This window comes from Sinohyriopsis cumingii, chromosome 7, assembly GCF_028554795.1.
Source record: "Sinohyriopsis cumingii isolate HCF-2022 chromosome 7, ASM2855479v2, whole genome shotgun sequence".
NCBI lineage: Eukaryota > Metazoa > Mollusca > Bivalvia > Unionida > Unionidae > Sinohyriopsis > Sinohyriopsis cumingii.
Genome location: NC_142967.1, coordinates 86,051,243 through 86,317,646, shown reverse-complemented (window position 1 = coordinate 86,317,646; position 266,404 = coordinate 86,051,243). Strand labels below are relative to the sequence as shown.

At 37.7% G+C, this 266,404-nt stretch overlaps 1 protein-coding gene across 2 annotated transcripts; it reads left to right on the top strand.

Annotated features, from left to right (window-relative positions):
- Nucleotides 1-88,614: 88,614 nt before the first annotated feature.
- On the top strand, nt 88,615-242,824 carry LOC149795664 (uncharacterized). Of its 2 annotated transcripts, none has more exons than XM_089965505.1 (30): nt 88,615-88,959; nt 105,588-105,770; nt 109,254-109,325; nt 115,342-115,452; nt 120,337-120,431; nt 121,210-121,327; nt 130,847-130,949; nt 132,533-132,689; nt 140,757-140,918; nt 142,931-143,001; nt 146,661-146,753; nt 150,253-150,350; nt 157,173-157,239; nt 160,555-160,685; nt 168,122-168,203; nt 170,257-170,349; nt 170,932-171,017; nt 179,349-179,424; nt 190,310-190,482; nt 196,617-196,719; nt 199,434-199,530; nt 202,019-202,179; nt 208,051-208,200; nt 217,396-217,572; nt 218,829-219,073; nt 222,783-222,890; nt 226,566-226,851; nt 231,155-231,807; nt 238,604-238,715; nt 239,790-242,824. In XM_089965505.1, the coding sequence occupies exons 1-30, from the start codon at nt 88,718-88,720 to the stop codon at nt 239,901-239,903; spliced, it is 4,419 nt and encodes a 1,472-aa protein (XP_089821631.1). In that variant the 5' UTR covers nt 88,615-88,717; the 3' UTR covers nt 239,904-242,824. The 2 variants fall into 2 exon arrangements, with proteins under 2 accessions (XP_089821631.1, XP_089821630.1); XM_089965504.1 differs by having other exon boundaries at nt 222,780-222,890.
- Nucleotides 242,825-266,404: the final 23,580 nt, after the last annotated feature.

The following is a 266,404-nucleotide window of genomic DNA, read 5'->3' as shown; positions in this document are numbered from 1 at the left end:
AACAAGGGAAAAAAAACCAAATAAGTCTGTTCATTGTTCATTTCAACTAGCATTCAGCCTCTGCATCAAAGTATGATCACACAATTTTAGCATTTTGCAATAAATATTTCCTTAAGTGTCTGGAACGTGTATTTTGTTTGCTGGTCTTAAAAAACAATTATATTTTATGGAGATTTTTTTCGAATTTCAAGACTTAACAATGTGCTACCTTTTCATTCATAAATGGGGCCCCGAGTGGCCGAGTGGTCTAAAGCACTGTCCGTTACGGATCAGTGCCATTTCACCTCTGTCTGCGTGGGTTCGAGTCTCGGATTCGGCTAATGTCGGTATGTGAGAAAGCTTGCCAGTAGCTTCTCGTGGGTCGGTGGTTCTCTGGGGTTTTTCCGGGTTCTTCCTCCACCATTAATACTGGCCGCCATGTATAGCCTATCGTCTGCTGAAAAATGGCGTTAAACCCTACAACATCAACAACAGCAACAACAAAAATCATTTATAAATAAAAAATATCATCTCATAAAGTGGTCTTCTAGGTTTCATCGGAATCTACCATCATATTCTATTTAAAGAGACATGGAATCCTTTCTCTGGATAATCTGAAGTAAATCCAGGCAAAAAAATTATATAAGAAATGTTGATAAGCCATTCATCGTAGCGTAAGCAAGACTTAATATATTCGCAAATATCGTTATTGTCAATGCAGGAGTTTTAAGAATACATTGCAAATATACACGCATTGAATTGCAAATTTCACCCCATCCCTTCAACACTTTACTCACCCCTACCTCCCAGACAGCTACTCAATGGTCATGAGGTAAAGTTTGTCACAAGTAAGATTTGTCTTCGTGCTGTGAGAGAATACATAAGATTCGTTAGGAAAAACATGTTGCAGAGTTGTTCCAGTGAATGATAACTACAAAGGTACGTGAAATTCCACTCATTTGTTAAGGAAAGGATGTTGTATTGGACAGATGGAAGGTATCACGATATCCATTTAGCGTGTGGATAACAAACAAAGAATATGATTGACAGTGATTTTACATCAAGAAATTATGCTGAAAAGAACATGCAATAAACAAATAATAATAAAGGCATAAATACAATGATAATTAAAATTAAAAGAGGCATATACAAAATGTACAGTCATAATAATTGAATGAGAAATAGACACACACACACACACACGCACACTATATATATATATATATATATATATATATATATATATATATATATATATATATATATATATATATATATATATATTTATTAAAGCATACCTTTCGGACGTCAACCAATATCTCCACACGTGGGTAGTGTTTAATAGCATCCAGATCGATCTGGTTATGAAATGAGCTGATACCCCATTCTACAGGTATTACTTTGACACTATTTATTGACGTATCCAGTCCATAGTTGCATTATTTTTTTAATCGGTTTAGACACACCCCTCTGATAAGGGCGTATCAAAATGTTCATAAAAATTAATATCGGTTCTTAATAAAATATCACACAAACTTAAAAGTAAATTGCTTCACCTGAAGTTTCTAATGAGCAATTGACTGCCATCGTAAAATATTTCGTGATAAAAAATACAATGACATCAATATGTTAGAAATTATCAAACATGGCATCAGAATGCTTATATGAATGTATTGCATGCAGTTATTACTTGTTTATGATTATTGATATTATTATTTATGAACACAACTCTAAATATAAAATTCCAATAGGTAAAGGAAAGGTTGGTATATTTTAAAGTGAAATTTTCGATTTCGATGATCAATAGCCTTCCAATAGATGAAGGAGAAGTTGGTATATTTTAAAGTGGAATTTTCGATTTCGATGATTAATAACTTTCCAATAGACGGAGAAAAAGTTGGTATAATTTAAAGTGAAATTTTTTAGTTCTATGATCAATAACCTTCCAATAGATGAAGGAAAAGCTGGTATAATTTAAAGTGAATTTTTTTAGTTCGATGATCAATAACCTTCCAATAGATGAAGAAAAAGTTGGTATATTTTAAAGTGAAATTTTTTAGTTCGATGATCAATAACCTTCAAATAGATTAAGTAGAGGTCATAATATATCGCATAATCAAATGTCGACTCATTTGTGATAATGTAACCGAGACTGAAGCTAGGGCACTTCTGAAGGATACCTCTTTTTAAATTCAAATTTGTATATGGTATACTTAATGCTAGACTTAAGTTAATCATATTCTATTACCATGTTATTGAATCAACTGGGGCTGGGCAAAGCCCTAGCCCTACATACCACATTTAGCATGATAGTAGTTGTATGGATGTATTGAGGGATCTAGTAGAATTAACATTAGCCCATAGGCTTATATTTATGTGAGCAGACAGGGACAAACGAGAAATCGTCTGTTGCAGTTGTTTTTCTTGTATCTTTATCCAGTTGGTATTAAGTGGTTAAAAGTCCCGTTCTCTCTTTTGACGCTCGTTTTATTTCCTCTTCTCCTTCCATGTTGATCTAATGTGGACCAAGGGTCTAACTGCAAAGCTGAATTACTCCGGAGTAGCAGACTGCATGCACAAGTGGTTTATTAAATGTATTAACAGGTCGAAAATGCACACTGGTGTGTGTAACAGAACGAAAAAAAAAATCCAAACTGTTGTGGGCAATCGTTAATCTGATATACGCTTGCTCGAAAATGCACCCCCTTTCCCGAAAGGGCAGCGTACTAAGCCCTACTTTCTTTAACATCATGGTTAACAACTTATAGAAGTCAGTCGATCGGACCCACCTGAACCTGTCTCAGTTTGCTGAGGACAGTGGAATCTGGAAAGGAAGCAGCCAGTGAAACTGTATTCGGCTTACTGCAGGCAGGTCTTAATGGTACCGGGCAATGGTTCGATAGGTGGGGCTTATATCTAGACAAAGTAAAGACAGGATTGGTATTGTTCTCACCAAAAACTAAATAGCATAGGAAACCTCCAACAATACATCAACGGAGATTAAACTAGAAAAAGTGTCTCAATTCTTAGGCGTGTTATTTGAGAGCACCTTACATGGATCAAACACATAGCTGAGATAGTGAGAAGATGCAGGCATGATCTAACCCTCTTGAGAAACCGTAAGGGCGCTTATTGGTGTGGGGCCGGATCTGATTCGTTCCAAAATTGACAATGCCAGGCATAGCTTCGGCCCATACTAGCTTCAAAAAAATAATTAATGCAGTACCACACTCTGGCTGTTTGCAAAGGTGCTCTCGCTAGCATATCTGGAATTATCCCACTGTTGTTTTTGTTTCTGTTGTGATTGTTGGTTTGCTGATGACGATACTGTCGCTGTTGTTGTTTCTGCTACTGAAGCTCCATGTCGCAATTTTCAGTCGAGGGGACCATATTTCTTCTCTGAACAGAATCGTTCATTTTGTTTAATTCTATAAACAACTAATGCATATTATATATTTCTCTCAAAGTGTATGTTAAATATTAGGATTATTACCATAGTCTGAGTAAAGGACATTATGTTTGTCATGTTCCTTAGTATAATTTTAGTAACATAACTTCCAGTTATAACTTAAATTGTTCTAGAAATGAACTTTGGTTTATAATTTTTGTATCAATTTTTATTATTCATAACTTCATTCATTGGGACCTGTGTTGAGAAATTCTATACCTTTTTCGGATTTAATTCAAAATATCGTAAGTTCTTTTTATAGTTTCACATGCATTCTAATGAAATAAATTATATCTGAAATATCACAATACTTGTTGGTTTTCGCTCTGTTTTATTATTAGTTGAAGACCATGGAGTCTTTACAACATATGAAAGGACAATTGACAATCGTGCGGTAACTGATACAGACTCTGTAGTTAAAATCAATTTTTGTGGAAAAAAATACATAGTCCTGCTGCATGCAACAAATACATTTTTTTTGGTGGTAAAATTAGTCCTTTAGTTATATAGCAGAGCCAATCATGTGGAACAGAACCACCGTTAGCATTTCTCAAAACCTTTCGGTCAAGTTATTTACTGACGTTTTAAAAATATATCTTGCTAATTTAATTTGTCATATATTTCATTACTCTCAATTTAGATACTAATGACTGGGTGTAATATTCTTTGTACTCAGTTTACGAGGTGGGGGGGGGGGATCGAATATCTCTGTAATTACATTGCTACCCTCCCCGGTTAATGCTCATTGTTCATTTTTTTAGAAATGGTAACTGTAATATCTTCTCATATATGTACAACATAAATCATTCTTTTATATTCGTAGAATAAATTAACCAAGTTCTTCACTATTATTTCTCAACCTACCTGACAGAAAAATTTGTCATATTTTCAATCAAAAGAATTAAGTACAGCTATAAACTTCTAACTAACGTTTACGCTGCAGCAAGGGTTGGATAAGGTCGGTTTATAATTATTCCCCATTCTTTCAAAGAAACGGGAATACGCTAAAACAATAGCAAACAATACATTAATAATTTATATCTAATCATACTGTCGACTTTGTTTAGACTAGGCAGCTGGCAAAGTCATGTGTTTCCGTGTCACTGTATGAACGTCTATCAGGTATACATATGGCAAAGTCATGTGTTTCCGTGTCACTGTATGAACGTCTATCAGGTATACATATGGCAAAGTCATGTGTTTCCGTGTCACTGTATGAACGTCTATCAGGTATACATATGGCAAAGTCACGTGTTTCCGTGTCACTGTATGAACGTCTAACACGTATAACTATGACAAAGTCATGTGTTTCCGTATCACTGTATGAACGTCTATCAGGTATACATATGGCAAAGTCACGTGTTTCCGTGTCACTGTATGAACGTCTAACAGGCATACATATGGCAAAGTCACGTGTTTCCGTGTCACTGTATGAACGTCTAATAGGTATACATATGACAAAAAGTAGTAATTACATTATTATCATCATCATGCGACACATAGTTAAGTCACTGATTTGTAACTGTAGGAATCATATCTATCCAGACTATTCATTCATATAAACAAAATATTCTAATTCCAAAATATTTTCAACATGGAATGTGCAATCAAAAGATTTAGAGGGTCTATTTTCTTTAGTTTTGAGACAGGCTTCTTAACTTGTTTCTTCTTATATACACTTTTTGTTGTTATAGTCCTTGTAGTTATTTACACTGGGGTAATAAAAAAATCGCACAGGACAGATCGTTTATCTTGAACGCAATTTTCAGCATATGCTTATATTATCGTAGGTGCTGCTTTTCGATTGATGGGCTGCAATTCGAATGACGGGTTGCATTACGACTGATGGGCTGCATTTCGAATAATGGGTTGCATTACGAATGATGGGCTGTATTTCGAGTGATGGACCGCAATTCGAATCATGGGTTGTATTACGAATGATGGGCTGTATTTCGAATGACGGGTTGAATTGCGAATGATGGGTTGCATTACAAATGGTGGGTTGCATTCCGAATGCTGGGCTGCATTTCAAATGATGGGCTGCGATTGGAATGATGGGTTCCATTACGAACGATGGGTTGTATTACGAATGATGGGCTGCATTACGAATGATGGGTTGCATTAGGAATGATGGGTTGTATTTCAAATGATGGGCTGCAATTCGAACTATGGGTTGCATTCCGAACGATGGGCTGCATTTCGAATGATGAGTAGCATTCGGAATGATGGGCTGCATCTCGAATGATGGGCTGCTATTGGAATGATGGGTTCTGTTACGAACAATGGTTTGTATTACGAATGATGGGCTGCATTACGAATAATGGGCTGCGATTGGAATGATGGATTCCATTACGAACGATGGTTTGTATTACGAATGATGGGCTACATTACGAATGATGGGTTGCATTAGGAATGAAGGGTTGTATTTCGAATGATGGGCTGCAATTCGAATGATGGGTTGCATTCCAAATGATGGGCTGCATTTCGAATGATGAGCTGCGATTGAAATGATGTGGTTCCATTACGAACGATGGATTGTATTGAGAATGATGGGCTGCCTTAGGAATGATGGGTTGCATTAGGAATTATGGGTTGCATTAGGAATGATGGGTTGCATTTCGAATGATGTAATGCAATTCGAATAATGGGTTGCATTCCGAATTATGGGCTGCATTTCGAATGATGGGCTGCAATTCGAATAATGGGATGCATTCTGAATGATGGGTTGCATTTTGAATAATGGGATGTATTCCGAATGATGCAAGCTGTCACTTACTGCAGAAGATCTTCGTCATGAAGTACGTCTTGTACTTTAGTATTAACTAAATAACTGATGAGCATTTGCTTATCATCAAAATAATCAAAAGCCACAATATACTTCATAATCAATACCTTGGTTCTAGTCTTTCCCTTTGGTCTGGTGGACTTTTTTAATCTCCATTATAAATAGTTCTGATAAGCACAGAACACAGATAGAGCGAATCATCTCGTTTTAGTGTAGGCTAGTTTCGTTATTAATGTATGTTTAAAGCAACCTCCATACCATACATGCAACGTTTAGGGCGATAGTTAACATAATTTTTTTATTACATGTGCAACTAAGCTTCCACTTTTTATTATGCTTATCTTCGTAATAGATATTTTATTATGATTCGTTACGAACTCACAGAGACCTTTTAATTGTACCTTTTCGTGTTTCACGTAACTAATAGAGACCTTTTAATTGCATTTTTTCGTTGTATACATAACTAATACAGACATTTTAATTGTACCTTTTCGTGTTTTACGTAACTAATAGTGATCTTTTAATTGTAACTTTTCGTTGCATACGTAACTAATAGAGACCTTTAAATTGAACCCTTTCGTTTTTAACGTAACTAACGGAGACCTTTTAATTGTACATATTTGTGTTTTACGTAACTAACATTTACCTTTAATTTTAGATTTTCGTGTTTACGTAACTAATAGATACCTTTCATTGTACTTTTCGTGTTTTACGTAAAAAAAAAATCTTCTTGACCGTCAGTATGTATTCATATTTTATATTTGTAAAAATTGTTATGTGTATTTAATTTTTATTATTTAGTAGTTTTTCTCCACGAGTTCTATGTTGTGTTTGATTGTAGTTTGGACTTGTCTATGTCCAAAATCATGTTTATTGTCTACCTGACCTGTAGCTTTTATCTTGGCAAACAAATAATACATAGCTAATATTTTCTCTAGGAATGTGGGTTTAATATTAGGACCAATATCAGTAGAAGTAAATATATTTATTATGGTCTGGGTCATTGTTGTTGGAATTCACCCGTAAAATGCCTATCCTTCCTGATGTTTACCACATTCTATATTATTATTTTAGTAACAGAATCTTCTGAAAATGGAAATTTCCATTAACCAATAGGTTTCGTTTAGAAAATAGCTATCGTTACCGAAGTCAAGTTGAGGGCTTTATAATCTTGTTTATCGAGAAATTACTCATTCGTGCTGAAAGATCTTGAAGAGGATCAGTCTTATTTTTGTGTTCAATATTTCATCTGGGCTGGAATTATTTATTCTGATTAGTATTCTCTGGAATTTCAAAGTGCTCAATACTATTCTTAGACAGAGACATCTGGTATTAAACAGTGAATTCAAACAAGGACATTTTGGATTACATTAATGTGATTAATTGGAAAATTGTTGTCGCATCACCACGTCACTGGCCACTACAGGCACATCAACACCTTCAGCTCTGAATCTTATTTAGAACATCACTGGAATTTAATTGGAACTTTATTAAACAGGACTGGTGGTAGAGTTTATTGAACTATTTGGGATTTAATTCGCAGTACTGTAAGTTATTTTGACAATTTTCATTTTGAGTTCGAGAGAAATAAATTATTTGTTGAATTTTGGTTTTCGCTGTCTATTTTGTTATTTAATTTCAGACCAGAGAGTCGTAATATTCTAATGGTGGTAACTAGTTAATTTTAATCGTCATCGGAAGGAAAATACAAGGGCGATGACGAGTATGATAATTGCAGAAAAAAAGAAACACATTCAAGCAGAATACGTTGCTTCAAATCCGAATGAAAAATAATGCGAAAGAATTAAAAAGAATTGCATGCATTACACCTTTATAGAAATGGATAAGAGACTTGCAATTATATATTTCCATTTTCAAGGTGTTTTGCTTTGTCGCGAATCGTTCAGTTTTCCTTTGTTTTGTTTTATAACTTCCTGTGTAAAATATCATTATGTAGAAATACCATATATGTGTCATGGTTGAATTTTCTAGTTTACTGAAAATGCCATCTATTCCTGTGACCATCTCTCTTTCGTTCTTTGTTCCCTTTTGACTTTTGTAATTATATATGATAACTCACTTTTATTGAAATGTGCACCGATTCATGATTTTAACCACATAACGGTCTTCAATTAGAATTATTCCATTCCTTGCAATGTACTTTGCTTTTTCCTAAGCAAATACGCTGCAATCGTACATCACGAATAAAGAATCAAGTAGACCTTTAGAACAAATCTGGGGAAATCTTATACAAGCGTTTAACTGTTTATATAATCATCTGTTTGTTTGTTTTTGTTTCCTGTTGTTTCTCTTGTTACATGGCTACCATGTGGTATGATATTTCTATGCTGTATATTGTATCTAACTTGTGATGTGTTTTTAAAATGTATATTTCATATCACACGGTCAACAATCCTTTTATTAATTTCTAATGAGAAGTATTAAATGAAAAAAAAAAATGAAAAATAGAAAGAAAAATATGGTTTTATATTGGCAGTCATCAAAAAGGGTTTTCTGTCCTTAAAAAAATAACAAAATAACAAAACAGACTTATGAAGATTTTGTATATTTACCGATTTAACTGAAAGATCAATACTTCTATGATGTTTATATAACTTTCTTCAGCGTCGCTGTGTTTTGGGGAACATCTAGAATATTTTTCCTTAGTAATTTTAATATGAGAATTTATATTTTATTCTGCTTGAAATATTAGATTTTTCTACTTGGCAATAAAATGTGTAGATCTGAAATAAGGGACGATTTTTCTGCCCCCTTCCCCCCGAAAAAATTAGATCCGCCAGTGGTTTAATTTTCTTTGCGCAGTTGTATATCCGTTTTTCGCTCGTGCGTTTTTCAAGGATGTCATTTACACAAGCTGGTTATTGACATTTGCTTTCTTCTATTATTGTTAATAACTTCATTTAAAGCGATTTAACCTTAACAATTTTGATTTATATTTTATTAAACGTATATAGAATACATATCCTAAGCTGATCATGTTTTTTCAATATGGAACTGCGTAAAAATATTTTATTTAAACCATCAATCCATAAAGACCATTTTAAACGCCCTCGGCTATTCTGTAGTACAGCTACCCCTATGATACCGACACAGTTGTCATTACAAATGTAATAACTCTTCAAAGTTGTTTAGGATCGGTCTTATTATAAATTGACTCTCTTCGCTTGCTATTCGTTGTACTCATTGAAAAGAAGAATAAATCATAGTTATTTCAACGGAACATTTTGTAAAAAAAAAATTCTTTTATGAGCACAAATAGGGTTATGTCGTTGAATAGTAAAAATTTCAATTGAACTGCAGCATAAACAAACTAAGGCCATCTCCTCGTCAAAGGTCTGATTGATGGATCAAAGGTCAACAATTATGTGACATTGTATTACAAAGCGGATTCCTAGTAATACTACAGATGCATTCTGGGTCTGTAGATTTATCCTAGGCAACCTTTATTCTCAGGGCTTAAACGTTTAATGTAATTACAGTAATTATAGATCAAACGTACAATGTAACACCTACACTTCGTACTTTTTTTAATCGTCTTATGTCTATCTTCGTGTACATTTCTATAAATCTATTTGAAGTATTCGTTATTTATGAGGCTTAAAGCTTATTTTTAATAAACAATAATTACAGAACTTAATTATATCAAAACTTCTACCGTTCGAACATCTGTAATGGCGTTCTTATATGTACGCTTCTCAATCACGTTTATTTTATGATAAATACATATCATTATTCGATAGCTTCAAAACAAACTGGAAACGTTTTTGTCATAAGTTTTTGATTTATATGTGCTAAAACAGTTTTCGTTTTACCGTTAGCAGGTTTCTATTCTTTATTATATGTTTTTATTTTAGAAACAAAAATTCATTTAGTGTCATCGATCTTCATGCAAAGGAAATGTTTCCACTGCCTCTACAATGAAGCTGGGGAATATCTGAAGAATACAGAAATTAGAAATGAAATGTTAAAAAGTGACATAGACAAAAACATAGGAAAAACCCCTTACCGAATTAACCGTAAGATTCATGTATAGTGTCACGGACTTGAGCACATCGAAGTTAGAGGTATCAAATGCACCCCTTCTCTTTTTTTACTTTGGTATACACTGACAGCGCTACTTCTTGTCAAGCCGCATTGAAAGCATTGTCGACACTGACAGCGCCACTTCTTGTCAAGCCGCATTGAAAGCATTGTCAACTAGCTCATTTAAGTCTAACTGAATTATATTGTACGGATCTTAATTAAATTTGCATGTGATTCAATTGAAAAATCAGAGTAAAGCATGTGTTAAGTTCCGTGTTTACCTTTAAATTCAGTACAAACAAACGCTCCATTATTGATGAAAACAATCGGTAAAGGACAGACTCAATTTCCAGTTCAGTTAAATGACGGGACGATCTTTATTCACAAACAAAATCACACAGACATGTATCCAATTGCATTTCATTACAGTTGGATACTTTGAAAGCAGGTCTTCCTAATGTGTTATACTAGTACAGACCTGACATGTTCGATGAAAATGACTTTTTACCGACAATAAAATGATCAAATAAGACATTTGGGATTTTCTGCTAAATCGTCGAAAACTTGTTTTCAGATTTGGTAAATCATTGTTATAACTGAGACCCATATACGAGTATTGATATCGTCTTTATCTAAGGTTTGAAATGGTCATGTGGCTGCTTAGGCTCATAAAGTTTTATATAAGGAAAATGGCGGAACAAATTTATAGCCGTAAACGGCAAATTAACATGGGAACGGCACTATAGCCTCGATGGGAAATGAGCCTGAGTGACGTCACGGTACTCAACACTGGGGTCAAATATCACAAGTGTTACAAGGGGCTGACCTCAGTCGGGCAGTGAATTAGAAACAGTGTTTGAGTTGACCTCAATACTCGCTACAGTATGTAGATTATGTAGGTATATCTTTTCGACGCAATGGAGTGGCCCTAAAATTGACCGATGGGGTATGTTCACACCATTGAGTTAACATACGGAACACTGCACTAGACTTCTATTCCTCAAACTCTGTCTGACAGCAGGTCTGTATATCAGCACCAGGCACAGTCCTGCGTGTAACCAACAAAAATTTCATGATGCAAGGTTTACAGCGGAAAAGTGCTTGCCAATACCCAGAGATTTTAGTCTACTTGTGGACGACTCATGCGCACTAATAACACCAAGGCTCACGTTTGTCAGGGAAAGAAACGACGTCATATTTGTCACCAAATCATGGGCTTGGAACATTAAAAAATACAAATCTAAGCATGAGTAGGAAGATGACAAAAAGAAAGAAAATTTCATCTTTTTCGATTTCGACCGCATGCTAGAGACGGGCTATTACATTCATAATTTCTGCTTGGCTTATCAAGGGTCATTGCCCTCACTGTAGCAAGATTCCTGGATGACGGAAAAATTTTCGAGGACCTAAGACGCTTCTCGATTTCGCCCAATGGATCTTACACCCTATCGACAACACGTCGAGTCAAGAGGACATTGAACGTTACAGAGATTGGCGTTGGTTTGAAACGGTATTGTCTCACAAGTTCTCGGGATACGATGGAAAATTTATTCTGAAATATATGCAGAACAAGGCACCGAATGCTCAAAGGTTACCACGAACAGAGCCGAAATTATCTTATTTTATTTACCCATTCCTTTGAGTCGAATGCCTAAAACGCTTGGAATGACGAAAATGACTAAAGGATATTTTCCACATTGTTTCAATACCGGAGCCAATCAACACGCCACCCTTGCCACGTTTGCTTGACGGTCACTAGTATGACCCCAATATGCCCACCGAACAACGAGAAACTTTCTGTGCTTGGTACCGCTCTTGGTGCCGTACCTGTACATAAACTTGTAACCAGGGCCAGCCTTGTCATATCACTCAGGACAACACACTCCGAAAAGAACGTGGGTCAGCGTCGGATTGTTTCGTGCTCTGAAACTGGGATACCAACTGCTAGACGTGTACGAAATTTACCATTTGGAAGGGAGGGAGAACAGTACCGAAAAGACGACGACACTCAGAAAGGCATTTTCTTGGGATACGTAAATGCATTTTTTAAACTCAAACAAGAGGGCAGCTGGTAACCTTCATGGTGCCAGACTCATGAAGACCAAAAGAAATTCAAAGAGAATACCATTCCAAGGAGGGCATCACTTTAGACCACATGGAAAAAAAACAAAGGACGGCGCTCTTTTGCCCAAGTCATGTTTAATTGCTTGTGGGGACAAATGGCACAACGACGGTGTTTACCCAAGACGGAGTACCTGACTAATATGTGCTTCTACTTCGGCATGATTCACGACAAAAGAAAATATATGAAACACGTGGACGTAGTTCGCCAAGAACTGATCTTAGTAAATTACGAAGAATTAAAATTTGTACAGCCCGACTAATTTGGAAATGTCATCATTGCCGTCTATGTGACGGCCCACGCTCGCTTAAAATTGTACGAAGCCTTGCACCAGTTAGGAAATCGTGTCCTGTACTTTGACACGGACAGCTGCATCTACATCCATCGTCCTGATCATCCTCACCCTGAGATCGAAGGGGACTGTCTAGGACCCTGGACGGACAAGAACCCCGAATAATAGCATTTTGAGCTTTGCTAGCGGCGGTCCCAGACATTACTATTACGAAAACCTTGACAAACGAGGAGAATAGCTCACCGACTGCAAAGTCAAAGGATTCACTGTGAATCATCAAATTATCAACTGGTGAACTTTGGTGTGCTGAAACAATATTTGCAGTCTAGAGAGGATCAAAACTTTAGAATGACCACCTATGAACCGCATAAAATTGTACGTATACTCAGTCACCGAATCGTCAGTCGACCGTTGGAAAAAAAACAAATCGCCTACCAGAAGCGAGTGCAACTTCCCAACCACTTCACTCTACCGTACGGACACGTCGATATAAGTCAGAAACTAATGAGCATCTTCAGACTTTAAAAGATTACAAGAACTGTTTTCTTTGCATTTGGACGTGACTTCGTTTCTAGCATTTCGTTTGCCAGCAGATTCTTTGCGGACTATTGACAAACAGTACGTACAAAGACATTACAGCTGATCCTTTAAATGTGCACAAAAGACTCTATCTGTTAAAAGTGTTGCGTTTTCATATCGATACTTCTCTACCCCTACGTGAAGGAAATATTGTTAAAACTTTAGCCACTTGGGATGCTTACGATGTGTCCTACACCCTCACTGGAAGGATGTACGTGACTGGAAAAGTCTTGGTTTCGATGCTTGAATGCAAAAACTGGCTGCCTATGCCAAATTTGTGTTAATGACTTAAAACATCAAATAAAAATGTGATCTTTAAACCGGTGTTAGCTAAAGTGACAGAAGAAGACCCCGACGTAGAGAAACCGAATTCAGGAGAGCAGTACCGTCGTCAATATTAGAGACTGTCCATAGTGTAGAGACTCAAAGAACATTACAGAGTGTACCAGAAATTCTAGACAATCCACGCATTCGTCGAAAATGTTTTACAGTGACTTGTTTGTATTGCATTTTTATTCATTTTGCTTTGCATGTTAGACATGTACTTAACCATCTGGCTCTTACGTATATTTGTGTGTTGTGTCCAATAGCAACTTTTAACACTCATAAAACGTGTCCTGAAAAGTATAAAATCTCTTGTCTTGTCTATGTTATTTTCAAAATTCTGAACACCTTCGCTATGACTATATACCTTTTCCTCTGTTTTCAAAGTCATTAACGGAAAGTTAGATCCTTCCAATAGGGAGGCCCTGTATCTTCGCTACCTGTTTAACATGTTGATTTCTTGACCGAGTGGTTCAGGCAAAACAGAATTTGTCAAACGTTTGATCGAGTACAAAATCCATCTGATCAATCGTCTACCCCAGCGAATCGTGTGGTGTTTCAAAGAGTGGCAATCGGCTTACAGCTTAACTTCAAGAACGTCAAGGAGATTCCATGGTCTTTCTGGAAGGGATTCCTTGCGAAGACGACGGGATCTTGCATGACATGAGTCAAAACACATCTGGTCATCTTCGACGACATGTTAGGAGAAGACGAAGAAGAAATTTGGCTTTGGTTTACACGCAAAGGGCATCATGGTATCGCCCATCGTACCATCAGTCTTAATAATCATTATGTGATTTTGTTTCTAAGTCCCAGAGTGAAATCTCAGGGCAAGCGTTAGCCAAACAGTTAGTAACTCCTTGATTGACTTATGCGCACGACGATGCCGTTCAAACACCTGAAGCCTATTTACTCGTCGATTGAAAACCTACCACACCCGATATTTTGCAATTTCGTACTCATCTGGTGCCAAGACGGAGAGCCCGTCATTTAGACATCCCCGTCGGCTTAAAAAAAAACCACCATAAAATCCTCCGACACTTCTTGTCTGTCTCACAAATCGTCAACATTATTTCCCTTTAGTCTCATGTTCCAGCCAAACTGAGGCATTTAAATACTTGATATCAAGTTGTTTTCTTCAGTTGTGACCAGAAATGAACTTCTGAGATTTTGAGTTATTAGTTAATTTTTCTCCAAATTATTTGCACTCTAAAAGATTAATTAGTTTCTCTGGAAATATTATTGTATTCATACAGACTTTTTGAACAAGGACATTTATTGAAAATTCTGTTTAGATTTCCAAGACCGGAGGATAAATGTTTGTGTTTGTACAAGGAACTGTTGACGTCAACACAGTACAGGCTACAGCATACCTCATCGTCTTCCATCTTTGATTCTTCGTCGGGATTCAAACTTGGAATCATTAGAACCTTTCAATATTAGGACTGCAAAAACTTTATTCGTCGATTATTCTTGTATTAATTTTGGATTTTATTCTGGAAACCGTAAGTTTTCATAGTTTCATTTTTACAGTATTTTTCCAGGGAAATAAAATATTTGTTATATTTTCCAAAGCTTGTTGTTTTTACGCTTTCTTGTGTTACTGTTTATTCGAGCCTAAACACGTAACAGCTGCCAAAGATCAACTGAAAAGTGTACGCTTACCCTAAGTGCAACGATGGTTACAACAAAAAGTCACTTACACCTAACACAAACCCACTCGACAAAACATTTCAAGAAGTTACACAAAAGTAACAGTTCATTGATCACCAATGGCAAGCCGATTTAACCGATGTTTCTCCACTGACCAACTACAATCGCGGCTACAAATATTTGTTTCGTGTCATTTACGTCTTCTCCAGATTTGCCAGGATCGTGCCTTTGACTTCCAAAACGAGCTCAAAATTACTACGTGCCTAGTGTTGAAACAAAGTTGTCGTCACCCTCTCCGATGGCAAAGAGGCAGTTCCACCAAATGTCTGAAACAAGATTTCCAACAGAAAAGAAACAGACATTTTTTCACCACCGAGAATCCCTAAACCAAAGCCAGCATCGTGGAACATTTTCAGCGCACGTTAAAAGAACAAATGTGGAAATATTTTACGCATTAATATTCTCTCAAGTAGATCGACATACTACCGCGTCTGCTCAAAGGTTATATAAACCCATATAAGGCTACGTTGGTACGCATAACTACTCCTGCCTCAATTAAGGTTGGGAGTAGACCATTCGGTTTCGTCGGTAAGGATGGATTCCCAACAAACAGTTAAGCCAATCTGAAAACAAGCAGAAGAAAAAGTGAAATAATTCCTGCACAATTTGAAGTATATCTTGACAACGGCTTTGTACTAATACACTTTATCCTGACAAAGACTATGTACTAACACACTTTATCCTGTTAACTGTCATGTACTAATACACTATATCCTGACAAAGATTATGTACTAACACACTATATCCTGATAACAGATATCCTGATAACGGTGTGTACTAACACACTATATCCTGACAAAGGCTTTATACTAATACACTATTTGCTGATAACGGCTATGTACTAATACACTATATCCTGATAACGGCTATGTACTAATACACTATATCCTGATAACGGCTATGTACTAATACACTATCCTGACAACGGATATGTACTAATACACTATATCCTGATAACGGCTTTGTACTAATACACTATATCCTGATAACGGCTATGTACTGATACACTATATCATGATAACGGATATGTACTAATACACTATATCCTGACAACGTCTATGTACTAATACACTATATCCTGATAACGGCTATGTACTAACACACTATATCCTGATAATGGCTATGTACTAATACACTATATCCTGATAACGGCTATGTACTAATACACTATCCTGACAACGAATATGTACTAATACACTATCCTGACAACGAATATGTACTAATACACTATATCCTGACAACGTCTATGTACTAATACACTATATCCTGATAACGGATATGTACTAATACACTATATTCTGATAACGGCTATGTAGTAATACACAATATCCTGACAACGGCTATATACTTGTACACTATATTCTGATAACGTCTTTTAACTAACACACTATATCTTGATGACGGCTATGTACTAGCACAGTATCTCCTGATAACGGATATCCTAATAACGACTTTATACTATTACACTGTATCCTGACAACTTCTTTGTACTATGTGTGTTGGTAATGCTGAGAGCCAATTGAACTACCAGTTAGTATCATATTTATAAGTCTTTGATATGACTGCACCGGGGTTTGATCCTGCGACCTCCCGCATTCGGGGCGGACTCTATAACCACTTAGGCCACCGGAATAATCGGCTTTGTACTAATACACTATATCCTGATAGCAGCTTTGTACTAATACACTATATCTTGATAGCAGCTTTCTACTAATACTATATCCTGATAGCAGCTTTCTACTAATACACTATATCCTGATAGCAGCTTTCTACTAATACACTATATCCTGATAGCAGCTTTCTACTAATACACTATATCCTGATAGCAGCTTTCTACTAATACACTATATCCTGATAGCAGCTTTCTACTAATACACTATATCCTGATAGCAGCTTTCTACTAATACACTATATCCTGATAGCAGCTTTCTACTAATACACTATATCCTGATAGCAGCTTTCTACTAATACACTATATCCTGATAGCAGCTTTCTACTAATACACTATATCCTGACAGCAGCTTTCTACTAATACACTATATCCTGATAACAGCTTTCTACTAATACTATATTTTGGAGGGCGGTTACCACCATAACCCTATGCATGTATTTTCTACTCTTTCTTGATGCAGACTTTTCTTCAGCATTATTGTAAATGGCTGCTTGCAAGTGCTACTTTCATAATTCTAGTCATGAATTGTCTATTCTTCATAGATGCAAGCTGTAAATGGCTGCCTTGAAAGTGCTTAGATCTATTTCCTTCTGTGTTATTTTATCTTGCATTTTGCCAGCTGCTGAATTCATTATGTAGTTTGTCATATGGCAAATACTATGTCATTTAATGCAAGTTTTTAATATTCTATTTTTAAACTTGCTGAATTGCAAATTACTTCGTTCCAGCTGTTGATGTTATTCTGCATTGTACATATTATGCCTTGTAACACTGTAACTTTGTACAGATTATGCCTTGTAACACTGTAACTTTGTACAGATTATGCCTTGTAACACTGTAACTTTGTACAGATTATGCCTTGTAACACTAACTTTGTATAGATTATGCCTTGTGCATTGTAACACTATAACTTTGTACAGATTATGCTTTGTAACACTGTAACTTTGTACAGATTATGCCTTGTAACACTGTAATTTTGTACAGATCATGCCTTGTAACACTGTAACTTCAAAATGTTATCCTAGTGCATACTTTATGAGAGAGTGCATCTTCTAAATCACGAGTATAACATAGCATCAATGATCTTGCAAGATTGCATCACGGAAGTTATCATAAAATAATGCCTCATTATGACAATAGATGGCTCGGTTACACGTCAAATTCTTACAATACGACTACTCCCCTAACTCTAGCGACAGCAGGTTATACCACTTTTAGCCATGTTTGAAGTACTTTTTAAAACTATTATTGGAGTTATTTTGCTGCGGGTAATGACATATTAGTCAGCTGGTTTCCCAGAGTATTAACATTTGGAAAGGAGGTACCCTGTAAGAAGCATAAAACAAATTAACTTTATCAAAAGTTGTATAAAATCAGATATATGTACAGAAGGTTATATATCCGTTGCTCCTTCACACCCAATTTGATTTGGACATTTTGTGCTGCAATTCACCGCCATCACAGCATAGGGTAACCGCAATTTAAGCGATATTACTTCTTGTCATGAACTCCAAGTTGCTGAGACATGTTTCCCGTCGTTCTCTAGATATAATATGTTGAGAATTATGTGTCCTAAATTGTTGCAGACATGGTTGATTTGGACATTAAAGACTTGTATATCTATGGGATTTAGTTCTCCGATATTATCCGTACATTTCTTTTCATTGAAAGGAGAACAACGATGAAAATCTGTTTATAATAAGTCACATAAGGTCTTAATTCGTTTATACATTTTTATTCTCACTGTTCTTAATTTAACAAGTTTAATTCACTTTCTCAGTGATTAAACAACAATATATATATATATATATATATATATATATATATATATATATATATATATATATATATATATATACACACACACACACACACACACACATATACATACTTATGCAATAAACTGACAAAACGGTTATGTTTGCGAAACTTTTCATGGCTGTTTCTACAGGAATTCAACCAATTAACTCTCTTAGGTGGCGCTCACCAGTTATTATATACTCTTGAGAGAGTGACGAATGTAAGGTGAAGTAGTTTGCATTTAAAACATGCACAGTGGAGAGACTGTTGGCATACTTCTATGCTACATTAATTAATGTGGATGATATTTCTTTGGATATTGTACTTTTGGAAATTGTACATGATCTGAGCACACTGCTAACTAAAATGACTGCTCCCTTGTGTTAAAACATCAGCATGAATTAGTCTAAATTACACTATGCATAGCAGCTATTAAAATAGGGAAAATGAATTTTGCCAGACTAGACAATATCAGCTTCTGAAAGTGCAATGAATGAATTACCAAATATATAAAATGTAAAAAAAAAAGTTATCAGCTCTTTTTTATACACTTTACCTCTGAAGTTCACGAAGTGAAAATAACCAAGTGGAGCTAGCACTTTTTTGAAAGGCGCACATCTGGGGTAAGGCCAAGCTGTATACTCTATAACCCATATTACACCCATCAATCATACACCAAAATAAAGCGAATTAAAGGTTCTTTGAATTATACCTAAGATATACGAGGTCTTTTTTAAATAGCCAGTATAACCAGTGAGGAAAGCCGGGGAAATTCTGTTTCTTTAAACTTCTAATGCAAAAAGTGAAACTGTAGAGCGCCACCTTATGTGTCAGCTACTTTATTTCAGCTTGTTGGTGATACTGGAAAATATTTGTATTGACCTTGAAATTGATGAGCCATAACGACATCTGTTATTTTATGTAAATTTATGTAAGGTCAGATTATATCCCGGATATTTCATTGTTATAGTAGTTATAGGCTATTAAGCAAATTTAGAGAATTAATTAAAAGAAAATGTGTCGGTTGCAAAAGATAATTTTATTTGTGCATGTTTTTTTTTAAATATAGTTTTCTTGGTTAAAACTGCTTGGTTTCAATGTTCTAAAGCGGCGTATCCAGTACGATTCCTTTTCTTTCTTGGTTTGGGGACTCCGGTTGGGGTCGTGAGTAACTGCAATAAGTGTTATATCACTGAAAGTGTGGCGAGGGGAGGAGAAGTGTTCTACGACCGGGCTTCTGTACAGCTTCTTTGTCATCCAATCATATCTATGAAGGTTGATCCTTTATTGTAGCTTTTCAGTTTCTCCGACATACTGAAGGGGGGCCCCGAGTGGCCGAGTGGTCTAAAGCGCTCTTCGTTACGGATCACTGCCATCTCACCTCTGTCTGCGGCGGTTCGAGTCTAGGATTCAGCCAATGTGGGTATGTGAGAAAGCTTGCCAGTAGCTTCTCGTGGGTCGGTGGTTCTTTCCGGTGCTTTACCGGGTTCTTCCTCCACCATTAATACTGGCCGCCATGTATAGCCTATCGCGTGCTGAAAAATGGCGTTAAACCCCACAACAACAACAACAACAACAACATACTGAAGGCTACAGATCTTACATGTGATGAGATAAAATGACATTCTCTTTTTCACGTTTTGTTTGGACCATGTATGTTTAATTTTTCTCTATTCACTATGCTATAAAATGTCCTGGTCTCCATCATATGTTGATTGGTTTTGCACCTTTGATCACCACAGGGGCCAGATTGGCTACGTTGGCCTTGATTAGTGATTGGCGTTAGCGTCGCCCTGACTAGGATGTTCTTCAGGTGTTTTGGTCTCCAGTAGGCGACTACAGGTTTGTTAGGGATGAGTAACTTTAGTGCGTCCAACGATTCCACGATTGGCCAGTGTTTCCCGATGATTTTACCTACTTTGGGGTTGTCTGGATGGTAGGTCAGGATAAATGGTATCCGATCAACCTTTTCCTTCTTTCCATATTTTAGTAGGTCATCTCGGTTTGTTTGTTTAGCCCTTTGGGTTGCCTCCGTAATCAGGTCTTTGTCGTAGCCTCGATAAATCAGATGTTTGGATAGATCTTCAGACCTTGTTAGGAATGTTTCATCGTCGTAGCAAATTCTGCGTATCCTTAGTGTCTGGCTATATGGAATGTTCCTAATGCATTTTTTGGATGACACTTGCTTGGGAGGAGATAATGGTGTTTTTCGGTTGGTTTGGAGTAGATGTTTTCTACCAGTCTGGTTGTTGAGTCCACTAGCTGACACATAAGAGAGTAAAATGGTTAAATTCCTTTAGAAACAGCCTTGAAAAGTTTCGCAAACAGAACCGTTTTACTGTTTTATTTGATTGTCTTGTCTATGGATTGTATTTGCCTTTGAAAAAGATTCATTAAAGGGTCGAAAGCGCTTAGGCTAGCTATATACTAGTTTCGCACTGTTTGTTTGTCCGTTTATTGCATTTATCTTAATCAATCCCTGACACACGTGTTCCCTTGCTGGACCCAGTGCACCTGAAAGGATTGTTATTCGCCTTAAGATTTTGTATTCTTTATATATATATATATATATATATATATATATATATATATATATATATATATATATATATATATATATATGTGTGTGTGTGTGTGTGTGTGTGTGTGTGTGTGTGTGTAGCCAGTCAGTGTTGTCACTAGATTGTCTGTGACAAGTATCTCATATTTTCAGTTTTAATTCAAATTTCCTAATCCAAATGAATAGCAAGAGACAAATGGCCTGAAACAAGGACGTTACATACAATGGCCTGAAACAAGGACGTTACATACAATGGCCTGAAACAAGGACGTTACATACAATGTAACATAGCATAGTTATACACTACAAAAATAGGTGTTGAACTTATTTCATTATATAAGAAACTACATCCAAAGAGTGTGAAATAAATTTCCAATATCTAAACATAAAAACATATTTCTAAACAATTACGAGATTTTTTTCCTCAGATAACAAACTGGAAACAACATTTTTGTCATTTAAAGTTATATGCATCCTTATATCTGCCTTGAAACAATGGATATGGTAAATTCCATAATTTAAAAGACTTAATCCCTCAGGAGAGAGAGAGAGAGAGAGAGAGAGAGAGAGAGAGAGTTTGTTTTTTCAAATAATAATAAAAACCACTAGCCAATATTTAACATTGTAAGATGTCTGAGCAGAAAGTAACAGCTACTTTACAAGTATGCAATACATTTTTATGTAAGTATGTAAGTTATAGACCCAACGTGCTATTTCTTAGAGAAGACACAAGACTGGGTTTCAGACATTGAAACCACACAAGTACAAGTTTGTTACTTTGTGAAAAATTGGGTCATTATGAGAAAATGGAGACCACCTGAGGTACCTGCTGGTGATGAGTGGTTAATGAAAAATCAAATAGTTGTTCCTAAGTCGTATAGTCAGGAAATTCATTGTCTAGCCCATGACACTCCTTAAGCTGGTCATGTATGTATCAATAAGACTTTTAAAAGGGCTTGAATCATTTATATTGGCCGAAAATTAAAAGTGATGTTTATAAGTACCGTAGATCTTGTCACACTTGTCAAATGGTAGGAAATCCCAATCAGAAGATACCCAAGGCACATCTGCACCCTATTCCTGTATTTGACCATTTGACAAACCATTTAGCAGAAAAATGGTAAACTGTCAGTTTTTTACCTAATATCAAGTCAAGTAACCAATACTTGTTGACCATAATGTGCGCGTCCACAAGATTGCAATAGGCTATTCCTTTGAAAAATATTAAAGCATAAACTTTTCTAAACATTTTGGTAATGTTTTTTCACACTTGTTTACCTCCTCAAATCTGTCCAGTCTGATCAAGGATTGGATTTTATGTTTGGATATTTCCAACAACTTATGTATGATTTAGACATCCAACAGTTAACTTGTTCTGAAAATCATGGATGTGGAATGATTTCATCAAAATGTTAAAGACTGGTACTCAGTCATTTTGCTTTGATACAGGAAGGGATTGGGATGATAGTATTCATTTGCTGTTGTTTGTTGCTAGGGATTCAGTTCAGGAATCATCGGGTTTTATGTCTTTTGCACTGGTTTCTGGACATATTGTCCTTGGACCATTTATTACCAGAGAACCTTCTTTCAAATGTAGATTCCATGATTAATCATCTTGACTATATTTCAAATTTCAAATTTAAGTTATTAAACACTTGTGATTTAGCAAGAACTAAACTTCACTTTACTCAATAAAAAATGAAATTTAGATGTGACAGAACTATTCAGGGAACTTTAAAAGTAGTGAAGTGGGCCACCCTAGCGACAATGGGAATTAGCATTACAGAACCCCTTGGGCCACTCTAGCGACAAGGGAAATTTAACATGGAGAAAAACCATGGGCCACTCTAGCGACAAGGGGAATTTAACATGGAGAAAACCCCTGGGCCACTTTAGCGACAATGGGAAATTAACATGGGAATATATTTTGGGCCTGTTGAGCGACAAGGGAAATTTAACATGGGAGATAAAAAGCAATTCTAGGGACAAGGGGAATTTAACATGGGGAATAGAGTTTGGGTCTGTCTAGGGACAAGGGGAATTGAACATGGGGAATAGAGTTTGGGTCTGTCTAGGGACAAGGGGAATTTAACATGGGAATAAATCGTGGGACTGTCTAGCGTTATTTCAAATCAAGTCCCGTTTTTGCTAATGGACAATCAAAAGTACCAATAACGTGTTAGCCACCTGTGCAATTAGTTAAAATCTAACGAGTCTGTTAAATTTCCTACTTCCTAACATATCTATCTAATATTGGTACTTAGTGTACATAAAAATGGCCATACTGATCTTATTTAAATTAATATGTCTAAGCGACATATACCAATTTGGTCACTGTTAGGTTAAACAAGTTAAGTTTGTCGCGGTTTTCCAATGGGTCAAGTTTGTTTCGAGAATAGTTTAGTCAAGGAGGGATACCAAGCCAAATATGGTTCCCTATTTAATAAAGGCAATCTTTTGGAGCCCTAAAAAAGGCTGTTTTTTTCTGCTAGAAGGTACCAGGTCTCTCTTTCGCCCTCACGATCTTTCCCGCACTCCTAGTCTCATGATTCTTGATATCAGGAAATGCGTAGAGATGATGGGTGGCAATGTAAGCAGCGGCTTCTACCAGTTGTATGAGGGGGTATCCAGTGTAGGCTTGTCTGTAGAATTGGGGGAGAACTCTCACTCCAAATTTCCATTGAGAAGGTCTTGGTTTAAAGGTGTCTAGAGAATTGTAGGCAACGTATTGTATGGCTCTTATAAACTGCTCTGCTTTGTTGACGTCATACAATGCTTGATCTAGCCCCATTTCGGTGTACTTCTCAACGAGGGTCAGCGTCCCCCTCCTCCTCCTCAACCGCCTCTATTTCCTCTTCTGGTTCTGATACTAATTCTTCAGTTGAGGTAGATAGTTTCAAATCCGCTTCTATGGTGTCTGTCGCTGTTATTGTTGTTGTGGTTGTTCTTTCAGCTGGGATTGCCTGTAGTATCGGAGTGAGAGAAGAACGTAGTGCCTCCGATAATTGAGTTTGTGTTTGCCATACCGTTTGTCTAACATAATTGGCCCTTTGTTCTGCCTTCACTCTTTCTGGGGTGGGTTGTTTGTTAGGTATAGTCGACTGTTGACTAGATGTTATTTGTGGTCTCTAGGTGGGTGGAGTGCTTACTAGCTGGGTCTGCATTTCTTGCTCCCGCTGCTGTTGCGTATATTTCTTCCCTCCACACCGAGTTCTGGGCCTAATTCTTTTAATTTCGTTGTACCCGAACTTACATTATCCATATTATCACCACAAAAAAAAAACCGCACAGACCTAAAAGAAACACTCACTCACTTTTTACTGACCATCACTATTTTAAAAATTTTGATAAGCGACGGAAACGAAGGGCTTAGAGTCACACTTTCTAACCAAGATAAAGAAATCATGTGCTTATAGACTCACTTCTGTTTTTTTTTCTAACTGACTAACATATCATAGGCAATGGAATGTTATTTCTTTTCGAGAGTATGGGGCAGCCCTGAAATGTTTTTTTTTATTATTATTATTTTTTTGTGAACTTGAAGCTATGTCGATCTTTTAGGTTATAAGAGGGCGGCCTCCTCTGACGACAGGCTTTCTCGCAGGATAAGGTCTGCTTCTTCGGAAAGAGAAGACTTGATTTGAAATAAGTACGGGCTGGCGTTTTGGGGAGTACTTAACATCCATGGCTGTCTTACTGAGCACCTTTTTTCCTCCTTTACCACGCTCGGACAGACAAATGAGTGTGTGGTGAGACTATTCCCACTTATGTTTAAAGCCTTTCAGTCAGGTTGTTAAGGACTAGTTAGTCCTACACATGAGTGGCTAAATTTAAAAGTAGTCTGTGAGTACATAAAAGCCTGGCGGATGAGGCTCTCTTTCCTTCCCCCAGGAGTAATTAAAAACCACGCGGTGCGTGATTAAACCAGTGATACATGCTCCATTGGAGCGAAAATCACTTTAATTCAAGTAAACAAGCAAGCAAGTTCGGCTACCGTCTCTAGCACTCTTGATGACACCAACTGTCTGGGTTATTTTCTTTCTTGCAAGCCCCTATGTTCCACTTCTGTTTGTGATAATAACTTGTGATACTTCACATTTTCTAAAGTGGAAATCTTTACAAGCCGTACAAAATACAAAACTTATATGACTTTGGATTTCGACAATTGCACAGACTCTTCACTTTATAAGTGTCACGAGAAAATTGTATATCCAATTTTTACCCTTTTCCAAAACACGCACACACTTGCAGCTTGACCAGAAATATGTACATCTTGTTTTGTGGATAAGTCACAGACAAGTCCAAGCATATATAGGTGATTATGAACGTTAGGAATATCCCCTCATTTTTTCAGAAATATCAAAGCTTTTATGCGCATTTTCCCTTTTCCACTCTATATTAGTGCTTAGATTTGTTCCAAATAAGAAAAAAGAAACCAAACAATTTTTTTTAAAAAAAATGAATTTTCAATTCAGATTTCTCTCTGTTTATAATTTTTTCAAGTTGATGGTGCATGACAGATTACATTCGCCTACCTTTCCAAAGTGAGAGACATTTCTTCACATGTCATTGCCTTTGTTAAATTCGGTTTCATTGGTTAGTTATCGTTAATCTTTAATTTTTGATGCATTTCTTTTTGATAGAAGATTTAAGGCTTTCTGGTGTTGTAACGGTATTTATGTTGTTTAGTCTGTTGATGAAATTATCTATAGCAAAGTGCTTAAGATTTTTCAGTTTTTTTTTATTTCAAGCCTTACAAAAGGAGACCAAGTTTGTCTTCAAAGAGGATTGAAACTCTAAATTACACGGGCGTGAAGGAAAACATCGTTGTGTTCATTCTAATCATGCTTGCCGTATCTCTTTGTGTTTTAGAGGTCATCTTTCTTCTTAAGTAAATACACGCATCAATAGACAGACAGATTGGGTCATCATCCTTGAGGTTCACTGTACTTTCGGTTCTTTACTTCATACAAACCCCAAATTTATTAGTTTGAAGAAAAAAAAAGATAACATGCCCCTCAATACTGTAACACGTCTGTTCTGACTCTACCGATGTGAGTGTGAGTGTTTATCTTAAAATGTTTAAGTAAGATATAAAAAAAAAAATGGTCAGCTTGAAAACGCGAACCAATACTGTGACGCTCAGTATTTTGATGTGGTAAGAAGAAATGGTACAATACACAAAGAGGGCTTGTAAGTTCACATTCCAGTCTGTCTGCACTGTAATGGTAACAACGCAAGAGCGTAGGGATTATTAAGCCACACAGTCCTAGAACAAAACAATGCATCACCCGTTGTAAGCCATTTCATTGGCTATACTTATTTACTTACCGCGTTCACTTCGAATTGACTTGAGTAGCTATTCACACAGTGACGAGAATGGCCATGCTTTACTGGGTCTATCCTATAGGCGATTTATATAAAATAATATTTAAAAAAATTAAACTAATGCACGAACAATGGTACCAAGGGCGATCCCATGGAAATTGTGTCCGTCTTATTGAAAAATACATCAACATTTAATTTAACCGTGCAGATCGCTAGAACAAACCTCTAATAATACACATTTTGGAAAGTGTTGTGTGACACGGATCGCCATTGTCGCTTGGTGTCTGCTTTCTTCTTCGAAAAGGGATCGTTCCGTCTTGACTATAAAAAACTTAATTTGACTAAGTTTTACGCACTACTTGAACTCATACATTTCACGTTGTAGGTGTAAGCCGTCGTTCTCAGTTTTCTGGAAGTTCGTTTTTGCGTTTCTCAGATTTGATACTATTTTTTATGTACCGAACGAAATTTCTTTTGGCGTGAATCAGGACTCGTGGTTTTGTGGCATAATTTGGAGAGCATTGATTAAAGCTCAGTTATATCGTCTTCGAAATCGCTGACACGGATTTGAGCTAACACTTCAGGTCTTGTGTGAGGCGACGCGGCACGTCATTGCCTTTTATTTTCTCAATGAAATCGTTTCATCTTATTGCAAAATTACATTTGACTAGGTTTCATACGCAGCAGGTCCCTGTATATAGGGAGAGTGTCTTAGCGTCAGAGTATTCATTCCAGTCTCAAACGATCAAGAAGATGGAAGAGTCAGCACAGATCGACCTGCTGGATATTTTCCTTCACGCACGCTCTTTAGGCATGCAAGTCGGTAAACAATAGTCAGTCTATTCATCCATCATTTTGTGTCTTGATGTTTCCTAAATCAGACACTGATGCCATAAAATAACGGGTTAAATGGATTTTGTAGTGTTGGGGGTGGGGGTGGGGTGTAGGTGTTTGGCAGAGTTGGTCATTGCAGGTGAGGGCTTAGGTGCTTTCAAAAAACTTTTTCTTCTTCACTCTGTGTTGATGGAATATAATGGGTTATTTTCTTCACTCTCTGTTGATAGTATATATAAAGGGTTATTTCTTCACTCCGTGTGGATAGTGTATAATGGTTTTCTTCTTCCCTCTGTGTGGTTAGTATATTATGGCTTTTTCCTCTTCCCTCTTTGAGGATAGTGTATATTGGGTTATTTATTTCTTCTTCCCTCTGCGTGGATTGTAGATATGGGGTTTATTTTTTTACATCTCACCTCCGTGTGGATAGTAGGCATGGGATTTGTATTCTTCCTCTTCCATGTGTAGATAGTATATTTGGGGTTTGTATTATCTCCCTTCTGTGTTGATAGTATATTTGGGGTTTGTTTTTTCCTCTTCTGTCTGTATGTGTGTGTGTGTGTGTGTGTTCGCGTACGTTGTGTAGATCGTATATTTGGTTGTTTTCTTTTCTTCTTCTTCCTCCCGAGTGTGGATAGTATATTTGGGGTTTATATGCGTTAGCGACGTCGTGTGGATAGTATATTTGGGGTTTTTATGCGTTAGCCACGTTGTGTGGATAGTATATTTGGGGTCTGTACTCATTCGCGTACGTTTGTATGGATAGTACATTTGGGGTTTGTATGCGTTCGCGTACGTTTGTATGGATAGTATATTTTGGGGTTTGTATGCGTTTGCGTACGTTTGTATGGATAGTATATTTGGGGTTTGTATGCGTTCGCCTACGTTTGTATAGATAGTATATTTGGGGTTTGTATGCGTTCGCGTCCGTTTGTGTGGATAGTATATTTGGGGTTTTTACGCGTTAGCGGCGTTATGTGGATAGTATATTTGGGGTTTGTGTGCGTTCGCGTACGTTTGTGTGGATAGTATATTTTGGGGTTTGTATGCGTTTGCGTACGTTTGTGTGGATAGTATATTTGGGGTTTGTATGCGTTCGCGTCCGTTTGTGTGGATAGTATATTTGGGGTTTGTACGCGTTAGCGACGTTGTGTGGATAGGATATTTGGGGTTTGTATGCGTTCGCGTACGTTTGTATGGATAGTATATTTTTGGGGGTTTGTATGCGTTTGCGTACGTTTGTGTGGATAGTATATTTGGGGTTTGTATGCGGTCGCGTCCGTTTGTGTGGATAGTATATTTGGGGTTTGTACGCGTTAGCGACGTTGTGTGGATAGTATATTTGGGGTTTGTATGCATTTGCGTACGTTTGCATGGATATTATATTTTGGGTTTGTATGCGTTTGTGTACGTTTGTGTGGATAGTATATTTAGGGTTTGTATGCGTCCGCGTATGTTTTTATGGATAGTATATTTTGGGGTTTGTATGCGTTCGCGTACGTTTGTGTGGATAGTTTATTTGGGGTTTATATTACCTCCCTTCTTTGTTGATAGTATATTTGGGGTTTGTTTTTCCTCTTCCCTCTGTGTGTGTGTGTGTGTGTGTATGTGTGTGTGCGTATGTCTGCGCGCGTACGTTGTGTGTGTGTGTGTGTGTGTGTGTGTGTGTGTTGGTCTCTGTTTGTCCCAATAAAACTCACTTTATCCCTATCAGATACACTCTACCTACCTACCTGCAGTAGCGTGTATTCAGGTCAGCCACTTGCAACACTGTTGACATTTATCCCCTAGTGTTCAGTACAGTGACGTCACTGACGCTGGAAATTTCGAGACTATAAATATGGACTTGGGGATTTCCACAGGTTGTAGCTATACATATTTACTAGAGTTCTTAAACAGGAACGTCACTCAAGCTGAGGCTATAAAAAGATAGTGGGGTTTTCCAAAGGAATAACCCACAAGTTGTAGTAGAACTAGATAGTGGGATTTCATAGGAATTTTAGCTGATTATAGCAATAAATAGATACATGGGTGTTTATCCATGATCGTCACACAAGTTGATATTGTAAGTAGTTACTAATTTTATCCATTTTAGTCTAAACCATTGTAACTTAATTTTCGGGGATATGTTTATTTTCCTTTAAATTCTGGGAGAATTTCGTCATTTTAGCGTTACTTTTAGTCACATCCATTTTGTCGTTGAGCATTTCCTTGATTATAGCCATTTATAGCATCATTACAATTATGCACATTTTTGAACACCCCAGCAAGATTTCAGGTCTTGGTAATGCTTTATATATCAATCTCACGCTTGTACTAGTGTATGTATGTCTCTGCCTCTGTTGTGTTTGACCCTCTACCATCATTGTCCCTAGACAATCCCACCATGTTCAATTCCCCTTGACGTTATACAGACCCACCATGTTCAATTTCCATATGTTAAATTCCCCTTGACGCTAGACAGTCCCACGATTTATTCCCATGTTAAATTCCCCTTGTCCCTAGACAGACCCAAACTCTATTCCCCATGTTCAATTCCCCTTGTCCCTAGACAGACCCAAACTCTATTCCCCATGTTAAATTCCCCTTGTCCCTAGAATTGCTTTTTATCTCCCATGTTAAATTTCCCTTGTCGCTCAACAGGCCCAAAATATATTCCCATGTTAATTTCCCATTGTCGCAAAAGTGGCCCAGGGGTTTTCTCCATGTTAAATTCCCCTTGACGCTAGAGTGGCCCATGGTTTTTCTCCATGTTAAATTTCCCTTATCGCTAGAGTGGCCCAAGGGGTTCTGTAATGCTAATTCCCATTGTCGCTAGGGTGGCCCACTTCACTACTTTTAAACCTGGTGATAAAGTTCTGGCTCTCTTGCCCATACCTCAGTATCCTCTTAAGGCTAAGTGTTATGGTCCTTATACTTTTCAAATGAAAGTAAATGACTTAAATTATGTCATGATGACTTTGTGAAATAAATATTTTTAAAGAGTATTTTGATGAGACAGAACAGTTAATAATTCATTCAGTTTAATTGTATTTATCCCATACAGTGAGGATGTAAATGATGGAATGCAATCTATAGTTTAACCTAAATTTGTAATTCAGGCATATTAAACAATCTGGACCAGAAATTTTCATATGTAGAATAATAAGGAAAGGAGTGAGCTACAACAACTATTACATGAAATCGAACATGTGTTTCCTGATGTTCCAACACGAATAAATAAATTCTATCAAGATGTTGATGTTGAAGATTCTACACCTGTGAAGCAACAGGAAGAATCCTCTCAAGCAGGATTATTTGAAAAAGGAAACTCAATGATTTCATAGAACCAAGTAAACGTAATTGCAAGTCACCGTTGTTTTCATATGCCTAAACCAGATAGTACATCCCGCATGTGTACTGACTATATAAACGTAAACAGTGCCACCAAAATGGATTCATTTCCAAAGCCAAGAATGGCTGATTCCATCAACAAAATTGGAAATGTGAAATATTCACAAAGATGTACTTTTTAAAGGAATCTGGCAAATTCCACTCACTGAACGAGCAAAAGAAATTTTGGCATTTGCAACTCTAGATGAGCTTTATCAGCATAAAGTAATGCCCTTTGGAACAGAAAATTATCTGGCAACATTCCAATGTCTAATGAATGTTAATATCTTTTCTAGATAATGAGGATAGCATACATCAATGATGTCATCATTTACAACACCTGGGGAGATCACTAGGAACCATTCGGAAAATTTTTGATGGACTCAGTGAAGCAAATGGGACAAATTTATGTAAACGTGCGTTTTGCCATGTTTTTTTCTCTCACATTTTTAGGATATATTGTGGGACAAGGTTAAGTTAAACATATATAAGTTACGGTTAAGGTCATCTTAATCCAAAGTGTCTGTTAAAAGCAACTTGTGCGATATTTTTGATATGGATGGTATTGTCAGAACTTGTGCTTATGTTTTTTCATAAATGATGAGCCTATGACAAGTTTGCTTTTAAGAAGTCTAAGTTTCATTGGTATGGCGTTTTTTTTTGATAAATTAAAGTCCACGCTTGAAAGTGCGCCAGTTCTTTCAGCATCAAATTTCAAATATTTAAAATGTATGTTGATGCAAGTGATGTAAGGTTTGATGGAGTATTGATCCAAGATGATAAAAATTGTGTAGATCATCCAGTGCACTTTAAAAAAATTAATAAATAGGCACCAAATAAACTGTTCCACAATTGAAAAGAATGTTAGGCTATGATGTTGGCATTGCAACATTTGAAAGTGTATATCAGTTCATCTCTTTCTCTAGTTGTTGTATTCTGTGATCACAATCCCCTCATTTTCAACATATTAAAATAAAAAGCAGAGATTGTTGAGGTTGAACAATACTACAAGAATACCGCAATGGTATTCAACATCAGGGCAAAATATAATAAGAATTAATTATGTGTATAGAAGTATTATATCGATTGATTTTATGAAATTCATGCATGTTTATATGTAGTTTTAACTATTATAGTATCAGAAGGATATTTGAATTTTATGCAAAATAAAACGTTATTGTGTAAATTTTTCCTTTTCTTTATGAGGGTATGTGTGATATATTGTCAATTTTATTGCATTCTCCACCTTTGTCTTTGACTGAAGGTAGAGTTTACACCTACCTGACTAATGCCATGTTTTCTATTATAACATGTATGTGAAATTTAAGTTTAATACTTGGCTTAGTTCACGAATTAGTGAAATTTTACGTTAAGAATCACTATGTTTTCGGAAAATACTATTACATTATGTCAGGTGACAATATGTAGATAAAGACTTTAGTAAATAAAAGTCAAGCTTTGGGATTCGGTGACTAGAGTTTATAGTCTGATGAGTTGTGCTTTGAGAGGAATTATTTATTTAAATTATTCATTGGAATTACTTAGTGTTCATTTAATTTTTGGACTCGTTCATTGAGAACATTCTATATTTTGTGACCTTGACCTAGGATTCTATATTTTTGGACATTGTGAAGGTACATTTAAGATTGATTGGAATTTAATTGAGTCTTTTGAATTTTAACTTTGAATTCTAAGGAAATAAAATGCTTTTTGAATTTTAACACAATTGAGGGTTTCACTTACTTTCTGTTACACATTTTAAGACGTTTAGTCATGCCAGTTGTACTTCTTTTTTCAAATTTTGTATTCTTATTATCGTTTATGAAAGGATAATTCTATATCTAGTTCAAATTAAGAACTCTATCATTATTGTGTGTGCTTCTTTTTTAATCTTAGGAATATGGGTGGAATATTTTTTAACCGGTTCACAACTGTATTCATTATCCGAGATACATGTCTCACACAATTCAGAAGCTGTGGCTTGTTCATTTAAATGCTAATACGTACTTAAACATCTTAATCAGTTTACACTCATAATTCACTACAAGTATGAGTGTAAACCAAACATCATGATCATTTACACTGAAATTCAATACAAGTTTGAGTGTAAACCAAATATCATAATCATTTACACTGAAGTTTCACTATCATAATCCGTTTACACTGATGTTCACTACAAGTCTGAGTGTAAACCATACATCGTAATCATTTACACTGATGTTCACTACAAGGCTGAGTGTAAACCAAACTTTTTAGGCTATTTCTTAATGTGAGTAAATTTTCGGCGGGGTTTGCTCTTTGAAATTGCATCAGTCTTTTCGTTCAAACAGAAAGGAGCAGATTTAACGCGCAAACTAATTCAATGCGTATGAACTATAACAACAGCTCATGTTTGTCCATAGGTTTCAATAACATAAAGATAAAAAAATACTACAACAAAATCACCATGGTCAATGACAACAAAAGCAGGCACAAGAACATCTACTGGTGCAAAATTGTTCATATGAAACAATATTGTTTTAAAAACCAATGTGATGTTTTTCCATTTATATGTTTTGCTATAGTTTAGTGCTATAGTTTAGTACTCTAGCTTAGTACCATAGTTTAGTACTATAGTTTAGTACTATAGTTTAGTACCATAGTTTAGTACTATAGTTTAGTACCATAGTTTAGTATTATAGTTTAGTACCATAGTTTAGTACTATAGTTTAGTACTATAGTTTAGTACCATAGTTTAGTACTGTAGTTTAGTACCATAGTTTAGTATTATAGTTTAGTACCATAGTTTAGTACTATAGTTTAGTACTATAGTTTAGTACCATAGTTTAGTACCATAGTTTAGTACTATAGTTTATTACTATAGTTTAGTACTATAGTTTAGTACCATAGTTCAGTACTATAGTTTATTACTATAGTTTAGTACTATAGTTTAGTACCATAGTTTAGTACTCTAGTTTAGTACTATAGCTTAGTACCATAGTTTAGTACTCTAGTTTAGTACTATAGCTTAGTACCATAGTTTAGTACCATATTTTAGTACCATAGCTTAGTACCATAGTTTAGTACTCTAGTTTAGTACTATAGCTTAGTACCATAGTTTAGTACTATACTTTAGTACCATAGCTTAGTACCATAGTTTAGTACTATAGTTTAGTGCTATAGTTTAGTACCATAGTTTAGTACTATAGTTTAGTACCATAGTTTAGTACCATAGTTTAGTACCATGGTTTAGTCCTATAGTTTAGTACTATAGTTTAGTCCTATAGTTTAGTACTATAGTTTAGTACCATAGTTTAGTACTTTAGTTTAGTACCATAGTTTAGTACCATAGTTTAGTACCATGGTTTAGTCCTATAGTTTAGTACTATAGTTTATTCCTATAGTTTAGTACTATAGTTTAGTACCATAGTTTAGTACTATAGTTTAGTTCCATAGTTTAGTACCATAGTTTAGTACCATAGTTTAGTACCATGGTTTAGTCCTATAGTTTAGTACTATAGTTTAGTACTATAGTTTAGTACCATAGTTTAGTACCATAGTTTAGTCCTATAGTTTAGTACTATAGTTTAGTACCATAGTTTAGTACTATAGTTTAGTACTATAGTTTAGTACCATAGTTTAGTACCATAGTTTAGTACTATAGTTTAGTACTATAGTTTAGTACCATAGTTTAGTACTATAGTTTAGTACTATAGTTTAGTACTATAGTTTAGTACCATAGTTTAGTGCCATAGTTGAGTCCTATAGTTTAGTACCATAGTTTAGTACCATAGCTTAGTGCCATAGTTTAGTCCTATAGTTTAGTACCATAGTTTAGTACTATAGCTTAGTACCATAGTTTAGTCCTATAGTTTAGTACCATAGTTTAGTCCTATAGTTTAGTACCATAGTTTAGTACTATAGTTTAGTACTATAGTTTAGTCCTATAGTTTAGTACCATAGTTTAGTACCATAGTTTAGTACTATAGTTTAGTCCTATAGTTTAGTACCATAGTTTAGTACCATAGTTTAGTACTATAGTTTAGTCCTATAGTTTAGTCCTATAGTTTAGTACCATAGTTTAGTACCATAGTTTAGTACCATAGTTTAGTCCTATAGTTTAGTACCATAGTTTAGTACTATAGTTTAGTACTATAGTTTAGTACCATGGTTTAGTACTATAGTTTAGTACTATAGTTTAGTACTATAGTTTAGTACCATAGTTTAGTACTATAGTTTAGTACCATAGTTTAGTACTATAGTTTAGTACCATAGTTTAGTACTATAGTTTAGTACCATAGTTTAGTACTATAGTTTAGTACTATAGTTTAGTACTATAGTTTAGTACCATGGTTTAGTCCTTTAGTTTAGTACTATAGTTTAGTATTATGACCTGATAATATGAATATCCTTATTCTCCTCCGTCTTACTGGAATGAAATGTGGTTCGAATCTTATTTGTAACCGAACTTCGTTTGAATGTCAATTTGATTGGATTATAATTAATATCGACCATGGAAATCAGTTTAGAAAATCAATCCTCCGTGTAAAACATCTTGATGTATCGTCATCAACACTATTTAACAATCTCCAACACATCAACGAAAGTGATCGTAAAACTGATCACTAAAGGACTATGGGTGGGAGAGTGGCCTTGGTTGGCTCATCCAAACAGCGTACACGGTCACGTTGGGTCATGGCTGATTTTCATTTGGAAAATAAAAAATATTTCTATCAGGAGATTTCTACTAATATGCTATTAATGAATTGTAACATAACATTTTAATGCCCCTGACAGATTAGAAACATATAGAAAGTTGACTTTTATTTGTATTTGAACGTATACGGATATAAAATAATTTTGTGACCGGTTCTATGACACAGAATAGACAATGTTGACTAATGCATTTTCTGACAACATCTTAGCTGAACTTAAATCTGTTTTGTATAAATGAAGTGCCTTTAGATTTGAAAAGAAAATAGTTGACGTGAATAATATTTTATATAATAAATTATTGGTTAAGACAAATACAAAAAAGTATGGAAATATTTACCAAGTCGACGAAACAAGACGACCTGCTAACAAACTTTTAATGGAAAACACAACAGCCTGCATGCAAGTAACACAGGAAGGCTGCAATATAAATAGTTAACAAAAAAATACATAAAGTATGCAATTATTCAATACCTACTGTAACAGTCACCACATCCTTGTGGAAGAACAGTTAATAGATTGGTTTTCTTTTGTTGTTCTCCCCAATATCCAGTTTACGGTGACCCTAGTTACAAACCATCGTATCTGAAAGCTAACAATATTGAACGGCCTAAAATAAAAATGTACTTATAAATAAAGCAAACAATTAATTTTCCCTATATGTAGCAATTTTCACTTTCTGGTGTGAACGTTGTGTGTAGATTATGACAGAATGAACGGAAACGTTAGGCTAATGGTTTATTGAATCAAAATAATTCATAGTACATATTCTATTTGTACAACTCGACCACGTATCGTCCACCAGTAAATTAATTTCTAAACTCTTCAGTCATGAGAGATTGGCCACGGAACACTGTATCTGAACGAGCACTGTCAGCAATAATAAACTAGTTGAGAGAGAGAGAGAGAGAGAGAGAGACGGGGATACCAAGAGAGGCCTAAGATAACAGATAACATGTGATAGCTGACTCACATTCTTAGAGTGGCGGTCAAAAATGTTTTTGTACATAATCTTCCTCTTAAATTAAATTTGTCTGTTTTATGTTTGAAATGGACGTGATTCTTTTGCAAATAAAAGAAACCTGTATTTTTCTATGAATATTTCACAGAATGTCTTCAGTTATATAGAAATTCGAAATTTGGGGCCCATTTTCCTAATTTCGCAGGGGGCCCGAAGAGCACTAAAACTACCGCTGGGGATGCACTTGCATTTCCAATACAAGACACTAGACCCACTACAGTTTTAGTCATTTGTGCTCCAGGTTATAAGTTACTTGTGTGATATGCGCGTGGAAAGAATAAACAACTTTCATCCATACATTTTACTTAATGTATATCATGCTCTCTATGCTCATTAGAAATAAATCAAGTCCCTTACTCGCAGTTTAAACGTATGACTAAAGAAACATTTTTCCTGTTAAATGAGGCATCCTATCCTTTGGCAAGCTCTAGGTTGGCATTGTCAAATAAAACTCGATGTCATAGTTTGTAGGCCTACTCACACTGACCAAAAAACAAATCATACGCAAATTTATAAGTAAATAGTATTTGTATAATTTTATCATGAGAGAAAGATATTTATTTATTTATTTTCATTTTCCCATATTTTAAATATGCTGCCAATATTAATAGGATTTACGCTGAGGAAAATAGACCCTCCTTTCCTATTTTTATATAAATGTACTGTGAGATGAACCAACTTGCTACTTGTGAAAATGTAGAATATCGTAGTAATACATATTTGTTTGAACTAATACAGACTTCAACAAAAATATAACTTTAAATTTAGTATATACAACATTAGAAACATGCACATCTTAAATATTTTCTCCAGGTGGAACGTTAATTGAAGAGAAAGCGAGTTGATTTTGATCTTATTGAAATACACATGTACACTCACCATGGCGCGGCCTGGCGATAAATAAATGTTGGCATTTATCTTGGCTAAGCAAGAAATAAAAGCGGACATGTGCAGTGATATGTAACGGGCCGAAAGGAATGCTAAATTGAGACAGAGAACTGTTTAGTGTCACAAGAACTGGCTGCTTGCCAAATTTGTGTTAATGACTTAAAACATCAAATAAAAGTGTGATCGTTAAACCCGTGTTAGCCAAAGTGACAGAAGAAGACCCCGACATAGAGGCAAACCAAATTCAAGACAGCAGTACCGTCGTCGACATCAACGTTCTGGTAGGAAATGTTAGAGACTGTCCATAGTGTAGAGACTCAAAGAACATTACAGAGTGTACAAAGAAATTATCGGACAACCCACACATTCGTCAAAAATGTTGTACAGTGACTTGTTTGTATTGCATTTGTATCCATTTGCTTTGCATGTTAGACATGTACTTACTGGCTCTTATTTTTATTTGTATTTTGTGTCCAATAGCTTTTTTGACACTCAATAAACGTGTCCTGAATAGAATAATATATATTGTCTTGTCTATGATATTTTCAAAATTCTGAACACCTTGGCTATGACTATGAATTCCTCTTCTGCCTTTTCCTCTGTTTTCAAAGTCATTAACGGAAAGTTAGATCCTTCCAATAGGGAGGCCCTGTATCTTCGCCACCTGTTTAACATGTTGATTTCTTGACCGAGTGGTTCAGGCAAAACCGAATTTGTCAAACGTTTGATGTTACAAAGAGTGGCAATCGGCTTACAGCCCCCTTCAAGAACGTCATGGAGAATCCATTGTCTTTGTGGAAGGCATTCCTCGCGAAGACGACAGGATCGTGTCTGACATTAGTCAAAACACATCCGGCTATCTTCGACGACATGTTAGGAGAAGACGAAGAAGAAATTAAACTTTGGTTTACACACAATGGGCATCATCAAAGTCCACGATTTGGTTACAAATGTGACATCGTTTCTTTCCTGAACATACGTGTGCCTTGGCATTATTGGTACGTATGCCTTGTCCACAAGAATGGCACAATCTCAGGAGCTGACAAGCACTTTTCGTCTGTGAACCTTGCGTCTTCAGATGTTGTTGGTAACAGGCAGGGCTGACGATAGTGCGATGACAAGTAGGGCAATGCACACGTTCTTGTCCTTGGTCCAGACAGGGTTGAGAGGCCAAACATCCCTCACATTTCGATCCACAATGCTTGTCACATTTCTCACAGTAATAACCGCATTCCAGGAATCAGCTGATACTGGTGATGGCATCGAAATGTTCATCGTGATAATAAACGTGAATGTATTTTCCATCTTTGAAATCTTTGCCTCGAAACAATAGTGGTCAGCGCACTTCTTGAGGGTGTACTTTCAAGGTGTAGCGTGGAGCTAGGACATCTGGCAATTTTTGCATTTCAGGAATGCCACAGAGTGTGTCTTTGGATAGCCCCTTTTACTGTAACAGGAGTTCTGCTTCTCTTTGTTGTTTGGCTCGATTCGATTTTCGAATGTTCTCCCAGGCTCTGTTCCATTCTACCGTGTCGTTCTTGTCGGCATACGTTCGTCCCACCACGATGGCACTGGCTAAACACATATGGTCTTGAGGATTGTTAACTCGGACGAGACTCATTTTGGTGCTACGAAGTTCGTGCACCAATAACACCTTTTTGCGTCCGGTCCCTTGTGGAAGAGAAACTTGGTCGTGAACAGTGTCGCCTTTCCATCGGTGATGTGAAACTTGTCGTTTGATTGTTGCACGTGTTGAATCTTGTCGATGACTTTGGAAGGTGTCAATTCTGCTGGGCTGATAAACTCGATCCAAACGGGGACCTTGAAACTGTCGTGATGAATGGAAAGTCTCAAGCGATCGTCTTCTTTGGCTTTACATTGCCGTTTCAGTGTGGTTAACAAAGAATCCCACACATCGGTGATGAACTCTTCTGCTTTTTCAAGCGGTACCTTGGACTGGAAATCTTTAAACTTCACCGCATAAGTGTAATCTGTGGTTCTAAATTTTCTAGAGAACCGCTTTTCCGTCTCTCGAATGTGGTAATAATTTTCAGGGGTTAATTGTGGTGAACTTTGGTTGCGTGTATAATATATAAGCCTGGATTCTGGCTCACTCATGTCATCTTCAAAATCACTGGCATGAATCTGAGCCAAGACTTCAGCTACTGTGCGAGGTGATAAATCACGTTTCTGCCTCTTACTTTCTTCTCCTTTCTCCACGACATGAGGCTATCGTTCCATCTTGGCTGCAAAAGTCAAATGACTACATTTTAAACGCCATGGGTCCATATATCCGTATCAGACCTGGGCCTTCCCTATATAAGGGTCAGTGTCTTCCCTCCCATTATTCATTTCACTCTCAAACTGACCAGAACGATGGAAGAGCCAACACGGATCGAACTTCTGATCAGAGCTTTGCGAGGTGTCATAAGAGAGTTTTCTTCAGACAAGCCGTCGGACTACTCTCCCTCCTTTCGATATAAAAGTTACGATACTTGCTATATCTGTAAGAAGAAAGGCAATTGGACTACAGAGTGTCCAGACCGTCAAAAAAGCAAGACAGGTGTCAGAAGAGACAAATGTCAAGATACCTGTTATTGTCAAGAGAAAAGGCATTGGTCTTCAGAATGCCCTAAGAAACAACAGGATCAAGAGGAAGAGGGCGATTCCGAACAGGAAGAAGATGAGGTACCCTTCCCAAAAGAAGAACCCAAACACGTGCAGAAAGATAAAAAAGAGAAGAAAAGAAGACGAAGAGAAAGTGAGGAAGAAGAGGAGGAAAAAACTGTGAAAGTGAAGAAGTTCAACGAACAGAGAGAGTGAACAAAGACACAGAGGAAGTATATGAACTTTCTAAAGTGTTGTGTTGTGATATTAAATTGGATTGTAAAATTTGTACCAGAATAGACCAGGCAGAAAACGTAAGTGTCTCTTGGTTTTGGTTCTTTAGAATATGGACCTACACTCACGCACTCACTCACACACGTACATCATGGGTAAAAAAAGGGGTTGTGAGTTTTAATTGATTTTGGCAATTGAAATGCTATCTCTTTTCGAGAGATGTGGGAACATTGGGTATTTGTTTGTTTAAAAAACAAACTCAGGAACGGGACGTAACCATCTTTAACTGCCTTAAGCCTTTGCCACGGCCATGGTCTACTTCTGGACTGGCTCCTGGCTCCTGGCGACGATGATTTGGTAGAAATCACTAGGGGTGGCATTGCAGGCGTAGTAATAGGGCTGGATTGTTTGACTTGGGAAGGTCTTTTTCTCTTGAGTTGTAATAAAGAAGTCTGATACATTTGTTTAAGAGTCCTTAACTCTTCTAAAATGACTACGAGTACCGTCACCATTTGGCTTCATAATTCTCCTTCTCTCCTAGATCTTATTTATTCTCTACTTCTTCTTCCTGTCGTTTCCTTCTTACCTCTTCTTCTCGCTGTTGCTGTTGAAGGAGATTAGCTTGTTCTGCTTCTTTCTGCTGTTGTAAAAAGTTCTCCAATTCTTTTTCTGTCTCTGTTTAAAATCATAGACGTGTGGAAAAGAAGGAGAAGGTGGCGAAGGTATTGGTACTGGAACAAATTCTTGTGAAGAAGAAAGAACATCGACTAAATCCCAATTAAAATAGGCCTCTTCTGGAAGTAAACCTGCGATGGCTTTGGTAGCCGCTGCTATACCATCGCTTTTCGTCTCCACGGCCGGTGCACCCGAATTCATTATTTTCTTAGTTTCTTTATTGGTGTGGTCCCCCTCAGACTTGCATCATAGGATGGTGCTTAAAGTGAAAGAATTTTATTTGTTATTGTTGCCCCTACCATGTAAATGTTGTTTGTGTTAATTTTATTATAATTTAAGTTTTATTAATTTTGAGCTAGGGTTTATACACCACCCTACTCTAGTGTACAAATACTCCTCCGCCCTGGCTGGTCTTGGAGTTTTAATTTACAAAAGTGATCCTTGCCAGGGATCCGTGTTGTCCAATGTATTCTATGTGTTGTTGTTGTTGTTGTTATTATTGTAGGGTTTAACGCCATTTTTCAGCACACGATAGGCTATACATGGCGGCAAGTATTAATGGTGGAGGAAGAACCCGGGAAAACCCCCGAAAAGAACCACAGACCCACGAGAAGCTACTGGCAAGCTTTCTCACATACCCACATTGGCTGAATCCGAGACTCGAACCCACGCAGACTGAGGTGAGATGGCAGTGATACGTAACGGAGAGTGCTTTAGACCACTCGGCCACTCGGGGCCCCGTATGCTATATGTGTGTGCTATTTGTTTTGTATGTTAACTTATGCTTTTGTAAGGACTGGCTACATATAGCTCAAATTCTAAGAGTTGTTAATTACTTATTGGTTCAGTTGTGACTCGGGAGATTCGGGTGTGACGTGGTATAGTATAATGTGTACGCTGTGTAGGAGAAAGATAGATGAGAACAGTGGTAAGATTAACATGTTTCCTGTATGGACAGGCACTATCTAGATCATATCTTAAGCGTTTGGGGTTAACTGTCTAATTTTCAGCAGTGGCATGGTAGATTTGGTAGTCACTGGGGGGTAGTACTATCTGTACTTGGATAGCGGTGTGCTTTTCAGGCTGGGGTGTAAATAATCATTGTTAGTGTTCCTAAGGTTTCCTGGCATCATAGGTTACTACTGAGATTTTAGTTGGGTAGTTTGTATATAGGTGTGTCATTTAATGTCATTTAGGGGTTATTCGTATTTGGTTGTAATTTTTGTTTTTATGTTTGTGTGTGTGCGCGCGCGCTTGTGTGTGTGTGCATGTACACAGTTTAATTAGTTGTTGTGCATACTTATCTACTTTTTGTTTAGTTCCTGTAGATAGAAATGGTGTGTGTGTGTGTGTGTGTCTGTGTGTGTGTGTGTAGGTTAGGTTATTGTCTTGTTGTTTTCGGTGGGCTTTATTTACAGACAGGACCTGCATGGACTATATTAAGACAGTCCCTTCTCTCGACTTTATCCAGCATGTCATAGCTGTTCAGCTGGCTGGCATATTCTGTTGCTTGTTTTGTGTTCTTTTGGGGGGTGGGGCTATCAGTTACAGAAGTGTTGACTGAGATTCCTTTGGGATAAATTCGTTCAGAGAGTTAATGCTCGAGCCCGCGCATCTGTTTCTGTTATGTTTCTATAGCTGTGTTCGCTAGTCGGGATGAAATAGTTGTGTTTTTGTCGTATGGCCAGGTTTACCGTATATGTATAGGTGGAGGGATTGGGTCAGCTCAAATTAGTATAGTCACAGACGGGTGGTGGGGTCCACTGGGGTTTCTATGTTACTTAAGTTCGTAGTTGGTTGATAATTAATTGTGGTGGTGATATTTCTATATAATGGTAGACAGTCCTGATTTAGTTGGGTTGTAATCACAGGCTGGGGTTGGGATGTCCTTTTGGGATAAACTCTATAACAGAGTTAATGCCCGCCGCCCCTTCTGCTGACTGTTTTCATAGTTGTTGGTGGGGTTGAGTTAAATTTGATGATGGTATTTTTGTGTAATGGTAATTAGTCCTGTGTACATGTTGGATGGTATTTTTATGTAATGGTAATTAGTCCTGTGTACATGTTGGATGGTATTTTTGTGTAATGGTAATTAGTCCTATGTCATGTTGGATGGTATTTTTGTGTAATGGTAATTAGTCCTGTGTACATGTTGGATGGCATTTTTGTATAATGGTAATTAGTCCTGTTTACATGTTGGATGGTATTTTTGTTAATGGTAATTAATCATGTGTACATGTTGGATGGTATTTTTGTGTAATGGTAATTAGTCCTGTGTACATGCTGGATGGTATTTTTGTGTAATGGTAATTAGTCATGTGTACATGTTGGATGTTATTCTGATGGTTTGGTAGTCCATATTTGATCGTTTCTAATTTGCACGATATTATTTATGTATTGAATTATCTCATCATAGAGGTTTTTATCCTCTATGATGTCTGTGTATAATAAGTGTTTTGTCTCAAAATTCCCTATTGAATTTTTAATTTTCTGTTTGATGGCATCCCTTTGTTTTTCTGTATTTGGACAATATAAAATTAGATGTCGTTTGCTATCGTATTGTGTGTTGCATAAGATACATGGTGGTATGTCTGGGATGATTTTCCTAAAGAATGCTTTTTATCCTGTCCACCATCCATCGTGTAGGTAGATATATATTCTTGTTTGAGTGTTGGTGTTCTTTATTTTTCCCCCATTTCTCCCGGATTCGTTTCCAGTGTAGGTTTGGGTGTAGATGTTCTATTTGTGTTTTGTGTTGGTTTGTATAAAAGTCAGAGGCGGCGTTAGGAGTACGCGGGGCCTAGGGCCGATCATGACCGCGCGTGGCCAGAGTACCGGTATCTCGATTGGTATGCTACTGCAAACACTGATTATGTCTAGACTAGATCAACTTTCGCGATTTGCGTGCATTACGTGCGGCATGTATCAGCGTTTCCAATTTACCGGAGAATATAGCTTGACAAACTCATAAGGACGACCTTAGGCCTGAAGCGCGGGGCCACTTCAAGAGCGGGACCTGGGGCGGTCGCCCCACTTGCCACCCCCAAACGCCGGTCCTGATAAAGGTTATGTAAATATCCGTATGTTTTTTTTCTTCATGTAAGCTCCATATTCCTTTGTTAGTTCTGTGGTTAATAAACTCAATCCGTTTCGATCCGCTCTTTCACTATAAATAACTCCGTTCAGTTCATTCCCTTCACCTGATCTCATCACAAGATGTGGACAAACGTAGAATCATCTACTCTCTTATATTCACAATTTTACCACACTGATAGGCTTAGGTAAAGGAAACAACTATATATGATCTAACTCAGATAGAGCCATTCATACAACACAAGGGAACAACCACAACAAAACACGCATCATCACACAACACAATGGACAAAATTGACTTTGGAAGAGTCCCTCTTTTATACACAAACTACAAGGGTAAGGGGAGGAACTCTAGCATGGAACTTTACAGTTTCAAGGAGAGATAGTACTACCCTAAGTTCCAAGTGAAGGAGGATAGAAACCAGGCCCAATGCCAGCTCAGGCATAGGGGAGGGAGTATAACCACCCATACTTTAATGGGATAATTAAAACTCTGTGATATGATGAACAAAACATAGATCAACCCTGACTAAATTCTTATATTTATTTATTCCTTTTGGAGACAAACAAACTTATAACACCTTATGGGTGGACCGGGATACATAAAGCACAAACGCTATTAGAAAACCAGGGTGTCAGTTCTAAGTCTTAACCAACTAAATGTGTTGGGATGAGACTATGAGGTGTCAACATCATCTACCCTCGTATCGTCGATGCTGTTCCGTGCGGACTTAACTACGTATGTGAAATCATCGTGGACAATTATCCGGATCACCGATACGAGCGTTTGGAAAAGAAGAATCGATGTGGAGAGACAAGGCTGTTTGAAGCGAGTTCTCATATACGGTCAAGAAGTCAGAAGATATTTGAGGAAGAGAAGAAGACCTATTCATTGCCCTCTGTGTTAACAGAATGATGTTAACAAAAGCCCCAAAGGCTCTTTTCAAGGCCACTCATATACCTCGAAAAGATTTGCTTTCTTGTCTATTTTTTTTAGTTGATTGTATAGTTGTTTGTGTTTGCATGTTGTCTGTTGTATGTGTTGTCTATATCCATGTCCCGCCAAGCGTTCTATTTTTTCCCCCTACTCTTTGGTCCAATTGAGGTCAGCGCCTTGCTACATTGCTGCTAATAATCAGTGCCGTGACGTCACCTCTCCTGTTCCATTCCTATTGTCCCTAAGACCGTCCAAATACTTTTTTGTCCCTCTATAGTCCCACCCTTGTTAAAATTCGCCTTGTTAAGTTCCCATTGTCCCCAGGGTACAAACCCCCTAGTTTAACATTAAAGTCCCATTGTCCCTAGGGTACCCCACTATACTACTTATGTATGATACATGATATTATGATATTAGTATGTATGATATTATAGTATACGATATTATGTACGTTACAGAAGAAATTAATATGAATGTCTTACATTTTGATCTTGACAAGGCTTTTGACTCTGTATCTTGGAGATTTATACAAGAAGTACTTTATTTTTATAATTTTGGTGAAATGCAAACACAAGTGTGATTCAAAATGGATTTACATTGCAGTTTTTATATTGGAAGTGGTTGTCGTAAAGGGGATCCTCCCTCTCGTTTGTTTTGCTTAGTAGCAGAAATTTTCAGTAATTACGGTTCTGAATAATAATGATAGTAATGGCATAAGCATAACTATATATGAATGGCTTATGCATAAATGTATATGAATGGCATATGCATAAATGTATATGAATGGCATATGCATAAATGTATATGAATGGTATATGCATACATGTATATGAATGGCATATGCATAAATGTATATGAATGGCGTATGCATACATGTATATGAATGGCGTATGCATACATGTATATGAATGGCGTATGCATACATGTATATGAATGGCATATGCATACATGTATATGAATGGCATATGCATACATGTATATGAATGGCATATGCATACATGTATATGAATGGCATATGCATACATGTATATGAATGGCATATGCATAAATGTATATGAATGGCGTATGCATAAATGTATATGAATGGCATATGCATACATGTATATGAATGGCATATGCATAAATGTATATGAATGGCATATGCATACATGTATATGAAGATAAAATGCCGATGAGACATCGTTTTTAGTAGAACTCTCTCCATGCCTCTGTGGAGACATTGAACTCAGTAGCATTAATGTCGGGACTAAAAGTGAATATCAACAAAAGTTATTTAAAAAGATAAGGGCATTTAATAATTCACAGACACGGATGTGTAAAAATTTACGATTTGATAGCGCTTCAAATTTAACTTGACTGGGAGTTGAGTTATCTGTGAATAAAGAACAGATTATGGAAATGAATTTTGAAAACAAAATTCCAATGTACATAAACGTTTCATGGCGTGTGTTACGGATAATCTGTGTCATCTATGAAGTTATAACATACTTTTCTTTAAACCATCTCTGACATTTATATTTTTAGTTCTATAATACAGCGGCTGGCTTTTACTATACATGTACATTACGTGTAGCATTCTCATTCATAAATCAAGGTTGATTGCGTAGGTCAAGTTAACAACTGTTTCGGTCAAATACGTAACGCATTAATTGGAATGGAGGTCACGAAAAAACCTTGGGTGAAACTACGAGTGCATTTGCCCCGTAGCACTATAATGTACGCTCTAATCGCTGACTGGTTCAATAATCTGAGAAGGTGACTGTCTGAGCTATTTCAAAATCTAAGGATTTAAATTGTTCGAGAATCTTTCAGTGAATCAGATTTTGTTTACTTTGGTGAGCATATAAAGGCTAGATAATGAGAATACACTCAACACGCATTTTATTCTCGATTATGCCAGTTTTGTAAGAGTCGTTGAGATGAAATCGTGATTTATTTATAATATGTGTTCGTTGGCTTTATCAGAGTGGAAAATCATTAATTTAAACAGTCAGTACCTATTGGTTTATTTGAATTATTAACGGATTTGAATATTTAAAACGTTCTATTGGATTATTTGAATCTTTCAAGGACTTCATTGATATTGTACTTTCACACGATTACCTTGAAGTAAAAATATTTGGATTTAGAACTGATTTTTCAGTGGTTCTAGCGCGCTGGCACATAAACACATTATAACCTTCATTCGGAATAGGGGCCCCGAGTGACCGAGTGATCTAAAGCGTTCACCGTTACGGACCACTGCCATCTCACCTCTGTCTGCGTGAGTTCGAGTCTCAGGCTCGGCTAACGTGAGTACTTTTGAAAGCTTGCCAGTAGCTTCTCGTGGGTAGGTGGTTCTTCCTGGGGTTTTCCAGGGTTCTTCCTCCACCAATTATACTGGCCGCCATGTGCAGCCTATCTTGTGCTGCAAAGTAGCGTTAAACCCTACAATAGCTACAACAACAACAACAACAATCATTCGGAATAGCTTTGGGCAGTTTCCGGATTAGTTGAAATTGCCCGTACAAATTAGGATAATATTCTAGGAATTAATATACTGTTAATTATTTTTAACTCTTTACTTTGCTTGATTTCATATTTTATTTAGATACATTTATATTTTGGAAAATTGAATGCTTGTCTTTTTACTTAGGTTTAAGTCCCTAGAGGCGACAAATATAATCGAATAAATTTAACAATAAATGGAAAAACGGTTGTTCTAATATCACTGGCTTTGTCTAAACTGTCACATGTATTCTTAATGTCATAAAATCCAACAGCAAGTACTCTAAAACGAATATAAAAAAATGTTCGATACATTTATGTGGAATGACGTTCTTAATACAATACATAGAAAACACTTAATAATAAGCTAGAAGAAAGTTGATTGCGCATATGTATATATATATATATATATATATATATATATATATATATATATATATATATATATATATATATATATATATAGCATTATCAGACGCAGATTCAAGTTTAGTGGCTTTATGCTGAAGCGATGATACTGGATGCAAGAATGCAAGGTGACCTTTTATTCAGTTATGATTGTATTGTCATGTATTGACAAACAAATAAATTCTATTTTTGTTAACTCTTAGTAATGAGTGAGAGTTGGAATTTCCATAAATACTACGCGTCATGGATAAAAGTGACCTTAGATGGATCCCCAAGCTAACTGTTACGGGAAAAAACATAACAATGCAGTTCACTGTCACAATTGTAATAAAATGGGTTCACCGAAAGTGTGCAAACCTGGTCTCACAATTACTGACGGAATGGTTTACAACTGGCTTGATTCTACTTTAGTTTGTATTTGTTATGAGAAACGTATTTCAAAGGTTTGAATTTACGGAATCTTTTCTTTTGTTTAGATCAATGATAATTTCGATTTTTATTAATGTACATTAAACATTTTTACTATTTTATTGTAGATCTTTCATTGGTAGTCTAAATTCTATTTCTGAGCATGTTTTAACTTCTAGGAATTCGCTTCATACAAAAACGTGAATTATATTAGCCGTATGTAAAGTGTAATGCGATGTTAATTAATGACCCATACGCGTTGGCCAGATGGTAAGAATTTAAACAATTCAGATAAATATGCAATGCATTCCTATCTCGGTGCGAGCTATTCTCTACTATCGATATATTTAAATATTCGCGCCAATAATGCATATTGGTTTTAGAATTCTTTCGAATGCATTGTTCTTTGGGGTACATTCGGCGCTGGAAATAAGCCCCGATTAAGCATTTGCTTGGCTTATCGTAATCAAAAGTATTTTATTTCAGGAATTTATATGAGGTTGCTAGTAATCAAGTACCAACCTGTGTTAATTGTCTCTGATATTTGTACATACAGTTGGTGATAACTGACAAAATATTAAATCATGGAATGCACATTTAATGAATTTAGATAACTTATGACAGTGAACGTAGAAATGTTATATTTATCATACGCATGAGTTATATAAGATGTGTTTATGTCTTTATTTGCATTCATTAAAAGACACGTAAGTAGTGACGGGGGTCACCCTAGCGACAATGGAAATTAGCATTACAGACCCCCCCCCCCGGTCACTCTAGCGACAATGGAAATTTAACATGGGGAAAAACCATGGGTCACTCTAGCGACAAGGGAAATTAACATGGGAATAAATCGTGGGTCTGTCTAGCGACAAGGGAAATTAACATGGGGAAAATTGTTGGGTCACTCTAGCGACAAGGGGAATTTAACATGGAACTATAGTGTGGGTCTGTCTAGCGACAAGGGAAATTAACATGAGGAATAGAGTTTGGGTCTGTCTAGGGACAAGGGGAATTGAACATGGGGAATAGAGTTTGGGCTTGTCTAGGGACAAGGGGAATTTAACATGGGATTTTTTTTTTAAAAATTCTTTTTAAAAAATAGGGTAGGCAATCGAAAGTCAATCTCTTTTCGAGAAATGTGGGTGGCCCTGAAAAGGGCCTTTGGGTTTCTTCTTCTTCTTCTTTTATTTCCTCCACTTCTTCATCCATCCCCTTATCTTTTCTAATAATCCTTTCTTCTTCTTTATATCTGACTCCGGTAACCAGTCAGGATGGCCCAACTCTCTAAACTTCGTCTGTATCTTCATCCAATTGTTGTTAAGCCTCTCAAACTCTTCCTTTTTCTTTTTGTTTTCCTCATCTTTTCTTTCTTCCCTCCATCTCTCTTTAATCTTCTCTACTTCTTCCTCCATTACTTTTCTCATCAGATCTTCCCCTTTCTTCATCTTGTCCAACCCCCATTTTACATTCCTCCACTCTGTCCAGTACAATATCTTTTCTAGGAAGCACCGGACTTGGATGACATGATCCAGTGCTTCCTTCAAACTTCCCACTATGAAGTAAGGTGGGTTAATGAAGCCTCTTGACTTATTGACTTCTTCTTCTATCATCCCTGCTATGATATCTCTTGCTGTCTTTAGGCCTTGAACTTGACTGGTTACCAAGTCTTTCATATCTCCATGCCTCCATTAATCTTCTGTTCTTCCTACAACATATTCTACATCCATTATCCAAAAATAGATGTCTCTCAATAGATTAAATAAAACTGATACTTGAGTCATTTTGTCTCAGTTATTCCTTAGAATGGTTCCAACATCAAACTTTGTGGGTTCTTATAGTGAAAGCGCGGACGTGATGGAAAACATCCCCCTAAGACATAAAATTGATATTACCTAGATCATGACCAAACAACGCGCAGACGTGAAGGAAAACATCCCCTACTTTTCTCATTTCATATGATCTACTATCCACATACGTGAAACAGCAATAAACTAACCAAAATCTACCATTCACACAAACCAAGCATCAAAATCAAACCCTATTAAAACCCCTAATCTACTATCCACACACGCAAAGCATTAAAATGAAACCCTAATCTACTATTCACACTAACCTATGCTAGCCCTTATTAACACACAATCATATACATTAACTTATACACTCACACTATGAAAAATAGTCAGTGTTTATATTCACACTACTCTACTTACACACATTGGCAAATCGATTGTTATTTCTTTTCTAGAGTATTGGGTAGCCTTGAAAAGGGCTGTTTGTTTTTGAACTCCAGTGACACCTGGTTAATGATAGCAGCTTCCAGGCCTGGCACCACACACACATCTTCTTCCCCAGTCTCCTTTTACTTTTTTTCTTGAAAGCGCAGAGGGAGGATGATTGGCTTCAGCACCCCAATCCTCTGTCTCTGGTATCTTGTAAGCCATCCTCTCTCCTATTTTCTTTTCCTCCTCTTCCCTCTGTCTTCTCTCCTCCTCTTCCTTCTTTATTCTTTCCTCTTCTACTATGGCCTCCGCGGCCAGTTCATTTAACAGGCGCCTGACATATTCCAGATGTATCTGGAGTTCAAGAAGTTTGCTTATTCTGGTATTCATTGTCTTGTTAACGAATGAACAGGGTAGCTAGACTGCCCAGCGAGTTTCAATTTATATTGAAAGCGCGGACGTGATGGAAAACATCCCCCTAAAAACATAAAATTGATCTTACCTAGATCATGACCAAACAACGCGCGGACCTAAAAGAAACACTCACTTTTTTATACTGCCCATTACTAATTTAAAAATTTTCATTAATCACTTCAATATACTATCCACATACGCAAAGCAATCCAATCAAACCCCAAATCTACTCTCCCCACACCTCTAACTCAAAAACACATGATCTTAATCTACTATCCTCACCAACGTACGTGAGCACTTACAAACACACAATCATATACACAAACACATACACTCACACTATAAAAAAGAGTCAGTGTTTATATTCACACTACTCTACCTACACACATTGGCAAATCGATTGTTATTTCTTCTCTAGAGTATTGGGTAGCCCTGAAAAGGGCTGTTTTTTTTTGTTTGCTATGGCAATCGTTTTAGTTTCTAAGAATGCGACGTCCTCTGAGGATAGACTTTCTGACGATAGGTCTGCTTCTTCGGAAAGAGAAGAAGAACTCTTTGGTGTCGATACGACAATCGACAAAGCCTCTGTCAGGTTCAGGTTGCTGCTGCTGCTACTGCTGTTGTTGTTGTTGCTGTTGCTGCTGTCTCTGAAGTCTGTACTTCTCTGTCCATTCTTCTTTCTCCCTGTTCACTTCTTCTCTGAAGAGCTCTTCTGTCAGGTCTTCAGTGACTTTTAACATTCTCACATTCTCTATCTCTTCTGGCTTCGGTATCAGACTGTGTCTGACCCTATGCAAATTCACGCAGGCTTCGTTTAGCTTAGCTAGTTTGGAGCACATCTTCGTAGGAGGATGAGTCGACAATGGATGGTTAGACTGGAAACTGACCCGGTTCTTAAAGTCAACGCGCGGACGTGAAGGAAAACATCCCTCTACGGTTTTCGAGCCGGAACGTTCAATGAGTGTCATGAGAGGGATAGAGAGAAGTCAAAGAGCATGAATCAGGATTCCTATAGCCAAACAAAAGACAAAGGCATTTTTTTTCAAAACACAACATTTTTTATTCAAAAAATCACTTAACACTAACCAACAACTCTAACATTTTTAACAATAATCCAACCATATAACATCAAACATTTTTTTTTTAAATGACTAACATTTATTTTCAATTCACACTCTACTTTAAACAGGGTTGACAACGTTGTGAATGAAATTGTGATTTCCACTGTTGGAAGTCATTAGGCCATTGATGGACACTACATTTCCTAGCTTGAGACAAAAGATAAGCATACTGGTCACAAAACCATCGATCTACTTTCACATCGTTTCTAGAACAATGACGAGGATCAAAATGAGTCACTAAATGTTCTAAGGAATAGCCCAGGCTGCGATGATGCAGAAAATACACACAGTACTGTCCACACACCAAGGAATCTGTGCCTTGTAATTTCACATTATTGAATCGGGTGGTCTGAGCATTTCTTCTCATAAAGTCAATGATATCGTCTTCCAAAGGGGGGCAGTCCATAGGAATCAAAATATTCCACACATTCTTCTTGAGGAAAGTAGACGGCTACCCAGTGGGTTCCTGGGAGATGACTGTCGTCCGTGTTGATCACATAAGCTTGATGGTTCTGAGGTTTGCGATGAGGGAGTTCATCTTTAGCACAGACGACAGGATTCCAAGAAGCCGTATACGAACTGTGGTTCAAAAGGTAATAAAGTTCCCAGGTATCCATGTTTTTTCTTCTTCACAGGTAATGATAAGTCATCAATTCGATCCTGACCTTTTGCTTGAAAATGTCTGACAAGTAAAAGGCGTTTGGCTCCGACTTCTTATTCTGGTCAAAGAGAGATTCGATGCGACGGCGCTCCAGAGACGTTAATGGAGGAGAAGAATGTTTATCCAAGCCTTTATACCACTCGTTCAACACGAATTCTATCTCGATGACACCCCAAGCTTTGTCCAGATATTCGTCCAATTTTTCTTCTTGGCTCAACATCAGACATTTGTCGTGTTGAAATTGACTGCGATGATCGTTGTGACATCCATAGCACTCTTCCTTGATCAATTCTTTCATTACATCTGTCAGGAATGTAGCAAAACAGGAGACTAAATGGGCATCTTGTTCTGGCCATCTTGACTTCATCATGATCACTTCTTCGTCTTGGGAATCTTCTTCTTCTTCCATGGTCTCCTCACATTTCATGTCCAATGTTTCTTCACTAGGTAAAGAGGGATAACAGTCTTCCATAGCTTCTAATAATCTAGAATGACTTCTCTCAAACTGTTGATTTCTATGGTATTATCGAATTCGGCATACAGGATGACGTTCACCGTTATATCAGGGTCTCGGTTTGCAAACTGAATTTCCACTCGAATTTGGCCGGATTTTATAGGGTGAAAATGTCCCTCGTCGCTGCCTTGGTCTGGAGTGAAATCTAAAGCCCACAAAGCATAGCCTCCTGCATAATCCTCGTACGTAATACCGTGACTGGTGTTGGTTCCTAACTGTCCGGTGGCTTCGTACAGGGGCAAGTACGATCTCAAATAATTCCTGTCAACAAAGTTAGGCTCGAAAGGTCGGGTACACAAGGTCTTGCCATCGCGACTGACTTCGATCTTGGACACGCCAAAGTGTCGAAAGTTGAAAGGATTTTTATCGATAGCTCCGTTGAAGGCTGTATTCTCGACGATACCAAGGATCAAACGTTTGGGTAGCTGTCCTTGGAACAGATGATCTTCGATCATAGATCGCTGTCCCCTAGGAATGGTGAAGGTTTTCACTTCCACTCGTCGGATCGGATACTTGGCGGTCGTTCTGCTCAACGTCTGACTGATATCGTTACCTACTTTAGGTAACACTTCCACACGTCGCACGTAGAGTCTGGCTTCTTGGATGACAGTTTTGTAATCGTTAGCATTAGACAACAGATGGAAAGCGGCACTGCTGCGATTGAGTCTCAAGCGGACATCCACTGCGTTCAGCAAATACTTTTCTTGCAACCACATGTCCAAATGTAAACGATCCATCAGTTCTAAACTACGACTTAGTGCAATTTTCTTTCTTCGTTCTATAAATCCCGTTGTATTTTGATCATCCCCAGCAATTGTAGTGCTGTCGAACTTTGCACCTAATGCGTCAGGCTTCCATACCATGCAAGCATCCAGATGAGTGTTTTTGGCTTCTTTTCCGTACGTCAAGAGATTTTCCAGGTACGCTCGGTAAGGGTAAGTATCCATGCTGCTGCTGACCAGTTTGTTATTCAAATACAAGTCCACTCCACTGAACAAGGAATGCATGAAATTGTTGACGGGAGCTACTCTGGACGTATCAATGAGAGCGTCACCGTCCACTTTGGTTACTTTGACTTTCAAGTACAAGTAACTGCTATTCAGATCGATGTAATCTTCGGGCTGTCCTTTGATTTCAAACTCGATGGGAGCGGAATCGGTCAAAGAGGAGACGGGATGAAATTCCACCCACTGGGATTCTTGCATCGTCATCATGGTGGGGGGCATAGCAAACAGATCCAGTTCCGACTTGGAACAAGCACAAGACTCTCGGTGCATCATTTTTTTTTCTTCTGTTTTTTTCAATAATCGAAAACGTCTAAGTCTCGAACGGTTCTTCTTTTCTTTGCCTTTCTCGCTTTAGACGTGTGAAGTCTGGTGAAAGGGTGTTTTCTTCGTCGTCTCTTTCTGCCTTGTCTTTGCTGAATGAGTGACTCAGTAGCGTGCAGGGCATTTATAGGTGTTTCTCGGCGGCCCAAAAGGTCTTTGCCCGTTTGCAGCAAGACATTTTTGCCTGCCCTCATGAAGGCTTCTTTAGGGTTTTGTTTGTCGATGATGGCATTTTGGAGAAATTCTTTACCTTGCGTCAGTGCCGCATCTTTCAAGGCGTGCAATCCGCGTGTTACTATCGGTTTCAACACAGGGGCCACCGAACGAAAGGCCGATTTCAACATATCTCCTAAACCGTGTCCTCGCTGTCGAGCAACCCCTCGGTACACTGGATACATGACTTACGAGTCGTGAGAGAACCTTTTACGAAAATGGAGTTTCACCGTGACTTTTCCTTTGGTGAATGGAATATTTTGTCCCAGATCTCCTTTTATAGCAGTGTTGACCGTGTTCAAATACGACTTGCTGACAGGCAAATAGTGAGGATGTACAAATTCGCGGTGGACTTGATAAGTGTTTCCACCTTCCTCGTCAGCGTTCGCGGCAGAATCCACTTTGAAAGGAATGACACGCAGTAACGGCACAGAGGTGTGTCCCACCACGTTATACTCCACCACATCGGAATACACGAACATCAAATTCATTCCTTGGTTCAGTTCTACCGGGGCACGAAATAACTTGCTAAAAGACTCGTTGTCGTAAATGATTGGTAATTCCTTTTTCTTGATCATGGCCATTCTCATGTCCATGTCTCCGCCCAACATGTCAAACAATTCAGGACAAAATAAAATGGACAGGATTTTACTCCCGTCAAATTTCATCAAGAAGCGACGAGCTGCTTTTGTCGTATTCCATGGTGACACTATTTTTGACACTTTCCAAAGTTTTAAGAAACACGACATTAAACCTGGAGGCTATGGTGCTGACCAAATGTTGACCACTAAAATAATAGCCTGGAGGAATGAACAAGTGATAGGTGGTGTACTTTTGATTTTTTGTGCCAGGGGTTTTCTTGTCATATTTGCCATAGGTATCCAAGTACTGTTGCAATGGTTGGTCATGAACTTCCACATCAAAAAATATTTGATTGGGAAGGACATTGAGGACTTGGGTCGGGTGAATGATTTCTACTAAAGCCACTTCCCAATGGGCTTCGTGTTCTAATGGGATGGCCTGAGGTAATTTGGCCGTGTAACAGCACATCGTGTTGTGGGGAAACACCTCCATGGAACTATCACTGGGTAAGGTTAAGTAAAATTGGTTTTGGTGACTCATAATTCCAGAGTTCTGTGGCTGTCCGAGGGGTTACTGGACGTCAGAGGCGTGTCTCCGCCAAAAATGGGGTCGTTGTTGTTGTTATTGGAGTGGTGATTGGCACTGGCACTGGACACAAGGTTCCCGTGGTTCCCGTTCGAGGAGAATTTCAGGGAGGGATTGGGAAGCAGGTAACCGATGCAACTGCTCAATAAAATGGTCCACAATTGTTTGTCTCCTTGTTGCAAACTCAAATTGGAGATGGCTGCCCCGATGACACAATACACCACGAAGATTTGGCAGAAAAAGACGATTTGCGTTTTAGGCACACGTTCTCCAGACCACACCCACAAGGGTTGTTTTTGTAAATCTTGCAGAGAAGAACTGGGTGAAGGAGTGGTCGACGTAGCTGCGTCTGTGTGAAAGGGCATGATGGTCACTTCTTTTTATAGTCGATGACTTGCGAAGCGTCGATCCAAGAATCAAAACTGGGTGGATATCCTTTCCAACGTACTTTGACTTCTTTGACACGTCGTTTGCCCACTTTACGGGTTCTGCGTTCGAGAATGCTTTCGATGTCGTACACGTCGTCTTCTTTTTTGGTGACACGTTGTAACTCGGGCAAATAAAACGTTCCTTTGAGTACTTCTCCGTTCATGTCTTCCAATTTATAGACGATAGGATGACGGCCATGCACTCGTCCAGTGACACGAAACAATTCGGTCGTCCAGTTAGGTAAGTAACCTTTGTCGAAAGTGCGTTTGGTTTTGCCAATGCGCACCCAATCTCCTACGGTCAACTCTCCACTTTTATTGGGGACAGCCCTCGTCGGGGACGTACCAAACAGGCGCTCAAACACCAACACTTCGTTCTCGGGAGTCACTTCTTGCGGGGCACGTCCGATGCTTCGATGGTAAGATTGGTTGTACGCTTGCACCAGGTTAGGTAAGATGTCGATGTACTTCAGAGTGTGGTGATGCGTAAAATATTTCCACATGCGTTCTTTCAAAGTGCGTTGAAAACGTTCTACGATGCTGGCTTTGGTTTCGGGATTCTCGGTGGTACAAAAAATGAATGTCACGTTTCTTTAATTCTTTTTGGAAACCTTGGTTCAGAAATTCGGTACCTTTGTCCGTTTGCCATCGAAGAGGGTGACGACCGCTTTGTTTCAACACTCGTTGCAGGGCTCTCACTAACTCGCTGCTCGATTTGGAAGTCAAGGGCACGACCCAGGCAAATTTGGAAAAGACGTCGATGACACAAAACAAATATTTGTAGCCACGATTGTAGCTGGCCAAGTGAGAGACATCGGCTAAATCGGCTTGCCATTGATGATCGATGCCTTCCACTCGGGTGCGACTTCTGGCAAACTTGCGTCGAATGGGTTTGTGTAAAGTGTAGGTAGCTCGTTCTTGTAACCATCGTTGCACTTGAGGTAAACGAAGACTTTTCAGTCGAGTTTTGGCAGCACGATACAATTTTTGAACTCCTGCGTAACCTGCAGGATGGGAGGGATCGTAGTAAATGCTGGCTAAGACTTTTTCCATTTTTTTTGTGTTTGTATGTTAATAAGACACCCACTCTTGAAGGATGCTGCTCTTTTTCTCTTGGGGTATTTTCTTGGATTGCAATGCTTTGCGTGTGCGACCGGCAATAGGCGTCGAAGAGGAGGATGTCTGAGCGGGGGATATCGGTTCTTGTTTCACTTCTGTCTTCACTTCTGTCTTCACTTTCTTTTTCTCTTGTGATGAAGAAGGGGTGGCCATCATCTTTTTAATCCATCTAATTCTGGAGGTAGGTGGTGTTGTTAACTTGCGTACTTTTTCTGGTGGAGTTTGAAACCCTTCTTCTTCTTCTCCTTTTTCTGTCTTGGTCACTGGTAGTGGTGGTGGTGGTACTGGTGATGGTGTTGGAATTTTCATCAAGGTCTTAAAATCTTTCAGAGTGGCTAGAGCTGTTTCGTCTAAAGCTTTTCGGTGAAAGAGTTGCAATCGTTGCAAGAGTTGACCGTACTTTTGCGATTTTTCTGTTTCGGACAAATCTTGGCGATCCATCAAGGACTGCAATTCGTGTTGTAACTGGGACATCTCGCTCAAATTGGGATTGGGAGGTAAATGCGGGGTGCGTTGTTCTTGCCAACGATGGTATTCCATCCATCGTTTGTAAGGCACTAAAGCTAGTTTTCGTCCTTCCATGGGGTTGTCAGGGGTCGATTCTGAGATCTTGGGACTTCCGAGGGCCTTTTTATCTTGCTCCCACCAGTCCTCCCAACATGGTTCCCAAGACTCCTTTCAGTAAGGGACCTAACAAGAGGGGTAAAATGCCTCCACGTTGGACCAACATCTTCTTCTTTTGACGAAGGGGAATTTTCTTTTGAACCATTTGGCGAAGAACGTGACGATGTTTGCCTAAGCATTGTTTCTGGTGTTTGGACAAAGGGATCGTGCCTTTCAAACAGCATTCGCACACGGTATCGATGACCTCTTTGGAGGCTGATTGAATGAGTTTTTTTCGTAGAGGTGGAGAAGCTTTGGACAGGATAGATAACATGTCCCCATGTTTGACTAAACGTGGAGGTAGTCGTTTTCTTTTCTTTCTTTGGGGCTGTTTAGAAGAGGGATGTTTCCTGGAGGGTGACATCTTTGAGTCTTCAGCACCAAAAACACTGATACCCCGACTTGTTCACAGGCCTTTTTTATACTGGAAAGCGTCGCCACTTATTGTCTTTACGTCGTATCAATTTGAGGACAGGCATGACACGTCGTGCAGGGGTACGCAACGAACTAAATCGAGCCAGTTCTTGCTTGGACAAATCCAGTAAACTTTGTAACATGCCCGATCTTTCTTGGACTTTGATTTTGGGAGAAGGTACTTTGTGAGCAGCAGCCACTGCTACTATATTGGAGGGTCCTGCCACTGTGGAAGTTCTTTTTGGGGTCATCAACGGAGATGTTCTTGGTGTGATCAACGTCTCCATGTACTCTTCAGTTCTTGGTGTCATCAACGGAGAAGTGGATGAACGTGAGGGTGTCGGAGACGCGGTCACCACCGTTGCAGGTCGTGGTTTGCGAGTGTGAGGTTGCGTCCTGGCCGAAGTGCCTCTCTTGCGACTAGTTTTCTTCTGTGGGGTTTTCTTTTTCTGGGGACTTTTTCTCTGTTTCTTTTTCTGGGGGCTTCTTTTCTTTTTCCGGGGTGGTGTCTGGTAAGAGGAGGGTCCCGCCACTGGAGAAGTTCTCCTTAGGGACCTGGTCTTTTTCTTCTTCTTGGAGCTTCGTTTGACTTTTTTCTTGGGGAGAAGTTTGGGGGCAATATGATCCTATCTTAAGAGAGAGCGAATGATGACCCCTCCTAGAGTACCGCTCCCTCCAGGTTTCAAAATGATTTGTTTTTTGGTTTGAGTGTCGATGCGGGGATCGGCCAGTTGGGTCAAAGCGACTTTGTTTCGATCAAAAAAGCGTTTGGTTTGATGAGGAATCTGAATGATTCCTTGGAGTAATTGACGTACCGTCACCGTGAACCATCGTAAGACTTCTTTGAGACTAGCTTCTAAGACACGAGCTCGTATTTGTGGATTTTTTTCTCGACTGATGCCATACAAGGCACGAATCAATTTGACGGGAAGATGCGACTGAAGGGACGTCATGTTCACACTGTGTGAGACAGACGAAAAGGGTCTGAGGATTTTATAGATTTTTTTTTATGTGGAGTGAAATTAAGTCGAGGACGGAGACGTGTACAGGACAGGCCCTCCGTCTTGGCACCAGTGGTGAAACAAGTGGATACGAAATCGCAAATCCTCGGGGGTCGTAGGTTTAAAATCGACGAGTAAATAGGCGTGTGGAGTTTGAGTGGCATCGTCGTACGCCTGAGTCAGCTAAGGCGTTCCTAACTGTTTGACTAAGACTTGCACTTGCGATTTATCTCGAGGGCTTTTAAACAAGACCACGTAATGCGCATTGAGACTGATGGTGCGATGGGCTTTACTTTGTTGAAACAATTTTTGGGTGATGTAAACGACACTGGCATTACGTTGATGCCCTTTGCGCGTGAACCACAGTTTAATTTCTTCTTCGTCTTCTCCTAACATGTCGTCAAAAATGACCAAATGGGTTTGACGGGAGTCAGAGACGATGCCGTCGTCTTCTTTAGGAATGCCTTCCACAAACACGATGGAATCGCCTTGACTTTCTCGCAGGAGGATGTACGGCGATTGCCACTCTTTGTAACACCACACGATCCGTTGAGGTGGCCGATCGATCAAATGATGTTTATGTTCGATCAAACGTTTGACGAATTCGGTTTTGCCTGAACCGCTAGGTCCAGCAATGAGCATGTTAAAGGGATGGCGAAGATACAAAGCCTCCCAACTGGCACGATCTAAGTGTTCGTCGATGACTTTGACAGTAGAGGAAGAGGGAGCAGAGACAGCAGAGGTAGCCATAGTGTCTGGAATGTCACTTGTGACACGAAAACAAACAAGACAAGAGTTTATATGCTTTTTATCAGAACACGTTTATTGAATGTTTTAAACATGAATACGAAAGACAAAAATACATAAAAGCCAAAGGCTTAAGTACAAGGATAAAAGGCACATGATAACCATTAACGTGGAATAAAAAGAAGTGTCTGTACAACATGTTTTGGGTAAAGTTCTGACCAGTTCTATAGGGGGTAAGGTCACACAAGTGTCCTCCTGAAAGGGTCTTTCAGGCCTGTCCACGACAGTCCTGTCCTGGGTGACGGGTTCTTCTGGCACCGTCACTAACACAGGTTGAAAAGTAACTTTTTTCCTTGAACAACTCTCGTGCATACTGGGCCACTTCTTGGGTCCAAGCCTCAAAATCCCATTCTTTCCAGGCACGGACATCTGTCCAATGGGGATGTAAGTCACAAACTACACACACATCGTCATACACGTCTTGGGTAGCTAAAAGTTGACGAATCTTTTTTTTCCTGTTGAGGTCGAGAATTATCCAGATGAAAACGTATGGTTTTGAGCAAAAGGAGTCTCTCGTGACCATTTAAGGCCATTGAGGTGGTAAGTACTGTTCGTAAAGAGTCCACAAGGAATCGGCTGGTAAACGAAATCCCAGAAAACAAGTCACTAAGACACACAGTATGCGTCGTCCCAAATTGAATGGATACAGTTCTTGTAATAATCGATGGTAATGATCCACGGTTTGAATATGGTCATTGAGTTCCTTCCACGGAATCTGTTCAATGATATGTGACATAATCCGTGGTATGGCAGCCTGATTTTATAGTCTCTTTGTTTCGGAAGCAATAAATGTAATTTCTAACTAGACATCTTCGTTCTCCAGTAGGGAATTTAAATGTTACATACTGTAACCGAAACGTCAGAGTTTGTCTAGATGTTTCGTCTTCCGCTAAGCAGATTCCACGTAACATATGTTGGTAATCCTTTAACTCGTCTTCCTCAATACGTTGCAGTAGGTGAATCTCGAAGTAACCAAAATTACGAACGTTTAGTTCATTCACAAACTGAAAGTGTTCAACAAGGTCTGACCACTGAAACAAGTTCTGACGAATCAGTCCTCTTATACCATTCAGGTACCAGTGGTTAAAGATCTGGTGACGTAACGGATGCAATTGTTCTTTACGTTTGACTTGTATTTTGACCAGCTCTCGGTAAATCCTTTCTCTCAACTCCACAGGCAAAGCACGAATGTTCTCTTGTAAAGTATCCATGAATAGGTCAGTCCGTACAATTCACAATCTTCTCTTAGAGCAAAAGTAATCCACATAGTAAGTAATTTCTGACCACTGCCATTCAGGGCAACGTCCAAGAATGTCACTGAACTCTTTTGATGTAAACGGTCTAGAGTGATATAATAGGACGAATGCACACTTGACCCAAAGAAATGTAACACAGTGGTTGACTTTTTTCACTTTCCTCTTGTGAATTTCACGGCACAAAAGTTCTACAGTGACCCATTGAGATTTCACTCTGGCAAGTCCCTGCCAAACTTCCTTATAAATCTTCTCTTGCAGATCTTTAGGTAACGATTCAATATCGTTTTTGAAATGAAGTTTAAATACTGGTCTCGTTGATGTCCAACATTTGACTCCTAGCCAAACTGGTTTCTTCTTCGTCAACGACATGGTAAGTTACTTTAATGTCTCGGTCCCACTAAGGGTAAGTAATGACAATTCGGTGACCATCGAGCATGTTCTACGTAGGCCGAATCTTGCGGTTCCCAGTGGTGAAGTGACACACCGCAACTGAAGCACTTGACTTTATCCAATTCGCCCAAGTAGAAAAATCCGGCTCTGGCTAATTCTTCGGGGGTCGGTCCTCCCAGATACTTAGGCCATTTTCCTTTGAACGATTGAAGACGATTTTCAAAGTTGCAGTATTCCGACAAACGCACAGGAAACGAATATTCGTCTTTCACAGGTTCGTTTCGATGAGGGTTGGGTGACATGGACAGGAGTTTGCTCAGAGCTGGATGACATCCGTAGGGGGGCAGACGTGAAGGTGAACATTCCCCTTTAAAACGAAACCCAGTAAAGTGTCCAAGAGGACGAGCGGCATCGCTTTCGCATCCCTCAGGTTTGACACGCACAGCATCACTTTTCATGATAGGGGTAGTGAGAACAAAGTTCCCATGATGATTTACGGCATCGCTAAGGTCACAACGTACAGCATCGTACCCATCGCAAGGCTCACAATCGCATTCCACTTCCGAAACCCCACACTTGAATTGTGCCTGTCTAAACTTGTTTTGTGTTTCTCTGAAAGTATTCATCTTGTTCGCTCGGTCTTGGTAGTCCCAACGAACTATCGATCTTGCCTAGGGTTCCTTTTTATATACAGACCAATACCGACGTGTCCATACGGTAAGGTGAAATGATTGGGAAGTCGAACTCGCTTCTTGTACACGATTTGATAGACTTTTTCCAAGGCCGACTGACGATGTGGTGAGTGGGTAAACGTACAATCTTGTTCGGTTGATAGGTGGTCACTTTAAAGTTTCCATCCTCTCCCGATTGCAAGGCGTCTTTCAATACCCCAAAGTTGACCACACGACTGGTACGATAATTCAGAGTCAATCCTTTCACTTTGCACGTCGTGTGCACTTCTCCTTGTGGGTCCCGGTATTCGTAGCCGTAATTTTTGGGACCGCCACTGACGAAACTTAGAATCTTGTCGTCGGGATGTTCGTCTGTCCAGGCTCCTAAACGGTCTCCTTCGATGTCAGGGTGCTGTTGACTCGGGTGATGGATGTAAATGCAACTGTCCGTGTCAAAGTACAGGACGCGTTCCCCTAACAGTTCTAAAGCTTCGTACAATTTTAAGCGAGCATGAGCTGTCACGTAAGCCGCAATGATGACATTTCCAAAAGGGTCGTCTTGTACAAAGTCCAGATCTTCTTCGTAATTGACCAAGATCAAATCCTCACGAACGACGTCCACGTGTTTCATGTATTTGGTTTTGTCGTGAATCATCTGAAAGTAGCGGGAAGGTTCTGTCAAATATTCCGTCTTGGGTAAACACGGTCGTTGTGCCATTTTACCCCACAAGCAACTTAACATCACTTTGACAAACGATCGCCTGCCTTCGTTTTTCTCGATGTGGTCTAAAGAGATGCCTTCTTGTTCATAGTATTTCTCTTTGAATTTTATTTGGTCTTCGGGAGTGTGACACCAGGACGGATAGCCACTGGCTTCTTGCTTCAGTTTCAAAAAGGCATCCACGTAGTCGGCGAAAATGTCTTTCTGACTGGGGTCACCCTTGTGGTATTGTTGTGTCTTGGGAAAGTGGCAAATTTCGTACACTTCTAACAATTGGTATCCCATGTCCAGAGCTTTGAACAATTCCACGCTAACCCACGTCTCCGTCAAGGCCCGTTCTTCCTGGGTGTGCTGACAAGGCAGATCTTGGTTGCACGTTTCGGCACAAGTACGGCACAAAGGAAACATCAGTTTGCCTTGGCAATGGTGAGGTAACACGGGATGGTACAAGTCCGTGGGAGGCAAAACTTTACACTTGATCAGACCTTCGTATTGTCGAATGTTTTTCAGGTCGATGTCTTCCGTCAGCAATTGCGGGTGCCCTACAGGAAAGCGACAATATTTGCACACGTAGGGATACAGCGAACACACGTCCAAGTATTTCATTTCTTCTCCTTTCTCTTCGTCGGCTTGGTACAGCAAACAGGTGGCATTGGTCCTTCCTCCGTACAAACTATCCCTCGGGTTCAGCGGGTCCATCAGCTTGTAACTTTCCACGAGGCAGTTAAATTCGGGATCGGTTTTCAAACGGTGATCGTACTCGTGTTCCCACATTTCCACCACTTAGTATCCTTCCTGTTCTAACTTTAGGCGTCCCTGACAAGTGTCCTGGTACAAGTCTTCCATGGTTCGCTGTAAAAACTGATTTTTTGTGCTACGATCAGGGTAACAGACGGGACATCCGTGAAATAAGCAACCGTTAAACTCGTACACGATCTTGGGGTTTTCTAAGTCCCAGCCATCTACCGAATACGTTCCGATGGTCTTTTCGCCTCCTCCGTTGCGGGCATGCTGAATCCATTTGTCTTCCTTGTCGCACAAGTAATGTAACCAACGTAGGGCTTTGACCGAGTATTGACGTTTGACATAGTGGGTCGATTGAGGGCTGATGACAGCCACGGTGTTTTCAGGCATGAATCGTTGTCGATACACTAAGGAACACGCTTTGGCAATGGTGCAAGCTTCTTTCAAAGGATCGACCCCTCCGTGTTCCATGGACAGTTCTCGACATTTTCCACAGTAACGTCGTAAAATGTCCACGTCGGAACGACAATACTTTAACATTTCTTCCTGAAAGTCGAAAGGGTCGGAGGCGTGAGCCTGGTACCAAGCGTAGAAAGCTTCTCGTTGTTCGGTACGCATGTTGTCGGGGTCGTAATAGTGAGCCTCAGGTAAATGGGGTAGAACGGCGTGTTGATTGGCTTCCGTATTGAAAAAGTGTGGAAAGTACCCTTTAGCCATTTCTGTCATTCCAAACGTTTTAGGCATTCGGCTCAAAAGCATGGCCAAATAGCTCATCGAATCTTTAAACTGTACTTGTCCCACTTGCATGAAAATGATTTTGGCTCCGTTCAAAGTCACTTTAGGACGCTCGGTGCCTTGTTCCGTATAGTATCTCAAAAGAAACTGTCCATCGTATCCGGAGAAATTGTGAGCCATCACCGTGGCATGACGATGACAATCTCCGTAACGTTCGATGTCCTCTTGGCTCCACGTCTTGTCGATGGGGTCTAAGACCCATTGGGCGAAATCGGCTAACGTGTGCGGTCCTCGAAAGATTTTTTCACGCCCTCCGGGAATCTTACTGCAGTGAGGGCAATGACTGAAGATAGGTTCCTGAATCACTTCTCGCACGCTCGATGAGCCACGCAGAAATTAGGAATGTGAATACCAGTCTCTTGCATGCATTGGAAATCGAAAAAGATGAAATTGCCTTTCTTCTTGTGACCGTCCACTTTCTCTGGTGGGGGTTGGTATTTTTGCATGTAACATTGATGTTCCAAGTCCACGATGTGGTGACAAATGTGACATTTTTTCTTTCCTGAACATACGTGTGCCTTGGCATTATTGGTACGTAGGCCTTGTCCACATGTAGGGCACAATCTCAGCAGTTGACAAGCACATTTCTGCTGTGAACCGTGCGTCTTCAAATGTTGTTGGTAACAGGTAGGGCTGACAAACGTGCGCAGACAAGTTGAACAAGGCACTGGTCCTTCGCTCAGACAGGGTTGAGAGGCCAAACATCCTGAGCATTTCAATCCACAATGCTTGTGTTGCTCTCGATTGTTATAACCATGGTCACATTTCTCACAATAATAAACATATCCCAGGAATCCGGTGATACTGGTAATGGTATCGAAATGGTCATCGTGATAATAGACATGAATGTATTTTCCATCCTTAAAGTCTTTCCTTCGAAACAACAGAGGCCCGCGCATTTCTTGAGGGTACACTTTCAAGGTGTAGCGTGGAGCTAGGACATCTTGCAATTTTTGCATCTCAGGAATGCCACAGGGTGTGTCTTTGGACAGTCCGGCTTGTTGGAACAGGAGTTCTGCTTCATTTCGTTGTTTGGCTCGATCGGATCGTTGAATAGTTTTCCAGGCTCTTTTCCATTCTACCGTGTCGTTCTTGTTGGCATAGGTTCGTCCCACCACGATAGCCCTGGCTAAACACATCTGGTCTTGAGGGTTGTTAATTCGGACGAGACTTGTTTTGGTGTTGCGAAGCTCGAAAAGACAAAAGTCAATATACCTGTTATTATTGTCAAGAAAAAGGACATTGGTCTGCAGATTGCCCAAAAAAGAAACAAGAGGAGTCAGAAGAAAAGAGGGATTCTTCAGAGGAAGAGAGGGATTCTTCAGAGGAAGAGAGGGATTCTTCAGAGGACGAAAGCAGCCAGGTAAAGAAAAAGAAACAGAAGAAGAAAAGAAGAATGGAAGAAAGTGAGGAGGAAGAAGAGGAAAAAACTGTGAAGGTGAAGAAATTTTAAAGACAGAGAGAGTAAACAATGAGACTCAAGAAGTTTATGAACTTTTTAAAGTGCTCTGTTGTGAATTGTGAATTGAATTGTAACTATGGAGAAAAGAATACATTAATTATATAAGGTAAGTGTCTTTGGGTTTTGATTTTAAAATAAGAACGTACACTCACGCACTCATATTAACGTACTATAGGGGTAGAATGTTTTTTTTTTTTTTTTTTTTTTTTGAGTTATTGGCAATTGAAATTGTATTTCGTTCTGAGAGACGTGGGTGGCCCTGAAAAGGGCCTTTGGTTTTTTTGGTGTAGGGGTGAGTTTAAGCAATCAACTTTAACTGTCTTAAGCCTTTGCCACGGCCGAGGCCTACTTCTGGACTGCGTAATGTTGATGATGATGATGATTTGTTTGAAATCACTAAGGGTGGTACGGTAGGCTTAGTCACAGGGTTGACGTGCTTAGCTCGGGAAGGTCGTATTCTCTTTGGTCGTAATAAGGAAGTCTGATACATTTGTTTCAGACTTCTTAACTCCGCTAAAATGTCCAACAGTACCGTGACCGTTTGATTTTCACCTTCTTGTTTCTTTGCTGCTACTTCTTCTTGTTGTTGTTTTTTTCTTACCTCTTCTTCTTGCTGCTGCTGTTGCTGTAGGAGAAAAGCTTGTTCCGCTTCCTTTTGTCGTTGTATAAATTTCTCCAATTCTTCTTTCTGTCTCTGTCTAAAATTCTCCACTTGCGGTAACGAAGAAGGTGACGAAGGTTCCGGAACAAATTCTTGCGAGGTAAGAAAATCCACAAAATCCCAATTTACCTCTTCTGAAAGTAAGTCCGGGTTCCCTTGGGTGGTCTCCACTGCTGGTGCACCCCAATGAATCGTTTTCTGAGTTTCCGTCATGTTGAATCACTGTCTCGCATCGATTGACTACACACAGGCGCTAGCGAATCTATATAGACCACGTGACGTCACAGACTGTTCTCTTCGGATTGGATGCGGGCTGACTGAATTTTGTAACGCGTGTTTGGATTGGTGAATGAACTCAATCCGTTTCAATCCTACCTCTACCTATAAATAAGAGCAGTTCACTGCATTGATTCACCTGTTCTCGTCGCCTCAAGATGTGGACTACAGTCGAATCATCCACCCTTGTGTCTTCAATGATGTTTAGGACGGACATGCTAATGTATGTCCGATCCAAGTGGACCGTTGTCCACAGGACCGACACCAGTCTGTGGATACGTAGGATCTACGTAGAAAGACAAGGATGCCTCAAAAGAGTGCTGATTTACGGTCCTACAGTGAGGCGCAGCCTAAGGACAAGAAGAAGACCAATGCTGTGCCCTTTATGTTAATGGATACATTAACATAAACCCAAAGGCCCTTTTCAGGGCCACTCATAGGTCTCGAAAAGAGATTGACTTTCGATTGCCTACCCTTTTTTTAAAAAAAAATTTAAAAAAAATAAAAATCCCATGTTAAATTCCCCTTGTCCCTAGACAAGCCCAAACTCTGTTCCCCATAGTAGTGAAAGGGGGCACCCTACGTACAATTGGAATTAGCATTACAGGGACCCCTGGGTCAATCTACGTACAATGGAAATTTAACATGGCGAAAAATCGTGGGTCAATCTACGTACAAGGGGAATTTAACATGGCGAAAAATCGTGGGTCACTCTACGTAAAAGGGGAATTTAACATGGGATTTTTTTTTAAATTTAAAAAAAAAAATTTTTAAAAAAGGGGTAGGCAATGGAAAGGCTATCTCTTTTCGAGATATATGGGGGCCCTGAAAAGGGCCTTTGGGTTTTCTTCTGCTTCTAATTTCTTCTTTTCCTCCACCAACTTCTTATTTTATCTCCAACACTCTTTCTCTTCTTTTTTTCTCCTCCTCTTCTTTCTTCTCTTCCTCCTCCTCTTCTTTCTTCCTCTTCTCATTTTCCTCTTCTTTTTCAATTTTTTCGTTCCATTTTCTTATTCTTATCTTTTCCTCTTCATCCTCCTTCTCCTCCTTTATTTCCTTCATCACACCACTAATCTTGTCCTTTGCTTTTCTTAAATTGTTAATTTCCATCTTTACACGATGGGGACTATAGGAATAATGGTCTTCAACCAGTCTTATTAGCATCTGTTCCATTATTCCTAAGTTGTCTAAAACGTCTTGCAAGGTTTGTATTTTGTCCATTTGGTTTGACGCCATCTTCTTTTTATTCTTTGCAGAATGGTTTGAACGACGAACACTGTGGGTTCTTATAGTGAAAGCGCGAACGTGAAGGAAAACATCCCCCTAAAAAACATAAAATGGATCTTACCTAGATCATGACCCAACAACGCACGTACGTGAAGGAAAACATCCCCCTACTTTTTTCATATAATAAAACCCTAACTATACTCTTCACATACGCTAAGAAACCCATAATCTACTATTCACACAAACACAATCACACAAACACACAAACACATACCCTCACATTTTTTAAGAAAGAGTTAGTGTTTATATTCACACTACTCTACCTACACACATTGGCAAATTGATGGTTATTTCTTTTCTTGAGTATTGGGTAGCCCTGAAAAGGGCTGTTTTTTAACTTCAGAGGCCCCTGGTTAATGGTGGCACCTTCCGGGTCTGGCACCACAGACACAACGTCTACTCCAATCATTAGTCCAATTCACATGACTTGTTTGAAGAGCAGACGGTGGGTGAGTGGCTTCACTATCCCACTCCTCCGTTTGCGGAATAGTGAACACTTCTTCTTCCCTCTGTCTTCTTTGTCTTTGTCTTCGTTGTGATTGTGGTTCAGCTACAGGCTGGCAAGATGTCCTTGCCTCAGGTATCACCTTGCACACAGGGTTCATCATAGGGTGACACCTGATCTCTCTCTTTCTTTCATTCTCTTCTTTCATTTTTCTCTCCTCCTCCTCCTGTTCTATTCTCACTTCTTCCACAAGGGCCTCCGCAGTCAGCTCGTTCAGTAGGTATCTGGCATACTCCAGATGCATCTGAAGTTCCATCAATTTAGTCAGTCTGTTGCTCATTTTTTACTGTTGATCAATCAACAAGGGTAGCTAGACTGCCCAGCGAGTTTCAATTTATAGTGAAAGCGCGGACGTGATGGAAAACATCCCCCTAATAACATAAAATTGATCTTACCTAGATCATGACCAAAATCAACAACAACGCGCAGACCTAAAAGAAACACTCACTCACTTTTTTATGTTACCCATCACTTCAATAGACTATCCACATACGCAAGGCAATCCAATCTAACCCCAAATATACACCTCAAACACCAAAAAAAACAAACATCATTTTAATCTACTATCCATACCAACTTACTTAACCACTTACAAACACAAACACACAAACACATACCCTCTCATTTTTTAAAAAGAGTTAGTATTTATTTTCACACTACTCTACCTTCACACATTGGCAAATGGATTGTTATTTCTTTTCTAGAGTATTGGGTAGCCCTGAAAAGGGCTGTTTTTTTGTTTTTTGCTATGGCATTCTTTTTTAGTTTCTAAGAATGCGATGTCCTCTGAGGATAGACTTTCTGGCGATAGGTCTGCTTCTTCGGAAAGAGAAGAAGAACTCTTTGGTGTCGATACGACAATCGACAAAGCCTCTGTCAGGTTCAGGTTGCTGCTGCTGCTGTTGCTGTTGTTGCTGCTGTCTCTGAAGTCTGTACTTCTCTGTCCATTCTTCTTTCTCCCTGTTCATTTCTTCTCTGAAGAGCTCTTCTATCAGGTCTTCAGTGATTTTTAACATTCTCACATTCTCTATTTCTTCTGGCTTCGGTATCAGACTGTGTCTGACCCTATGCAAATTCACGTAGGCTTCGTTGAGCTTAGCTAGTTTGGAGCACATCTTCTTAGGAGGATGAGTCGACAATGGATGGTTAGACTGGGAACAACCCGGTTCTTAAAGTTAAAGCGCGGACGTGAAGGAAAACATCCCCCACACGGTTTTCGAGCCGCAACGTTCATGAGAGGGATAGTAAGAAATGAAAGAGCATCAATCCAACATTCTTATAGCTAAACAAAAGACAAAGGCATTTTTTCAAAACACAACATTTTTTATTCAAAAATCACTTAACACTAAACAACAACAACATTTCTAACATTTTTTAACAATAATCCAACACTATAACATTAAACAATTTTTTTTCAAATCACAAACATTTTTTCTCAATGGACAATCTACTTTGAACAAGGCTGACAACGTTGTGAATGAAATTGTGATTTCCACTGTTGGAAATCATTAGGCCATTGATGGACACTACGTTTCCTAGCTTGAGACAAAAGATAAGCATAATGGTCACAAAACCATCGATCTACTTTCACATCGTTTCTAGCAGAAGAACGAGGATCAAAATGAGTCACTAAATGTTCTAAGGAATAGCCCAGGCTGCGATGATGCAGAAAATACACACAGTACTCCACACACCAAGGAATCTGTGCCTTGTAATTTCACATTATTGAATCGGGTGGTTTGAGCATTTCTTCTCATAAAGTCGATGATATCGTCTTCCAAAGGGGGCAATCCGTACGAATCGAAATATTCCACACATCCTTCTTGAGGAAAGTAGACGGCTACCCAGTGGGTTCCTGGGAGATGACTGTCGTCCGTGTTGATCACGTAAGCTTGATGGTCTTTAGGTTTGCGATGAGGGAGTTCATCTTTAGCACAGACGACAGGATTCCAAGAAGCCGTATACGAACTGTGGTTCAAAAGGTAATAAAGTTCCCAGGTATCTATTTGTGTGGGTTTTTTTTCTTCTTCACAGGTAATAATAAGTCGTCAATTCGATCCTGACTTTTTGCTTGAAAATGTCTGACGAATAAACGGTTATTCGTTCTGTTTCCTCACTCTGATTCAGGAGAGCTTCGATACGATGGATCTCTTGAGTGGTTAATGGTGGACAAGAATGTTCACGCAAGTCTTTATACCACTGGTGCAACACGTCTTTGTTCGAGATGAGACTCCAAGCTTCGTCCAGATACTCGTCCAATTTTTCTTCTTGACTCAACATTAGGCATTTATCGTGTTGAATTTGACTGGGATGATCGTTTTGACATCCATAGCAATTTTTCTTGATCAATTCCGTCATTTTGTCGACCAAGTGTTTGGCAAAACAGGAGACTAAATGGGCTTCTTGTTCTGGCCATCTCGATTTCATCATGATCACTTCTTCTTCTTTTTCTACGGTCTCCTTACATTCCATCTCCAAAGTTTCTCCACTAGGTAAAGAGAGATAACAGTCTTCCATGGTTTCTAGTAATCTAGGATGACTTCTCTCAAACTGTTGATTTCTATGGTATTATCAAATTCTGCATACAGGATGACGTTCACTGTATCGTCCAGTGGCTTTGCAAACTGAAGTTCCACACGAATCTGGCCTGATTTTATAGGGTGGAAATGTCCCTCGTCGCTGCCCTGGTCTGGAGTGAAATCGAAAGCCCACAAAGCATAGCCTCCTGCATAATCGTCGTACGTAATGCCGTGACTGGTGTTGGTTCCTAACTGGCCCGTGGCTTCGTACAAGGACAAGTACGATCTCAAGTAATTGTTCTTGGCAAAGTCGGGTTCGAAAGGTCTGGTACACAAGGTCTTGCCATCGCGACTGACTTCGATTTTCTTCACGTTGAAGTGCTGAAAGTTGAAAGGATTTTTAGCGAAGTGTCCGTTGAAGGTTGAATTCTCGACCATGCCAAGGATTAAACGTTTGGGTAACTGTCCTTGAAACAGATGATCTTCGATCATGGAATGATGGTTAGCGGGAATGGTGAACGTTTTCACTTCCACACGTCGTATGGGATACTTGGCGGTTGTTCTGCTCAACGTTTGACTGATGTCGTTACCTACTTTGGGTAACACTTCCACGCGTCGTACGTAGAGTTTGGCCTCTTCGATTTTGCTTTTAGGAGCCTTAGTAGCATCAGCCAACAAATGGAAAGCGGTACTGCTGCGATTCAGTCTGAGGCGGACATTGACCCCGTTCAGCAAATACTTCTCTTGCAACCACATGTCCAAATGCAAACGATCCATCAGTTCTAAACTCCTCTTGTCTAAGATTTTGATTTCTCTTTGCTCAAAGCCGCTATTGGTTCCATCTACAAGGTCGAACTTGCCCGCTTCGTCAGGTTCCCACAGCACACAGGCATTGAGATGAGTATCCTTGGCATCTATTCCGTACGTCAAGAGATTCTCCAGGTAGGCATGGTAAGGGTAAGTATCCATGCTGCTGCTGACCAGTTTGTTATTCAAGTACAAGTCCACTGAGCTGAACAAGGAATGCATGAAATTGTTGACGGGAGCTATATTCTCAGTGTCATCTATTCCACCATCATCCTTATCTAGAACTTTGACTTTTAAGTACAAATAACTGCTATTCAGATCGATGTAATCTTCGGGCTGTCCTTTGATTTCAAACTCGATGGGAGCGGAATCGGTCAATGAGGAGACTGGGTGAAATTCCACCCACTGGGATTCTTGCATCGTCATCATGGTGGGGGGGCATGGTAAACAGATCCAGTTCCGTTTTGGAACAAGCGCAAGACTCTCGGTGCATCATTTTGTTCTGTTCTTTCTCAATAATCGAAAACGTCTAAGTCTAGAACGGTTCTTCTTTTCTTGGCCTTTCTCGCTTGAAGTCTGGTGAAAGGGTGTTTTCTTCGTCGTCTCTTTCTGCCTTGTCCTTGTTGAATGCCTGACTCGGTAGCGTGCAGGGCATTTATAGGTGTGTCTCGTCGACCTAAAATGTCTTTACCCGTTTGCAGCAAGACATTTTTGCCTGCCCTCATGAAGGCTTCTTTAGGGTTTTGTTTGTCGATGATGACATTTTGGAGAAATTCTTTGCCTTGCGTCAGTGCCGCATCTTTCAAGGCGTGCAATCCGCGTGACACCATCGGTTTCAACACTGGGGCCACCGAACGAAAGGCCGATTTTAACATATCTCCTAAACCGTGTCCTCGCTGTCGAGCAACCCCTCGGTACACTGGATACATGACTTACTTACGAGTCGTGAGAGAACCGTTTTCGAAAATGGAGTTTCACCGTTACTTTTCCTTTGGTGAATGGAATATTTTGTCCCAAATCTCCTTTTATAGTAATGTTGACCGTGTCCAAATACGACTTGCTAACCGGCAAATAGTGAGGATGGACAAATTCGCGGTGAACGTGGTAAGTGTTTCCACCTTCCTCGTCAGCGTTCGCGGCAGAATCCACTTTGAAAGGAATGACACGCAGTAACGGTACGGAGGTGTGTCCCACCACGTTGTACTCCACCACATCGGAATACACAAACATCAAATTCAGTCCTTGGTTCAGTTCTACCGGGGTACGAAATAACTTGCTAAAAGACTCGTTGTCGTAAACGATGGGTAATTCGTTGTTATTGAGTATGATCGTTCTCATGTTCATGTCTCCGCCCAACATGTCATACAATTCAGGACAAAATAAAATGGACATGATTTTACTCCGCTCAAATTTCATCAAGAAGCGACGAGCTACTTTGTGGTACTCCATGGTGACACTTTTGTTCTTGACATTGTCAAAAGCTTTCCCAAACACGCCATTAAACTTGGTAGCTATGGTGTTGACCAAATGTTGACCACTGAAATAATAGCCTGGGAGAATGGACAAGTGGTAGGTCGACTTTTGAGTTTTCTCATTATAGGTTTTAATGTCAGATATGGTAACTCTCTTATCCAACTCCTGTTGCAATTGCTCGTCAAGAACTTCCACATCAAATTTATTTTGATTGGGAAGGACATTGAGGACTTGGGTCGGGTGAATCATTTCTACTAAAGCCACTTCCCAATGGGCTTCGTGATCTAAGGGGATGGCCCGAGGTAATTTGGCCGTGTAACAGCACAACGTGTTGTTGGGAAACACCTCATGGAACTGTCACTGGGTAAGGTTAAGTAAAATTGGTTTTGGTGACTCATAATTCTAGAGTTATGTGGCTGTCCGAGGGGTTAGTGGACGTCAGAGGCGTGTCTCCGTCCAAAATGGGGTTCTGGTTGTAGTTGTTGGAGTGGTGACTGACACTGGCACTGGACACAAGGTTCCCGGGGTTCCCGTTCGAGGAGAATTTCAGGGAGGGATTGGGAAGCAGGTAACCGATGCAACTGCTCAATAAAATGGTCCACAATTGTTTGTCTCCTTGTTGCAAACTCAAATTGGCAATGGCTGCCCCGATGACACAATACACCACGAAGATTTGGCAGAAAAAGACGATTTGCGTTTTAGGCACACGTTCTCCAGACCACACCCACAAGGGTTGTTTTTGTAAATCTTGCACAGAAGAACTAGGGGAAGAAGGAGTGGTCGACGTAGCTGCGTCTGATGTGTGAAAGGGCATGATGGTCACTTCTTCTTTTTATAGTCGATGACTTGCGAAGCGTCGATCCAAGAATCGAAACTGGGTGGATATCCTTTCCAACGTACTTTGACTTCTTTGACACGTCGTTTGCCCACTTTACGGGTTCTGCGTTCGAGAATGCTTTCGATGTCGTACACGTCGTCTTCTTTTTTGGTGACACGTTGTAACTCGGGCAAATAAAACGTTCCTTTGAGTACTTCTCCGTTCATGTCTTCCAATTTATAGACGGTAGGATGACGGCCATGCACTCGTCCAGTGACGCGAAACAGTTCGGTCGTCCAGTTAGGTAAGTAACCTTTGTCGAAAGTGCGTTTGGTTTTGCCAATGCGCACCCAATCTCCTACGGTCAACTCTCCACTTTTCTTGGGGACAGCCCTCGTCGGGGACGTACCGAACAGGCGCTCAAACAGCAGCACTTCGTTGTCGGGAGTCACGTCTTGCGGGGCACGTCCGATGCTTCGATGGTAAGATTAGTTGTACGCTTGTACCAGATGCGGTAAGATGTCGATGTACTTCAGAGTGTGGTGATGCGTAAAATATTTCCACATGCGTTCTTTCAAAGTGCGTTGAAAACGTTCCACGATGCTGGCTTTGGTTTCGGGATTCTCGGTGGTACAAAAAATGAATGTCACGTTTCTTTAATTCTTTTTGGAAAGCTTGGTTCAGAAATTCGGTACCTTTGTCCGTTTGCCATCGAAGAGGGTGACGACCACTTTGTTTTAACACCCGTTGCAGGGCTCGCACTAACTCGCTGCTGGATTTGGAAGTCAAGGGCACGACCCAGGCAAATTTGGAAAAGACGTCGATGACACAAAACAAATATTTGTAGCCACGATTGTAGCTGGCCAAATGAGAGACATCGGCTAAATCGGCTTGCCATTGATGATCGATGCCTTCCACTCGGGTGCGACTTCTGGCAAACTTACGTCGAATGGGTTTGTGTAAAGTGTAGGTAGCTTGTTCTTGTAACCATCGTTGCACTTGAGGTAAACGGAGACTTTTCAGTCGCGTTTTGGCAGCACGATACAATTTTTGAACTCCTGCGTAACCCGCAGGATGCGAGGGATCGTAGTAAATGCTGGCTAAGACTTTTTCCATTTTTTGTGTTGATTGGTGTCTTAATAAGGCACCCACTCTTGGAAGAGGCTACTCTTTTTCTCTTGGGGTATTTTCTTGGATTGTAATGCTTTGCGTGTGCGGCCAGCAATAGGTGTCGAAGAGGAGGAGGATGTCTGAGCAGGGGATATCGGTTCTTGTTTCACTTCTGTCTTCACTTCTGTCTTCACTTTCTTTTTCTCTTGTGAGGAAGAAGGGGTGGCCATCATCTTTTTAATCCATCCAATTCTGGAGGTAGGTGGTGTTGTTAACTTGCGTACTTTTTCTGGTGGAGTTTGAAACCCTTCTTCTTCTTCTTCTTTTCCTTTTTCTGTCTTGGTCACGGGTACTGGTGGTACTGGTACTGGTACTGGTACTGGTGATGGTGCTGGACTTTTCATCAAGGTCTTAAAATCTTTCAGAGTGGGTAGAGCTGTTTCGTCTAAAGCTTTCTGGTGAAAGAGTTGCATTCGTTGCAAGAGTTGACCGTACTTTTGCGACTTTTCTGTTTCGGACAAATCTTGGCGATCCATCAAGGACTGCAATTCGTGTTGTAACTGGGACATCTCGCTCAAATTGGGATTGGGAGGTAAATGCGGGGTGCGTTGTTCTTGCCACCGATGGTATTCCATCCATCGTTTGTAAGGCACTAAAGCTAGTTTTCGTCCTTCCATGGGGTTGTCAGGGGTCGATTCTGAGATCTTGGGACTTCCGAAGGCCTTTTTATCTTGCTCCCACCAGTCCTCCCAACATGGTTCCCAAGACTCCTTTCAGTATGGGGCCTAACAAGAGAGGTAAAATGCCTCCACGTTGGACCAACATCTTCTTTTTTTGACGAATGGGAATTTGCTTTTGAACCATTTTCCGAAGAACGTGACGATGTTTGCCTAAGCATTGTTTCTGGTGTTTGGACAAAGGGATCGTGCCTTTCAAAACGTTCAAACAACATTCGCACACGGTATCGATGACCTCTTTGGAGGCCGTTTGAATGAGTTTTTTTCGTAGGGGTGGAGAAGCTTTGGACAGGACAGATAACAGGTCCCCATGTTTGGCTAAACGTGGTGGTAGTCCTTTCCTTTTCTTTCCTTGGGGTTTTCTGGAGGGTGACATCTTTGAGTCTTTAGGAGCACCTAAAAACACTGATACCCTACTCGGTCACAGGCCTTTTTTATACTGGAACGCGTCGCCACTGATTGTCTTTACGTTTTATCAGTTTGAGGACAGGCATGACACGTCGTGCAGGGGTACGTAACGGACTAAATCGAGCCAGTTCTTGCTTGGACAAATCCAGTAAACTTTGTAACATGCCCGATCTTTCTTGGACTTTGATTCTGGGAGAAGGTACTTTGTGAGCAGCAGCCACTGCCGCTAAATTGGAGGGTCCTGCCACTGGGGAAGTTCTTTTGGGGGTCATCAACGGAGAAGTTCTTGGTGTGATCAACGTCTCCAAGTACTCTTCAGTTCTGGGTGTCATCAACGGAGAAGTGGATGAACGTGAGGATGCCGGAGACACAGTCACTGCCGTGGCAGGTCGTGGTTTGCGAGTGTAAGGTTGCGTCCTGGCCGAAGTGCCTCTCTTGCGACTAGTTTTCTTCTGTGGACTTTTCTTTTTCTGAGGACTTTTTCTCTGTTTCTTTTTCTGGGGGCTTCTTTTCTTTTTCCGGGGTGGTGGTGTCTGGTAAGAGGAGGGTCCTGCCACTGGAGAAGTTATTCTTCTTGGGGACTTGGTCTTTTTCTTTTTCTTCTTGGGGCTTCGTTGAACTTTTGTCTTGGGGATAACTTTGGGGGCATTAGGATCCCATCTTAAGAGTGAGCGAATGATGACCCCTCCTAGAGTACCGCTCCCTCCAGGTTTCAAAATGATTTGTTTTTTGGTTTGAGTGTCGATGCGGGGATCGGCCAGTTGAACCAAAGCGACTTTGTTTCGATCGAAAAAGCGTTGGGTTTGATGAGGAATCTGAATGATTCCTTGGAGTAATTGACGTGCCGTCACCGTGAACCATCGTAAGACTTCTTTGAGACTAGCTTCTAAGACACGGGCTCGTGTTTGTGGATCTTTTTCTCGACTGATGCCATACAAGGCACGAATCAATTTGACGGGAAGATGCGACTGAAGGGACGTCATGTTGACGTTGTGTGAGACAGACGAAAAGGGTCTGAGGTTTTTATAGATTTTTTTCATGGGGAGTGAAATGAAGTCGAGGACGGAGACGTGTACAGGACAGGCCCTCCGTCTTGGCACCAGTGGTGAAACAAGTGGGTACGAAATCGCAAATCCTCGGGGGTCGTAGGTTTCAAATCGACGAGTAAATAGGCGTGTGGAGTTTGAGTGGCATCGTCGTACGCCTGAGTCAGCCAAGGCGTTCCTAACTGTTTGGCTAAGACTTGCACTTGCGATTTATCTCGAGGGCTTTTAAACAAGACCACGTAATGCGCATTGAGACTGATGGTGCGATGGGCTTTACTTTGTTGAAACAAATTTTGGGTGATGTAAACGACACTGGCATTACGGTGATGCCCTTTGCGCGTAAACCACAATTTAATTTCTTCTTCGTCTTCTCCTAACATGTCGTCAAAAATGACCAAATGGGTTAGACGGGAGTCAGAGACGATGCCATCGTCTTCTTTAGGAATGCCTTCCACAAACACGATGGAATCGCCTTGACTTTCTCGCAAGAGGCTGTACGCCGATTGCCACTCTTTGTAACACTACACGATCCGTTGAGGGGGTCGATCGATCAAATGATGTTTATGTTCGATCAAACGTTTGACGAATTCGGTTTTGCCTGAACCGCTAGGTCCAGCAATGAGCATGTTAAAGGGATGGCGAAGATACAAAGCCTCCCAACTGGCACGATCTAAGTGTTCGTCGATGACTTTGACAGTAGAGGAAGAGGGAGCAGAGACAGCAGAGGTAGCCATAGTGTGAGAAATGTCACTTGTGACACGAAAACAAACAAGACAAGAGTTTATATACTTTTTTTCAGAACACGTTTATTGAATGTTTCAAATATGAACACGAAAGACAAAAATACATACAACCCAAATAGTGATGTACAGGAATAAAAAACACATCAAAACAATCAAAGTGGAATATAAACAAGTGTCTGTACAACATGTTTTGGGTAACGAAGATGTCCTAGGGACAGTGTGTAATGTTCTTACAGTCTCTACATGAGGTATTGTCACACAAGTGTCCTCCCGGAATGACCTTTCAGGCCTGTCCATGACAGTCCTGTCCTGAAGCGAGTGGTTGTTCTCGGTGACGGGTTCTTCTGGCACCGTCACTAACACAGGTTGAAAAGTAACTTTTTTCCTTGAACAACTCTCGTGCATACTGGGCAACTTCTTGGGCCCAAGCCTCAAAACCCCCCTTTTTCCAATCACGAACATCTGTCCAATGGGGGTGTAAGTCACAAGCTACACACACATCGTCATACACGTCTTGGGTAGCTAGAAGTTGACGAATCTTTTTTTCCTGTTGAGGTCGAGAAGTATCCAGATGAAAACGCAAGGCTTTGAGCAAAAGGAGTTTTTCGTGACCATTTAAGGCCATGGAGGTGGTAAGTACTGATCGTAAAGAGTCCACAAAGAATCGGCTGGTAAACGAAATCCCAGAAAACAAGTCACTAAGACACACACCACTTGTCGTCCCAAATTGAATGGATACAGTTCTTGTAATAATTGATGGTAATGATCCACGGTTTGAATATGGTCATTGAGTTCCTTCCACGGAATCTGTTGGATGACATGTGACATAAACCGTGGCATGGCAGCCTGTTTTTATATTCTCTTTTTTTTGGATGCAATACACGTACTTTCTAGCCAGTGATCTTCGTTCTCCAGTAGGGAATCTAAATCTTGCATACTGTAACCGAAACGTCAGAGTTCGTTTAGGTGTTTCCTCTTCCGCTAAGTAGATTCCACGTAACAAATGTTGGTAATCCTTTACCTTGTCTTCCTCAATGGGTTGCTGTAGGTGAATCTCGAAGTAACCATAATCATGAACATGTCGATCATTAGCGACCTCAAAGTTTTGAACAATGTCTGACCATTGAAAGAATTTCTGACGAATCAGTTCTCTTATACCATTCAGGTACCAGTGGTTAAAGATCTGGTGACGTATCGGATGCAATTGTTCTTTACGTTTGACTTGTATTTTGACCAGCTCTCGGTAAATGCGTTCTCTCAACTCCACAGGCAAAGCACGAATGTTCTCTTGTAAAGTATCCATGAATAGGTCATACTAAATCCTCTTTGGTCTGACACAAGAAATGTACTGTTTGCACAAACATGGTTTTAATTCATTGTCGAATCTAAATCGTTTCACCACTAATCTACACATTACAATTCGTTCAGAAGTTTCCTCTTTCACCAAGTTGACATTGCGTGAAAGATGTTGGTAATTCGTTAACTCTTCCTCTGGAATTCGATGCAGTACGTTTACAATGTAGCAGATAGAATCGTCAATACCAGACCATTCCTTTTTATAACCAGGAGGTCGTTGATCAATGTCTGTCCAATGGAACACTTTCAACTCAATCAGTCCTTGTATAGCCTGAAGGTACCAGTGGTTAAAGATCTGGTGACGTATCGGATGCAATTGTTCTTTACGTTTGACTCGTATTTTGACCAGCTCTCGGTAAATGCGTTCTCTCAACTCCACAGGCAAAGCACGAATGTTCTCTTGTAAAGTATCCATGAACAGATTATTATGGTAAGAAGTTACTTCAATGTCTCGGTCCCACTAAAGGTAAGTAATGACAATTCGGTGACCATCGAGCATGTTCAACGTAGGCCGAATCTTGCGGTTCCCAGTGGTGAAGTGACACACCGCAACTGAAGCACTTGACTTTATCTCCTTCGCCCAAGTAGAAAAATCCGGCTCTGGCTAATTCTTCGGGGGTCGGTCCTCCCAGATACTTTGGCCATTTTCCTTTGAACGATTGAAGACGATTTTCAAAGTCGCAGTATTCCGACAAACGCACAGGGAACGAATATTCGTCTTTCACAGGTTCGTTTCGATGAGGGTTGGGTGACAGGAACAGGAGTTTGCTCAAGGCTGGATGACATCCGTAGGGAGGTAAACGTGAAGGTCGACATTCCCCTTTAAACCCGGTAAAATGTCTAAGAGGACGAGCGGCATCGCTTTCGCATCCCTCAGGTTTGACACGCACAGCATCACTTTCCATGACAGGGGCAGTGAGAACAAAGTTCCCATGATGCTTTACGGCATCGCTCAGGTCACAACGTACAGCATCGGTCCCATCGCAAGGCTCACAATCGCACTCGTCTGCAAACTCCGTTACGCAATTACAGTGGTAACCACATGGACAATCGCAGTCTCCTTCCGGACATTTTCCGTCCCAATGCCTGGGTCTTATCCATCCAATATTAGTCACACTAGAGGAAGATACAACTTTTTTACAATCCCCAAACTGGAACGATGTCTTTTTCAAAGTATTCATCTTGTTCGCTCGGTCTTGGTAGTCACAATGAACTATCGATCTTGCCTAGGGTTCCTTTTTTATATACAGACCAATACCGACGTGACCGTACGGTAAGGTGAAATGATTGGGAAGTCGAACTCGCTTCTGGTACACAATTTGATAGACTTTTTCCAAGGGTCGACTGACGATGTGGTGAGTGGGTAAACGTACAATCTTGTTCGGTTGATAGGTGGTTACTTTAAAGTTTCCATCCTCTCCCGATTGCAAGGCTTCTTTCAATACCCCAAAGTTGACCACTCGACTGGTACGATAATTCAGAGTCAGTCCTTTCACTTTGCACGTCGTGTGCACTTCTCCTTGTTTGTCCCGGTATTCGTAGCCGTAATTTTTGGGACCGCCACTGACGAAACTTAGAATCTTGTCGTCGGGATGTTCGTCTGTCCAGGCTCCTAAACGGTCTCCTTCGATGTTAGGGTGATGTTGAATCGGGTGATGGATGTAAATGCAACTGTCCGTGTCAAAGTACAGGACGCGTTCTTCTAACAGTTCTAAAGCTTCGTACAATTTTAAGCGAGCATGAGCTGTCACGTAAGCCGCAATGATGACATTTCCAAAAGGGTCGTCTTGCACAAAGTCCAGATCTTCTTCGTAATTGACCAAGATCAAATTCTCTCGAACGACGTCCACGTGTTCCATGTATTTGGTTTTGTCGTGAATCATCTGGAAGTAGCGGGAAGGTTCTGTCAAATATTCCGTCTTGGGTAAACACGGTCGTTGTGCCATTTTACCCCACAAGCAATTTAACATCACTTTGGCAAACGATCGCCTGCCTTCGTTTTTCTCGATGTGGTCTAAAGTGATGCCTTCTTGTTCGTAGTATTTCTCTTTGAATTGTATTTGGTCTTCGGGAGTGTGACACCAGGAAGGATAGCCGCTGCCTTCTTGCTTCAGTTTCAAAAAGGCATCCACGTAGTCTGCGAAAATGCCTTTCTGACTGGGATCACCCTTGCGGTACTGTTGTGTCTTGGGAAAGTGGCAAATTTCGTACACTTCTAACAGTTGGTATCCCATGTCCAGAGCTTTGAACAATTCTACGCTGACCCAGGTTCCCGTCAAGGCCCGTTCTTCCTGGCTGTGCTGACAAGGTTGATCTTGGTTGCACGTTTCGGCACAAGTACGGCACAAGGGAAACATCAATTTGCCTTGACAATGGTGAGGTAAGACGGGATGGTATAGGTTCGTGGGAGGCAAAACTTTGCACTTGATCAAGCCTTCGTATTGTCGAATGTTTTTCAGGTCGATGTGTTCCGTTAACAATTGCGGGTGCCCTACAGGAAAGCGACAATATTTGCACACGTAGGGATACAGCGAACACACGTCCAAGTATTTGATTTCTTCTCCTTTCTCTTCGTCGGCTTGGTACAGCAAACAGGTGGCATTGGTCCTTCCTCCGTACAAACTATCCCTCGGGTTCAGCGGGTCCATGAACTGGTAACTTTCCACGAGGCGTTTAAACTCGGGATCGGTTTTCATACGGTGATCGTACTCGTGTTCCCACATTTCCACCACTCGGTATCCATGCTGTTCTAACTTTAGGCGTCGCTGACAAGTGTCCTGGTACAAGTCTTCCATGGTTCGTTGCAAAAACTGATTTTTAGTGCCACGGTCAGGGTAACAGACGGGACATCCGTGAAATAAGCAACCGTTAAACTCGTACACGATCTTGGGGTTTTCTAAGTCCCAGCCATCGACCGAATACGTTCCGATGGTCTTTTCGCCCCCTCCGTTGCGGGCATGCTGAATCCACTTGTCTTCCTTGTCGCACAAGTAATGCAACCAACGTAGGGCTTTGACCGAGAATTGACGTTTGACAAAGTGGGTCGTTTGAGGACTGATGACAGCCACGGTCTTTTCAGGCATGAATCGTTGTCGATACACTAAGGAACACGCTTTGGCAATGGTGCAAGCTTCTTTCAAAGGATCGACCCCTCCGTGTTCCATGAACAGTTCTCGAAATTTTCCACAGCAACGCCGTAAAATGTCCACGTCGGAACGACAATACTTTAGCATTTCTTCCTGAAAGTCGAAAGGGTCCGAGGCGTGAATCTGGTACCAAGCGTAGAAAGCTTCTCGTTGTTCGGTACGCATGTTGTCGGGGTCGTAATAGTGAGCCTCTGGTAAATGGGGTAGAACGGCATGTTGATTGGCTTCCGTATTGAAAAAGTGTGGAAAGTACCCTTTAGCCATTTCTGTCATTCCAAACGTTTTAGGCATTCGACTCAAAGGCATGGCCAAATAGCTCATCGAATCTTTAAACTGTACTTGTCCCACTTGCATGAAAATGATTTTGGCTCCGTTCAAAGTCACTTTAGGACGCTCGGTGCCTTGTTCCGTATAGTATCTGAGAAGAAACTGTCCATCGTATCCGGAGAAATTGTGAGCCATCACCGTGGCATGACGATGACAATCTCCGTAACGTTCGATGTCCTCTTGGCTCCACGTCTTGTCGACGGGGTCTAAGACCCATTGGGCAAAATCGGCTAACGTGTTAGGTCCCCGAAAGATTTTTTCACGCCCTCCAGGAATCTTGCTGCAGTGAGGGCAATGACTGAAGATAGGTTCTTGAATGCACTTCTCGCACGCTCGATGAGCCACGCAAAAATTAGGAATGTGAATGCCGGTCTCTTGCATGCATTGGAAATCGAAAAAGATGAAATTGCCTTTCTTCTTGTGACCGTCCTCTTTCTCTGGTGGGGGTTGGTATTTTTGCACGTAACATTCGTGTTCCAAGTCCACGATGTGGTGACAAATGTGACATTTTTTCTTTCCTGAACATACGTGTGCCTTGGTATTATTGGTACGTATGACTTGTCCACACGCGGGGCACAATCTCAGCAGTTGACAAGCGCATTTCTTCTGTGAACCTTGCGTCTTCAAATGTTGTTGGTAACAGGTAGGGCTGACAAACGTGCGCAGACAAGTTGAACAAGGCACTGGTTCTTCGCTCAGACAGGGTGGAGAGGCCAAACATCCTGAGCATTTCCATCCACAATGTTTGTGTTGCTCTCGATTATTATAACCATAGTCACATTTCTCACAATAATAAGCATATCCCAGGAATCCAGTGATACTGGTAATGGTATCGAAATGGTCATCGTGATGATAAAGGTGAATGTATTTTCCGTCCTTAAAATCTTCGCCTCGAAACAACAGAGGCCCGCGCATTTCTTGAGGGTGCACTTTCAAGGTGTATCGTGGAGCTAGGACATCTTGCAATTTTTGCATCTCGGGAATGCCACAGGGTGTGTCTTTGGGCAGTCCGGCTTGTTGTAACAGGAGTTCTGCTTCGTTTCGTTGTTTGGCTCGGTCGGAACGTTGAATAGTGTTCCAGGTTCTTTTCCATTCTACCGTGTCGTTCTTGTTGGCATAGGTTCGTCCCACCACGATGGCACGGGCTAAACACATCTGGTCATGAGGGTTGTTAATTCGGACGAGACTCGTTTTGGTGTTGCGAAGGTCGTCCACCAATAACATCTTTTTGCGTCCTGTCCCTTGAAGAGGAGAGACGTGGGTCATGTCCAGTGTGGCTTTACCATCGGTGATGTCAAACTGATCATTAGATTGTTGTACGTGTTGAATCTTGTCCATGACTTTGGAAGCAGTCAATTCTGCAGGGGTGCTAAACTCGATCCAAACAGGGGATTTCAAACCGTCGTGTTGTATGGAAAGTCTCAAGCGATCGTCTTCTTTGGGTTGACATTGTCGCTTGAGTGCAGTGAGCAAAGAATCCCACACCTCAGTGATGAACACTTCTGCTTTCTCTAACGGCACTTCAGCCTTGAAATCTTTAAACTTCACTGTGTATTTGTAAGCCGTGGTTCTAAATTTTCTAGAGGAGCGCTTTTCCGTCTCTCGAATGGAATAGTAATTTTCAGGGTTAACTAAGGGTGGTGAACTTGGTTTAGAGGGTTCGGATTCTGGTTCACTCATGTCCTCTTCAAAATCACTGGCATGAATTTGTGCCAAGATTTCAGCCCTGGTACGAGGCGATAGATCACGTTTCTGCCTCTTACTTTCTTCTTCTTTCTTCTCGAATGAATGGGATCGTTTCATCTTGAAAGCAAAAAGTCAAATGACTCAAGTTCAAACACCATAAACTACTTTATAGTCATAGCAGACCAGCGTATATAAAAGGGTGTGTGTCTTGTCCTTTCACTATTCATTTCACTCTCAAGCCGAGCACAACGATGGAAGAGACTAACCAGATGGAACGTTTCGTCAGAGCTTTGCGAGGGGTCATTAGAAAATTCTCTTCAGACCAGCCTACGGACTACTCTCCTTCCTTTAGAGATAAAAGTCAAGATACTTGCTATATCTGTCAGAAGAAAGGGCATTGGTCTTCAGAGTGTCCAGACCGTCAAAAAAGAAAAAAAAACAGGGGATAAAAAAGACAAAAGTCAAGATACCTGTTATTATTGTAAAGAAAAAGGACATTGGTCTCCAGATTGCCCAAAAAAGAAACAAGAGGAGTCAGAAGAAAAGAGGAATTCTTCAGAAGAAGAGAGGGATTCTTCAGAGGAAGAGAAGGATTCTTCTGAGGAAGAAAGAAGACAGGTGAAGAAAAAGAAACAGGAGAAAAAAAGAAGAAGGGAAGAAAGCGAGGAGGAAGAAGAAGAGGAAAAGAGTGTGACGGTGAAGAAATTCAAAAAACAGAGAGACTAAACAAGGAGAAATCAATGAACTTTTTATTAAAGTGTTGTGTTGTGAATTGTGAATTGGATTGTTAAAAATGGAGAAAAGAATAAATGAATGATATAAGGTAAGAGTCTTTGAGTTTTGATTTTAAAATAAGAAGCTACACTCACGCACTCATACACAGACACGTACTATAAGGGTAACATGGGTGAGTTTTTTTTGAGTTATTGGCAAATTGAAATTGTATTTCTTTTCGAGAAATGTGGGTGGCCCTGAAAAGGGCCTTTTTTCTTCATGGTGTAGGGGTGAGTTTAAGCAATCAATTTTAACTGCCTTAAGCCTTTGCCACGGCCAAGGCCTACTTCTGGACTGCGTAATGTTGATGATGATTGGGTTGAAATCACTAAGGGTGGTACGGTAGGCTTAGTCACAGGGTTGACATGTTTGTCTCGGGAAGGTCGTATTCTCTTCGGTCGTGATAAAGAAGTCTGATACATTTGTTTCAGACTTCTTAACTCCGCTAAAATGTCCAACAGTACCGTGACCGTTTGATTTTCACCCTCTTGTTTCTTTGCTGCTACTTCTTCTTGCTGTTGTTTTTTTCTTACCTCTTCTTCTTGTTGCTGTTGCTGTAGGAGAAAAGCCTGTTCCGCTTCCTTTTGTCGTTGTATAAATTTCTCCAATTCTTCTTTCTGTCTCTGTCTAAAATTCTCCACTTGCGGTAATGAAGAAGGTAACGAAGGTTCCGGAACAAATTCTTGCGAGGAAAGAAAATCCACAAAATCCCAATTCACCTCTTCTGAAAGTAAGTCAGGGTTCCCTTGGGCGGTCTCCCCTGCTGGTGCACCCCACTGGATCGTTTTCTGAGTTTCCGTCATGTTGAATCACTATCGCATAGATTGACTGCACACAAGCGCTAGCGAATCTATATTGACTACGTGACGTCACAGACTGCTCTCTTCGGATTGGATGCGGGCTGACTGAATTCTGTAACGCGTGTTCGGATTGGTGAATGAACTCAATCCGTTTCAATCCTTTCTGTCCCTATAAATAAGCGCAGTTCACTGCATTGATTCACCTATTCTCGGAGCCTCAACATGTGGACCGACGTTGAATCTTCAACCCTTGTGTCAACAATGATGTTCAGGACGGACATGCTCATGTATGTCCGATCCAAGTGGACCGTTGTCCACAGGACCAGCAGGAGCCTGTGGATAAGAAGAGTCTATATAGAGAGACAAGGTTGCCTCAAGAGGACTCTGATGTATGGCCCTGCTGTAAGACGAAGTTTGAGGAAAAGAAGATGTCGCAAATGCCCTTTATGTTAAGGGCATATTAACATAAACCAAAGGCCCTTTTCAGGGCCAGCCATATTTCTCGAAAAGAGATAGCCTTTCCATTGCCTACCCCATTTTTTAAAAAAATTTTTTTAAATTTAAAAAAAAATCCCATGTTAAATTCCCCTTGTACGTAGAGTGACCCACGATTTATTGCCATGTTAAATTCCCCTTGTACGTAGATTGACCCACGATTTTTCGCCATGTTAAATTTCCATTGTACGTAGATTGACCCAGGGGTCCCTGTAATGCTAATTCCCATTGTACGTAGGGTGCCCCCTTTTACTACTCCCCATGTTCAATTCCCCTTGTCCCTAGACAGACCCAAACTCTATTCCTCATGTTAATTTCCTTTGTCGCTAGACAGACCCACACTATAGTTCCATGTTAAATTCTCCTTGTCGCTAGAGTGACTAGAGTGACCCAACAATTTTCCCCATGTTAATTTCCCTTGTCGCTAGACAGACCCACGATTTATTCCCATGTTAATTTCCCTTGTCGCTAGAGTGACCCATGGTTTTTCCCCATGTTAAATTTCCATTGTCGCTAGAGTGACCCGGGGGGGGGGGGGTCTGTAATGCTAATTCCCATTGTCGCTAGGGTGACCCCCTTCATTACTCACGTAAAGTATTTATTTTACAACTAATGTACAGCCCACTTTGTTTGTGTTTTGTCATTTCGTACCGTTCAACCTATGCTTGCTTGTATTGGCACTTTCTTAATGTTTTAAAAATTCTCACCTCAAACTTTAAAGCAATTATTGCATCTTCGATTTTGGTAAATTTTGCAAAATATTATATCAGTAGTATTTCGATTCACACTATCTGAAAAGGGACTCTTACACATTTAGAATGTACAAAGTCATCTTTTATTGAAGAAATAAACTTCAGTTGATTAGTACTAATTTATTAAACCAAATCACTTATTTCATAAATATGTAGTCCGTATATTTCTCTAAGTCACTGGCAACAATATGGTATATTTAATGAAATGTCTAGTGAGATTTTTTAACAGAAAGTCTTTAGATTGTACACGCCTATATGTAATTTACGTTAAATTTCGATTTCACCATTTACTGCAAACGTTTGAGTTGCAAACAAAATGTTTACAAAGGCATACAATTTGACTCTTAAATCTTCGTTTTATTTTCTTATTACATAATTACTCCTGTAAGTACCTATATTCCAGTGACATTTATTATGGTTAATCGAGTGACCCCAAGTTACGTCCCTTGTTACACCTCTTCCGAAAAATTGTTAGAAGATGGCGGTCAAAACGAATACAAGACACAGCTTGGACATTCTTTATGCATGATAACGTATACTTTAGAAATCTGATTATTAGTTTATGCTTTTGCAAAAAGTATGACAAATACAGATGAAGCTCCAGATCACTTCCAACACGCAACACAAAGGACAATGCGAGAAGAACGAGTACAATTTCCCAGTCGAAAAGACACCACTTTGCGGGAACTTGGTTACCAGCTTGAAATTCGTGCAGAGAGAATGAGACTCCTGACACGCGCGGAGGAGGGTTTATTTGAAGGAGATTTAAATCCATACACGACTGTTACACTCCAGACGAAAGATGCGAAAGAAGTTGCAAGGTATCTTGGTTCATGTTGCACTTGTTGTTACGCCTGGGCATGCCCCAGCTTAGGGGACACAACCCTTGTTAGTCCTTCAGTGTTAGACCTCGAGCGTCAAGGTCTTACTGCCTGAATGTAACGTGTTTTGATGTCGACTAACGTCGTAACGAATGTCAAATTTTCAGGAATGTCTCGCACTTGGCAGCCCATAATGACGCTGTATTTAGTATTTACATTGGATGGAAATGAAACAAGGGAGACAAATGTCACTGGATTCATCCCAGTCGATCAGTTCCAAGTGAAAACGGTTTCATTGTGAAGTAAGTACTTCACCAGCAGTGCCATACATATGAATGTGGATGAAAACAATAACATATGCATGACATTATCAACATTTTTATATGTATTCTTGTCTTTATTAGCTGTTGGTTGTCGTTATGGGCAATAGAGATTGTTTATTTCTTCACTGCATTTTATTTAAATTCTCCTTTTTAGAATCATCTGAAGTAAATATTGGTCGATCAGTGCCATAACTATCAAGTGAATTATAAAAAAAAGAAGTTTAACGTTTACACAACATTACAAACAACAAACAACTGAAAGTACCATATGAATCTTTTTTTGATTTCTAACTTAAAATGTATTAATTTAGATACCCTGCCAGATCATCTTTTCATTTGACAAATTTAAACCCTAATCCTCTTTTACTGAATGTCAGGCCACTGTCTTCAATGAACAGCATATGAAGTATTGATTTTGTGACCATGTTTATGCCAAGAGGGCTGAGTGTTGTCTTTAATATGTCTTTAATTCTTTAGAGTATGAAAATTCTAAATTACAAAAATTGGATCTTTGTGCATCTGTCAGAGCTTTTTCATTGTCCATATTTTTTCACAAATATATGAAAAGAATTTAACCAGCATTTTCACTTGGAACTTATTGACTGGTGATGAATCCAGTAAAATTTGTCTTCCTTGTAATATTTCCATCTGATGTAAATACTAAATGTGGCATAATTTGTTATTTATTTATACAAACTAGTACTCTTTCCAATGGTTACTTGTGGTTTTGGGTATGTTTCATTTGATTTACATCATGTTTGAGTTGGATTTGGGAAATTTCAAGTGTTTTTGGATGAATCATACAGCCCAAGTTTCACCCTCCGATGCAAGAACAATGCCTGAAAACCTTGTGAGGACTATATCACAAGGAACTGACTAATGCTAATGATGGAGCTGCAGTTAGGTTGGGCTGTCACTGCAGAATTTGAGAGAGAGACATATTGAGAGATGTCATATTGGAAATTTCGAGATAGACATAATAATAAATAAATTTGTAAAAAATCATTTATAATGAGCTGACAAAATATGCTAAATAATAATAAATAAAAAAATGATATTAGTTTTTTATTATTGTTATTGATAGTATTTTTAGCAATATTTAATATCTGTAATGTTATTATTGAATAACAGACATACACACATTCATACATAAATACATGAATACATAGGTGTTCTTTACTACTAAAAAAAAGTGAGTGTTCTGAAGCATTTAATGCCATGGGTCAAAAGAAAAGGGATTTTACTTACCATCCGCATACCAAGGTCAGTCGAAATAAATTTGTTCATTACTAGCAAGTGTCCAATAGTCAGAAATGATCGGAGGGTGAAATTTTGCTATGAAATATGGCCCAACCCAATTGGTCTCCACTATACCAGTAATGTCAGGAAAAATAAAAAAGCAGAGATCTACTTGTTGGCCTAACCCTATACCATGCATTGAAGCAAATAAAATCTTGCCAAAGACAAAGATGACATGAGTTAAAATCTGCTTCCTAAGTAGAGTTAGTCAGAACTTGGTTTTGATGCACTTGAGGGCTATTGATAATGACAATTCAGTACAGGTGGTTGGGGGATGGTACTCTGAGTGTGAAGATTATGGCAATAGCATTGTCCCATTTCTTTAATTAAGTATTCAGCAGCATTTAGCTGTTTCAGTGTTTGACAGATTAACATATAATTTTAAAAAATTCCATACCTTTATATTCACAAACTTTGATGCAGCAATCTGTTGTTTTCATGTGATATTACAAATTTGCACATCCATATCCACCATTTTGATTCTGGCACAAGCACTTATTTTCACAAAAAGTATTTGTACATAAAAATTCAGATATCATACATCATACACATGCAGAGAAATTTTAATTCTGTTACTTGACTATTCTGTCTTTTGATATGAGCCAGGGAACTTCCAGCTTTATGTTGTCTTTTGTATTATAGGGGCACTTAATTTCAAGTATAATCTATGTATCATTTCGCTGAAGTAAATATTCTTGATGACAATTAAATCAGATGCTTTTTCTTGAATATACGTGATGAATGATGTTGACAAAGGTTTGTTAGGAATCAGAATGGAAATGCAAATTATGTGTGCATTGCCTTGTGGGTATTTGCATAAATCATTGTGACATCTGTGAAAACAATCCATATGGTGTCTGTATGTAGTCAGTGCTCAAAGTCTTTTTTTTTTCTCACACAGGCCCAGAGCTAATGACTTTAAAAAAATAACAAGTCCGGACTCCAATTTCCATATGCCCGAAATGTCCTCATTTTTAATAGTATTGCTTGCTCTACGATGCAATTGCTACAGTTCAAATATAAATTCAGTAGGGGGTTTGAAGATAATGCAGTTGTTATTAGTGTTCATCACTACACTCACTAGAGACTGGATTATCCTGGTGTTCAAACTTCTCTGCTGGATTCTCTGAGCCAATCTAGGTCTGAACCAAGTTGACGTACATGAGTATTTTGTTTGCAACTGCTCATGTATCTTATTTGATCAGCTTGCACGCAGCAGAAGCACATGCTACAACTACAATAGTTCTGATCCTTACAAGCAAATTCAATCTTTATTCCATTTATGCATACATATGCTGTAATGACTGTAAGTATTGGGACGTGAACAAATAAGATTTTTTTTTTTCATGTGCCAAGATTAATATGCATTTAAAACTCATAGCATTTTCGGTGTCATTTACTACGTCAAGAAACTGTTATAAACTACTATGATTGTTATTATTGTTATGTTATTATTTTACATGTGCATATTTTCCAATCTTTCAACATGAAAAATATAATTGTAAATAAAAACTTCAATAATTCATGGGGTACTTAAAGTATACAGTGTGACTGGTACTGCATATAGTGTACAGAACAGTACTTACACACTGTAAATTGTATATCCTTGTTTATTCTCCAAAATACTTGATGTAGATTTGGCTTTATTCATTGTTTTTACCAAATTTCATTTTTCAAAATCACATTTAATAAAGATGTCAGTCATTGCTGTTTTATTTATTTTGACCCACATGCTCATGAGTTACCATTTTACGGAGATATAAGTGATCCAACAAAGTGATGTAAATGACATGCATCTTTAGTTATACAAGCCACATAACCAGCCTACAGTATATTGACATAATTGATCTTCTATGATACATTTTAGTTTTGTGTTTCGGCTTACCATAACACAAATTCGTAACTTTCAACAGTTTTCATTCCACTTTTAATTTTGGACAGCTGATTGTTTTGGCATTTATTTTTGTTTTTAATTGTCAGATTTGTCTTTTGTTTTCTGACATAGAGCAGGTTACAGGTAATTGTTTGAACCATGAAACTGGCTTGGGAAAAGGGGGATTTTTGTTTGGCAGCAATGCTGGTAACTGTTTTATTCTACAACATTAATCCATGTGAATGAACTGTTATAAATCTAAAGTGGGTTGAGCCCAGCATAATATTGGTGCTAATTGTTTTGCTCCCTCCACCCCAATTATGTTGGATTGACTAACTATTGACTATCATTGTCAATCAGTTAAGTTATGAACACTTACTTGGCTCAGTTGAGTAGCACAATTACTGTAGCTGAGTAAACAGGTACTTATTTTATGGTCACTTGCATTAAAGCAAACTACATTTAATTGCTTAAGGCATTGCAGTTATTTTCAGAGCACTATTTCTGAAACTTCTTTATTGTATTTTGTATGTATTATTTAAGTCTGTACCTATAATTCAAATCCAAGGGATGTACTTTATTTAATGCAATTCAAAATCTTCATTGTATATGCAAGTGTTGAACCAAACACAATTTTTGTTCGTTCTTTCATACAGGGAGCACAGTTTTAACGAGTACGGTACTTGCAATTTCATGGCAAAATAAAAACGTAACTACTGGTACACTGAATCAATATTTTGATGCAGTAATGCTTAAACAAACAATAATAAATGAAGACTAAAGGGATAGGTTACTGTTTTAAATGTTTACAGCAACCCACTAATGCTCAACTCTTATTATCAATCAAATTATACACATTATGCAAATTATATTGGGTAGAAATAATAAGGAAACAGAGGAAAATTAAATATATTTATTGACTTTTCAAACATATTATATCAATTTATAACATTCCTATGTAATAATTAATGATGATAATCCCTTAACAACCACTGTTACATTTTCAAAAATGTCGTAATGATCAAGAAAATATAATGATCGATTAGTAAAACAAATGTTGAAGGTGTCCCAAGACTTATAGTACATGAAAATTTGCTGTAATTTTGTGTCATAGCATTTATAGGTCATAAAAGATTACTAATGAAAATAATTTAGAGTGTTCCAGGAATTAAAGTATTCCAACATATATGGTAAGATTTATTTAACTGATGTCTAGTACTTTCATTATATTAAATGGATATTGTGAACAAGAGACTGATAATACATGAAAATTTTAACATTGGAGGATTAATATTTACAGAACTAGAAGCAGTAAAACAAGAGAGGAAAAGAATTAAATGTAAACAAGCAAATAAGTAATTTCATAGTATGCATTTCAGGAATATTTAGGACTTTTTTTTGTTGCTCCTATCAATATCAACCACAACTGTACTTTCAATATGAAATTTTGGTAGCTATCAGGTTACAGGAATTTGAGTAATATGGCTGTCAATCATGGGACCATAGTGACTGGAAGAAGACCACTATGACAGTTTCCATTACATGGCATCTTGCTGTTTGGCATGTATTGTATTGTGTAAGAAAAAAGAATACTTGTTGCATCTTGCTTAGTCTTTGTGCAACAAAATAATTACAATGTAATAGCTCAATACTCTTTCAGTGATGTGATCTATTGCACATAAAATGCAATGTCAGATTTTACCTCATTTTATTACCTTTTATGCAAAATATATTGTACCTGTATAATTAATTGTCAGTTTTTGAAGTTAATAATTTATAAATTTTCACTTTTTATGACCTGTATGTGATTTATGGCTATACCACACCCACTCAACTTGTTAAATATATTTGTATTATCAATAGCCCATAAGCACTTGCTTTCACCTTTTGAAAAATAAACTTCTTTTTACCTGTAATTGCATTGGATGCATGAGTTAGTCTAGCAAAGTATGGATGACAAATTGCACCCATTTTGATGCACTTCACAGAAGTCTGTTTTTTCCTGTGTCACCACTGTACCTACACTGTGGTAAAAAATATGTTGCAGAGCAACACCAGTATCACATAGGAAACTCAAGTTTATAGGAAAATTTACATAAAGAAATGTAACCATTCCTGAAGCTTTTCTAATTAATATAACATAATTTGGTTTGGTATCGCTTTTTGACAAGAAAGCTGAAAAAAATCAAATTGTGAAAAAATTATGAATTAATATCATAAAATTGTTATAATGAGAATTTTTTTTTAGATTTAGCATATACAGTAAAACCTGTCTTGAAAGACCACCTCTTTTGCCAAAAATTATGGTCTCTCATTTCAGGTGTTCTCTCAAAACAGGTCACAATGCTATATAGTCAATAAATTTGTGCATTGACAATGTGGTCTTACAACAGGTGATCTCACATAGTACTGTTTTTAAATTAAAATTAATTTTGTTTGGTCAAAATAAGGTTAATATCGCGATTCTCTTAACACCTTGACCCCTGGAGCTTTTTGTCATTTTTGTCTGAAAATCAAGTACGAAACACATTTTGAAAGCTATTTCTGAATAAACTCGAAAACACCAAATCCCCGGTCATCTTTCAATAACATGCTGTGTTAGAAACATCGTTTTTCATTGGCTATTTGACTTGCGCATGAGCAGAAGGGTAAAAGTTGGGGTTTTTTTTCCTTTTCTTTTTCTTTTTTTTTTTTTTTTTTTTTTTTTGCTATCAGTAGCCATTATTTTTGTATGGAAACCACTCTTTATTCCAAATGTCCATCTTATCCTACTTTTTGCAAAGGCTCATCTGTCTGTTTGCAGTTCATACTGGTTTGCCTTAGATCAGAGACCAAAAAGTCTAAAATCTGGACACAAAATCAGATTCTGACCACGGGCGAATTTTGGGTTAAAAAAGTCGGGTCCAAAAATGAGGTTTTTTAATCTGTATTTTGTAGTGCAATTAGATATTCCAGATTATTTGGTATCATTGTAGAGCTACATATGTCTACCTTTCTATAATACCACCCACTTTAGTGTATCATGTATGACCATGACGCTGCAGAGCTCGGCAGTAGGCTACTACCTCCTGCCATGTTAAGTCGTCACTAGGGATTAATGTGTTAAAGGATGATTGAAAATTTACTGTTAAAGTGAAATTGCTTATTTAGGAGATAGAAAGTCCTATTACTTTTATTTAAAGAAGCAGAAATGTAAAGGATATACATAACTGTGAAATATATCATGGAAGTATATGGTTCGTGTAAATATACCCAAACTATAATAACAAAGAATCATCTTTGAACATCAGTAATGGCAGATTGTATACTTTGTACAACACATTGTACACTTTTTAAAATTTTTTTTACTGTACTGATGTCAGCTGTCAGTCACGTGTTGAGTAGCAGACTGGATGTCAGTTATGGCAGGAAGTTGATTGGACCATCAGAATAGGTCATAAGGACTTTTTTATGAGGACTTACTGATTGGAAAAAAAGAGAATTGGTGAAATGAATTTTTTTATGAGGACTTACTGATTGGAAAAAAGAGAATTGGTGAAATGGATTTTTTATGAGGACTTACTGATTGGAAAAAAGAGAATTGGTGAATAGGATTTTTTTCTTCAAGTACTGTATGTATGTTTCTTTCATTTCACAACTGATAATGATATGATTTTTGACAAATTTTTCAGTCATTTTGTTGTTGTTGTTGTTGTTGTATGTTTTAATGCCATTTTTCAGCACAAGATAGGCTGTATATGGCGGCCAGTATTAATGGTGGAGGAAGAACCCAGGAAATCCCCGGAAAGAACCACCGACCCTCGAGAAGCTACTGGCAAGCTTTCTCACATACCCACATTGGCCGAATCCGAGACTTGAACCTACGCAGACAGAGGTGAGATGGCAGTGATCCGTAATGGAGAGCGCTTTAGACCACTCGGCCACTCGGGGCCCCCCGTCATTTTGTCTTGATGTTGATCATTGTAAACAAATGTTGTGTTTGTGACATCATTGAGAGATGATTTCTCTGAAGAACTTGAAGTTTATGACACTGCGTCAAAATAGGATGTTAGATGATATGCTTTTCAAAAAGTCTGGCTTAATGATAAAGTTATTAAGCCTGCTGTATAAAGCAAAACATGGTATTTTTATATGGACTGTCCAATGTCCACCATGATAGATAACATGAGTTTCTTGTGGTAATTCGCTTTCTAAAAAAGGCTTGCTATACCATGTTTGAATATTCTGTGAAATGTTATTCAATACACATAATATTTAGTATGATCTCTCAACATTTCCAAAGAAGGAGGCTATGTCCTTATATGGCACACCCAAAAAGTGAGCCTGAAAACAGAAATAATGAGTTGAACTAATATTGCAGATGATACAATTCGTTTTGCAGCTAAATCATCAATGATAGTGGTTTCATCAATGGTTGAAAAGAAATTGATGGAAGCATTGTTACCAATTCTCAATGATTGTTTATTACTCAATTCTTTTTGAACATCTTTTAGCACATTATAACACAGTTGATCATTGGTCACTAGCACAGTCATATTGGTCGCTAGCACAGTCATATACAGCTGATCTCAGCTTAATCATCGTACATCCATGTTCTATAGCACTTGTGTTTTTTCCTGATCCAGCAGGGCCAATGATTAACAGTTTCATCACCATGCTTGGTTGGTTTAGGTGTCGCCTGTGCAGAGAAAAATCAATATCAGACAAATCTCAGTTTTTCTTAAATTTCTGACTTTTTGAAAATCATTCTTTTCATCTTCAAAAACATCAGCAAAATACTGTTTGCATGATGCCATTGAATAAATGTCTGTCGTTATAAAACGATCTTTTCTTTATATTGTGTGCAGTGTTGTGACAAAACACCTACCAGAAATCCAACACGAGTTCAGACACATAATGGACGAGCTGCAATTACTGGAACTTGTGTTCAGTGTGCAACAAAGAAGTTCATGTTTGTTGGAAAAAGCCATAGTGGACGTGAATGGATACTATGTGCAGGGTCCGGTTTAAAAGAAGTCACTTTTGGCAGTGATAATGTATCTGCATTAACAAAGCTACAAGGAACACCATGGAGTACATTTCCAGGCAAAAAATATTTTCTTGGCTACAATAACTGTGGGCCTGGTATGTGTCTGGATATATGACTAGATTCTCACAATAACCAGCCAAAGCCTGGTACAGCATCTATCAGTCACATTGATGCTGCAGATTGTTGACACAATGTTGCTTATAAAGCATCCAATGATATCCATGCACGTCAGTGTGCAGATCTGATCCAGGACTTAAATGCTATTAGGTCAACATGTCAATGTGTGGATCTGATCCAGGACTTAAATGCTATTAGGCCAACATGTCAGTGTGTGGATCTGATCCAGAACTTAAATGCTATTAGGCCAACATGTCAATGTGTGGATCTGATCTAGGACTTAAATGCTATTAGGTCAACATGTCAATGTGTGGATCTGATCCAGGACTTAAATGCTATTAGGTCAACATGTCAATGTGTGGATCTGATCCAGAACTTAAATGCTATTAGGCCAACATGTCAATGTGTGGATCTGATCTAGGACTTAAATGCTATTAGGCCAACGTGTCAATGTGTGGATCTGATCTAGGACTTAAATGCTATTAGGCCAATGTGTCAATGTGTGGATCTGATCTAGGACTTAAATGCTATTAGGCCAACATGTCAATGTGTGGATCTGATCCAGGACTTAAATGCCATTAGGCCAACATGTCAATGTGTGGATCTGATCCAGGACTTAAATGCTATTAGGCCAACATTGGGTGAATGAATCCCAAGATGGGTCATCAAAATAGGCATGAAAGGCAAGAATTCTCTTTGTGTTGGTAGACAAAGAGCCTCATGTGGCACTCATTAAAAGTAAATTAAATTAAAAAACAAACAATGGACACAAAAATCCATACATTATCCAAAATACTTTACAGTCTGCATGGGAACTTGAGAGGTGGAACAGTTAACCAGTGCAATCATGGTAATGCAAGGGATTGCCATAGCATAGTTGGCCAAACAAGCGCTGTGGCAAATTTACCTGCCAGTACCAAGAAAGATTTCACAGGGTTGGTTCAATGCCCAAATACCTAATGAGGTACATGAAGAAGATTTGTTATTTCTTCTGCACAGCTGTGTTCGTGACTGACAAGGCTGAGTGCTCACTTATTAATATGACTCACCATTATTGATGTGGCCATGCGATACAATGAGGCGAAGCTGCTGACGTCAAAAGATTCTATGATGCTGGCAATATCGCAGTTGCACTCAAACATATTTATGCATGTGGATCACTCACATGGCCACAATTGTTAAAAGTGGATCCTGGCAAATAATTAGTTGGATATATGGCTGTGATGCTGGCCAAACATCATGTATGTCAGAAATGTTAATGTGCACTGTGACCAAGCTATTGTGGAACAATTTAACCGCACACTTGCAGAATGGTTATTTGGTCATCAGTATGTCAGGAATTGTTGATGAGGTCAGAGTGATATCAGGAGTGGGTAACATGACTTCCATTCGTCATAGCAACCTTGAGCAATGAAGTCACATGACGGGATTAAAACCAGCCAGTGCATTTCAACAAAAAGCCATTGCTATTACCCAGGAATGTTTTGACAGCTAGCACCATTACAAGCATTTGGAGAATTTGCTTGGTATTCGTATGCACCTGGAGAGTTAGAAGGTGGGGACTACTACTGACCCAGTATTGTCCATAGAGGAATTCATGATCTCGGATCGAATTGATACTCCATGGTAACCAACCCGTTATTGTTTAGGGCCAGCATTACCTGGTAGACCAAAACATCCCAGCTATGCAATTTGTGTGAGAGGAATTGCTTGGTGTTCTAGCGGATATAGGACTGGCACCATGATTTATTTTTTTGACATGCCATTAACTGATCCTTGGACATCAATTAGTCGTAAGTTGGTTCACAATAGCACATTGACCAAATGCATAAGTGGTAATTCCATAGGGAAGTATCAATTGCTTAGTATCCAGCAGGGTCAAACTCACTTTGGTGCATTGGCAACCAGGCAGTGTTTCTTGGATTGGATCATATTTGCCATAAATTCACAATGAGCTTGAAGACATCCCAGGTACAGTTCATATTTTAGATCTTTCTTTACAATTACCTGTGGGTGACCATTCGATTTTTTTGGTGTTTTTGCGAGAGCTCTGCTTTCCAACCACAACTGAGTAGATTTTGGGTTGCAGTCCCACATATTCTTCAATCAGTTTACTCGAACATTCGTCTTTTTACTTGCAGACCACTTTTTTATTGGTGTTGCTAAACAGCGGATGTTGTGTTGGATACCCTCTGGTATCGAATTTGTTGATCAAGAATGACTGTGCCATATTCGTGTGTACATCATTGTTCTTAATGTGCATCAGCAGCAAGTGTTGATGTACAGCATCTTGACCTGATCATCTTCTCTAGCCAAGGTTCCGATATGATAACCCTATCTACACCTTGGTGGATCAAACAGATACATTAGTGCTTTGTCCTAGTGACATCTATTGGATTTCTTGAGTTGCCTTCCATAGTATGTAATGCCAACTAACCAGTATTGTGGTGCATTGTACATTGGCCCAAAATGGTGGGGGCAATTGACCTGTAACAGATACTTTGTAAGTTTAACAACAAAAGTATGACTATGTACCAGAGGGAAACCATTATAGGTGTATTTGAGTGAAAGGTATTTGTGCAAACAAGGACTGACACTGAAAAATTGCTTGTTTATTAATCCGTTCAAGTGATTTACTCCCCATTTCCCGATCATGTAGGAACAGAGTTCAAAATCGAACAACTTAATTTTGATTGGATGCTGTGGCTTGCCACTGCATCCAATGAAATTCACAGACCCGAAGCACAGAAATATCAGCTTGATATGCCAAGGTGTTGATAGAGTTATTGCATCGCAACCTTGGCTAGCGAAGATGGACTGATGAAAGTAAAATTTATACATGAGCAGCTTCTACAAGTCCAGCTTAGACGAACTAACATAGATCAGTTTTGTCGGTTCAAGTTTTGATTTTTTATTGTAAATGGAAACAAGTCCACCATCAAAGATTTTTCTGGATTCAAAGACCAGGTCCACAATGAGCCTTTGAAGTTTGTCTTGCTCATTATTATCACAGGCCAAATCAACTCAAATTCCTTTGTGCAGATTCTCCATGTTTTTCTATTGGTGGCCTTTGTGCATAGGTCCGTATTTATCTAAATGTATGGGCCATCAAAGTTTGCTGACAAAATCCAAGTACTTGATGGATCTTGGTTACATGCATATTCAGTCGCAAATACAACTGCAAGTTTCGCACATGCAGTACATAATTGTGTATGGTTGGAAGACATGATACCAGTTTGGTGCATTCAGTGTATTTGCAGTGATTGAGCACCGATACAGGTACAACTATAAACTATGCACCAACAATACTTCTGGTGCCAACAGATAATTGTTGTGTGCTTTGTGTAATTGCTTGGGATATTCCAGGTCAACTTCAAAGAAGTATCCATGGTTACTGTGGATGTTGTGATTGTGATGTTTGTATACATCAGTGTGTGCAGGATCGATCCACTGAATCCACCAACCAAAAGTGGCTAGTATCATGGCCCAACCATACAAAGTATTGGTAACATAATATATCCTGTAACTGTTGGGGTCAGCGGGGTCAAATCCGTCCACATTTGGGTTTTTGGCATAAATGCATCTGTGACTTGACATGGATACGCCACCATGCATTGATCACTCAATAAACAGATGCTGATCAGCGTCAGTGAGCAATTCCAGCTTGATTTTGGTCCTTGACTACAATGTATCCTAACCCACACCCGGTGGCTAAAAGTAATGTACAGATACAGACTTTTTCTCATTATCGATGAGTGATTTTTCTGCCATTAAATTGTTTGCTAAATTGTCCAAGGACATATTCATAAACTGTATTTAATCGATAAACTGCAGTTGACCAAGCAGAAATGTCATTTACATGTATTTCACCATGTTGATGGCAATCACGCTTATTGAGTTTGTTGCCATGGCTACTGCTTACGATATAATGTGGCCGTCATACCCACACAGATTTTGGTCCTGGGGTAAAATCTGAACTGCAGATTGTATGTGTATGTGCAGTGATATGACAGTGGTCACCAACTTTGGAACCGGAACTCTTGCTTTCATTGCTGAAGGGGCTTTACTCTTTATCAGTGAAAGAACTTTGCTCTTCACTGTAAGCTTTTTCACAAATCCAGCAGTGATTAGCTGCAGAGAAATCATGAATGTCATTATGCATGCTGTTGAGTAGAGCTGCTGTCAAATCCGTTTTGCTGTAGCATTCGATCGATTTGAGGAATACTTCAACTATGTTTACCAAGCTTGCACTCTGTGTTAAAAATTAAATACTTGTGGCCCTGATTTGCCATCACATCATACCACTACATAACAAAACCTGCATGGAATTTGTTCTGCTACTTGCACTGCTTGATCAATATTATCATTAACAGGGTGCAGAGCTGGACACATTTGTGTCTATGAAAGGAGAACTTTCTACTGAAATATTCAGGCATTCAAAATCAGCATAGATAATCTATGGGACTTTCATCTTTCATTGTACAGAAATAAATTTGAATGTTTTTAACGGGCTCTGGCATGATTGTACACTGGTTTTTCATTGATGCCACTACAGTTAAAGTCATGACTGGTGAGCATTTCTTGAGCGTCTGCATGTATATTTCTTTCCCTTGTTCTTGTTGTGTAATTTCAGCAGCTGACAAAGATTCTTTATACATACATAGTGCAATATCAATTCTGATTCATTCAATGCACTCAGCAACAACAAATCAATCTGAATTCATTTGTGATGGCCATGGGGAGATAGTGCCAGTGGATAAAAACCTTTTTCATACTTGAATACTTTAACAACGATACCTGGGCTAAGTGTTTCAGTGTAACTTTTGTAGTCTACATGGGAAATGCGATTTCACCAAAGTTAAGATAACCCAGGTGTTGCCGGTATTTTCAAGGCTTGTCTTGATGATCACTGACCAGGTATAGCATATATTCATGTAGCACTGAAAAAATTGCCCATTCAAAATAACAATTAATGAAGTTTTTCATGTTGAAAACTGATGATGGCGGGACCCAGTTTAGTGTTGCTATGTAACTGGTTCCATCAAAAGGGTGATACATTGTGGACCTCAACTTGCACGTCTTTTGAGAGACCATGCCCATCCTGCATTGGTGTATTTCTCAAGCATTTTGAGAATCATTTTGATGCCTCTGCCAATTTCATCATTGATTGTACTGCTGTCATCGCGGTTGAGGATTACGCAGACACCACAGTGAACATACCAGGTGATAGTTTTAAATCTGTTTTTGTCACAATTAATAACCGGATGTGCGCTAAGGACAATGTCTGCTTTAACCCCCGCATGGCCAAAGATTTTTGTTGTTGTTCTTGTAGGATTTAACGCCATTTTCAGCACACGATAGGCTATACATGGCGGCCAGTATTAATGGTGGAGGAAGAAACCGGGAAAACCCCGGAAAGAACCACCGACCCACGAGAAGCTACTGGCAAGCTTTCTCACATACCCACGTTGGCTGAATCTGAGACTCGAACCCACGCAGACAGAGGTGAGATGGTAGTGATCCGTAACGGACAGCGCTTTAGACCACTCGGCCACTCGTGGCCCCCAAAGATTTTTGTAACACTATGATAATTTCTGAAATCATATATGTCAATAGGTGCAGAGCATCTTTGTCTGGCGTGTAGGTGGGTGGAATAATGGCCGTGATTTTGCAACTCTCCATTATGTTATATATGCGATACTTCCGTGTGATCTGTTTCAGCTGTGGTACAGTAGACCTGTTTATAATAATGGGAGGGTGAAGCATCATTCTAATTGGGAACTTTTGTCAGTGGCTTGTTTTAATTGTGGTATATTGTGATCATTTCATCTGTTTCAGTTTTATTGTTTTGTTCTTGTAGTATCTGTTTGTGCTTGGACAGCCACAGGTGTTTGTGGTTTCAATTTTTTTCTCTGTGCTTGATAGTACTTCCGACACCTCGGATGTCGTAGGTTTGATCCCCGGCTGAGTCATACCAAAGACTTACAGAAATGGTACTAACAGCTGCCTCGTTTGGCGCTCAGGATCAAGAGGTTAATGTTAGGACTGGTCGGCCTGGTGTCAGGATAATGTGACTGGGTGGGACATGATGCTACATGTCTGCGGCATGATGCCCCGGTGCTAGACATTACTATAAACTGTCACACTGCAGACATCATAGTGATATGACTGAAAAATTGTTAAAGCTACGTTAAAAATCCAAATCACACACACACACACACAGTACTTCCGAACATATCCACAAGTCTGGCAAAGTTGGTTACATGATTTGACTCTGATGCCACATTTTTCAGGCTGTGTCATGTCCCTAGACCATCACGTAATATTTGTGAATGTGCTTTGCATGTTCTGCAGCAGAGTTTGTATTTTCCACAGCAGGCAGCTTTGCATTTGTTGCAGGCTTGGAGCTTCCTATGTAAGCATTTTATCTAATTGGTGTAAAGACTGCTACATTTTCATGTGTCCCATCATCATTTTATTATCTCTTCCTCTGTGATACATGGATTGCATGGCTTGGTCGATTAAAAGCCTTGTGAAATCCAACATACAACTATGATGGAAACTCCAAGTTCAAGATAGGTTTTCTCAGATAAAAGAACTTGTTATTATTGGCATCATCAGAATCATTTGTAAATGCAAATAAATCAAAAATTCCAGTCTTATATCACCCCAAATGAGTTCAAATGACCCATCATTGCAGAGCACTGTGCCAACCAGAGATTTAGACCACACTCTGTGCATTGGAATCCAGCGACATCAAATGTCTTGGAGCACTGGTAAATTTCCTCAATAGGTTTTGCTTAGTTGCTTTTGGCAATAGCATCTGAAAATTGTTGATGGACCCCATGACCAAAATCATACCAGTGTATAACAGTAAGAGTTGAATGAAAACAAGAGCTGCATTTCCTTTTCAAAACCATTATTGGAGAAATTTTGATAGTACATGTACCTGCAAAACCATGGTTCCATATATTGTGCTATTCTCAATATATCACAGTTCTGTAGGTATTGAGGTAGTCTGTAAGATGTGGTTTGATGATGCATTATGGACCCCACCTACCATGTTATAACAGGGGTGAGCTGTATGATGAAACTGGATGTATGTCTATCAATACCATATCCTTACAACAAAAAGGTAGGTCACTGTGATCTACATTTGACTGGTTTAGGTTAAATTTTTTTCATTAGCTTATAACCAGATAGAATTTTTTTGTTCCTGTATACATGCCATAATATTATATCATGAAACTTGGTCCTTCCTGATGAGTACTAGTTCTTCACCAAAAATTAGGTTAATGTGACCTATATTTTCATGCTCACTGACTTTGCTGAAAATGCCATTAAACTCTTCATACATACATACACATATGTACCTACATATATACATACATACATACATACATACATACATACATACACAATGATATATTGTCATTCTTGATCAATCTAAATTGCAGGATAATTGATGTGGTTTGAATGAGGCTAATTACACAATGAGATAACCATTTACTTACCTCTGAGCTAATTGAACACAAGTCATATTACATAATTATATGTTTGTGTATTTCATTGTATTTATTTGCTTTGAAAGTACTTGGTAAACTAAGGCTATCAACCAAGATTCATTGCATTGCTAAATAAATTCTATATTTTTTAGACCTTACCTCTTCGTAACATATAGTATTTTTGTACCTCTTCTGTCAATCTGATAAAGGTTCAGTGACATAAAATGAAATACAAATGAAAACATTTTTTTTTAAATTAGAAGAGATTTTTATAATAATCCTTGCAGTCTAAACAAAGTTGCTTTCATTTAATAATTGCTTTAAAGATTTCTGTAAGGCAAGTGTCATGTGAATTGTGTAGTTTGAAATAATTGAAAATTTGGGATACCCAGATACTTTCGTTCGACAGTCTAGATGTCCCTGCAATTGAACCAACCAAGATTGTTTACATATTATTTCCATGTTATTCTCTTCCAAAACAGAAAGGTGGAGGGTCACCCAGGTTCTGGTGACAGAGAGACTCTCTCGAAGATTCCCATGTCTTTGGCTCGTCAGAGGAGACGAGATAAAGTGACACACACAGGAAAAACTAAAATCAATATTAAGAATTACAGGCCTGATTATGCGTGGAACAAAGGTGGCCGTTTGAAAGAACTACGAATAAGGTAAACATATTTTCTGTGGTTCACATGACTTCTTTACAGATCTTGATTTTAAAGTGAATCATTATGGTTTATAAGCAAGAATGATCTTCAACTTTTGTTTACATTTAATCCAATAACGCAAAAACATTTCATTCCAATGGACATCAACAAATATGGAAAGTGTTAAAAATATAAAGGAACATCATACATGTTTATTTTTGTATGTCTGGCACAGTGTGTAAAGACTTATTTTGTGATGATGTTGTCCCTTTGTATCTTTCCAGTTTCATTTGTACATAATCCATCTACAGCTGGCAATCATTGTGGATGGCATAATGAATTAAATCAATGTCACTATAATAACTTGAATTTTCCACTATCCAGTTACCAGATATTGTGGATGGCTTGCATTTTGGGTGAGGAAGTATCATTGTGACTGAACGAAGTAAAATGGGTTTTCATAATAACTACAATTCTCCACAATCTGAAGTAGTAATCAAACTTTGTAGATGGCTTGTACATGGGCAAAAGGGAACCGTATCAATTTTTATTTTAAAAGGTCATGGTTACTGTGGATGAAAGCAGAAAAATGGTTTCTGTTCAGAAACATAATTGGACTACTTTGTGGATGGCTTGTTGATTTTGAGGTCAAAGGTGAAGGTCCTATGACTATGAAGAATAACAGAAGTGGTTTCTGCACATGAATTTCAGTTGCTTGGTGTAAGAAAGAAGCCTAATGAATTTACAGTCAAAAGGTCATAGTTCAACATCACTATGACTGAGAAGAAAAATGGTTTTTGGACAGTAATTTTTTTTCTGGATTATGTAAGTTGACCCTGAAGAGATGCATTCTAGAAATCTAATTTCTTTATTTATAATAATACTTATAATCAGGTACTAAAAATGGCCTTGCTTGGCGCTTAGTGACTGGATGGGACATCATGCTACATGTCTGTGGAAAGATGCCCTACTCCTAGGCATCACCATAAACTTGCACACTGCAAATATTGTGGCATATGACGGAAAGATTGTTAAAGCTACATTAAAAATCCAAATCAAACATTCACACACACTGGTATACAAGTTTTCACTATTTTCCAAAACTGCAGTAAAACAATCACCTGACAGATGTTATTTTTCAAGACTTCTTAACTGAACTAGTATCTCACAAGATGCAACCGGGTCTTTTTATGGATGTCTTTTAGACTTTCATTTTTAACGTCTTGTAATGCTTGACAAGTTTAATGTCATATTGTTCGAACAGTGTGCTTTCAACCTCCATGTTATAGCCATAAAGTCTTACAATTGTCTGACAGCAATTCAGTGAGCAACCAGGAAAATTCACTAACCTAATTTAATATGAAACTTTTAAAACTTCCCTTTTTTTTCTTTTTTCTATCATGGTTATTTTCCTTTTGTGAATATTTTTTACCTCAGCATAAGTGTGATAGGGATATATGGTATAACATTTAGTGTGATAGGGATATATGGTATTACATTTAGTGTGATAGGGATATATGGTATAACATTTAGTGTGATAGGGATATATGGTATAACATTTAGTGTGATAGGGATATATGGTATTACATTTAGTGTGATAGGGATATATGGTATTACATTTAGTGTGATAGGGATATATGGTAAAACATTTTTCCGTATGTCAAAGTTTTGTATTCAGATCCAGTTACAGATCTGGGCAAACATTTATAGTTATGTCCAGCACACAAAAAAATGTACGAGCAAATGAAATTGCTTGCCGTCGTAATTCGCTGTGCATTTTATATGGATATGATCAAGTGGTCATAATGGAAAATCTATCACATGTACTATTGTAAAATTATTTTGCATTGAATAATACAATATGGATTTCTCATCAGTTTTGTGAGGAAAACCTGTATTGGATGAGATGCTATAGGCTAAATGTTAAGTATTAATTTAGAATTAAATTTATTGCTAATTTGACAAATTCCATGTCATTTAGTGTTTATGTATTGTAGCCTAGGAATATTTTGTTTGAGTGGACTAAAGTTCAGAGTTTCATGAAACTGGGTCCAGTTCTTGACAAGATCTGAAGAAGCCAATAAATACAAAGATGCTTAATTTTATCATGCTTTGACATCGTTCAAAAATAATGTTTTATAACATTTTGAAATGATGTTAACATGCATAAATAATTTTCATATAAGGTCATGAATCAAGCAGAAATTCTTTCATTGTTTTTTTATTTGGTACCAAATTGAGAATTAGATTCAATTAAAATTTTAGATGTATAATAAATTATTGTATGTTTTCCTGCTGGTTTGGTCAGAAAATATTTGAAAATGTCAGTGTAATTGAAATATTTGTACATTTGACCCTCCCAATAACCTCAATGGAGGAAGCTAAGGATGCAGACGATTACCTCACAGCTAGAAAGCTTCATGAAGTTCCACCCATCTGTTTAGGAGATCTGTTTAACATAGATGGATGGAGAGATGCTATCACAATATCCTCAATTATTTTTATCTCTACTGGTCATAGATGTGAAGAGATTATGGGATGGTCTATTTGTGTCATCCATCATCTGTCCATAAGTTAGCACAATTATGTTATTGTACTCCTCCTAAACTACTGCAGGATTGTCATGAACTTTACACACACACTCATGTCTACTTGGTTCCTAATTGGAAATGGTGCCAATTTGATATGCAGTACAGCTTGCATGGAAACCATCTTGAAAATCTTTTTGCTGTTACTTCAAACGGAAAGTTTTATCAGTGTGTGTGGGGGGGGTGTCAGCCGAAGACTATATGTGATGCCATGTTGGTCTGAAATTAAAATGGTGCCAATGCAATGTCCAGAATGGCTGCAATTATGGTCCTTTTGAAAATTTTATCATTGCTATTTCTCATACAATGAAACTCATTTTGATATTCAGATTTAATCAGAGTTCTTTCGGTTTCTTGTTGGTTCTAACAAACGTAATGCAAACCGACCGTCATGGTGTCCATCTTAAAAGTATTGTTATCTCCTTACAGATAGATTGCAAATAGAGCAACTTCTTATGGTGTCTAGTTGGTCCTAAATTAAAATGGTGCCAATATGGCTGACACTGTGGCCATCTTGGAAATTTTGTTTCCCTTGAATGGATGGTCACATTGAAATGGAGTTTTAACCAAATGACTTCTGATGATGTCTATATCATTAGCAATCAAACATTCAACATGGCCACCATCGCAGCTGATTTGAAAATCTTGTTATCACTGAAGAATACCAGAGATATGTCAACTCTCAGCAGTTGAAAGGAGGAAATATCATGATTCCTGGAGATTCTTTTTAATGTGAGGATTAAACAAAATATGGAACAAATTCTGATATCATGTACTAGCTCACAGAGTTTCTTGAATTCATTGTATATTTGTCCAGATCCAGTATTCTGGTATACTCTGCTCTGTGTAAAAAAATATTTTGGACTTAATTGTTTGGAAGAGGTATTTATTTATTTGCTTATTATTTCTGTCTTAGATGTTTAGCAAGAAAGTTCCTGAAGATTTGGATGCAAAAAGTGTATGGAAGACTTTCTCCAGCTGTAGCAAGGTAAGTTAAAGAGACATATATTCTTCCAGATATTGTTATTAACATGTTTGGGCAAGGGATGAAAATGCACCCATTATAATACTTCAATACTGACAAATTCTGTAACTGGAGCGTATAACTTTATGTCAAAGTTTAATTGAAGATTGACTTTATGTGTATAATGTTATTAGTAGTTATCAGGGCTTTGAGAAGCTGTGTCCACTCATTATCTGGGTAAAATGTAGCTGTGCAGAGGAAAACTATATAACTTATTTGTTTATGGTCTGAGCAGATTATTATGACTCTATGGTCTTAAACTAAGGGGTGCCCCGAGTGGCCTAGGGGCCTAAAGCACTCACCGTTATTAGATCACTGCCATCTCACCTATGTCTGTGTGGGTTCAAGTCTCATGTTTGGCCAGTGTGGGTATGTGAGAAAGCTTGCCAGTAGCTTCTCGTGGTTCTTTCCCGGGTTCTTCCTCCATCATTTATACTGGTTGCCATGAATAGCCCATCTTGTGCTGAAAATGGCATTAAACCCTACGGCAACAACAACAACGTAAACTAAGTACAGAAAGAAGCAAAACCAACAGGTTTTGTAAAATTCAACAAAGAACGTATTTCCTTAAAATACAGAGTGAAAATTTAAAAGGAAATTAGAGTATTGTGATTTAGATCTCACAAATCCAAAAGTAAAGAGTCATCTGAATGAATGACAATTGTGAATGTGCTGATGTTCCAGTGGTCTTGATGTATCACAATGATATAATCCATAATGTCTTGGAATGACTTCACAATAATCTCCAAACAGTATTTTAGTTCAGACAGTTGATGAGTGCTTTGTAATTTTAGTGAATAATTTAAATAAATGATTCCTCTTAAATTATATCTGAACACAACTAAAGGGGATTTCTCAAAATAGGGAGATAAAGTGTTCTCCATAAATCTTCATGAAGACAGCCCTTGCACCTATGACACCACACAGGATTCTCTTTGTTATACCTTTAGGCCTTGCTTCCTCAATGTTCCACCCTACAGCTCTTGATGATAAACAGCAAGTGAACAAGTGTGTGTGTGTGTGCTTTGGATTTTTAACTTAGCTTTAACAATTTTTCAGTCATATTGCTATGATGTCTGCAGTGTGGCAGTTTATAGTGATGTCTAGCACTGGGGCATCATGCCACAGACATGTAGCATCATGTCCCACCCAGCCACATTATCCTGACACCAGGCCGACCAGCCCTAACACTAACCTCTTAACGCTGAGCGCCAAGCGAGGCAGCTGTTGGTACCATTTTTGTAAGTCTTTGATATGACTAGGCTGGGGATAGAACCCATGACCTCCCACATCTGAGTTGGGTGCTCTAACCACTAGGCCACATAAGCAGTGCAAGTGAATGAACAAAACAAAGTATTCTTTTGCACCACCATTACATGGACTGGTTACATGGATGAAACAACATAACCCATCCCAATATTATGGCTCAGACGACATCCTCCCTACAAACATGGCCTATATCTGTATTGACAGGCCTAGGCCTACTACAAGAGATCTTCAGGACAAAGACCTCAACACAGTAAGTTCCCAGAAATCAGTCTGTAATCTGGTCTGTTGAACCTGTTGTATACAGACAATTATGAGACCAGTCTAATCCACATATGGCCTTACTGTACTCTCCATCTACGATGCCAAGCTTAGTACCTCAGCTTCAGAGGCCATCTCTCAATTCTCTCAGCCCTTGGACTGTAGAAGGGACTTTTTTGAATTGATCAATTAAAAATCACTGTTTCTGCTTCAGGGCACTCCACAAGTTTGTCAGTGGCAGACCTCGACACTCTTTACAGCTCCATCTCAGGCAACTCAAGAGATGCCAGACTCACCTCATGCAAGCAGAAATGATAATGTTTGCTCTCAGGCTCCTTCTTCACTTGTTGATTTCACAGAAAGACTTTAACCTTCAGAGCTGGGATAGGAGAAGTATTTTGCCTTTTACCTCCAGAGTTCGGGGCCCTGAGTGGCCGAGTGGTCTAAAGCGCTCACCGTTACGGATCACTGCCATCTCACCTCTGTCTGCGTCGGTTCGAGTCTCGGATTCGGCTAATGTGGTTATGTGAGAAAGCTTGCCAGTAGCTTCTCGTGGGTCGGTGGTTCTTTCCGGGGGGTTTTCCGGGTTCTTCCTCCACCATTAATACTGGCCGCCATGTATAGCCTATCTTGTGCTGAAAAATGGCGTTAAGCCCTACAACAACAACAACAACAACCTCCAGAGTTCTGCCCACCTTCTCCTACCTTATCAGTCACCTTGACCAGAGCTCCAGCATCTGTTGATCTTACCATGAAAAAGGAAGAATCCAACTTCAGTTTTATTCTGCAGTCTGGCAGAATCACAGACATTTTGAACTGTTTGCATCTACTGTCTCTTTTTCTCACAAAAACACTTACCATCAACATTTCATTGGTGGTTCTACTATTGCCATAAATCAGCTTTTCATTTGGAAACCCCAAAAGTTGACTGTGAAATCACAGCTTTGGATGACAAAACCATACGTGATTCATGTGGATCAAACATCTTTCATTGACACTCAAGAATTGATCCTCAACTTGGTAGCTGTGGGCTGTATGTTGGACTTGGTATTGATGGCTGTCTTCCAACAGGTGGAACAGAGCTCATCATCTCTTACACTGAATTCCATGGTACCTGCATGGGGAGTCAGTTGCCAGGTTTTGAACAGAGCTTTTCAACATGGTTTAGCAAATGCTGTCACAGCAGCTGCTAATTTCCAATTGGTAGAACAAGATGCACTGTTCTCCACTTCCACCTTAAGGATCATCATGAATCCAGTCAAAACCATTATCCTTTAATCTTCTTTAATGGCCAGATAAATTTTCCGCCCCTCATTCTCATCACCAATACAGGGATGTTTGGGGAAATCAAAAAAATGAATCAAGGGACACAACTCAATTACAGACCTCTGACAAAAGTTGTCCTATCATTGTTCCACGTGTCGAAAACCACAGTTCATGCAAACCAAAGTGGACTAAAGACAGAGGAGTAATGATTACATATGCCAGAGTTTCTCTACACAACTGCCTCCATCTCTCAAAAAATGACATTGTCTCCACACTGCTCTTCCCACAGATCCCATTAGGAGCAAGGCTTTAATTCTTTGCTGCTGAATGGGACAAGATTTGCCAATTAGCCACAGTGATTATTGGACTTGACAAATGGTTTTCGAGGGACTGTGCATCATTTTCAAAATGCCTACTTCTGAGTCCCATCAGCTACAATCATTCCAACAGACCCTTTCAAAGCCATTGCCTTGCAGCATGAAATAAATGACCTTCAGAAAAGGGCGGTAGAAATTGTTAGAAATATATATTCCTCAGGAGTTTGTTTCAGACTTTTGTTGGTCCCAGAGGTAAAAGGCACTTTACGCCCTGTTATTGACTTAAGCATACTCAATCAATTCATTCAGGTTCCTTGGTTCTCTAAAATTCTGCGGATGGTACCTCATATTGGTGCAGTAAGTGTGCCTCTTAGCCTTCTGTATCCAACTTCTGTGATCCCTAGCATAAATAGATTAAATGCGAAACTAGTTGCACAGAATTTTTGACGTTTGTGTTGTTTTTTTATCACACTTGGTTCTCTAAGGAAGCACCATGGCTCATTTTTAATGCCGTTCAAGAGGGCAACTTCGCAATCAGTGTGGACTTAAAAGACGCATATCTTCACATCCCTATTCAGACGGCTTCCAGGAAGTTCCAACCTTTTGCCTACAATGACATAGTTTACCAATTCCAAGCACTTGTGTTGGACTCTACATCAGTCCCTGAGTCTTCACTTATCTGATGTTATGGCTCATGCCTGGACCATCTGCAGGGTGGTGACATCAAGTTACCTGGACAACATCCTGCCAAAACATCAAGTGAGTTATGTATTAGAACACAATATAATAACCCTTTGTTACATTTCTTACAAATCTTGGTTCCCTCATGATAGAGAAATCCAGCCTTGTACCATCCCAACAGTGTGTTCATCTAGGCATGGAATAAAACACACAGATAAAGAGTATGTTTCCCTCAGGAATTTGCATGAAAAATCAGGTGAGTTCATTACTCTTGAGGGAATCTCTCTCAGCATGGGAATTCCTTTGCCGACTAGGCTTGCTCGACATGGCAGTGGACCTCATCATCTTAGGTCGCCTCTATATGCACCCATTATGTATGATTCTTTTATCCCACTTGAGGCCAAAAAGTTTTCACACTGGACCAACCATTTGCACAAATATGAGGTACCATCTGCAGACGTGGAGCAACCTAACTTGGCTCACAGTGGATATAGCTCTGCAAGTACAACTGCTAGAGATCGCAGTTCATTCAGATGCACATACAGAAGGTTAAGGGGCACACTAACTGCTGCCTTTCTGGGAAGCCAGTGGAGCATAGTTTCCCCAGGGCCATCATTTACATTTCAATATTCTCGAGGTGAAAGCCATTTTGAAAATCTTACACTGGTGACAATAATTTTTAACACGAATGGGAGTCAATGCACTTTATAGTGATCCCTAGCACTGGAGCATCATGCCGCAGACATGTAGCATCATGTCCCACAGTCACATTATCCTGACACCAGGTCGATCAGTCCTAACATTAACCTCTTAATGATGAGGCAGCTGTTAGTACCACTTTTATAAGTCTTTGGTATGACTTGGCTGGGGATCAAACCTGCTACTTCCCGCATCCAAGGCAGACGCTCTAACCACAAGGCCACCTGAACTTTCAGAAGGATATTTAATTGTGCCCCATTATACAGGACAGAATATGTTTCTTGCTGTAAATGATTACTAATTTTATATATAATCAAACTGATTTTATATTTACTTCTCAAAATCTCATTGCATAAATTAATTGTGAAACATATATACTTCAGGCATCTACACCAGCCTTAAATCCATGTATCTTTTTTTATAGATGTTATCATGATTACTTAATGGCTCACACCCCGTTCAGATTTTTAAAACTCTTTGGTAAACTGATAAATAGTTCTGAAAACAAGATTGGTCTTGAATAAGTTACAAAAATAAATAAAATAATAATCAAAATGGCACCTTATTTCATTGCTGATCGTATTAATAGTGGTAAAATTGTTGTTGTTTTTTTAATATTAGGGAATTAAGGAGTATTTGATTTGTAGAGTTTAAAAATTCCAGTGTCTCTTCTGTAGTACATTCAGAACATTGCTGGAAGAATATTCTTGATGTGGTATTTCTAAGTTTTGTTAATTTTTTACTTAGATACATGTGGTATCAGTATGTTGAAAGGAAATCAAATTCATGGTTATTTACATGTCTCTAACCACTAGGCCACCAGAGCAGTCTCTCAAGCAGTTAGTTCTGATAAACAAAGTCCTCATTTATGAATCACGGCTTGGTGTTAATAAACAGTGACAGAAGGATAGCCTGATCTTTAGGCACAAGTACCTTGCCTCCAGTGATCATGAAAAGATGTAGAAAATAAATTGAAAAACATAAGCAACTGTTTATACATTTTTTAAGGTCTTAGATAAACTCAGAAATTGTTCTGATGCAAGATTGGTCTTAAAAAGGGACATTTTGCATATGAAGAAAGTGCAGGTTATTGGAGAACAAGTCTGGCATGAAAAATAAAAACACACTGTTGCTCCATTGAGGGAAACTCTAATTATTGAAATGTCCAAGATATTGTGCTGTCTAGTATATACGGCCATTAGATTACACTTAAAAATGTACAGTGTATGTGTGGAGCATTCATCAGAGGTGTATGCTGATGGATGCTTGTACAGATATTTGGAATTTAAGACCATTTACACAATGCAAGTTTCCATTGTCAGAATAGTTAAGTTGAGATGTCCAATGATGTTTCTTTTAATCAGTGAGTTTACATTGACATAGAAATAAAAGTTCCAACATTAGAAAAATAATAAAAGGTTTGAACAGTAATTGTTACAAATATAGGACATTATTGATTATCTAGTACTTGCATTCTATTATTTTGTCAGGAGCCACTTCCAAAAGCATTTGCTGAAAAAGGTATTTGGTCAGTGGCATGAACTTTGGTGGGAATTAAGAAGAGAATGGAGACTGGACATAAGAGCAGAATGTCATCACAGGTAAAATAATAATCCAGATTATTAAGATCTAATTAGAGTGTCATAACAGGTAAAATAATAATAATCCAGATTATTAAGAACTAATTGGAGTGTCATCACAGGTAAAATAATAATAATCCAGATTATTAAAACCTAATTAGAATGTCATCACAGGTAAAATAATAATAATCCAGATTATTAAGACCTAATTAGAATGTCATCACAGGTAAAATAATAATAATCCAGATTATTAAAACCTAATTAGAATGTCATCACAGGTAAAATAATAATGATCCAGATTATTAAGATCTAATTAGAGTGTCATAACAGGTAAAATAATAATAATCCAGATTATTAAAACCTAATTAGAATGTCATCACAGGTAAGATAATAATAATCCAGATTATTAAGATCTAATTAGAGTGTCATAACAGGTAAAATAATAATGATCCAGATTATTAAGACCTAATTAGAATGTCATCACAGGTAAAATAATAATCCAGATTATTAAGATCTAATTAGAGTGTCATAACAGCTAAAATAATAATAATCCAGATTATTAAGAACTAATTAGAATGTCATCACAGGTAAAATAATAATCCAGATTATTAAGATCTAATTAGAGTGTCATAACAGGTAAAATAATAATAATCCAGATTGTTAAGACCTAATTAGAATGTCATCACAGGTAAAATAATAATCCAGATTATTAAGACCTAATTAGTGTGTCATCACAGGTAAAATAATAATAATCCAGATTATTAAGAACTAATTAGAATGTCATCACAGGTAAGATAATAATCCAGATTATTAAGACCTAATTAGTGTGTCATCACAGGTAAAATAATAATCCAGATTATTAAGAACTAATTGGAGTGTCATCACAGGTAAAATAATAATAATCCAGATTATTAAAACCTAATTAGAATGTCATCACAGGTAAAATAATAATGATCTAGATTATTAAGACCTAATTAGAATGTCATCACAGGTAAAATAATAATAATCCAGATTATTAAAACCTAATTAGAATGTCATCACAGGTAAAATAATAATGATCCAGATTATTAAGATCTAATTAGAGTGTCATAACAGGTAAAATAATAATAATCCAGATTATTAAAACCTAATTAGAATGTCATCACAGGTAAGATAATAATGATCTAGATTATTAAGACCTAATTAGAATGTCATCACAGGTAAGATAATAATAATCCAGATTATTAAGACCTAATTAGAATGTCATCACAGGTAAAATAATAATAATCCAGATTATTAAGACCTAATTAGAATGTCATCACAGGTAAAATAATAATAATCCAGATTATTAAAACCTAATTAGAATGTCATCACAGGTAAAATAATAATGATCCAGATTATTAAGATCTAATTAGAGTGTCATAACAGGTAAAATAATAATAATCCAGATTATTAAAACCTAATTAGAATGTCATCACAGGTAAGATAATAATGATCTAGATTATTAAGACCTAATTAGAATGTCATCACAGGTAAGATAATAATAATCCAGATTATTAAGATCTAATTAGAGTGTCATAACAGGTAAAATAATAATGATCCAGATTATTAAGACCTAATTAGAATGTCATCACAGGTAAAATAATAATCCAGATTATTAAGATCTAATTAGAGTGTCATAACAGCTAAAATAATAATAATCCAGATTATTAAGAACTAATTAGAATGTCATCACAGGTAAAATAATAATCCAGATTATTAAGATCTAATTAGAGTGTCATAACAGGTAAAATAATAATAATCCAGATTGTTAAGACCTAATTAGAATGTCATCACAGGTAAAATAATAATCCAGATTATTAAGACCTAATTAGTGTGTCATCACAGGTAAAATAATAATAATCCAGATTATTAAGAACTAATTAGAATGTCATCACAGGTAAGATAATAATCCAGATTATTAAGACCTAATTAGTGTGTCATCACAGGTAAAATAATAATCCAGATTATTAAGAACTAATTGGAGTGTCATCACAGGTAAAATAATAATAATCCAGATTATTAAAACCTAATTAGAATGTCATCACAGGTAAAATAATAATGATCTAGATTATTAAGACCTAATTAGAATGTCATCACAGGTAAAATAATAATAATCCAGATTATTAAAACCTAATTAGAATGTCATCACAGGTAAAATAATAATGATCCAGATTATTAAGATCTAATTAGAGTGTCATAACAGGTAAAATAATAATAATCCAGATTATTAAAACCTAATTAGAATGTCATCACAGGTAAGATAATAATGATCTAGATTATTAAGACCTAATTAGAATGTCATCACAGGTAAGATAATAATAATCCAGATTATTAAGATCTAATTAGAGTGTCATAACAGGTAAAATAATAATGATCCAGATTATTAAGACCTAATTAGAATGTCATCACAGGTAAAATAATAATCCAGATTATTAAGATCTAATTAGAGTGTCATAACAGGTAAAATAATAATAATCCAGATTATTAAGAACTAATTAGAATGTCATCACAGGTAAAATAATAATCCAGATTATTAAGATCTAATTAGAGTGTCATAACAGGTAAAATAATAATAATCCAGATTGTTAAGACCTAATTAGAATGTCATCACAGGTAAAATAATAATCCAGATTATTAAGACCTAATTAGTGTGTCATCACAGGTAAAATAATAATAATCCAGATTATTAAGAACTAATTAGAATGTCATCACAGGTAAGATAATAATCCAGATTATTAAGACCTAATTAGTGTGTCATCACAGGTAAAATAATAATCCAGATTATTAAGACCTAATTAGAATGTCATCATGGGTAAAATAATAATCCAGATTATTGAGACCTAATTAGAGAATTCTTTGCATTCCATGTTGTTTTCATAGATGGTAGAGTAGAAATAGATGAACAAGAATCACTATTTTGTGACATTGATATAGATAATGTAGTTTCTTCTTCAAATATCTGATTAGAATCCATTAAGATTACGCATTCTGTCTTGCAAATCCAGCCCTTCTGAGTTAATAAAATTATGGTTACTATGTCTCTTAGCTTCTTTAGCAACTGAAGTGCTAAAGGGTTATCTGCTTCTCAAGGTGGAAGTCAAACGAGAAGAGTGTCGCCTTGAAGGATTCATTTCAAATCCCATCAGTTTGTCAGTATATCTGCTTCTCACGGTGGAAGTCAAACGAGAAGAGTGTTGCCTTGAAGGATTCATTTCAGATCCCATCAATTTGTCAGTATATCTGCTTTTCGAGGTGGAAGTCAAACGAGAAGACTGTCGCCTTGAAGGATTCATTTCAAATCCCATCAGTTTGTTAGTAACTTCTGCTATGAAGCATCCTCCATCTTGAATCCTTGCTAATAGCAGTTTCACATATGCCTTTTCATCTATTGAGAGATTCTTTTTAGTTTTCTCACACAAGAGCTATATATCTCTTAGTCTGATAAATCAGCCCCAAACCTCAGCTGATATTGATTGATGTTTTGGGGTTCAGATGGTTCATTAATCCTGACAATGCAGCCATGTTTTGTGGCAAAGAACATGCTGCCATCAATGGAAAGCAAAGATTATTCATCCATCCCATCTCAGCCATTGATAATTCCAGTAAGACAGTGATACAGGACCCAGTCCATAAACTAAAGCCCAATGTAAAGTGCATGTGAAAATGCCTGGGATGGGGGGGGAGAAGCAATGACTCATTTTCCCAGTCAAGATGGAGGAAAGAGGATATAACCACCGAAGCTCTAGTGGTCGGAATACTCTTTCTCATAGTGTCACAGCTTAGTGACAATAAGTGGTGCTGTACTCGTACCATCATACAGGTAAGAATCATTGTTCCCTCCAAGGGTTACCATGGTTGAAGTTGCATGCCCAGAATTGTCTCCTACTGTTATTTATTCTCCTAAGATTAATTGAATCAAAGGAGAAAGCAAAGTTTTAAGTAAATTATGTTTCTTAGAGGATATTTACATGATCACATTTCTAATAAGTCCTCCCATGTCTCCCATGTCTCCCTGCAAATGTCAGCATCCTCATTGAGGTATCTCTCGAGCAAAGCTGGTAAACAACCTTTGCCATCCAGCATTATTAAGGGGAGGTAAGGGGAAGGGTTTTGGAAGAGCTTCTTCCCTTTGTCTGCATGGAATATATATGGGTAAGACATTTCTTTTGTCTTTCTGCGACTGCTGGATCTGAGAGGTAGCAGAGCATTTACCTGGTGTTAATTTGATTGGTTGGTATTACCGGAGAAACACAATTTACCAAACAATTTGCTTTTACTTTCAATGTGCTGTGGTCAAGTTGGGTTTAAGTTGTTCTGACTGTAGCTTATTCTCATTTGCAGTTCTTTATCATACCTGTATTGATGATACCTACAAATTGGCATCGTATAACCAATACTGTGCTGATGTGCCATTCTGCCTCTGATACATGAATATGAAACGTGGTTTGTGCATGGCCATGAACTTACTGTTAATGTCAGCAATAAAATGTTGCTTAATCCTGCATGCAGCCATTCAGTCACAGTTTGATAATATTACAGACAGGTTACAAAAAGATAAAGGACAGAGTGTCTGCTGTCAGTGCATATAATGTTCTTGCCATAGATGGTCAGCAGTTGCAAGACCCTTCTAAAGTCCTTCACTGAATTTAAATTGAAGAAAAATAGGCAAATCTGTCAAAAGCTCAGATTTAGCTAAGTTTCTTTAATTGTGTGTACAAAATAATGACTAGTAAATTTATGACACTTAACAGTTAAACTTTTTGTTGAATTCCCTCTTTGTTTAGAAAATCATCTCAATTTTGTTTAATGGAGGCAGGATTTTCCCACCTTAATTTTCATTTCCAGAGTAGACCCTTTGAAGATGCACTTCTTTTTTATTCTTAGGTATGTGTTGTGGCGCAAATCATTCAGGGTATGGAAGCAGTACACAGTGATCACAAAAGTGAAGAAGTCAAAGCTTGCACTGGCAGAAAGACATGGTAAAACTAGATTGTTATTGAATTGCAGCAGGTTACAATCTCGAACTCACTCTAGAGTATGTTTTTCTATAAACTGATTTGAAATGCAAAATAATATGCATTACTCTTGTGAATCTCAGCGCCAAAAAGTTATATTATCTAGCTTATAAAGAAAAGATATAAAAAAAATATCTCAGCAATTCCAATACTGTTTGCTTCACTGTTTTCGTTTCACTTGTTAACATAAGCAAGACGTACAATGACTTGTTTTGGCATTGTGCCAGATTACATTTTTTAGCAGTGTAAAAGACAGAAATTGCTGGGCTTCTGTACTGGCCAAAATTTTGTTTTTATGTAGCTAGTGTTAACAGAAAATTTTTTAATTCACTTTTTGACAGCAGCAACTGTGGTGACAATAGGTTGGTATAAACGTTTTTATTTAGGTTATCGAGTCTTGATTGAGCTTGACATGCATGTTATCGCCTCATTATTGCAAGTTGACAACACTATATTGTAAAAATTACATAGTTTAGAAAATGACTAATATTAAATTTTAAAATTTTATTTTTAGAATGAGTTAAAAATAATTAAATTCCAATACCTTTTGCCAGTTATTACCAATTAGAGTTAAAATGTGTGCGCACTTTAGGAAGAAAGTTTGTTACTGACAATCTTTGTTGTTGCATCTATTTTACACATTATATTCGTGTTTCATGAAGATATAAACCTGTGCTACAGAAGTCGTATCTTTTGGACTTCTGCTTGGTAGGAACTCTTTATCTGTTTTCTTTTATTTTAGCTGCACAGAGAAGAATGGGTCTCTGCTTAGGAGCTTGGTTGGTTTATAAGGATGAAAGACATCATAAAAAGCAGCTATGCCAAATGGCTGAAAGTCACTTTGCCCAGTGGTGCACGAGGTTAGTTCATTTTTCATAGAACATATGGTGGTGTTGTCGCCATTGTCTTCTTTTATGCCCCAACTATGGTGTAGTGAGGGCATCTTGATTTGCTCAACTTTCTTTCCATTCATGTATGTATAAAAGCATATACATACATAGTCTTATCACATCTCAACCATTGTTTCTTCCTACAGTAAATGCATAATGATTTATGAAAATCCAAGTTCCCAACGTGGACCTTAATCTTTCATGCTGTTTCCGTCACAAACAGAATATAGTGGTCTTCATGGATTGGCCATGTTGTGGCTTGTATTGGAAGGATTATGTTTTATTGCATGTCAAGCTCAATCAAGACTCCATAACCCCAGCTAGAAAGTCACAGCAATATGGTGGATGTCCACGACATGGCATGAGCAAAGAATGCTGAGACTATTTCACAAAATGTACAAAGCTTAATTAAAGTAATTTTAATGTGATGGAGAAGGAGAGGTGCTTTTAAACAAAATGATAAAAGAAAAATCACACACTGGTATTAATTAGCAGGTTTCATTCTGTTATTTAAAATAAAAACATCCAAATTTCTTTCTCACAAACTAACATCTTTTTAGTTTTAAGGTGTGTGGTTTTGTAATAATTTCTTTCAAGAGTTAATGTACATTTTGATATGTCAAAACAGTACATTGAACAGTAGCTCATGTGTGCCAACTGTCCTGACTGGATGTAGAAAGCTACAGTGGCAGGCACTGCAGCTGATTTCTTAGTAAGAATGTCACACCTGATGATTAATGTAGTTTCCTTAAAAATGAGGACTACTTGACTTTTTATTCTTCATGACATGAATGGCCACTGACAGAGCAACAGCAGCCAGTACAGACTGCACAATTTCATACCTTTAAAATAAATATTGTACTTTCTCATGAACAATGTCATTTTCAAAGTTTAAGGGTTAAAGTTCAGAAAATCCTTTTCATTGTATAGCTTGTATCTTGTTTTATTTTAATATAAGATGTCGCGTTCTTGTAGAATAAACTTTGGAAAAAATTATGACATATGTCATAAGGTTGCATTGTTCTTGATCATACAACTCTGAGATTTATATGTATTGCTGCTTTCATTAATTTCTTCGCAGTCTCAGAAATAGGATTGAAATAAAAGGGAAACTATGACAAATCAATAACCACCACATAAAAATCACCTTTATGAAATATCATTTAGTGAGGAAGAATATTGAAGTTAACCATATTCAGAACAGTTGTAAATGTATGCTGTATTTTTTTTATATTATGGACAGGGTAGGAAGATATCCTTGAAATTTAAACCTCATTTTTTGTGTGTTAAGCCCATTCATCTTTATGTATCCCTAGCTAGGCCAGTGATAAATATAACAAGAAATGTTGTCACTAGAGTTTGTATAGTTAAAGGTATGACATTGACATCTACCATGGATGGGTGTACACTGTCAGGGTTTCTCCCATCTTTTTGTTATGTGCGTTAAAGAGAGAATACAATATAATCAGCGAGAGGTGCCATAAAACCCACTAAGGCTTCAATAACATCCATGACAGACTTCCACTAGATTGGGTGGATTGCCACTAGACTGGGGGGAAATCCACCAGACTGAGTGTACTTCCACTACTCATAGTGGGCACTTAATCCCTTGTCCTCTGTCAATGTCCACTGGATTGTGTGGGAAATCTGAAAACTGTGTGTACTGTAGGTCCTAGGCAGCAGTTTTGGAGTGGGCTTTGATCAGCATATATCATGGGGAGGGAGGGGGATGATGGGGTCAGATTTGTACATATGTGTACTGTTATGAGTCTGTGCTCTTAAAATTAGTAGCAGAAAAGGTGAAGACAACAAGCTTTGTAAAATTTAACAAATAAAAAATTTATTTCCCTAGAATGCAAAGTGAAAAATGAGAAAAAAAGAACTTATGGTTTTGTGAATTAAATCCAAATTATAATCCAAGAAATAAAGACACATTTCCTGGTAATAAAAATGTCCTGAATGAAATTGAGCTCAAGTCCCATTGCGATCCAGAATTGAAGGTGATGACTTGTCTGTTATGGTCAGCAAAGTGCTGATGTGTCAACAGTCTCTTGTTGAATCACAGAAATATTACTCCAGGTTTGAATTCAGTATAAATTCCAGTGAGTGTCTTTATCAAAGAATTTTGTCAGAGCACTTTTGTATTTCCAGAGAAAATAATCACTTGAATTCAGTAATTTGAAGAAAATAAAATTCAGCCCAAACTGGACACAACATGATACAACTTATAGTGCTAGATGTTAAAACACAACTGGTAAAATCCTCACAGTCACAAGATAATATAGTTCTCTGCCTGACCTCAGGTCACATTAGCATTTTCTAAAAGCAACCATTACCTATTGGAAAATAACCTTCTGGAATGATCTAATGAGCCTTGTTTACTTACAACACAATAACCTATACAATTCACATGGGAATCTCCAAAGACCTGACCCTGATTAACATATTTGCCACTTTTTGTTTACCTGAATAACACTTTGGTTAATAAGCTCAATACACATAGAGTATAATGAAGCTATTTTTAGTTGTTTACATAAATGAAAGAAAAAAAAAGTCAATCAGGTCAAGCAGAAATGAACTTAATTTTGGACATGGTCAAGTCCAGTAAACAATGTAATATTACAATAACATGTAATGAAATAATACATTTTTTTAAAACTTACAGACAATTAAATTAAATATACATAACAGTACCTTAGTTAAGGTTTTGCTTTTAGCTCATCACAGCATAAGTTTTACATAGATTTTTACCCCTTGTATTGTTGTTTCTGGAGTGCTAATGAAAAGTAGGTCACTGTAAACTTGACTGCCTTTGGTTAAATTTCATGTTATGAGTTTGCTTCACACGCTGAAAGCTGAAACCATTTGGCTAGGTGATTGTATGCATCTCTATTAATACCACATGCATTGAACAAAACAAGGTAACTGGTACCCGTATTTCACATTTTTCTGACTGGTAAAGTATTGGTATCTCATCTGAAATCACATAATTCTAATGAACCAGTCAGCTACAAGTACGACCAAGTGATTCTCAGGGCTATCCCAGTTGAGGTTCATTATCTCATTGATGTTACGGTAGCTGGATTGGTCTGAGTGTGAAGGGATGAAAATGTAGACAGACACTATTACTTATATCTGCCTTTCCTCCTATCACTTCTCTTCTGACTGTCCTTTCACTTCCATCTCTACTTAATCTTTGACCATGCACCACCCATTGCTTAATAGTAGCATGTGACTGTGTCAACATATCTATAGATAGATATACCACATGGATTTGTGCATGCTACATATTACCAGCCCTTTCTGACCAGTGCAGTTGAAAGTAGGAGAATCCTGTTCATTCAGCGGTAGATATTCCATTTTAATGACTACAGTGTATATTAGGATAGGTTACTCTCAACAGGTTAATTGTATTGTATGTGAAAGGGTAGACATTGGCACATGTGTTACATGCACTTCACATGTGGCTGTCATGGTGCATGTGCATGAACTATGTTTCTAAATTTGGTCATTCTGTCACTTCCAAGTTAATGAAAACTTGGGACTTTCACCAGATAAAATCTGCCTTTTAGGTGAATGCAATGATAATGGCTTCTGTAACCTATTTTATGAGCAATGTTGTTAAGTATCAGCTCATTACAGAGTATCAGTCTGGTATCTTTAGAGAGTCTACACCTGTTTTGCCATGAAACCAGTTACTGCACTCGGTCCATACATGCCATATTCCCAGACAGTGTTGTTAGAAAGTGTGTTTTGAAGTCCCAATGTGGGTTGATGTGTGTGATCTAAAGAAATGTTGTTCAGTTGAGAATAAGCTATCTTTTCATATACAGCTATAGAAAATGATTGGAAATTCAAATGTGAATAAAAGAAAAAAACTGCCTGTTTTCTTCAAAGCTTTTTATGCACTTACAAAGAAAGAAATAGTTGGTAGATGCAGCATTGTCAAATGCCATCACTATACACATACACATATGTTGGTAGATGTAGCATTGTCAAATGCCATCACCATACACATACACATGTATTGGTAGATGTAGCATTGTCAAATGCCATCACTATACACATACACATATGTTGGTGGATATAGCACTGTCAAATACCATCTCCTTCCATCTTGGCATCCGTCTGTCTACGGGAGACGATGGTGTAGCTCCAAAGTACGCTTTTGTTTGTCCTTCTTTCTAGCTCTCTTTTCAGCTTGTTTTATTTTTCTCTCTTCCTCTGCGTTTTGAACTCCCTGCCTGACAGCTAGACGCCAGGTGGAACGGTTGTTTGCACAGCTCTCCCAGTCATTGACATTGATGTTTGCCGTCTTCATATCCTTCTTGCAAACATCTTTGTAGCACAGATGTGGTCGTCCAGTTGATCGTGCACCTTCTGCTAACTCCCCATATAACAGGTCCTTGGGAATGCGCCCTGGATCCATTCTCTTGACATGGCCAAGCCAGCGAAGGCGCCTCTCGCTGAGAATGGAGAACATGTTGTTCATGTTGGCGCGTTTTAGAACCTCTGTGTTGGGTACTTTGTCCTGCCACTGGATGTGCAGAATGCGCCACAGACATCTCAGGTGGAAGCTGTTGAGTTTCCTCTCGTGTCTTGCATAGGTGGTCCATGTTTTGCTGCTGTAGAGAAGTGAGCTGAGCACGCAGGCTTGGTAGACACGCAGTTTGGCCTTCTTGGTGAGGTTGGGGTTGTTCCAGACTCTCTGGTTAAGTCTGGCCATCGCTGCTCCTGCCTTGGCAATCCTGCCGTTCACCTCAGAATCAATGGAGAGTGAGCTGGAGATGTTAGACCTGAGGTATGTGAAGTTCTCGACAACTTCCAAGTTGTACCCATCGATGGTGACAGAGGGAGGGCAGTCTGTGTCCTGCGCCATGATGTTCGTTTTCTTCAAACTGCTGGTTCAAATTCCTTACAAGCATGGGAGAGGCGGCATACCAGCTGCTGAAGTCCATCTTCCATGTTTGATGTCAAGGCTGCATCGTCGGTGAAGAGCAATTCACGGATGAGTACCTCTGTGACTTTAGTCTTAGCATGGAGACGGGCGATGTTGAACAGCTTGCCGTCAGCTCTGGTATGGATGTACACTCCCTCGCTGCAGTCCTTGGATGCGTACTGGAGAAGCATGGAGAAGAAGATGGCAAAGAGCGTCAGTGCAAGGACACAGCCTTGCTTGACTCCGCTGTTGACTGGGAATGCTTCAGATGTTGCGCCATTGAAGCACACTGCCGTGCATGTTCTCGTGGAACAACATGATGACAGCAAGCAGACGTGGGGGGCAGCCAATCTTCTGCAGGAGTCTGAAGAGTCCGCTCCGACTAACCAGGTCAAACGCCTTTGTCAGGTCTATGAAGGCAATGTAGAGGGGCATCTGCTGCTCGCGACACTTCTCCTGCAGTTGACGTAGTGAGAAGATCATGTCTACAGTTGACCTGCCGGCTTGAAATCCGCACTGGGACTTTGGGTAGATGCGGGATGCTAGGATCTGCCAGCGCCCCAAGGCAACACGGGCGAAAGCCTTTCCGACGATGCTGAAGACGGAGATGCCCCGGTAGTTGTTGCAGTCACTACGTTCTCCTTTGTTTTTGTACAAAGTGATGATATTGGTATCACGCATGTCCTGTGGGATGTATCCCTGTTTCCAGCAAAGGCAGAGGAGTATATGTAGGGGCTGGACTAGTGCTGGTTTTCCGCTCTTGAGGACAGGCAGAATGCTGTCGCTTCCAGGAGCCTTCCCACAGGCAAGGCAATCGATGGCTTTTCAGAGCTCTTCCAGGGTGGGCTGTGTGTCTAGCTCCTCCATGACAGGCAGGTCTGGAATGGCATCCAGGGCAGTTCCGGTGACATTGTTTTGGGTTGCATATAGCTCGAGATAGTGCTCAACTCATCGCAGCAGTTGTTTACCCTGGTCTGTGATGACTTTTCCCGTCTTGGACTTGAGGGGGGCGGTCTTGTAGCTGGGGGGGCCTGTCGCCTTTTTGATACCCTCATACATTCCTCTTGCACCCCCGGTGTCGGCAGCTGTCTGTATACTGTTGCAAAGGTTCAGCCAGTAGGTGTTGGCACAGTGGCGGGCGGTCTTCTGGGCATTGCTCCTTGCAATCCTGAGGGCTTGTAGTGTTCTGGGGCTAGGTGCAGCCTTGTATGCCAGGATGGCTTTCCTCTTTGCCTCAGTCACTGGCTCCATCTCCTCCCAGTTTGCCTCCTACCAGTTGACATTCTTTCACTCCCTCTTCCCGTAAGCTGTGATGGCTGAATTGTACACAGAGTCGCGGATATGGGACCACTTGGAGTCAATGGTGTCATCACATGTCACTTTGGTGAGGGATTCCTTCAGTTTGCTGATAAACTGCTGTGTTTTCTCTGGGTTTGCTTGCACAGCAGGTGTTGATGCGTGGGTGACCCTTCTTGGCGTGGTGCAGCTTCTTGGGTAATATTCACACCTTGCTGGCCATGAGGGAATGGTCCATGTCGCAATCGGCACTGTGGTAGCTCCGGGTGAGGAGAACACTGGCCAGTTCTGCATGCCTGGTGATGATGAGGTCTAGCTGGTGCCAGTGGCGTTAACGTGGATGTCTCCACGACACCTGTTGGATCTCCTTGCATTTGAAGAAAGTGTTGGTCACACATAGGCTGTGGGAGCAGCACATCTCCAGCAGTCGCTGACCATTCTCGTTGATCTTGCCTCTTCCGTAAAAGCAGAGACAGGTGGACCAGGCCTCATGGTCAGCTCCCACTCTAGCATTGAAGTCTCCTAGTAAGTAAAGGCTTTCATTGTTGGGGATACTGGATATTGCCTGATCCAGAGCCTCATAAAACTTGTCTTTCTCCTCGTGGGTGGAGCAGAGGGTTGGGGCGTACACGCTGAAGATGTTGACCGGGCCTAAGGATGTTGACAGCCGGATGGCAAGGATTCTCTCAGTATCTGATGATGGAGGTTCAATGAAGACGATTAGCGTGTTCTTTACGGCAAAGCCTATACCATGCTGTCTAGGTTCATCTGAGGGCTTCCCCTGCCAAAAGAACGTGTAATTGGCTTCCCTGATGGTGCCGCTGTCAACCAGTCGGGTCTCCTGGAGACAGGCAGTGTCGATGTTCAGTCAGGAGAGTTCTCTGTCAATGACGGCAGTCTTTCGTGCATCATCAATCTGCTGTAAGTCAGCGGTCAATCCAGGACACATGGTCCTGATGTTCCAGGTTGCAAAACGAAGAGTTGGAGTCTTCTTATTTCTTTTTTTAGTCTTTCCTGGTGCGGAGTTTTGTGGCCTACTTGTCGAGATGGTTCTCTAAGCTCCACGCACCCAGTGAAGCAGGCAGGCCATGGCGGGCAGCACCTTACTGACTGTGGGCTGCCCAGCTTGAGGCGGGCGGTAGCTGTCCAGTGAGACCTGGTGATCTCTCCCACTGTCAGAAGTAACCCCTGGTGCCAAGCTCTATGCCAATCGATCTTTGACTTAGAACCGGTAAACTGCTACTTCTCGTGTTGTGCTGACGCCGTACGACAATGCTGGAGTGTCCTCTCCAGTGGAGCTATGAAGCCTGGGCAGGGTGGTATGGAGAATCAGCTGTTGTCCATGCAGCAGATCCCCCCTCTCCACGCAGCTGGTGGGCCCAAGGGAACGACGAATGCCGATACAGCTTGGCACCAACAGCATCGCAGGAGTTGCCAGAATGATGCTGAAGTCAATGTCAGACCGCCTTTGGGAATCCGTCTCCGGATTTTCTGTCGGGTGTTTACTCCCTTAGCCTTTCCCATGAGTGGGTATAGCCACAAGGCAGCAGAGGTTTGGAATCAGAGTTTTCTTTCTCCAAGATGAGCTACCATCCAAGGTTTACAAGTCCCATCTACCCGAAGATGGTCTATGGTTGACATTGCCCGGGATGGGAGTGGGAGACAAGTGCCCCAATCTTCCAAAAATGCCCCGTACAGCTTGCATCTCTGATTGTCTCTGTCAACCAAAATCCAGCTCCTGGCCTTCGCGAGTGGCTTAGATTTGAAGTTCGGCAGACCACGTTTTCCACTAACAGGAGGAGGGGTGAAGGCGGGCCACTGGCGCCTTAAAACCAGTTGCTTTGGGTAGATGGGACTTGTAAACCATCTCCATACACATACACATATGTTGGTAGATGTAGCATTGTCAAATACCATCACCATACACATACATACATGTGCAAACACATAAACACAACTGCAGTGGCATTAAATAGCATGAAATTTCTGTCTTTGGATGGCAAAATATATGCCTAATCAGGTGCAGCCTTTGCTGCTTTCAATAGTTCAATAGGGGTTAGGGTTTGGGAAGGTAATGCAAATGTTGCTAATGTTCATCTCTGATGTAGTTATTCAAATAGAGCTTGTTGACAACGTAATATGGTTATGTGACAGATCAAACTGGTAATCTAAGGCACAAACAGTGTAAGTGTATGTTTATGCTCCCAGGTTACATTCGGTAATAATAAGAGTATCTATTGCTGTCACCCATGGGATGAAAGAGTTTAAATACATAGTAATGTATTATCCTGGAACTAAAGCAGTTTTTACCTGCAGTTTTAGAGCAAAATTAATAAGCGAGTAAAGTTCTTGTGTAATTGGGTCATGGTTTTCATCTCAAAGCGTATCTAACGGAAAGTTTACCTCATCACATCTCTCTTTATCTCTATCTGGTAAACACATACTGATCCAAACTTCACCCATAGTAAAATTTCAGTGTTAATAAGTGAAGCTGTACAGTAGTTTCAGCTTTGATATTGAAGACGGCTCTGCTGGGCTCTTCTTGCTTTTCTGATAGCTTATTGCTTTCTGAATCACCTTCAGAAATGAATCACACTTGAACAGTATTCCAACAACTGAGATAATCATACTTGGCATTTTATGTAAAACCAAAAAATGTTGTAAAACTGAACAAATAATTTAATTTTCAATGTTGTCAATGACAATATGAGAGGAAATTACAGTCTTATGGTGTAAATCCAACATAATCCTGATAAAGTTCTATGAAAGTCTGAATGAATGAAATCTATTTTGAAAATGTGTATTGATGTGACCTAGCCCAACCAATGGGAAGTTACTGAATTTTCCTAGAACTGTCCAAACCCTGTCAGCCAATGTGAAATTAATCCAAAGATATCATTAAGTTTTATTATTAAGATTATTGTTTGTAATTGTCAGCACATTTGTATGTATCTATTTATAAATCCTGTGTAATATTATGCTTATAACGGACTCAGGTCATGTAGGCAATATCTCTCTGAATATATTCTGTACAATTTACAGCCATGAACAGGATGAATAAAAATTACACAAATTAGATAAAATCATGTACCAAAAGTTACAAAAATATGGAAGTACATGATATTGTTACTGTGACGGCCATTATGACAAAAAACATACATATTAACTTTTGTATATCATACACATTTCACATCAGGATGTTATTTCACTTATTATTTTTTTCTTCTAAATTTTGGATGATTTTCTGTGTTTAGGGCAACCTGGAAAGTTTGGTGTGGTCGGCATGCTTTGGCACAAAAAAGGAAAGACATGGAGGTTGTAGCTCTCCAGTTCTGGGCTTACCGCATCCAGGCACAGGTTTGTCATATTACTTTGATCAAGATATTACTCATTTATCACATTATAATATTTATTATATGCTCAGGTAGGTAGGAAAGCAAAATGATTATATAATCAAAAGTTACTAAATTTGTGTTGGAAAATAAAAAAAATTTATTGTACAGCATTACTGTGCTCCTGATGTTGTGCTTAGAAAAACAACTTGTTCATATTTTCCCAACATTGGAGGTAACTTAACAATATTTTCCTGTGTATATCGTAATTACGAGTAAGGATGTACATCTTAACATTGTGATATGATGCAGTATTATATATCATGACTTCATTCAACTCCATAGCTGCCAAGTGTCCTGTTTTTCCATATTTATCCCGTATTTAGGACTTGAATATGTTTTACATTTTTCTTTTCAAAACTCTTTTTTTTTGTTATAAAAATTTAAATTAAAAATTTCCTTGCAATTTTCTGTTTAGAACAGGCAACCAGTTCCATTCTGAAGTAAATGTGTTGCATGTGTATAGGGATATAGAGTTCTAAAATATGATTGGTTTATTCAAACTGAGGCTACCATGCCAGTCTTTAAGCACCATATTGGATTGTGCCAGGCTGTTGCCACTATCAATGTATCTCATTGTTGTATTAAATATTCAACTTCTAGTCATGTTGAAAAGGAAAGCAGAAGATTCAGAATTTTCTCCAGCAAAGAAAAGAAAACAGAACTGGAAGGACAATCATGCCGTAATGTTTAGACTTGTGAAACCATCTAGTAAAGGAGAAAACTTCGTGTAATTGTGATTCAGACATGAGGCATCCATGACATAAAGCAGCATGAAAAAGCTAATAAACATCAGCTTGCTGCTTCATCACGAACAACACAGCCTGAATTTACAACTTTTATGTTTATAAATACTGGAGAGAATCTTGATGTAATTCAATCAGAAGTTCGTTTTACTAAATTTCTTTTAGCAGTGAACCATCCTTTTAGATGCAAGTGTTGCTGGCAATTTATTTTGCACACTTTTTCCAGAGAGTAAAATCACAAGGGATTACTTGTGTGCTAGAATGAAAACAGTTCATTTAATAAAAAGGAAAGATGGTACATTGGAATCAATAATGATTGATAAAACAAGGCATGGAAAAGGCTTCAATAAACAGCCTACCATATTTACCGTATATGTTGGGACACCGTATTTGTTGGGACACCATAAATAAAGGTGACTTGTACTGACATGAATGATTAGTCATATCAAGTGCCATGTACTGACATGAATGATTAGTCATGTCAGGTGCCATGTACTGACATGAATGATCAGAGAATTGGTCAAGCACCTGTTTATTGTATGCAATTCAAATGTTGTGTAAAAATGGTCGTTTGTAGACTATCCAAAATGGCTAACTATTAGTGCACTGCAAAGTGAAATTATTACAGTTTTAAAATGTACAATATCACATGCACATTATATAGCAGAACTAAGTTTTTTTCTCGCTGGGTCAAAAATAAGGATACACATTATACACACCAGTGTGTGGTACCAAAATAAAATCGCTTTGGAAATTTGCAGGTAACAGCTAAACCTGCAATATTTATTTTCTGTCTTTTAAGCACTGGTTGATCTGGTATGACAGACTGTCTCAAAGAAAGAAAGTTTTGCACCAACAGTTTGTGGCAGTGAAGCACTACAACCAGTCTCTCATTAAAGCAAGCTTCAGAGCATGGTGTATGTATATATCCTCACGAAGAGAGAGACAGAAAGAAAAAGGTTTGTACAGTTTTTGCATGTCTTGAATTGAGTTCATTTCAGTATGTGTTTGGCCAAGATCATGGGTCCCAAAAGTGTTACATATATGCCAGAATTTGAATATATGTAAACAATTTTTATATGCTCTGGTTGTATACCTTTGAACTTATATTTAATGAATATTTATAAAACTGACCAAAGAGATTCATATTTTGACTTAAACATGATGAGGAAAACAACACAATGACAAAATTGCGCATATAACTTGGTGTCTTTTTTTTGCACAAATTTCAAGTGGATACAGGCACAAACAAGAATAGTTTCTTTCACAGCATTTTAAACTGGCGCTTTCTGTGAAACTTGACATCAAGGAGTAACTTGACACATAACAATCATACTTAATTGGACACCGTTATCTGTGGAACAGACACAAGATTAACTTTTTCCTACATAAAAGTTATGAAAACATTTTATTATTTAATCTGATCTGTGCTATTCAATGGTCAGGTATACATATGTGAAAAAACAATATTGTATGTTAATTAACCAATTTTTGTTTAAAAACTACATTTGTTATGCATGTTACTTGAACACCATATGCCAACTAAGATGGCAAATGATCTATAAATATTCAAATAAATTAAAACAAAACATTACAAGTGATGTTGGAAATTCCATAACTTCATAATAAATATAAATAGAAGCAAAATAAATAAATGGGGGGAGAGAAAATATGTATTTATGTCAGACGGTTCTGCATATCGCTAGAGATAACAGAGAGATAATGAATTTTCACGTCTTAGTTATTAGCATTACCAAAAAATGATAGTCCAGAAGAGATAGTCAAAGCAGCATAGTATTGCTGCACATGGAAAACTTTTGATGTATCAGGTACAAGTACAAAAGCCATTACTATATCCTAAGTTAAATGCAACTTTTATAATGCTAAAACAATAATATGGTATGTTGGTCAAGAAATGTGGTCAGTCATGTAACTGCCATTTTTACAGATTCAACCAAGCTACATAAATCTACAGTGAAAGAACATCCATTTTTCAGAAACACCAATTCTAACATTAAAATTACTACAACGATCGGTCTAATTTAACTATGATCGTTTTGATTCAGACGAATTACTACAACCATCGGTCTAATTTAACTGTGATCGTTTTGATTCAGACGAATTACTACAACCATCGGTCTAATTTAACTGTGATCATTTTGATTCAGACGAATGTTCTGCTACCTGACCAAAATTGCGTTCCTCTAATCAGTGTCACATTTAGTTCCGCATATAACAACCTCGGAACTCTGCGGACACGAACAGTGTGCAGCGCTTGTAGTCAAATGGCAATATCTGTGCATGTTTTAATGATGTAAGGTAGTTTCATGTGCGGCAGTCATGATGTTTAGAGAACTATTTGAGTGCCACAATAATAGGTCCCCATATGAACTGATGGATTCCGCATATAACATTTTGGACATGAAATTCATTACATTGAAATAAGACTTGTAGTTTCAAAATATGAACCTTTATTATGGGTTGTATCTGTGTAATAAAAAGGTTTCAGCATGTTTTATTATCCATGTGCTATTATTTTCTTGTTGGTGTCTTTGTTATACAGGACAATAAAAAGTAAACAGTTTGGTGGACACGACGAGTTATATGCGTGACTAATGTTTCTGTGTCTTAAGTTTGCAAAATTTTAAAGGTATGTTTTTCTGGCCTATATTTTATGTTATTTTGTCTTTAATAAGTTTATAATGATGTATTTTGTTGCTCTTAACTTTGCTAAATTTACAAAGAGCTGCTTCAAGGAAAGTGTTGATGATGATGTAACAAAAATGGCAGTATAAAAGTAGTCCAATTTTTTTATTTATTTTGTTCATAAATGGATGCAAAAAATTATGATGGCTGATTGTGCATGCTGTAGGTATTTTAGTTATTACTGCATTTACATATTGCATCTGGCTGCTATAAAATAAACTTTTATCATATTTTTTCACTCTAAAGTCAGCCAGTAGCAGAAGTACCCATGATCTTGGCCAAGCATGTACGGTATAATTGTTGGTGGTTTCCCTTTAGTTTAGAAAGCCCCACATACTTCACCAAACTTAAAATGACAACTACAATTTTCAGTTAGAAGTATAACATATAGAAAACAGCTGTAAATGCAGAAATTCCAGTGCAGATTAGCCATTTTTGCAAGTTGTTGTTGATGATTTTTTCCTGCAAGGCATTATGGGTAAAGCTAATAAACTGTTATACTCTTTGCTAGTTCATCCCCTGTATCCATACATGCCAACCATTATGCTTTTTGCATAATCATTGTTTTTTCACCAAATTATGTTTTACCCTTGCCTGTATATGGATTACACTTTTTGGTACAGTTAAAAATAAAGCAATGAAAAGTTGTTTTTATCATTTTTATTATCATCTCATTAATTCCACTCACGTGAATTTGAGAATATTTCTTAAAAGGGTGACTGCTACATAAAAATAGCATAAAATTACTTTCCTTGTTTGCTATTTATAGCAGCTGTATATGACTGATTTACAAGAAAACATAGGTTTCTTCAAGTTTGAAATATGCCTCAAAGGTTCATTATGTTGATGAGCTAGCTAGTTAGTGGGCCAGTCAATACTTTTAAATAAAATGGTGCCACATTTTAAGCAAAACACTCTATGGTACAAGTTGTCGATTTTACATGACAGTTGGGGCAGATGGAGCTTTTTAAACTTCAGAACAGGGGCCCCAAGTGGCTGAGTGGTCTAAAACGCTCTCTGTTACAGATCACTGCCATCTCACCTCTGTCTGTGTGGGTTCGAGTCTAGGATTCAACCAATGTGGGTATGTGAGAAAGCTTGCCAGTAGCTTCTCGTGGGTCGGTGGTTCTTCCTGGGGTTTTCCTAGGTTCTTCTCCACCATTAATACTGGCCGCCATGCATAGCCTATCTTGTGCTGAAAAATGGCGTTAAACCCCACAACAGCAACAACAACAACAACTTAAGAACATAAAGGACAAATCAACATTGTTTTACAAACTTTAGAATATGAATAATGTAATACAGAACACTGAACACATGATCATACTCATTGTAAAACTTAGCTAACATCATACTTTTTCATTAATAATGGATTTAGAAAAGGAATAAATTAATTTCATATTGGTCTCTTAATAACTTGTCCAACAACAACAATAATCATAATACATGGATATAAAACAACAATAATCATAATACATGGATATAAAACAACAACAGTAATTGTAATACATGGATATAAAACAGCAACAACAGTAATCATAATACATGGATATAAAAATGTAGTGAGGTAGATATGACACACAAAAAAAAAGTTTCATTTTTACAATTTTGCTTAACAGAAAATGTATCTGGTTTTAGATCTACAGAATACAGTACATACAGTATGATAAAATATAAAATACATAATGTAATACATACCAGTAAGTTTAAACAATCCAATTGGGACAGCTTGAGAATTGAGAAAGACTCTAGACATTTTTTTTTCAATCAAGAGGTGTCATTTTGGCAGCAGGCTTAATAATTTGGTCAGTAAATCAAAATTTTATTGAAAGGGGGAAAAATTTAAATAATGGTTTCGTATCTGTTACATGTGCTAATGGGTACGTAGTAAGAAGTTAACCATTTAAATAGTTGGAGGCAAATTATACAATTTGTCCACTTCTCTTTTGGCTTTATTTTGTCAAGTTATTGTTGGTGATTATTTCATGATGCATGATTATTATGTCTTATTTATTCAAGCTTTGCTTCACACAGTTTACAATAATTTTTACCTATGCAAGTCTGGTGATTGAAATATAATATTTTTGTACAATATTTTAGATTTAAATAAATATTTGTTTAAAGACTGGGCAGATGTGTTAACATCCAGTTATGTACTCTTTTAGTCTTTCTTTTCGATGATGTGATAACAATTTTTTCACATACATTTAACCATGTATTTTGGTCTCTGAAAATACATCAGGTAACTTAAAATTCAGGTTTATTGATCTGACAATATCATTTAAAGAACTAAAATATGTTTGCAGCTAAAGCAAACATATAGACAGGTGCAAAAATAAACTCGTCACTGTAATAACTGATACTCTTTTATTTTATCATAATGTCCTTAACATGGATCTATTTTGGGCTAAAGAAGCACCCTTGGTCCATCGTAGAAAAATACATGCATATGGATTCTTTTTTTAAATTGTCGTATACTGGACAGGTGCCCTGTATATAGAGGTGTCCTTTAAAATAGTCTGCTTTTGGAAAATCAATTCTTACTGTGCAGTTGAAAATGGTGTGATCATTACAGTTATGATGCATCAATATGACCTTGCTCTTTGCCCAAGTATACCATATTGCAGTGAATTCTGGGATACACTTGATGTAAAATTATGTGGGTGTAATTTCTGTCTCTTGCTTAATAAAGAAAACGAACAATTCTCATTTCGTTTTAATGATGCTAAACAGTTCTGATGAAACCTACAGAGGCCACTTGTGGGAAAAGGTGAAGTGGCCTTTGTAGGCAGGTGACCTCTGAAGGCAAGTTCAGTTCTCAAGCTCAGTACATAACAAATGCATGCAGTGAAGATATATAGCTTTGCCATCTAATTATATGACGGTGATATCATAGTAGATATAATAGCATTGCCATCTAATTATATGATGATGATATCACTGGATATTAATAGCGTTGCCATCTAATTATATGATGGTGATATCACAGTGGAGATATATTAGCTTTGCCATCTAATTATATGACGGTGATATCACAGTAGATATAATAGCTTTGCCATCTAATTATATGATGGTGATATCACCATGGAGATATATAGCTTTGCCATTTAATTATATGATGGTGATGTCCCAGTGAAGATACATAGATTTGCCATCAAATTAGGTGATGGTGATATCACTATGAGAGTGATTTGTTTTAAATGTTTGATGCTTGATTATGATATTAATCTTCGCTAACAGGAAAATATTTTCCAATGACTTTGTTCATAGTTAAAACCTACAAAATTAGGAAATAGTGCAACTGAGTGTTTATAGGACAATTAATTGATTAAAAATTCTGTCTTACATACGCAGATGTCCTTTCCATGTAGGCTGAAATTAATCTTAATTCAGAGAAGGGATTCATACAAGTTTTGTTCATTCTAGAAATGTTAAAAGTGAGTCAAATATTGGGGTCATTTATGAAAGAAATGTATATCATAATAATTTTTTATTCTTATGCTTTAAAGGAAAATAAACTCAATGAATATACTGTATTAATGGAAATATATACAATAATTTTATTCCAATTTACTGTAGGAATGGAATATATACCGTATTTTTATCCAATTTTTATTGCTCCATTTTAAAGATATGGCGGATTATTTTCCAACATTTGTTCTGGTACTATGAGAATAATAATAATGAATATTGTTGTGATGTCACTAAATCGGATCCTATCTATTGCTGATGCATTTATATTCTGATTTACTGTTGCAGTACGGTTTGTTTTGGAGATAGTTGAAAACAAACACCACAGAGAAATCAAGATGTTAAACTTGACAACAAAAAGTGAAGATGAATTCAGGTTATGGAGATAACACAAGGAAACAATTCATAATGCTGTCAAATGTGAGCAAACAACTTCAGTAGACTTTCACTTATCACAGTGGTAAGATAACTGACTCATTAGCAAACTATTCAGGAAACTTCCACTTATCACAGTGGTAAGATAACTGACTCATTAGCAAACTATTCAGGAAACTTCTGCTTATCACAGTGGTAAGATAACTGACTCATTAGCAAACTACATCAGGAAAGGTCCACTTATCACAGTGGTAAGATAACTGACTCATTAGCAAACTACTTCATGAAACTTCCACTTATCACAGTGGTAAGATAACTGACTCATTAGCAAACTACTTCATGAAACTTCCACTTTCACAGTGATAAGATAACGGACTCATTAGCAAACTACTTCATGAAACTTCCACTTTTCACAGTGGTAAGATAACTGACTCATTAGCAAACTACTTCAGGAAAGTTCCACTTAACACAGTGGTAAGATAACTGACTCATTAGCAAACTACTTCAGGAAAGTTCCACTTATCACAGTGGTAAGATAACTGACTCATTAGCAAACTACTTCAGGAAACTCCCACTTTTCACAGTGGCAAGATAAGTGACTCATTAGTAAATTCAGAATTTTGTCAGGATACTGTAAGATGCTGATGAGATGTATATATGAAACAAAATTATATCTGGATTATGAGTCATTTTCAAACAAATGACAACTTGCCGCATAACTAGATTGGATTAAGCATCTTCATGGTATGGATTATTGCTGCTTTCACAAGTCAAACGATCACAAATATGGCAACATCCTCTAAATGGGGGAAATTGTTGATTCCAGAAAAGAATCAGAGAACTGTTCCTTACAAAAATAGTAAAAGCAAAACTTTGGTAATTGTCTCATTTTATACACATTTTTGCATTTGAAAAAAGCAATAATTTGTCATTTTCTTTTAAACATAACTTTTTTGTCTCAGTTGTGATGGATCCATCAGTTTGATCATATAACCATTTTTCTTGAAACATTTGGTCTTGATCGTTATCAGAGATGATATACTGCAGTGGGAATTGATTCATCCCCATGTTATACGGATTCGGGAGGTCATGGGTTCGATCCCCGGCAAAGTCATACCAAAGACTTACAAAAATGGTACTGACAGCTGCCTTGCTTGGAGTTCAGCACTAAGAGGTTAGTATTAGGACTGGTCGGCCTGGTGTCAGGATAATATGACTGGGTGGGACATCATGCTACTTGTCTGTGGCATGATGCCCTAGTGCTAGACATCACTATAAACTGTCATACTGCAGACATCGTAGCAATATGACTGAAAAATTGTTAAAGCTACGTTAAAAATCCCAATCGCACACTCACACACACTATTTGGTCTGGATCATTATCAGAAATTATCTGCTGCAGTGGGAATTGATCTATCCCCTCACTATAAATAATTGGATTTCTGACACTCAGGTCTGTATTTTCAGTCTTTACACTACTTTGAGAAATAATGAAGGAACATTTTCACTGAAGATTTATCAGCTGGTTCTTATTTTTCTATCCAAGATTATAAACCATGTGTTTACAAATTAATGCTTAAGCCAATTAAAATCTGTATTAACTTTATTTCAGCAAATGAAATTGATTGTCTTTTACCTCGTAAGGGTCACATTTTCTTCTTTATTATTCTATATGCTGCTAATAAGGGGTGCTTTCAGTCAGTGAAGGGTGCTTTCAGTCATTGTTGGTGCTTTCAGTCAGTGAGGGGTGCTTTCAGTCAGTGAGGGATGCTTTCAGTCAGTGAGGGGTGCTTTCAGTCAGTGTGGGGTACTTCCAGTATAGTTGGCCAGAAGTCAACCCTGATGTTCTTTTAGCTTGAGTTCTTGAATTTGTATGCACTGATAGTGTGCTCTTGGGGCAATTTATTTGGGCTTCAAAACTGAAAACCTAGTGTGAGTGGTGCAGTGGTACAGCCTGAAATGAACACAATGTTTTCCTTTACTAGCTGATGTCTGTTATATAGACAGGGTTTGTATGCTTTATTGAAAACCTTGAAAGTACTAGATTTTGCCATTTTTTTTATTCAAGGCCTCATCATTTTTGTACACTTTAGTTTTAAAGTCCTTGATAATCAGTTTTGCTCCTTCAGAAATTATTTTAAAACATTTTTTTGTCATACAGTTCCTGGAATATTGGCATGATTGGTTCTTTTTGTTTATTTTTTTTATTTGCATAAATTGTTTTTAGTTTTTAAAACACCTTTGAGTCACATGATTAGTCAGCTGATTTCAAGCAACTAAATTCAGTCAACTTATTGTGCATGAGCCTTTTTTTTGATAATATCTGATGCCCTGGAAAGTCCTGGAAAAGTCTTTGATTTTCACTTGAGTGGAAGCATAAAAATAACCATTAATGATTTGTCGGGTAATACACATTTCACTGTATTGCATGAAAAATAATGATACAGTAATTTAATAGCCTACTTTTATTTCAGCCTATGCATTGCAGCTATACCATAGGACCTTGGTATTGCGAACCTTCCAACACTGGACATACCACTACAGTTTGAGAAGGTCATTAGCCGAGCATGAGGAAAACATTAAGACCCTTGCCCAAAGATTCCAGAAGAGAAGGACTTTTACTCACTGGAAACACTGTATCCTTTCCTGTGTGTTTGTGACCAAGCAACAGATTTTATATAGATACGCAAACTCAAAGTATATTATGTTTTATAAAATCAGTTTGTAAATTAAAAATATTGCAAGATTTTTATCACCGTATCTTACCTAAATGTCTTTCTCTCAAACTGAGTTAGGCTGTGGGTTTTATCTGTCATACCGCTAGTTTGTTGCTTGTTGCAGGTTTTTTCCACTCATATTTATCTGATGTTTATGAAGTTGTGGGCTGATAATAGTAATGTCCTATTGACTCCAGTTGCCTGTGGAGATTGATTTGATAAACCTTTCTTAGAAAAAACATTACCAATGTATAGAGCCTGGATGGCAAAGAAGAAACACTCTTGGTACTTATCTTTAGTCACAAATTTGTTTGTGTTTTTTTATATTTTTTTTATTTAGAATGGGCTAGGGTTAAAGATGGCTCATCCAAGGTTCGTATTCTTCAGTTTCCTTCATTGAAATTACTACCTCATATTACTCATTGAAATTACCACCTCACATTACTCTCTTATTGAAATTACCACCTTATGTTACTAATTGAAATTACCACCTCACATTACTCTTTTATTGAAATTGCTACATCACATTACTCTCGTTGAAATTACCACCTCACATTACTCTCTCGTTGAAATTACCACCTCACATTACTCTATCGTTGAAATTACCACCTCACATTACTCTCGTTGAAATTACCACCTCACATTACTCTCGTTGAAATTACCACCTTATGTTACTCATTGAAATTACCACCTCACATTACTCTTTTATTGAAATTACTACCTCACATTACTCTCATTGAAATTACTACATCACATTACTCTCGTTGAAATTACTACCTCACATTACTCTCTCATTGAAATTATCATCTTACATTACTCTCATTGAAATTACCACTCACATTACTCTCTCATTGAAATTACCACCTCACATTACTCTTGTTGAAATTACCACTCACATTACTCTCATTGATATTACCACTCACATTACTCTCTCATTGAAATTACCACCTCACACTACTCTCATTGATATTACCACTCACATTACTCTCTCATTGAAATTACCACTCACACTACTCTCATTCATATTACCACCTCACACTACTCATTGAAATTACCACCTTACACTACTCTCATTGAAATTACCACCTCACACTACTCTCATTGATATTACCACTCACATTACTCTCATTGATATTACCACCTCACACTACTCATTGAAATTACCACCTCACACTACTCTTGTTGAAATTACCACCTTACATTACTCTCTCATTGAAATTACCACTCACTTTACTCTCATTGAAATTACCACTCACTTTACTCTCTTTGAAATTACCACTCACATTACTCACTGAAACTACCACCTCACATTACCCTTTCATTGAAATTGCCACTCACATTACTCATTGATATTACCAATCACATTACGCTCTCATTGATATTGCCACCTCACATTACTCTCTCATTGAAATTACCACCTCACATTACTCTCATTGAAATTACCACCTAACATTACTCTCTCATTGAAATTACCACCTAACATTACCCTCTCATTGAAATTACCAATCACATTACTTGCTGGTCAGATTGAAGAATATTGTACATTGGTCCAGGGTTCAAATAACACAATAGCAATTAGCATATTGGCTACCAAGTGTGTACTGTTGCTGCTAGTAACACGTTTAGTGTTAATGTTTTTGCTATCATGTATGTAACGCCAGAGAGAATGTTGGATAATGTCAGGTTTAACACTTACAGATAGAAAACTATTTCAGATATCACACTTATTTGATGCAATCTCAGTACTAGTTTCATCTATTTTGTCATTACTAATTGACTTTTAGTATTGTACTTGATCAAGTCCATGAATACCCTTATGTAATAGTTTAAAAGTTTTGAAGAAAATTATTCACAGCAATTAAAATATGGTTTCAGCTGGTATTATTAATAATTCAGTTTTTCTTTTCTTTGAATTCCTTAACATTCGTTAGTTAGAATTTTGAAGGCAGAGGAAAAGGAGAACATGACCTTGGCTGCAGCTCACAATGACAGACATCTCCTGGTATTATTACACACACACACATGCACACTTTTTGTATGACCTATAAAAGTTGTGACGTGAAATTTTAGTGATATTTTCATTTACTGTAAGCCTTGGGACCCCTCAGAAATTTGTTTTTCTAAAAATCGCTCAGTGTATTTTATTTATGGTAATGTTATGTTTTAAAAAAGGCATCATGCATGTTTAGGGACTATCATTATGAATTAGATGGAGATGTAATTTGTTAGAAGAATCAACCCGTTTCTTATTAGGTTATTGGTCATAGTCAATGCCATTGTCTGCTTGTGCAGACAGCGATATTCAAATACATATCTTTACTTCTTAATTCTTTTTTCTCACCATATTTGTTTCAGTTTGACTTAACTCTGATAGGGATATATGGTTTTGTATCTTATGATCCACTGGGCTATATTGATTGATAAAAAAAGAAAATTACATTGTATTTTTAAATTGTCTATATTTTAATTAAGCTCAGTATTCTGCTGTTTCTCATTCTACATTTAATTTTGAAATACCACTGAAAGAGAGATTGACTGTCATGCCATCTATTTTTGTCCATCCAACATGTACATCTGACTCGTATTTAACACCATTGTCAGGCTCAAAGTCACTAATTTGTATCTCCATTAACAATTTCCCAGCTTCAGTAATCTGATATGCATCGTAGGTTCAAAAATTATTGTCATCATCGTTGTCATCGGTCAGTATATGCTGAACAAAATCATAATCTGATGTGTAGATGAACCTTGCTGAGAATCAGACAATTTGGGTTTTCTGAGTAGCTCATAATTTAAAAACACATTTGTAAAACTTCCTTGATGGAAGGTTCAAACTATGCCATAATGCTTGTTCCAGGGCACAATGTGCCAATCAAATTTAGTTTAACAACTATTCATATCACGCATGAAGAATCCAGATGTGTAAACAGTTGCCTACCTGAAAAACATGTTGCTACAAGAAAGGTTAATAATTATTGTCTACTTTGCTGATCACATTTTCATATGCAGGACTTTCAACTAATTTATGGGAGTTATCGTGCCTCGCTGTGTGGAAAGTGCATGAATTTGTACAAATTGTGCACAACTCATGCAATCTCTCACCCTCTCAGCATCTCTGTTTAAAGTAGTTTGCATATCAAATAATGACTTTTACACCACGTTTCTGTTGCTTTACCAATACTTCCTGTCTGTCATGCAGGGAATAAGCTACATTAATTTCTGATTGGTGGTTACTGTTTAACCTAGAATGAAACGAGCGATAACTACCAATGAGAATGTTCAGTGTAATATATCTCACCATGTGACACACTGGTAGTGTAGCTTTCAAATTGATCAAAGTAGACAAGATACAATTAAACGTAGAAACTTCGCATAAAAGTGGTTATTAAAAGATGAGTACTTCATCATACATGTGGAACACATTTGAAATGTATCCTGTAGATGTGGAACACATTTGGAATGTATCCTATAGATGTGGAACACATTTGGAATGTATCCTATAGATGTGGAACACATTTGGAATGCCTCCGTCATGCTGAACATGCTGGTTTTGTTAAGATAATTAGCATGTAGGGTGGGTAGATTACGAGACATATGACGTTAATTTGTAGACGACGAGCAAGTATTCTCAATAGTCTTTTTTTTTACTAATAAAAATGTGTGCCTGTGTCTGCAGATGCTGTTTCAAATGATTTCTAAATCTGAAGGATAACAAGGCAAACTAATAATAATTATTCATGACTGCCGAAGACTAAAATAACTTGCATACAGTAAATATTGATTTGAATTGATTCTCCATCTCTTTATTGACATGTGAATCATTTAAGCAAAAGTATCAATATATCGGTTAATCATTTCACCCCTCATTATCATAGGGCAGGGAAAGTAAGAGAATTAAAAAAATTCTGAAAAGTCAGGAAAAAGTCAGGAATTTTTGTGATAGGTCAAGAATAATTTAAATTGATAATTTAAATTGTAGTAAAAAGTCAGGGGATGTTATACCCTTTGTTGGGGACATTTTAATATGAACAAACATGAGATGAATTCTTTTGTGCAGTATCAGATTTGCTTCTGTGCAAAATGTTTTGAATAACTCCTGTAGATTTGTTTGTTACTTGCACTTAATTTAGAAATCTGCTAATCTTAAGAAACTTAGAGAAACCTGTTACATTATGCTTAGTGTTGAAGACTGGTACCTTTTCAAATCTTGTACACAACACAAATACTTGCAAATAGTTGTACTTGATGAAAAGGCAACTTAGTCTTCGGACAACTAGTTTATAGGACTTTTTAACTTTAATTATTTGCAATATTCTGCTTATTTTATATTCCATTGGCTTTGCTCCAGTATCTCATTAGTCTCTTCCATTATCTCTTTAGTCTCTTCCATTATCTCTTTAGTCCCTTCCATTATCTCTTTAGTCTCTTCCATTATCTCATTAGTCTCTTCCATTATCTCTTTAGTCTCTTCCATTATCTCTTTAGTCTCTTCCATTATCTATTTAGTCTCTTCCATTATCTCATTAGTCACTTCCATTTTCTCATTAGTCACTTCAATTATCTCATTAGTCACTTCCATTATCTCTTTAGTCTCTTCCATTATCTCATTAGTCTCTTCCATTATCTCATTAGTCACTTCCATTATCTCATTAGTCACTGAAATTTCTCTTGTTAGGATTAAGCTGTAGATTCTCTATACAGTCTATTTTATGACTGTTTAAGGGGATAATAGTTTTTTATTTATTATAAACGTAGGTGTATATATTTAAACAATGAGGATTTCGAACTAAATTCATCATGACTTTGTAACATCACATGATTTTTAGGTTAAGCATTCTAATTTATAAAAATGAAATTATGCTGGATTCATAATTTAAGAAGTGAAACTATGTTAGCATTTTTTTCACACACCCAGTGTTTGTCAGATAAAATGGTAATTTACAAGGTGAGATGGGGTTCGGTGTGGGAGATCTGGAGGCAAATGTTAATTACAGTATTTCTCCCATGATAAGCCCCAGAGACCAGCTACATAGATTTATGGAAATATAGGAGGTGGGCTTATCAAATGGCATTGCTTTCCTAATGAGAAAGTTGCTAAAATTTGTTACAGTGCGAGTTATCTTATCATCAGACATGGACATTAGAGAAACGTGGTCAATGCTTTTGCTTTGTCTGTTTACAGTGTAAGCTTTGCCTTTAATCAGGAAAAAGCCAGGGAATATTTAGTTCCATTAACATGTTGAACCCTGTTCATGATAATGTTTGCATTGAGCTATATTTTTCTGATCTGTTGCATGTACATTAATTTCATTGAATTTGGCAATAAGTTTTAGAAATAATTTTCATGTTAGTAATGTAGTCTACATTCATTGAATTTGGCAATAAGTTTTAGAAATAATTTTCACATTAGTAATGTAGTGTAAATTCATTGAATTTGGCAATAAGTTTTAGAAATAATTTTCACGTTAGTAATTTTCACGTTAGTAATGTAGTGTACATTCATTGAATTTGGCAATAAGTTTTAGAAATAATCTTCATGCTAGTAATGTAGTGTATATTCATTGAATTTGGCAATAAGTTTTAGAAATAATTTTCACATTATTTATGTTTGTTCAGGACAAGAAAATCATTAATGCATTTTGTGTTTCTTCAAAATAACAGTCTTTAGGTTTATCAGCGTTCCATCTCCATTTAGTGCAGTGCCACATTAAAGTTATGAGACATGAGATGGCACAGCAACACAGAAACAAACAGGTAGTATAATTATTATAAACAGAAATTATTAAATAAATTATGAGAGAAACCTTTCTTAGAGGACACTGATATATGTATGTAGGTCACGTTCAGTATGAGGTGAAATTTAATAATCCTTATAGATTCAATTTGTAATGTTTAACGTGTCAATAGAGAATGCCTGTCCATAAAGGAGGATATGTCAAGGTATTTTTACTGCCCTTTATATAGAGGTTTCAATGAACACTATTTACCCAAAAATAAGTTAGTTTTCACTTTAAAAAAAAATCATTCAGATGTCTATTATAATTATAAAGGTCATTACAATTGAAATCATTCGGATGTCTATTATAATTATAAAGTTCATTACAATTGAAATCACTCGGATGTCTGTTATAATTATAAAGGTCTGTTGATGCTAAACTTATTTAGGATCAAGTATAACATGATTCTGTTGACGCTTTATTTCTTTAGGGTCAAGTATAACATGATTCTATTGATGCTTTACTTCTTTAGGGTCAAGTAAAACATGATTCTATTGATGTTTAACTTCTTTTGGGTCAAGTATAACATGATTCTATTGATGCTTAACTTCTTTAGGGTCAAGTATAACATGATTCTATTGACGCTTTACTTCTTTAGGGTCAAGTATAACACGATTATATTGATGCTTAACTTCTTTAGGGTCAAGTATAACATGATTCTATTGATGCTTAACTTCTTTAGGGTCAAGTATAACATGATTCTATTGATGCTTTACTTCTTTAGGGTCAAGTAAAACATGATTCTATTGATGCTTTACTTCTTTAGGGTCAAGTAAAACATGATTCTATTGATGTTTAACTTCTTTAGGGTCAAGTATAACATGATTCTATTGATGCTTAACTTCTTTAGGGTCAAGAATAACATGATTCTATTGACGCTTTACTTCTTTAGGGTCAAGTATAACATGATTCTATTGATGCTTTACTTCTTTAGGGTCAAGTATAACACGAGTATTGATGCTTTACTTCTTTAATGTCAAGTATAACATGATTCTATTGATGCTTTACTTCTTTAGGGTCAAGTATAACACGAGTCTATTGATGCTTTACTTCTTTAGGGTCAAGTATAACATGATTCTATTGATGCTTTACTTCTTTAGGGTCAAGTATAACACGAGTCTATTGATGCTTTACTTCTTTAGGGTCAAGTATAACATGAGTCTATTGATGCTTTACTTCTTTAGGGTCAAATATAACATGATTCTATTGATGCTTTACTTCTTTAGGGTCAAGTATAACACGAGTCTATTGATGCTTTACTTCTTTAATGTCAAGTATAACACGATTCTATTGATGTTTAACTTCTTTAGGGTCAAGTATAACACGAGTCTATTGATGCTTTACTTCTTTAATGTCAAGTATAACACGATTCTATTGATGTTTAACTTCTTTAGGGTAAAGTATAACATGATTCTATTGATGCTTAACTTCTTTAGGGTAAAGTATAACATGATTATATTGATGCTTAACTTCTTTAGGGTCAAGTATAACACGATTCTGTTGATGCTTATCTTCTTTAGGATAAAGTATAACATGAGTCTATTGATGCTTTACTTCTTTAATGTCAAGTATAACATGAGTCTATTGATGCTTTACTTCTTTAGGGTCAAGTATAACATGATTCTATTGATGCTTTACTTCTTTAGGGTCAAGTATAACATGATTCTATTGATGCTTAACTTCTTTAGGGTCAAGTATAACATGATTCTATTGATGCTTTACTTCTTTAGGGTCAAGTATAACATGATTCTATTGATGCTTTACTTCTTTAGGGTCAAGTATAACACGAGTTTATTGATGCTTTACTTTAATGTCAAGTATAACATGATTCTATTGATGCTTTACTTCTTTAGGGTCAAGTAAAACATGATTCTATTGATGTTTAACTTCTTTAGGGTCAAGAATAACATGATTCTTTTGATGCTTTACTTCTTTATTGTCAAGTATAACATGATTCTATTGATGTTTAACTTCTTTAGGGTCAAGTATAACATGATTCTATTGATGCTTAACTTTAGGGTCAAGTATAACACGATTCTATTGATGCTTAACTTCTTTAATGTCAAGTATAACACGATTCTGTTGATGTTTAACTTCTTTAGGGTCAAGTATAACATGATTCTATTGATGTTTAACTTCTTTAGGGTCAAGTATAACATGATTCTATTGATGCTTAACTTTAGGGTCAAGTATAACATGATTCTATTGATGCTTAACTTCATTAATGTCAAGTATAACACGATTCTATTGATGTTTAACTTCTTTAGGGTCAAGTATAACATGATTCTATTGATGCTTAACACTGAGTAAGATATGATGCCATGTTAATATTTTTACTTGTATATTTTCTTTTATGTGAATACAGTATTTGTAGTCATTATTTTTAGGAGCTCTTATTTTTCTTGTTTTTACAGAATGACATGTTTTAATGTTTAATGCTGATACTAATTGGTTTTATTATGGAAAAACTTCGATTAGAATTAAGTTTGTACATTATTAGTGTCATTAATTTAGCTTTTGTAGGGCTTTTTCCGTAGTAAAATGTTTAAAAGGATCTTCACTTCATTTGTTTCAAACAAGGACATGTTTGTGTAGATCAGATTAAAATTAAAGTTAAGTGCATTCAGCTATATAGCTCAGGTAACTACAAGTAAATTTGTTACTTTATTGTAGCTTGTGCATTAGGAGATGAAACACACACACACACACACGCCAGCATGGGGAAGGGGGCAGTTTCAATGATTTTAAAGTTTTTTAATCAAATATATTTAATCATAACATTATATCAAGTGAGCTATATCTGCATAGTGTTTGACACAGTGCATAGTGTTTGACACAGTGCATAGTGTTTGACACAGTGCATAGTGTTTGACAGTGCATAGTGTTTGACACAGTGCATATTGTTTGACAGAATGCATAGTGTTTGACAGTGCATAGTGTTTGACATCTGCTTAGTGTTTGACACAGTGCATGGTGTTTGACAGTGCATAGTGTTTGACACATTGCATAGTGTTTGACATCTGCATAGTGTTTGACACTGTGCATAGTGTTTGACACATTGCATAGTGTTGACACAGTGCATAGTGTTTGACACAGTGCATAGTGTTTGACAGTGCATAGTTTTTGACACAGTCTTTGTCAAGTAATACAATCTGTATTGAGAGACCATCCCATCTTCCAGTAAAATGCAGTTATCCCAAACAGGTATTATTTTCTCTGTCCAGATCTCTCTTAGTATGACATGCATTTAGACTATGTCTGCAGTGTGGATGCATCATTAGATTATGATGTGTCCTATACCAAAACATGATTACTGAAGCCAACAATGTTTAGAAATAAGTGGTTAGATTTGGTTTGGATTGGTGTTGTATAGCTGAGGAATCAGTGGTCTTTCAGGACAGGTTTTACTGTAATAAATTGCTCCAGTAAAACAATGACACTTACATATAAAGTACAACATAGTTTTTCTTTCAAAGCTGATCCAGAGATGCTGGAACCAGTGGATTGTCAAATGTGAGCATAAAGAAGAACTCCTGCTATTTTCCATGACCAGGAAAGCAAGGCTGCAATACAGGTTGGTTCAGACACTATCTTGTTTTGTTCCATATACTCACTTGTAAGTTGATTTCAAATAGATCCATATCTGTTAGTGCATTATGTGATGGCAAATCTGGGTTTGTGCAGATTGCAATTGGATTTATAAAGGAGTATATATGGTATGTTCTAATTGTAGCCAGCTTCATTACCTTGGTCTGTTTTCTTTGATTCTGAGATAATCTATAAAGGGTTTTTGGTCAGGAAAAACTGATATGAATCATCTGGCCTCAAAGCTCCATTATCATACCATGAATCTATATGAATGTTTATTGCAGACCTTTCAGTTTCCTGTTTTAGAATTTTTGATAATGAGCAAAGCTTTCTGTAATTGAGAACAGACTAGAAATTCTAGTACACTCATGCTATCACTCTGGTACACTCATGCCATCACTCTAGTACACTCATGCCATCTTGTGACAGAAAATATTATGGGTGAGTTCCATTCCTTGGATTCAAAATAGCATGCTTACATAAAATACTTTGTTTAAATTATCTCCTCTCTTTAACAAACAGCCCTAATAAAGCTAGAATCAGTCCTTACACCCAAGGACTAAATTAATGTTGTATACAGTATTTACTATTGTATCACATACACACATCTGTACAAAAAAATGAAGATTATGTATCTTCTGTTACATAATCAGTCTACATTGTCTTTTGATGATAATTTTATGTAAAGCACATAGATCCTGACTTGCTAGTGAATGATTTGCCATCAGATTCAGTTCTAGATTGTTAGTTTTGGGTGTATGCTAAATATGGGTAAATACGGAAATGCATTACATGTAAGTCAGACTGCCCCTTCACCCATTCTTAACTCACAAGATCTTTGACAAATTCATTCATGAATGAGATCCATGCATATTAATGAGGACATCATGCATCTGATTGCATGAGCTGTTACCACTATTGGGGCAAAATATTTCTGATTGGATGAGCTATTACCACTATTGAGGCAAAATATTTCTGATTGGATGAGCTATTACCACTATTGAGGCAAAATATTTCTGATTGGATGAGCTATTACCACTATTGAGGCAAAATATTTCTGATTGGATGAGCTATTACCACTATTGAAGCAAAATATTTCTGATTGGATGAGCTATTACCACTATTGAAGCAAAATATTTCTGATTTAATTTTGATCAGATATGGAATATGGATTTGTATCATCCAGATCTTGGACAGTTTAGATAATGAGCAAAATCCACTTGTATTATTAGGTCATCATGCATCTGACTGTCTGAAGTATGCTACAACCCTTAAGGCCATCTGACTGACTTCTGAATGCTTCAACCCTTAAGGTCATCTGACAGACTTAAGCATGCTACAGCCATTAAGGCCATCTCATTGACTTAAGTATGCTACAACCCTTAAGGCCATCTGATTGACTTCTGAATGCTACAACCCTTAATACTATCTGATTGACTTAAGCATGCCACAACTCTTAAGGCCATCTGATTGATTTCAGTATGCTACAACCCTTAAGGCCATCTGACTGACTTAAGCATGCTACACAACCCTTAAGACCGTCTGATTGACTTAAGCATGCTACAACCTTTAAGGGCATTTGATTGACTTAAGTATGCTACAGCCCTTAAGGCCATCTGACTGACTTAAGCATGCTACAACCCTTAAGGTCATCTGATTGACTTAAGCATGCTACAACCCTTGAGGCCATCTGATTGACTTACGTATGCTACAACCCTTAAGGCCATCTGATTGACTTAAGTATGCCACAACCCTTAAGGCCATCTGATTGACTTAAGCATGCTACAACCCTTAAGGCCATCTGATTGACTCAAGCATGCTACAACCCTTAAGGCCATCTGATTGACTTAAGTATGCCACAACTGTTAAGGCCATCTGATTGACTTAAGCATGCTACAACCCTTAAGGCCATCTGACTGACTTAAGCATGCTACAACCCTTAAGGCCATCTGACTGACTTAAGTATGCTACAACCCTTAAGGCCATCTGATTGACTTAAGCATGCTACAACCTTTAAGGCCATCTGATTGACTTAAGTATGCTACAACCCTTAAGGCCACCTGATTGACTTAAGCATGCTACAACCCTTAAGGCCATCTGATTGACTTAAGTATGCTACAACCCTTAAGGCCATCTGATTGACTTAAGTATGCTACAACCCTTAAGGCCATATTTGCTTCTGATTGCATATGATATATTTATGGATGAGTTTGACAGCTACACATTATTAATTATGACATTAATATTAAATTCAGATTGTTGCAAAATGGGTAAAATCTACATCATGTAGAGGTTGTTAGACCAGTTTTCAGTTGAATGCCTATATACTCACAAAATGCATGCTAATTGTGGAGAATTAGTTGAAATTTCAAGCTTTTGCACCTTTGTAATATGGTGAACTGATTACCATAAATACTCATGCAAATTCTGATGATAAACAGTGGGATAGGGCACATCCATTGTTTCAAGGGTTTTCAGGATGTCATTTTAACACTCGACAATTTTATTCATGGAAATAGTGTTTCCAATATAGTCTTTATTTTTGTAAAATCAGTTACTTTGTCCCCACTAATTTGTTCAGCTAGCTTTTGGTAGAATGGCGGGTTGCAGATACTTGTGTCACATATTATCCTCACTATCCCCTAAAAATGAAATGGTCATCCATAATATGTTCTTACTCAGTCTAATGAGGCTGATTGTGATTCTTACATGGACCAAAAATACAAACTTAGACGTGTGTGTGCTCATGATTACTTTGACAGCTTCATAATGACATGAATGCACTATGTAGGGAAAAACCCAAACCATTCTAACTTTTACATGAATGCACTATGTAGGAAAAACCCAAACCATTCTAACTTTTACATGAATGCACTATGTAGGGAAAAAACCCAAACCATTCTAATTTTGAAAATGTTGCAGTTTGGTTTTACAAAGATTTAGCAGCTGTGATTACTTGTTGTGGCTAAAAAAAATCCAACCTTGGATGGTTCTTGTACTAAAATAAGCTAAATTTGCAGCTATCTGTTAATGCTGATTTCTACCAGTTCTTTTTGATTTGGTTAAATTATAGCTAGGAGTGTTTGTAGTGTCTTTTGTAAATAGGCATTAGGCTATTTACCAATCTAAGTTACTTTAAAGGCTTCCAAGACAATGTATTCAGTACTTCATACTTTCTGGTTTTTAGTCATAATTGGATGTAACAAATCTGGCTGATTGCTTTTGGATTTTTCAAATTCATCCTGTAATATTTGGGAATGGGTGTGGTCCCAAACTGTATAAGCATGTTCTAAAATAGGTCTAGCTAAATCTTTGAAAACTAATTCTTTCAAATTGTGTCAGATAGTTAATAGATGTATAGTACAATTTGCCTTGTGGCATATTTCTTGATTGTGAAGGTTCTGTTTCAGATCATTGCCAGTTGTGATGCCATATTTTATTTTGTTTAGATTTTCTGATGTAGTTCCTCACAAATAATGTGACATTCTTAATTGTATAAGATTTTTAATTGTCATTTGCATTATGTTGCATTTGGAAAGACATATTGACGTTGGGTTTGTGCCAGAAGAGTTCTTATGATGTCTAGTTGGTCTTATTTGAAAATGGTACCAATCTGACATCAACTTGGGATTTTCATTAAAAAGCTTCTTAAGGTACTAAATGAAAATGGTGCCACCACAGTACAATATGGCTACCTGCTATCTTGAAAATATTGTTATTGCTACCTCCACTAAATGGATGGTCATATCAACATATGGTTTTCACTAAAAGACTTCTTGTGATGTCTTATTGGTCCATAATGAAAGGTGTCCATCTGATGTCCAGTATAGTTGCTATGGCAACCATCTTGAAAATCTTTCAATTCCTACTCTTTCTGAAAAGACAGTCATATCTGCATGGGGTTTTCACTAGAATATTTATTATTATGTCTAGTTGGTCCTTAATGAAAATGATTCTGCCCAGACCACAGTGGCCAACCAGAAAATCTTGTTATTGCAACTCCACCTGAATGGCTACTCATATAAACATGAGGTTTTCACTAAAGGACTTCATACAAAATGTAGTTGGTCCTGGTGCAAATCTGACATCCAGTATAGCCACCATAGCAGCCAATTTTGAAAATCTTGTTATTGCTACTCCTTGTGAATGGAAAATCATGGGGTTTTCACCAGAAGACTTTGTTGTGTATTTTGTCATAAATGAAAATTATGTGAATCTAACATTCAATATGGCCACCACAGCAACCATTTTGAAAATCTTGTTATTGCTGCTCATTCTGAATTGAAAGTTAGATTGAAATTCGGCTTTCACCAGAAGAGTTCTAAATCTAGTTGGTTTTAAATGAAAATGGCACCAATCTGACATCCAGTATGGCCACCATGGTAGCCATGTTGAAAATCTTGCAATCATTACTCCTGAATTAAGTCATACTAACATGGGATTTTCACCATAAGATTAATTAGAATACATGATTGGTCCTAAGTGCCAATCATATGTCAGGTATGGTGACTGAAGCAGCTGATATGAAAATCTTGCCAATCTTATGTCAAGTATGGTGACTGAAGCAGCTGATATGAAAATCTTGCCAGTCTTATGTCAAGTATGGTGACTGAAGCAGCTGATAAGAAAATCTTGCCAGTCTTATGTCAAGTATGGTGACTGAAGCAGCTGATATGAAAATCTTGCTAATCGTATGTAGGTATGGTGACTGAAGCAGCTGATATGAAAATCTTGCTAATCGTATGTCAGGTATGGTGACTGAAACAGCTGATATGAAAATCTTGCCACTAGTATGTCAAGTATGGTGACTGAAGCAGCTAATATGAAAATCTTGCCAATCTTATGTCAAGTATGGTGACTGAAGCAGCTGATATGAAAATCTTGCCAGTCTTATGTCAAGTATGGTGACTGAAGCAGCTGATATGAAAATCTTGCCAATCTTATGTCAAGTATGGTGACTGAAGCAGCTGATATGAAAATCTTGCTAATCGTATGTCAGGTATGGTGACTGAAGCAGCTGATATGAAAATCTTGCTAATCGTATGTCAAGTATGGTGACTGAAACAGCTGATATGAAAATCTTGCCACTAGTATGTCAAGTATGGTGACTGAAGCAGCTAATATGAAAATCTTGCCAATCTTATGTCAAGTATGGTGACTGAAGCAGCTGATATGAAAATCTTGCCAGTCTTATGTCAAGTATGGTGACTGAAGCAGCTGATATGAAAATCTTGCTAATCGTATGTCAGGTATGGTGACTGAAGCAGCTGATATGAAAATCTTGCTAATCGTATGTCAAGTATGGTGACTGAAACAGCTGATATGAAAATCTTGCCACTAGTATGTCAAGTATGGTGACTGAAGCAGCTAATATGAAAATCTTGCCAATCTTATGTCAAGTATGGTGACTGAAGCAGCTGATATGAAAATCTTGCCAATCTTATGTCAAGTATGGTGACTGAAGCAGCTGATATGAAAATCTTGCTAATCGTATGTCAGGTATGGTGACTGAAGCAGCTGATATGAAAATCTTGCTAATCGTATGTCAAGTATGGTGACTGAAACAGCTGATATGAAAATCTTGCCACTAGTATGTCAAGTATGGTGACTGAAGCAGCTGATATGAAAATCTTGCCAATCTTATGTCAAGTATGGTGACTGAAGCAGCTGATATGAAAATCTTGCCAGTCTTATGTCAAGTATGGTGACTGAAGCAGCTGATATGAAAATCTTGCCAATCTTATGTCAGGTATGGTGACTGAAGCAGCTGATATGAAAATCTTGCCAATCTTATGTCAAGTATGGTGACTGAAGCAGCTGATATGAAAATCTTGCCAGTCTTATGTCAAGTATGGTGACTGAAGCAGCTGATATGAAAATCTTGCTAATCGTATGTCAAGTATGGTGACTGAAGCAGCTGATATGAAAATCTTGCTAATCGTATGTCAAGTATGGTGACTGAAACAGCTGATATGAAAATCTTGCCACTAGTATGTCAAGTATGGTGACTGAAGCAGCTGATATGAAAATCTTGCCAATCTTATGTCAAGTATGGTGACTGAAGCAGCTGATATGAAAATCTTGCCAATCTTATGTCAAGTATGGTGACTGAAGCAGCTGATATGAAAATCTTGCTAATCGTATGTCAAGTATGGTGACTGAAACAGCTGATGTGAAAATCTTGCCACTAGTATGTCAGGTATGGTGACTGAAGCAGCTAATATGAAAATCTTGCCAATCTTATGTCAGGTATGGTGACTGAAGCAGCTGATATGAAAATCTTGCCAATCTTATGTCAAGTATGGTGACTGAAGCAGCTGATATGAAAATCTTGCCAGTCTTATGTCAAGTATGGTGACTGAAGCAGCTGATATGAAAATCTTGCTAATCGTATGTCAGGTATGGTGACTGAAGCAGCTGATATGAAAATCTTGCTAATCGTATGTCAAGTATGGTGACTGAAGCAGCTAATATGAAAATCTTGCCAATCTTATGTCAAGTATGGTGACTGAAGCAGCTGATATGAAAATCTTGCTCTTCATTTAAAAAGAAGAAATTGTCTTGAAAATCATGAAAATTCTTTTTGGACAGTAGAGCGTAGTCCTTTTGAGGGAATCTTGTTTGGGGCTTGTGTGCCTAGTTTTCCTGCTCATTAAATGCATCTTTCCTTCGTACTCCAAAACCCATGGCTTACCACATAGTTTAATAAAAGTTACTCGAAAATTTATAGAATTTGTTCATATATATATATATATATATATATATATATATATATATATATGTATATTATATTATATTATTATTGCAGAGCCATAGCTCTAAGGAAAGCTATGACACAGTTGAAAGAGTACTGCAAATGGAGGCAGCATAGAAAGGTAAAATGAGTTTTTATTTGTAGGAAAAGTAGTACATGTCATAGTTTTTACCTTTGATGGAAAATTGAACAGGAAAATCTCATGGTCTCAGTTGTGAATGTAATCTTTTTATCTACATGCTTTGTGTTTTTAAAAAGGTTACTGGGACATTATGACAGTCTGTCCAACATTTAGGTTGTTACCACATCTACTCCTAAACTGCTGGATGTATATTTGCATAACATGATAGCTATCCTCTCCACAAATGTTAACAATTGACAGAGGGAACAACGTGAAATCAGTGAATAAAACTTTTATTTCTACCAGCTTATCTGAATGCTAAATAAATCCGAAGTAATTGCCAGGCTAAATGCCAGAATAGGAAAATATACTAAATGCCAGAGTAGGAAAATATGCTTAATGCCAGAATAGGAAATATGCCAATTGCCAGAACAGGAAAAATATGCTAAATGCCAGAATAGGAAAATATGCTACTTGCCAGAATAGGAAAATATGCTACATGTCAGAATAGGAAAATATGTTAAATGCCAGAATAGGGCAATATGCTAAATGCCAGAATAGGAAAATATACCAAACTACCTGAATAGGAAAATATGCCAGTTGCCTGAATAGGAAAGTATGCCAGTTACCTGATTAGGAAAATATGCCAGAAAAATATGCCAATTGCCTATGTCAGTAGCCTGAATAGGAAAATATGCATATTGCCAGAATAGGAAAATATGCTACTGGCCAGAATAGGAAAATATGCTACATGCCAGAATAGGAAAATATGCTAAATGCCAGAATAGGGCAATATGCTAAATGCCAGAATAGGAAAATATGCCAAACTACCTGAATAGGAAAATGTGCCAGTTGCCTGAATAGCAGAGTATGCCAGTTACCTGATAAGGAAAATATGCCAATTGCCTGAATAGGAAAATATGCCAGTTGCCTAGATAGGAAAATATGCCAGTAGCCTGAATTGGAAAATATGTCAGTAGCCTGAATTGGAAAATATGCCAATTGACTGAATAGGAAACTTTTCCAGTTGCCTGAATAGGAAATTATTATGTGCTCATTTTTCTCTCAGTTAACATTATATTGTCAGAATTATGCATTATTTTTCCATACTGTACAGCTTCATACTGCATGACATTTGTGTCTAAAAATAGTATTGTGTATTATGAAGTACTTTGTAAACAAACAATGTATGCTCATGTAGTAGATGCTTAAGCTTTAGGTTTATTTGATTTGTTTTGCAAATAGAATGGTTAAGACTATGACCAGTGCTCTCTAGGATCCATAAGAATAGCATAGAAAAGTATATTGAGGCCAAGGGCTATGCTTATCTGTCAGAGACATACCATTTTACAATTCAGTCAAAACACAAAGAGCATGCAAGCGATAGGGCATAAACATGTGTTCTTTAGCTGATAATAAGAAAGGCAGTAAATATACTTACTTTTATGCATTGTGAATTTCCTCAAAATGTACTTTCTTAGTTAGTTCTGCAAATCAAAATGACATGACCCATGTCATGGGTTCAAAACTCTATACACGTCATGAAACTGTACTGTAATTTGGACTACTTTTTCAACTGAAATCACTTTCTCCTTGCTGCAATCAAAACTGTTGAATGGCATCTTTGTGATAATTTGAATTAAAAGAATTCATATTTTCCCCACATTATGATTCAAAACAATTAATAATAGAACACAAACAGAGGTGCAGTTGATTCAACTGCTGAAATCACACGTACATCATATGGAATTGACCCAGTAAATCCAGTCCATGACAAGCATAAAAGCAGAATTAAGTGTGATTAACAGAAAAGCCAAATTCATACATTCTAGACCATCTAGAAAAGTTGTTTCAATGCGCATTCATTTACAACATGGTGCAAAATTTCAATTTTAATTAGACCAAACGAGTTTTTTTAAAAAATTCATGTCAAGTACATGACAAAGTTCATAGTTTGCTGGACAATGTTATGTGCACATTAATATTGTTACTCTGACTTGATGAATTTAAGGTTGTGTATTTATTTTTGTATACAGCGTAAATTCAATTACTTTGTTTCTTGTTGTGTATTCTTTTCTTTGTTAAGCCTTAGGTAGAAAAACAAATTGAGTGTATAATAAAAAGGTTACTGCTTTTGTATGGGAAATTTTGTTTTATCAGAGTAATACTGCACTCCCAAGGTCATGCATTATTTCTCTGAAAAACTTGTTCTTATTTTCTCATACAGTTCCAGTAACCTATTAATATTCCAGTTGCCAGAAAAATGTCAAAAACAGAGTGTAGGTATGCCTGATGGGATAAAAAGTACTACACTTTTCAAATTAATATTGATTGAAGCAATTTTTAGAGGGAGATGGTTTACAAAAGCAACAACAGCAATAATAATAATAATAATAATAATATATATTTGCATAGTATTTTTTCAAAAAGGTGAACGTCAAGTTTGGCCTTTTCCCATAGATGATTGCATAAGAAACGTTTGACTTTATAATATGCACTCATATGAGGAAGATACATCATAAATTTGATTGATTTAGGGTAGTCACTGTTGGTCACTATCTGCAAATAGGGGAGTTGTATATGCATATAACAGAGTAGTGATTTGTGATGGCAAGCTAAGTTTCTCTTAGACTAACTTTAGCCTTAAATTAGAGTTTAACTGTCCTTTTGCCCAGTATCTTATTATTGGTGATTATATCCTATCATTTGGACTCCAAAATAGGAATGAAAAAATGGAGCTTTTGAGTCAGTTTATTGTCTGTAAACTTATGAATTAATATAATTTCACATATGAAAGACATAAAATTTGCATTTTCTATCATGTAAAATGTTTTAAAATCATAATAAAACATGCTAAGGGCTGTTCCATTAAAACATACCTTTGACTGAGGGAAGGCACTTTTAAAATGGGGTACTCACCCATAGATGCAATTATGAATTTTCTTATCATTTTAATGAAAACTCTGTGAAATCAAAGTAGCCTGGCATATATTTTTTGAAAACTGCCTTCTCTGGGTACCATGTATGTTTAAATGGTACAGCCCTAATGAAAATGTCATACGTTTTCTAACATGTCATACATTTTCTAACATGTAAAATGTTTTAGAATGATAGTAAAACATGCTAATGATGTTGTCATACATTTTCTAACATGTAAAATGTTTTAGAATCATAATAAAACATGCTAATGATATTGTCATACATTTTCTAACATGTAAAATGTTTTAGAATCATAATAAAGTTTTTATTCAGAAGACTAACATCAAGTTTTGAAATTAGTTAGTAATAACTTTCATTATTTATCTTTTATGGCAGGCACAGTATGCAAGGGCAGATGCCTTCTTCTATGTACACTTTATGCCAACATACTTCATTCACATGAAAGTGTTCGTAAACTTGATGAAACAGAATAGGGAAAATGCTATCAAAGCAGTGGAATTCAGAAGGTAATTCATGAATCAGCTTGAAATGTTTTTGCGACTGTGTTCTTAGCAAAGTGAATACTATAATTTATTGTTTTATTGTAAGTGATGCATCAAGAAAAGTACTGCTGTTTTGATTCTGAATCTGAAATGAAACATTGTCCATGACTGGTGATTGCAATGTGAATGAAACATTGTCCAAGACTGGTGATTGCAATGTGAATGAAACATTGTCCATGACTGGTGATTGCAATGTGAATGAAACATTGTCCATGACTGGTGATTGCAATCTGAATGAAACATTGTCCATGACTGGTGATTTGCAATCTGAATGAAACATTGTCCATGACTGGTGATTCACAATCTGAATGAAACATTGTCCATGACTGGTGATTCACAATCTGAATGAAACATTGTCCATGACTGGTGATTGCAGTCTGAATGAAACATTGTCCATGACTGGTGATTGCAATCTGAATGAAACATTGTCCATGACTGGTGATTGCAATGTGAATGAAACATTGTCCATGACTGGTGATTCACAATCTGAATGAAACATTGTCCATGACTGGTGATTGCAATGTGAATGAAACATTGTCCATGACAGGTGATTTGCAATGTGAATGAAACATTGTCCATGACTGGTGATTGCAATCTGAATGAAACATTGTCCATGACAGGTGATTTGCAATCTGAATGAAACATTGTCCATCACAGGTGATTTGCAATCTGAATGAAACATTGTCCATGACTGGTGATTGCAATGTGAATGAAACATTGTCCATGACTGGTGATTGCAATGTGAATGAAACATTGTCCATGACTGGTGATTCACAATCTGAATGAAACATTGTCCATGACTGGTGATTCACAATCTGAATGAAACATTGTCCATGACTGGTGATTGCAATGTGAATGAAACATTGTCCATGACTGGTGATTTGCAATCTGAATGAAACATTGTTACAGACTGGTGATTGCAATCTGAATGAAACATTGTCCATGACTGGTGATTGCAATCTGAATGAAACATTGTCCATGACTGGTGATTGCAATGTGAATGAAACATTGTCCATGACTGGTGATTCACAATCTGAATGAAACATTGTCCATGACTGGTGATTGCAATGTGAATGAAACATTGTCCATGACAGGTGATTTGCAATGTGAATGAAACATTGTCCATGACTGGTGATTGCAATCTGAATGAAACATTGTCCATGACAGGTGATTTGCAATCTGAATGAAACATTGTCCATGACTGGTGATTGCAATGTGAATAAAACATTGTCCATGACTGGTGATTGCAATCTGAATGAAACATTGTCCATGACTGGTGATTGCAGTCTGAATGAAACATTGACCATGACTGGTGATTGCAATGTGAATGAAACATTGTCCATGACTGGTGATTGCAGTCTGAATGAAACATTGTCCATGACTGGTGATTGCAATGTGAATGAAACATTGTCCATGACTGGTGATTGCAATGTGAATGAAACATTGTCCATGACTGGTGATTGCAATCTGAATGAAACATTGTCCATGACTGGTGATTGCAATGTGAATGAAACATTGTCCATGACTGGTGATTGCAGTCTGAATGAAACATTGTCCATGACTGGTGATTGCAATCTGAATGAAACATTGTCCGTGACTGGTGATTGCAGTCTGAATGAAATATTGTCCATGACTGGTGATTGCAATGTGAATGAAACATTGTCCATGACTGGTGATTGCAATGTGAATGAAACATTGTCCATGACTGGTGATTGCAATCTGAATGAAACATTGTCCATGACTGGTGATTGCAATGTGAATGAAACATTGTCCATGACTGGTGATTGCAATGTGAATGAAACATTGTCCAAGACTGGTGATTTGCAATGTGAATGAAACATTGCCCATGACTGGTGATTCACAATCTGAATGAAACATTGTCCATGACTGGTGATTCACAATCTGAATGAAACATTGTCCATGACTGGTGATTGCAGTCTGAATGAAACATTGTCCATGACTGGTGATTGCAATCTGAATGAAACATTGTCCATGACTGGTGATTGCAATGTGAATGAAACATTGTCCATGACTGGTGATTGCAATGTGAATGAAACATTGTCCATGACTGGTGATTCACAATCTGAATGAAACATTGTCCATGACTGGTGATTCACAATCTGAATGAAACATTGTCCGTGACTGGTGATTGCAATGTGAATGAAACATTGTCCATGACTGGTGATTCACAATCTGAATGAAACATTGTCCATGACTGGTGATTGCAATCTGAATGAAACATTGTCCATGACTGGTGATTGCAATCTGAATGAAACAATGTCCATGACTGGTGATTGCAATGTGAATGAAACATTGTCCATGACTGGTGATTCACAATCTGAATGAAACATTGTCCATGACTGGTGATTCACAATCTGAATGAAACATTGTCCATGACTGGTGATTGCAATGTGAATGAAACATTGTCCATGACAGGTGATTTGCAATGTGAATGAAACATTGTCCATGACTGGTGATTGCAATCTGAATGAAACATTGTCCATGACAGGTGATTTGCAATCTGAATGAAACATTGTCCATCACAGGTGATTTGCAATCTGAATGAAACATTGTCCATGACTGGTGATTGCAATGTGAATAAAACATTGTCCATGACTGGTGATTGCAATCTGAATGAAACATTGTCCATGACTGGTGATTGCAGTCTGAATGAAACATTGTCCATGACTGGTGATTGCAGTCTGAATGAAACATTGTCCATGACTGGTGATTGCAATGTGAATGAAACATTGTCCATGACTGGTGATTGCAATCTGAATGAAACATTGTCCATGACTGGTGATTGCAATGTGAATGAAACATTGTCCATGACTGGTGATTGCAATCTGAATGAAACATTGTCCATGACTGGTGATTCACAATCTGAATGAAACATTGTCCATGACTGGTGATTGCAATGTGAATGAAACATTGTCCATGACTGGTGATTGCAATCTGAACGAAACATTGTCCATGACTGGTGATTGCAATGTGAATGAAACATTGTCCATGACTGGTGATTGCAATCTGAATGAAACATTGTCCATGACTGGTGATTGCAATGTGAATGAAACATTGTCCTTGACTGGTGATTGCAATCTGAATGAAACATTGTCCATGACTGGTGATTGCAATCTGAATGAAACATTGTCCATGACTGGTGATTGCAGTCTGAATGAAACATTGTCCATGACTGGTGATTTGCAATCTGAATGAAACATTGTCCAAGACTGGTGATTTGCAATTTGAATGAAACATTGTCCATGACTGGTGATTCACAATCTGAATGAAACATTGTCCATGACTGGTGATTCACAATCTGAATGAAACATTATCCATGACTGGTGATTCACAATCTGAATGAAACATTGTCCATGACTGGTGATTCACAATCTGAATGAAACATTGTCCTTGACAGGTGATTTGCAATCTGAATGAAACATTGTCCATGACTGGTGATTCACAGTCTGAATGAAACATTGTCCATGACTGGTGATTCACAATCTGAATGAAACATTGTCCATGACTGGTGATTCACAATCTGAATGAAACATTGTCCATGACTGGTGATTTGCAGTGTGAATGAAACATTGTCCATGACTGGTGATTTGCAATCTGAATGAAACATTGTTCATGTCTGGCGATTTGCAATCTGAATGAAACATTGTCCATGACTGGTGATTCACAATCTGAATGAAACATTGTCCATGGCTGGTAATTCACAATCTGAATGAACATTGTCCATGACAGGTGATTTGCAATCTGAATGAAACATTGTCCATGACTGGTGATTTGCAATCTGAATGAAACATTGTCCATGACTGGTGATTCACAGTCTGAATGAAACATTGTGCATGGCTGGTGATTTGCAATCTGAATGAAACATTGTCCATGACTGGTGATTCACAGTCTGAGCTAGGCTGATCCCAGCATTAAATTTGTATTCTGGGCTGATCCCCAATTAAGTAGAAACTGTGCTAGGCTGATCCCCAATTAAGTAGAAATTGTGCTAGGCTGATCCCAGCATAAGAGTGTATTCTGGGTTGATCCCAGATTAAGCTGAATAGTGCTAGGCTGGTCCCAGCATGAGGAAAGTGTTATGATTTTAAATTGCATGTATCCAGATAAAAACTAATCACCTGGATTGATCATAGTCTTAGACTACAATAACTGTATAGCTAGAGCTTGTCCCAGAAATCTCCCAGTAAGGGGGATGGATGATCAACAATTTATCAACTATGCTTTAAACAGGCATCATACTTATATTATATCATACTTATACTTATATCATACTTACATTTACATCATACTTGCATTTACATCATACTTATACTTATATCATACTTATACCATTGTCATATTTATATCATTGTTATATTTATATCATATTTATATCATATTTATATTTACATCATACTTATATTCATACTTATATTTATATCATATTTCTATTTACATCATACTTATATTCATACTTATATTTATATCATACTTATGTTTACATCATACATATATTATATCATACTTATATTTATGTCATATATCATACTTATATCATAATTGTATTTATATCATATATCATAATTATATTTATATTAGACTTATTTTATATCATACTTATATGTATATCATACTTATATTTATATCATACATCATACTTATATTTATAGCATACTTATATTTATAGCATACATCATACTTATATTTATAGCATACTTATATTTATAGCATACATCATACTTATATTTATAGCATACTTATATTTATAGCATACATCATACTTATATTTATAGCATACTTATTTTTATAGCATACATCATACTTATATTTATATCATACTTCATACTTATATTTATATTATACTTATATTTATGCCATACTTATTTTATATCATACTTATATTTACATCATACTTATATTTATATGATACTTATATTTATATCATATATCATACTTATATTTTTATCATACTTATATTATCAGTAGGAATATGAGTATCTGTTTGGGTAAAAATACCAAAGTGAATTTGATATAAAATATATCGAATGAGATCCCCCAAGAAGATGCTTTGTTGTTTTACTAAATGGGAAAGCTTAGTTAATGCAAAAACAAAAGTACACAACTGTGTTTGAGCAGAGTGAATTCTGTTGGGGTCAACTCTTATGTAGTACACATAAGTTGATGATGACCAGTGTCCTAAAATCTGAATCAAATGGTCCTCGATATCAACCACAGCTGCAGTTGCATCTGTGTCTGTGTGAAAAGAATGACCCGAAAAAATGAAGTTTGTCATGCCTATGTATATCAATAAAAGCTCTAAGTATGTCCTAAAAAAAATTCCCATGAATCCCAACACAAAAGACCACAGGCATCATGCCCTCCAGCCAAAGCACTCTGATGCCATCAAATCAAATTCTGTTTCATTCATGACATGGGACACATACTAGAGGTTAACAAAAATGAATTGTTGACTCCTGCATGGAATGGGTCTGTCTTTGAAAATGGCAAAATATGAACATGGATTTGTCCATTGCAAATGTCACATCTTGAATCTTTAGGTAATGGAACAGTCAGCAAAGCTCAAACCATGTATTCGCAACATCACAAGAATAAAAAAATTAATGTCCTGACTGTAAAGTTGTCTGATTTTGGGGGAAAACCATTTTTCTGGTAATGACAGGTCATTGTTGGCTGTAGACAGCTGGTCCTGGTGAACAAGGGGGTCATTTAAAGTTGTCTGATTTTGGGGGGAAACCATTTCTCTGGTAATGACAGGTCATAGTTGGCTGTACATAGCTGGTCCTGGTGAACAAGGGGGTCAACTAAATTGTTGTGATGACATCCCTGAATCCTGGCTGTCATGCTGTTAATGGAAAACTGATGATAAGAGATCAAATCCTAAATGCAAACTTAATTGTACAGAGATCAGAAACAGTTATTAGCAAACAAATGTTAAATGATGTGAAGCCAAGCACAAGAAAATATAGTTGGATGTCGAGACTCCAAGCCCATTGTCTGTAACGTTAAAAGGCCAGAGAAAGTGGATGACCATGTGATACTATATGCATAACATCTACTATCATTGGATTTTGAATACTAATGCCAGTAATGACCATTATAAATGATTCTGTTGATGCACTCTGAGGGTGGTCTTGCAACTAGTCCCATTATGTAGTTATCAAGTTAAGGGACTATTAGCTTCTTACAACTAGTCCCATGTAGGCAGTGTGTTAAGGGACTTATAGCTTCTTACAAACCAGTCCCATGGAGGCAGTGAGTTAAGGGACTTATAGCTTCTTGCATAAGTCACTGTTTACTTAATTCAGGTATTTCTTTTGTTGAAACAATCCAGGAAAGGCCAGGATTTACAAGGTGAGGGATGTACCCTTAATATATTATCATCAGGTAAGTATTATCAAAGCAACATATTTTACTCCAAAAAATTTTTTCATGGTTAGTGCCTTAATTTATGGATCTGTCTGTGATGGGGATGGGTCTTTTGTCTTCACAGATCAATTTGTCTTCACAGATCAGTCATTATTGATTGGATCTTTAAGGAAGGTTGCTTGTGAATGTTGGAAAAAACAACCTTTTGAAAATTCATATTTTTTGCACAGTCAGAGTTCAGAGAAATTCATAATCACTTAAAAATGTACATGTTTATGTGCATTTCTTGTGTTGCTCTTAGGTGAATATCTGTCCTGGAGGAGGGGTCATTTCAAACAAAATGATGGGAAACAAATACCCTGTTGCTTATTGTCTATAAAATCATAACTGAATGGATATTTAAAAATTGACAATCAGGTAAACTAAAGCATATTGTTACATGAATTTCTTTTTATTGCAACACAACTAATGAGAGTAAATTGGTTTCCCACAACAGACTAATGAGAGGACACTGGTTTCCCCACAACAGACTAATAAGAGGACACTGGTTTCCCCACAACAGAGATCCTGCTCAGCTGATTTACATTTGTAAATTGCCAAGTTTGCTATGGTCTCATGTACTTTTGTTGACTTTATCATTTTCTTTTACATGACTTAAACTTGTAAGAGAATTGGCCTTTCTTTTTTATTTAATGAAAGAAAGAAGTCACAAGTGCATCATTTTATGTCTAATTTCTAACAGAGGTCATAATGCCATGCGATCCTTAGATAACAAGAGGTGCCATATTGATGACATAATGATCAGGTCACATGCTTTGATTTACAAAAGTGAACATAGTTTTGTTTATGGCTAGTAGCGACCACAGAAAAACCTGCAGAAATGCGTATTCTGTGAACAACATTGAATTCACTGAATATGTTAATTATATTGATAGTTAGACAATAGAATGGTAGCATTCTAAAATTATTACTTTAAATCATCAAATTAAAATATTCCCCTTTCTTTTTGACAGAGAGAACACCATGGCAAGGTTTTTCTATATATGGGTGAATAACACAGAACTGAGCAAAGAAATCAGGATGAATGAAAGAATGGTATGTTTTCTGATATTGGACTTGACAGCAGTTATTTACACATGCTGCTCTGGGATGATATGATTCCAGATAAAGATAACAGTTGTTGTTTTACAAATGCTGCTTAGTGGCCCTGGATGATATGATTCCAGATAAAGACAACAGTTGTTGTTTTACAAATGCTGCTTAGTGGCCCTGGATGATATGATTCCAGATAAAGACAACAGTTGTTGTTTTACAAATGCTACTTAGTGGCCCTGGATGATATGATTCCAGATAAAGACAACAGTTGTTGTTTTACAAATGCTATTTCGTGGCCCTGGATGATATGATTCCAGATAAACACAACAGTTGTTTTACAAATGCTGCTTAGTGGCCCTGGATGATATGACTCCAGATAAAGACAACAGTTGTTGTTTTACAAATGCTGCTTAGTGGCCCTGGATGATATGATTCCAGATAAAGACAACAGTTGTTGTTTTACAAATGCTGCTTAGTGGCCCAGATAAAGACAACAGTTGTTGTTTTACAAATGCTACTTATTGGCCCTGGATGATATGATTCCAGATAAAGACAACAGTTGTTTTACAAATGCTGCTTAGTGGCCCTGTTAGGCAAGCAGCATATGACTTTAAATAAAGATGGAAATGAGAAAAGATCTAGGAACATATAGAAAAAGATCCCCAAATAATATATTTGATTTGTTGAATTTTTACATATTGTAAGAAAGCTAATACGGGCAAACATTTTGTTTTAACTTAGTAAATCACAATGCAGTAGAAATTATGTATGTTTTATAAAGTTGAAAGGTATGTTAGAACAGCTTAAAAAGTTAGATTGAAATGGGGGTTTTGTAAGAAGAGTTCTTATGGTATCTAATTGGTCTTAAATGGAAGTGATCCAAACTGATATTCAATATAGCCATCATGGTGGACATCTCTACTTCTCCTAAATGGATAGTCTTATAAACATGGAGTTTTCACTTGTAGACTTCTTATGATACCTAGATGGTCTAAATTAAAATGGTGTCAATCATCGATTCATTGTGACAATTTCTGTCTTGACAATATTGTTGCCGTATTGACCTGCAGCTTTCACCAAATGACTTAAAATGATGACTGCTTGGTCCTAAATGAAAATGGTGCCAATCTGACATCCATTATGCCCACTACAGATTTGAAAATATTGTTATCTCTGAAGAATATTGTATGGTTTCAACTCACAGTAGTTAAAAATGAAGAAATAGTCTTATCTGGAATTCAGGAAATTCTTCTTTTTGGCCAGTAGAGCTTTAGTCCCTTCAAGGGACTCGTGTATACCGTTGATTGAACATTGCATAAACTACTGAAACAGTGTGGACTGCTCCGGTAGCCCAGTGATTAGAGCATCTGCCTTGGATGTGGAAGGTCACGGGTTTCAACCCCGGCTGAGTCATACCAAAGACTTATAAAAATGGTACTAAAAGCTGCCTCGCTTGGCGATCAGCATTAAGAGGTTAGTGTTAGGACAGGTAGGCCTGGTGTCAGGACAATGTGACTGGGTGGAACATGATGCTACATGGCTGTGGCATGATGCTAGGCATCACTATAAACTGCCACACTGCAGACATCGTAGCAGTATGACTGAAAATTGTTTTAAGCTATGTTAAAAATCCAAATCACACTTACATACTGAAACAGTGCACAGCTGTTGGGGTATATTTGAGATCCTTCTCACTAATCACCAACAAGGACTGGTACAAACCTTTTTTCAGAAAAAAATTAAACATAAATTAATCAGACTATCTGTCATATTTCCGTTGTTATAGTTACATTACAGTCATTCAAGCATCTGATTTACTGAGGTGATCTTCATTCTGTTTGGCTGACAGGAATCATTATGAAATTTAGGTCTTTTAAAACAGATTTCTTTGTTATATTCATATTCAGCATCGTTTGACTTTAAGCTAAGTGAGCCATCTCCACCCACTTGTGTGTCTTGTTTATTTCCAAGACAATATAAAACAGTTTGGAATCCACACAGTCCCGAAGATAGAGCATGGCACTCCTGTTCGACACTTTTCATTCATTTTCAGGCCATCTTACATCACGAGGCTAACATGCAGAAGTCATTTTTCAAAGCTTGGAAGAGGAAAATGCAAGAGGTGCTAAAAGCAAAGAATAAAGAGGTAATTATTCAGATTCTTTTATGATATCAGATTTTGTGTAAATTCTGTTTGTAAAAAGTTGGGCATTCATTCTCCTCTGTATGTGTCAAATGAAAAATTCTCCATGATACAAATATAAATTTATGTTCTACCACAAAAACTGCAATATGCATTACATATCTTTTTGTTAAAACTTCCATTATAATTGGACAAGAAATACCTTAGCACTGCCTAAATGAACTAAGATAGTGCAGTTGATGATGCAGTCAATTATAATTTTAATTACAAACCTGTTGCCAATGTGGGCATGTGAGAAAGCATGTCAGTAGCTTCTCGTGGGTCGGTGGTTCTTTCTAGGGTTTTCCGGGTTCTTCCTCCACCATTAATACTGGCCGCCATGTATAGCCGATCGTGCTGAAAAATGGCGTCAAACCCCACAACAACAACAACAACAAACCTGTTGGATCGTTTCAGAAAGGACTGTGTACAAATTATATCTAAGAACTTTTAAGAGCAATCTCAAAATCTCAGAATAAAAAAAAAAACAAATCAAAGGAAATGTAAATAAGGTTTTTATGGACAGTTCTAATATTTCATTTTCAGACACTGGCAGAAGAATACCATGATGAAGCACTAATGAAGAAGTATCTGTTGATGTGGAAAAACCATGTAGAGGAAACCAAGACTGGGTACATTTTATACCTCCAGTTGTACTTCATTATTTACACTAACATATTACGTAGCAATAAATAGGCCTTGACATCAGTAAGAGTGTAATGCATTAGAAACTGCAGTCATGGGTCTAATTCCAGACTGCAGCATGTGCAGGGTGTCATGTATCTTTATTCAAGGTCATTGATTTCCTTATGTCACATGAGGCATTATTACACTAATCAAGTTTCTTATATGTTTCCTTCATTTGTGTACATTTGTTATGAAATCTGGTTGTAAATTCAGGTGCAGATTTAGTTCACTTGGACACAGGTGATTCTTTTCCCCAAACTGGCTGAATTGTACCCACACCTCTCCCTTGATAACTGTTGCACAATGGGATCCACACAGTGCTATAAGCAAGGACATGAGTTACCGAGGGACCTCCAAAAGTTGCCCAAAAAAATATCCGCTTAGACATTGAGAAAACTGTGGGGTTGGAGTCAGGGAACTGGGCTGTTTAATGACTAAATACTCGTTTTGCAATCACATCAACAATAATTGTTAATAACGTGCTTTTTCTAATGAAGTTGTTCATTATTCTGCATAAATAACATTTATTTTCAAAATGTCCAACATGTGAAAAATCGTTCCAACTGGTATCAACAAGCTTCATGTGTTCAAGAAAACATCAGTGTATTACGTCACTGCTTTTTATTTTGTTGATTAGTCTGTTTCCCAGAGTGGTATTTAATAGTATACTGCCAAGTCAGGAGTAAAAGTAGCAGGCAACTAGACTAATTGTTGAGACACGCCAAACAAGGTTCCTTTTTTTTTATAAAAAAAACTAGTGACATTTATTTCGTGAGACAATCGTCTACCCTGCAGCTCAATTTGTGTATTTTTTCGTGAGTACAATATTCATGTTGTGATTTCATTGGAAGTAATAGTGAAACTTCTTATCATCCTTGAGGAAGTGCCCATTCAGGAATTCTCTGAAACTTGCTTGCCCATAATGGTCTGTATCTGTGAAACCTGAGTTCTTTATTTTATAAAGTATTTGTTTTGCTTGGTTGCCTTGCTGTCTTTGATCACAGTTATGAATGAGTAGGTTAATTTAAGGTAGTTTAATTATGAAGTGACTTCACCCGACATTGACATACACTAGACTTTAAGTAAATATGTATGATTTGCATGCCTTTTAACTTTTCTTTTATTTCACCTCCTTTATTTGATTCAAAAGACATAATTAACATGATAATACAAAGGAGGCCAGCTTTTCATTCAGTGCTACAATACAACAAATACTTCCAGAAGTCAGTTATCAAAACACGGTCGGCACTTAATTAGGTTCTCAGAGAAATGCTTGAGGACACAGCTGTTACGGTAGATAGTCACATTTTACATTTAAATACACATTGCATTTATGATGATTACACATGAGAGGAACTAAAAGATAAACTTGAAACACAAATTTCACTTAATAAAAATTATTTGGCATTTAAATATTAATGTACTGCCTACACTAGGCATAAGTGACACTTTTGTTGATCGAAATTTCCTTGAATATCTTTAATTATGGTGTACCAAGAATATTGTTTGAAAAAAAAATGTAACCAATTATATGACTTCTTATTAAAAGTTCAAAATGTGGATTAAAATTTACAGGTCCTATGTTCCATAAAATGAGCGAGATATCAATGTTTCACTTATCAATTTTGATCACATGTTTCTTCAGAATTATTGTCACCCACAGGTCTGAACCAGAATGTGTCATAAATTCTTATATGTCCTTAATTATCAGGTACAGAATGTTATATGCCATATTTCATGTTTTTTTTGTACACAATCCAGCTATAAAATAAATTATTTAAATGTATCATATTTTTTCGTACATAGTTCGTTGTATTTGTTGGAAAATCTTTTAAATGGTTGTACATAAAAGTATTACTAAAAAGATTTATATTTGCAAAAAAGATCAAAATACTGTATTGCCATTTTGTTTTTACAAAAATTAATGAGAATAATGTCATGATCATATACAATTAAGGTGGGTTTTATTGTTATATTGTTTTGTATTATTTTTTAACCTTATATTTTGATATGTTAAAATTGGGATGGTTACCATTTCAAATAGCGGCAAAAATATGCCAAGGTACAATGACGAAAGTATTGTTTTCCTAAGTGTATGATATAAATAGCGATTAACTTTGTGTAAGTTCTTAAGTGAGGCAGCAAATATTGAAAGAGTCATTAAGAAATAAAGGAATCACCATTTATGATTGTGCAGAAGGGTCACTTACCTTTTTATTTATTTATTTTTTAATACTTATTTTTTATGTTTATACTTGAATCAAGAAGAGAAGTTCTTATTTCAAAAAAAATACTGATGATACAATATAGTTATGTCAAACTACCAATATATTTTTTCTGAGCATATGTTTGATATAATCCCGAATGAAAAACAATTTGTTTCAATTACAACTTACCCGACTGTTTGATAACTTCCGTAAATTTGTGATTGAGGCATCAAATAATGAAACAAGAGATTAAGAAATAAAATAATCAACATTTCTAATTCATTTCATTCTGTTACTTTTTAGCCACACTGTTACTGTACATTTAATATTTTTATTACTGTTTCAACCGTGTACTTTGATTTTTTATTTGACTCAAGAAGTTCACATTTCAGACGGCTTTGAAAAAATACCAATGTATGAAATAGATGTGTCAAACTACAATACACTTTTTGCTGAGAATATGTTTCATATAATACCAAATGAAAAACCTATTTGTTGCCTCAAATAAAAACTGACCCAGCCTATTTTGTAACTTCGCATATCACAGTGAATAATGAAACAGGAAATAAAGAAATAATCTCCATTTATCATCATGCAGAAAGGCTTTTAATAATACCTCGTTGAAATGGCAATTCTTCTGTTAATCTGCTCTCACTCATCGATCCACCCATATTTGTCTTCTTTCCTGGTGACAAAATACTTTGATTGATGCATAAACTATCTTGTCATTACAAATCTACTGGTGTTTATTAACAACTGGACAAAGGCCTTTACAGAACATATCCTTAAATATCGTTAATTAGTTCTCTTTATTAAGTCTGTCACTGTAACAAAACACCACATGGGTTTTAAAATTAGCCCTGTTATGTTTTCTTATCCAACAAAATTATATCTTAGTACATACTAAAGTGAAAACCACTGATCATTGGTCAACTAGTCTTACTGTTTCATTATAGTCATACAGACATAAAAGATAAATCCTTGTCATTTTCTATCATAAATTTGAAAGTTACTGACTCCGTTAATTTGTATGTTTAATATGTTTAGTCTTGTACTACTCAGATATAATGAACATTTTATTGCAAATCTGTTCTATTTTTATCTTTTATGGATTAGTACGAATTACAAGTGATGCGTATGATCGCTTGTCCTTAAACGTCTGTATGGACAATGGCCTTGATAGCAGATTGACCAATTCTCATTTCGCTAAAGATAGCCTCATTTTCTTATTGGTAGCCTTGCTGATTTGACCTCTTCTATTAAATCTTGCCCTCTATTTGGTTTCAACTGGAATAACTTGACCAAAGTTCTAAGCATATTTAATTAGCAAATAACACTGCATAGCCATGTGGTTACTATGATAATGTATGTCGTAATTAAAACAAGAATGAATCGTTGATTTAGATGTGTTAATTGATAATGGAATATAGTAGTGTCCTAGTATGTGAGGAATTTCAGGTAACTGAAAATACAAATTGTAATTGACCTGTAACCTGTCTTTTCTTTCTCTTTCCAAAAGCTACAAATAAAAACCACTTTGAACATTATGGTCTTGCATGCTGACACTATATTTCTCTCTCTCTCTCTCTCTCTCTCACATACACACATACACAGTCACATTAACTAAAAACAAATATATTTTAGTTCTTTATTGTTTATTGCAATTTGATAACAAGGTCAGTGCTTTGTAAAATTACATGTTGCACTAATTTGTCTCTCTCTCTAGTAACAACAAAAGTCTTTTTGAATACTTTTACTTTTATTGTAATGGGATTCTTCAGTTGAGAGCAGAATGAGACAAATTTTGCATGTTTATTTTTGTATGGTAGTACCGTTATATTGTTGAGTATCATGTGTTCTGTAGACCTTGTTTGGGCACGATCCCTTTATTTTTCGTACACAGTAAGTACCACAAAAATTATTTTACATATAATTTTTTGTACTCTGAAATTAATCATTATTTTTTCGTGTAATAAACTTTCATGAAATACCGTAGCATATTATTACATCAGTTGCTTGTCTGTAGTTTGCCAACGCCTTTGATTTTCTAATTGGGACATTATCATATTTGGTTTTAACAATTCCAAATTGTTCTGCACTGAGATATGAAACTTATTCACAGACCAGTCTGAATAACCAGTAACTATTTCTCAGATGCTCAGTTCTTTTTGCTGATTTTGTTGACATTTAGGCTAAACGAGTGATGATGACATGAATTAGATTTAATTTTTCATCTTTTCTTGTAGTTCTTAATGTTTATTTGGAAGGGCTTGTCTTCCTAAATTGTATTTAATTCTTTATATTTACCCTTCTAGATCTTTACTTCTAATCGGCACCATATAGTTAGTGTTTTACTGGCGTGTGTTAATCCTTCCTAATACATATATACATGTATGCACACATGCACTGACATACTTTGCAAATAAAATTCTGTAAACTATAATGTTCATGTCAGGTGTGTAGTCATTTTAAACAATATCTGTATGTACCAGTAATTCGATTACAAAGCTTTTTGTTTGTGACTTTATCCAGTCTACGGAATATTTGCCTGAGATGTTGTCAAGCATACAAGAACATCAACATGATTGAAGGGATTAAGACAGGATTTATTCACCTAAAGCAGTACTGCTAACTAACATGCTGATATTTCACATGTAGATCAATTTTGATACACTACTACCTGTTTATCTAAGCATCCTCAAGATAAGTGTTGTGGGGGTGGGGTGAAAAAATATAAATTTAGCATGTATGTGAAATTAGTCAGGAAGGGGTTACTTTTCATCTGTGCATAAGATTTACACTTTGTGGAAATAAACAATTGAAAATTTAATTAAATGAAGGCAAAATACAAAACCAGTTTGAAAAACGCTTGTATATTGACAACTTAAGTTTGTGTTACCTTTGCGCTATATTATATAATCCACTGTCAGCCAACATGCCAGCAGCATGTGGCTGCATGTACATAAACTAGCCTAGATTTAGGCCTGCCTGAGGCAACATGCCAGCAGTACGTGGCTGCATGTACATAAACTAGCCTAGATTTAGGCCTGCCTGAGGCAACATGCCAGCAGCATGTGGCTGCATGTACATAAACTGGCCTAGATTTAGGCCTGCCTGAGGCAACATGCCAGCAGTACGTGGCTGCATGTACGTAAACTGGCCTAGATTTAGGCCTGCCTGAGGCAACATGCCAGCAGTACGTGGCTGCATGTACATAAACTGGCCTAGATTTAGGCCTGCCTGAGGCAACATGCCAGCAGCATGTGGCTGCATGTACATAAACTGGCCTAGATTTAGGCCTGCCTGAGGCAACATGCCAGCAGTACATGGCTGCATGTACGTAAACTGGCCTAGATTTAGGCCTGCCTGAGGCAACATGCCAGCAGTACGTGGCTGCATGTACATAAACTGGCCTAAATTTAGGCCTGCCTGAGGCAACATGCCAGCAGCATGTGGCTGCATGTACGTAAACTGGCCTAGATTTAGGCCTGCCTGAGGCAACATGCCAGCAGTACGTGGCTGCATGTACATAAACTGGCCTAAATTTAGGCCTGCCTGAGGCAACATGCCAGCAGCATGTGGCTGCATGTACATAAACTGGCCTAGATTTAGGGCTGCCTGAGGCATCAAAGGTAAACTTAATGAGGCTACCAAGGGAAAGAGGTTACTCATTACAAGTATTTGCTTGGACAGGTTCCACTGTAAAGATACAGTAACAAATTTCTAAAACTGTTGAGACCAAATATTGTCAGTATCAAAAGGTGTGATTAATATTAAAATTGCCTTATTTTGTACCAAAATATGTGACCATGTTATAGAGGAGCTGGTTTACACAAACTTGCTTATATGATGACCTTTTTTCTTACTGAATATTTAATTCATGCAGATTAGGGGTTGGCTTATAAGGATGACATACAAACATTTTTGACAAATCTAGGAGTAATATTGGAAACTCTTAAGTGTTTCCAGTACACAAAAATGCCATGAAATTAGATGTTTTTACATTTTTATGCAACTATTCCGATTCAGAAATGTGTAAGTTGTATGCATTTTGCTTTGTTTATCCATTTCATAACAGTATTCATTACACAATGCTCGTATCTACAATTATTATGATTTTAATAATTTGAAAATATTAATTGTAAATTAAATAATAGTCATCACAAATTGAAGTGTCCCTCAATGTTATTTAAACATGAGTGATTGCTAGCAGTTATGTTGCTTCCATTTTTGTGCAAGACTTTACAACCTGTACTTATATTAATATTACTGTATAAACATTATGTTTGTTGCCACAACAGTATTGATTTAAGTTCCATTTTCCTTTTCCATAATTTAGATTTTTAATCCCCAAGTTTTCTGCCAGTGCACATGACCCAAAAAGACTTTGGCTTGTAAAAGCAGCACTCACCTTTTTAGATTTGGCAATCCTTTGATCAAGGTGCAAATTTAGTGCATGAACTTGTTTAGTGCAAAGTTGAGTTCTACATCTTCCAGTGAATGTTTGACTTTAATTCCATTTAGATTGTAAAGGCAGCATCCTTTTCATTTTCCCATGGGTCATCCATTTCATACTTGTTCAGTGCCAAGTAATAGAGGGTGGTTATTTAATATCCCTGTGATCTTGCCACACAGTTGACACAGACTCAGTTGCACCTAAATTCAGTTGCACATATTAAATATAGGTTTCACATATTTTATGAACAAAGTGTTACTTAAGACATTAAAGCCAACAAAACAATATGTATGGTTACTAAACCAAAACGATTTACAATGTCTAGATGACAATGGAAAATTCCAGAAATTAATGAGACAGGACAAATTCTTGGACTTAGCAGTTGACATTATTAAGTGAAATTTATAGGATACTGTAAAACAAAAATATGTGGATTGACTTGCAGTTGATTTGTAAGATGCATGGAATTAACATATTACTGGATATTGTGAATTGGATGAGTTTGAACCATTTTTATACCAGTATTTGACCTATAATTGAATTCGAGGATTTTGTTTAAGAGGAGACTCCTTGAATTTTGCCCCAAAAATTAATTCATCCATTTTTTGGATATAATGTAGAATCTTAAAAATGAACAAAATATATGGCTTTGTAAATTCAGGATTTTTTTAATTTACTTATTTTCCAAAATTAATGAATAAATAAAAGGGATCAAATTAGGTGGATCAAATGGTAGTTTGTTGGATGGAATAGCATCCCTTTGCTCTGGTGGCACACTAATTATGTTGATCTTTTTTCTGTAAAACACTATCAGTACAGTTATAAATGAAGTAACACAGAAAATGTTCAGTATTCATAAGAAAATATACTTCATGAAAAGTTTTGGTATACAATGGAAATTTCTTGATGTTCTTCCTTCACAAACCATGGACAGATAGTTCTCAAATAATAGTCATTTTTCAGCATATACAGTCACTGTATTATTCATAGAATTAAATAAAGTGAATTATATCAACAAAGGACATAAAGGGACCACATTAGTTTATCATCTATGGATAGGTATAACTTGTATATTGATTAAAATTATCATAAATATAAAGGGAGGAACCTGTATATTTTGTCGTTAATCAGTTTTCATTTTATGGAGGTATCCACTTAGGCAGGTTAATAAAGTTTCAGTTGCTGACATTTCCATTACTGTTGTACTTATCATGACCTGATCATATCCTGGAATCATGGATCTTTGAGTTTTGAAAGTACTAATGTATTTAAGTTTTCTTAAGAAAGTGATATCTCAGACAAATGATGCTTGATATATTTTTGGCAATAATACACTAATTGTTGCTGTCAAGACAGGTAATAGGTCAGACAAATGATGTTTGATACATGTTTGAATGTAATACACTAATTATTGCTGTCAAACTCACATGGCACACAGGAGATCCCGAAGGATTTCTGTAAAGACTTGTAATATATTCATAAAGTTTATCTTTGAACATTAAAACTACCATAGGAGTATTTGTATTTTTCATGTTACATTACCAGTGCTTTCACAGTAAGTTTAGTCATTCTTCACTGTCTGCCAAATCATAAATTTTCTTCTTTTTTCACAGGCAACGGCACAACATTGTTGCAATCCGGAACTATCACCGACACATACAAGTCAAATGTCTGCAAGCATGGAAGCGGGTACGTTTACATTACATTTTGTTATTTCATCTATCTTCATAAAAATCTAAAGCAAATTTAAATATGATCACACTTTTTATTGTTGTATGTATGCATTAGAGTTAATGATAGAGATTTAGAAAGTTAACTTAGTCCTTTGCAGAAAGAACCTTGTTATTACAAAATCCCAGACATGACTGAAGAATAATATATGTATCCATTACATAATTCATCTAACTAAGCAAAAGATCCAATCTGTACCCACCTTTGCACCTTGATGGATCAGTAAGCTATTTCTGGGCCACAGACTAGCAGCATCATTGGATTGATGAGTTGCCTCACCGTGTGGGTGTGACAAGCCAAACCAATGGTAACAACACTGCATTGAATATGGAAAATAGTTGAACCTGTGTCCAGGACTGCCAATTCTCACAATGTTACTATACAGCTTGCAAAAACGGGCCTTTATTTATGGACTTAGAAAATAGTTATTAAAAATTATGATTATACTATTGTTATGATCAAATATGGTTATTGGCCCCTCTGGATTGGTGGATTTGGTCTGGAAACCAGATTATCTTTACAGGGTTACCTCAGACACTTTAAGCGGTCCATATTCACATAAAAACTGCTTGTGTGATAAAGTTTTTGTGTTGTTGGAAATTTCAGGTTCAAGGTGAAGGGAACATTAAGTCTCTTAAAAAGGTCCAAACAATTTGCACAGAAGTTTAAATTAAGTAAACTTTGTAAAAAGAAGGTAGAAAAGGTGATAATTACAGTTACTGAAATTAAGTTGTTTCATTTTGAGTATTGCTCAGGGCTGGAGGGGTAATTGCTGCTACCACATGATTTAAAAAAAAAACCAACAACATTTTACAGAGTTGATAGATACAGCAAGAAGTCGTCAACATCGATGGAGTTTGCAAACGCAGTTTTTCCATTAATACATCGCCTTAACCTCTGCTGTGTTGAGTTCCATGAAAAACGTCTTTCCATCTGTATATCGTATAGATGAAAGGGAGTAGCTCTTACAGATTACATCCCCTTGCCCCATTAGGTGTCACCCATATCCTAGATGTTTACCAGTTTAAGTTTTTGCTCAAGACTGTTAAAAGTGCCTCTAAAATCAAGTGTAATTTCTCATACTTCTAGACCATCTGTCATTGGTTATTTGGTGAATATTTTCATATTTCTTTCAATCATTATTGTCCATGTGATATCGATCAGTAAGACTTTCATGTTGGCTTTCACCTTTGTATCGTGAATTTTGCTCTGAACATTTTGGTATGTTGATGCATTTCTCAATAAATGTAAGTTTCACCTAATTGACTATAATTGAAAATAATTTGTATATTTTCATATGCATTTATCTTTCTTACTTTCTTGCACTTGCTGGACATCTTTTCAGTGATGTCCAGCAAGTGCAAGGAAAGCAAGCATTTCAGTCAGTGAAGATAATCATGAGTCTTGTCTTTGATGTACTCAGTGTACCCAAACATACATTTGATATAGTGTCTTAAAGAAGCAGTTAAAGGGTCAAAATTATCAGACAATGATGTGTTGAGTCATCATCTAAATTTGGAATTGCTAGTGAATAGGGATGTATGGATGTCATCCCATTCCCAGCTAAGATTCCCAGAACTTCTGACCACACTTAAGCTCTTGCAACTAACTCTGCACACACTGTTGGAATCACATATACAGCATCTTGTACAGTTAGCTCTGTTGTCAAGGTTGTCAGCAAGCGACTTGGAGGAACTGCAGCAGCTCGCCCCATTTTGGCATTCCACTGGGTTTATGTACCCTCTTGCCCCATATATGGCCTTAATGTGGATGAGACTGGGTGGGCAATCTGTTTTTGCCAGTTGGCCAGGCCTGCAACTCTTATACCATATGCCTTCACAGCTGCCGATGAACTGGCCCAGCCCTCCACCTGTCCTGTGTATGGGCTTAATGGTCATTTCAGATTGGCAAACTGCACATCAGTCAACAGTTCCACTGCACATCAATGATGGCAGGCTGTGCCTAGCTGGCTACCCCATCTAGTCTACCTGCCAGACTGACCAGATACATTATGCTGACACAATATAGCAGACTGGTCTCACGGTTTGTTCCATCCATTCATCTGTCCATCTTGGCCCAACGAGCTGTCCCAGACCAATATCCTCCAGTCAGACCATGTCCTGTGCTGAATATGATACAGCCATTTTTGCTGGCGTACTTGGTAGATATTGGCATGGTAATGACACGGCCATGCATCATGCAATATCCAGAATGAGGACAGTTGATGATGATAATGACAATGAGGACAGTCGATGATGATAATGACAATGAGGATTGTCGATGATGATAATGACATTGACTTTCCCTAACATTCTGATCCAACAATAAAATGGATGGAATTCAGCTTTATGGCAGCAACAGAAGAGACATATATGTTTGTGCTACCTTCAGGATGCACTTCTCCTCTGGCAGTTAATACCATATACAAATTAAAGGCACTGGTAGATGGAGAAGATGGGCATCAGCAGAGATTGCTGAAACTACTTTGATACAATTCATGACCCCAGTATTTAGAGGGCATTCTTTTCAGTCGTTAAGTGGCCTGTAAGTTACTCAGTCATATGCAGATGCATACCACTTGAATTTGCCCGGTCTAGATAAAGACATAACTGCTTTTAGAATGTCATCCTCATTGTTATAAAGAAGACAGACAGATGTTATATGACACATCAGAGATTTTGAAGAATGTTGTAGCTACTTCCTGCCTGCTTGATTAACATCACTATCTTGCATCTAGCTGAGAAAGCAGTGAGCAACCATGCTTGGGAATTGATGTCATGTTGCTGAAGTAGTCAACAGGGCAGCTCACCAAATAATGGTGAATGTCAAACATTTTCCTGCAAACTTGATTTTGTGATCGTCTTTACTCAAAACTCATGTCATGACACTTCATTCCTTCACGTTTGGTTCTCTCCTTTTGTTATGAGGTCATATTGAGGAGGTTAGAAAGCCATATTGAGGAGGTTAGAAAGCAGGTGGCACAGGGTTTGCCACTAAAGCTCTCCTTGTAAAATCCTACCTCATTTTGACCTCGCCAGGGGTTGTACTAGAAAAGGAATGATTGTCAGCAACAAGACCACAAGGATAAGTCTCAGTAGCAGCAGTCTTTTCATGGCCAGGCAAACTGTAAGTGACTGTTGTCCCTTAACTTTTGCAGGCAGAGTTTCTCCTACCCCAAGCCTCCTCCCACCAACCAACAATGACTTGCCATCCCTCCTGTGGGTGCCAGACTCCATTTATTTCACCCGACTTGGTTCATCCCCTTTCCAACAAATGATTGGGTGATCTGTGTCATTTACGAGGGTTCCAGATCTGATTTATTTTATCCCCACACCTTGCATCATCCCTTGTCCTGTCTTAGATCCAAGTGACCCCATGAAGGTGGACAGTGGAGTTAGTTTAAAAACCCTGGATATGTACTCCAAACTTATTCTGGTCATGAGAGCCAGTGGGAAATTAAGACCAGTTATAGACATGAACCAGCTGAATCAGTTTATCACTGCACTGAAATTTAAAATTTACCAAGATATTGAACTGTGCCATATCCCACTTAAGGATGGGCTTCCTGCATGCTGATAGGTGCGTACCTGGACGTTATTCTGCAAAAACATTTTGGAACTGAACAACCTTCTCTCCCATCTTTGCAGTTTAGGGTTGATAGTCAGTGTTGATAAGGCTAGTCAGCATTTTATTTCATGTTGGTGTGGAGCTTCTAATTTGTTTCAGTCTGGTTAGTCTTCGTCCCAAATGCATCAACTAAATTATCTATGCATCAGAGATGTTTTCTTCCAGAAGATACATTACAGCACTGATGTTTCTTCAGTTCCTCTGCCTGCTCAATGCAGCAGACTTTCTTTGTGTCAACTGTCTTTACACGTGATCACTTTCCTAGAAATGAAGGCAATTCTCTTTGCCTACTGTGCTTGGAGGGAGCATACCCAAGCGACGATGGTTTTGATAATGTCAGACAACTCATTCATCATGAACTACCACTTAAAACACAAGAGAGCAAAATCACCAGAACTCTGGTGTGCCCAGCACCATAAATGCATTCAAGTCTGACACAAACAGATATGGCTCAGCATCCTAGTAGTTAAGTATGAAGGATAGACCATCTGCTTTATGACGATCTTTGTTTTTCATCAAGTTTATACTCCATGCATTTGGCATATACTAGAACTATTTGTAACAAGTTGAAACAACAAACTGCCAACCTTCGCATCATATATGGACCTACAAGCTAATAGATGAGGGACAAGGTTTTCAAAATAATTCTTCGCTAATGACTTTAACTGTTCACTGTGTCACACTTAACAGGCTGTCACTAGTTCAGTGGTCCAGATGTTCCCCTTAATCACTTTGTATTTTGAGAATAATGGAGAATGTCCTCTTTGTATCTACATTATAATGTTGTAATGACAGAACAAATAGGCTAAGCCTGCAGAGAAGTTCAGACTTCAATCTTCCTGTTGGATTTGTAAGTCTGCTGACTACTTTCCAATAATCCTCCAAGTTTTGTTAACCCCACGGAGGAAATTCTTGGACTTGATGTGTTCATGAGTCCCATCCTCAAGTGGTTCTTTCTGTCCATGACTTAGATCTAAAAGTCTGTTGGCAGGTTTTTCTACTGTAAATTAAAAAAAACAACTAAAGATTGATTTAGACATTAGGTAAACAATGAAAAATACATGATGTATTTATGCTTTGATGAATAAGTCATCTCACCTGTAAAATTAATTATCCTTTAATATATTTTTAACTGATATATTATGTCTAGGAATTGAACTTAATATGTGTGATAACTTCTTATGAAATACAAAAGATTCGTACCTTTGAAACACACAATGCAAACTCAGGACCTTTGTTACTCATCTGTACCTGCATCTTAAACTTAAAGCATTATTATACTTGTAATATTTCTTAGCCAGTAGTTGCTTAGCTTTTGGAGAAAGCAAGATTTCCACATTTTTTCATGAATTGAACAAAATCAACTTTCCTTAAATATTCCTCTTAAAAGATACTGAACAATACAAAAATAAATTATACAGAAAATAAAAATACTTTCAGTGTGTCTGTCAGAATCATTTCTTAAGGTTGGCCATCTTATCTCCTCTTCATCAAAGGGCTGCTAATTTTCATGAGAGGCTTTATTGACACTTTGACCACCTTTATTCCTTTATTACTTATAAAAACCTTAATAAACATCCCGCTATTGACTTAAAACTCTCCAAATTCCAATAATAAGGTTATCAGTTAATAGCTTGTGTACACACGTTTAACGTTCTAATCCTATTGCTCTACCACACATCATCATTGGGTGGTTCTATGGGCAGAATATTTCTGGTCCCCATCTGGTCTGACTGGTTTCTCTAATTTGTTGATAGATAGAACTTGTTAAAATAGTGGGGGGGTTTTCTCCTTCGAGCATGCTCCACAATCATATTAACATCAGGAATATAAGCCCTACTACCTCAGGAATCTCGCCCTCCCAAAGATGAAACTCATCTTTCCTGTCTATATTATATATTCAGATGGCAATAACTCTTCCCCGTTACCTCCCATTGCCACTTTCAGCCAAAGTGAGCAATGTTTTCAGTTCATGAGCAAAAGCTAATTTTAAGCTTTCATTGTTCACTCCACCCCCTGAGGTCCATTTGGAAGTTTGTGCAGCTTTTCATCCCATCCATTGAGGATTTTGTGTTTTTTTCACACGTGTTAAGAAAATTATTCTACAGGTAGTATACATTATTGTTTTAATTTTGACCATATTTATGTGAATTTTTCACGTATGTGGACTTAGTTTCTGCATTTTCTGACCTCAGTCTCTACAAAGCTACATTGTAATAGACTGTGTTGAAGTTCATGTTCATACACAATATTATTTCACTCCTGTTATAGTGGGGGTGTATGGCGCTTTTAAAACAGTTAATTAGCTTTTCTTTTTTATTTCTTATTTTGTCATTTCAGAATCATTTATGATGACTAAGTTTGCTAAATGCAAGACTTGAAAGCCAGCAAGAATCTCATGCTTTGTTTCTTGCATGTACAGTGAGTACATTGATAGTCATGTACAGTGAGTACATTGATAGCCATGTACAGTGAGTACATTGACAGCCATGTACAGCATGTGCACAAGTTGGCTGGAGAATACATGGTCAATATTTTTAAGGAAAATTGCAAGAAACCGGAAGTGTTCTGGAAATAGAACAGAGAGTACTGATGTTTCCTCAGTCACAACGATGACCTCTCTGACCTGTTGATCAACTTTGACTTGCATATTCTTCAATCACTCCCTCTGTTGCCCAAGTTGAATTGTTCCTGGGTTCTGACTTGGCTGCATTCAAACCAATTCAAACCTTTAGCCAGGACCTCACTTAAGCTCCTTTAATGCAACACCAGTTTCCTTATAGCATTAGCTTAAGCATGCAGTCAGTGAATTACATGTCCTCTCTGTTAAAACAGCTTAAATCAGTCTTGATTAGATTGCTCAGCAGTCATTATGACACAACCTGGTTTCATCTCCAGGACTTAGTTGCCATCAATGGGCAATCCAAGATTCATTGGATGACCTCTCTCCTGTATTGACACAAGGCTTTCAAACAGGACTCAGTCTGTGTTTTTAGACTTTATCTGGCATGGACTGAACCAATTCATGAAGCACACAGGTGCCGCTTTCTCCCAATTAAACCTGGGAAAGAGGACATAATCCCTCAAGCCGTCTCATTGTGGATGAAGTGGGTAATATGCATCGCGTGCTGCTTCATCTCACCAGGACATAGTCGCCTCATGAAGATCTCTGCTCACGAAATCAAGCAACATCTGTGAGCCTTGCCATTGACCATAATGTCTCCATCAAATATATCATTGAGGCCATTGGTTGGCATACACAGAAAAACCTTCTCAAGCTTTTATCTATGAGCCTTGGTTCAGCAGCAACACACTCTGGATCTGGTAGGCCCCATGAGGGTCACACAGGCTGCTACCAGACCTGTTTGACATTAGCACTACCTCTGGATGGGCACACAGTTCAGCTTTTGCTGGATGGGCACACTGATAAGCTTTTGCTGGATTGGCCCAGAAATTTTAAAGGGCAAGAAGATCCCATACAGAACCATGTTGCCTGCAGTTGTTCTTCTTCCCAGACAGAACCATGTAGCCTGCAGTTTTCCTTCTTCCCAGACAGAACCATGTTGCTTGCAGTTTTTCTTCTTCCCAGACAGAACCATGTTGCCAGCAGTTTTTCATTTACCCAGAGAGAACTTTGTTGCCTGCAGTTTTCTTTCTTCCTAGACAGAACCATGTTGCCTGCAGTTTTTCATCTACCCAGAGAGAACCATGGTTCCTGCAGTTTTCCTTCTTCCCAGACAGAACCATGTTGCCTGCAGTTTTTCTTCTTCCCAGACAGAACCATGTTGCCTGCAGTTTTTCATCTACCCAGAGAGAACCATGTTGCCTGCAGTTTTCTTTCTTCCCAGACAGAACTATGTTGCCTGCAGTTTTTCATCTACCCAGAGAGAACCATGGTTCCTGCAGTTTTCCTTCTTCCCAGACAGAACCATGTTGCCTGCAGTTTTTCTTCTTCCCGGACAGAACCATATTGCCTGCAGTTGTGCTGCTAACAAGTTAGGAGAGTGGGTTAAACTTTATACTGGGAATCCAATTTTCTTCCCTCAGAGGTTTGCTGAGGTATAGGTAGGATACTCAACATTCCCTCTGCCTGTTACCCAATGACATTACTTCAATACCCTCTCATCTTCCCTGCAATGCAAGCAGCCTGTTACATGATGTTTTACTCAGCATAAAACTAGTGCCACCTGTAGGCACTACAGTGAGTAAATGGGCAGGAGTTATTGCCCATTGTCTATATAAGATAGAGAGCAAAGATGCATTTTCGTCTTTACGAGGGTTGGATTCCAGAGATAGTAGCTTGGTGCAATAAAGATCTCACTACTGACTTCATGTGTTGCAGATGATGATTGGAAAAAAGTTAAGGTACTGGTCCGTGTGGGTTGTTTTTCAATATACAATAATAAGGTCTTTAAAGTAAATGTGTTTGTTACAGAAAGAATCATTACTCATATGCAGTTGTGTCTGTATATGCCTGGTGACATTTCTTCCTGTATATACTGCAGTAAAATCCACATAATTAGGATGAAACACAAAATGCAAACACAGGGCCTTCATTACTCACCTGCACACACTTAGACTGTTTTCTGAGCACTGTTGAACTTGTAGTGTTTCTTTGCCAGTGGGACTTCTTTTGCATTGGGAGAAGGATATATTTCTTTTGCATTGGGAGAAGGATATATTTCTTTTGCATTGGGAGAAGGATATTTTCTTTTGCATTGGGAGAAGGATATATTTCTTTTGCATTGGGAGAAGGATATATTTCTTTTGCATTGGAAGAAGGATATATTTCTTTTGCATTGGGAGAAGGATATATTTCTTTTGCATTGGGAGAAGGACCTGAATTGGCCAAATAATTAAATAACTGCTGCCCTTAAAACATCATGAAAAAAACAATAACAAATTAAACAAGAAAAAAATAAAAAATGTAAGTCTACTGCCAAAACCATTTTTTTGGTCGATCTCTTCTATCTCATCTCAGCCAAAGGTTGGCTGATTTGTTATCAAGACTCAAAATCCATCATAGACAGCTTCATGATTACAAGGCATCGTCCTTGTGCTCTGACAGCTTCATGATTTCAAGACATGGTCATTGTGCTCAGACAGCATTGTGATTATGATGCATGGTCCTTGTGCTCTGACAGCCTCATGATTACAAGACATGGTCATTGTGGTCAGACAGCATTGTGATTATGACACATGGTCCTTGTGCTCTGACAGCTTCATGATTACAAGACCAGTCTTTGCATGGAGGCTATGGTCAAGGAGACCATTGAACCAGAGTAGTGGAACTGAGAATATTTTGTGATCATCTAATGGAAGGCATAGGCTACATGTTCTATTGTAAAATAATTATTCATTGTCACTATTTGAATGAAAATCAAACAATATATTCATTGTCACTGTATGAGTGAAAAATAAATATATATGTATATATCCTACTTTTGGATGAAACAGTAGTCACAGTTTATGTATAAATTCCAATCTTTGATCCCCCTTTGTGACGGAATAATACCTTATTCATAGCTGAGTAAATGCGTATACTTTGATACCCTTAGTGGTAGATGAAACATTGTTTATTTTTGTGTTTAAATGCTTAGCATTGATCATCCATGATGACTGATCCAATAATATTTGTTTGTAAGTTCCATTTAGGAGCAATATTATTTCCTTATACGGGGCCCCGAGTGGCCGAGTGGTCTAAAGCGCTCTTTGTTACGGATCACTGCCATCTCACCTCTGCCTGCGTCGGTTCGAGTCTAAGGTTCAGCTAATGTGGGTATATGAGAAAGCTTGCCAGTAGCTTCTCGTGGGTCGGTGGTTCTTTCCAGGGTTTTCCCGGGTTCTTCCTCCACCATTAATACTGGCCGCCATATATAGCCTATCGTGTGCTGAAAAATGGCGTTAAACCCCACAACAACAACAACAACAACAAATTTCCTTATACCATTTGTTTAACTCTGTGCACATCAATTGTGTTAAATCCAATGTTGGATTTTATGTGCACAAGTTTGGTGTCAGATTCATTCATTGTTTAGTAACCTTATAAATAAACACTGCCTTCATGAAATTGCTTTCTATATCTTCATTATAATCTAATCCCAACCTGGGTCATTCTGTTACATCAATATCCTTGGTAAATTGAATAATTCAGTGTAATATGGCTTTAGTTTGGCAAACAGAACAAGAATTTATAGAAGAACATGCTTGAATACATTAAATAAGCATCATCAGTTAATATCGTGTATCATAGATGATGTTTTTGTTACATATCGAATAGAAAAGAGCCGTCCATACCCAGTCTGAATGTGGCGACCAATTTTGATGGGTAGTGTACATGAATAGAAATAGATTAAGTTTGATGCAGTCATATCTGTATTGTATGATGACTAGGTAGAGTACCATCCAATAATTGTCATATCTGTATTGTATGATGACTAGGTAGAGTACCATCCAGTAATTGTCATATCTGTATTGTATGATGACTAGGTAGAGTACCATCCAATAATTGTCATATCTGTATTGCATGATGACTATGTAGAGTACTATCCAATAATTATCATATCTGTATTGTATGATGACTATGTAGAGTACCATCCAGTAATTGTCATATCTGTATTGTATGATGACTACGTAGAGTACCATCCAATAATTGTCATATCTGTATTGTATGATGACTATGTAGAGTACCATCCAATAATTGTCATATCTGTATTGTATGATGACTAGGTAGAGTACCATCCAGTAATTGTCATATCTGTATTGTATGATGACTATGTAGAGTACCATCCAATAATTGTCATATCTGTATTGTATGATGACTAGGTAGAGTACCATCCAGTAATTGTCATATCTGTATTGTATGATGACTAGGTAGAGTACCATCCAATAATTGTCATATCTGTATTGTATGATGACTAGGTAGAGTACCATCCAATAATTGTCATATCTGTATTGTATGATGACTGTGTAGAGTACCATCCAATAATTGTCATATCTGTATTGTATGATGACTATGTAGAGTACCATCCAATAATTGTCATATCTGTATTGTATGATGACTGTGTAGAGTACCATCCAGTAATTGTCATATCTGTATTGTATGATGACTATGTAGAGTACCATCCAATAATTGTCATTAAGGGTAGTCTTGGTCTCACATAACAAAATCTCATGAACTGTATCAAATTAATCAAACAGGAATTTCTGTTTTCAGTATGCACAGTATCGTCACATCAGGAAACAGAGGCATGAAAAAGCACAGTCTCACTGGAGGAAGAAAATATGTGGAAAAGTTCTGAAAGGATGGATCAGGCAGACAAAAGAGATGAAGGCAAGAAAGGCCTTGGCAGAGCTCAAGCATCAAAAGAAATGTAAAGAACTTCAGAGGTAGGCTTTCATCACTTGCTTTAAACATTCCATTTCAATACTTTGCTTTACATTTGTTATGCGAGTAGTCGGAAAAAATGAATTCTGTTTAACAGGAGCTATGTTTTTATGGCCAAGGGTAAGTTATTTTTAACAAAAGCACATGCTGCTGTTGGCATATTTTAATATATTGTTGTGAAAACAGATGAGAATACATTTACTTTTGCATGACAATTTTTTAAAAATTTACAATCAAACCTGTCAGCCACCCATTATTGAATTTTTTATATGTCACACTTATAAGATGACCCCTATTCCGCATGAATCAAATTTTCAGTAAAACAATTTCAACTTATAAGTGAGTGTATACGGTGTCTTCTCTCTCAAATATATGTTACACAACAGATTACTAAATCTTGCTCACTTTAATCAATCTTATAAATGAATTCATCACTGACTTAAAATAATCACTGATCTTAGTTTTGAGCACCCTGACAAAACACTTCTGATTGACAGCTTATGTATTACTCTAAAACAGAGGACTGACCCTTTCATTGGCCAGCTTGTATGAATTAGGTTTTGCAGCAGCTATTCGTGATTCTGAAACAATATTTTAATTAGCCATTTGCTCAGCTCGCTGAGGTCAAAAGACAATCAGCTTATGTGAGGGTCTGTGATGAATCAAAAGACAATCAGCTTATGTGAGGGGCCTGAATAAAAAGACAATCAGCATATGTGAGGGGCCTGTGATGAAACAAAAGACAGTCAGATCATGTGAAGGGGCTGTAATGAATCAAAAGACAATCAGCATATGTGAGAGGCCTGTCATGAATCAAAAGACAGTCAGCTTATGTGAGGGGCCTGTGATGAATCAAAAGACAATCAGCATATGTGAGGGGCCTGTGATGAATCAAAAGACAATCAGCATATGTGAGGGGCCTGTCATGAATCAAAAGACAATCAGCTTATGTGAGGGGCCTGTGATGAATCAAAAGACAATCAGCATATGTGAGGGGCCTGTGATGAATCAAAAGACAGTCAGCATATGTGAGGGGCCTGTGATGAATCAAAAGACAATCAGCATATGTGAGGGGCCTGTGATGAATCAAAAGACAGTCAGCATATGTGAGGGGCCTGTGATGAATCAAAAGACAGTCAGCATATGTGAGGGGCCTGTGATGAATCAAAAGACAATCAGCATATGTGAGTGGCCTGTCATGAATCAAAAGACAATCAGCATATGTGAGGGGCCTGTGATGAATCAAAAGACAATCAGCATATGTGAGGGGCCTGTGATGAATCAAAAGACAATCAGCTTATGTGAGGGGCCTGTGATGAATCAAAAGACAATCAGCATATGTGAGGGGCCTGTGATGAATCAAAAGACAGCGTATGTGAGGGGCCTGTGATGAATCAAAAGATATCAGCATATGTGAGGGGCCTGTCATGAATCAAAAGACAATCAGCTTATGTGAGGGGCCTGTGATGAATCAAAAGACAATCAGCATATGTGAGGGGCCTGTGATGAATCAAAAGACAGTCAGCATATGTGAGGGGCCTGTGATGAATCAAAAGACAATCAGCATATGTGAGGGGCCTGTGATGAATCAAAAGACAGTCACCTTATGTGAGGGGCCTGTGATGAATCAAAAGACAATCAGCATATGTAAGGGGCCTGTCATGAATCAAAAGACAATCAGCATATGTGAGGGGCCTGTGATGAATCAAAAGACAATCAGCTTATGTGAGGGGCCTGTGATAAATCAAAAGACAATCAGCATTTGTGAGGGGCCTGTGATGAATCAAAAGATGAATTGTAAGGCTTTTTTTGTGACCCATGAATCAAATATTCACCTGCCTTTACAGACAAATTGTAAATTTTGTAATGACCCCTGACCCAAATGAAGAGCAATGTAACTGATCTCTCTTCTCAAAGATGACGTTTTGTCACCAGAGATAGCTTTAATTCACTGGCAGATGGATGAACCTATCAAACTATACCTGTCAAACCAGCACAAAAGGCAAGTTCCATTTCTGCTGCATTAACATTACTACTTTAGCGAATAAATTGCTTTGACCTTCTACTTTCAAATTGATATTGGCATTTTTAGTTACATTGACAATGTCACTGGTGAGTAAAAGTGAGATAAAAAATGTGTGCACATTGATTCTCATATTCCTTTATCTAAACAATACCTTATTCATGAAGCAAAATTTTGCATAGACTGAGTGCTCACTATATATACACTACATTGACCAATTAAGGTAGAGAGAAATCATTGCTTGATTAGGAAACACCTGGCTACTGACCACAGTGCAGCTGACCATTACACGCATTACATTTATAGAGAAAATTTGCTGTGGGGAAATTAGAATGACCATTATGAGCAGGTGACCATTATATCAAAGTGACTGTTAGGACAGGTTTGACCATGGAAAATTTGCAGTAATATTTCAGAAAGTAATTTCATTTGATGGATTTTAACGCTTTGGAGAGATAGGCAGGGCAAGGATTCTATTTGCCAGAGAAGGACAGTTGTGGCAGAGGAATTGATTACAATAAGGTTGAAACACTGCTTTTTGTAAAAGTAACAGAATATGTCCTTTTTTAGGACAAAGTTTTATGACTATTGTCTTAAACTAAGTAATAGAAAAGAGTAAAAAGCAACAAGCTTTGTGAAGTTTAAAAAATAATTTATTTCCCAAGAATACAAAGTGAAAAATGTAAAAAGAACTTACTGTATTGCATAAATCCTAAATAATCATAGAATTTGTAGCACTTCTAACACAAAGTCCTAATGATTAATGTTCTGAATAAACTTTATTGGAATCCCCCCAAAAAATAATCCAATGCTGGAAGTGTTGATATGCCTGTGATGGCCTGTGTTGTAGTGATGTGCAACAGTCTTGTTGAACAAGAATATAACCTTATTTGAATTTCTCTATAACATCGTAGTCTTTATTTCCAAGAATTTTATTGTTTGAGCACTTTGTATTTCCAGAGAAGAATAACTTGAATTAAATAATTTGAATAAATAAATTCCAGCCCTAATTAAATACTGGATACAGCAACGATAAAATTGATTGAGAATTTACCTCAAGTGTTAGAAATTCTTGGATTATTTGGGATTTATTTTGCAATATTGTAAGTTCTTTTTACATTTTTCACTTTGTATTCTTGGGAAATAAATTATTGTAACAGGATCCTCATGGTATATGTCATCTCTAAGATGGAAATAAAATATCTTCCCTCACTGCATAATTTGTAGTTTCAGACTAAATTTATCAAAGTAATTTCATTATAAAATTAAATCAATTTGTCATCTGCAAGCTTCATTCATGCCATACATGCTTTAGAATCGCAGTTTCGAGAACACGTTCTCTTGATCCATCTTTTTCTCTTATTTGCTACGTTTATGCAGATTTAAATCTAACTTGCTTTAGCTCATTTTATTATCATTTTATAAAAGTGTTATTAAGTGGTTGTGATATTTGTTACAAAAACAACTAGGGTGAGGTTTAACATCTGAAATTTATACAAGGGCTGAAAATAACCAGGTCCACTAGCCAACATGCAGACTAGCTGCACTAGCACTGAATCCAGCTGGGTACAACTTGATTTGAAAACATGCAGACTAGCTGTACTTGCATTGAATCCAGATGGGTACAACTTGATTTGAAAACATAGACTAAGTGCACTTGCACTGAATCTAGCTGGGTACAGCTTGATTTGAAAACACACAGACTAACTGTACTTGCACTGAATCTAGCTGGGTACAACTTGATTTGAAAACATGCAGACTAGCTGTACTTGCACTGAATCCAGCTGGGTACAACTTGATTTGAAAACACAGACTAAGTGCACTTGCACTGAATCTAGCTGGGTACAGCTTGATTTGAAAACATGCAGACTAGCTGTACTTGCACTGAATCTAGCTGGGTACAACTTGAGTTGAAAACATAGACTAAGTGCACTTGCACTGAATCTAGCTGGGTACAACTTGATTTGAAAACACACAGACTAGCTGCACTTGCATTGAATCTAGCTGGGTACAACTTGATTTGAAAACATGCAGACTAGCTGTACTTGCACTGAATCTAGCTGGGTATAACTTGATTTGAAAACATAGACTAAGTGCACTTGCACTGAATCCAGATGGGTACAACTTGATTTGAAAACATGCAGACTAGCTGCACTTGCATTGAATCAGGCTGGGTACAACTTGATTTGAAAACATGCAGACTAGCTGTACTTGCACTGAATCTAGCTGGGTACAGCTTGATTTGAAAACATGCAGACTAGCTGTACTTGCACTGAATCTAGCTGGGTACAACTTGATTTAAAAACACACAGACTAACTGCACTAGCACTGAATCCAGCTGGGTACAACTTGATTTGAAAACACGCAGACTAGCTGTACTTGCACTGAATCTAGCTGGGTACAACTTGATTTGAAAACATAGACTAAGTGCACTTGCACTGAATCTAGCTGGGTACAGCTTGATTTGAAAACATGCAGACTAGCTGTACTTGCACTGAATCTAGCTGGGTACAACTTGATTTTCAAAACATAGACTAAGTGCACTTGCACTGAATCTAGCTGGGTACAACTTGATTTTTGAAAACACACAGACTAGCTGCACTTGCATTGAATCTAGCTGGGTACAACTTGATTTGAAAACACGCAGACTAGCTGTACTTGCACTGAATCTAGCTGGGTACAGCTTGATTTGAAAACATGCAGACTAGCTGTACTTGCACTGAATCTAGCTGGGTACAACTTGATTTGAAAACACACAGACTAACTGCACTAGCACTGAATCCAGCTGGGTACAACTTGATTTGAAAACACGCAGACTAGCTGTACTTGCACTGAATCTAGCTGGGTACAACTTGATTTGAAAACATAGACTAAGTGCACTTGCACTGAATCTAGCTGGGTACAGCTTGATTTGAAAACATGCAGACTAGCTGTACTTGCACTGAATCTAGCTGGGTACAACTTGATTTTCAAAACATAGACTAAGTGCACTTGCACTGAATCTAGCTGGGTACAACTTGATTTTTGAAAACACACAGACTAGCTGCACTTGCATTGAATCTAGCTGGGTACAACTTGATTTGAAAACACGCAGACTAGCTGTACTTGCACTGAATCTAGCTGGGTACAACTTGATTTGAAAACATGCAGACTAGCTGCACTTGCATTGAATCTAGCTGGGTACAACTTGATTTGAAAACATGCAGACTAGCTGTACTTGCACTGAATCTAGCTGGGTACAACTTGATTTGAAAACATGCAGACTAGCTGTACTTGCACTGAATCTAGCTGGGTACAACTTGATTTGAAAACACGCAGACTAGCTGTACTTGCACTGAATCTAGCTGGGTACAACTTGTTTTGAAAACATAGACTAAGTGCACTAGCACTGAATCTAGCTGGGTACAACTTGATTTGAAAACACGCAGACTAGCTGCACTTGCATTGAATCTAGCTGGGTACAACTTGATTTGAAAACACGCAGACTAGCTGCACTTGCATTGAATCTAGCTGGGTACAACTTGATTTGAAAACACACAGACTAGCTGTACTTGCACTGAATCTAGCTGGGTACAACTTGTTTTGAAAACATAGACTAAGTGCACTAGCACTGAATCTAGCTGGGTACAACTTGATTTGAAAACACGCAGACTAGCTGCACTTGCATTGAATCTAGCTGGGTACAACTTGATTTGAAAACACGCAGACTAGCTGCACTTGCATTGAATCTAGCTGGGTACAACTTGATTTAAAAACACACAGACTAGCTGCACTTGCATTGAATCTAGCTGGGTACAACTTGATTTGAAAACATACAGACTAGCTGTACTTGCACTGAATCTAGCTGGGTACAACTTGATTTGAAAACATACAGACTAGCTGTACTTGCACTGAATCTAGCTGGGTACAACTTGATTTGAAAACATGCAAACTGCACTTTCACTGAATCTAGCTGGGTACAACTTGATTTGAAAACATAGACTAAGTGCACTTGCACTGAATCTAGCTGGGTACAACTTTACCTGAAAACACACAGACAAGCAGGTTATAAAAACCAAGCATGCTTATCAAATGACTCGAATACTTTTTTAAAGGCATCTCAATCTATTGCAGACATGTTTTTCGAATGTGGAGAGAAAACATTGTTGAGCAGAGGGAAGAGAAAAAGAAGGAGAATAACGCTAAAGACCATCAGAATAAAAACCTCTTGTTGAAGGTAATACATAATGCATACCTAAATCACTGTTATGTTCATGGTTTACCAGTTTTCATGGTTCTCATCTGTATGCTAGACCTCAGATTTAAATATGCCACAAAATACGAACCGCACTGATTTTCATAAAACCCATTTGTGCTGATGGTAAAGCATCCCTGGAATGTGTGCTTGTTTGAATACCAGCTTTTTTGATAGTGCTGTAAAATATATATCATGATACATTTATGAACAACAAAGAACAAAGGAAATTTATTGCTTTAATTCACTTGCATAACGTCATTAACTTAAAAACTCTAATTTCATTATCTAATTCTGTAGTAATAAATGCAAAATTATGGTATTTGCCATATATACTGAGACACAATAAAAAGAAAAGTTCCTGTCCCAGAACTTATGGTGAAACATTTTTTTTTACCTAGGTCACATGTCCCAAGACATGCAAAACAATATAAATTTGTATTGAATTTACCACACACACACTTTACATTGCAATAAAATAGATAAACAAAATGCTTATTGGATAATAAAAAGAAAGAAAGTAATCTTGTATTGTTATCATTTATTTCTCTTTTTTCATCATGAGCATTAAAGAAAATATATCCACAAACTAGCGTGTACATCCATGCTGTAGCATGTACATCCATATTGTAGCATGTACATCCATGCTGTAGCGTGTATTGCTTATGTTTGATAACACAAAACACAATGTTCATTGAAGTGAACATTGAGAAATAAATCGTGTTTGGTTATACTCAGAGGTTGGAATATGCTATCAGACTGAAAACTGGATCCAACAAAATCGCAAATGAGAGGGAAATAATCATCCGATTGCTTGAAGACGTCTGCCATTCACACTTGACAAGGTGTTAGGTGCAAAATAACCAAGATTGAATAATATCCAGGTCAATTATATGACAGTATTTCGCAACTAAAAATCATTATTTAAAGTATTATTAAAGCAAGTTATCGCCATGTATACTATTTACCAGGAGACATCATGCCCGTTTGTATTAAGTATAACCACAGATGCCAAGCAGATAGAAGCCCGGGTGTTGAATAAACACAACTGGCAGCAAGCAGTAGACTCATTGTTTGAACTTAACGATAGGACATCAAAGACGAAGGATATCTTTTTTTACAAAGCAAGCTGACCTTGGAAGCCAACTTGGGATACTTTTAAGCCATTTTTTTAAAAAGGATATCAATACAAAGGTTATTTTATTACAAAGCAAGCCGACCTTGGATGCTGTCTTTAGATTCTTTTAAGTGCCGATTTTGAGCTTTTTTATTTTGAATATACAAAGTTGGTTGAGATATAGAAGCTAGCTTTGGTTCCTTTTCACCGTTATTCACTGGAATTTTGAAAATAAATTGAAACAATGGAACAATTTTTAAAGTGACACAATATCATGCTTTATGAGTGGACATTAAAGACCCAGTGTCACTCAGAAGATTTGGAGAAAATAAAGTCATTTAATGAATTTGTGAAGGTCAGAAGAGATGATTTTGTCTACAATATGATCATAAACATGGGTGAAATTCTACTTTGATCTCATTCCTCGACAGACTGATGATAAGATGGCGGTTAAAAGTGTGAGAATTAGTGCTACTGGTGCAGATTTTTAAAAAATCTGACTTTAGTCCTTGCAGTTCCTGCTTCAGTAGATGTGTTGTCTCCAATGATAATTTTTCATGGCATGAGAAAGCTAAACAAATATTCATGCCCTGAAGATGGTACATTCAGGAAAAGGGTTGTGCTGACGAGATGATGCTGCTGCAGTGGATTAAAGAGTTTTATCTCAAGTACAGTTTTGTATTTTTTAAAATAAAATTTTAGTTGGAGTGCATTTTTCAACATGTAATTTTTGAATGATTTAAAAGGTGTCCCACAACTTACAACTTGAAAAAAATGATTTGTCCCAGAACATACAGCACACACACAAAAAATGACTTTGAAAATTATTTTGTGTTGGCCCAATAAATACGGTGTTCCAACATAAACTGTAAATACTGTTGTTAGTTTGCTTCCTTCCAACAGCACTTATTATCTTATTACCATTTATAATAGTTACTTACTAAAACTTAATGCAATCCAGTGAAATTAGGAAATACATGAAAAACATAACAGTATTAAAGTTTAAGAAAAGTAAATGTCAGTCAGTTTGCACCTTTTTAAGCATCGTATCCCTGCATAACATTGGTCACTGTTTAACCTAAAAATATCTGTTTAAAAAAAAAAAACACAGTGCTTGGATCACAAAGCATATTATCTAATGTCAGATACTGTTCCATACAGAATAGATTGATTAGTGTGAAGCTGTACATGTGCTTGTTTATTCAAAGTCATTATAAAAATTACAGTGAAAACATAGAAAGTACTTCCTTTTTAATTTCCAAATTCCATGATTATAGTATAATCAACTACACTTACCGGGAAGAAAAGAAAAAAAAAACCAGATGAAATAGGATTTATAATTTTAATCTTCTTCATTTTGAAAAAAATGCAGGTAGTTAATAAGTTAATTCTCATGTTGAGAGATAAACTTAATAAAAAATCAGTGACTTTAAAATAAAATAATTTCTTTTAAAATGGTTATGCGCTAGGCAGATATATTGTTAGAATATTCTTCACATTTTGTAACAAAATGTACGAAAAGAGACGAAGAGTAGCATGAATTTTGTTAATGACAAGAATTGATTGCTTTAATCTTCAGGTGTTCAAATCCTGGCACAGATATTCAGCCACCCATGCCTACAAGAAGTCAGAGACATTACAGTGGGTTCAGACATCCAGGGAACATCTTCAGAAAAGTACTAATAGCATTTGAATCTTAAGTTTGTATAAGTTACGATATGTTGCAGGTACCAATATGTGTGGTGTGACAAAACATTTGTCAGGATTCGGTAATTTTCTGTTTGAAATTTGTACACGTTTTGTGTGTGTGTGTGTCTTTGTATATTTATCTGAAATGCACACATAGGTATTTGAGGTTTTTTTCTCCAGATTTGAATTCAAATAAAAGGTTACATGATAATGACCCAGTTGGTCCATATTTCTTTTATTTACTTTAATCAACTGTAACTTGTGAAAACAGGTTTTGTCGGTACTGCAATTTAACTAATTTAATGTGGAAAACCCGATATCCTAATGAGCAATTTGAGCATAAGAAACGACACCATTTTCTTTAAATTTTGCCATTGCAATTACTGTTGTTTTATGCCGCAAGTTTTTCAGAGAAATTCTGTTTTCTTTACCCATCCAGTTAACAATACAAATATTCTGATTGGTTGAGGAAAACAGTTCCCATGTGACAGAAAAGCAGAGCAGTTTCCCAATTACAATACATATGGCAGGTTTGAATGAGTGAGAATTATTCTGCTTCATAATGCCTAAAAAGTGAGAAGTGGTTTTCTGACTACAGTTATTTCAGAGAAGTAATGGGCAGTACATACAAGGCATACTGTACGTGTTGTCATAAGAATGTTGAAAATGGGGAAATATGCTGAAATTGCAGTCAAGGGAGAAGCACAAAATATTTGTAAAATCTTGGTAATCATAAACTTTAGAAGTTTCTTCATTGTGAAATAAAATCCTATTCAGTGACAGAATAAACTTATTAGTATAAAATGGAAACAGATAATACAGCAGCAAGTTTATGTGACATTCTCTGTGTACATTCATTCTTACAGTGGCATACAAGGTATTGCTGGCTTTGTTGAAAAAGAAATGATTTACTGAAAGCAGAAATCTTACTGTTATAAATCGCATGAAAACAACAAGCATATGTTTCCTGATAGCAACATTGCTAACAAATGTTATGTGTTATGAGAAAGACTTATTTATTTGTGTTGCAGTGACAAAAACACATTGGTAAAAGGTAAGATTAATTTGTTTAATTAAAAATGGGTGATGATGTCCTAAAAAGTCCTTAAATTTCAGTTTGAAATTTCTGTACAAACCTTGCCACAATAATGTGTTGAAGGTACCATTAAAAGCCAAGCAGACATTATGCATACCTCTCATAATGGCAGTGCAACAGAATGGAAACACAACTGTATTATTCACTTGAAGCATAAACGAAACTTTCCAAGACTAAACCTCTCTGATCCAAAATCTCCTTTAAACGAAATCCTGTTCCTAGACCCAAATGATTAATGTTTTTATTTCAGTGATCTTTATACTGGTAAACTCAAACCCCATTAATCTGAAAACCAAAAGAAATTTTCAGCCCTAGATGTCAATTTTCACTATAATATTGAACTCCATATAACCACAGTCTTATCAGAGCATGTGTGCAGCCAGTAGTCTTGCAGCAACCTAAAGCCGTGCAAAATTAAAATGAAGAAAAAACATTAGGTCCTTGTTACCACACGTTTTATTTTAATAAGTGACTTGCCTGTTGACATCTGGTCAAAACCTATAAACAGTATTCATATATGGAAGGGCATCTGATCATACCTGATTCTTATGGTGAAAATAGTAAACCCCAAAACCCCAAAATGTTTAATTTGGTCTCGATAGCAATGTTAAGAGGTTTCACACCATGAACATATATGATCGATACTGTTCTATTATAGTCTACTAAATATGACTTATTTGACTGCAAACCTGATTTGTCCTCTTACATAGTAAGCCTAGTTGTCTCCCTTGGCTTCAACACTGTTGTGTAGATTAAAAGAACCTTGTTGGCAGACTAGGACAATCTATTCTGAGGGAAAAGATTATGTTTGGGTGGTGCTTGCTGGTTCCCATGTACAAATCTTATTTCCTGTGGGTTAGATGTGGAGGTTCGTTCACGTACTCACTGCATGCTATTTATCTGGTGGAAGCTCTACTAGATTTGAACAGCCAGTGTACGATTTGTACGATGTGCGTTGATGATGATGTTTAGTTAATGTCACAGTAGTAGTGCATGAACTTGTATCCATTGGGCATGGTAGATTGATCTTGCCCAGTGAAAAACCCTTGATCACTTTGTTCAGTGTGAAAAGAAAAGCATATACAAGCATTTAACAAATCATATCTGGATAGCAAAGTGGTCTTTGTGGTTCATGGGTTCATCTTTGTGGGGGTTTTTTTTGTGTGGGTAGATCCTGGGTTTGGTTTGTGAAAACAGATTGAATCATTCAACCATGGTCAATATTTTTCAGCTGGATTTTCAGTCACCTCCAGATATGAGAACACCTTATGCCAAAATCTGAGCTTTTGAGAGGTCTTAATGAAATACGTGGAGATTTAAAATCATTGGAGAACAAATAGGCTTTACATTGAAATAAACCATCCTTTCTTTTTCTGCAGAATGTCTGGAAATGTACTTCAGAAAATGGAAAGATGCACACAGTGAAGCCGTTATTCTTCACATAAAGGAACATAGGGCAAAAGATCACTTTGCTCAGATCACCTACAGGAAGGTTCTTCAGTCCTGGAAAGATTTTACCAAACTTTCTATCAAAAAAAAGGTAGGAAAAGTAAATCCCAAATCTAACTCATTTGAGCCATTTTCTGTACCAAGTTATTCAATACCATTCATTATATTCCTTTGAAGACAATGTAAATCTTTTAAAGCAGAAAAGAAAAACAGTATTTAATTCAATTAAATGTAAATTTAATGTACCCAGAAATACGCTATTCTGTATGTATTTTAAACATAACATAATTGTAGACCAGCTGACGTTAAGATGGTCTAACGATTTATGATTCTTAACTTTATTTTCACTAAATGGAAAATTTGTGGGACTGTTTCACATTTTTACAAATTGCAGGTCTAGGCCTTCAAGTCATGAAATTCAATTATTGCATTTTTGCCGGAGATTTTCATTCTTACACTTACCTTGCATTCAATTTTGGCCTAAGTGTTTTAAAAATAAAAACCTTTATGATTTGTATATGCCAGTCATTTAAACTTTGTTAATTTGAGTTCAGTATGAAACATTAGCAATGAACCAGTTGTCTAAACTGTTCATATACGCTTCTAAGTCAAACAGAAGTTTCTTCTTCAGACACAGTACCTGATCATAATTTATAGTATGTAAGCAGAACATCAGCTACCTCACAAATCAAGCTCTACAAAAGGAAAATTACATTAATTATGTGTTTTGGTTTCTTTTAGTAATAAAAGTGATAAAACATAATCTGCCTCCAGATACTTAAGTCATATAAGAATTGTCTCCCCTTGGGAAAAAGGGCTTGACACCAAATCCTGTAATTCACATGTTACTACTTCTGCTTATGCCTGTTCCACACACTGTAATTAGAGTCCTTGCAGATACCTTAGTATTTTTCCATTCACAAGTTTTGGCCATCTTTGGTTGATTTCTCATCACACTTAGGGATACTCCATTTACTTTCTTACTATACCACTCCGGTGGCCTAGTGGGTAGATCATCCATCTCGGATGCAGGAGGTTGTGGGTTCGATCCCTGGCCGAGTCGTACCAAAGACTTATAAAAATGGCACTAACAGCTACCTCGCTTGGTGCTCAGCATCAAGAGGTTAGTGTTAGGACTGGTCTGCCTGGTGTCAGGATAATGTGATTGGGTAGGACATCATGCTAAATGTCTGCGGCATGATGTCCCAGTGCTAGACATCACTATAAACTGCCACACTGCAGACATCATAGCGATATGACTGAAAAATTAAAGCTACATTAAAAATCAAAATCACACACACACACACACATACTTTCTAACTTAACCTTACTCTGTCAGCTTTTAGATGAATATTTTGCAATTCATTTGTTTAACATACAATAGGTTATCTGACATTATCTTCCTAATTATCTACTACAGTGGTAAATACATCTCACTTCTTGACCTTTTATTATTTATTAATTGATCATTTATTCTCAGTAATTAGATCATTTTTCTTCCATTTATTGCATTTCTCTTTGTCCACCACTGTGTAAGTCAGGTACAAAGCCCCTTCTTCAGTCTGATGATATCCAGTGTACGATGCCCCTTCTTCAGTCTGATGATATCCAGGGAAGACTTGGCCTATTCATGCATCCATTCAAGAAGTCTTCAGTTTCTTACTCCAGACTTGTGTCCTCCAGTTTTCTGTCTGCGATCATGTATAGGATTCCTGCAGTGGTGTACCTCTTAACCAAGAAAAACTAGCTTTTATTCCTTTTCAACCTAATGTAGACCCCATCACTGAGACACTATTTGCAGACATTGCTGGAAACCAAGTTTGAGCTTGGTTAATGTACTCAACAAGACAACTCAACTCTAATTCTCTAGCTGCTGCTATTAACTTCCAGCTCATGGACATTCCTGTCCTCAGCCATCTTGCTCAAAGACCACTACAAGACAACCCTCAGCTCTAAATCTTTGTATTCCAAACTTCTTTCCATGGTCACAGTCAGTTAAAGGCCACCAAAAGTCATCGTCTTGCAGGCCTCCAAACCCAGATCTTGCCATCATTTTCCAGGGGGACCAAGGAAATGGGAAGGGCCACACTAAGGCACTCCTGACATAGAAATCCTCCTCCAAACCTTGCTCTTATTTATGGGCCCAATTTTGGAGCATGAGAGAGCATGGCATAGGAAGGGCAGGACTAATTTTGGTCCATTTCCTCTCCCACAGAAAATGATGCATGCTCATTCTGCCCTATTGTGACATCCTGGTGGGTGGAAGATTTAATCTTACCATAGACACTGTATTCCAGAAAATGCATATGCACCAGGATTCCACTTGAAATTAACAAGAGCATGCATAATAAAGATGGAGACCATGAGTTTGATTCTCAACACCGTCCAAGAAGACCCTGTAAAGTCAGCATACATCTCCAAGAAGTGTACCTTCATATTTCCAGTCTTATGTTTTCCAGGAAATTCCAAAAGCTTGCTCCCAAGGTTGCTGTCTTAAGGATCCAATTCATGTTTACATCAAACTACTACCCAGACAGTGTCCTCCAAAAACTCCAAGTGAGTACCTTTTTGTACAAACACATGATATCCCTCAAGTGTTCATTTCAACAAGAGTGGATCTGGTTTTATTATGCCCCAGCTTTTGATCCATCTAGACAGTGGGTTTGCTTCCCTCAGGATTGTGCTATGACAATTGCCCTCATGTTCTTCCTCCCCTTGGAAAGTTGAATATCATCCTGCAAACCCCTCAGCATAGCCATGGATCCTCATGCACATGATGGTCATTCTTTCTCAGGTGCTACCAAAGGTATGCCAACTAGACCAAACTATCAAAGCTTTGGACTATATGATTCTCCTTTGCTGCAAATGGAATGACTTCTTGCAGCTCATGGCATACGTTCTTTTTCAGCACAAGCCATTGGAAATCTTTGATTCACACAGATGTTAGTTCAAATAGTGAGTTGCGTTTAGTCCTTACAGGAGCAGTCCACACATAAGTCTTCTGGAGATGAAAGCAACTTCAAATGCCTCTTGATTATGGAAGGATGTGTGATCTGAAAAGGGCATTCTGATTGCTTCTGACACCGTTGCTTTTGTCAGTTACCTGCAAAGGTAAGGGAAAACCATGTCCTTAGATTTCAGTCTTCATCTTTGGGATTCTCTCAGGCAGTGTCATCTTTGGGATTCTCTCAGGCAGTGTCATCTTTGGGATTCTCTCAGGCAGTGTCATCTTTGGGATTCTCCCAGGCAGTGTCATCTTTGGGATTCTCTCAGGCAGTGTCATCTTTGGGATTCTCCCAGGCAGTGTCATCTTTGGGATTCTCTCAGGCAGTGTCATCTTTGGGATTCTCCCAGGCAGTGTCATCTTTGGGATTCTCTCAGGCAGTGTCATCTTTGGGATTCTCTCAGGCAGTGTCATCTTTGGGATTCTCTCAGGCAGTGTCATCTTTGGGATTCTCTCAGGCAGTGTCATCTTTGGGATTCTCCCAGGCAGTGTCATCTTTGGGATTCTCTCAGGCAGTGTCATCTTTGGGATTCTCTCAGGCAGTGTCATCTTTGGGATTCTCTCAGGCAGTGTCATCTTTGACATATTCACATTCATTTGACCACATCCATCATGCTCTTCATCCCAGCAGACTTGCTGTTTGAAAGAATCCAGCTATTCATGATCCATTTCCTCTTCCCCTCACCCTCCCTCCCCAGTCTCTGGCTAAGTTTGCACCTATTGGGGTCATCCCATACCAGACCTTTTCCAAATGAGGTGAAAGTTATAGTCATCCAGTCCTGATCTCCCTTAACTCATTACCTCCCTTCACTCAGATTTGTCAGCCTAACAGTTGGTGCTAATTCTCTGATCTCAAATGATCATTTTGGATATGCCCATCTCCAAGCCCCTGGAATTCTATAAATCATATGAAAGACATCAGAATCATGTCTCCTCTTCTCAAGCAGTTAAAGTCTTGGATCAACAACCTCCTGAATCAGGCAGTGGAAATTACCATGGAAGCCCTATCTTCTCCACATCTGCTGAAATGACTGCACCTGCAGGTTTTCCATCCCAATCCAGAAATGCTGAATCAGGGTTTCCATCCCAATCCAGAAATGCTAAATATGCATGCCAAGCTCTTGTCAGTTAAGCCCTCAGAAAGAAACAATTGGTGGACAGAATTGTACAATCAAGATGGCTGTCCACTTTAAAAGCCTATGAAGGGAAATGGAGAGTTTTCTCCAAGTGTATTGACCAGAAAAACATTTCTGCTTTAAAAGCCTCAGTACAACAAATAGCTAACTGACTCCTATGGCATTTCTAAGAAAAAAAGTTAGCCCCATGTCACTGTCAAGTGCTGTTATTCAATGATCTTTGACACATTTCATCATCATGAAATGGAGGCCAGAGGCCAGAATAAAATATCTCTGATCTGCTTCCTATACACCCTAGCATTAGCAGGCAGTGAACTTTATTGGTTCAGGCAAACTATCAGCAGTTCCACTGCTCTCTTATCATAGCCCCTGGTTCCACTACTATAGTTCAGTTTCTTTTATCTTAGACCTTGGTTCCGCTATGATAGTTCAGTTTCTCTTATAACCTCTGTTTCCACTATGATAGTTCAGTTTCTCTTATCATAGCCCCTGCTTTCATTGCTGTGGGAAAAGAGTCTTTCATTTTGAAGCTACTAATGTAATTGGACCCTTCTTTCAATCAAGGTTCATTGTCAAGATTCCACCTTGGCACTGAAGTGAAACCTGAAATGTACTTTGACAGTCAGAAGAGGAGGAGATAATATTTCTACTTAGGATCTAGCATATCTGCTCAGCCAACTCAAGACCACATATATTTCTAATTCTTACTGGTTTATGATGTTAAGGCATTTGCCACCATCATAGCATTCAAGAGAAACTGCTCCATGACTTACATCATTAAAGCCATGAAATTGAGGACTGATCCATTTTCAAGCCTGTTATCTGTGAGACCTTTCATCGCAGTGCCCAGTTTGACCTGGTGGGACCTGTGTCAGCTGTGCATCTGGCTAGCTTTCCTGGTCCCTCGACACTTTTCATTACAACATTGGTTACTCTTCTTTCACTGGCTATCAATAGCAACAATTTATTTTTGTCAAGACTGCATCTATTTATTCATTAAGTACTAACCCTAAACTGTATCTCACAGACACTTAAGAGCTGCACATATATTAGGAAACCAGAGCCAGAGCCAGAACTGGGGTAAGGGAATTTAAGTCCCTAAACCATCTACCTATTTTCAAATCATGTAATATAATCGAAGCTGATGGAGCCAATGTTTGGAGCAAAATTTTTTTTTTTCTTTCATAATCCTTACCCAGTCATAATACAATCACCCTCTCTCAAGCCTTCCCCACAGATACATGAACATTCCTGTTAGAACATGCAGTTCCACTAAGTCCTTCTATCCAAGTAAGACCACTGTCATTAAACTTAAGTCTTGGCAGCAAACACTTGGTGCACTATTTTAGTGTTCTAATAATGTTGTTAATGTTGTTAAAGGAGGGCAGAATTTATGAGGTAATGGAGGTTCAGCTAACATAGAATAAACATTTTACACTAAACTAGGTAACTTAAGTTGCTGTGATGCTTTTAAAAAAAGGTTTTCTGATTTGTAGGTGAAAAGTTTTCTTACAGGTGTTTTGAAATCTTATTCTAATGTGAATATATTTTTGTAATTCATCAAGTAGTTTTAATGCCATGCAAGAGTCAATCACTTTTAGAGTCATAACTTTTATGTGAATGCTGTATCTTCCTTCTCCTCCCTTCATCCTTATTCTATTCCTCCTCCTCATTGTCATCATTCTTATTATCTTTTCCTTGTCATCATACTTATCCTCCTTTTCCTTATCATCATACTTATCCTCCTTTTCCTCTTTATCATTATCAGCAGCAGCATAATTAACTGAAACAGTAATAACTTCAGATTTACTTAACACTTCAGCTCCTCAATGGACAGTGTAAATGGTTCCATAATGTACGCCTTACTGCAGAGACCTTCATTCGCTGGAAGCATTTCTATGCAGAAGCTTTGGAGATGAAAAAGAAAACTGACTTGGCTCTGTGGCACTGGAATCTTGTGCTGCTGAAAAAGGTAGGATGGTATTGATAATTTATTCTTAAATAGTCTAACTAGATTACTGCAATTTTGTCACATCAGCATTATTTGAATATCAGAAGTACATATGCTTCTTGAAGAAAGGTTTCTCCTTCGACTGTATTCCTCAAACACAAATAAGCTTTGTTACCCTTGCATCCAGCTATCCCAGAAAGACTCAACTTTTGTTTTTCCTATCTATAATATGTAAATGAAGAAACTTTTACTCATTACCTCCCTTTACCAGTTCAAGATTTTGCTTGAATACAATCATCCGTTTCCAACACTTTCTCAATGAATCCTTCAATATCTACATTGTATCCATTCTTCAAATGAGTGTGGTGACATATTTTGTTTTAAGGTGTTTGCCAGGAATGTTAACCTTGCACATGATTTTTTTAATAACTTTTCATATTTTTCGAAGTTGGTGGACTTCATTATTTTGACTAGGTAAGTCACATGCCATATTGGTAACCTATATTTGCAGATTCTATTTGCACTGCAAGCACCAGTTGAATTTTTATTATATGAGCTAGTACATATGATGTACTTAATGGGTTTTTTATTGCCCATCTTTTTCTAAATGTAAGACATCCATGGTTATCAAGACAATCATATCACTTGCTTGTTTTTATGAAGTGTACTTCAACATCACCTTGTAATATTTGCAGTTTCTTGTCAGTTGTTGTTGTTGTGGGGTTTAATGCCATTTTTCAGCACATGATAGGCTATACATGGCGGCCAGTATTAATGGTGGAGGAAGAATCCAGGAAAACCCTGGAAAGAACCACCGACACACAAGAAGCTACTGGCAAGCTTTCTCACGTACCCACATTGATTGAATCGGAGACTTGAACCCATGCAGACAGAGGTGAGATGGCAGTGATCCGTAACGGAGAGTGCTTTAGACCACTCGGCCACTCTTGTCAGAGGACCTGGTGTTTGGTCCTGAGTAAAAAGTCAGAAGGTGAAAGAGAGAAAGACTAAATCAAATCATCATAGGGCAACATATTAAACCTACACCTGAAATTGTTGTCAGTCATGAGTATAGCAGGTGATGTTCCATAGGTTCTTTTTTAAAGAGCTGTCAGCTACTGTCACATCTGGACAGCTTGAGGTGTAGACTTGGTGGTGCTCAGTGTGTCTATCCTAACCTTTCTAGTACCTTCTTGGAGTTGCAAATCAGGAGGTTAATTCAAGAACAACTATACAATGATTTTGGGAGATTTTGCTTCCCACCGCTTTTTTTGGCTTTATCATACTTTTCTGTCTTTGCATCTTCCTGATCTTATCATCAATCATCATCACATGCTGCTGTTTTGGTGATTTGCCTTGCAGTCTAGCCCTCAGGCAAGCTGGAATCAGTCTTTTCTACTGGCCATTTATATCATTCATTGTATACAGATCTATATGGGACTGGTGTCACTGAACCATCCATTTTGCAGACCATTCAACGGTCCAGCTGCCTGGCAAGCTGGCCTGCCCCTCTTCCTTTCATTGAGCCTTTCATAAAATCATCATTTAGGCCTTTGTCCTGGGGGAACATGTAGGTTTGATTGCGCTACCTTCAGGACAGCCAGAGTCCAACTTCATTGGCATAGTGGTATCACCCTTGGATAATAGTGGTATCACCCATGGATAATAGTGGTATCACCCATGGAAAATAGTACAACTACATCCATGCCACTTGGTATGTTGTATGTGGACATGAAAGCTTTACCAGATAAGGACAACCCCCACAGTGTGCAGACAACATTAATCCGCCTACTATCTCAGATCCTATCTTGGTCAGAACAGAATTTAGTTTTAAGGCTACATTGGAAGAAATTTATATGATCTTGACACCATCTGAAAGCACACCACAACAAAACAGAAATATAAAATTGAGGCTTCAGTAGACATTGAGGATGAGGAAGAACATTTCTCATTTCCCCTTCTCATAGAGTCAACAAAAATCTGAAAGATTTACATTCTTCTCTCTGACAAAAACGAGCTTTTTTTCAGAAACCTTGTATCAGAATCTTATTTCATACTCTAGTATCAAACAGACTTGGAAGCATTCAGCACTGATATTCTGATTGTCAGTTAGAATACTGCGGCAGTTCAAATGTCTACAAAGTCAATCAATGGTTGTTTTTTATGCAATGTCAGAGTTTGTGTGGAATATGGTAGCAACATCATGAATTCTTGACTTGGAGTCATTGGTGAATTTTCTAATATGAGGAAACACATTTCTGCATTGCTGATGCATCTCTATCCATCCAGCATCATGCAAGTTCCTGTGATTTTTCATCCAGAGAACAATTTACCAATTTTGAGTCATGCCTTTCATCCTTAATGAAAATGGTCAACTGTGTGGTTTCCATGTTCAGGACTTTCTCCTTGGCATTGATTCAGGTGTACTTATATAACATCTTTCAGAAACACAGGGTAAATTCTTTTCTGCTACAGAAAATGAATAGCCTTGTCGCACTTTTAACCTGCCTAAGCTTTGGGGTGAAATGGGAGAAGTCAGTTCTCGTGCACTCCTAACACTTTATCCACCAAGGTGTGGAATTTCTGACCCATCTTTTATGTCTCCCTCAAATATGTATTGCATGGATTATTGAGCTCTCATTGAAGATCTCAGTTAGGAAGTGATTTCTGCAAGAGTTCTGCAGCTTACTCAATACAGGATCGGATTTGATTCCTCTTGGCTGCAATTATACATGCCCTTTGCAGATGGCACTGGTGCTTCCCTTTCCCACTTATCTAGATAAGTACATTATGATCTTAACAATGATAAAACAGTCCCTGTGTCAATGGCAGGAAGGCAATGGCTTACAGCAGGACCCTGAACCAGAATCCATGGCTTGTGTGGATGCCAGTTTTTATAAACTGGGGGCTAACCAGTTACCTTACTTCATTGGGGTAAGCAGCAACAGGAGGCTGGAGCAGACAGCATTAAGTATTAACCTTCTTCTGGCAATGAAGGCTCTGATACCTTTCATTGTTGGAGAGACCAACTGTGATCTTGTAATGTCAGTGTTTTGCAAGACGTGCAATTCGTGTTTCTGTGTTGCCTTTGGAGGGCGCGATGATTGTCGTCGACATCTCCAGTCACAAAATTAAGTTTTTGATCTTACTGTTTATTTTTATGGTCTTAATTGTATGCTGCAAATTGTAATTTCAGTGCCATTATGATTATCTTATTGCAAAATTAGGACACATGGATAGATCGGTTAAATCAGGACACACTAATAGATCAGTTAAATCAGGTACAGTTGAAAAAGCGACAATTGAATCGATACATCTGCAGACAATAAAAATAATAAGACGTCATTATTATTATTATTATTATTTAGCCATAAACCCAAAAATGTACTTTAACAATTTAGATCTTTCCTAAGAACTACATCTGCTTGCCTGAGATATATAGTAAGATCAGGAAGAGAAATAAATACTTAATAGTGCCTGAAATTTTGATAAAAGCTAAGAAACATTAAATGCAATTCATTTTTGTTAATGAATGCAATTTATATTTTGTTATCTTGTGTTTATTTTAAATTTCATGTTCTTTATTTCACAGGCACTTAACATACGCACAGACAAAGAGAAACACCTAGGATATGTCAAATTAGTAGTGTTAATTGATGTTCTTCACAGTTAAGTTTTGTTCAGTCTGTTATTTATATATTGTTGTTGTTGTTGTAGGGTTTAACGCCATTTTTCAGCACACGATAGGCTATACATGGCGGCAAGTATTAATGGTGGAGGAAGAACCCGGGAAATCCCCAGAAAGAAGCACCGACCCTCAAGAAGCTACTGGCAAGCTTTCTCACATACCCACATTGGCCAAATCTAAGACTCGAACCCACGCAGACAGAAGTGAGATGGCAGTGATCCGTAACGAAGAGCGCTTTAGACTACTCAGTCACTCGGGGCCCCTGTATATATTGTTATTTATCATCTAAAAATAAACCATTTTAGAATTAAATTAGTATATATGTTTTTTGGAAAACTACTAACTTTTTGTAAAAATGTTCATAATGTTTCTCCCTTGATGAAATCCTCCCTGCAATAATTGAAATCTCCCTGAAAATTTTTCAAAATCTCCCTCGAGGACTCTCATTGGGGTTGGCAGGTCTGCTAAAAGGCAGTTGTAAGGTGTATGAGAGGAAGTGGCATGAGACAATAGCATTGTTCCATTGAATGTGTTGATTTATCAACTGGATAACCTCTCTCAGTGACTTTTTGATCCATAATTTCCAACTCATTCAGCCAAGACAAGGACCTTTGACTTGAATCACTCACCTTGTTTCCTAAGTGGGATCTTTCAAAGGCTCTGAATTGGCTAAACTCACAAGTTTGAGCCTTAGCCAAAACCTCACCGAAGCCACAATCCTTCAAGACATGCTTTCTGATAGCTCTTGCCTTAGCATGCAAGGGAAATGAACTTCAGTGAATCCATACGATCTTCAGTGAGGATCTGATAGCTAAGTGATCCTGGGTTTCACAGGTAAGAACCGGCTGCTGAATGTGGGCAATGAAAATTTTTCATCCATCTCTCTCCTCTATTGACACCCTCAGAGAACCAATGATGCAGGACCCTGTCATTGTCTTCGGTCACTACATAAAAATGCATGGAGAAGAGCCACAGGTCCACACAACATCTTTTCTCTCAATTAAGGCAAGAAAAGAGGATATAATCCCTCAAGCCCTTGCTTCATGGCTGTTGTGGGTAATACACTCAACAAATTCTGAATTGTCACTGGGTCAGATGAGGATTTCCACTTGTGAAATTAGAGCAATCTTGACAAGTCAAAATATAAAAGAAGCAGTTTGCTGGCATGTACAGTGTACCCTCTCCAGCTTTTATCTCCAAGATATAGTGTAGCCAAGATGAGAATTGAGTTCGGTGAGTCCAGTGGCTGCAGCCCCGATGATGATCTCCAAGATATAGCATAGCCAAGATGAGAATTGAGTTCGGTGAGTCCAGTGGCTGCAGCCCAGCTGATGACCAGATCCATTTGAAGTTGGTTTAGCGCTTTTGCTGGATTTGCCGAAGGATTTTTTTCAACAATAAAGAAAAGTTTACTCCTTATCTGAGCAATGTTGTCATGTAAAATAAGACTGTTGGTTGTACTGTAGACATATTGGGAGACTGGTAATGGATGCAGGGCCATAGAGAGCGATCACGGGCCCTAAGGTAAGAAACACCGAGCCTCTCCTAGTTCTTGTTCAAACAAAATTTTTCTTTCATAAAATTAAAAAGTGTTGTTCAGCCTGGGCCCTCTAACAGGCCGGGGCCATAAGGATATATCTCCAGTTGCGCCGCACCCCCGTTGGCCCTGAATGGATACCAATATTAAAAGTTTGATGCTCATGCATTTACCGTTTTTCTTCCTTCCTAATGAAAATATGATTGGGGAATACATCCAAAGAAGTCAATTTTTAGCTCTGCTGTTCATAGACCAGAAGAGCATATGGTATGGTCTGTTGTCTGTCATCTGTCTGTCAGCGCAAGTTTATTGTCACTGATTCTAAACTTTTTAGAGGGATTTCAATAAAACTTTGCACACACATTCATCCCATGGTCAGCTTGTTCGAAAATGAAAATTATGCTGTTTGATATCCAGTATGGCTGCTACAATGTCTTGAAACTCTTGTTATCGCCAGAAGGATGGTCATATCAACAGGGTATTTTCTCAAAAAGATTTCTTCCGAAATCTAATGGGTCCTAAATCAAAATGGTGATCTGACACCACAGGAGTCTCTTAAATACAAGTCTCATTTTTGCAACTCCTACTGACTTGATGATTATATCAGAATTCGCTAAAAGTTGTTGTTGTTTGAGGTTTCATGCCATTTCTCAGCACACGATATGCTATAAATGGCTGCCAGTATAACTAGCGGAGGAAGAACCCGGGTTAACCACGGTAAGAACTATTGACCCATGGGAAGATACTGGCAAGCTTTCCTACATTGGCTGAGCCTAAGACACGAACCCATGTTGACAGGTGAAATGGTAGTGATTGGTAAAAACATGTACTTTAGACCACTTGGCCACCCAGGGCCTGCTTCAGTAAAACACTTCATATGATCCCTAGTTGGTCATAAACGAAAATGGTACTGATCTGTGTCCACTGTACCTGACAGAATGGTCATCTTGAAAATTTTAATATTACTACTAGTCTTGCATGGATGGTCCTAAAACAAATGGTGCCAATCTACATCCAATATAGCCACCATGGCAGCCATCCTAAAATCTGATCAAAATTCTACATGAACTGAAAGTCATAATGATATGTTGTTTCACCATAGGACTTGTGAGGTCCAGTTGGTCTTAAATGAAAATTGTACCAGTCAGACATCCATTATGGCCATCTTGAAAATCTTGTCATTGAAGATTTTCATAGATGGTTTCAACACTTAAAAGGAACAAATGGTCTTAGCTTGAATTCCTGAAGTTCTTTTTGCCTACTGGTGAGTCAATCCCTTTGTTGGAATCTTGTTTCATAAGTTACATTTCTCTGAGAATACATACATGATCACATTACTATAAAACCCTTGCACTCTTTGCGGCAAATACACACATCCTGGTTGATGTATCACTCCGCTTAAATTGATTGTTGTTGTTATGGGGTTTAATGGCATTTTTCAGCATGTGAAGGCTATACATTTTGGCAATTACAACTGGTGGTGGAAGAACCACCGACTCATGAGAACCTTATGGCAAGCTTTCTCACATACTGATTTGGCCTAGCCTGAGACTCGAAACCAAGTAGACAGAGGTGAGATGGTGGTGATCTGTCATGGTGAACTCCTGAGAACACTGGCCACTCGAGGGCCCTGCATAAATTGGTAAAGAACTGGTAGCAACTATGTGGGAACAAAGGAAAGTAAAAAAAATGACTTCTTTTTTCTCATATATATCAGAGTATGTTTTTATAATGTAAGATTAATGATTGCTGTGTTTGACTGTGCATCTGATCATTTGTTAAGGACTTTGGACCCTTTTGTTCACACGGGGGGGCGGGCAGGGGGTCCAGTCAATACAGGAAATCATAAGATACAGATGGATTCAGTACGTTTTCTGTGTTGTGAGAAGTTTTCAAGTACTAAAATTTCATGCACCACTGGAACATAATTATTGTTATACAAATATTTTTTTATGGGATCATTTACATATGGTAGATTTAGGGTCATGTCATGCAAGCAACAGTTGAAGACGGACAATGTTTCATTGTTAATATGTTTTACTTTGATTTCTTACAGAATATATTAAACATGTTTGGGCATTTCTGAGTCTAGCTAAATTTCATGTTTCAATAAAGGAATATAAATGTACATTTCTTTGAAATGTCCGCTGAGATGCAGAGTATAATATTATGATGACAGTTTGTTAATACATCCATCCATCCATCCGTTTGTCTGCCTGTTACTTTTCTTTTCATTTCTCCATGACAACCACAGCTTTACACCATCAACCTTTTTCAGACTTTGATGAGTAAGGAAGAAGCATGTTGAAAGATCCAAGATCAAGGTCGTTGCAGCTGAATGCAGAAAACTGGTTTCTGCACAGTAACTTTAGTTATACATGTAATTTAATTATTTTTTGTTAGTTTTAAAAGTTTTTAAAAAGATTTTATTCCATTACATGCTATTATAAAGTAACTGTCTACTGAATTTGACATTTTATTTCAAAAATTCGGTTCATTTCTGGTTGACCTTGACTGTTATAATATAGAAACACTGTATCTAATTGCTGACCTTGATTCAGAACCAGTAAGGGTTCTGGTAAACAACTTTTTTTTATTTTTTTTTATATTATTTATTCCCAGAGTAAGAAACATTGATTTCAGTTTAGGGTATACTAGGAGTACGTGATGTTAGGCATGTAAAAGGCTTCTATTTTGTTCTGGAAGGGTGACCATGTGACCATGTGACCCTCTTACAGGAATCTGTTTTGTGTCTTAAATTAGTGTATAACTGTTTTCTGGATAGAATTTGAGGCATTCGGGCTCTAAACAACCCATTGACACTTCAAGGTGTTTTGTTGTGATCAGTTTGAGTTGAAATTTTATTTTATGCAATACAAGTGATTCTTTTCCCTGGAAATATATAAGTACTCATACAGAATTCTTGGACAAAGACATTCATTGAAATTTATTCGGAATTCAAAACTGGATTACTTGTTTCTGTGATTCAACAAGGAGTTGTTGACACAACAGCACTTTGACGGTTGCAACAGACGTCATCGCCTTCTATTTTGGATTTCATCGGGACTCGAACTCAGATTCATCTAGGAATTTTTTAATGATAGGACTTCTATTTTTTAATTCTTGGATTAATTGTGGATTTGAATTGTAAAACCATTAAGTTCTTTTTCTCATTTTTACCTTGTTTTTCATAGGGAAATAAATTATTTGTTAAATTTTACAAAGCTTGTTGTTTTCACTCTTTTCTGTTATGTAAGAGCCTAGACTCATAACACGTCACAGACCTGGAAGCAACTCTTGTGGCAGGCATGCACTTGGAGTACTGAAAAAGTCATTTTTTCAATTTGGGGGTTGAAAGATCAAAGGTCAGTGTCACTGGCTGAAAAGTTAAAATTGTGCAAAGAGTATGGTTCTTGACCATGAACCATCACCTACATTTGTTGATGACTTAAACTTAGGGTAAGAAAAAGTCAAAAGTCAAGGTCACTGAAAGAAGAAAAATGATTTTTTGCAAAATAACAAGTTCTGTACCACTTGCCTTGAGCAAAGGGTTTGAACTTAAAGTAAAAGAGACATACTGATGTTGGGGTCAAAAGTTGGAATGTCAGTGTCATTGTGACACACAAAAAAATAGGTTTGCATAATAACTTTCATCCTTGATTTCTTTGAGCTAACGTTTTGGATGGTTTATACTTAGGGTAATACATTTTTTGTTGATTTTGGGGTCTAAACATCATTGAACAAGATCATGGTAAGTATGATAAGAAAATAATATTTTCTGGAGCAAGTTTAGTTCAAGACTGCATGCCTTGACCAAAGGTCATTGATGGCCATCAGTCTGTAATCTTCAGAGGTAACCATGTGCTAATAAAGCTACATAGAACGTTGGAGCATATTCATGACACTCTTGTTATACTTCAGAGGTAACCATGTGCTAATAATGCTACATAGATCGTTGGAGCATATTCATGACACTCTTGTTATACTTCAGGTTCTTGTTGCATGGTTGGACTATGTACAGGACAGAAAAAGGAAGAAAGAGCGAGTAACTGATGCACTTGAGAGAAGACGACAAAGGTTACTAAGAACTGGAGTCGCAAAATGGCTGGTGATGGCAAATGATGTCGGAGAGATGAGAGCCAAGTTTGCTGCCCATCAACAGGCCAAGGTTTTATTTCAGTTTTCATGAAGTCTGTATTTTCAGCTTATTATCAGCATAAGATGTTTGTGATTCACTTAAAGATAAGGAGAATATTTTTAAGCTGCTACGCTGTACAAGGAATTCAGTTTTTGACGATTTATTAGTTTCAACAGTTTTGTGCTTATTCCAAAAAATTGATACCATGTTCTCCATCAAAATTTTGTTTGGAGATTTTTATTTATTATTGTTGGCACCAGTATTTTTATTTTTAAAATGACATTCATTTATACATAGCTTGCAGAAAAATCCAGGTACAAATAAAGCCATGTATCATAAACTCAGATTCAGCAAATTTTCAAACATAGTTATTTACTAATTAGGGTCTGTAGGATTGTACAATTTGTTTACAAAAAAGCTCTGTTCTAATTTTTTGACTAATTAGTGATTGTGTTCATTATAAAACTATTTTAATGAAGAAATTTCAATCATCTCTGGTGCTCCAAGTGGCCATGTGATCTAAAATGCTCACTGTTATGGATCACTGCCATCTCACATCTGTCTGCATGGGTTGAGTCTCAGGCTCAGCCAGTGTGGGTATGTGAGAAAGCTTGCCAGTAGCTTCTTGTGGGTCGACGTTTTTTTCTGGGGTTTTCCTGGGTTCTTCCCCCACCATTAATACTGGCCGCCATGTATAGGCTATCTTGTGCTGAAAAATGGCGGTAAACCCTGTAACAACAACAATCAATCATCTCTGTTGTTGTTTTTTATGTAATTGGCTTCCGCCAATGTAACCAACTTTTTAGATATTGAGTAATTGTGTATCTGACCAGTTAAATTCTGTGAAAATTCAAACATGGTATTTTTTTTATATGGCCACACTGCTTGCAAAAGGTGCAATTTGATTTGATCCTTATTATCATCTCTTTGCCATATTTTGAAACTTGTTTTGCAAGATTGCACAAAGCCACTCAACAAATTTGGCTGGCATGTACATGACCTTGTTAGATTTTCATGCCATTGCAGTAATTTTGTACTTTAAAAAAAATCTTAACATTAGGCAAAAACCACTTAAGATGCAATTTTATAGATATCTTTGTTTTCATATTTTGAGGACCTGATTAGATTATCAAAATGCTTTCATATTATTTTTTGCCACATTTTGTAAAAACTTTGGATGTTTTGTTGTACACTTTAAGTGATGCCATCAACACATTCTAATATTGAGGAAAAAGGAATTTACTTTTTCCAAAATGTCGGTAATTAAAATTGTTAAAATATTACAGAATGCCTATGAGTCTTACCAACTTGTCCAGAGGTGTGCTTTGCACTGGAAACACTGGACTGCCAGAAGAATAGAACAGAGGTCAAAATGTTCAACTAAAAGTAATAATCAGGGGAGATTATCAGTACAGATTGCCAAGCAACCCAGACTGCCTGTGATAGTTAAGCTGCAGAGCTTTCCTCCCCCTGTTGTATCAGCTTCACCAAAGAAAGAACAACCAGCAAAGTCTACGGTTACTGGTGAAAGGTAAGTAACATATTGGATATCTGCTAGTGGAAGAATGGTACATAGATGAATGGACATTCAGAAGGAAAGATAGGACATGAGTATTCCAGTGTTTCATACAATAAAAAAAATGAACGGCAAATTGTTTCTCACAGCTAGCACTTGTAAATTGTTTTTCATTTTTAAGTGAGAACTAGTAAAATTGATGATAGGAAAATCTGGCATTTTTTCCAACTGTTCCCATCATGCGGAGTACTTACTCTCATGTGATTGATGGTTACTAATACTCATCACCCTCGACAACCTGCACACAGCGTGGTCCAAAAACACAGACTGCACTATAAGCAAAGGAGTGAATTACCAATGGACTAAGAAATTAAGACAGGGATGTCATCCCACTGGATGTCAAGGAAAATGGGGGTGGGGTAATGGTGCTCATTAACGGCTAAAATACTTGTGTTGGGAATAATTGCCAGTAAAGAGCTTTTTCTAATGTTTTTCACTTTTTGTAAACAAAATACTTTATTTTCAAGATACTTATCCTTGGAAAGATCATTAGCAACATTATCATTATCAATATTATCGTTAACAACATTTTTCCTTGAGGTTTCAACAGCCTTCATATGATATACAAAAACGTTGTGTATTACATCACTGCCTTTTTAATTGTTGGCTCACAACAAAATCAGTTGATTGATTGATTGATTGATTAGTTGGATTAAAGTGGTGTGCGCTCACATTGAGCATGTGCCACTGGTTTATGATGCCACAGGCACCTTTTTGATTACTTCTGGGGGAAGGAATGGTGCCACTTCCTCCAGGCTTTAATGTGTTCACAGAACACTTATTGATTGGGCCATAAGATCGAGGTACTATTTGTGTACATAACGATCTGATTGTAAGGCCTAAGTTGAGTGGGATTGGACCCAGCACACACTCAGTTTTCAGTTGCTTTTTGCTGCGACTAGTGGGTTTGGACCCGATCTAAGTGCACTTTTACTGCTAATTTATGATGCGTGCACTGCACGTATGGGGTTTGGTGTCTGTCTGTGGTAAAGGGTGAACGTGGTTAGGCTCGGCAGGTGGTTTCTTGCCACAGGTCGAGGTTATGAGGTCAAGGTTAGTTCCTAGGTGACAGCAGTGGAATCTATTTCAGTATTTGTTTTGCAGCCTTGTGCTGCTGGCCCTGGATGGAGTTGGTGTTTGTCCATCTTATTTGTTTTATTTGGGGTCCTATTATCCTTGGTTTGATTTTTGGTTGCAGCCTTGTGCTGCAGGACCTGATAGTCATTGGGTTTTTGACTACCTCATACATGTAATTTTTAGGGTTATTACTTTATGTGGTTTTGTTAATTTGCAGCCTTGTGCCGCCGGGCCTGATAGTCGTTGGTTTTTTTTTACTACCTTATATGTTCTAATTTGGGGTCATATTGCTGGTGTCCCTGATGGTCTTGTCTTGTGACCACCTTATACGTTCTATTTTAGGGTTGTATGGTTAAGTCTAGGTTTGTTGTAGCTGTCACCTAGGTAGAGACAGTATGAGTTTTAGCTGTTAAGGCATGATGTTGTAGAAGAGTGTTATGATAGGAGTAGTAGAGTACAGATAGGTTGTTTAGTGTAATCAAAAAAGTATTTTCCTGTTTATTTGTCCTAAAAAGTTGTTTGAAATCTGTTTGCGTTGATATAGCTAGGTCCATATGGTTGTCCTTACCGATTGAACTCAGATCTCGTAGGGCTAGAGATGTTTAAAGAAACACAATCTGGGTTTTCGCTATTTTATAATTCTGTTTAATTGTTCTAAATTTTGGTATTTTCTTATTGTATAGTTTTGCTATTTTATTTTTTTGAATAGAAGTTGTTTAAAACTATTTGGGTTTATATAGCTATGTCCAGATAGTTGTCCTTGCCGATTGTATTCAGATCTCGTAGGGCTAGAGATGTGAAGGGAACTTAATCTGGGTTTTTGCTATTTTCTTATTCTGTTTAATTGTCCTAAATTTGGTATTTTCTTATTGTATTGTTAAATATGCTATTTATATTTTTGTATATAAGTTTTAAAATCTATTTGGGTTTATATAGCTAGGTCCAGATAGTTGTCCTTGCCGATTGTACTCGGATCTCGTAGGACTAGAGATGTGAAGGGAACATAATCTGGGTTTTCGCTATTGGTCTAGATTTGGTATGTATTTTATTGTATAATTATAAATGTTATTTATATTTTTGTATATAATCCAGTTTTTTGAGGTATGTTATGATGTTGTTGTAGGTGATGTTTAGATAGGGGTTAGAGTTATTTAAGAATTCTGGGTATGTATTCGGCGATCCTATTTTTTGTTGTTCAGTTGGAACATTCTATTCTTTTTGACTTTTGATATGACATTTAGGATTATTTTGGGATTTAATTCACAACACTGTGTTTCTTAAATATTCCCTTTGTAACTTAGGGAAATCAATAACTTGTTTGATGTTGCTAAACTTGTTGGACTTGGTATTGGTATCTCTAGTGCAAGATCTAGAGTGATAACAGAGGTGTGTGGTATTACAACTTTACCACAGTATTTTTTCCGGTGGTACATACCACGATACTTTTTCACTGTACTGGTACTTGCAGAAATACCACAATACAGAATTTTTAGTGGTACCCAACTCTACCTGTCCAGTCTTGTCTTCATGGATTATTTGGGTTATGCATTTGGCATATTGTGACATCTCAGTAAATCAAGTCGCCTCATGTGGATTACACCTCATGAAATTAGAGTGGGCTTTGTGTTTGAATACAATGTTTTGATCCAAGACATCATAGAAGCTGTTTGCTGTCATGTTGAGTATGCCTTCTCGAGTTATTTCAGGGATTTAGCTTTGCAGAGACATCATCTGAATCTGGTGGGTCCTATGGTTGTGGCCCAGAAGACCACCAGACCTAATACCCAGATGACCACCAGATCTAATACCCAGATGACCACCAGACCTAATGTCCAGACATCTACCAGACCTAATTAAACCAATGCAGAGTCCAGCTTTACGGGATTTGCCAGTGAATTTGACAGAAGATTTCAGTAATCAGCTTCTTAACCCGACAGAGCAGTCCTCGATCATGTTACCATAGGCTGTGTTATTTTAAACAGGAAAACAAGTTATTGTTCTCATAAGGAATTCCATCATTTTTGCCCTATAAGGTTACCCATTGTACGGGTAAATTGCTAAGCATTCTCTCCACATATTACTTATTGTCCTAATGTTAATGTCATTGGGGCATGCATTCAAAGTAAATTTTATAGTAACTGGTTTCTCTCTGAGAATACTTACCTGATTGCATTACTTGAAGACCCTCCCAACCACCTTACATTACTTGAAGACCCTCCCAACCACCTTACATTGGTAATTCACCCAGCTTAAAAATTGGCAACAGCTAGCAGTGGCTTGGGGATGTAATGGATGAGAGTTACTGCCTTTTGTCTGTATGATATAGACAGAAAAGACAAATTTCCATCTTTTAGTAGCCCTGGATTCTGGAGGTGAGCAGGCTTATATCCCAAATGTTAATGTGATCAGGTGAGAATTCACTGAAAAACAAAATTTACTACAAAATTTTATTTTTTGACAACTATTAGTATAAGATATTTTATTGATAATTAGTTACTCTCTACGCTACATGTACTAATTTAAAAGTTGAATGATGCTTAAATATTACAAATTGCTATTATAATAAAATTAACTTTCTTTTTAGCAGCAAAGTTGACATCCGTGCTCGAGCAAGACCTCGAAAGCCATCATTCTTGATCGACTCTCTGAAAAGGGAAGGTCTGTACAAGTCACTAATAGAAGAAGACATGCACAGGTATGAAATGAAAAAATGCATACGGCTTTCAGTGAGGAAAATTACAGTGCATTTGTGACAAACAAGAATATTTTGTCACTTGCTTTATTGGACAGGTGTGATAAATTCTATGTAATATTTCTCACTGTTACTGTTCAACAAGCAAGTAGTTCTTCACAATGATAACACAGGAAAGGAAACTAGTGAGTTAACCCTTTCATCACTAGGTAACTTTGGGAGCATAGAGTCCTCAACACTAAGTAACTTTGGAGTTGTAAAGCAGAATGACTTGTAGATTCTAAAATAACATAACCTTGCCAATTTTAAAGATATCTGGCTGGATTAGGTGTCAAAATCAAGGTTAAAAATCAAATTTTATGACTAATTGACTAAAATGTGCATATCTATTGCATCTGTTAAAAGACAGGTGCAAACAGGTAACACAACAGGTAAAATACAAGTAATTATCTATTTACTTCTTAGAAAACTTATAAGTTCCCAAAACTTGTTCAATTGACCCTAGATGTACTCATAAATAATTCCAGTAGCAACACAAGTCTTTCTTTCAGGTATATGACAGGTAGAAATTAAAATTCCATAAAATGCCTTGATTTCATCCAAGGTGAGATCTGTCCACACACCTGTATCACCTCTGGCACGTTTGATCATCGCATTCATATTCGTCAGACAGACAATGTTTCCAAAAACTTCATCTGAATAGAATATTTGAAAATATTCCAAAGCTTTCCTGGAGCCATCTAACACTTGGGTGGGTCCAACTCTCTCAGAAAACTGAAACAAATCTTTTTGGTTTTCCAACTTTGACCAAACAAAACCACGTGGAGCATACAATTCTAAATTTGACATTTCACTCTCATCTGATCTTTCTTCGAACTTGCCATTTGGATACAAATTTCACAAATTTCGGAAGAGTCGTTAAAAGTGCCTACTTTGTTCGATATTTCTAGTTGTATACAAACTAAACTCATGAGAAAATCCAAATATAATATCTGCATTACAAGTAGGAAGTTATTAGAGGTACCCCAAAATTTGTATAGACTGGTACTATAATGTTAGAGAAGAACACTGCCCCAGACCGGTAAAGCGGTCAATAGTGTTTGGGGACTTACTTCCCCTGGACCGGTAAACCGATCCATAGTGTTGAAAGGGTTAAGTGAAACAAAACATTTACTTCATGAGTTTGCCAATGAAGGTAACTTAGAACAGGCTACCCAACCCATGGCTACCTTTGTACGGGGAATGTTAAAAAAACAAGACTTAGAACAGAGATGTAGGGCCAAAGTTAGGACTGAGTCCAAAAGTGAATCAGGTTTGGTCACACATTTACTTAAAATTAATAGAAACAATTGCATTCTGAGAGTTAATGCCACATTTGTACTATATGCATTATTAACTGTTTGTACTTTGTCTCATTATGGGATGTATTTTACAACTTAAATGTAAGTGAAATCTAAAAAATTTTATGATCTCTAAAATGTCCATGAATTCAAAAAATAATCACCAAATAAAGTTTTTTTAATTTTCTCATTTGCAGCCTATTTACTTTGATTAGTAGCTATTTACTTTTATTAGTAACTATTTACTAAATGAAACTTTTACTTGAGGTAACATTCCAGGGATATTTTGATCATTTTATACCCTTGAAATTGTTATGGTTTGAAGTACAGTGTTCTCCCTCTTGAACGACCCCCACACCTGACCAGCAGCCACCCAATTTTTACAGCCAGAACCCCTTGGCACTGACAAGTTTGTGTTCAAAAGTACCCCTCAAGAAAGGCCACCCCTCTAATGCAACCAGTGGCTAGCATATTAGTACAAAAATGTAAAATGTTCCCCTCACAAGCAAACACATTATATTTAAAATGTGTCCAGAAGCAATAATTAATTTGTATGGTAATGTAAGTAATCTGATTACTGATACAGCTGTTGAGTTCTCTTTGATGATTACAGTTGGACCTTATTGTAAAGATCAGAACATGGTCAGCATAGGCTAAATATAGATTTTGTGGATTAACACACTGAAAGAACAAAACAGGGTACCAGACAAAGACCAAAAAAATCATGTGACAGTTCTGGTAACACTTTACAAAAAAAGCATTTTGTCCACTGTACAAAAGTTTTGTCTGCAAAATTAAATTGCATTACTGTCCAATTAGCAACATAGGAATAAATCATTACAAAACTTTAACATGTCATCATATAAACAGAGACATTACTTGAGAAGAAAGTCAAAGTTATTCAACTGAAGGACATTAGGGGGAGACTTGCCAAACAATTTTATGTTAAAATGACTCAAATAAGCAACATCTAAACAGTTAATGAGAATACTCAGCAGCAGTGGGGAAAAAGCAAATGGAACAACAATATCCCACTTGCATTTCATGCTTACATCACTGTTTCAGATCACTGCCATCTCACCTCTGTTTGCGTGTGTTCGAGTCTTAGGCTTGGTAAATGTTGGTACATGAGAAAGCTTGCCAGTAGCTTCTCGTGGGTCAGTGGTTCTTCCTGGGGTTTTCCAGGGTTCTTCCTCCACCTGTCATACTGGCCTCCATGTATAGCCAGTCTTGTTATGAAAAATGGCATTAAACCCTACAAGAACAACAACGAATATAATCGTTCTGTTAAGTTACATAGAGGTAAACTAGAAAAAAAGAATTTAACATTGCATTATGTGACACAAGTCGGAATTACCTAAAATACAAGATAAATGTGATAGTAAAACAATTATATCTTATAATACAAATAGGAAAATAATATTTGACTCACATTCCTCCACAACTGGAGATCACACTTCATAAATCTTGTGCAGCATGAGATGATGTTGTTGTTGTTGTTGTAGGGTTTAACGCCATTTTTCAGCACAAGATAGGCTATACATGGCGGCCAGTATAATTGGTGGAGGATAACCCTGGAAAACCCCGTGAAGAAATATCCGACCCACAAGAAGCTCCTGGCAGGCTTTCTCATGTACCCACGTTAGCCAAGCCTGAGACTCGAACTCATGCAGATAGAGGTGAGATGGCAGTCATCCGTAACAGTGAGCGCTTTAGACCACTCGGCCACTCGGGGCCCCAGCATGGGATGAACCGAACTTACTATTTCGAAATAATATATGAAAAACATACACCACCCTCGGGTAACGCTGTACACAGTAACTAAACCTGAATACATATATTTAATCCAAATAATAAACGATAGATGTATACAATTCCGCGACAACTGTATATGGTTATTGTAGCCAGTTAATGGATAATATGATAAATATTTTGTATGTAGCAAAAAACATTAATGGAAATCTACAAGGCTTTTTCTCATTATCTAGAACAACTGAATTATTTCAGAATTACAAATTTAAGAAATCAAACTAATATTCTTTCATAAATCTTTATTACATAATTACATATTGTTCATTATATGGATAAAGTTCTGCACAAGACTAAGGGCTGTTCAATTAAAAATACATGGTACCTTGGGAAAGCACTTTTTAATTAATGTATAGCAGGTGCTCTGTTTACTCAAAGAATTCATATGAAAATGATACAAGATTCAGTATTGCATCTTTTTGTGATTACTCCACAATAAAAGTGTCTCCCCAATGTCCCAAGTATATTTTGCTTGAGCAGCCCTAAGCAATTTTGAATTGTTGTCTTGTAAAAAAAAATTACCTTTCAGATTTCAGTCACCAAAAGATGTGAAAAATCAAGAAGAATCTGTTACGGAGAGAAAATCAGATCTTGCAGAGGAAAACTTGGATCTTGACATCTCGGAACAGACACCCAGTAACTACTCTGAGCCAAGCTTCCTAAAATCCACAATAGACACCAATGATCTTTTTGGCAAGCCAAGCTCTGGAAGGTCAGATGGTCACAGTTCTCGAGACACAGAGCAGTTCCGTCAGACTTTCTCAGGTCCAGAGGAGTTGGATACTTCACAAAGGATACTTACACCATCATCACAGGTCAGACTTACACATATGCAGGTCTGGACCTGGTCTAAATAGCTTAGCACATGTCCAGTCCAGTATTCAATCCTACAGACTGTCATATGCAAGGGTTATTTTGGTGTATAATATTATGATTGAAAAGATGTCTCAAAACTTAGACTCAAAAACTGAGATCTGTCCCAGAACATACACTGAGCAAAGAAATTATTAGAAACTAATTTATGGTGTCCCAGCATGTTTGGTAAATATGGTATGCATTGTATTAGAATATTTTCCAATATTTTCATGAATTCGGCACTTTTTCCAACGTCTGTTTGGATCTCAACATGCTATCATTGATGACAATTTGATTCACTTTGTTGCACCCATTACCCATTGTTTGCTCACTCAGTAACTGATGTTGTTTTACTGACGTATTAACACAAAGCATTGTTAATATATTACACATTTTGTATTATTTTGTTGTTTTAATGAGACATGTTGACAAAGTGTAATAAATGTCAAAAGACATGCACAAGTCATACCTTGCATGTACAAATTGACCTTCATCAACACCATACAGTGTGTGTGGCATATGGCCTAAGAGTGTATGGAATATAATTTTGCATAAGTCAACCTAAGGCAATGAAAAGAAGGAGAGGAAGATGCTATTATCTAATTCCAGACACATTTTACCCCATTATCCCTCTGTTATTCCCACAAGGTAATCATGATGCAGTGGGGGGATTGTACTGCCATTTACAGACAGCCCATGAGGTAGTAGTACCCATCACATGCTGAAACTTGACCTTAGGCCTGTAAATCTGGGCACATGGAGTTTTCATAGTTTATCATATTCTACCATATTACTGTCTGGAGCTGTCCATTAGTGATCTCCAAGAGCCTCATTCTCAAACATAACGTTCTGATTTGTGACATAATAGCTGTTGGCAGGCATGTCAGCCTTCTCAGATTTTCATCTCATAGATTTAGCTTCACAGAGACAAACTTAAAATCTGGTGAGTCCTGCAGCAGCCACCCAAATGACCACCAGACCCAGCCAACACAGCCTCCTCGCTTTACTGGATTCGCCAATGAAATTTTGTTGGTAAAAAGAATTCAGTAATCATCCTAGGGGTCACAGATCAGGTGAAAATAAGCCGTGTTGCTTCGAATTCAGGAGAGAATGTTAACATTTGCGTAGGGAATCCAACCATTTGGTTCCTAAGAACACCCAAGGTTTAGGTAGGATACTCAGCATTCCCACCTCCTGTTACACATTCTCCTAACTTTAATATGATCGTGGAATATACCTTAAATAAAAGCAAATTTCTGTCACACTTTCCATTCTGTTTTATACATACACATCAGTAGTAGTCGGTGTGTTTTGCACCACAATAGAGTCTGTATCTGCTTGTTGAAGGTCATATGACTCAGTATTTTACCTTTCCAACTTGTTGAAGGTCATATGACTCAATATTTTACCTTTCCATCTTATTGAAGGTCATATGACTCAGTATTTTACCTTTCCAACTTGTTGAAGGTCATATGACTCAATATTTTACCTTTCCATCTTGTTGAAAGTCATATGACTCAGTATTTTACCTTTCCATGACACTTTCCTTTCAGCTCAGTAACTTTAGAACCACTTAACAGTTAAAGCATTTGACTTGTACATTATTATTGGAAGGTACCACATTAGGATTCTATGATAAAACATATGGCTCAGTTTTAAGTTTTCCATCATACTTTACCTTCCACTCTAACATTTCGAGAGTAAAGGATGAAACCTGGTTCACATGTGTTTGTGTGTGTGTGAGATTAGAAGATATACTGTGAACCACCTAGAGGTTCCTGCCTTCGAGGTACAGGTCACGTGTATAGAACTGAGTCGGATTTTCCATTCTGCTTTCTAATTTAAGAGCTGTTTAAGATAATTGGATAAAGTTTGGTGCACTTTTATATTGTCACCTGCACAAGGTCACAGGTCAACATTTTAAGGTTTTGTTTCTGCTTGTACAGGGATTTGAACACGGTACACTTATTGCATCCCATTTATCACAGGCAACATTTTATCTTTACAATAAAAGATAACTTGTCAATTTTTTAAAATTGTTTTTCTGCAGTTTTCCTTCTATTCCCTTTTAGAAAGAAAAATGGCGCTTGGGTTCTTTCCATATCTGTCTGGTAACTGTACAGTTCCATCTTATAGATCATAGATTTGTAAATTGTATCATTGTAAACTTTTGTATTCTCACCATTGTAGACAGACAGTGTGGTCTAAAGCGCTCTAGTTCCAGATCACTACCATCTCACCTCTGTCTGCATGGGTTTGAGTCTCAGGTTTGGCTAACGTAGGTACATGAGAAAGCTTCCCAGTAGCTTCTTGTGGGCCGGTTGTTTGTCCCGCGGGTTTCCAGGGTTCTTTTTCCACCAGTTATACTGGCCACCATGTATAGCCTATCTTTTACTGAAAAATGGTGCTAAATCCTATAACAACAACAACCATTGTAGACATGGGACACAAATTTAAAGCATTTACACATTAAATTTTACTATTGATACCATAACACTACTATTACTACTACTACTATTACTACTGCTACTATTACTATTATGACTACTACTATTACTACTACTATTACCACTACTATTACTTTCTCGTGGGTCGGTGGTTCTTTCCGGGGTTTTCCCGGGTTCTTCCTCCACCATTAATACTGGCCACCATGTATAGCCTATCGTGTGCTGAAAAATGGCGTTAAACCCTACAACAACAACAACAACCACTACTATTACTACTACTGTTGCTACTACTACTATTCGTACTACTATTACTATTACTACTACTACTAATGCTATTACTACTACTACTATTACTACTACTACTATTACTATTATTACTACTACTACTATTACTACTGCTACTATTACTATTATGACTGGTACTATTGCTACTACTGTTACCACTACTATTACTACTACTGTTGCTACTACTACTATTACTACTACTATCACTACTACTACTACTATTATCACTACTATTACCACTACTTTTACTACTACTACTAACACTATTGTTACTACTATTACTACTGCTACTGTTGCTACTACTACTATTAGTACTACTATTACTATTACTACTACTACTATTGCTGTTACTAATGCTATTACTACTACTACTATTACTACTATTATTACTACCATTACTACTATTACTGTTACTACTTCTACTATTACTACTACAACTACTATTATTATTACTATTACTACTACTATTACTAATACTACTACTATTACTACTACTACTTGTATTACTACTTTTACTATTACTACTACTACATTACTATTACTACTATTACTACTACTACTATTAATATTAATATTACTATTACTACTGGGGGGGCCCCGAGTGGCCGAGTGGTCTAAAGCGCTCACCGTTCCGGATCACTGCCATCTCACCTCTGTCTGCGTATGTTCGAGTCCAAGGCTCGGCTAGCGTGGGTACGTGGGAAAGCCTGCCAGTAGCTTCTCGTGGGTCGGTGGTTCTTTCCTGGGTTTTCCAGGGTTCTTCCTCCACCAGTTATACTGGCCGCCATATATGGCCTATCTTGTGCTGAAAAATGGCGTTAAACCCTACAACAACAACAACATCATTACTACTGGGGCCCCGAGTGGCTGAGTGGTCTAAAGCACTCACCGTTCCAGATCACTGCCATCTCACCTGTCTGTGTGGGTTCGAGTCCAAGGCTCGGCTAGCATGGGTACGTGTTAAAGTCTGCCAGTAGATTCTCGTGGGTCGGTGGTTCTTCCCAGGGTTTTCCAGGTTTCTTCCTCCACCATTTATACTGGCCGCCATTTATAGCCTATCTTGTGCTGAAAAATGGCTTTAAACCCTGGAACAACAACAACAACTATTACTACTACCATTGCTACTACTTTTATTATTGCTACTACTGTTACTATTCATCGTCATCATCAGTCCCGTAGTCTGGAAGACTGTTGGGGCACTATTACTATTACTACTATTACTATTACTACTATTACTATTATTACTACTACTACAATGATGATGACAACTAATAATAAAGATAATATCATTTTTTTATGTGCTATGTCTTTTCATTTTCAACAGTGCGTTGTGCTAGTAAACTGTCAGCTACATGTATTTTTTCCACAAACAATAGACTTAACAAACTAAGTAGATGCAACAGCCATTTGAAACTAAGGTTTCAGAGATTCTCCACCAAATCAGCTGCTCCATTCTGTATATGCTCTGTATGATACATTCTTTCACTTAATTCTAGAAATTAATTAAACTTGTAATGCATTTTCTTTCTAGGTGTCAGTTACACCAAGACCAAGTCAAGGCCATGCAACTCATTCTACCTTCAGTAGTATTCCAACGACAGGTCTGCCTCCAGAAAAGTTTGTCAGGTTCAGTGATGAAGATGTCCTTGAAGATGTCCTTGAAATGGGTGAAGCACCTCATACGGCTCATGAAGAAAGAGCCTCTAATAAACTAGAATTGTTAACTCCAGCAGATTTCCTTTATAGGAAAGATGGTAACCCTATTTCTTTCAATAATAAAAGCTCAACTTTATCTAATGAGGCAGCTGCTTTCAGAGGGAAAGAAAACCTAGCCTTTGGTTTACAAGATATTGACAGATTGTTATCCCCAGAGGTGAACCCATTGAAGTTTGGTCATGTTTTGCATTCCAAAAACTGGCAACAAGCCAAAACCATAGTCCCCAGTGTCACACATCCTGATAGAGCTGTTAAACGGGGAATATCTCAGATCCCTTTTCCTCCATACAGTGAAGATAAAGTGGAGGGAAAGAGTTATCCTGAAGAGTCTTTCAAAGAGTCAGCTAGAAGAGGGGCAACCTGTAATCCATTTCAGTCTGAGCATAAGGGCAGTAGAACTGTTCAACAAGAAATCATCAGCATCAGGGATACTTTGAAGAAGTTCAGTGAGAAGAAAAAGCGATTGAAGTAAGTTGATTTACATTAAACAATCTTTCAGTTAATGCCTTTAAATACAAACCCCTTAGCCATAAGTTTACTCTATAATAATTTGAAAATGTTGGCTCTCATTGTGACCATTTGTATGGAAATTGTATCAGGAATCTACATATTCCTTTGCAACGAATCAGAATTTGTATCTATTCCAGAGTTTCCCTTGTTAAAATTCTACCTTTCAGAATATCACTTTTCAGACCAAATTTGTGATGTCCCTTCTTAATTTGACACAGGTTTTTATGTACCGTTTCTCTTATGATAAATTCAAGTGTCCAGCTTTACAATGTTTGTAAAACATGGCTTGCATATCAATCTTGGATAAAGGTTACTTAAATAAGATTTTGTCAAATTTTGCAAAGGGATGGGCTTTTGTCAAAGTTTGTAAAGGGTAGATGGGCTTTAGTCAAAGTTTGTAAAGGGTAGATGGGCTTTTGTCAAAGTTTGTAAAGGGTAGATGGGCTTTAGTCAAAGTTTGTAAAGGGTAGATGGGCTTTTGTCAAAGTTTGTAAAGGGTAGATGGGCTTTTGTCAAAGTTTGTAAAGGGTAGATGGGCTTTTGTCGAAGTTTGTAATGGGTAGATGGGCTTTAGTCAAAGTTTGTAAAGGGTAGATGGGCTTATGATGTGAAAATTACTAGCTCTGCTTCATATATTGACCAGAATGAGAATTTTGAAGTTAAAAACACTTTAAAAAAATTACTGTTAACTAAGAAATCCAATTTCAAAGGTATCATATTTATCTAAACAGTATGTTAGAAATTAATTTTAGTGGTAGTCTAGAAATGTTCATCAAGTTTCTGTGTACCTATCACTTTGATGCAGAGCCATTGATGTGTTACAAGTCTATGCTCATGAAATAAATGACAGAGAAGAGTGAAAAGCAACGAGCTTTGTAAAATCAACAAATAATTTATTTCCCTAGAATACCAAGGACATTTTAAAAAAGAACTTACGCTATTCCAAATTAAATCCCAAAATAATCATAGAATTACAGATACAAGTCTAATAATTTAATATTCTGAATAAACTTTAGTGGAAATCCAAATTAAATCCAATGCTGAAGGTGTTGATGTGCTTGTGGCAGCCTGTGTTGTGTTGTTGCACCAACAGTTTTTTTCAAACACGGTAATATAATTCTTGGTTTGAATTCACTATAAATCCCAGTGAACGTCTCTGTCCAAGAACATTTTTTGTAATGAGCACTCTGTATTTCCAAAGCAAATAATCATCAAATTAAATAATTTGAAGAAATAAACAACAGCCCAAATGAACTACAGATCACAACAGTAATACAAATTGGTTCTGCTAAATCTTAAGCCATGAATGAATAATCTTTCCTGTGACAAGATTATATAGTCCTCTACTTGACCTCAGGTCACAATTAGCATTTTCTAAAAAAACAAAAACTATACCCAATGGAAAATGACCTTCTAGAAAGCTCTGAATGCTTACAAAATAAAATGTTACTTATTATTGTAATATATAACCTGGACAGTGTCAGGTACACCAGGTAAATTGTAGGGGAATTTCAATAAGCTAGACCTAGACCCAAATAAACATATTTACTTCTATTAATAATGATCCTGATATTAAGCCCATACACACAGAATATTTTAGCTGTGTATTAGTTGTTTACAGAATAAAATATAAAAAGAATTCAGGTAAAGTAGAAAATAAACTTGATTTTGGATAAGGTTAAGTCCAATATACAGTATGATCCCACTATAACACGGTAGTTGGGAGCCATAGAAACCAACTGTGTTATAGACTGGAAACGTGTTATAAGCAACCAGGTCAGTTAGATGAAGAAAATGATGCATGTAACCAAAAAAATCGGGGGGGGGTGGGGGATTAGGTAATAAATGCAGGCAGTAAAATACTTGCTTCGTTGGCACAGTTGCAGTCTTAAATTGATGCATATTAAATGGGAAATAATCCTGTGGTGAAAACAGAGAAGGCGTATATAATATTTTACTTTATTTAGAGAACCATGAATTGGTACATACACATGTATACTGTTTATATATACAGGTCTAATGTATAGCATGAATAGAGTATCAACACCAGTACGTCCCAAGTCGGTAAAAATTAATTTGCATTTTTAGCCACAGTTGGTAGCGTAAGCATAAACTTTTTCTCTGTGTTATATGTTTAGGCTCAAATAAACAATAACACAGAAAGAGTGAAAACAACAACTTACAAGCCGTTTAAAGTTTAACAAATAATTTATTTCCCTGGAAAAATTCTGTACAAATAAATAAAGGAGAAGAACTTATGGCTTCAAGAATCAAATCCAAAAATAATCCAAGAATAATCCATGAATTAAATTGCAAAAGTCCTAGTAATAAATGTTCTAATGATTTCAAGTTCGAATCCTGATGGAAAATCCAAGATGGATGACGATGACTTATGCTGTAGTCAATACTGTGCTTATCTACAGTTCCATGTAGAATACAAATAATGGCATTCCAGTTTCAGAAATCCAAATTAAATTTGTAAGCAATGTCTTTCCAAAATTTCTGTGTGAGCACTCCTCAAAATATTTCCAGAGAAAAAAGAATTCATCCTTTTGAAATCCAACTGATCTGAAGAAAATTTGTACTCAAAATCTGGCTACAACAAAATAACTTGACATCAGTGTAAAAACCCCAAAACTGAGAAATCTCTCTCTATGCATCTCTATTAAAACTAACAAATGCGCAGTAATGGAAAAACCGGAATTGCGAAATTGGAAAGGAGGGGGGTCATTGATCATGCTTATGTCACGTACACCAAAAATGACCCTGACGAAAATAAAATAGAACTTGTTTACGAAGGTTGCTACAAATTCTGAAACAAGGTCAGGAATTAGATCAACACCTGGTGTTTACAAAAGAATGATTCAGTCCAACTGATTTTCTGGAAAAATATCGTCTCCAGTGAATAACTTTACATTATAATAGCATACAATAGAAAATTGTTTTTAAAACTGACAGACAATTAAATTAAAATAAATATGAATTAAATCAGATATACATAACACCTGCAAAAAGTAAATTTTCATGGCACAGTAAACTTGTTCCAGTCACGTTGGAAAATGAAAAAATCCACCAGATTCCATTGCTTTTATTTCAGTTTGGTACTGACTTTCTTTGAAGAAAAGTTCTTTGTTTTTATTGAAGATTGTAGTTGGCTTTCTTTGATTAAAGTTGCATATGTTATTGAAGTCACAACTAAAGGACAACTTTGGAGAACCAAACAAATGCCTGTTTCCTTTTGTGGCGGCAGCAACATCAGATAATTGTATTGCATAATTGAGAGTGATTTTTTTTCCATTTGCTTAGTATGTTTTCATAACAGTTGGTGCTTCAAAGATAATCCGATAAAAGATAGATTACAAGATAATGCCTCATCTGGTTGATCTCCGCTTCCAGAAATGTCAACAACAAAAAAAGCGGATATCTCACAACATACAGTACTCATGCTCGATGTCAACATAAGCAGATTATGAGATAATGATGTACTGTTAAGATGGTTTGTCAATATGGACAAAGAAATTGTTTATGTAACAAGAGATAAATTCAGTGCATTTTATTTTGCCGCCAAAAAGGAAAATAAAATTGCAGTTTATGACATTGGTGAAGCCCTACGAGATCCCAGAATAAACTTTTCACACTTTATTTTTCATACTTTTAAGAAGAAAAAACTATTTCTTCATGTATGAGAAAAATACATATAAAATTTCAGGAGCCACGCCACGATCATCTTGTATTATACATGTGTGATCTCTTCCCCAAAATGATAATAAACATTTTACGTTGTTTACATACTTTTAAAAAAGTTTTTTTTGTGTGTGTGTATGAGAAAAAAACATGTATATAAAATTTCAGGAGCCACACCATAACCGTGTTATATCCGAATTCGTATTATAACGGAGCGTGCTATAGCGGGGTCACATTGTACAATGAAACATTACAGTAGCATATAATGATTTTTTTAAAAAAAAATAACTTGCAAACAATGCAAATTATACATAACAAATGGAAAGATTTATTAAAGGTTTTTGAATAAAAAATTTCAACCCGTTTAGCTGTTTGGTTAATCTGATGTATTTAATTGCAATGACTTGTATGAAATTAACAAAACCAGACCCTTTCTGGTTATCACTGAAATATGACATTTTCATGTGAGACAGATTTTAATTTCTAACAGATGTAGGCATGCTGCATGTGAGACAAAGTTTTAAATATCTAACAGATGTAGGGCATGCTGCATGAGAGACATTTTAATTTCTAATAGATGTAGGGCATTCTGCATGTGAGGTAGAGATTTTAATTTCTAACAGATGTAGGGCATTCTGCATGTGAGACAGATTTTAATTTCTAACAGATGTAGGGCATGCTGCATGTGAGGTAGAGATTTTAATTGCTAACAGATGTAGGGCATTCTGCATGTGAGACAGATTTTAATTTCTAACAGATGTAGGGCATGCTGCATGTGAGGTAGAGATTTTAATTTCTAATAGATGTAGGGCATTCTGCATGAGACAGATTTTAATTTCTAACAGATGTAGGGCATTCTGCATGTGAGACAGATTTTAATTTCTAACATGTAGGGCATGCTGCATGTGAGGTAGAGATTTTAATTTCTAACATATGTAGGGCATGCTGCATGTGAGGTAGAGATTTTAATTTCTAACAGATTTAGGGCATGCTGCATGTGAGGTAGATTTTCATTTCTAACAAATTTAGGGCATGCTGCATGAGAGACAGATTTTAATTTCTAACAGATGTAGGGCATCCTGTATGTGAGACAGATTTTCATTTCTAACAGATTTAGGGCATGCTGCATGTGAGACAGATTTTAATTTCTAACAGATGTAGACATGGCTACCAAGTGTTATCAGCAGTAATTTGGACAGGGATTAAAGATGTTATTTGATTATGGGTGGATTACTAAATAGCTCAAGCTGCATAAAAAGATGGTTTAGCGTCATTGTTTACAGTTTGTCAGTATGTTAAGCATCTCTTGTCTCCCAGTGCTAGAACACCAAAATCTAAGTAACTGATATATTTCCTGAAATTCAGTGATGGATGAAAGGAGGAATTTCAGTGTTTGGAATTAAAAGTACATGAATATACATTTTACCATTCTGATAAAACTGGTTTTAAAATCTACTACAGTGGGAAGAATAACATTACACGTCATGCAGAAACCCCTCTCATGCAAGCATATTAAAAATGACAGCAAAAATGCCATCACTTAAATGAATGTTCACTCAATCTGCATCCAAATAAGATACACATGTCAAGACACAGGTTGCCAACTTTATTCTCAAACATAATCTCCCATTTATAGTAGCAGATCATTTTTCACATCGAGTCAAAACAACTTCCCTGACTTGGAAATCACACAAAAGTTCTTGTATATTTGAATAATGATACATTACCAGTCATCACAAGCAAGGGACAGTTCATTATTATTCATGCAAGATAAGTAAGTGCTATTAAAGGTAACTAGTGAAATAAAGAGAACAGAAATATTACTGTTCCCCATTCATCAGTTATGTACTTCGCTTTGTACACAAAATTGACACAAGAAATCTGATGATCTTCATAAGGTGGAGGTAGCTACAATCTTCATAAGGTGGAGGTAGCTACAATCGTCATCAGGTGGAGGTAGCTACAATCTTCATAAGGTGGAGGTAGCTACAATCTTCATAAGGTGGAGGTAGCTACAATCTTCATAAGGTGGCGGTAGCTACAGTCTTCATAAGGTGGAGGTAGCTACAGTCTTTATAAGGTGGAGGTAGCGACAATCTTCATCAGGTGGAGGTAGCTAGTCTTCATCAGGTGGAGGTAGCTACAGTCTTCATAAGATGGAGGTAGCTACAATCTTCATCAGGTGGAGGTAGCTACAATCTTCATCAGGTGGTGGTAGCTACAATCTTTATAAGGTGGAGGTAGCTACAGTCTTCATAAGGTGGAGGTAGCTACAATCTTCATCAGGTGGAGGTAGCTACAATCTTCATAAGGTGGAGGTAGCTACAATCTTCATCAGGTGGAGGTAGCTACAATCTTCATAAGGTGGAGGTAGCTACAGTCTTCATAAGGTGGAGGTAGCTACAGTCTTTATAAGGTGGAGGTAGCTACAGTCTTTATAAGGTGGAGGTAGCTACAATCTTAAAAAGGTGGAGGTAGCTACAATCTTCATAAGGTGGAGGTAGCTACAATCTTCATCAGGTGGAGGTAGCTACAATCTTCATAAGGTGGAGGTAGCTACAATCTTAAGAAGGTGGAGGTAGGTACAATCTTCATCAGGTGGAGGTAGCTACAGTCTTTATAAGGTGGAGGTAGCTACAATCTTCATAAGGTGGAGGTAGCTACAATCTTCATAAGGTGGAGGTAGCTACAATCTTAAAAAGGTGGAGGTAGCTTCAAATGGCACTCCAGCAGTGTACTTAATACGAATAATTTACCATTGTCTTTCAAGAACGTCTCCATGAAAAGCATGTTTAAGGTTTCTTAGAGACAAATTAGATCAGACTTGTTTAATAAAAAGAAAACTAATGGGCAGCTCACATAGAACAAAGGATGGTCCTATCTAAGTTTAGAGATGTCCCTGGGTTGAGTTTTTTTTTTCTTTCTCCAAAGCTTTTATTCTAGGATTCATGGTAAGCATACTCATAGGTTGACATGTCTATTGATTCTTCAAAAGAGTTGGACTGGTCATTGTTTATGGTATTTAATACAGTTTTGTACCATTATATAAAACTTGTAATTTGTTATGCAGAAAACTGCAGAAGCAAAAGGAACAGCTGTGTGCATGGTTACAAGAACAAGGGGCCAAAGATAACACCAAACCAGATGATGATGTTGCAGTAGTCCAACAGGAGCTAACTGAGGTGAATATGTTATTAGTGATTGATTGTTTAATTCATATACCACATCAAGGTTCATGAGCCCAGACCTTGACCTTTCCTTTAGCACAAGTTTGTTTTTGTTACTTTTTCCTTAACTAATTTAAGGATTGCCATTAATCTTGACATACACATCCATCCCATGGTCTAGTTGGACCTAAATGAAAATGGTGCCCCTTGGACAGCCATTGCAGTCACCATGGTGGCCAGATTTGAAAATCTTGTTATTGCTACTCCTTATGAATGGATGGTTACATAAACATGTAGTTTTTGTTAAAAGATTTCTTAATGATATGTACATAGTTGGTGCTGATCTGACCTTCAATATGGCCTTGGTTTTAATGGGGAAAGGAGGGGCATGACAGGCCATGAGCTGTGCCATCACCTCCAGTCTTATCCAACAAAACAAGAGACAGCCCTCCACTCTCCTCCATCAGAGGCTGTCAAGAAGGGATCAGTGATCTTACAGACCTCAGAGGACAAGTAACATTAGTCCTGTTATTCCCTATGAATGGTAATGGGACAAACAAAACATGCACCCTTTCCATCCTAGTGACTCACTGAGTGCCCAGAGGAGCTGGCTGTGGTGGGTCCTTACCTTCTTTTAGGGAGCCTGGCCCCAGCCTACCTGTCACATTGGGTGTTGGAGGAGAAGGAAATCTAGTTATTCGATAAGGTGGTGAACGAAGTATACCACCTTCTTCCACAGACCTGTGTCCAAAGTCTTCTGTGCCTTAAGACACTATGATTCTTTCCAGTCTGGAGAGGCTTTCTGGATCCCACTCATGTTCAGATGTTGTTCTTCTCAGAGCTGGTTCAGCAACTTGTGCATAATTTTTCTCAGAGCTAAGAGTCCACCATGCAGGAGAAGGTGTTGTCGGTCCCTCCTACTCTACAGCCATTGGTCTCCACCTCTAGTAATCAGATGCCTTTCTGGGCTTGGCCCCTTGGGTCTCCCTTTTTGGACTTGTGTGCCTCCCTTTTTGGAATATCAGTGTTATCAAAACATCCAGAAGTTATCTCCCCTTTTAAAGTTTTATTTTTCATTTTCTTTTTCAGCTCATGGAAGAAATTGCTTCCCTTACAGAGACTTTAGAAGCAGAGAAGTCTATTTGTGAAGGACTTGCTCAAAAAGTTAAAGACTTGGTGTTGCAGCTTCCACTTGGTAGCTGAATATCCTCATAATAATAGGCTAATGGTGTGACACCAATCTCACATTTCTGCTTAGGTTGTCTGCATATACATCATAAGTGACAGTCATTTTTCCTGTGGACAATTTTGTCTGTCTGTCTGTTGAACAAAGCACTCTACTATCTGCTGTTAAGATTCATTTATTTGTGCTTATTTAAAATAAATTTATGAACAATTTAATTGTTTTGTCTGTCAAGGCCCTCAAAGATAAAACGTATTAAATTAAATCAGTCTTACTGTTAGACTTTTAAATAAAGGCTTTAAAATTTTGTACAAGGTTTCTTCCAAGAGTATAAAAAGCTGAAACATAGCCAACTTAAAGGAATAAAACTTCATGCAGAATCAGTCTTTTCCAAACAAATTGTCAAATTTTGTAATGATTTTCTTTCAGGTTTTAAATAAGTATTGCAGTTTCATTTAGGTCCCATCAGCTGACATTGATACAGATTAAAATAATTCAGTCCATTTTCTCACTTGTAAGGATGAACTGAATAAGAAAAATCTCAGGGAAATTGCAGTATTGCACAACAGAATGAACACTTAAATTGTGACTTTATTCTGAGTAACAAGCTTAAATTGTGACTTTATTCTGTTGTTGTAGGGTTTAACGCCATTTTTCAGCACAAGATAGGCTATATGTGGTGGCCAGTATAATTAGTGAAGGAAGAACCCAATTGTAATGTATTTAACTCCAAATACAACTGGCATAAGCAGTGTAATGTATTTAACTCCAAATACAACTGGCATAAGCAGTGTAATATATTTAACTCCAAATACAACTGACATAAGAAGAGTAATGTATTTATCTCCAAATACCACTGGCATTAACAGTGTAATGTATTTCACTCCAAATACAACTGGCATAAGCAGAGTGTAATGTATTTAACTCCAAATACAACTGGCATAAGCAGTGTAACGTATTTAACTCCAAATACAACTGGCATAAGCAGTGTAATGTATTTAACTCCAAATACAACTGGCATAAGCAGTGTAATGTATTTATATCCAAATACAACTGACATAAGAAGAGTAATGTATTTATCTCCAAATACAACTGGCATAAGCAGTGTAATGTATTTAACTCCAAATACAACTGGCATAAGCAGTGTAATGTATTTATCTCCAAATACCACTGGCATAAGCAGTGTAATGTATTTCACTCCAAATACAACTAGCATAAGCAGTGTAATGTATTTAACTCCAAATACAACTGGCATAAGCAGTGTAATGTATTTAACTCCAGATACAACTGGCATAAGAAGTGCAATATATTTAACTCCAAATACAACTGGCATAAGCAGTGTAATGTATTTAACTCCAAATACAACTGGCATAAGCAGTGTAATGTATTTAACTCCAAATACAACTGGCATAAGCAGTGTAATGTATTTATCTCCAAATACAACTGACATAAGAAGAGTAATGTATTTATCTCCAAATACCACTGGCATTAGCAGTGTAATGTATTTCACTCCAAATACAACTGGCATAAGCAGTGTAATGTATTTCACTCCAAATACAACTGGCATAAGCAGTGTAATGTATTTAACTCCAAATGCAACTGGCATAAGCAGAGTGTAATATATTTAACTTCAAATACAACTGGCATAAGCAATGTAATGTATTTCACTCCAAATACAACTGGCATAAGCAGTGTAATGTATTTCACTCCAAATACAACTGGCATAAGCAGTGTAATGTATTTAACTCCAAATACAACTAGCATAAGCAGAGTGTAATGTATTTAACTCCAAATACAACTGGCATAAGCAGAGTGTAATATATTTAACTCCAAATACAACTGGCATAAGCAGAGTGTAATATATTTAACTCCAGATACAACTGGCATAAGAAGTGCAATATATTTAACTCCAAATACAACTGGCATAAGTAGATTCAGCTAGAAAGATTAAGACTGGGTGATAATGAAAGAAGGGGAAGTCAAAGAATATGACAAAGTAAGAGATGGACAAAACATTGTCACATCACTAAATATGGAATCTTAACAAAATTTGTACCTAGGATATGAAACAATACAGAAAATTAGAACTGAAGTATTTAACTTACCTGCAGTAGTCTAAGAGTTGATAGATTCAGGTGTGACAGTTTTATCATGTGGTATCGTGTGATGTGAATCCAAACATTTTAATTGTCAACTATCCCAACCCCCTTCACAATTTAATCTGCATCTGCCAAGCATTACACCAGTATACCCCACTATTTATTAATTTATTTCTTAAAATGATTTTGTGTGTGTGTGAGAGTATGTATATATATATATACATACACACACTTTTGGAGAAGTTAATTACTGAGAATATCAGTTAAACTTGTTTTAAAAGAACAGTCGAGGGATGGAACAAATATACCTATTGTTGGTAGTGTCCTTTGCTGAAGGTTTTTCTTGCAAATTTCAGGAATCAAACTCATAGATGGATTTTTTATGTTTGTATCTTCATGAAAAGTAGACTTTTAAATGAAAGATATGTTTTATAAAATTTCACACTATCAGATGCTGTGCCTGAGTGGTGTACATAGTTGTGCTGATTTTAAGAAGATAAATAAAATGTAATACTTCCTGTGGGTGCAAAAAAAGTTACACAGAATTATCGGAATAAAACAACTCAGGCATATGCCTATTGATGGGGGAAAAATGCAGGTCTGGTATGTAGATGTTTTTTATTCCAATAAAATACATTTATTGTCAAGCCCACCTTGGTAGAACTACAAGATAACAATCACTTTTCATTTGATTATATGTCTATCCGTATAGACAATGCACTTTACTTCTTTTGCCTTGTCACTAAAAAACCTACTTGTGTTTATTAAAACACTAAGCCAAAGCAACCCTAGATTAAACTCGCTGGTAAAGCTCTTTTTTAAAACATCAATACCGATGTATTCCTCCCTCTTCAAATTTTGGAGGTGGGGCATGGGGCACTAACATAAATTCCATGGCTAGCTTTTCATCTCATATTTGTAAGATAACTTTATTAGATATAATACTGTTTTATCTGTTGGAGTTTACTAGATTAGTTCACAATGATCTCCTCATTCATAATGCACAAGAATCTATGAAATTTATGTCTTTGTGAAATGTTAACTACCGGTATTTGTATTGTAAATTTGTATCATATTCAGTACACAGTATGTAATTATTATATGTATAACTTAAAGCAATATATCAAGTCAGTATATTGATTGCAATATATATATATATATATATATATATATATATATATATATATATATATATATATCACAGTGGATTATTAGTTAATTTTACAGATCATGATGTCTATATCTATATTTATTAGAAATGTCAGTTCAGAAGTAAATAAAATGTATTGACATATCGGATATTTAATCTTTTATTCATTCCCAACCATGTATCTTAAGCAGTTTTGGGTATTATAGTTGCTTTAAATTATGTAACATATTATGGTATAACACTTGACATTATCAATATGACAAGTATGGTATAACACTTGACATTATCAGTATGACAAGTATGGTATAACACTTGACATTATTAGTATGACAAGTATAGTATGACACTTGACATCAGTATGACAGGTATGGTATAACACTTGACATTATCAGTATGACATATGGTATAACACATGACATTATCAGTATGACAGGTATGGTATAACACTTGACATTATCAGTATGACAAGTATGGTATAACACTTGACATTATCAGTATGACAAGTATGGTATAACTTGACATTATCAGTATGACAAGTATGGTATAACACTTGACATTATCAGTATGACAAGTATGGTATAACACTTGACATTATCAGTATGACAGGTATGGTATATCACTTGACATTATCAGTATGACAAGTATGGTATAACACTTGACATTATCAGTATAACAAGTATGTTTTAACCATAGTTTAATTTTTGTATGTTAAATTAGAAAATATCACGTATGTCATAATATAAAAGTTTGTCATACTGCGACAGCACAGCTGTAAGCATGTAATTTTTAGCAGTTCCAAATTCAATTTCTGATTATACTTATGCAGTTTTCCAAGATTTTTTTTGTTGTTATTGTTGTTTATATCTTAATATGATTTAACAGAATCAAGCTGGGGCCCCAAGTGGCCGAGTGGTCTAAAGCGCTCTTCGTTACGGATCACTGCCATCTCACCTCTGTCTGCGGCGGTTCAAGTCTAAGATTCAGCCAATGTGGGCATGTGAGAAAGCCTGCCAGTAGCTTCTCGTGGGTCGGTGGTTCTTTCCGGGGTTTTCCGGGTTCTTCCTCCACCATTAATACTGGCCGCCATGTATAGCCTATCGTGCTGAAAAATGGCGTTAAACCCCACAACAACAACAACAACAACAGAATCAAGCTTTTATGATTATTTTAGAATTTATTCTACTAGAATTATAAATTTCATTTGAAATGAGCACTCATATAAGTTCCTCTTCATAATAAAACATTGTTCACCAACCTATAAATATATCCCATCTTAAGAACGACGTTGTTGTTGCTGTGGGTTTAATGCCATTTTTCAGCACATGATAGGCTATATTTGGCAGCCAGTATAACTTGTAGTCGAAGAACCCAGGAAAACCCAGTAAGAACCACTACTCACGGGAAACTACTGGCAATCTTTCTTGCATACCCACATTGGTCAAGCCCGAGTCTCAACCCGGACATAGGTAAGATGACATTGATCCATAAAGGTGAGTGTTCTAGATCACTCGGCCACCCAGGGCCCTAATATTAACATTGTAAATGCGAAATATACAGTATTTACTCACTTATAAGTCATTACCGTTGTAAATGCATACTATACCATATATACTCACTTATAAGTCAGGTCCAAATGCAAACAACATAGACCCTTAGATCTGCTGACACATAATGCGATGGTGGCACATCTAGGTCTGTATAGTTTAGTCGTTTAATTTGACTCCTAAGTGAGTATATTCAGTAGATAAAACTTTCTCACTGCCAGCAATAAGTTACCCCAAACATATCTTACAAAATTAGAACATTTCTTAGTTCATGCCAAAACAAAATTAGCAAAATCATCACTTCATTAGACACCTAAAAGATTGACCTTTGCAATACAACTGCATGGTAGATGTATCAATCCAAAGCTGTGGCAGTAAAGTGTCACTGGTTGATGTAAGTTGGTCCAAACTTGACAGTGTCTGCATCAAATTCCATTTTTATGGACTAGCAATAGAAGAGACAGTTTGCAGTGACTATATTAATCCTCAATAAATCATAACTTTTGAATTTTTGCTCCAAAGAAAACAATGAATTCAGATAGGTTTTTCATGTCCAATGCTACTGTTGTCACAGAGACATAAAATAGTTTCCTATGTATATATGACGTATAAATAAGCCATGACTCGGCCTTGTGACATAATCAAGCTCTTTTTTTTTCGACAACTCGAGCAGTGCATGTACCTTTTGTGCATTTATTTCTTATAAGATTTTGACACTTGAAACGGGTGTTCTCTGTGGTGCAGAAATCTGTCTTAAAAGTTCAGATACCTTCCATTTTTGGATGTATAAAATTCCAACATCTCTTTCCTTGGTACCAAAGTTTTCTTTGAGTGGAATACTTTATCCATTTCTACCAAAGCAGGCATCAGTCATGTTGCATGCCAGCAATCGAACAACGTTCAAATAATTTAATGGGATTTAGCTAGATTATAGCACACTATGAAATTCTCACACTGTATTTTGTAACACTTGTATTTTATTCTTAGCGTATTTTGAAGAAAAAAGTGCCTTGTTTTTGGACTGCTTCGACCCAGGCCTACTGGCGCATTATGCAGCAGTGGATCTGGGTCTGTGCAGTTAGCAGATCAATTTGACTTGTGAGTGTTCAAGTAGATATTGATATACCTGATATGTGAGAGTGAGTGTGATTTCTGCTTTTCTTGATTTTGTTGTTTTTGTACCTTACTGCCCCTGTTTAGCTGAAGCTTTTGTCAAAGAGAGAAAACATTTATAAATTAAACAGTGAATGTAAAGTAAGAAAATACATACCATACTCCTTCAAAGTTTAAATATTCACAATATTTATATCCATATAGACTCCGTTTAGGTTAAGTGCCAAGAATAACTATTTTACATAGTCTAATTTTCTTGGCATATACAATGACCTCTCCATTCCCAACACATACGATTATTTTTGAAGGTGCATGTATTCATCCTGTACTTAGGCGGCAAATGTATCTGATCTTTCCTCATACTTAAATTGCTGATAGTTCTATCAGCAAGTTAAAAAGATGTCACTGGTTGAGAAATTTACATGAGTAACCAGCAGTTCCTTTCATTATATGGTACCATATTCATAATACCCTATGGGTAGTGTTGCAAGTCTATGCTCTTGAAATAAGTAACAGAAAAGAGTCCTATCTATAAAACGTTCTAAGTGAATCAGTTTAAATCCCAACGGAAGACGATGGTGTCTGTAATAGTCGGCGTTGTACTGATGTGTCAACAGTCTCTTGTTGAATCACAGAAAATATTATTCCAATTTTTTTAATTCTGTATAATTTCCAGGGAATGTCTTTGCCCAAGAATTATCAGAACACTTATGTATTTACACGGAAAAGAAGCACTTGAATTTCAATAATTTGAAGAAAATAAAAAAACTCGGCCCAAACTGGACTCAACATAAAACATCTTGATGTCTCAAGTGTTAAAGCACAACTGCTAGAATTCTTTACATAACATCAACTTTAAAACTAGCTACAACGCAAAATAGATTCCCCGATGGGGGTCAAGAGTTCATTCTTCTGGAACAAATAGAAGCTTGTTAGCAATAAACACATGATTCATATCATGTACTCCAGGTATGACCTTGGCTGAACTTAATGATTCTTACTCTGGGAAAGAATTAAAAAATCTTTTTATAAAAAGTTGTTTACTAAAACTGTAATTGATTGTGAAACAAGGCCAGCGAAAAGACACAAAATATCATTTATTAGTTGTTTACGTCGAAAATAAAATTTAAAAAAAATATCAGTCAGAAATGAACTCTATTCTGGACAATATCAAATCCAGTAGACAAAATTAAATTACGGTAGCATGTAATGGAATAAAAAATTCTTGTTTAAATCTAACAGACAAACAATTAAGTTAAATATACATAACAGTAGCCTCATTTCCCTATTGGCAGCCTTACTAATCTGATCTGGTCTGCTGAATCTTGACCTCAAAAAAGTGTTAGCTTGGACAACCTGACTACAGCTGTAGCATATAAATGCCACAACAAAATTACATGCTTCTTGGACAATGGTGGTGGTAGCCAAAACTAAAAGGAATTGCTTACCCAGTGGTATTATTTGTTAATGGAATATAGTACTGCACTTACACATGACTAAAATCAGTCATCAGGTAAGTGAAAGACAATCATCAATACATCTCTCTCTCTCTCTCTCTCTCTCTCTCTCTCTCTCTCTCTCTCTCATATAATGGGGCATACATTTTATTTGATCATGAGGTGCAAGAAGAAAAATGTGATGGAATATCTTTGTTATGGTTATTCATCTTCAAACGTGTTAATTCTAACGCACATATATGTAATCAAATTTAAACAACATATATTACTAGTGCATGCTGCTTTAGCACAATTCTTCTGATGTACGTTAATTTTTAATACTGACGATCATGTAATTGTTTAAAATACTTAATGTGGGGTCCTCTATTTTTTTCATACAGGATCTCTTCCCTAAAATTAAATATTTTTTTACACATTTTTTTTTCGTACTTATTGGAGATTTTTTTTTCTTTGGGAAAAATTACGTGACATGATAAAATTATTCGGATGACGTAATCCATATATTAGCCGATTCGGAATATAAGACGAAGCTAAGATTTTCTGGTCAAAAAGTATCGTCTTATAGACTGGCAAATCCTTTGGATTTATGTACTATTCCAATGGTGCTAAGTTCAAGGCTGCAGATTAGCATGATTCTTATGAGACTGGCTGACAGAAATTAGTAGATGCATCTTGTTTTGTTAAAGAAATCAAAATGCCAGAGAGACTTATAGATTCATGGAATGAATCATGGAATAGAACATTCACATGGGGCACGAAAAGAAAAAACTATGGAACATTATTAACTTTACAAACGTGGTGTTGCTACTCTGGAAGGAATAACTGCAATGGCAACCTTATGAACACCAGATGCAGAACTTTAAGCATTTGATTTTAAATGTTCTACGGAGAAATTCATTAAAGTTAATTTATTGTAAAGCTGCGGTGCTTTAAGATGAAATGAAAGAAAGTGAATAGAATTTGGTTGTGTTTCTTCTTCCAGGGTGTAAGTGTTATGTGTATTTTATTTGCATAGTTATATTATATATATATATATATATATATATATATATATATATATATATATATATATATATATATATATATATATATATATATATATTTCACGATATGGTGTGGGTTATGTAGGATTTCGTAGCTGACCTTGTCGAAAATCGGTGACAGTTTTCTAAACAACATTGTTTACCTTTTTCTGAATGAAGGATGAATATTAGAATTATCTTGATCCGAGTCAAAGACATTGTTTGCCATGTTTTTTATTACAATTATAGTAACAGACCTTCTAGTTATAATGACGGTTTTATCTTGTAAACATTTGGAACCTTCTAGAGTGAAATTTTCCATTAGGTCATTTTTTATATAGAAATTGCAATTGTGACCTAGGTCAGGTAGGACAGTATAAAAAAAAAATTTACAGGAAAAATTATTTATTCCTGCAATAACATCTGAAGCAGATATCAGTCTTATTGTAGTGTGTATTATCTCATTTAGGGTTGGAATTTATTTTTTCAATTTATTTGTTTGCTGGAATTACAACATGCTCATCTGAAAAATAAGAGCTGGCAAGTGAAATGCACATTGCCATTTTGCAATGGTTCCTGAGGGTTATCGACAAACGTTTAAGAATTATAGAAAAGAAACTTGACAAACCCATGTCGAAGGATAATTGCCATTTGGACCTGACCTTGTCCAAATCAAATTCATTTTCTTCCTGACCTGAATCATTGGGTTTGGTTTTGTAAACAAAATTTGTATCTCAGTGTGAGTCCAGAACATTGAAAATACCCTGTGAAATGCCGGATCTACCTGTTGTTTACCACATTTTATATTATAATTTTAGTAACAGACCATCTAATTATGACTAAGATTTTATACTGTAAACATTTGCGACCTTCCAGAATGAAATTTTCCGTTATTTAATAGTTTATTTTAGAACATGTTAATTGTTGTTGTTGTTGTTGTGGGGTTTAACGACATTTTTCAGCACACGATAGGCTATACATGGCGGCCAGTATTAATGGTGGAGGAAGAACCCGGGAAAACCCCGGAAAGAACCACCGACCCACGAGAAGCTGCTGGCAAGCTTTCTCACATACCCTCATTGGCTGAATCCGAGATTAGAATCGGCGCAGACAGAGGTGAGATGGCAGTGATCCGTAACGGAGAGCGCTGTAAGATCTGAGTAGATGCAGTTGTATGGTTGTTGTGTCCAATGCTTGATTAAGGCTGGAATTTAGTTATTCAAATTATTTAATTCTAGTGATTCTTCTCTGGAAACGCAAAGTGTTCAAAAATGTAATTTTTGAAAATAGAAACTTCGATTTATAGTGAAATTCAAATAAGGATTTATTCTTGGATTGTATTTTTGTGATTTAGCAATATACTTGGCACATCATTACGACACAGTCCATCAGTGGCACATCGACGATTTCAACGTTGGATTTATTTTGTAATACAACTGAAGTTTATTCAGACCTTTAATCATTAAGACATGTTAGAAATTCTATGACTATTTGGAAAATAATTCGCAATACCGTAAGTTCTTTTTACATTTTTCACTTTGTATTCTAAGGACATAAATTCTTTGTTGAATTTTACAAAACTTTGTTGGTTTTCTGTCTTTTCTGTTACTTAGTTTAATGCCATAGAGTCCTAATACTTTACAGTTAGACGTGAATCTACAAGGCCCTGCATGGTCCATTTCTTTACAGTTAGACGTGAATCTACAAGGCCCTGTCTGGTCCATTTCTTTACAGTTAGATGTGAGACTATTATGCTCTTTCTGGTCCATTTCTTTACGGTTAGATAATTAAAATTACGCCCTGGAAACGCTTAAATGCCAAAGCGTCTTGGGCTTTGGTGCCTGGATCCCCAACCAGGGTTTCCAGCCCTCAGATTCACTGCCTAATTGGTTACGCCTTCTTCCCTTCAATGATATTAATGGATCAGCCCCTGCTTTTGTCGTGGTGGTGTTGTTCTATATTTGGACATTTAGTTTGGTTGTTAAATTTGTAAATGTACGTAAATCGATTTAGCAAAGATGTTTCTAATTCGCAAACGTTTGACACAATTTCAGGATTTTTTTTAATGATTACTAAAAAGTACTCGAAGCATATTGCTCATGAAAAATAGTTATACTTTGGACACTTTAAAAATAAAATTTTAAAAAAATATGCTTTGGAAAAAAAATCATATTATATTTCTAAGAATTTTATTAGCCATTTCGCCATTAGTTTTATTGTTTATTTTGTCTTTTGTGTTCTTAATTGTATAATGTAAATGAAGAATTTATTTATAAATACCACATTTATTGGGCCATGCCAACCTTTTGAAGCAATCCATATTTAAATACCTTAGTTAACCTTTGTAATAATTTATCAAGTTAAATATCATTGGCTGTAACATGATTAAGGCATCCAATTATAATCTTGCCACGTGGCCTATGCCCCTTCCGATAACAGGCTGCGTTCTGTGCAGGGCGTAGCTACCGTATAGCAAGAATAGGCATTGCATAGGGGCCCACAAATACAGGGACCCATTGGTAAGTTTGCATAGGTGCCCACGAATACAGGGATCCATTGGTAAGCTTTGCATCGGGGCCCACGAATACAGGGACCCATTGGTAAGCTTTGCATAAGGGCCTATGAATACAGGGACCCTTTGGTAAGCGTTGCATTGGAGCCCAAATCATCCAAGCTGCGTCACTGATTCTAATAGAGTGGCAACAGTGGGATTGTAATCCAACTCTTTAAAAACAAAATACAGATTAAATTTCATGACTAGATACATTTCGAAACATTTCTCCTTTTTCTGGACTTCACTATATGTTAGTTAATTTTTTAATCTTTTTTTTATATATTCATCTTTATTCATCTTTATTTATTTATTTATCGCAGAGTTAAAATTTATTGATAAATTCCACAACTCATATATCGCGTTTATCATTGGGCACATTCTCTGTTTAAATACCGAAGTGAACCTTGTTCCTTTGTGATAATTCTCAAGTTAAACATTATCGGGCGCTGCATGATATAGGCAACTAACAACAATCACCGTAGATGAGCATAGATGCCTTAAAATCAGTATTAGCGAGCTGTACCTGTTCGGGAGTATTACAAACTGTGTGTCTTGAGGGAGTGTGCGTCTTTACTAAGACATGTCTCTTGACTTAAGCACCCATCTTAATTTTAGCAATATGAAGTCTCTGTTACTTCTTGAAACTTACATACAAGATTATGTTTCTAAGTTTAAAAAAAGCGAAATAAAAATACTTTTTGCTGTCACATTTTCGAATTTGCTGATAAAATCGTTGCTAAGTAGTGAAGTGGGATACCCTAGCGACAATGGAAATTATCATTACAGACCCCCTTGGGACAATCTGGCGACAATGGAAAATTAACATGGAGAAAAATCGTGGGACAATCTGGCGACAAGGGAAATTAACATGGAGAAAAAATCGTGGGACTGTTGAGCGACAAGGGAAATTAACATGGAGAAAAATCGTGGGACTGTTGAGCGACAAGGGAAATTGAACATAGGATTTTTGTTTTAAAAAAAAAAAAAATTTTTTTAAAAAAAGGGGTAGGCAATTCAAAGACTATCTCTTTTCGAGAAATATGGCTGGCCCTGAAAAGGGCCTTTGGTTTATGTTAATATGCCCTTAACATAGAGGGCATTTGCGACATCTTCTTTTCCTCAAACTTCGTCTTACAGCAGGGCCATACATCAGAGTCCTCTTGAGGCAACCTTGTCTCTCTATATAGACTCTTCTTATCCACAGACTGCTGTTGGTCCTGTAGACAACGGTCCACTTGGATCGGACATACATGAGCATGTCCGTCCTGAACATCATTGTTGACACAAGGGTTGAAGATTCAACGTCGGTCCACATGTTGAGGCTCCGAGAATAGGTGAATCAATGCAGTGAACTGCGCTTATTTATAGGGACAGAAAGGATTGAAACGGATTGAGTTCATTCACCAATCCGAACACGCGTTACAGAATTCAGTCAGCCCGCATCCAATCCGAAGAGAGCAGTCTGTGACGTCACGTAGTCAATATAGATTCGCTAACGCTTGTGTGCAGTCAATCTATGCGATAGTGATTCAACATGACGGAAACTCAGAAAACGATCCAGTGGGGTGCACCAGCAGGGGAGACCGCCCAAGGGAACCCGGACTTACTTTCAGAAGAGGTGAATTGGAATTTTGTGGATTTTCTCTCCTCGCAAGAATTTGTTCCGGAACCTTCGTTACCTTCTTCATTACCGCAAGTGGAGAATTTTAGACAGAGACAGAAAGAAGAATTGGAGAAATTTATACAACGACAAAAGGAAGCGGAACAGGCTTTTCTCCTACAGCAACAGCAACAAGAAGAAGAGGTAAGAAAAAAACAACAGCAAGAAGAAGTAGCAGCAAAGAAACAAGAGGGTGAAAATCAAACGGTCACGGTACTGTTGGACATTTTAGCGGAGTTAAGAAGTCTGAAACAAATGTATCAGACTTCTTTATCACGACCGAAGAGAATACGACCTTCCCGAGCCAAACATGTCAACCCTGTGACTAAGCCTACCGTACCACCCTTAGTGATTTCAACCCAATCATTATCATCATTACGCAGTCCAGAAGTAGGCCTTGGCCGTGGCAAAGGCTTAAGGCAGTTAAAATTGATTGCTTAAACTCACCCCTGCACCATAAAGAAAAAAAGGCCCTTTTCAGGGCCACCCACATTTCTCGAAAAGAAATACAATTTCAATTTGCCAATAACTCAAAAAAAACCCACCCATTTTACCCTTATAGTACGTGTCTGTGTATGAGTGCGTGAGTGTAGCTTCTTATTTTAAAATCAAAACTCAAAGACTCTTACCTTATATCATTCATTTATTCTTTTCTCCATTTTTTACAATCCAATTCACAATTCACAACACAACACTTTAATAAAAAGTTCATTGATTTCTTCTTTTCTCCTTGTTTAGTCTCTCTGTTTTTTGAATTTCTTCACTGTCACACTCTTTTCCTCTTCTTCCTCCTCACTTTCTTCCCTTCTTCTTTTCTTCTCCTGTTTCTTTTTCTTCACCTGTCTGCTTTCTTCCTCAGAAGAATCCCTCTCTTCCTCTGAAGAACCCCTCTCTTCTTCTGAAGAATTCCTCTTTTCTTCTGACTCCTCTTGTTTCTTTTTTGGGCAATCTGGAGACCAATGTCCTTTTTCTTTACAATAATAACAGGTATCTTGACTTTTGTCTTTTTTATCCCCTGTTTTTTTTCTTTTTTGACGGTCTGGACACTCTGAAGACCAATGCCCTTTCTTCTGACAGATATAGCAAGTATCTTGACTTTTATCTCTAAAGGAAGGAGAGTAGTCCGTAGGCTGGTCTGAAGAGAATTTTCTAATGACCCCTCGCAAAGCTCTGACGAAACGTTCCATCTGGTTAGTCTCTTCCATCGTTGTGCTCGGCTTGAGAGTGAAATGAATAGTGAAAGGACAAGACACACACCCTTTTATATACGCTGGTCTGCTATGACTATAAAGTAGTTTATGGTGTTTGAACTTAAGTCATTTGACTTTTTGCTTTCAAGATGAAACGATCTAATTCATTCGAGAAGAAAGAAGAAGAAAGTAAGAGGCAGAAACGTGATCTATCGCCTCGTACCAGGGCTGAAATCTTGGCACAAATTCATGCCAGTGATTTTGAAGAGGACATGAGTGAACCAGAATCCGAACCCTCTAAACCAAGTTCACCACCCTTAGTCAACCCTGAAAAGTACTATTCCATTCGAGAGACGGAAAAGCGCTCCTCTAGAAAATTTAGAACCACGGCTTACAAATACACAGTGAAGTTTAAAGATTTCAAGGCTGAAGTGCCGTTAGAGAAAGCAGAAGTGTTCATCACCGAGGTGTGGGATTCTTTGCTCACTGCACTCAAGCAACAATGTCAACCCAAAGAAGACGATCGCTTGAGACTTTCCATACAACACGACGGTTTGAAATCCCCTGTTTGGATCGAGTTTAGCACCCCGGCAGAATTGACCGCTTCCAAAGTCATGGACAAGATTCAACACGTACAACAATCTAATGACCAGTTTGACATCACAGATGGAAAAGCCACACTGGACATGACCCACGTCTCTCCTCCTCAAGGGACAGGACGCAAAAAGATGTTATTGGTGGACGACCTTCGCAACACCAAAACAAGTCTCGTCCGAATTAACAACTCTCATGACCAGATGTGTTTAGCCCGTGCCATCGTGGTGGGACGAACCTATGCCAACAAGAACGACACGGTAGAATGGAAAAGAACCTGGAAAACTATTCAACGATCCGACCGAGCCAAACAACGAAACGAAGCAGAACTCCTGTTACAACAAGCCGGACTGTCCAAAGACACACCCTGTGGCATTCCTGAAATGCAAAAATTGCAAGATGTCCTAGCTCCACGCTACACTTTGAAAGTGCACCCTCAAGAAATGCGCGGGTCTCTGTTGTTTCGAGGCCAAGACTTTAAGGACGGAAAATACATTCATGTCTATTATAACGATGGCCATTTCGATACCATTACCAGTATCACTGGATTCCTAGGATACGGTTATTATTGTGAGAAATGTGATTATGGTTATAACAATCGAGAGCAACACAAGCATTGTGGATCGAAATGCCCAGGATGTTTGGCCTCTCCACCCTGTCTGAGCGAAGAACCAGTGCCTTGTTCCACTTGTCTGCGCACGTTTGTCAGCCCTACCTGTTACCAACAACATTTGAAAACACAAGGTTCACAGAAGAAATGTGCTTGTCAACTCCTGAGATTGTGCTCTACGTGTGGACAAGGCATACTTACCAACAATGCCAAGGCACACGTATGTCGAGGAAAGAAAAAATGTCACATTTGTCACCACATCGTGGACTTGGAACACCAATGTTACGTGCAAAAATACCAACCCCCACCAGAGAAAGAGGACGGTCACAAGAAGAAAGGCAATTTCATCTTTTTCGATTTCGAATGCATGCAAGAGACTGGCATTCACATCCCTAATTTCTGCGTGGCTCATCGAGCGTGCGAGAAGTGCATTCAAGAACCTATCTTCAGTCATTGCCCTCACTGCAGCAAGATTCCTGGAGGACGTGAAAAAATCTTTCGGGGACCGAACACGTTAGCCGATTTTGCCCAATGGGTCTTAGACCCCGTCGACAAGACGTGGAGCCAAGAGGACATCGAACGTTACGGAGATTGTCATCGTCATGCCACGGTGATGGCTCACAATTTTTCCGGATACGATGGACAGTTTCTTCTCAGATACTATACGGAACAAGGCACCGAGCGTCCTAAAGTGACTTTGAACGGAGCCAAAATCATTTTCATGCAAGTGGGACAAGTACAGTTTAAAGATTCGATGAGTTACTTGGCCATGCCTTTGAGTCGAATGCCTAAAACGTTTGGAATGACAGAAATGGCTAAAGGGTACTTTCCACACTTTTTCAATACGGAAGCCAATCAACACGCCGTTCTACCCCATTTGCCTGAGGCTCACTATTACGACCCCGACAACATGCGTACCGAACAACGAGAAGCTTTCTACGCTTGGTACCAGGCTCACGCCTCGGACCCTTTCGACTTTCAGGAAGAAATGCTAAAGTATTGTCGTTCCGACGTGGACATTTTACGGCGTTGCTGTGGAAAATTTCGAGAACTGTTCATGGAACACGGAGGGGTCGATCCTTTGAAAGAAGCTTGCACCATTGCCAAAGCGTGTTCCCTAGTGTATCGACAACGATTCATGCCTGAAAACACCGTGGCTGTCATCAGCCCTCAAACGACCCACTTTGTCAAACGTCAATACTCGGTCAAAGCCCTACGTTGGTTACATTACTTGTGCGACAAGGAAGACAAGTGGATTCAGCATGCCCGCAACGGAGGGGGCGAAAAGACCATCGGAACGTATTCGGTCGATGGCTGGGACTTAGAAAACCCCAAGATCGTGTACGAGTTTAACGGTTGCTTATTTCACGGATGTCCCGTCTGTTACCCTGACCGTGGCACTAAAAATCAGTTTTTGCAACGAACCATGGAAGACTTGTACCAGGACACTTGTCAGCGACGCCTAAAGTTAGAACAGCAAGGATACCAAGTGGTGGAAATGTGGGAACACGAGTACGATCACCGTATGAAAACCGATCCCGAGTTTAAACGCCTCGTGGAAAGTTACCAGTTCATGGACCCGCTGAACCCGAGGGATAGTTTGTACGGAGGAAGGACCAATGCCACCTGTTTGCTGTACCAAGCCGACGAAGAGAAAGGAGAAGAAATCAAATACTTGGACGTGTGTTCGCTGTATCCCTACGTGTGCAAATATTGTCGCTTTCCTGTAGGGCACCCGCAATTGCTGACGGAACACATCGACCTGAAAAACATTCGACAATACGAAGGCTTGATCAAGTGCAAAGTTTTGCCTCCCACGAACCTATACCATCCCGTCTTACCTCACCATTGTCAAGGCAAACTGATGTTTCCCTTGTGCCGTACTTGTGCCGAAACGTGCAACCAGGACCAACCTTGCCATCACAGCCAGGAAGAACGGTCCTTGACGGGAACCTGGGTCAGCGTGGAATTGTTCAAAGCTCTGGACATGGGATACCAACTGTTAGAAGTGTACGAAATTTGCCACTTTCCCAAGACACAACAGTACCGCAAGGGTGACCCCACGCAGAAAGGCATTTTCGCCGACTACGTGGATGCCTTTTTGAAACTGAAGCAAGAAGCCAGCGGCTATCCTTCCTGGTGTCACACTCCCGAAGACCAAATACAATTCAAAGAGAAATATTACGAACAAGAAGGTATCACTTTAGACCACATCGAGAAAAACGAAGGCAGGCGATCGTTTGCCAAAGTGATGTTAAATTGCTTGTGGGGTAAAATGGCACAACGACCGTGTTTACCCAAGACGGAATATTTGACAGAACCTTCCCGCTACTTCCAGATGATTCACGACAAAACCAAATACATGAAACACGTGGACGTCGTTCGAGAGAATTTGATCTTGGTCAATTACGAAGAAGATCTGGACTTTGTACAAGACGACCCTTTTGGAAATGTCATCATTGCGGCTTACGTGACAGCCCATGCTCGCTTAAAATTGTACGAAGCTTTAGAACTGTTAGAAGAACGCGTCCTGTACTTTGACACGGACAGTTGCATTTACATCCATCACCCGATTCAACATCACCCTAACATCGAAGGAGACCGTTTAGGAGCCTGGACAGACGAGCATCCCGACGACAAGATTCTAAGTTTTGTCAGTGGCGGTCCCAAAAATTACGGCTACGAATACCGGGACAAACAAGGAGAAGTGCACACGACGTGCAAAATGAAAGGACTGACTCTGAATTATCGTACCAGTCGAGTAGTCAACTTTGGGGTATTGAAAGAAGCCTTGCAATCGGGAGAGGATGGAAACTTTAAAGTGACCACTTATCAACCGAACAAGATTGTACGTTTACCCACTCACCACATCGTCAGTCGACCCTTGGAAAAAGTCTATCAAATCGTGTACCAGAAGCGAGTGCGACTTCCCAATCATTTCACCTTACCGTATGGACACGTTGGTATAAAACATTGGTTGTAAGAGGATAGTTACCCCACCAGAAAGATGACTTCGCCACAGCAAGAATCGAGTGAGAAACCCGATGAGAACTCCAAGTTCAAACCCTACCATTTTCCAGTCTTCTTACCTGACTATTGTGATTGTGCCCGTCGATTGGACACGTTTCAGAAATGGCCTACGGATAGGGAAGAATTACCTTCTTCGCATGTTTTAGCTAGAACAGGATTTGTCTACTTGGGACCTGAGTCAGGATTGGGATACGAGGTACAGTGTTTCGCTTGCGGACTGAAGTTACGAATGGATCTATGTATCTATAAAGATTCAGCTATTCTGGAGCATACTCGATGGTCTCCGCATTGCCCTTACCTTTCTATGGCCTTTCCACCCATCACACTACGGTACAATGTTGACGGTACCTTAGAGACGGTACCTTCCAGAACAAGACATAAAAAACGTAAAAAAGGAAAGATGTACAAGCTGGAAACTGCATTGCGACTAGTATAAAAAGGGGGCTATGGTCAAGATCGATAGTTCATTGTGACTACCAAGACCGAGCGAACAAGATGAATACTTTGAAAGAGACATCGTTCCAGTTTGGGGATTGTAAAAAAGTTGTATCTTCCTCTAGTGTGACTAATATTGGATGGATAAGACCCATGCATTGCGACGGAAAATGTCCGGAAGGAAACTGCGATTGTCCATGTGGTTACCATTGTAATTGCGTAACGGAGTTTGCAGACGAGTGCGATTGTGAGCCTTGCGATGGGTACGATGCTGTACGTTGTGACCTGAGCGATGCCGTAAAGCATCATGGGAACTTTGTTCTCACTACCCCTATCATGGAAAGGGATGCTGTGCGTGTCAAACCTGAGGGATGCGAAAGTGATGCCGCTCGTCCTCTTAGACATTTTACCGGGTTTAAAGGGGAATGTTCACCTTCACGTCTACCCCCCTACGGATGTCATCCAGCCCTGAGCAAACTCCTGCCCATGTCACTCAACCCTCATCGAAACGAACCTGTGAAAAACGAATATTCGTTTCCTGTGCGTTTGTCGGAATACTGCGACTTTGAAAATCGTCTTCAATCGTTCAAAGGAAAATGGCCAAAGTATCTGGGAGGACCGACCCCCGAAGAATTAGCCAGAGCCGGATTTTTCTACTTGGGCGAAGGAGATAAAGTCAGGTGCTTCAGTTGCGATGTGACACTTCACCACTGGGAACCGCAAGATTCGGCCTACGTAGAACATGCTCGATGGTCACCGAATTGTCATTACTTACCTTTAGTGGGACCGAGACATTGAAGTAACTTCTTTCCATAATAATCTGTTCATGGATACTTTACAAGAGAACATTCGTGCTTTGCCTGTGGAGTTGAGAGAACGCATTTACCGAGAGCTGGTCAAAATACAAGTGAAACGTAAAGAACAATTGCATCCGTTACGTCACCGGTGTTTGAACCACTGGTACCTGAAGGCTATACAAGGATTGATTCAATTGAAAGTGTTCCATCGGACAGACATTGATCAACGATCCTCTAGTTTTAAAAAGGATTGGTTTGGTATGGACGATTCTACCTACATCATTGTAAACGTACTGCATCGAATTCCAGAGGAAGAGTTAACGAATTACCAACATCTTGAACACAATGTCAACTTAGTGAAAGAGGAAACTTCTGAACGAATTGTATTGTGTAGATTAGTGACTCAACGATTTAAATTCGACACTGAAGTGAAACCATGTTTGTGCAAAGAGTACATTTCTTGTGTCAGACCAAAGAGGATTTAGTATGACCTATTCATGGATACTTTGCTAGAGAACATTCGTGCTTTGCCTGTGGAGTTGAGAGAACGCATTTACCGAGAGCTGGTGAAAATACAAGTCAAACGTAAAGAACAATTGCATCCGTTACGTCACCAGATCTTTAACCACTGGTACCTGAATGGTATAAGAGAACTGATTCGTCAGAAATTGTTTCAGTGGTCAGACCTTGTTCAACACTTTGAGTTAGTGAATGATCGAAATGTTCATTATTTTGGTTACTTCGAGATTCACCTACAGCAATACATTGAGGAAGACAAGTTAAAGGATTATCAACATATTTTACGTGGAATCTACTTAGAGGAAGAGGAAACTTCTAAACGAACTCTGAAGTTTCGGTTACAGTATGCAAGATTTAGATTCCCTACTGGAGAACGAAGATCTCTGGCTAGAAAGTACGTGTATTGTTTCCGAAACAAAGAGACTATAAAAACAGGCTGCCATGCCACGACTTATGTCACATGTCATCCAACAGATTCCGTGGAAGGAACTCAATGACCATATTCAAACCGTGGATCATTACCATCGATTATTACAAGAACTGTATCCATTCAATTTGGGACGACAAGTGGTGTGTGTCTTAGTGACTTGTTTTCTGGGATTTCGTTTACCAGCCGATTCTTTGTGGACTCTTTACGATCAGTACTTACCACCTCCATGGCCTTAAATGGTCACGAAAAACTCCTTTTGCTCAAAGCCTTGCGTTTTCATCTGGATACTTCTCGACCTCAACAGGAAAAAAAGATTCGTCAACTTTTAGCTACCCAAGACGTGTATGACGATGTGTGTCTAGCTTGTGACTTACATCCCCATTGGACAGATGTCCGTGCCTGGAAAGAATGGGATTTTGAGGCTTGGACCCAAGAAGTGGCCCAGTATGCACGAGAGTTGTTCAAGGAAAAAAGTTACTTTTCAACCCGTGTTAGTGACGGTGCCAGAAGAACCCGTCACCCAGGACAGGACTGTCGTGGACAGACCTGAAAGACCCTTTCGGGAGGACACTTGTGTGACCTTACCCCCTGTTGAACTGGTTAGAACATTACCCAAAAGATGTGATTGTTGTACAGACACTTGTGTTTATTCCACGTTCATCGTTATCATGTGCCTTTTATCCTTGTACTTAAGCCTTTGGCTTTTATGTATTTTTGTCTTTCGTGTTCATATTTGAAAAAAACATTCAATAAACGTGTTCTGAAAAAGTATATAAACTCTTGTCTTGTTTGTTTTCGTGTCACAAGTGACATTTCTCACACCATGGCTACCTCTGCTGTCTCTGCTCCCTCTTCCTCTACTGTCAAAGTCATCGACGAACACTTAGATCGTGCCAGTTGGGAGGCTTTGTATCTTCGCCATCCCTTTAACATGCTCATTGCTGGACCTAGCGGTTCAGGCAAAACCGAATTCGTCAAACGTTTGATCGAACATAAACATCATTTGATCGATCGGCCACCTCAACGGATCGTGTGGTGTTACAAAGAGTGGCAATCGGCGTACAGCCTCTTGCGAGAAAGTCAAGGTGATTCCATCGTGTTTGTGGAAGGCATTCCTAAAGAAGACGACGGCATCGTCTCTGACTCCCGTCAAACCCATTTGGTAATTTTCGACGACATGTTAGGAGAAGACGAAGAAGAAATTAAATTGTGGTTCACGCGCAAAGGGCATCACCGTAATGCCAGTGTCGTTTACATCACCCAAAATTTGTTTCAACAAAGTAAAGCCCATCGCACCATCAGTCTCAATGCGCATTACGTGGTCTTGTTTAAAAGCCCTCGAGATAAATCGCAAGTGCAAGTCTTAGCCAAACAGTTAGGAACGCCTTGGCTGACTCAGGCGTACGACGATGCCACTCAAACGCCACACGCCTATTTACTCGTCGATTTGAAACCTACGACCCCCGAGGATTTGCGATTTCGTACCCACTTGTTTCACCACTGGTGCCAAGACGGAGGGCCTGTCCTGTACACGTCTCCGTCCTCGACTTCATTTCACTCCCCATGAAAAAATCTATAAAAACCTCAGACCCTTTTTCGTCTGTCTCACACAGTGTGAACATGATGTCCCTTCAGTCGCATCTTCCCGTCAAATTGATTCGTGCCTTGTATGGCATCAGCCGAGAAAAAGATCCACAAACACGAGCTCGTGTCTTAGAAGCTAGTCTCAAAGAAGTCTTACGATGGTTCACGGTGACGGCACGTCAATTACTCCAAGGAATCATTCAGATTCCTCATCAAACCCAACGCTTTTTCGATCGAAACAAAGTCGCTTTGGTCCAACTGGCCGATCCCCGCATCGACACTCAAACCAAAAAACAAATCATTTTGAAACCTGGAGGGAGCGGTACTCTAGGAGGGGTCATCATTCGCTCACTCTTAAGATGGGATCCTAATGCCCCCAAAGTTATCCCTAAGACAAAAGTCCAACGAAGCCCCAAGAAGAAAAAGAAAAAGACCAAGTCCCCAAGAAGAACTTCTCCAGTGGCGGGACCCTCCTCTTACCAGACACCACCACCATCACCCCGGAAAAAGAAAAGAAGCCCCAAGAAAAAGAAACAGAGAAAAAGTCCTCAAAAAAAGAAAAGTCCACAGAAGAAAACTAGTCGCAAGAGAGGCACTTCGGCCAGGACGCAACCTTACACTCGCAAGCCACGACCTGCCACAACGTCTCCGGCAGCCTCACGTTTGTCCACTTCTCCTTTGATGTCACCAGGAACTGAAGAGTACTTGGAGACGTTGATTACACCAAGAACTTCTCCGTTGATGACCCCCAAAAGAACTTCCCCAGTGGCAGGACCTTCCAATTTAGCGGCAGTGGTTGCTGCTCACAAAGTGCCTTCTCCCAAAATCAAAGTTCAAGAAAGATCGGGCATGTTACAAAGTTTACTGGATTTGTCCAAGCAAGAACTGGCTCGATTTAGTCCGTTACGTACCCCTGCACGACGTGTCATGCCTGTCCTCAAACTGATAAAACGTAAAGACAATCAGTGGCGACGCGTTCCAGTATAAAAAAGGCCTGTGACCGAGTAGGGTATCAGTGTTTTTAGGTGCTCCTAAAGACTCAAAGATGTCACCCTCCAGAAAACCCCAAGGAAAGAAAAGGAAAGGACTACCACCACGTTTAGCCAAACATGGGGACCTGTTATCTGTCCTGTCCAAAGCTTCTCCACCCCTACGAAAAAAACTCATTCAAACGGCCTCCAAAGAGGTCATCGATACCGTGTGCGAATGTTGTTTGAACGTTTTGAAAGGCACGATCCCTTTGTCCAAACACCAGAAACAATGCTTAGGCAAACATCGTCACGTTCTTCGGAAAATGGTTCAAAAGAAAATTCCCATTCGTCAAAAAAAGAAGATGTTGGTCCAACGTGGAGGCATTTTACCTCTCTTGTTAGGCCCCATACTGAAAGGAGTCTTGGGAACCATGTTGGGAGGACTGGTGGGAGCAAGATAAAAAGGCCTTCGGAAGTCCCAAGATCTCAGAATTCACCCCTGACAACCCCATGGAAGGACGAAAACTAGCTTTAGTGCCTTACAAACGATGGATGGAATACCATCGGTGGCAAGAACAACGCACCCCGCATTTACCTCCCAATCCCAATTTGAGCGAGATGTCCCAGTTACAACACGAATTGCAATCCTTGCTGGATCGCCAAGATTTGTCCGAAACAGAAAAATCGCAAAAGTACGGTCAACTCTTGCAACGACTGCAACTCTTTCACCAGAAAGCTTTAGACGAAACAGCTCTACCCACTCTGAAAGATTTTAAGACCTTGATGAAAAGTCCAGCACCATCACCAGTACCAGTACCAGTACCACCAGTACCCGTGACCAAGACAGAAAAAGGAAAAGAAGAAGAAGAAGAAGGGTTTCAAACTCCACCAGAAAAAGTACGCAAGTTAACAACACCACCTACCTCCAGAATTGGATGGATTAAAAAGATGATGGCCACCCCTTCTTCCTCACAAGAGAAAAAGAAGGTGAAGACAGAAGTGAAGACAGAAGTGAAACAAGAACCGATATCCCCCGCTCAGACATCCTCCTCCTCTTCGACACCTATTGCCGGTCGCACACGCAAAGCCTTGCAATCCAAGAAAATACCCCAAGAGAAAAAGAGTAGCCTCTTCCAAGAGTGGGTGCCTTATTAACACACCAATCAACACAAAAAAAATGGAAAAAGTCTTAGCTAGCATTTACTACGATCCCTCGCATCCTGCAGGTTACGCAGGAGTTCAAAAATTGTATCGTGCTGCCAAAACGCAACTGAAAAGTCTCCGTTTACCTCAAGTGCAACGATGGTTACAAGAACAAGCTACCTACACTTTGCACAAACCCATTCGACGCAAGTTTGTCAGAAGTCGCACCCGAGTGGAAGGCATCGATCATCAATGGCAAGCCGATTTAGCCGATGTCTCTCATTTGGCCAGCTACAATCGTGGTTACAAATATTTGTTTTGTGTCATCGACGTCTTTTCCAAATTTGCCTGGGTCGTGCCCTTGACTTCCAAATCGAGCAGCGAGTTAGTGCGAGCCCTGCAACGGGTGTTGAAACAAAGCGGTCGTCGCCCTCTTCGATGGCAAACGGACAAAGGCACCGAATTTCTGAACCAAGCTTTCCAAAAAGAATTAAAGAAACGTGACATTCATTTTTTTACCACCGAGAATCCCGAAACCAAAGCCAGCATCGTGGAACGTTTTCAACGCACTTTGAAAGAACGCATGTGGAAATATTTTACGCATCACCACACTCTGAAGTACATCGACATCTTACCGCACCTGGTGCAAGCGTACAACCAATCTTACCATCGAAGCATCGGACGTGCCCCGCAAGACGTGACTCCCGACAACGAAGTGCTGGTGTTCGAGCGTCTGTTCGGTACGTCCCCGACGAGGGCTGTCCCCAAGAAAAGTGGAGAGTTGACCGTAGGAGATTGGGTGCGCATTGGCAAAACCAAACGCACTTTCGACAAAGGTTACTTACCTAACTGGACGACCGAATTGTTTCGCGTCACTGGACGAGTACATGGCCGTCATCCTGCCGTCTATAAATTGGAAGACATGAACGGAGAAGTACTCAAAGGAACGTTTTATTTGCCCGAGTTACAACGTGTCACCAAAAAAGAAGACGACGTGTACGACATCGAAAGCATTCTCGAACGCAGAACCCGTAAAGTGGGCAAACGACGTGTCAAAGAAGTCAAAGTACGTTGGAAAGGATATCCACCCAGTTTCGATTCTTGGATCGACGCTTCGCAAGTCATCGACTATAAAAAGAAGAAGTGACCATCATGCCCTTTCACACATCAGACGCAGCTACGTCGACCAGTCCTTCTTCCCCTAGTTCTTCTGTGCAAGATTTACAAAAACAACCCTTGTGGGTGTGGTGTGGAGAACGTGTGCCTAAAACGCAAATCGTCTTTTTCTGCCAAATCTTCGTGGTGTATTGTGTCATCGGGGCAGCCATCGCCAATTTGAGTTTGCAACAAGGAGACAAACAATTGTGGACCATTTTATTGAGCAGTTGCATCGGTTACCTGCTTCCCAATCCCTCCCTGAAATTCTCCTCGAACGGGAACGTTGTGTCCAGTGTCAGTGCAAGTCACCACTCCAACAACCACAACCAGAACCCCATTTTGGGCGGAGACACGCCTCTGACATCCACTAACCCCTCGGACAGCCACAGAACTCTGGAATTATGAGTCACCAAAACCAATTTTACTTAACCTTACCCAGTGACAGTTCCATGGAGGTGTTTCCCAACAACACGTTGTGCTGTTACACGGCCAAATTACCTCAAGCCATCCCCTTAGATCACGAAGCCCATTGGGAAGTGGCTTTGGTAGAAATGATTCACCCAACCCAAATCAAAAACATCACTGCCCAGCAAAATTGGTTTAAGGTGGAAGTTCATGACAAACAATTGCAAGATGAGTTGGATAAGACTAGTAGCACATATACCAATAAAACCTATGACGAGAAAACTAAAACGTGGACCTACAACTTGTCCATTCTCCCAGGCTATTATTTCAGTGGTCATCATTTGGTCAGCGCCATAGCCTCCAGGTTTAATGGCGTGTTCCATAAAGCTTCGAGTAATGTCCAAAAAAGTGTCACCCTGGAATACCACAAAATAGCTCGTCGCTTTCTGATGAAATTTTCTGAGGGGTCCAAAAAATTCATGTCTTTCTTATTTTGTCCTGAATTGTTTGACATATTGGGCGGTGACACGGAGATGAGGAAGATGGGAGAACAAAAAAAAAGCCCCGAATTAGCAGTCATTCATGACAACGACTCTTTTGCGAGGTATTTTCGTTTCCCGGTAGAACTGAACCAGGGACTGAATTTGATCTTCGTGTATTCCGATGTGGTGGAGTACAACGTGGTGGGACACACCTCCGTGCCGTTACTGCGTGTCATTCCTTTCAAAGTGGATTCTGCCACAAACGCTGACGAGGAAGGTGGAAACACTTACCACGTCCACCGCGAATTTGTCCATCCTCACTATTTACCCGTCAGCAAGTCGTATTTGGACACGGTCAACATTACTATAAAAGGAGATTTGGGACAAAATATTCCATTCACCAAAGGAAAAGTCACGGTGAAACTCCATTTTCGAAAACGGTTCTCTCACGACTCGTAAGTAAGTCATGTATCCAGTGTACCAAGGGGTGACTCGACAGCGAGGACACGGTTTAGGAGACATGTTAAAATCGGCCTTTCGTTCGGTGGCCCCGGTGTTGAAACCGATGGTGACA

What these genes read in the sequence shown, in the direction of transcription:
- LOC149795664 (XM_089965504.1), top strand. Translation starts at nt 88,718, where the DNA reads ATGACAAATACAGATGAAGCTCCAGATCACTTCCAACACGCAACACAA. An exon ending in TTTGCCCAGTGGTGCACGAG is followed by an intron (nt 121,328 to 130,846) that starts GTTAGTTCATTT and finishes TTCTGTGTTTAG; the next exon opens with GGCAACCTGGAAAGTTTGGT. An exon ending in ATAAAAACCTCTTGTTGAAG is followed by an intron (nt 196,720 to 199,433) that starts GTAATACATAAT and finishes TTTAATCTTCAG; the next exon opens with GTGTTCAAATCCTGGCACAG.